The sequence below is a fragment of the Rhododendron vialii genome, chromosome 8a (genome assembly GCF_030253575.1).
Source record: "Rhododendron vialii isolate Sample 1 chromosome 8a, ASM3025357v1".
Lineage (NCBI taxonomy): Eukaryota > Viridiplantae > Streptophyta > Magnoliopsida > Ericales > Ericaceae > Rhododendron > Rhododendron vialii.
Genome location: NC_080564.1, coordinates 33,038,396 through 33,280,492, shown reverse-complemented (window position 1 = coordinate 33,280,492; position 242,097 = coordinate 33,038,396). Strand labels below are relative to the sequence as shown.

General features: G+C 38.5%; 28 protein-coding genes and 4 long non-coding RNA genes across 50 annotated transcripts; 13 read left to right on the top strand and 19 right to left on the bottom strand.

Moving 5' to 3' along the window:
• Positions 1-1,678: 1,678 nt before the first annotated feature.
• On the bottom strand, positions 1,679-4,410 carry LOC131336347 (uncharacterized). The gene is given in 5 exon segments (XM_058372134.1): positions 1,679-2,050; positions 2,486-2,624; positions 2,626-2,701; positions 3,057-3,200; positions 4,131-4,410. Coding segments are annotated over 5 exon segments (765 nt in total). The 5' UTR covers positions 4,376-4,410; the 3' UTR covers positions 1,679-1,889.
• Positions 4,411-6,360: 1,950 nt separating this feature from the next.
• LOC131335060 (peroxiredoxin-2B) lies at positions 6,361-8,588 on the top strand. Of its 2 annotated transcripts, XM_058370235.1 has the most exons (4): positions 6,361-6,444; positions 6,570-6,934; positions 7,783-7,862; positions 8,143-8,588. In XM_058370235.1, the coding sequence occupies exons 2-4, from the start codon at positions 6,780-6,782 to the stop codon at positions 8,394-8,396; spliced, it is 489 nt and encodes a 162-aa protein (XP_058226218.1). In that variant the 5' UTR covers positions 6,361-6,444; positions 6,570-6,779; the 3' UTR covers positions 8,397-8,588. The 2 variants fall into 2 exon arrangements, with proteins under 2 accessions (XP_058226218.1, XP_058226216.1); XM_058370233.1 differs by lacking the exon at positions 6,361-6,444 and having other exon boundaries at positions 6,546-6,934.
• Positions 8,589-9,463: 875 nt separating this feature from the next.
• Positions 9,464-13,054, bottom strand: LOC131298475 (uncharacterized). Its single transcript, XM_058323955.1, has 4 exons — positions 12,868-13,054; positions 11,024-11,232; positions 10,772-10,912; positions 9,464-9,828 (listed from the first exon to the last, which is right to left on the bottom strand). Exons 2-4 carry the CDS (start codon positions 11,186-11,188, stop codon positions 9,682-9,684), a joined length of 453 nt encoding a protein of 150 aa, XP_058179938.1. The 5' UTR covers positions 11,189-11,232; positions 12,868-13,054; the 3' UTR covers positions 9,464-9,681.
• Positions 13,055-14,584: 1,530 nt separating this feature from the next.
• On the bottom strand, positions 14,585-23,241 carry LOC131336310 (probable CoA ligase CCL8). 3 transcript variants are annotated; one of them, XM_058372098.1, is made up of 17 exons: positions 22,903-23,214; positions 21,111-21,280; positions 20,637-20,810; positions 20,138-20,324; positions 19,953-20,041; positions 19,630-19,698; positions 19,405-19,458; positions 19,160-19,267; positions 18,695-18,793; positions 18,341-18,433; positions 18,143-18,220; positions 17,858-17,962; positions 17,119-17,209; positions 16,443-16,516; positions 16,062-16,241; positions 15,094-15,147; positions 14,585-14,984 (listed from the first exon to the last, which is right to left on the bottom strand). In XM_058372098.1, exons 1-17 carry the CDS (start codon positions 23,045-23,047, stop codon positions 14,940-14,942), a joined length of 1,815 nt encoding a protein of 604 aa, XP_058228081.1. In that variant the 5' UTR covers positions 23,048-23,214; the 3' UTR covers positions 14,585-14,939. The 3 variants fall into 3 exon arrangements, with proteins under 3 accessions (XP_058228081.1, XP_058228082.1, XP_058228080.1); XM_058372099.1 differs by adding an exon at positions 21,371-21,393 and having other exon boundaries at positions 14,585-15,147; positions 22,903-23,027; XM_058372097.1 differs by having other exon boundaries at positions 14,585-15,147; positions 22,903-23,241.
• Positions 23,242-24,961: 1,720 nt separating this feature from the next.
• Positions 24,962-27,146, bottom strand: LOC131298037 (protein PLANT CADMIUM RESISTANCE 8). Its single transcript, XM_058323308.1, has 5 exons — positions 26,935-27,146; positions 26,651-26,861; positions 26,159-26,230; positions 25,745-25,957; positions 24,962-25,187 (listed from the first exon to the last, which is right to left on the bottom strand). Exons 1-5 carry the CDS (start codon positions 26,941-26,943, stop codon positions 25,096-25,098), a joined length of 597 nt encoding a protein of 198 aa, XP_058179291.1. The 5' UTR covers positions 26,944-27,146; the 3' UTR covers positions 24,962-25,095.
• Positions 27,147-27,491: 345 nt separating this feature from the next.
• On the bottom strand, positions 27,492-29,987 carry LOC131298038 (cytochrome c-type biogenesis CcmH-like mitochondrial protein). Of its 2 annotated transcripts, none has more exons than XM_058323309.1 (4): positions 29,703-29,987; positions 29,186-29,356; positions 28,050-28,181; positions 27,492-27,958 (listed from the first exon to the last, which is right to left on the bottom strand). In XM_058323309.1, the coding sequence occupies exons 2-4, from the start codon at positions 29,327-29,329 to the stop codon at positions 27,755-27,757; spliced, it is 480 nt and encodes a 159-aa protein (XP_058179292.1). In that variant the 5' UTR covers positions 29,330-29,356; positions 29,703-29,987; the 3' UTR covers positions 27,492-27,754. The 2 variants fall into 2 exon arrangements, with proteins under 2 accessions (XP_058179292.1, XP_058179293.1); XM_058323310.1 differs by having other exon boundaries at positions 29,186-29,353.
• A 4,010-nt stretch (positions 29,988-33,997) lies between these two features.
• LOC131336449 (uncharacterized protein At2g24330-like) lies at positions 33,998-42,240 on the top strand. 2 transcript variants are annotated; one of them, XM_058372303.1, is made up of 6 exons: positions 33,998-34,421; positions 36,374-36,651; positions 37,249-37,393; positions 39,697-39,806; positions 41,116-41,536; positions 41,667-42,240. In XM_058372303.1, the coding sequence occupies exons 2-6, from the start codon at positions 36,376-36,378 to the stop codon at positions 41,936-41,938; spliced, it is 1,224 nt and encodes a 407-aa protein (XP_058228286.1). In that variant the 5' UTR covers positions 33,998-34,421; positions 36,374-36,375; the 3' UTR covers positions 41,939-42,240. The 2 variants fall into 2 exon arrangements, with proteins under 2 accessions (XP_058228286.1, XP_058228287.1); XM_058372304.1 differs by having other exon boundaries at positions 34,151-34,421; positions 36,361-36,651.
• A 1,983-nt stretch (positions 42,241-44,223) lies between these two features.
• LOC131298792 (cytochrome c-type biogenesis CcmH-like mitochondrial protein) lies at positions 44,224-46,242 on the top strand. Its single transcript, XM_058324261.1, has 4 exons — positions 44,224-44,227; positions 44,408-44,553; positions 45,555-45,686; positions 45,778-46,242. The coding sequence occupies exons 1-4, from the start codon at positions 44,224-44,226 to the stop codon at positions 45,931-45,933; spliced, it is 438 nt and encodes a 145-aa protein (XP_058180244.1). The 3' UTR covers positions 45,934-46,242.
• Positions 46,243-48,423: 2,181 nt separating this feature from the next.
• LOC131336458 (uncharacterized) lies at positions 48,424-55,343 on the bottom strand. The gene is made up of 7 exons (XM_058372314.1): positions 55,149-55,343; positions 53,290-53,449; positions 52,532-52,740; positions 52,299-52,436; positions 52,085-52,210; positions 50,627-51,999; positions 48,424-50,267 (listed from the first exon to the last, which is right to left on the bottom strand). Exons 2-7 carry the CDS (start codon positions 53,418-53,420, stop codon positions 48,615-48,617), a joined length of 3,630 nt encoding a protein of 1,209 aa, XP_058228297.1. The 5' UTR covers positions 53,421-53,449; positions 55,149-55,343; the 3' UTR covers positions 48,424-48,614.
• A 6,582-nt stretch (positions 55,344-61,925) lies between these two features.
• LOC131335604 (golgin candidate 5) lies at positions 61,926-74,930 on the bottom strand. Its single transcript, XM_058371045.1, has 21 exons — positions 74,625-74,930; positions 74,098-74,320; positions 71,937-72,934; positions 70,727-70,798; positions 69,515-69,589; positions 68,236-68,350; positions 67,273-67,334; positions 67,132-67,179; positions 66,291-66,575; positions 66,142-66,201; positions 65,972-66,055; positions 65,824-65,889; positions 65,650-65,748; positions 65,342-65,560; positions 64,353-64,467; positions 64,053-64,273; positions 63,740-63,799; positions 63,550-63,663; positions 63,127-63,201; positions 62,958-63,035; positions 61,926-62,389 (listed from the first exon to the last, which is right to left on the bottom strand). Exons 2-20 carry the CDS (start codon positions 74,246-74,248, stop codon positions 63,000-63,002), a joined length of 2,955 nt encoding a protein of 984 aa, XP_058227028.1. The 5' UTR covers positions 74,249-74,320; positions 74,625-74,930; the 3' UTR covers positions 61,926-62,389; positions 62,958-62,999.
• A 1,762-nt stretch (positions 74,931-76,692) lies between these two features.
• LOC131336239 (protein tesmin/TSO1-like CXC 6) lies at positions 76,693-82,521 on the top strand. The gene is made up of 9 exons (XM_058372022.1): positions 76,693-76,797; positions 77,206-77,428; positions 78,192-78,299; positions 79,043-79,220; positions 80,220-80,570; positions 80,934-80,977; positions 81,058-81,149; positions 81,688-82,071; positions 82,293-82,521. The coding sequence occupies exons 2-9, from the start codon at positions 77,247-77,249 to the stop codon at positions 82,355-82,357; spliced, it is 1,404 nt and encodes a 467-aa protein (XP_058228005.1). The 5' UTR covers positions 76,693-76,797; positions 77,206-77,246; the 3' UTR covers positions 82,358-82,521.
• Positions 82,522-82,863: 342 nt separating this feature from the next.
• On the bottom strand, positions 82,864-85,606 carry LOC131336238 (pentatricopeptide repeat-containing protein CRR2, chloroplastic-like). The gene has a single exon (XM_058372020.1). It carries the CDS (start codon positions 85,435-85,437, stop codon positions 83,530-83,532), a length of 1,908 nt encoding a protein of 635 aa, XP_058228003.1. The 5' UTR covers positions 85,438-85,606; the 3' UTR covers positions 82,864-83,529.
• A 1,031-nt stretch (positions 85,607-86,637) lies between these two features.
• Positions 86,638-89,565, bottom strand: LOC131336240 (protein CURVATURE THYLAKOID 1C, chloroplastic). The gene is made up of 7 exons (XM_058372023.1): positions 89,328-89,565; positions 88,298-88,389; positions 88,084-88,170; positions 87,489-87,551; positions 87,268-87,305; positions 86,917-86,997; positions 86,638-86,829 (listed from the first exon to the last, which is right to left on the bottom strand). Exons 1-6 carry the CDS (start codon positions 89,431-89,433, stop codon positions 86,943-86,945), a joined length of 441 nt encoding a protein of 146 aa, XP_058228006.1. The 5' UTR covers positions 89,434-89,565; the 3' UTR covers positions 86,638-86,829; positions 86,917-86,942.
• A 10,911-nt stretch (positions 89,566-100,476) lies between these two features.
• LOC131336038 (small ribosomal subunit protein uS17c) lies at positions 100,477-101,120 on the bottom strand. The gene has a single exon (XM_058371655.1). It carries the CDS (start codon positions 101,056-101,058, stop codon positions 100,603-100,605), a length of 456 nt encoding a protein of 151 aa, XP_058227638.1. The 5' UTR covers positions 101,059-101,120; the 3' UTR covers positions 100,477-100,602.
• A 2,461-nt stretch (positions 101,121-103,581) lies between these two features.
• LOC131299120 (photosystem I reaction center subunit VI, chloroplastic-like) lies at positions 103,582-105,589 on the top strand. The gene is made up of 3 exons (XM_058324698.1): positions 103,582-103,977; positions 104,446-104,572; positions 105,231-105,589. The coding sequence occupies exons 1-3, from the start codon at positions 103,847-103,849 to the stop codon at positions 105,408-105,410; spliced, it is 438 nt and encodes a 145-aa protein (XP_058180681.1). The 5' UTR covers positions 103,582-103,846; the 3' UTR covers positions 105,411-105,589.
• A 318-nt stretch (positions 105,590-105,907) lies between these two features.
• On the bottom strand, positions 105,908-109,860 carry LOC131299119 (rop guanine nucleotide exchange factor 12). The gene is made up of 7 exons (XM_058324697.1): positions 109,273-109,860; positions 108,689-108,805; positions 108,341-108,495; positions 108,166-108,240; positions 107,801-108,070; positions 107,331-107,654; positions 105,908-106,615 (listed from the first exon to the last, which is right to left on the bottom strand). The coding sequence occupies exons 1-7, from the start codon at positions 109,553-109,555 to the stop codon at positions 106,181-106,183; spliced, it is 1,659 nt and encodes a 552-aa protein (XP_058180680.1). The 5' UTR covers positions 109,556-109,860; the 3' UTR covers positions 105,908-106,180.
• Positions 109,861-112,463: 2,603 nt separating this feature from the next.
• On the top strand, positions 112,464-116,697 carry LOC131335507 (hydroxyphenylpyruvate reductase). The gene is made up of 2 exons (XM_058370895.1): positions 112,464-113,082; positions 115,869-116,697. The coding sequence occupies exons 1-2, from the start codon at positions 112,660-112,662 to the stop codon at positions 116,385-116,387; spliced, it is 942 nt and encodes a 313-aa protein (XP_058226878.1). The 5' UTR covers positions 112,464-112,659; the 3' UTR covers positions 116,388-116,697.
• Positions 116,698-119,992: 3,295 nt separating this feature from the next.
• On the bottom strand, positions 119,993-120,679 carry LOC131335509 (uncharacterized). Of its 2 annotated transcripts, none has more exons than XR_009202537.1 (2): positions 120,537-120,679; positions 119,993-120,428 (listed from the first exon to the last, which is right to left on the bottom strand). It is a non-coding gene; the product is annotated as an uncharacterized LOC131335509 (long non-coding RNA). The 2 variants fall into 2 exon arrangements; XR_009202535.1 differs by having other exon boundaries at positions 119,993-120,205.
• A 4,362-nt stretch (positions 120,680-125,041) lies between these two features.
• LOC131335508 (uncharacterized) lies at positions 125,042-129,314 on the top strand. Of its 2 annotated transcripts, XM_058370896.1 has the most exons (4): positions 125,117-126,002; positions 128,206-128,391; positions 128,772-129,055; positions 129,124-129,314. In XM_058370896.1, the coding sequence occupies exons 1-3, from the start codon at positions 125,538-125,540 to the stop codon at positions 129,051-129,053; spliced, it is 933 nt and encodes a 310-aa protein (XP_058226879.1). In that variant the 5' UTR covers positions 125,117-125,537; the 3' UTR covers positions 129,054-129,055; positions 129,124-129,314. The 2 variants fall into 2 exon arrangements, with proteins under 2 accessions (XP_058226880.1, XP_058226879.1); XM_058370897.1 differs by having other exon boundaries at positions 125,042-126,002; positions 128,772-129,314.
• Positions 129,315-130,523: 1,209 nt separating this feature from the next.
• On the top strand, positions 130,524-137,258 carry LOC131336388 (protein disulfide isomerase-like 1-6). The gene is made up of 12 exons (XM_058372191.1): positions 130,524-131,302; positions 131,857-131,986; positions 132,698-132,863; positions 133,148-133,266; positions 134,336-134,416; positions 134,502-134,591; positions 134,697-134,768; positions 134,854-134,922; positions 135,510-135,590; positions 135,975-136,109; positions 136,655-136,708; positions 136,798-137,258. The coding sequence occupies exons 1-12, from the start codon at positions 130,791-130,793 to the stop codon at positions 136,888-136,890; spliced, it is 1,602 nt and encodes a 533-aa protein (XP_058228174.1). The 5' UTR covers positions 130,524-130,790; the 3' UTR covers positions 136,891-137,258.
• Positions 137,259-140,467: 3,209 nt separating this feature from the next.
• Positions 140,468-150,871, top strand: LOC131335590 (uncharacterized). Of its 2 annotated transcripts, XM_058371024.1 has the most exons (15): positions 140,468-141,128; positions 143,456-143,852; positions 143,944-144,121; positions 144,258-144,397; positions 144,483-145,719; positions 145,821-145,921; positions 146,031-146,175; positions 147,040-147,108; positions 147,217-147,262; positions 147,361-147,725; positions 147,805-147,884; positions 148,003-148,138; positions 149,272-149,497; positions 149,614-149,696; positions 150,488-150,871. In XM_058371024.1, the coding sequence occupies exons 1-15, from the start codon at positions 140,972-140,974 to the stop codon at positions 150,620-150,622; spliced, it is 3,495 nt and encodes a 1,164-aa protein (XP_058227007.1). In that variant the 5' UTR covers positions 140,468-140,971; the 3' UTR covers positions 150,623-150,871. The 2 variants fall into 2 exon arrangements, with proteins under 2 accessions (XP_058227007.1, XP_058227008.1); XM_058371025.1 differs by lacking the exons at positions 149,614-149,696; positions 150,488-150,871 and having other exon boundaries at positions 140,559-141,128; positions 149,173-149,287.
• A 1,511-nt stretch (positions 150,872-152,382) lies between these two features.
• LOC131336042 (large ribosomal subunit protein eL37x) lies at positions 152,383-154,073 on the bottom strand. Its single transcript, XM_058371660.1, has 4 exons — positions 153,883-154,073; positions 153,628-153,763; positions 152,781-152,882; positions 152,383-152,659 (listed from the first exon to the last, which is right to left on the bottom strand). The coding sequence occupies exons 1-4, from the start codon at positions 153,883-153,885 to the stop codon at positions 152,613-152,615; spliced, it is 288 nt and encodes a 95-aa protein (XP_058227643.1). The 5' UTR covers positions 153,886-154,073; the 3' UTR covers positions 152,383-152,612.
• A 1,178-nt stretch (positions 154,074-155,251) lies between these two features.
• LOC131298977 (uncharacterized) lies at positions 155,252-160,502 on the top strand. The gene is made up of 9 exons (XM_058324497.1): positions 155,252-155,479; positions 155,690-156,304; positions 156,385-156,473; positions 157,046-157,399; positions 157,633-157,929; positions 158,030-158,272; positions 158,355-158,576; positions 158,885-159,452; positions 159,877-160,502. The coding sequence occupies exons 1-9, from the start codon at positions 155,350-155,352 to the stop codon at positions 160,089-160,091; spliced, it is 2,733 nt and encodes a 910-aa protein (XP_058180480.1). The 5' UTR covers positions 155,252-155,349; the 3' UTR covers positions 160,092-160,502.
• Positions 160,503-160,747: 245 nt separating this feature from the next.
• Positions 160,748-163,895, bottom strand: LOC131336416 (putative Peroxidase 48). Its single transcript, XM_058372248.1, has 4 exons — positions 163,557-163,895; positions 162,711-162,899; positions 162,437-162,602; positions 160,748-161,615 (listed from the first exon to the last, which is right to left on the bottom strand). The coding sequence occupies exons 1-4, from the start codon at positions 163,854-163,856 to the stop codon at positions 161,110-161,112; spliced, it is 1,161 nt and encodes a 386-aa protein (XP_058228231.1). The 5' UTR covers positions 163,857-163,895; the 3' UTR covers positions 160,748-161,109.
• Positions 163,896-164,839: 944 nt separating this feature from the next.
• Positions 164,840-171,958, bottom strand: LOC131336535 (kinesin-like protein KIN-13B). Its single transcript, XM_058372412.1, has 12 exons — positions 171,526-171,958; positions 171,236-171,427; positions 170,037-170,231; positions 169,677-169,784; positions 168,740-168,817; positions 168,568-168,649; positions 167,731-167,890; positions 167,346-167,648; positions 166,574-166,792; positions 166,064-166,424; positions 165,865-165,930; positions 164,840-165,400 (listed from the first exon to the last, which is right to left on the bottom strand). Exons 1-12 carry the CDS (start codon positions 171,691-171,693, stop codon positions 165,221-165,223), a joined length of 2,112 nt encoding a protein of 703 aa, XP_058228395.1. The 5' UTR covers positions 171,694-171,958; the 3' UTR covers positions 164,840-165,220.
• Positions 171,959-174,776: 2,818 nt separating this feature from the next.
• LOC131298477 (uncharacterized) lies at positions 174,777-182,663 on the top strand. 5 transcript variants are annotated; one of them, XR_009190514.1, is made up of 8 exons: positions 174,777-175,459; positions 176,254-176,462; positions 177,164-177,230; positions 178,086-178,200; positions 178,327-179,433; positions 179,645-180,657; positions 180,751-180,975; positions 182,437-182,663. It is a non-coding gene; the product is annotated as an uncharacterized LOC131298477 (long non-coding RNA). The 5 variants fall into 5 exon arrangements; XR_009190516.1 differs by having other exon boundaries at positions 177,164-178,200; XR_009190517.1 differs by having other exon boundaries at positions 176,254-176,972; positions 177,164-178,200; positions 178,327-178,416; positions 179,652-180,657.
• Positions 182,664-183,772: 1,109 nt separating this feature from the next.
• Positions 183,773-188,180, top strand: LOC131298139 (uncharacterized). 3 transcript variants are annotated; one of them, XR_009190459.1, is made up of 4 exons: positions 183,773-184,089; positions 184,366-184,564; positions 184,958-186,511; positions 186,893-188,180. XR_009190459.1 is itself a non-coding variant. In XM_058323454.1 (2 exons), the coding sequence occupies exons 1-2, from the start codon at positions 184,262-184,264 to the stop codon at positions 186,980-186,982; spliced, it is 393 nt and encodes a 130-aa protein (XP_058179437.1). In that variant the 5' UTR covers positions 184,155-184,261; the 3' UTR covers positions 186,983-188,166. The 3 variants fall into 3 exon arrangements, 1 of the variants encoding a protein (XP_058179437.1); XR_009190458.1 differs by lacking the exon at positions 184,958-186,511 and having other exon boundaries at positions 186,893-188,163; XM_058323454.1 differs by lacking the exons at positions 183,773-184,089; positions 184,958-186,511 and having other exon boundaries at positions 184,155-184,564; positions 186,893-188,166.
• A 1,069-nt stretch (positions 188,181-189,249) lies between these two features.
• Positions 189,250-189,900, top strand: LOC131298070 (uncharacterized). Its single transcript, XR_009190452.1, has 2 exons — positions 189,250-189,736; positions 189,803-189,900. It is a non-coding gene; the product is annotated as an uncharacterized LOC131298070 (long non-coding RNA).
• A 346-nt stretch (positions 189,901-190,246) lies between these two features.
• On the bottom strand, positions 190,247-191,933 carry LOC131298069 (pyridoxal 5'-phosphate synthase-like subunit PDX1.2). The gene is made up of 2 exons (XM_058323349.1): positions 191,271-191,933; positions 190,247-190,966 (listed from the first exon to the last, which is right to left on the bottom strand). The coding sequence occupies exons 1-2, from the start codon at positions 191,672-191,674 to the stop codon at positions 190,450-190,452; spliced, it is 921 nt and encodes a 306-aa protein (XP_058179332.1). The 5' UTR covers positions 191,675-191,933; the 3' UTR covers positions 190,247-190,449.
• A 3,067-nt stretch (positions 191,934-195,000) lies between these two features.
• Positions 195,001-196,302, bottom strand: LOC131335506 (uncharacterized). The gene is made up of 2 exons (XR_009202534.1): positions 196,242-196,302; positions 195,001-195,144 (listed from the first exon to the last, which is right to left on the bottom strand). It is a non-coding gene; the product is annotated as an uncharacterized LOC131335506 (long non-coding RNA).
• A 1,844-nt stretch (positions 196,303-198,146) lies between these two features.
• LOC131298791 (G-type lectin S-receptor-like serine/threonine-protein kinase CES101) lies at positions 198,147-202,128 on the bottom strand. The gene is made up of 7 exons (XM_058324260.1): positions 200,812-202,128; positions 200,356-200,454; positions 200,077-200,258; positions 199,291-199,501; positions 198,938-199,175; positions 198,710-198,860; positions 198,147-198,631 (listed from the first exon to the last, which is right to left on the bottom strand). Exons 1-7 carry the CDS (start codon positions 201,953-201,955, stop codon positions 198,323-198,325), a joined length of 2,334 nt encoding a protein of 777 aa, XP_058180243.1. The 5' UTR covers positions 201,956-202,128; the 3' UTR covers positions 198,147-198,322.
• Positions 202,129-213,462: 11,334 nt separating this feature from the next.
• Positions 213,463-227,689, bottom strand: LOC131335505 (probable serine/threonine-protein kinase PBL19). Of its 5 annotated transcripts, XM_058370889.1 has the most exons (6): positions 226,606-227,593; positions 222,620-222,679; positions 222,064-222,324; positions 221,095-221,217; positions 214,031-214,498; positions 213,463-213,779 (listed from the first exon to the last, which is right to left on the bottom strand). In XM_058370889.1, exons 1-6 carry the CDS (start codon positions 226,963-226,965, stop codon positions 213,774-213,776), a joined length of 1,278 nt encoding a protein of 425 aa, XP_058226872.1. In that variant the 5' UTR covers positions 226,966-227,593; the 3' UTR covers positions 213,463-213,773. The 5 variants fall into 5 exon arrangements, with proteins under 5 accessions (XP_058226872.1, XP_058226873.1, XP_058226877.1 ...); XM_058370890.1 differs by lacking the exon at positions 222,620-222,679 and having other exon boundaries at positions 226,606-227,589; XM_058370894.1 differs by lacking the exons at positions 221,095-221,217; positions 222,620-222,679 and having other exon boundaries at positions 226,606-227,594.
• Between the last annotated feature and the right edge of the window lie 14,408 nt (positions 227,690-242,097).

Sequence of the window (242,097 nt, the reverse complement as noted above, 5' to 3'; positions counted from 1 at the left end):
TGAAGGTCGTGGAAGTTGGATGTGTGACATTTTGTGACTCAAGCTTGTGCATTTTGTCGTGCATGAACAAGAAAGAGAGTGCCTAGAAATTTATCTCGACTAAGGTTTTGGATACGTGTTGTCCCGCGTTCCATAAAAACACACACACATTGTTATTTGTTTGGTGTGGGTTAATTAAAAGAGTCTCACATACAAACAATTTCACTATCAATTGATTTATATATGCCCTTTGAGGGATCCGAGAACCCTGTAGTGAGCAAAGTCAGTACAGGATTGTAGTGAGAAATTTCAACTGTCCAAAAGCATTATAATCCGATCTATTGATTGCCGAGATAGATGGCTGAAATGCTCACTACAACTCTGTAATGACTTTGCTCGCAACAAGATTCTCGGGTCCTCCTTTGAGCTAGGCATGTCTTGATGAAAACAAAATATTGAAGGGCATAAAATGTCATATATGGGTTGCATTAAAGAAAAACTAGGACAAATATGGGCCGGAAAGCTTTGATCTTGGCGGAGGCCCAAAAACGATTTACCGAAGCCGCATCTTTTCAAATTTTTCATCTTTGCCACCAAGGCCCAAATCGTTGTGCCGGAGGCCCAAGAAAGAAAAAACCCATATGGTTTTGGGGTGCGGTTTAATTTGTATTGATCCGTAACTCTTTTGTTCATCAAAAAGTCTAGGAAAACAACTCACGAAAACGTCAGCCATCCGATGCATGTGCGTTCACATGCATCGAACGACTTTGGACGCAGTTGTATGTGGAGTGGTGTTTTAAAATTGCATTTCTAGCATTGCTCTTTGTTCATACTTCCGTGTCACTTTACTTATTTTTTTAAAAAAATTCATCTTATACTTGTAAACGCTACTCTCTTTGTCTCTATTTGTTGGTCCATTTTCGGGATTTCAACATAATGAGGGGGACACAATTATTGCATTTCTTGTCACTTTATTTTTCAATTTTACCCTCCAACCACTATATTTTCTTACTTTCTTAGTACTACAACTAATTTAAAAAAGAAAGGATAAAAGAGAAAATTCAATCAATAGCGCCCATTTAGTTTTGAAGGGGATGAGACAATCTTTTTGGGACAGAAAAAAGTGTTAACTGAGACCAATAAATAGGGCCGGAATGAGCATTTGTGTGGATTTGTTGGGTTGGTTTGAATCGTTTTGAAGATTTTACACAAAGTGGTTCACAACTTTGTGTAAAATTGCCTTTCTTGAGACTAATCCCAACCCGAGTTCTATCCAGGCTTAATCACGTGGCTAAGATTACACGGGTTAAATCAGTGGAATGGGGCTTCACTGTTAAAATCTTCGCCTCCCAAACACCGGCCGAGTAGCATCCTTGTCAGTTGGGTGCCTCCACCCTTTGCATTTCTTCAAACTCAACACGGATGGGGCCGTCAACATTGCCAATTGTTCAGCCTCAATTGGAGGCTTAATCCTTGATCACTCTGGCCACAGGCGTGGCAGGTTCCATCGTAACATGCAAGCTGACTTAGTATCTCTGGGCCATCAGAGAGGAGATAAAAAAATCTGGAAGTTGAAACCGACGCTCTAGTTACCATCCAGCTTCTCTCGGCTAACAACATAGAGAACCATCCTTGCACAGATAACCTGTCTTTGAAACTATAACCCTTGCTCAGCTCCCCCATCCAAGAAAGCGGAAAATAGCGAAGGAAATAAGATTTCCCAAGTCAAACGAGCAATTTCGGGATTAAAACCAGCTAAACATTTCACGGCATATCGACAAACCTTAAGCTAACAGATGAAAAGAGAACAAAGGGGTTGAAGAAGCAAATAAGTTGTCATACGACATCACTATTACGAAACACGAGCCTAAAACGAAAATAAAGAGTAGTTAAAACAAAACCTCCGCACCCTAATCACTTGAAGATCCACCATCATCATCTTCATGGTCTCTCACAACCTTCTCTATAAGTCTCTGCCGAACGTCATCCAGAACTGCTTTTCTTGACTGCTCGCTTCCACTTTGCCCGTCAACGAGAACAGGATTGGATTGGCAGAGGACCAAGGCGACACCTACCAATTTGGAAATCATAAAGATGGGAAACGTAACAGAGTACTTAAATCACAATGAACACCAAGCAACAGAGGGCATTAAATGGTAAAAATTGGCCCAAGACCAATTTAACTTTGCAGGGGAAACAGAGAGTTAAAGAGAAGGTAATGTTGTAAAACTTGGTTTCATGCTTCATGTTGTGAAGATCAACAGAAAAGTTCGTGATCACATAACCAGTTAAAAAGTAGTGAAGATCGGCTAAGGAACTTTTTTTTTTTGCCTGCACAATGCGCGCTTTTGTATCTCTTTTTTTCACTTCATCAATTAATAAATGGCTAACCTCTTGTTTCTTGCATGCATAACCTCTTGTTTCTTGGAGAAGCAACAACTTATTAGCACATTCCAAGGGGCCAAAAGTGAAAATATAAAATCTGTGAATTAAATTTGACATATACCTTCTGGAGTGCACCGGCGACCAAAACTATGCAGTCCAGTGTAGTTTCCCTTGACAGCACCATTATTGTACACCAACAGAGTGGGAAGATTACGACCTGGGTAGTTAGGAATGCAATCAGTAGATATTATGATTTATTATCTTCACAAATTTTGTTCCTGGATATTTCGTTGCGAGCTCTTCCAAACATTGTAGAAGAAGCCCACATTCTGGATATCTATGAGAAACCAAAACCGAGATCAAGACACACATGAATAATCAAATGGAAATGCATACACATCCAAAGACATCTATATTGGACACAATGAAGCTAAGAACCTAAAAGGTAATAACAATCAGTTCCACAAGTAGCACAACAGTTACACTAACAGGGTATCCCATAGGTATTTTGGTAGTTCTTCCAATCCAGAAGAATCCCGCCTTCCAATTATTCATCAGAAATCAAAACAGAGAACAAGATGCCCAATGAACAAAAAGCGCACAATCAATAGCTTTCTCATTCCAAGTATGAATCAAATTTCCACAAGTAGCAGAAAAGTTGAAGTATCAAAATTTCAAAAATCAGTTATTACCCATCTTTGTACAAGATCACCACGACCCAAACATCTTCCGAAGCTTGAGAGACCTCGCGTACAAAATCTGATCCAGAAATAGGAACCACCGATCCATACCTCCGAACCTTAGCTACTTCTCTCATCTCTGCCAACCTCTTTTTCCTAAAACAATCAAATTAAGAAAGAATGATGGCTCAAATGATGCAGAGCGGAACATAGCCACCAGTTTCACAACCTCATTTTTCTTCATGGACTTAAGTTCGAGATAAACATACAACAACTAAATTTAACTACTTCCTGGAACTTTTCTTGTCAAATAAATAAACGTAAAAACAATTGATTAATGGGGCTAACAACTACTGGTACTCTCGCAGGAACGAGACACCAGCTTCACAACATATTCTCATGTTTTCATTTTTCTTCATGGTCATTTAAACATCTATCTACACCTAAATATTACCTACTTCCTGGAAATAATTTATCTAAAATTTTTATTCTTCTAAAACAAACAAACACAATTGTTTTTGACCAATTATCCTTGGCTACTTCTCTCATCTCTACAAACCTCTTCTTTCTAACCCAATTAAATTAGGAAAAAATCACAGATTCTCATGGAGGCGAATTTTCCTTCGTGGGTTTTCATCTAGGAATTGGCTCGTCAGCTAGGGACAGCACCGTGCAGTTGGCCGATTTTTGGCCCATGCTGCGTTCACTTTTATGTACCAAAACCGAGAACATCAACTATGTCAAATATCATGTTACCCGAATACTGATTGGAACCTAATAGTGCATTTATGTTTCTGAAAATGCATTTGGCCACACTGGATCACAGCCATCAAACCCATTTCGATTAAGAATATATCACTCCGATCAGATATTAATCAGTATTCGACTAACATGGTTTTTTATATGGCTAAAGTTCTCAACGAGCTCTATGACATGCAGATCATGAAAGTGAATCTGGAAGGGGCCGACAATCGGCCAACTGCACGGTGCAGTCCCTTATGAAGCTTCTACAGCTAAATTTTACCTAATTCCTGGAAATTTCATTGTAAAAAGAATAATCTTTGGGTTAATTGAGCAAACAATTACCGGTAATCTTGGAGGAAGCGATCGTCGTCGAGATGAGGGTCGTCTTCGAGCTGATCCTCGGTCCTGTGATCGATCCAGGATATAATGTCTACTGTTTTGGAGACTTGGTGGGCTTCGGATGGGGTAAAAGGAGGAGGCTTGAACGGAGGGGGCTTGGGAGGGAGGTTGCCCAGTTTTCTCTGGATGTCGTCCCATTGCGTCGACGCTCCTTCCACGTCTTTGTACACGAAATGGTAATCCGCCATTTCTCCCTCTCTCTCCTCGCTCACTGTATCAGATGGGGGGGAGAGAGAGAGTGATGAACAAACCTCGGTTTGTTGTATGCGTGATTCTCGAACGCGTTATTAAAATTTTAGTACAAACACATGCTGTGTAATCACGCTTCTTGAGATCCAAGTCCAATGGCTAGGCCAAAATGACTTCAGCCATTGTTATTTTCCGAAAATGAAATATTAACATTACGGATAAAATATATATATATTAACATTCCAAAAAATCGGCATTATTGGTGCAATGGTGCAATACCATCTTTTTTTTGAAATTCCCTTCATATCCATAGCCTATGGTGTTTCCATAGCCCTTATTTCATCGGAGTCATAAACCCCAAATAAATCAATGGTAATAAGTGGCGATGATGGAAGAGCATGAGTCGATGAGAGGGAGAAGTAGAAGTCGACGAGGGGATTAAGGACACTGTTAGGATTTTTGCCTTTATACATCAAAATGACGTCGTTTTCACTTGTTTAGCCTCAATTAATTTGAAACGGAAAGTCATTTTTACGCCAAACGGAGACCTTCTCACGACCCCTAAAATATGAAGTTTAGAGGCACATCCCCCTCTCGTGCCTAGAGCACAACAGACTCCCCGTTTCTTGATAACACGCTTTTGCGAGGTTAATTACAATTGTCGTTTTGCTAAGCAATTACGATTGACTAGTTCTTTTGTTTTTTTAAGACAGCATAAGCAACAAAAGAAAACATGTTTTCAACACACGGTTTTGCATAAGCATGATCTTGGAAATAAAATTTAAAATACGTAATTTAATTAGTAATAAAATACGTAATTTAATTAGTAATAAATTAACAACATTGTAGACCGGTCATGCAAGTCTCAAAACAAATGTTTACAAAGTCAAATCTCTTCCAAAACTCGTCACATAAAAGAAAGAGTAATTTTTTTTTTACCCTCACCTTTAATGAGAGTAACTTTACCCACTCTAGTAAGATATGTTGCGGGTTTCATTTCGGTAATCAAAAATTGCTAATTATGCACGGATGAATTTACTAGTAGGATACCATGCAAAAATTTCAGTTCAATTGGTACCGATATGTACTCGATCAACAATTCTAATTTTGCTCTGTCTAGTTCTGTAGCCGCAATTACATTTTTCGATGATCAGTACCTACGTATATTCTTTTTTACGCGCTCAAAAGTGTTTGGACGGACCGGATTAAAAATAAACTATTATCAGTCAAAATTTAAAAACATATTATCTCAACCATTGATTGCTGAAACAGACGGCTACGTCTCATGGCTCATCCGTAAATAAGTTACTCTCAAAATAAAATAAGGCTTTGTTTGGAACTCAAGAAAAAGAAAGAAAATTTCAAAAAGAGAATCTTCTATTGTTTGGTTGGAAAAAAAAAATGAAAATTTCAAGTTTAGTGAATAATAATTTTTCCCCATTTTCCTCTTATTTTCCTTTTCTCTTTCTTTTCTTTTCCTTTTCTTAGAGCAAGTACACCATTTGTGAGCAAAAATAACTATGAACAGTACATTTTACCTACCCATATTCATGGGATACATCCCATTTGCTACAGCATCTCTACTTTACCTACCCATACCCATCAAATATCCCCAGGCCCCCCCACTCTCTCTCTCTCCCCCCTCAAGGAGAGAGAAACTAATTGTTTAAGGAAAATCACATAAACAGTTCTTCGGTATTAATACCGAACCATTTCATCAAAATGCATTTTAGAGCAAGTACATCAAATGAGCTATATCCACAAAATTAGGTAAAATAGAGAAGTAAACCTCCAAAACTCCAATGCAACAGACTAGGTAAACACAAAGGTAAAATACATTTCTTCAAATGGGTAGCTAAAAATAGCTACGCACTATTCACCATCTACACACTTTTTTATTATTTTCCTAGCAATTCTCTCTCTCCCTCTCTCTTCTGCCTTTTCTCTCTCTTATGTCATATGGGGTAATTTATAATATTTTAATGGAATGGAGAAAATTATGGAGAGCATTGGTGTAGAATGAAAGTTAAAAGGAGCCGGCAAAAATACAATTCGGCACTGTTTAATGGTTAGTTTTCCTAACCATTGATGTACTTGCTCTTACCTCATGTTTCACCTCATTGGATGCAGCATCTTTTTTTTATTATTCTTCTGCAAAATATCTAAAAATGCATTTTTCCTCTTCTGATGTAGATGCTCTTCTTCGAAACCGAGCCTTGGTCGCCAGATTTTCTCTCTCATCACAGCGGACTCCACGCTCACTATTAAATTCAGCAAAGGAAAGACCTCTCTATATAAACCCCACACGACGCCCCGCTGTACGCACTACATATCGAAGACAGAGAGTGGTAGTTGAGGCGTTATTTGTTTTTTAACCTAAAAAATTCAACGACCGTCGGGAAAATGGCTCCGATAGCAGTAGGCGACGTGATTCCCGACGGAAACCTGGCCTTCTTCGACGAGGACGACAAGCTTCAGACCGTCTCGATTTACTCACTCGCTGCCGGCAAGAAGGTCGTTCTCTTCGCCGTCCCCGGCGCCTTCACCCCTACGTGCAGGTATACATACTCTCGCCTCTTTCCGTTTCGCTTTTTGGTTTGCCCTAGGGGACGTCGGAAAGGAAAAGTCAACGGTTTTTTTTTGTTTCGTGACATAGCTAGAGCCTGTTGTGTGGTTAGATGAAGTCGGGCGTGGTTTACCTTAATCATAGGCTCCATTTGGTGGATTTATATTGTTATGGTGCGTTGGAGTACTAGTTTTTTCACCAAAATTCAGTTTGTTTTTTTTTCATCTGGAAATTGCATGTGTTAGCATGAAAGCCGAGACTAATGGAGGGGCTGTTGAATTTGGTCTCCTAGTTTAGCTTACATTGGTAATCAAATCAGAAAATTGATTGGATACATAGATAGGTTGATAGGGAAATGGAGGTGGTTAAGTAGGGGGTGCTGAGGTTCGATCAGTGAGGAAGAAATTATGGGGAGATGGGTTAGTAAAGAGACTTGACTCCGAAGATTTTGAATTCTGTAAAATGGTAGTAACATATGAGATGAAGTATTAGGGTAGCTTTGCATTGCCCCTCTAAATTGCATGGAATTGATATGTCTTGCGCAACTTTGTTTTTGGTGTCTTAAGGGACCACTCCATTGTGAAATGTGTCTTCACGCTCGTGTAATTACTACTTGGTATTGCATACGTGAGATGATTTTGTTAAACTTAACCCTGTGAATCTAATGCTTTAATCAGGTGGTATAATATTCAGTATTTAAGATTTCTGGCATATTTATATGTACTGGTCTTTTGTGTCTGCAAATAGAAGTTTTGTTATATTTTTTGCCTTCTCACATTCATCAGAATGATATACTGAGCCTGTTTTCTAATTCTGAATCTTCGTGTCTTTGGATTGCAGCATGAAGCATGTACCTGGTTTCGTTGAGAGAGCAGAAGAGCTAAAGTCAAAGGGTGTTGATGAAATCTTGTGTCTCAGCGGTAGTTCTAAACTTAACTTTTATTGTGGCGTTTTGTTTAACATGTTCTAAGCACTTCACACACGAAGGAACAATTTGTTCTCTGGAAGAATTTATACTGCACAGTCCACACACAAAACAATTCAGCTACTTTCAAATGAAATTATATGCAACAATGTTTAAGCTGACATCTAAACATATATAGATCTCTGACACAATCATATGCAGCGGTATACTTAGTTTACGCCATCCACCCTGATTTTTAACTGCTGGATCAAATATGGTTGCATATTCAATTGCAGTGAATGACCCATTTGTGATGAAGGCATGGGCGAAGACATATCCAGAGAACAAACATGTTAAGTTCCTTGCTGATGGTTCAGCAACCTATACCCATGCTCTCGGCCTTGAACTTGACCTTTCGGAAAAAGGACTGGGAACTCGCTCTCGTAGGTTTGCTCTATTGGTTGACGATCTGAAGGTGAAGGTTGCAAACATAGAATCAGGCGGAGAGTTCACTGTTTCCAGTGCCGATGAGATTCTGTCAGCTCTCTAGTTGCCACGTCAACTGTTCTCTTTTGGCTATATATGACGATATGGCGGTGTTCTGGGAAGGAAATAATAGCATGGGGTACTTGTTTTGTTGTTGCTACTGATGTGGTTTTGTGTTGGGGATTATGGAGTTCATTTGATGAGTTTACTACTCTTGCTATTTTGTCGTATGAATATGATATATCGTGTTTATTTTCTTGGTGTATTGGAGTATCTTTTTGTTAGAGTATTCCTAGCTCAAATACTGAAGATTATTATATCAGTGGCGATTGGAAATTCCTATAGTGCAACACCCTGCTCAAATACGGGCCGTCGATCTCGACAATGAACGGTTGAAATATGGTTTTTAATTTTGACCAGTAAAAAATAATTTTTACCGGTCAAAATTGAATTTTAATCTGGACCGTTGATTGATGAGATCGACAGTTCCTCAGGTTCGTATCGGTGGATAGTCAAACTTATATGCTCAGTTACCGGACCTATCAGTTCCTAGGAGGATTTTGTCAGAAATTCTGAACATCACCCTAAGATTATGATGAATATTGTTAGAATATTCTAGAATGAGGATATTCTAGTACTCCTATTATTCTATAAGATCAAATCATATATTGATGTTGTTGTGATCACATTTTCCTTGTATCAAATCATATACGGAGTATTTCGTTTATACGTTAGCGAAGCAATTTTTATTTGGTTGATCCAATTTGTAGTTCACGTTAGGGAGGCCAACAGCATATCCTCGTTTTGCTCGGAAGAGTTTTTCTTTCAATTGCCCGAGTAAATCTCAAATTTGAAGGTTGTGTATACCACTATACCCCATAGCCTATTCTACGTAGGGCTCATCTTGGGACGAGTATAGGGAAGGCAACCGGTCGAATCTGCTTGGGGTTTGAGATTATCATACTCAAATTCAAAGTTTCTAATTGTCCCCAAATCCGAACTCAAAACTCAGGGCAGTTTGGGTTTTAGTTTTTGATTTTAGAACGCCTAGATGATTGATAATGAACTATTCGTATCGGTTTCAGGGTAGTTTGGGTTTTAGTTTTTGTACGAGAACTAGGAGATGGACTGTTTTAATTTTTTTAACCGACTTTACTAGTTACTCAAACACGTAAACTCGGTGAGCAGAGTGAAGATACTGCAACGAAGCAATTTTCTTAACATAATTTTTGGCATGACCGATGCCTTGAACTATTTAAAGTGGAGTTGAAAGCTATGCCTACTATCAACAAGCACAGAGAGTTCGGTCCCTTTGTTGTAAGAAATATCGCATCGCTTGAATTGCGATGTTAGAGCTTGCTAGACCCGTGAGTTGAAGACATCCATTGCTTAGCAAAAGCAACCATCTCTCCGCTGTCTTTCTTTCTAATTCTCACCATGACCAACGTGAGCTCATTCTTATGGCCAACAACCTCCCCCTCTATCTCCACTTCTTCCTGCCATTGCACAAACCAACACCCAACATGTGAGTAAATTTTCCTGCATGAAATTTTTTTATCCAAATCTCACAAACATGCCCTATAATTTGAAGCAGATCTGAACTAATTTTTTCATTTCGCAGGGTTAGACCATATACAACCCCAATCTACTTTCACCTCAAATTTGAGAACATTTTTTGGCAAATTAATGACATCGGAATTGAGCACTTCAAAATCTTTATCAAATCATTTGTGAAGTACCCATCTTGTCCCAAAAGAATACCCTTTGACAACTTCATTTCATCTTACTTATCAAAAAAAAAAAACTTCATTTCATCTTTCCCTCTTAATTTCCTGAGGCATCCATGCTATAACCCCCAGCAAAACACTTAACTATGGTGGTAAAATTCTGTGTGTGTGAAGAGATCTTTTCATATTTCAAAGCAAGACAAATGAATCTTCTATTCACATCCCAAGCCTATGATTCTCTCTTCATACAGCAACAACTCCTTTGGATTGCGATGAGAACAAGTGCAATGAGGAAATGGATGCTTTTCACACAAAATCTCACCAAATCAATCAATACAAATGAGCTACTCGGGTGAGAAACTCTAATCCTTTATTTTCTTACCAAATCATCAATCCAAAGGGGTTGTCGCTGCAAGTGGTTTGTGGGATACAACAAGACATAAAAAGTACTTGATACCATTTACGTTGTCACTCGCACATTTGGTATTTTTTGTGTGTGTGTCCATGCCGGATTTAATGAAAAAAATTGCTCCCAAGTACAATTTCCGGTTGACGCTCAATGATTATTTGTCTTCTTTCTATTAGATTTCAATATATAATATAGTAGTTGAACAATTGGAGATGCTTTAACACAGAGAGAGAGAGAGAGAGAGAGAGAGAGAGAGAGAGAGAGAGACTTTGATGAGTGTGTATGGAAATAGGGGTTATAAACCTGAATCTTGGCTGTTGAAAAGTACGAGATGTTGAAACTGACAGACACTTTGATGAGTCCAAAAACGGAGCATATGGTGGCCGCGGCGACGTCGTCTATTAAGACTGCTATTGCTCCAGCATGCCAATTTCCGTCTTTGTCCTGCATATGTTTTGGAAATTACTCGTATTCGGTAGTGAACTAGATAAGAGAGTGTCAAACAAAAATTTACAATGAAACAGCTGGAATTAGGGGGAGAGAAAACATTGTTACCGAGAGGTGTTTTGGGATGAGAAATCTACAGCGGATGAGACCTTTCTGCGCATCCTCAATCTGAATGCCGCCTAGAGTTGGGGCTTCCAGCTCATGGCTTAAACCATTCGACATGTCTTCCAGCCATTTTCGGGATTTCTGCGGATCATCATCCTTACCTTGCATTCTTTCTTGCCCTCGTCATAGAACCACCATGGTTGGTGGTGGGCCTGGAGGTTAGTCAAGTGAATTCAGTGGAGCGGAGGTATACATGGGTGTTGTGCAAGTACATTCTTATTATCATCTCAGTGACGTTAATCACTAAAGATTTTATTATAGAATCAAAACAGAGAGAATATGAAATATGAAATCGGATTTCCTTTTTGTGCCATTTGAGCTTAGACCTTACTCCCCCCCCTCCCCCCCCCCCCCCCCTTCTTCCCAGTCCAATATTTGTTCTCGAAGTTCTTCGTTTCCGTGTAAAAGCAAACTCTCCAAATTTGTGACCAACCTTTCCTTCAGTGATCCCCACAAGCCAGCCCCTACACGGATCAAGCTCCTCCATCCATAATAGGATTCGGCTTTTGCTCTTAAAAATGGATTCTGACTCGCATAGAATTTTCCTCGCTTTCTTACTACTGTTTGAAAAAGGTTGTCATTTTTCAATAAATCCCGTCTTTGATGTCATCTATAGAGGTCTAATTCTGCGATAAAAGCATCTATCTCAGTCAAAGCATTCTCTCCCTCTCTATAGTCTCTCTCCCTCCTTAACACTCCGTATCGCTGGAGAGTGGAGGCGCCTTACTCGCCTCAATCAGTGTGGTTTGGGAGAAGAAAATCGTTAGAAATGCACCATCTTATCTTAATTAGAAAAGCATATGACTCGAACTTCAATTTTGAACAGAAATTGAAGGATACGGTGCAGTTGTACCATCTTACTACTCCTATGTATCATGCTCCGTCCGTTTCTATGTGTTTGCCCATGGTCCTATTTCAATCGGATGAAAATTTAAGAAAATTGATTTTTACATTCTCATATTATCCACAAGCGCTCCTATTTTTATTTGTATTCATGCGAAAATTACGAGATTATACTAAACTATAGTACTACTTTTCCGTGTGAAGAAAAAAATGTAGGAAGTACAAGTTTGGTACTGCGCATGAATAAAGATAAAAAATAAAGTGCGCTTAGAACGAAGGGACAACGAAAATTAATTTCCAAAATCATATTATATTTTTTGAAGAAAAAAATGTAGGAAGTACAAGTTTGGTACTGCGCATGAATAAAGATAAAAATAAAGTGCGCTTGGAACGAAGGGACAACGAAAATTAATTTCCAAAATCATATTATATTTTTTAACTTGGAGTTATTAAGAATATTACTTGATGGATCATAACAAGTGTGCGTTTCCGCTATATCATTAGACGCTAATGGCAATAGTGAAGTTGTTTTCGCTAAATGATATTTTATGATTTTAGTTGATGTATGTGAACACATGGCCGGCCCGAGCTAAGGCAGACGAGACCACTGACTGACTTAAGCCCCCGAATTTTCTTTTTTCCTTCCCCATGAGAATTTTTTTTTTGTCGCAATTTCGTCTGTTTTAGGCCCCTAGAATGTCGGGGCCGGCGAATAGAATAACCTATCTAGAAGACTAGAATTCCGTAAACAAGGGCTGTAGTCCATCCACGGAAACACCCCTAAGTTCTATTAATTCAAATTTTAAAATTACATAAAACCTCAAAGATAAATACAAATTGAAACGATACGAATACAGAAATGGAACAATCAATTCTTATACAAAAATTCACACCTTGTTCTATATAACAATCAATTAGGGCTTTTTTTTCGTAGGAAATCTGACCTTCAATGTCGGGCCCAATCGCCAAACACACCTCTCCCTAATCTGAACCGAACTCGCCGGCGACGACTGAACCGGGCTTGCCGCCTGCTGTTCTGCATATAACCTCCAATTCGATTGGGACAAGTGGAATTTTTCCGATCAGATTAGGGCTTTTACGAGTTTTCCGATCACAACTTGAGGGCTTCTATCTTCCTTTCCCGATCTGTATCAGCCTTTTATCTTGTCGCTGTCGGTGGTTTTGACTCCATAGTGCTGTTTTCTTGAGCTTATTAGATGCAATAGTAGTAGTAGTAGTAATTTTTAGTAAAATCTTTTTTCTTCTGTTACGTACGAATTGTGTTTGACCTCTTCTACTGCCAAGCTCAACCCTGCAAAGTGCTGCAGAGCGGCCAGATGGCCGCGCCGCTCATTTTGACAATTGACGACTTTGATCTTAATCGGAGAAATAAATGATTCAAATTTATATGCGATTTATATGTGCTCAGATTCGATTCAAACTATCCGTGCCGAGATAAATAGCTGAATCAACCGCTCTACACCCACTTGGCAGCATCTCAGCATCTCGATACCGGGTATCGGCCCCCGTTCTGCAACGGGAAAAAAGTCCTTATTTTTTAAGAATGCAATTTCAAGCTAAAAATTATGAATTTATTGAAATATAAAAATATGCAATATGAATCTCATTTGGGATCTCATCGAAATTTTTTACACGATGCAAAAAAAAATTGAAAATTTATTTTTCATTTACATTTTTTTTGAGTTTAAAAATGTGAAATAAACTGTTTATTTTTTAAAAATGTTTCTTTTAAAATATCAATTCAAGTGTACATATTTTCTGTGTAACGATATATTTTTCGATTATTATAGTATTAATTTTGTTTGACGTGTACGTGATAAAGGTTAATCTAAATATTTGCTGTACTTGGTAATAAACTATTCTACAACTTATTTAACAATCTAAACTTTAATTTAGCAGATTATAAGCATCTCTCTCCAACTTATTTTAAATTTTAAGTGAATAATTAAGATCATCATAATCTAATAATATAACTTATAAGAGCATCCACAATGGAAATAATCAAAATCGATAACCAAAATGTGTCACGTCAGCATTTGATTATCCATTTAGTTCATAATCAAATCTAACAAACTTGATCTCCACATTGGTTATTTTTGTATCTCTATAAAAAAAAAAACCCACAATACGCAATGCATCTATGTCCAATTGCAAACGAGTTTCAATCACGCACCCGACCACACCAAATTATTCATCTTGATGAGACGATTCTAATGTGATGTGTTTTTTAATTTTTTAGTTTTGAATTTGGTTATTGGGTTTGGTTATTGAGTTTTGGTTATTGGTAAAAGTTGTTAAATTTGATTATTCAAAGGTTAAAATTTGATAAGTTGCTAAGAGATTGCTAAATTTGGTTATTACAATGTGAGCACTTTTTTAAGCAAACATTGCTAACTTTAGCAACCTTATAGTTTTGATTATTACATTGTGAATGCTCTAAGTGATACTAACATAGGGGGGCCATAGTCCAATAAGATGTTTGCATTTTATCAAACAAACATTCCCTATGAGTAAATATTGCATAATCTTCCTATAGAACTCTTTGGAAAAGAAAAAAAAATTACTGTCCAGGATTGATAACCAAGCCCGACATGCTCGAGCAGTAAACTTTTTCAAACTTAATCTAAAATTTTAACGAACTGCAAAAATATACTCAAGCTTGATTTATTCATTACTAGTACCTGACCTCAGGCTTGCACCTGGATAAACTTATGTGCTCATCTACAGAAATAAATGCTCCATTTTGTATACATCTTGGAAAGAAAAGGAGAGCAGCTACTCCCTCCTAAACATCTTCAAAATTATTAAACTGTTGATTAATTTACTAAATTTTCACACGCGCGCGCGAACACACACTCGCGTACATTTATACGTCTATTCTTCTACTGCTTCTCAGCACCCCTGCCTATAACAGGCTGAAAACGAAGGAAAACTAGCAAAACCAAGAAAACCACTGTTGCATTCTCCGGTATCTAATTGCAACCAAGTAATTTGATTATCCTTCAGCAGCTAGGTTTTTCTTCAATTCTTTCTTATTCACCTGGAAACATAAATAAAAAACAGTGATAGATCATTGGCACATAACATCGCCTTTCAATCGTGGAGAAAATTAAAGCGCCAATGACAAAAATTGGTAGGAAGTAATTCACCTTTCCCATAGCATTGCGAGGAAGCGTCTCCCACAAGAACAATCGAGTTGGTAGCTGCAAAAAATTATCGGGGTAATAAGGTTAGTAATTGACAAGTATCAAAGCTCCGTTTCCTTTGAAGCAATTGAAAATAAAAACTTAGTTCAATAAACAGCCCAGACGAACTAAAGAAAGTTGGTATTAACGTTAAACATGATGCTGAAATAGCTGAACTACAAATAGAAGCACCAAAATAAGGAAAAAGACATCCTCAAGATTCAGAAGTAAATCTCAACAGCCAACACTACCTAGAATGGATATCATTTTCTTTTCTTTTCCTTCCTTTTGACAATGTTCAGAAATATTAGCAAATGTTTCAACATGATGCAAACTAAACACAAGAGGGTGTTAAGACATTCTATTGTTAGAGTTTCCGAATGTCATCAAGAGAGTTTCAATCTAAGGAATGCACCCAGTACACTTCAAGAGTTTGAAAGCCCGATTTTTGTATTCATGTCTGATTATATGTCCCTTGACTGAGCAGAATGGCGAGGAACAAATGTCGCAGTTGGGACACAAAGGTTAGATTGGTGTGAAACCCCAAAACTAGAGTCCCACATCGGTAGGCTCTGAAAAGTAGAAATAGTACAGAACTGATTCCGACAAGCAACTATTCTGAGGTTAACCTTTTGAGCCACGTGGTTAGACTAAGGGTTAGCAGATTAGCTGGCGCGGGTCGTTAATTGGTTTGGTTATTTTTCAGCCAGCACCAATTGAATAGGAAACAATGCTTAGTTTTTGGGTGTGAGTGTGGGTACCATGGCTCGAAACAATGCTTAGTTTGGGATGTCACATAGTGCACTTTGTCAACCAATGAGAAAAAGACAGCAACTAGTGCACAACCAATGAGAAAAAGACAGCAACAAGTGCTAATCACAGTTCAGCTAAAGAGGAAGGGAGAAGCGAAAAGATTGGTACAGCGGTTTAACCTTATATGGAGCAAGTCTTTCTTTAGCCCAGGTGCAAAGTTCTTCCAAGCCGATAGCAGGCTTCAACTCTTCTGCTCGGTTTTTCTTCAGCTCCGCCTCGGGTACAATTATTGCACTAACAGCCTCCCCATAGGTTTTGTCCGGTAACCCCAAAACACAACACTCTGATACAGCTGGATGCTGCAGGAAAGGAGATCAGTTGAATACCATGTCCAATTTAACATCCAAATAATTTTTTCCTATTTTTTCTAAAAATGCAATGTGTAAGAGTATTGCGTGCATCAAAAGAGGTGTCATTTACATCATAGCATTGCTGTAGAACAGGAATTGTTTTTGGCAGTATTGAATTAGAACAGTTGCGAGAAGGAAGCCAAGAATTACCTCTAAAAGAACTGATTCAATTTCCAAGGCTGATAATTTATATCCACCAACCTTCATTATATCAGCACTAGTACCTGGGGAATAACATTAGGCAATTGAAAAGCTTCAATAAAATAAAATAAAAAACAGCTGGAGAGAGAGAGAGGGAGAGGGAGGGAGGGAGAGAGAGAGAGAGTAAAAAAATTGGTGCAACACATCAAACTATAAAGAAGGCCACATCAACAGTGCTCTGAGGAAACGAGTACACAAGTGCAGATGCACCAAATGAATGATGACGCTCTTTGTTTCATGTTATCATAAGAGGATCAGAAGCACACCAAAACAGGTATCACAGATATAAACTGTACATTCAACACCTTTTTTGGTATGTTCTGTTCATGAGAGAATTTGGGAAAGACCCAAATAAGTACATTTCATTTCATAGATCAAGAGGCAATTAGATGAGGAACTGCAATTGATCCCTGTAATGAAACAGTTATAAAATTCCAGAGCAAAGTAGGTACCGATGTGATACTCAGTGCTAGTATAAATGGATGCGGGCATGAAAATTTTAAAAATCAAACCACCCCTCATTCCATCCACACCAACAGTTAATGGGCAGTCTCGTCAAAGATGTACATTTTGCAAAAGAAATAAAAGGGCTACATGCATGTACATGGAATCTAAGCATGCTTACGTCCCAAAATGACGTAGTATCCATCGTCATCCACTTTAACAGCGTCTCCAGTTTTGAAAAATCCACCATCAATGAACGACTCCTTTGTTACCTAAAAAGTGATTGCATATTCCAGAATGAGATACTGAGATATAAAATTATATCCTTCAACAATGTCACAGCATCATCAAAGATACTAAGAGCCAAAGAAGACAAAGATGACAAGCAAAAGGAACAACATATTCAGGCCATTGCACTTCATTTTATAAAGTAACCACACTTTATGAATGACTCTCCAACAAAAAGCTTCAAGGTCATAAGAAATGGAGACATTATGTGAGACTGAAAGGTTACAGTTTCTCAAGGATAAAACAAAGACACTACAATCTTATGGAACACAACGTATATGTTACTCTCTAGTCAAAGCACGTATTCAACACTATTTAGAATGAATAGGTAATGGCTTCCCTAGGGAACTAGCAATAGCAGTCCTTGAGGAAGCATAACATCTGTTTGTCAATTACAGTGACGACACATGATTTGGAATCTTGGATATTCATCTAGAAACTATTTGAAAGGGGGGGGGAAAAAAAATAAAGTCAACAGGATTGTGCCCTGGTGCAATTTTTTTCAGTTTGATAAATGGTTTTGCTGCAATATGTATAACATTATAGCAAAGCACCCTGGAGAGAGAGAGGATGAGGAAGATGCAAACAAGATGCAATGCTGATACAGGGTACGAATACAATGACTTAAGCACCTCTGGAAGTTTCCAATATTCCTTGAACAATGAAGGGCTTTTAATGCATAGCTCACCCACACCTGTTGTATCATCACCACTCTCATCTTCTGGAAGTATTTTTGCCTGTACAAACCAAGAAATGTTACTCATAGGTTCCCTCTATCATTTCAGTTAAAAGTCTTCTTCCAGAAAAAAACTGACGAACCATCACCAAACATTAAATCATCAGGCATCATCAGCATAAGACTGATCTACGGTGAAGCACTTCAAATATTGAAGTCTAAAATTATGAACCCCACTAACCTGCACACCCAGCAATGGTTTTCCGACAGTGCCTCCTTTCCTTATGCCATTCAAGGGATTAGAAATAGCCATCACAAACTACAAATATCAAATAAATTTTACGACATTCAGAATGTATCGGCAGGAAGTAAATGGCCTTCCCTAAAGAGTATCCTCCAAAAGGAGCTTCATGTAGACAGCTAGTAGCCTAGTACACACCTCAGTCATACCATATCGTTCTAAAAGGCGATGCCCAGTAATTGTTTCCCACTGTTGCATGACAGGATAAGGAAGTGCAGAGGAGCCACACATCTGCAATTAGGAAAAGCAATTAGACCACTGTTTAAGCATTCCTCACTCTATTCAGGTAAAGGAAAACAAGAAATCAGTTGTAAGGAACAGTATAATGCAATTCAGGAGATACCCTTCCTTGCTAATACATAATACAGGAGGTACACATTATATCACATTTCAAAAGTACCAAAAAAGTCTAGCTAATAATACAATAAATCAAAACATTGATGCCAACTTCATTTTCAGTCATATCTTGATAAGGAGTTGAAAGCTAATTACCATAAGACGCAACTTGCTTGCAGCTGAAGCAGAAGCCTGTTGCAATTCTGGATCCATTGCTTCATAACCTTGTATCAATCGAGTATACATCGTTGGAACCTAAATATTCCAAAAGCATTGAAGAAATCACATTATAACAGCCATTGAATGTGAAGTCAGACCAATTTGGGGCACAAGTACTCCCTAGTTTGTGCTAAATAAATAAATTGCTATTTCATCCAGAGCATTCCACAATCAGAAGCTCCCGACAGTCCCGACCCAACCAGAGTCCCAAGGAATAGAGGTTGGATAGTATAACTTTCGCCCAACAACTAAGTAGGTTACATCATTGTACTAAAAAAAGACCCACTTCTATAAGTGTTCTAGAATCAGAGGACTAGGAGGAAAAAAGAAATATGAACCTGGAATCATGTTCAACACAGACCATAAATATCTAAGTTATGCCATAAAAAAATTGAGACTTACTCCTGTAAACACAGTGATGGCATCTTCTGCCTTTTTCCCATCTTTTGGATATGATTCACGCCATCTCTGCCAAATTCCTCTCACACTAAATTTTGGAATGAAATCAACCTTCAAGAATAAACCATATACTGAGAATCAGGAGAGTTGGAAAAAAATAAAACCTAAATTAAAACTAAAAGGCAGAAACAATACAAGGCACAAGGAAAGGAGTACGAAAGACTTATGAAGGGGAAGCAATAGATTACCGCTGAACCTGCATAAAGAGGGGCAAGCAAAGCATTGAAAAGCCCATGAACATGTATGGTGAACAAGTTAAGGATCAAGAAAACCTGGATTTGTAACATAAAGGTTTTCCCAAAGTAAAGACCAGAAACTGAATAAACGTCACAAAATTACAAGCCTGAGAAATACCAGTACAATACTAAAACGCAGGTATTTCATAGTAGGAATAAAGGACATTTGTGGATATGATGTAACGGGAGACAGTGCAGAAATTGATCATCAGATGTATACTCCCAAGCATCCGCCAAGATTTGGACCTGACGTAGAGCCAAAAGACACCAAAAATTAGTGCCAATATTAACGGTTTTGGTCTGTAACTTAAGTAAAATTGATAAGGGAAAGAGGTTACAAAATTCAAGAGTGATTCGCTCCAATTTGAACATTTGACCACAATTTAAAATGAACATCATAAACAAGGAAAATAGACATGTTCTTTATTCTAAATATCATTGGAGTGCCTAGAAAAACCTATAGCTTGAAAGTAAAATGTCCGTGGTGTTAAGGCAAGTACCTGAGCCAAGATGCCCTGGTGGGTGTGAACAACTCCTTTAGGTTTACCCGTAGTACCACTAGTGTATATAATTAGTGCAGGGTCCTCTCCTGCATAAAACCAAAAAGTACGATGCAAAATATGTCACCAAGTTCCATGAATCTCAACCAGAAGGTAAAATCGCATACAGGCTTAAGGTGAGCCACCTTGTTTGTTGTATGAATTGTCAACCCCCTCCAAACTATTACCCACATCACTTTCTGCAGATTCTGAATTATCATGCTCAGTTATACAAGGTACAGGAGGAATAAGAGAAAATTGAGCAGCACTTTTAGCTGCAACATTTTTCATAAGCTCGGAGTGATCTTCAGTGCTTAAAATCATGGAGACATCCTACAAACGAATTGGCATAAGAGTTCTGCATAGATCTTGAACAAGAAAACAACAATCAATAACAGCATTAAAATGTTTGTCTGCTGCAATGGAGCAGCACCACTTCAACATGTAATTTTTTTAACTGCTCTGTAAATTAGTTCAGAAAAATGGCCGCCATCATTTCTAATAATGTTTCATAATGAAATGGAATGGACCAAAGTTTGAAGAACAAGTGCTGGCATACAAGAAGTTAACTTCTCGTCATAGAGATTAAAAAATCCACAGAAAAACAAGAAACAAGGAAAGGGAGATGAAAAATAGAAGGCGAACCGAGTCATTCATCACATGCAAGAGCTCAGCTTCTGGGTAGCTGAGAGCAAGAGGAACTGCCACACCTCCACTAAACCAAGTTCCTAGCATTCCAGCAACAAACTCAACTGAAGGTTTTGCCACAATTCCTATTCGAGCTCCACCAAGACGGTCTTTATCTTTGGTGCCATCAACCTATAAAAATCATCGCACTACCATCATTTGTCTGAGTCAGAAAAGGGTAGTTCACATAAATCTCAGCAAAATGGAGAGAGAGAGAGAGAGAGAGAATTATCAAGTTCAAAAAGTACGTAATTATTCATTGAACAACACAAACAAGTTACACTTCCATTTAGCATCATCTCTCTCATCTGTGAGTAGCATAGAAACTCAATATAACTTCGAACATTTCTTAACTAACTTGTAAGCACGTCGCAAGCATGTAAACAGGACATGCAGTTTCGTCCACCCGTAGATAAGTCATATTTAACTCACAGTTTTTACATTGGCGCTACATAAAAGCCTCGATATCTTCAAAGTGGATGAGATCAGTTGGGCATACGTATAGCTCTTCTGATCAGCCCTTATAGCAACCTTTTCAAAAGATGCAGAGCCCTGTCTAGCGACTGCTTTGACCACTTCCATGAATGTTCTATGATCCAAAGCTGTTGAAAGGACAAAAGGAAAAGAAATAAAAGATGAAAACAGAAGGATATTCAATTGGATATCTCCACGGTCATAAAAATTGTACTTACAATCACAAACCAGCTCCTTAGACCTGTTAATTTACAATCAAATTAAACAAGCACGGAATTAAGCCTATAATATTTTTTGTTTGAAAGGGGCACATACAACAAACTTTGGATCGATATCTGACAAAAAGCCTTATTATAGTCCCATTACTGAATTCAAAACTAAGTAGCTCCATTTTGCTCAAAGGAAATTTTTAGCCTTTCCCGGTAAAAAAAATCATATTTTTGGTTCAGAATGAACTAGTTTGAGATCGGAACACTGGTCTGGTTTCTAGATTCCACACATTTGAGTTGTTGGTAAACCTAATTTGAAAAATGACTTTTTCTGTAATGACCCAAATATTCAAGACACATTGAAAGCAACTTGTGGTTACATTCTACGCAAGTACACCTAGAAAAAGTCCAACCGTGTGCCAAAGCTAAAATTTGGCATCAAGAATGGCAAAATCCTCTCCACCCTTGTGCCAACTTCAATGCCAAATTTTGGCAATGCTGTTCTTGGCATCCAATCCAAGCCATTTGATTTGCGCTGAAAGTATGAGATGGGTTTGATCCAATGGTCTGATTTGAGATTGTGTTACAATGGCACCAAACCGGTGCTGAGACATTGCTACTTTTTGGCTTTTTGACACTCAAGCAAGCTAAAAGATGGCTTTGGCAAATGCCCCTTTGACACCAACGAGTAGACTTGATCTTAGAATTAAAATTTTAACTCCCAGATGGAAAGGATAATGTGATTTACAATCCTAGACTCTCTATTCCAGAAAAAGAAGCCATAATCCAAATCATTTTTTAAGGAGACCAAATGCGGCCTAATAATTCAGTTCAATCCGTCCCTAAACATTGAATTACTCAAATCCAAATCCAAATCACATCGAATTCAACAGAGAATACCACAGGCAGCCTTATTACTCACTCCTGTTATCAAAACTCAGTAGTTCACCTAATAGTAGATAACAGAAATAAATCATACGGATCAATCGAAGAAAGCCTGAAGCAATCAGGGAAGTTTATTTTAAAAAACCAGTAAATACACAAGAAAAATCAGGGGAAAAATCCTCAGAGCAAAACAACGCCAACTCAGACGCAAATGTAGATTATATGTACATGTATGCATACTTCTACGAACACATAGCAAAAATTCTCATTTATTATACACACGAGCCATGCAACATGCAACAAACACAACATTATGCACAACATGCCAGTGTGGCCTCGCTTCCTAACGTATTGAAACACATCAATCTATCCAATTACCAATAAAAACTCTTCCACATCGACATGCTGCACACAATGCTGCACATATTGTTGTGTCCTTACACATAGCAATGATCCCATAATACATATCCACACTAAACAGTGCAAGATTGACAAGAGCACAATTGTGTACAAATTGTAGCATTTTTAGACTATTTTACACGAACACAAAGCAATAATCCTACAGAACATATCCACACATATACGTACAAGTGTATGCGCACAAATTGAGAATGAATGATGGAAGGAAGATCAAAATTGGCGCGGAGAGAACTTACAGGAAAAGCGACGAGAGAAGAAGAAGATAGGGCAGAAGAGAGAGAGAGAAGAGGATACGGATGCGAAGGTGGAGAGGTGTAGAGGAGAGAGGAGGCGACAGCTAGAGAAAGGACGGAGGTTATTGATGGCTTTAATTAACCTCATTTATCGGTGTTTGTTTTCGCACCCTATTTATGGCGACCGCGGGTTTTGGTTACGGGTAGGTGGATTTCACAGTTCAGTGAATTCATTTCGGAGAAGGTTAGGTCGATTTGTTTGCCAATCGAATCGCAGGAGAGAGAGAGAGAGAGAGAGAGAGAGAGGGAACGAAGGGACCCCGGAAGCTGTAAGAGAGAGAGGAGTTTTTAGCGGGCTCTCACTAATAAGACTGCGTTCCAGAAACACAAAAGAACTTAATTTTTTTTTAATAAAGATGCCTTCCACCTTAAGAAAATGATGGTTTTTGGAAAAAGAATGTAATTTTAAGATAAAAATCATCTGTTTACGTAAAGAAAGCAAGTTGGTATTTATTTTGAAAAAAATTTATATAAGTACCGATCGGCCGGAGAGGAAAATTGTATCGGCGGCCGCGCCGGGCCGTTTTCGGCCACCGGACGGCCGAATCGAGCCGGCTAAAAATTCTATAAAAAAAAATGAGGGGGCTAACGTGGGAATCAACGGCATCCGAGGTATGTAGGGTGCTTGATCTGAGCACCCATTTTCCATATAGAGTGCTTGATCATATATACACGAAAAAGAGGTGCTTGGATCAAGTACCCTACACATCTCGGATGCCATTGATTCTCGCGATAGCCCCCTCGGATTTTTTTTTTTAGAATTTTTGGACGGCTCGGATCGGCCGTCTGGTGGCCGGAGACGGCCCGGCGCGGCAACTGGTACGATTTCCCTCCGCCGGCGCCCATTATCATAGCAACAGTCTTATTTTTTGTATAAGGCAACTTCAAGATAAAAAATCATGTGTTTACGCAAATAATTTTCCTACCACTATGGATCTTGTTTGATATATCTCATTGAGATCTTTAATAAAGTGCAAAAAATTTTGAATTTTCTTTTTCATTTACATTATTTTTGAGTTTGAAAATATGAAAGAAACTTTTTATTTAGGTTGAGTAGAATGACTCTTCTTATTTTTAAATGAGAAGTAGCGAAATAAGTATTTATTTTTTAAGAAAGTTTCCGGAACAGAGCCTAATTACACTCTCGTCAGTTTAAAAAGTATTTCGAACAATTCACTTTTTCCGTTTTAAAAAAAAATAACAATTCACTTTTTAGAGCTAAACGCGAACAAAAAAAATCGAAAAATTTAATTCGATCTAGCATTGATAGCTTACTATCACTGATCAAATCACAAAGAGAAAAGAAGGGGAATAAGAACGCTGGAATCTGGTAGGTGTTCGTTTGCGAATTTTGTAACGCGTTTACTTGAATCAGAGAGCTGCGTTCACGTGTACATGTTGGAATCTATGTCTTGATGCCCGGATCACTGATACTACTGTAGAACCTGTGAAGGGGGAATATGATTATCGTTTGATTGCTTTAGGGTATCTTTCACAAGATGATACGAATTTTTGTTCACCGGTCCATTGTAAAGAAATCACTAAAGTTATTTTATTTTGGACTATTGCACTCCAGTTTTTAATTCATACTACAAGATATGATGTGTTCTCTATATCTAGATTATTATAAGCTGCTCATTTGATTATTTTGAGAGCGATAGATAACCACTTGTTTGCAATTATTTTAATTGGATGGATCTTTTCGCTTTGGATGTTGCCTATCTTAGTTATGCTTCTTGTATTCCCTTATGTTTTTTGTAATCTTCTAGTTCTTGTTGTTTTTGTTTTCAGTTTCTGGGTATAAATTATTTCTTGTTTCGACTCTTTATTTATCTATGAAGTTCTTCTTTGATGCCAAAAAAAAAAAAAAAAGTGCACATGTGATACTTCCTACTTAGATGATTGACATGTTTATCAGTTGGACAACTCCACTCTTGTTATGAGAGAGAGAGAGAGAGAGAGAGAGAGAGAGAGAGAGAGAGAGAGAAGTAAAATCTTAGAGTAGAGAGATTGAGGACAATAATTCATTCCTGTTACTGAGTTTCATCAATAAAAAGTTCAGACACCAATCATGGAACATTAACACACACCAAACAATCACAAAATAGAATTTTCGAAAGCGAAAATGGCCATCTTTCACTTGTACATTATTTGCTTCGAAGGAGGACTGGGGAATTCTTGATCTTGGTATTTTCCTCCCTGTTGTTGAGCAAGGACTCCATTCCATCCTACAAGTAATTTAGATTAACTGTCAACACTTCCCAATAAAAATAAAATAAAAAACATGTCTCTGGTTGAGTCCTGGATTTAATGAAGGATTTGTGAACGGAAAAGGAAAAAATTCCGTTCACGTCTAAGACACAACCAAACATAAATCCCACATACAAAAACTGCACAAAACTTGGAATCAAAATAGGAATACTTGTCCAAACAACCAAGCATAACCCACATGCGTGTTTGTGTTTTTCTGCGAGTTGTTTCAATACTATGACCTGATTATATATGGACCTGGTTTCACTGCAATAAGGTTAAGATTTTCGGCCTTCCATCTCAACAGTCAATGGTCCAAGTTCGTGAAAGATTTCTACCAGTAAGATTCTGTCCTTACAGGTAAAAATCTGTCGGACAACCAATAAAAATACATTTAGCATATGTCACACGGACTGTGCTCTGTAATCACAAAAAGGACAGCAGAGAAGCCGGATTCTTTTTAGATACTGAGTATATGTTTCTAAAAGTAATACTGGAAGAATGAAATGGAAGAAGAATAAGGTTGTTTTTTTACCCAAAGCAGGGTCAAGTCCTCTATTCTTGAGCTCTCTGAACTCCTGGCAAAGGGAACAACATGGACAGAAGATGTGAGAGACCACATCTTCATAAGGTGCTTCTACCAAACCATATTTCTTCCTCAGCTTTGCTCTATACTTAGAGCCCATAATCCACTGAGAGCACAAGGGAGGCATCATCAACATATAAATGAAAGTCCCCAGTGGGCAAGCTGCAACCAACATATGTCATACATTAGAAACTCAAGGGAGAAAAGAGAATATAAGGGAAAACTACACGTTCCTCAACAGCAGCTTTTTAGTCCTTTCTTCTCCCTTTCTTTCCGTTCCAAACAAGGAGATGAAGAAATTATTGTCCCTTCCTTTCCTTTCCTGTCCGCAAGAGAGAAGTTACATGAAGTAAAGGAACTTACTCATTTCTCCAGCATCCACTATTTCTGCTATCTGACCGAATGTGATACAAGGTAGACATGCTGTAACTATAGCTGCCAAAACAATAGGAAAAGCAATTATATCCACTTGGCTAGAAAAAATTCTCTATGCTTTATGCTGTTTCAAGTTAAAGGCTTTATGTCTTGGAAATTTCTTATGTTAGAGATTGAACTGCATCCTGTTCAGTTTTGTATCCCTATTGACCTATTAGTATTTTTTCTTGCAATCCCTTAAAAATCACATGGCACAACATGTATTATTTGATCAGTAAAAACGATTAGTGGATTATAAACTTCGGCAACCAGACAAGTTTTTGCCTCCGAAAAGCTAATGTTTGTTTTATCTCCAAGTTGAGAAAATGATTTTATTTGTGAATCCCTCAAAAGTGTCAAAAGCTTGCAGCATTACCCCAGTTAATAAAGCATGGGAAGAACAGAGAAAACATAGAACGAAAAGAAAAAGAAACGAAGTACCATTTGTCTGGTTTTCATGGCAGTCGAACAATCCAGTGCTCCATGGTTCCCCAACTGAGAGATTCTTGTCTTCGTAAAGCGTCAAGGCCATTGAGCCGACTGGTTTGCCTGGTTTTGGAGTGTCTACTTCTTCGGTGACTTGATTCCCACCCATTTGATCAGCAATGGATATGACAAAACTTAGCCGAGTGCGTTTGCTTTGTAAAGAAACCTGTAACAACAAACTAGCTTTAAAAGAATAATAATCAAACTCAAAAGACTTCACCCTGGGAGTAAAAACAGACAATGTTCATTGGAGACTTTTCAATCTTCTGAAGTCAATAGCGTGAAGCCTCATCTAAATTCTAGAAGAAATATGGACAAAAAGTACACATGTATTTGAATTCAACACAGAATTTATTAATTGTTGAAAAGCCTGATAATCCAGCCGCCGATTAGGAAAACTGCTCATATGAATATTAGACATTGAAATCTTGTAACACACTTCCCAATTAGTGCTGGTTGACCCAGGGAAATAACTGGCTTCCGTACCTTGGGAAATACTGTATTGGCAATTTGGCATCATGCTCTCCGAAAATGCTACTGAAAATGACAGAGGTACACAGATCCCACCACACTGACCACAGAGGTATTAGCAACCGTCCGATGTGTGGGCCCCACGTGCATCATGTGTGAATGTGCATCATGTGGAACTCATGTGCGTCGGACAATTTCACACACCTATCTACATGGGGCCCAAGAGAAAATGGTGCCCGGTCCATGAGGGTGGGTTAGGTAGATAATGAAACTAAGAAAGCTGGTTCCACAGAGAAACTCAGTTCAGACAGGATGAAACAGGAACTTGAAGCTCATAAACAGGAAATATTATTTTAAACACAATACCAGTCACATACAGTGAACAATGTTGTTCTGAAATTGCTGTAAATATTCTTAACCACAGTGAACTTGAATACTGTTAAAGATACAAATTTGTCTAATTTCTCATTATCATAAAAATCAGGTCCAGATTGCGAAGGTGAAAGCCATGGAACTCATCAACAAGCTGATTCTCCCTTCGATTTTCTCATTGGTAATCATGTAAGAGCTCTAGAAGAAACTGAAATGTTATTGACCAAGCCACTTCCGCCACCAAGAGGATAAAAGATTTCTTTCTCGACGAGGAGGAGTAAGGAGGTCGAGCATGGTTTGTTTCTCTTTCGGAGTTAGTGGAACACCTCTAACTAGGTTCAACGCCATGATGTGCACATTAGTATTTTGCCTATGCTTGTTGTAAGCCCATATTCCTCCAGCAGCACCTGCAACTAGAAGCTGATCCAAAAACCAAATGATGGAAAATAAGAACTTTTTCTTGTGAGGGGGTAGTAAAAAAGCTTAAGGTGGTCCTCTAAAAAAAACTGACCGGTGATAGCCACAATGCTGCAGTCTGCAAATCAAACTTTGGTGCATAAAGAACAGTCTCCCCAAAATCGTCCTCGAGCTTTTTGTAGATATCTTTATCAGATTTCCCAGCTCGAATTTCATCTCGAATTAACTGGAGTACAACAAAACATCATTCAGAATATGCAGGTAGAGTTTTTTTTTGATCGGCAAAAAAAAGTTTGATGCTGGTAGAGTTGATGAGTAGTATACAATTCGATCAAGTAAGAGAAAAATGACTATGATTTGACAAGAACCAGGAACCTAATCTTATTATGCAGGCAACTTAGGCTTTCTGAGGGAAACAAATGCACAACCCTCAGTGGACAAGGTTGAGGCCAACAAAGGATGAATATTTTTGTTATTTCTAAATACATCAGCATGCAATGGTAGCACATCAACAGCAAAGTACATACAAGAAATTTGCTTCCACCTATAATTCATGGTTCTTTGATAATTCACTTGTTAAGCAAACAGGATGACTCCAGCAAATGAGGAATGCTAATTCTTTATATCATCATAGCTTGGTTTTCCAACAGATCAAAGGGAAAACAACCATAATCATCCTTCCAATAGATCAAGCACTAAGCCACTAGTCAAGACTCTAGCCACCATTTTGAAGGGAAAAGATTTCAAGTTTTTCAGTGCATTAAGATATAAATGCCTTAGGGGTAGAAGAGAAAAAGATAGCATCAAAATGTGACAAAAACATACCGTCTGTGAATAGCTTGACGAAAGAATAACGACATATCATTGGAAGTTAAACAAACAAAAGGCGACACGAAAGGCGAGAACTTGACAATGTACTTAATCCAGCATTCATAAAGCTTTTTTACACATCACAGCCCAATTAAGTCAGGACCAAGCAATTAAACACCTGCAACCTACGATTTACAAATTGCCAACAAACGATTCAAGATTTTTCCGCAGCTAACAACTACTTTTGGTCATATTTCTCTTATCCAACGATCACCACTAGATACTACCACACCGATGATTATAACCCAGTGTCATATGCAACAACAAGAATGATATATTCCCCTATCCTATCATGCACTTGTGCATATATATTCCTGGCTATATGTAACAACAAGAATATTAGCTAGCAAAATGAATTACCTTCCTGAGGAGAATGGCAACATCTGCTTGTGAATCTTCAATGGACTGACTGCCACACTCAGTGCAACGGACATTGTGACTGATGTTTCTGGCCCTGGCATCAACCACCTGCGCATTCCTTACTGCATCCTCTGCACCCTCCATCCCACAATAATTCTCCAACTTAACCTGCTACAGAAGTTAAACGAAACACCCAATAGCCGCGTCAATCGAAACAACATAAGAGTAACTCCCAGTTCAAGAATTCTCGACTCTGGTTTTCAGCTGGGCATTTCATCAAACAGTTGGCGTTCCTAATTACCATCCCATCAACGTCACGCTTGCGCCACCCAGCCGATTACCCATGAGCCCAAGTTGGGTCAATTCTCAATAGCTTCAATATTTCTCTAAAGTTCAGTATTGACCACTACTTGACAATTGACAACTCTAATTCCGAAATTTAACCATGAGATTAAACGTAAAGAAATTAGAAGCCCATGCGTATAAGCTCGCGAAAGTAATGGACATATAGAATTACCTGAGAGAGGAACAGAAATGCTTCAATCGCCAACCCCGTAATCAAAAGCGGGCTTTTCTCCTTGATTTGGTCTGATTTATCCGAACCGGGTCTGGCTTAGTTGAAGTAGCAATGGCGGCGAGACCTTTTCTTCAAAAACAACGGCGGCGAGTTTATATGCCAGAAAAAACTCGCCTTAGAAGAAGATAGGCGGTGAGTGCCGTGGATTTCCCCTTCGCCGGCGAGGTGCAGTTGTGGTGATGAAAAGCCTTTGATTTGAAGCTCGATGAAGGAGAGATTATCTTTTAATCTTTTATATGCCGCATTAGAGTCGCCTTTGCAAAGCACGAGTTTAGTTAATTAAGACTTCTCAGGTTAAACCTGCGAAGTCTACTTAACACAGTCATGCTATGTTAGCAATCCAATACGAACTTATTTCAGGATTATCTCAAAGATTTAAATCGTTCATTTTGTAGAAACCATCAAGAATAATAACTCCAGTAAGATTCATTGTAATCGGATGTAATTTAATATCTTATCGAGAAGTTAAATGAAGTTTTTGCCTTTGTAATAATAGGCTTGGATGCATTGAATCAGTGTAATAATAGGTTTGGCTACTGGTAGTCAAATATGAACTTATTTGAGATTTATTTCAAAAATCTAAATTGTTCATGTTGTAGAAATCATCAAGAACACGAAATCTAGTCAGATTCATTACAATCGGATACGAAAAACATATTATCGAGAAGTTAAATGAAGTTTTTGCGTTTATAATAATGGGTTTGGCTGCATTGAATCAAATCCAATAAAACTGGCTTTTGGAAATCGTTTTAAGCAGGAAACCTCGCACGCCCAAGACAGGAGGCCCGATTAAGTATAAACTGCACTATCACCCCTAGATTTCGCTCAAATCGCATTGCATGCCACTTAATTCTCTAGAATTTTGCTGAAATTGTATAACACTTGGACCCACTTTTTTTAACAAAACAATCTTCAAAATAGCAAATTTGTCCTCATTTTCTCTTCTTCTTCTTTTTTTAATCACGGAACACATTTTCTCTGCCCATAGATAGTTCCAAACTTAACAAGAATAAGCCTGAAATCCAAAAATCCATCTTTACAGATTATTTTGCCATATTAACAACTTTTATACCCATAAAAATCAAACAAAGAGTTAAATACCAAATCAAATCCATCAATCAAAATGATTGTAAAAACAAGCCAAACAACAATTGGATTAAATAGGTCATTTATGAAAATTCAACTACATAGATTGATCAACCCGAATTTGTGTATAATCAAACCATAACCAATATCCCAAATTGGATTAAAATTATTTTAACCACGACACAACCAAATAAATCCATTTGTTTTAATACGTGATGATATGATGATTGATCTATTTTTCTTTTTATATGTGTTCTTTAAATTTTTTTTAAATTTCAGTTCCTACTTTTATAGTGCTTTTGACTTTTCTTCATTCCTCTCGTCAATATAAATACTTACTCTTAAATACTTTAAATAAAGCTATAAACAAGTTGTTAAGCACAAGAAATAACCACTATTTTATGGAAATATTAATTTATTTTAAATCAATTCCAACGGGGGCTTCATTTTAATTTACTTAAATGATCACCAACACAACCTTTGACTGAATATAAGGCCCAAAAGCATGAGTTGTATTCATTGCTTCCTTCTTCTTTTTTAAGTGTTTCATGTATAAAGACATGCAATTTTCGGAGAGAAAACTCTAGAACAACATTTGGAAGACAACCCCTTATTTATGAATAATTATTCGATGGTCTTGGGGCACGGTTATGTGGTGCTCCAACTTCCTTATCCACCACAAATTTCCATGGGATCTATAAACTTAGCACTGGACTTCGTAGAATTGTGTGGTGAATAAGGGTGTTGGAGCATCACGTGGCGGTATCCCAAGACAACTAAATATTTCTTCTCTTATTTACATGGCTTTCCACATAACCTTCGATCTTTTCTAGTTAGTACCCCAGAAATATTTGTTAGCAATGATGCACTTCTTAACCACACTACCAAGGGACACTGGATAACATTTTTGTCTATAATACATTTAAATAGCAGAGAAGTACTCCTAGAATAAATGAAAGGAAGAAGATAAGAAAGATGAAGTTATAAACTATGCGAAAATGGGATTCAATATCAAACAGAGTATATAGCTGTTTTACAATCAAAAAATGTAATTTAAAACACAACAAAAAAAAGGAAAGCAAAGGGGATGGCCTTGAACCCCGAAGAATACACCACATCAACTCCATAACTCCATCCAAAGAATAACATCAGCTACTACATGTACAGACACCCAAAAAAAAAATACATTCCAAAACCTAGCCATTAGACTAACTATCTCTCCTTAATACTCTGCCATTCACACTTGACATCTGACCATGCACTTAAACAAGCCTTGATACACTTCTCTACTTTCACATTTGATAACCAAATTGGACAAGTAGTGGTTTTCCAAGTTGAGATTTGTCGCTTCTGAAACAATAACAATCTCAGGTTCAAGTATATCGAAACTTAAAACAGTGTCTGATTTTTGATAAGGTAGCACTACAGTGCCTGTTTTGATTATTTTTGTGTTAATTCAAAAAATAATAATAATCTATTTATTTTGAATTGATTTTGCCTGTAGTGAATTTTTTTAAATTATTTTGTTCACAATTTTTTACTTTATAAATTCCTTTCATTGAGACGAACCAATATTTTACAAAACATTGACACAAAATTAACAAATGTGAAAAAAAAAATGAATAGAGAAATAAAAATCTGTTTTTTTTTTTCCAAACCGCCCTAAGTTCATAACCAAATAAATAAAGTTGTGTTCAAGTAGGTGGTGGTCTTGTGATTTGGAGAATATGGATCCACGATTGATCCTTTTGTCTTTTTATTTGTTTCTTTGCCTTTTTTTCAATCTCAGTTCATACTTCCATACTTGTTGTATTGCTCGACGCTATAAATACTCTAAAGAAAAGCTTAAAAAAAAATTGCTAAACACCAAGAAATAACCACTATTTTAAAAAAGTATGTTAATTAGTCCAAACCACTTCTGAGGGGATGTGCAGTGTGCAATCGCATTTTGTCTTTAAAAATTTATGTTAACAAATCGCATTTTGATTATTCAGGTCATTACCTTCCTTTCAAACAATTAGTCCAACATTTTTTTTTTGAAATTGATATTTGCGCTTCACTTTTTACTGATGCCGCTCCATTTTGGTTGTGATGAGATTGAAACTGGCGGGAGTCCAGTGACGAATTGATAGACTGACGGGAGTCCAGTGATGATTGTGAAGCAGTTTGTGAAGTGGTGTATAAGATAAACGAAGCCTAGTTGTGATTCAGGCATGATAAACTTTCCCTTTGTTGTAGTTATTGGGGTTCACACTTGGTATATAACTTAGGTGTATCTGCGACAGAAAAGGGAAGTGATCTCATGAGACCGAGCATGACTAGCGGTTGGGGAGGAAAGATCTCGTGGATGAGATCTTAGATTTCACATTAGAATAATGAATAGTAATAAATTGGTGTTTGTAAATCTCTGTTCTACTTTTTGCATCTTTATTATCCTATTACTTGCTAACTGTAAAGTAAGAGGGGTAGTTGGGTTGGATTATTCTACTGGGTGATTTTTTACTCACGAATACATTTGTATCATGGCAAATCATTTGCTTCGGCGATCAATTTGCCAGAGGGCGCAGGATTCAATGGAGAGAATTCTATGATGGTGCAGTTTGACACGGAAAGAATATCAGGAACGGAGATCGAATATGCTCGAGATTCGTGTCAAACCTAGAGGCAGCTCTGAAGTTAATATATTTTGATTCAGTAAATTTATTTTGAAATTGTAATAGCTAAACCTTTATTTTGAAATTTTTTATTTATTTAGCAAAATTTTCCTAAAGAATTATTTTATTTTGCTCCCGAAAAATCGAGTCGTTACAATACTTGCAAGAGAGCATGGAGGAAGTTTTGAATCCACCACCTCTTGCTTAAAAGGAGAGAACTCTGCCAGTGCAGCAACCAACAAATACTTATATACATTCAACATAAATAATATATATACAAAATCGAAAAAAAAAAAAATTTTAAAGGGCGTGGGGGCACGTGACCCCACGTGTCCTATGGTAGGTCCGCCCCTGCATGTAGGCCCCATACATAATAATGTGAGTGGAGCTCACACACACACACATATATATATATATATATATATATATATATATATATATATATATATATATATATATATATATATATATATATGAAAAGTTATGTTTGATATTATGTTTAGATCATTACGTGAGTATCATTTTTGTTCCTCCAGACCATTTAGACAGTCTCTCTCTCCCCCTCTCTCTCTTGATTAGGGAATTTTTTTTATTTGAATGTTTTTATACATTGATTAGGACTTTTGCTTCCAAAGAATACATTAATTCCCAACGAAGTAATCAAAAACTGGAAAGTAATAGGAGTATAAAATATACTAAAAGAGAAGTCTGAAATGAAATTGAAAACTCGGCGTGGCGTGAGATCCCAAATCCAGAGTTGCATCTCAGGCGTAGCAAGTTGCCGACCTCTGAACTGTGATCCCTGAGGAGGGGAGCAATTCGATTCAACACAGAGGATCGAATTCTCGGTTTTCCTTTGTAATCGTCGCCTCATACATCCATACTTCTGCGCCATTACAACCAGCCCATAATCGATCAGGTACTCGTCTCTCTCTCTCTCTCTCTCCCCTTAATTTTAGATGCTTAAACATGACATGTTTTGGGGCCTAGTAAGTAAGTAATCGCTCGTTGAAAAGAGTATTAGGATGTCCGATCCACACACCAGGTATGATATCAATTGGACGCAGATGCACTAGTACCACTCTTTTAGTGGCTTTTCTAGGCGTCTACCGGGGCCGGCCCTGAATATAGCTTCTTTTACATTGTGAATCTGTTGCACGTAGCTTTAACGTGTCATGTATGAGTTTAGTTCCATAATTCCCGGGCTTGTATGGAATATGGATCTTTACCTGGAACACACTAGCTTAAGCTTTCGACTTGTAAAGCGAAGCCTACGTTTGTCACACTCAAAATTTCATTGAAACGTACGCTTTGTTTTTTGTTTCCACACACACACACCCCCCCCCCCCCCCCCTCCCCCCTTTCCGTATTGCAATTTTATGATGTCCAAAGAAAAAAAAATTCAGGAAGCTCACCCAAAAGAGCTAGCCATGGACAATAGGATTGTTACTCCTACAGTCCTACTTGCGTAACCTAGATACCGAGCCAACTTTCAAAGCAGGGTAGGTGGCATAGGTCATATCGTGGATAAGAGATTGAGCGCTAGAGTCATTATGACTCAGCTTTTTTCCTTAGTGGCTATGACTTTACACACTAGATTATTCCCTAGGCTTAGCATACAGTGTCCCTGGATCCACACAGACTCTCGCACAAGCTAGCTCTGGTACCATAAGTAAAGCAACCGTGACAAATCACCTGAAAGTACTCTCGAAGAAGATGACTAGCGGAGTCGTTGTACACATCTAGTGAATGACTTTCAGCCCTTCCTTTGTCGCAGTAGTGAGCTCCGATTTTGACTGCACACTTGAGGTGGGGACAACATCGTTTGAGGATCTTAGGTAGAAATTGTTTAACAACCTGGTAATTAAGGTGCGGTGTGCCCTCAGGTTTGTATACTCTACATCTACATCATTTTCACACCTAGATAATGCGGGACTTTGCTTCGCATCCTCCATTACACAGTGACACAGCGTGTTAACGACACCTTCCTCGTTCATGTTGAGGACGTGCACCATCCTATGATCCTAATATACTTGGGTACTTTTCTGATGGTACATTGTCTGGGGTAGAATTAGACCTGAAAAGCTAGTTGTTGAGGTGAGCTTGCCCTCATGCTTGCGCATTTCACATTAGCTTCTTTACCAAAGATAAGATACGTGACATTGCTTCTCGCAAAAGGGATAGCCAAGGACGCCAAGATCACCATGCAAAATTCTAACATCGGATAGGGTCATTTCTTACTTCCCAAGTTGAAGTTCTAGAGTCACTCGCAGGCACAGGATATATTGCCAGAGTTACTTTACAGAGAATAATACCTTTCTAGGCTTCACACAATGATTCCTCAAACCCATGCATTCGTGCTCTATGATTGGCCCTAAATCATAAACTCACCCAAAGGGTTATCCAACGCAATGTTGTTTGGATTCATTGTATACCTAATATCGCCCATGAAAACTTACAGTGTGGGATGGGTTACAAATTGTATATTTGTAAACCATGCACTTCTGCTTTTCTTAGAGAGAGCAGCTTTTTAAATCCAGATTCAAGATTCAATGTTAAATTTTCTAGGAAGATGGTTCATTGGTTCTTACTCAGCTACAAAAGTCGGTGCCTAGATTCTCTTAGGCTAGAGCGTGTTTTGCATGTTACCTATGATCTCACATGCCTCGAGGGGAATATGATCTTAGTGCCTCCGGTACCGTGAATCAGTGTTGTTTCATGGTGAACTTTTTTTTGAATGCATACCCATTCATCACTATTCTAGCTAATGTAGTAGTACATTTTTGTTTGCCTGTTTTGGCCTACCAGTTTAGATAGTTAACGTATATAAAATGAATCTATTTGTGTTTCTGAGTTAGAAATAACCTGTAGGAATGGCTGGAGAGTCCAATAAGGCCCAAGAGACAGGAAAGAATTTGGATGTGCTTGCCACTGAAAAGAATGACAGTGCGACCATTGTGAAGAAGAAGCAGAAAGGGGTGCTATCTCGTATTTGGAATGGACTCTTTAGACAACATGGTGATGATTTTGAGAAGAGACTGCAACACATTTCAAAGGAAGAAGCTACTGTTCTTGCTAGAATGAAAAAGAGATCTCGAAGTTGGAGAAGGATGATTAGGCATCTGATAATATTCTCTGTTATTTTCGAGGTAAGATGTGTTTCCTTTTATTTCTTTATATTGGGACTGAGAATTCGTTTGTGTGGCATTAAAGTTTAGGTATGCATTTGCAAAACTTCATTTGTTATTATCATTTGAGTTTTCTTCAAGTAGAGCAGTGTATAGGCTCTTTTTTATTGGTCTCTTTTGGTGTTGTTGGCCTTTTGGTTCTTCGTTTTCTTTTTGTACATGGGTGGCATCCCCTTGATGCCTTTTTCTTGAGGACCGTTGTTGAGAGTAGTCGAATTGGGGCATTGCATCCTGGTACTGGCTCAAACAAGTTTGCTTTTAAGGGCAAGTTTTGGAATGTGAGAATTTGAGTTATATTGCTCTTGGACAGTTTTCTAGATTGTTATGGTAAAAGTAAACTTCAATCTGATTTTTTTTTTCTTTGCTTCTGATTGATATTTTCTTTTAGCTGGTGATGTTTGCCCGTGCATGAATGTTGAAGAAATATAAGTGGCTTATTGTGTTTCAGTTCGTTATTGATTGGTAATTGCATTTTTGCTTTATTCAGTGCAAAAGCACTACTTTATTCAGTCTATATTCTCTAAGTCCTTTGAGTATTAAGACAATTTCCGTTGCCAGGTTATTGCAGTGATTTACGCTATCATGACAACAAGGTCCTTAGATTTGAACTGGAAAATGAGGGCACTTCGGGTTCTGCCAATGTTTCTTTTGCCGGGGTTATCGTCTATTACTTACTCAGCACTTGTATCCTTCACAAGGATGTGTAAGTATCTGAAAACTCTTCCAGAATGCTGTATATATATATCCCATATTACATTTCTTGTTTTTTGATTCACTATTTTACTTTTGTTATTTTCCTCTTTTCTGATATATAAATTTCTCTCTTTTCTTTTAATGCTTGGGCAGATGATTTCCTTTGATTTGGACTCCCTGTGAACTTTATGTTTGGTTTTTGTATTTTTGCTAAGTCTACGGTGTTGGAATGTGGAATCTGTTCCTTCGGTTTAGATTATTGTCGGATGCTTTGCTTCAATTATTTGGCTCAACTGTCTCTTGGAGCAATTTAGGATTTGCAAATTTCATGCTCAGTTGTGTGGATCCTGGACCAATAAAAAACATGCTTTTTGGAATTTAGCATCATGCCTTAGGTCGCTACTTACGTTGATTGCTAAACGAGTGCCTTAGGTTACTACTGAGTTCTCTACTGATAGATGTCCTTTTTTATATCAGGCAACAATGGGAATACAAATAAAAAATTGCTATACAGAAATCAGCAAGGCACCAATAAAAATCAGGTAGGGAAGTTATTTTTTGATAATTATATGTACAAAAGGAATATTGAGGTAACCTAGCCATGGTGTACAGGTTATTATATGAGAACTAGGATTCAATATGATATTGTTCAATTCTCAAGCTCTGTATGACAGAAAACAAAACAAGCCATGTCGAAATCCTTCAGGTGCGGTTATTGTCAGTGCTGGTCCATAAGCTCTCTGGCTTCAGAATTGTTAAATTTTTTGGTTATATGGAAGCCGATTTTCGTTGAGGAGTGTAGTGGAGGGCTGGGCTGGGCTGGGCTATGGTTGGTTTCAGTGGAGGGTTGTCCGTGGGTATAATGGTGTGGTTGGTGGGGACTTGGGGGTTGGCTGTGTGGGGTGTATGAGTATGTACTAGAAAATGGCCCGTGGCTAAAGCTGCAGCAGCTCAAGATGATTGGAACCCAACCTAAAACCTCTCAAACAAATAAATTAAACCAAAGAAAACTGTTACCCTCAGATTATGCAGAGCCTTTCTCGCAAGAACCTATCGACGTATTTGTTCGTAGTTGTAAATCATAGCTATAATGGATTCAAAGTGTGATGCGTGGATTTCAGGATGCTGAAACCAAAAGGGTAAAAAGTTTGTCTTTAGATTTCAGAATGACATATATAAATATTACATGCTCGTAGTTGTAAATCAAATGGAGATCGAGATGATAAATTAGACAAGACCTGTTTGAGCTGCAGGATTCATGAAGTCCTAAACATTGGACGTTCTTTTTGATTGGCTCAGTATGCCCAGGAGGCCCAATTGGCTCCTAAATATTGAAGTGGCAGCGGAGGTTGGTGGAGATAAGGTAACCGTTGCGGGGTGTCCTACTTCGTTACAGGAGACTAAGAGAGAAATTAGAGAGTGAGAGAGGGATTAGGGAGAGAATGAGAGAGAGAGAGGGTGATTTAATACGGGTAAAGGAGTTCCAAATTTGAAATGAAAGGGGCTGAGAGCCAAAACGGAAGTATAAAGTGGAGAGAGAGGGCTGGATCTCACAGTTTTTTGGAAATCATGCACGTTAATTCAATTTCAACCCTAACATGGAGCAGTTTCTTTTTTGGGTACTGGTACAATTCTTTTTTTCCCATCGGTTGATACGATGGGTAACGAGTGATGTTTTGGACACAGGTACTATTCTTTTTTCCCTTGTAGCATGTTGATACATGCAAATTTCATACTGGATGCTGAACCAAGGCTCAATATATAAGAATGGTTGTTTTATTCTAAAGGACAGAGCTCAGTGGAGAAAACGGTTTCACATGGCCGACCCCAATTGATTTGGACATAAGGCTTGGTTTGGTTTGCTTTAGATCCACTCAATTGGTGCTGAATAGTAACGTTTGAGACTTTGAACCTGGCTATAATTCCTCCTTACAAGCATACAACTAAATTTCCTTGTGAAGTATTCGATGAATTTTCGGGGCTTGCACACTCAAAACTTACCTTGCGGGAAAAAAATGACCAACTCTTAAATAAAAGAGGGTGTGGGCACTTGCCCTTTACTTGGATAGAAGTAGTTTTTACCAGATTTATTTCCATGCTGATAACATTCCTAATTCAAGTCATTTTGGTTTCTACTCTTGGTTATTTGCAAAAGGAAGTTTACCTGTACATCTGCATGATTAAGTCTTTTGTTCCCTGTTTGGTACGACGTCACGCTTATAACTATTTCGTGGATTTGGAAAACCATACAGGGGCATCCTGACTAGAAATAGGCTTTCTCATTTTTCCATGCTTTCGTGTGTGATCTAATAGGTGACCGTAAGGATCAGAAAACTTTGGAAAAGCTTCGGGCTGAAAGGCAAGAAAAGATTGATGAGCTTAAAGAGAAGACAAATTACTATATTACACAGCAGCTAATTCAGGTGATATGACTACAGAGCAAGTACCGTTCTATTATTGTTTTGTGGCGTCTTGCTATTATTTGATCTCTCTGTGCAGTATTAGTGAACTATTTATTTTTCAGAATGTGAAATGCATGGGTTGATTTTCAACTGTATGTGGATTAGCCAATTATAGCAGATAGTACCATCATCATTCATCTAATCCAAAGCCCCAACCATTTTTTCATACCAACCAAAGCCCAAAAACCTCTCTCTCTCTCTCTCTCTCTCTCTCTCTCTCTCTCTCTCTCTCTCCATGAAACCCAACTTGCTTCATGCTCAAATTTAAGCCTGCCATCGAACACAATAATCCCAGTTGATCTAACAAGCTTGACTTCAATTTGGTTGTTGGGGTTGGTTTGTTGCAATCATAGTTTTATAAATTTGGAATAGTAGTGGTTTGATTTGATTGTGCAAGGTTTCAATTTGAATTGTGTTGAATTGATCAAAGAGAATTTGGGGTGGTTTAAGGTTTGGATGTGTAATTGCTAACATTAGAGGTAAACGAGGATGTGAGCCCTAGCGCAAAATCTGCCTCTCACAGCCCAATCCCCAAACCATCGTAGTTGACCACCATCCCCAAACCCCTCGCCAAGGCTATAGTCAAAACTCAAATTTAACGCCCACCATTCAACACCCAACTGAGAGAGTGGGTTGGCTTGACGACTGTCGGCATTAATCTGGAAGTGATCATTGGCTTTGGTGTTTGGTTGTAAATCTAGGTTAAGGCATGAGGGAGGTTACTTCATTTTTTAAACCTTAGGGGAGGTTCTTGTAATTGTCTAGGTCAGTCGGTGTAATTTAGCCTTTGAAATTTTAGGTGAAAGAGTTGTTGAAAAGATGGGGAGCAAAATGAGATAGTGTGTCAATTGCAAAATCGGCAGGCATAAAATGCTGCCAATGTTTGAACTAGTTCTGAGAGAGGAATTGTTGGGATTCACCAGCTTCCGGTGGCTTGTTGGCTTCCTGTGTCCACTTTGGAAGCTCTCGTCCCTGGGTTCAAAACTGGTACTGACAAGTGACAAAGCCCTGAATTGTTGGGATTCATGAATCATGACTCATGAGCAAAGCTGTCTGACAGTTTAAGATTTTTGTGGAGCCTTTCTTTCCCCCTGCTGTGGAGTGTATTTCGCTCGGTATTCATGTTATATTTCTCATTTTCTACATTAATGCCTCTTCTCAGGCATAAGACCGTATTTGCAAATTGAGCCAATTTCCATATTGCCTAGCGAATGAAATACTTTCCATACCTGAAATGCTTCGTATATTAATGGCAAAATTTCAACTGCAGAGGTATGACCCTGACCCAGCAGCCAAGGCAGCTGCTGCAAGTGTCCTTGCATCCAAATTGGGTTCAGATTCTGGCTTGAAAGTGTATGTAGGAGATGACTCTAAGCTCAATGCCCCAACAGGAAAGAGCAACGATGTTGAGATTGTCCAATCTGCTGGTCTTCGACATAGAAATCAGCCCCGCACGAGATCCAGTGGCACAGAGAGTCCTCTGTTGCAACACACTGACGAACAAATGCTTGATAATACAGGGAATGAGGGTTCTGAGACTTCTGAGCATAATCAGGTGGTTGTGGAACATCATAATCCAGGATCAACCACGCAAGATGGAGGGTGGATTGCTCGGATTGCAGCATTGCTGGTGGGTGAGGATCCAACACAGTCTTATGCTCTAATATGTGGCAACTGCCATATGCACAATGGTGAGTAAACTTCGGTGCCCATCATTTAGACAAGACATAAGAAGAGATTGACAATGCTTAGCATAATCAGTTTGGCTTCGTGCAGAATGTGGTGATAAAAGGTAATTTGTTGTCCTATCATTTTGTGCAGGGCTTGCAAGGAAGGAGGATTTCCCGTACATAGTATACTATTGCCCACACTGCAATGCCCTGAATCGGTCAAAACATCTTGGTGTTTCTGGTTCCAACTCCCCTAGTATGAGCCCCGAAATGGCAAAGAGCAGTACGCAACTGTACAGCGGTGGTGTTACAGTGAGTGAAATGATTCCTGCAAGTAGTAGCCCAGTGACAGCTGCTGTTGAAAATACAGAAGGAAGCGGAAGACTTGTGTCTGGGGATTTGGATCCAATTACTCCTAGTTGAAGGCAGACTTCAGGTGGAATTATAATGGCGAAGGGGTTTTGGTTTCGCGTGCTTTTGAGAATCGTACTTCTTCATAGGTCAGAGCGCCTCTGAGTGCAGAGACTGCTTGAGTTTGCTTCTTGTTTCTTTGTGTAATTATAGTTCTTTTAAAGGTTTAACTAAATCATACGGCGTGTTCCATCCCTAGCCTGTTTGGGTTTATGCCGGTGAAGTTACTGCGATTCGGCAAAGTTCCTGACTTTGCTCAATACATGTGAGTTGTGGTGCCGACAGTGTATACAAGGAAGTATTTGCATTTGAAATCTTTTGGAGATTTTATCAAGTGCATTGGCAGGCCTATATGGATGGCCTTTTCTCATAGCCAGTATTTTCTGGAGAAAAGTTCATTGATTTCTTCCACTGAGAAATCCTTCAATAGGCTAACGTTAAGGAAAAATAGTGATGAGGTACATATAACCGTTGTCAACAACTTCATGCCTTCAGCAAACCTGTTTCTTCTACTTTTCAATCCAAAAGAATTTTGCTCACTCCAATTTTTCATTCATTTTTTTTTTTGTTGTCAAAATGGTATAAGTTTCATTTCCAATCATACAAAATAAACTAATACAACAGCAAAAGACCGTTATCTCTCCCCAAATGAGTCTATAATTAAACAAGTTACTTAACTTCCCAAATTCTAACACCAAAATTTCTCAATCTCAATCTTGCGAACGGGCAATTGATGGATGTCTGTGAACCTGCACAAGCACCAAACTCATGAACCAACACCAAAACTATTATTCGCCAAAAGCCACCACCGAATTTGGGCAAACCAGAGTCTAGGGTGGAGGTAGCTGGACTAAGAAAAACCTTGCCAAGAGAAAAGAAACAGTAAAATGGGAGAAGAAACTCCATAGTGGAAAAACAGAAAAATAGCAAAAGATGCCACATCAGCACTTTTTTTGACAAAATGGACGGAATATAAGGGTAGGTGTCACCGTTCAAAAATAAATAAGTATAGGTGCTTTATTGAATAAACTAAGATCTATGGGACACTTGGGAGAAAGTTAAGGTGTCATTTTAAAATTCTCTACTGTATTTCTTTTTAATTTTGAGATTCCTCGTCAAGACCAATGATGTGCCTGTGTGGCCAAATGCACTGAATAATTTTTCAAATTGAGGGGAAAAAAATTGTGTATAAATTTGAGCAATAGTTAATCAGCAATACAAAGTGAGCGGGAGGGTTTGATGAGTTTAGAGCTATATGAACTGCCATATGTTCTGTGATTAAAAAAGAAGAAGAAGAGAAAATGAGGGCAACTTTTGGTAATTTGAATATTGTTTCGTTAGAAATATGGGTCCAAGTGTTATACAATCTCACAAGATTTTAGAAAATTAAGGGGCATTCAATGTGATTTGAGTGAAATCTTGGGGTTACAGTGCAGTTTAGCCTTAACTGGACCTCCTGCCTTGAACCCGCGAGGTTTCCTGCTTAAACGATTTCCAAAAGCCAGTTTTATTGGACTTGATTCAATGCAGCCAAACCCATTATTATGAACGCAAAAACTTCATTTAACTTCTCGATAATATGGTTATCTGTATCCGATTACAGTGAATCTTACTAGGGTTAGTGTTCTTGATGAATTATACAACATGAACCATTTAGATCTTTGAAATAAATCAGAAATAATTTCATATTTGATTACCAGTAGCCAAACCTCATATTACATTGATTCAGTGCAACTAAGCCCATTATTACAATCACAAAAACTTAATTTAACTTCTCGATAAGATATTTCTTTGTATCCGATTGCAATGAATTTTACTAGGGTTAGTGTTCTTGATGATTTCTACAACATGAACGATTTAGATCTTTGAAATAAATCTAAAAGAAGGCTTTTCATCACCACGCACTGCACCTCGCCGGCGGAAGGGGAAATCCACGGCACTCACCGCCTATCATCTTCTAAGGCGAGTTTTTTTCTGGCATACAAACTCGCCGCCGTTGTTTTTGAAGAAAAGGTCTCGCCGCCATTGCTAGTACAACTAAGCCAGACCCGGTTTTTCAAGGAAAAAAAACCCGCCTTTGATTACTGGGTTGGCGATTGAAGCATTTCTGTTCCTCTCTCAGGTAATTCTATATGTCCATTACTTTCGCGAGCTTATACGCATGGGCTTCTAATTTCTTTACGTTTAGTCTCATGGTTAAATTTCGGAATTAGAGTTGTCAAGTGTCATTAAGTAGTGGTCAATACTGAACTTTAGAAAAATATTGAACCTATTGAGAATTGACCCAACTTGGGTTCATGGGTAATCTGCTGGGTGGCGTGAGATGGTAATTAGTAACGCTAACTGTTTGATGAAGTGTCCAGCTGAAAACCAGAGTCGAGAATTCTTGAACTGGGAGTTACTCTTATGTTGTTTCGATTGACATGGCTATCGGGTGTTTCGTTTAACTTCTGTAGCAGCTTAAGTTAGAGAATTATTGAGGGACGGAGGGTGCAGAGGATGCAGTAAGGAATGCGCAGGTGGTAGACGCCAGGGCCAGAAACATCAGTCACAATGTCCGTTGCACTGAGTGTGGCAGTCAGTCCATTGAAGATTCACAAGCAGATGTTGCCATTCTCCTCAGGAAGGTAATTCATTTTGCTAGCTAATATTCTTGTTGTTGCAAATAGCCAGGAATATATACGCCCAAGTGCATGATAGGATAGGGGAATATATTATTCTTCTTGTTGCATATGACGCTGGGTTATAATCATCGGTGTGGTACTATCTGGTGGTGATCGATGGATAAGAGAAATATGACCAAAAGTAGTTGTTAGCTGTGGAATAATCTTGAATCATTTGTTGGCAATTCGTAGGTAGGTTGCAGGTGTTTATTTGCTTGGTTCCTGACTTAATTGGGCTGTGATGTGTAAAAAAGCTTTATGAATGCTGGATGAAGTACATTGTCAAGTTCTCACCTTTCATGTCGCCTTTTGTTTGTTTAACTTCCAATGATATGTCGTTATTCTTTCGTCAAGCTATTCACAGACGGTATGTTTTTGTCACATTTGATGCTATCTTTTTCTCTTCTACCCCCAAGGCATGTATATCTTAATGCACTGAAAAACTTGAAATCTTTTCCCTTCAAAATGGTGGCTAGAGTCTTGACTAGTGGCTTAGTGTTTGATCCATTGGGAGGATGATTATGATTGTTTTCCCTTTGATCTGTTGGAAAACCAAACTATGATGATATAAAGAATTAGCATTCCTCATTTGCTGGAGTCATCCTGTTTGCTTAACAAGTGAATTATCAAAGAACCATGAATTATAGCTGGAAGCAAATTTCTTGTATGTACTTTGCTGTTGATGTGCTACCATTGCATGCTGATGTATTTAGAAATAACAAAAATATTCATCCTTTGTTGGCCTCAACCCTGTCCACTGAGGGTTGTGCATTTGTTTCCCTCAGAAAGCCTAAGTTGCTGCATAATAAGATTAGGTTCCTGGTTCTTGTCAAATCATAGTCATTTTTCTCTTACTCGATCGAATTGTATACTACTCATCAACTCTACCAGCATAAAACTTTTTTTTGCTGATCAAAAAAAAAACTCTACCTGCATATTCTGAATGATGTTTTGTTGTACTCCAGTTAATTTGTGATGAAATTCGAGCTGGGAAATCTGATAAAGATATCTACAAAAAGCTCGAGGACGATTTTGGGGAGACAGTTCTTTATGCACCAAAGTTTGATTTGCAGACTGCAGCTTTGTGGCTATCGCCGATCAGTTTTTTTTAGAGGACCACCTTAAGCTTTTTTACTACCCCCTCACAAGAAAAAGTTCTGATTTTCCATCATTTGGTTTTTGGATCAGCTTCTAGTTGCAGGTGCTGCTGGAGGAATATGGGCTTACAACAAGCATAGGCAAAATACTAATGTGCACATCATGGCGTTGAACCTAGTTAGAGGTGTTCCTCCAACTCCGAAAGAGAAACAAACCATGCTTGACCTCCTTACTCCTCCTCGTTGACAAAGAAATCCTTTATCCTCTTGGTGGCGGAAGTGGCTTGGTCAATAACCTCTCAGTTTCTTCAAGAGCTCTTACACGATTACCAATGAGAAAATCGAAGGGTGGATCAGCTTGTTGATGAGTTCCATGGCTTTCACCTTCGCAATGTGGGCCTGGTTTTTATGATAACGAGAAATTAGATTGTGATACAAATTTGTATCTTTAACAGTATTCAAGTTCACTGTGGTTAAGAATATTTTCAACAATTTCAGAACTTCATTGTTCACTGTATGTGACTGGTATTGTGTTTAAAATATTATTTCCTGTTTATGAACTTCAAATTCCTGTTTCATCCTGTCTGAACTGAGTTTCTCTGTGGAACCAGCTTTCTTAGTTTCGTTGTCTCCACCAAACCCACCTTCAGGGACCGGGCACCATTTTCTCCTGGGCCCCGTGTAGATAGGTGTGTAAAACTCTCTGACGCACATGAGTTCCACATGACGCATGAGGGAAATATTTTGAAGAAGATGAATGAGGGAAATAGTTTGAATGAAGAATTATGGTGTTCCGCTGGGTGATCAGATTAGGTGATCGAGAATCGAGTTTGGGTTCTCCATAAGTTTCATTGGAGCCCTGTGTTTCTGTTTGATAACAAGATGCGTGAAATTTAACTCGTGGCCGTGTTGATAGGAAGCGTGAACTGTGAACGCGCTTATTGGTAACACTGGCAGCGAATTTTTGCTCATGGCCGCAAACATTTGCTCCAGGCCGCACAAAGTTGAAAGCGCAAAACGCAAACACGCTTTTGATTGAAACTCTGACTGCCTTCTTCTACCCATGGCCACCTCAAACTCGTGAGAAACAAAAGCGCCCATGTAGAAACCATGTTGGAAATCACGCTTACAAAGAAGCGTGTCTTACCTCCCGCTCCGATTTCCTTCTTGCGCTTTCATCCTCCTTTATTAAAAAAATGTCTTCCTTAAAAAGCCGGATTGTTAGTTTTTCCTCATTCAAAATTTTCTTGCACTTATTAGCTTGTGTCTATTTTTCATCAATTATTGGTTCATCTCTACAAGAGAAATTTTAAAAGTAAAATGTAATGAATTAGATTTTTTTTTTGAATTAAGACAAAAATAATTCAAAAGACATTTTGATTATTTTGTGTTAATTTAAAAAATCTATCTATTTTGAATTGATTTTGTCTATAGTGAATTTTTTTTAAAAGTATTTTGTTCACAATTTTTTACTTTACAAATTATTTTCATCGAGATAAACCAATAATCCACGAAACATTTATACAAAATTAACAAATGTGAAAAAAATTAAATAGAGAAATAAAAATCTATTTTTTTCCCAAACTGGCCCTAAGTTTATGTTAACATAAACAAGTAGGGCTTAATAATCCACTTGACTTATTTTTCTTTCTTTATTCATTTTTTTTTTACATTTGGTTATTTTGTATCAAATTTGTGTGGATTATTGATTCGTCTCGACAAGAGAAATAGAAAAAGTAAAAAATTATGATTGAAACTCAAATTTTTTAGAATGAAGACAAAAATAAGCTAAAACCACAAATCCATCTACTCGGGACAGATTGATAATTAAAAAAAAGTTGACGTGAAGCTAGAAAATGCGAACAATATAGACAAAAGGAGAGAGAGGCCAAGTAGCTTATTTAAGAAAAAAAAGAGAGATCAAGTAGCTAATAATCTAGTTTAATTATGGTGTTAGTTGGTGATTCGTAGTTATACCTGCGCGTTTGGTTGGTTTTTGTGCTTCTCGGACTGTTATCCTGCCCACCGTGGCTGCGCGGATTCGGCGGTGGGGCTGTAGCTTACCAGTGTTTCGCTTCTCGTGACCAGAGTCCGCCGTGTCAATGGGAGTTTGCCTTGGAGTAGCGTCTTGTGTTTTGAGGTTCGAGCCTGTGTATCAGGTTGACGGGTCTTCAACACGCTGTGTGGCTCCTTGGGATGGCGGATTCGTGCTCCAGATTTCATATGTGCTTTATAGGGTTCGAGCTGAGGGTCCTTGCAGGATTCTCTATTGCCTTTTTCGCGACTAGTTCTTAAGTAACGGTGGCGTTTCGCCAAGTCTGCACTTGCAGTATGTGCCTGTGTCTAGGATTTGATAGTTTTGGTTCATTTCTTTATCTTTTGATGATTTCTATACTGTCTTATGGCTTTGATTTATGGTATTGACCATTCAATAAAAAAAAAAAAGAAGGAAGAGAGAATAAAAAAACAGCAAGTAAACGCTCGAATTTAGTTTCAATTGCAACCTATGGTTTAGTAGTAATATTTTGAAGAGAGATGGCCCTTGGAAGCCACAGGTTGATGTTTCCAAAAGTTAGCATGCTAACATTGCATTTATATTCCAGCAACCTTTTTTTTTTCATCGTTAGGGAGGTCTGGGCCAGCTTACGCGCACCTCGACTGTTCCTCTCTCCTGTCGGTCTAAGGCAGGCCAACTGTGCTGGTCTCTGGGAACTCTTTCCTATTTCGAAAAGCATAGTGAATGAAAAGTCTCTGTCTTCTTTAAGATCAATGTCAATACATACACACTTCTGAACCATGAGGATCCTTCAAATTCTGCTACCTTTGAAAGGAGAAGAAAATTACCCACTCCTATCTATCCACAAGTACATTTCAGATGATCGTCTCTGTTGACAAAACCCTGGAATATCTTCCGGCAACTATCAAGATTCAATGTTGTGCAGACTCTTTGATGGCTTGAAGCTTCATCATCCTCAGTCTAGGTCTACCTCGTTTTGAATCCATTTTCCTTGGTTTAAAATCTCCTCCTCGTATAGTGAATTCGTTTCTCGCTTCTGGAATGCTAAAATCAGCCGGATTTCGGTTAAGAGAGCATATGATCAACTGTTTAACTGTCCCACAACTGCCTTCCATCAGTGCAACTGTTCCTACCTTATTTTCTACCTCGACATTGCCAATTGAGCTTTCAACCAAACCAGACTTGGAAGGCACCATCATTGAGTTCGAATGAAGATGAAACTCCGCCTTCAAGCCGTCGATGTGGAAGGATACTTTCTTTTGCCCCAAACCTCCACTTCCATCTCCAAACCTATGCAACTTAGAATCTGCATCCTGCACAGCAGTGGGGTAATCGGAGTGTTTCCTTCTTTTCGTTTCCTTAGATTTAAGCCTATCATTCACCATTTTCTCAGAAACCTGACCCAAAATATGCCTTCTTCCGACACAATTTTTATCCCTCTGACCTGGGAAAGCAAAAGGATCGGAAATGGGAACTGAAGTAAAATACTCACTTGACCTCCCTCCCTTATGAGCAGAGGAATCTCGGCGTAGTCCTCCATTTAGTGGGAAAATGCCACTACGATGACTAATATGAGGAAATGAAGCCTGATTGGTGAACTCCATGTTTTTATCCACTTTTCTTGATACCTTTGTGCTCATCCCAGCATCCATGAGTTTCAGCAATTGTGTGGCAGGCAAGGTTTCATTGGAACATAACTCCAGTTGACCAATAGGATTTGACGAATTTCCAATTCTTTTGTTTGTACATGCACATGGCTGTTCTTCATTTATCTTCTGGAACGTCTCTAAATTAATGTTCCAATTTGGTGCTTGTGACAAAGTTGCAGATTTCTGAGAGCTTTCAATTCGGAAAGGACAATCTGCTACATCCAGCATGGAAACATGGTGTGCTCCTCTACGTTGCGTAGGACTAGGAACAATTTGACATTGATGACATGATGTTGAACATTGAAAGGAAGAATTAGGATATCCATCCACCAGCTTATCCTCATCCCATCTGCAACTTTTAACTCCCCATTTCTTGCTAGTGCCAGCTTCAGAAAATAGGTTTCCACTTGAAAGGTTCACTGGAGAGTCCGAAAATGCAAAAGCTCCCTTAGTGTCATGAGGTCCTTCCGATTGTTTTATTTTGGAACCACTGCTTTTAAAGGTTTTCTTAAGATGAGAAAAGCAGGCTATTGATTCTTCTACAGGTTCAAGCATCACACTTCTACCCGCAGCAGACATGCTACCTACTGCATTGGACTGAGGTTTAAGCATTTTGTGCCCCGATGGGTATCTCAACATCTCCTTTTCATGAAAACCACTGAACTCAGATATTTCAGAATCTGTCACATTCTTGGTTTTCGTTGACAAGCATAACTTGTTCTCCTTGGCATTCTCAGCTTCTAAACGACGCCTCTCATGTCGGTTCTTGGCTAAGAGCTCCACAATTTCAACTGGAATGCCATTTAAAGATTCTGATTCATTCGTCTTATCAGCCCTTCCATTACTTTGGTCTTTAGCTTCTGAATGCCCTTGGACATCCGTTTTGTTCTCAAAACTGTATATGAAGGGGAGATCCTGAAATGAAAAGATAAAATTGAACAAAAGTCATGAAAATTGCGGCAGTAGATAACCTGTCCATAGAGGCAAATGTGCAAGAGGTGAAGTGTACAGCATGCAAGTTGAAAGAGAGAGACTATAGATTGCATGTTTAGGTTCAGATTATATAAATACAACAAAAGAAAATTACAGGCTAAAGAGATTTCCCTTCGAAATCTGACCACTATTGTTTTCCTATTGTGAGCAAAAAATTTAAGCAAGCCAGCAGTTCATATTTAGATCTAACAAAAGATATGAAAAAAAGAGCAAATCAAACCACAACTAGTCTTTTTGATACCAAGAATCTAGAGGTTACAATGACACTAAAAGGCCCGTACCTTTGACCAGATAGGAGATGCCCCGTCTTGAAGTTTAGACGTGCTATTTTGCTTGATAGTCCAACTAGACTTTCTGGGAGTAGCCTTTTCAATTTTCAAACCTGAAGGTGAACCTGGTCCAGAGGCCACTTTAGTGGCATGTCCTATTTTTTTGCTAATAACCTTATCTTCTATGGGCATGACACTATTGTGAGTCATTACAGAGTTTGTTCCACTTCCAACTTGATGCCCCTCATGTTTTTGGTTCTTCAAAGCAGATTCTTCGGCGGTTTCCTCTGCAGCCATGCAATACTTAACAAAACTATGAAGTCCTCTTCTCGATGCTTTTTCTTGTAATCTTTTAGCAGGAACGTTGTTCGTTTTAGAGCTCATACAATTTACATCTTGACAAGTTGTTGGCCTGTCACCTTCAGTAAGAACAGTGTTGGCTTTCAGGTCACTCACAACATCCTTTCTATATGTAGCTCTGTCATTGACAACACCATGATTTAAGTCTACTCCTTGAGTAAGAGATGGATGAAGTACCCTTTCAGCAGATCCATCATCTGACAGTTGAGTTGTCTTATTTTTCCTCTTGCCTTGAATAACCTTTCTCTCAGGCTTGTTTGGACTGGATTGACTTTTGAAATCACCATGTAATCCATTCCAAATAAATGCATCTTTCGCTGATTTAGAATTAGCAACTGCAGAGTCAATAGAAGTGTTCTCTTTATTACTCTTATAAATCCGAACATTTGTATCCAAGCTCTTAGACCTTTTCATTTGTTCCCGATCTTCAATATGAAGTGCCTTCCTCTTTTTGTTACTACCCGCAGTATCCATTTCAACATTTTCGTCCCCAGAAATCTGACCTCCTGAAGGAATATCTAAACCTAGGCCATCAGGTTCTTCTGAATCATCTGCAGATTTAGTTTGAGTAACTTTTGAGTTGACGTCATGGAAACATGTTTTCCTATTAGAACTGGAAAATTTGGCGTAAGCACCGGAAATATCCCTACTAAGGATCTCACTCAGCAAGCGGAACTTTTGTGGCTTTCTAGAACCAAAAACTTGGCTTGAGAAACCATGTGCATCCTTATCGTCCTCATTCTCAATGGATTCCAAAGGATTATCTTTGCTTGTATGAAAACCAATGAGAGTACGTACAACCTCATTTTCCAGAGTCCTGAGCTCAGGTTTTTGGTGACACTTCATGTCCTTCACTTGTTCACATGGTTTAGTTATTATGGAAACCATACCCTTCTCCTTTCGGAATACTTCAGTGAAACTGTTATTCACACATTTTAAGATACCCTTACACACTTGACTGCTTCCATCGTTTTTATAGCTGAATTCAACAAGTTCACTGTTTTCCAAGGTGAGATTTACCCCTTCTGAAACAGCAACAATCTAAGGGTCAAGTCTATTGAAACTTAAAACAATGTCTGATTTTTGAAAAACTACCACCAAGACTCTTACCTGCCCCTTTATTGAATTCTACATTGATAACTTGAGCAACCTTCATTTCAGAAGAAATTGATTCTTTCATTGTCCTATCAACATCATTTACCACAATATTGCTGTAGTTTTCAGATGATAACATATCTGCATGGAGCAAAAAAAAAAAGAACATTTAGTGTTTAGCAAGGCACTTGGATTGCTATGATCATCTTATGATAGTAAAAAAATTTACCTCGTCTAATGATGGACTTGACATTGGTCACCTTTTCTTTCATGTGATCATGCGTCAATGGGCAAATTTCAGAATCAATTACGTCCACTGAAGTGTTGACATCAGAATTTCTTGATCCACAAATTGTACCAGCAGATGCTGCCAAGATGAGGAAGAAAAAATTTGATGTCAATATTAAGTGATGCGATGGCTTCACCATTGAGAAATTTATGCAGTCAAAATCAGTCTTTTACGGTAGCAATTGGAAACCAGTCTAATATCTGCTGCATCATCTGAAGCATCAGTTCTTTGGAGACAGTTTTGGCAACCCCACCATCTGAACTCAGGGACATGCATTGGAGGAAGCATATCTGATTCTTTGTTGGATTCCTCATTGTCACCAAGCAAAGGAAATGGCCAACAAATTTTTTGATCTTTTCTGCGGACCTCACCAACAAAAGCACTACATTGACAGTAAATGGGACTTCTTAGGAAAACCCATCATTGAAAGCTTTCACAATCTTTAATATACTAATAAAAGGAAGAAAAAAACGTGTTCACGGCCGAACCTAGAAACTATATTTAAGTTCTCCACATTAATTTCACAATGCATGCACTAGTGATTCACAGCTTACATTTCTGGCGTACGTAGTTTGTTAATCAAAAAACAACAAAACAGTGATTGAAACCAAAGATTAACTATATCACAAGGTGGTTATTGGAAAGAAACGTCTATTATGCTAAAGGTTATCCAGCACTGCCCTCACAAGAGTCGAACTTCCCACAGAAGTTAAGCATTCAGGTTCATTGACTTCATTCTCGATGTAAAGAGACTTACAATGCACAAGTAAGTTGAGTTATTCACCATATTATCACTTTGATCATGATAATTGGGAGACATAAGTACAACAGGTTTTGGAAAATTGGTGTTAGACAAAAAATACCAAACAACTTATTCCTGGCATGGAAGCAAGAACCTTATGCTTATAACCTATCAATGCCTCACACATACCGGATGGAGAAATGCTTGCATTTGTCGGCCTCTTTTTTCTCTATGGCGTCCGATAAATTATCAGATTTTGGTCCAATGCTTGACTTGGAACCAGACTTGAACACGTTTGCTCCACAAACTCCCTCTTCCATGAGGGTTCTCTCCGTCTTCAGAAAGTTAACTGGGATAATTTACGAGTCGGTTAAAATGGAAAGTTCTGGATACAAATTACAAATATAGACAAACAAATGAACAATCTGCCCTAGTACTTTTTCCCGAAAATTAAGAAACTCAAAGCTGACATATAATTTCAAGCAAGGAAATACTAGCTATTATAACAGATTATGTCAAAAAAAATCTAAATTCATACTGCCTTTTCGTTTTTAAGGGTTATCATGCGGGAGCTGGAAAAAATTCATTCCCACAAAAAACTTATGCCACGGAAATACATGGTGCAAAGAAGTTGGTAAAAAAATGCATAGTCAAGGTTTTTTGACTTCTACTTTATCGTTAAGGGAAAACATGCTTGTAGTTGTGGAGTAATTACTTCAACAAGATTCTTTTATGCCTTGGTTAGTAACTAATAAATGAGTTAAAAATATAAGATCTAGACTCTATAGTATATTATCATAACAACAACATGCGTGCATCACAATCAGTAAAGTAAGACATTTAAGGCGCGCAATAACAGAAAAATCTACGATTGAAGCCCAGAAGTTCGAATGCAAACACTCATATTCTACTGAGATCAAGTATCATGTTCAACAAACAAAATGCTTTAATACAAGCTTTTTTCTTTTTGATATAGTACATTATCATAACAACATGCAACATGCGTCACAATCAGTAAAGTAAGACACTTAAGGGGCGCAATAACAGAAAAATCTACGATCGAAGCCCAGAAGTTCGAATTCAAACACTCATGTACTACTGAGATTGAGTATCATGTTCAACAAACAAAATGCTTTAATACAAGCTTTTTTCTTTTTGATAAATTCTTTAATACAAGTTGAAAATAATGACGGGTTTTATATTGTACAACGAACTAAATAGAGCAAACTGATGCATTAATCCTATAGTTTTGGGAAGAAGCCCAGATCACTTCACAATGGGTACACTTACAAGAAGTGAAATATTCCTAGTAGTAATAAGCCTTGGCTTTATTTAGCAAACAATGGAATGGAACACTTGACTATAACACTTCCACCAATGGCAAGTTAATTACTGCTTCATATATAGCTGTTCAAAAAAAAATTTACTTCTTCATAAAATATGACCCGAGAATAGTAACCCACCCTTAAAGGTAAAGAAACACTTTTCTAAAGCATTTTTTCACCGAGTTGTATGCATCAAGAAAATTCACGAGGTCAAACCCATATTCCCAAGAGAAAATCTATACATCACGCAATCAATATATCAGAAATATACAAAATCAATATATCACACAAAATTTTCTCTCTTTTTTTTCTCGGGCAACAATTTCACATACATATCAGCCCATAGATTAGCCCGTAAGAAGTATAGACATATGAATTAGTTTATAAATCAGACAATCAAAAAACTTGAATTTTACATCAATAAAGTTGTTACCACATCACGAAACCATTCATTCAACATTGGACTAAACTGAAAAGAAAGCTTAAAATTCTTCAATAAAGTTAAACCCTAATGCGAAAGATTCAATCTTTACTCAAATTTCACATGAAATAAAAGGATTTCATCATCAAGTAAACCTAAAGATATGTAGACAATTAAGATGAAGCTCTCTATAGCTAGCTTTAGATCAACTGTTAATCAAAGACAAAGATTTATATCATAAAAGCAAACATTTTACAGCAACAATAATAGAGAAAAAAGAAGAGAAAATTGAGTAAACCCACCTGAGAGCCATGGAAATGCAAAAGAACGGTCTCGTGAGAGAGATCAGCTGATTTGATGTTCAGGAGATTAGGTCTTTGGATAAGATTTGGAAGTGGGTGACAGGAAATCAAGTGCGCAAGTGAGAGAAACCCTATTCCCTCCTCTCTGGGTTTTTAGAGAGAGAGAGAGAGAGAGAGAGAGAGAGAGAGGCTTTTTAGGTAGAGTGAAAGAAGGGGAAACTGGTTTAAAAGCCCACAAATTAATGCAATGACACAAATGTAACAAAAGGAACCATTTTATATAAATAGAGAAATGACGTGATTTTGGCATTTTATTTTTAGTTTTGTTTTATCACATGATCAAAATACAAAATAGGGTGTCAGTGGCTAAAACTGGAGTGCCAAAATCAATTTCTTAAAAGAAATGCAAAAAATTAAAAATAGATTAGTGGACCGTCATTAAGATTTAAAAAGTTTATTGAAATGTGTGAAAAAAGTAAATGAAAGTGTATTAAAAAGAGTAAAGTGTGCATATACATTTTTTCTGTGTTTTTCTTCGCTAATTGACACCTCAGTGAATTGCCAATAGAAAGACTCTAATAAATAATTAAACAACGATAATCATCTTCGACTGGTAAAACACTATCGACAAATTTCAAGTATTAATTAATTATTGAGATGGATTGGCAAGATTTAAACTATTCCAGTCTAGTCTAAAATGATGATTAATACTCGAGAGGATCCATTCCTATTTTAATACAGTACTCACTTAATTAAAGGGTTCAGGGGAAAAAGCGTGATAGTGGTTTTCATGTTGTCCCTATCAATACCCCACTAGCTATTAGGTTATGCAACTAGTAGTATTTTTAACCTAACCCTAATGATAATCCCTTTAATTAGCCTTAAACTCAGCTATCAATCAAAAGATATATAATAGTTCTATTCTGTCGTGGAGGTTACAAGAATCAAATGCTTCCTAATGGATTAACATCTATTTTGATTTTACAAATCTTTGAAAAAGAATATATATACAAAGATTCAAAGAATCTCCGGCGCACGGATCTGGATCCTCTATGAGAATTCTGTCTTGTGAGGATTTTCATGGGGCTCGGACTGTCCATCTCGACAATCAATGGTCCCGATGTATTTGTATTTTTGAATGGTAAAAATAACCTATTGTCGGTTAAAAATACAATTACACATCTGGACGATTAATTGCCGCGAGATGGACGGTATGGATGAAAACCCGCCATCGGACACACCAACATAAGCCACCCAATAACCAAACTCAAAGGAAGACAAGAAGCCGACCAAAACAGCACAACAAAAAAACATGCAAGAGCCTCGACGTGCGCAACACCAAAAGCCTAATCCGAAAAAAGAAATTACTTACCTAACTAATTAGCCCACCAAAGTTTTATACTGTATTTAACAACACAAAAACACAGCAGATCGACTCGCAGAACCGTTTACGATTCCTAGCTCGACGACGACTTGGACTCGGAAGAATAGAGGACGAGACGGCTTACGTCTCGGCGGGACCCCGCTTCGGAGGAAGCCAATTCTATAGAAAAGAAAAGGGGCGGGCAAGCCAGCTCCCTTTAAGAGCAACAAGTCCCATTGGTATGAGGATAATTCCCGCTCTTCTCGAAATCTAGGAAAGAGATAAGTAGTTAGTTCGGTAATAAGGCGTCTATAGCACACAAGCATCCTGCCAGAACAAAGAAGAAGATTTGGATCTTTCAATCTTATGTCAGTGAGGGATGCGACCTATGTGGGAACTGTTCTGATAGAGTAGGGGCAAGGAAGACATTACTTAATTCCGAGCCCAAACTCAATCCAATTTCTCTCTTTAGCAAGAGGAGGACGATAGGACGATGGAACTAGAAAAGTGTGGTAACGCAGGGTCAGGCTTGTCTTCCGCAACAGCGGAAGGCGAAGCTTGGGAAATTTGGTGGCCCCTGTCTTTCTTTCACTTGGGCAAGACGTTGCCAACGCTTGACTTCACTGTGCGACTACTCTTCTTCGGGTCACTGGGACATCGACGGACGAAAAAGTCCCCGTTTTCTGCAAGCAAATCAAACTCTTTGATCAAGTTCGTCGCCGCATCCACCTCAACACAAACTCTAGCGTAGCTAATTCTCCGTCTCAACGCCGTCATGCTATCTGTATACAACGGTTTGCCCTAACTGGTCTTGACTGACCAACTGCCGAAATGCCTTTGCTTGGGTTAGCTCTTCGGGGTTCAATTTGACACTCAGAATGCATCAGGATGGGAACGAGTGTTTATTATTATTTCAATTATGACAGCATGTCTTTTGTTTGCAGCTCTAAAAGAGTTGCTAATAAGCAAGTAACACGTTTCAGGTTTCTATTCCCGAACCCCCGTAGTTACACTTCCAACTCTTAGGTCGGAATTTAGGTTTATTCTCCGACATTATATATGCTCACGCACAAGATAAACCTTATCTCGCGAGCTAATCCTCTCAAGTACTTGATTTCGCAACCCACGATGTCAGGAAGGGTTGGTACCCTGGCGGATCTCCTCAATGTGACAACCGGTGAGCTCTACTCAGTCTCTGGCCATTGAAAACTGCTTCCATCCCATGAAAACTAAGAACCTGGGCAATCCCGTGGTGCAATGGAGTGAAGCCAGCGCTTAGGGGTTGAGGGGAGAACAAATGAATTGTATAAGCCCCTATACTCTTCCTTAAGGTTAATTTTTTCTTGTAAGAACATCCACTAGGGATATGCTAAATCTTTACATGTGAAAGTGTCCGAATAGCCAAATTTATGGTTCACTTCACTTAGATAAGATTTAATTAAGTTGAGTAATAAGCTAAATATTAACAAGAAGTTTTATGGATAAGTTAAAACTAATTGAAAGTTCAAGTACGATATTCAAAACTTAAAAAAATGTATGAATTTGTAAACGGTGGAATATATATATATATATATATATATATATATATATATATATATGAGAATAAGGGAGTTGAACGTGGGTACGGACTGACGATCGAGAAAACTAAGCAGTTAGAATTGCAGTAGAAGGCAATGGGTTCTTGTCGGAAAATAACTTACGAAAAATTTAAGGGTAAGTTATTTTCATCCAATTAATAGAAAATATTTTACATGTAAAATGTTTTTCTCATTTTTTATACAACCAAACACCGAAAAATAAGAGTAAAATATTTTATATCGAAACAAATGGAGCCTTAGAGACTTTAAGCACATGGTTAGAATAAGTGTAAGATTTTATTGGCAATAATTAAAAACCCTAATTATCAGTTTATCACTGTTAGAATCTTGGTACTGAAAAGCCTCAGGGTAGTTGAAACCACACTTTGGTAGCATCTGGAAAGAACAAAAACAAGTACCAGTGTTGAAGAGATGTTGGGACGGTCACCTACGTACCTAACTCTGCACGTTTAAATGCTCCACTACTAGTGGACCACTATGAAGCATTTGATTCTTATTATGACCAGCTTCCCCCGCCATTGCAGGGTCCGGGGAAAGTTGACTTACGCAGCCTTACCCTTGTAAAGAAAGAGACTGTTTTCGCGACTTGAACCCGTGACCTCCAGGTCACAATGGAGCAGCTTTACCGTTGCGTGCCAGGCCTGCCCTTCTTCTTCTTTCTTCTTCCATATGTGATTTACTTACATGCAGTAGTAGCCTTTCTACTACATGCTTGACATGAAACAATAGAGTCATATATAGACGCTTAATAATTACAGTAGCTTGGAAAAATGTTGGTAATATCTCACTTTCTTCATTAATCATAGGCGGCTAACTGCTAGAAAGGTAAACTTGATCGGAGGCTATCGATCGATCCATTGAATGAAGCATGACAACTTGTAAGAGTTTCTTAGTCCAACGAGTTCGTAGGCCTGAACCCGGCCGTCAGCGATCATTAATTGATCGTGAATTAGAATTAGTCGGGGTGCGCTGACTCGAGCATCCGGTTATTTGAAGAGGACAATATTGATAATGGATTAATGGTTAGTGCTAAAGATATATGCATTCCATATAGGTATCCTCCATGGGGCTCAGCTCTTCCCCAGCGGCCTCCGTATTCCAACTCTAAGATATATAGCCGGCTGTCGTACCCGCTATTTGAGTCCTCGTTTGAGCTAAAAAAAATGTGATCTGAATTTTTCATATATTGAGGATCTCAACATGTAGAATCTCCTAACTATTTTATTTTACTTCTGTCTTGTTTGGATTCAAATTTAAAAAAAAAAAAATTACAACCTCAAAAAACACTTATTATTCCTACTTTTAATCATTACTCTCATTTCTCTTTCTTCTCTTCAATTATTATTCTCATTTCTCTCTCTATCTCTCTCCATTCATTACCCATTGCTTCAATCATTACCTTATTTTCTCTCTCCACTCATTACCTAAAAACCAAAACCAAAAATCTTCAAAAACTCATCCAAACAAGGCATTCATCTTTTATGCGGGTTCCAAATAGAGTACTGTGAGACTATCGAATGTGGTTGACTTAATGCTGCAATAATCATATTTGAATGCCCTCGATTATATCTAGGGAATTGCTACAATACGCATTTATTTGAATGTGTACAATATGCACCCGTAAATCACCTTATTCCTAATATTTAGGATTAAAATTCATAGTATTAACCTTCAATAAGTACACAACTTTTGAACAAAAAATCCGTAACATCCGCATTGAATTCATAGCATTTACGGTACGAGTTTTTATCTTCTTGTTATCAATTTTTATGAAAATGTTATGAATTGTTACACAAATGTTACCTTTTTGCATACAAAAAATAAAATAAATTCAGAACAATTTAAGAGAGTGCATATCATAGTACACACCCAAGTAGAGGTATGTGCAGCATAGCATTTCCCTTACTCCCTTCATCCCAGAATTTTTATCCCTTTTTCTATTGACAGTTCAGTGGGCTGTCAATAGACTAAGAAAATGACGAAAAAACACACAATCAAATACACACTTTTAATTTGTTTTGGTTGAACGGAGCATGTATTAAAGTTACGAGTACACAATACAAGTGTATGAAACACCCCGAATGTCATCTAGCAGTTGCTGATTATAATACAACTTGGAGGAATGGCTTTCTTCTGATTGAAAAAACACTAATAAAATCTGCTGTAGTGCGAGCTTCCCGTGCCATTGTGCCAATAGATCGGCACACTCATTTCCTTCCCTATGGATGTGCTGCTTCAACAGAGCGAACCCGAGCTGAAGTAGGAGTGACATGCATTCACGTATAACTGATATATCAATGAATGACTCTCAATTGCGTGATTATGAGTGAGGCATCCAGTACTTCAATTTCAGTATCCTTTTAAGTCGTTAGTTAACAGCGCGCAGTTGAAGACCTTCCCGGAGCACGAAGAGCTCCGCGGAAAGAGTGGACATGAGGCCCAATTTCTGGCAGAAACCCGTGACCCATTTACCGTCCGAGTCGCGCACAATCCCGCCAGCATTTGCTTCAAAGCTAGGTATCTGAGAGCTTCCACATCCATCAAAATTAAGGTTGAGGATACCCGGCCGGTGGAGGGGGTGTCCAAATGATAGTTCAGTCCAATACACATTAATTTTACGTTTTTTCAATACACTTTCACGCACTTCTATATGCTATTCCTTGTATTTTTGCAGCAGATCTATAGTAGGGTAGTGAATATGTGGTACCACGATAAATTTTTCAGTGCTGGATGAGTACAGGTGGTGTCAGTTTTGTGCATCCGGGCCGTCTATTTCGGTTTTGGACAGCTCGGATTTGGAAAGAGAAAAATGAGAGAGAAAGAGGAGAGAGAGTGGTGGGATGAGAGGAGACAGATAGTTTCAATCTGAGACGTCCAACATACTTTTGGACGGTTTGGATGGCTGAGCAAGCACTACGTTGGCACGGCGCCTGGTACCCACCCAGTAGGCAAAAAATCTCGGTAACCACGGGCAGGGACAACAGATGAGGACTAGAATCCCTTGGAAAAAAAAAAACACTAATATATGGTCTCTCCATAAGTTTATGATCTAAACATCAAGCTTGCCACTCGAATTCAAGTTTGTGTTAACTCGTTAAAAGCTCATTCAGTCGTTCATGATCAGATTACTAATAAACAAATCAAACTTCAACAATTTTAAAAACTTGTTGAAATTAACCAAACTTGAACAAGTTGCTACTCAGCTCGTTCAATTTATCATGTTTAAAAAATTTAAACTACTCGAAATCATATCGTGATCTTGATCTACTTGATTAGAACTCATTTGAGATTGGCACACATGATAAATGAGCCAGCTCAAACACATACTCCCTCCATCCCAATTTTTTACTCAGTATTTCATTGTAGGCTATCCCAAAATATTTGCTCACTTTCTAAAATCAGCCGTAAAACCTTCACAAACTACCAATTTTACTCTTTCCACTCCTTTTCACTTTTGAATTGAACTACTCATTTTCACTTTTGAAAGGATGGGCTTGGAAATCTACACACTTTCAAAGGCTTTGACTTTGACTTATTAAATTGGTGGATTTCTGATAGTAGGCAAATACATTGATACGAAGGGAGTATGTTTTTTAATCTCGATATGTTATCAAACTGAACTTGAACAATACAGTGCTTGGCTTGTTCGGATTGTCTAAGCCCTGAACATATCCTGGATGCCCGACAAAAAACACCATTAAAGCCGACTGCAAAATGTTGCTGCCAAAATTGACCAAGATGAAAAGAAACCCATGTGGTAGTGTCCTTCAACTAACACGAGTAAAAAGTACTTGGTTCTCAATTGGTGAGAAGCAATTCTGTTGGGGCAAAAATAGACAAAAATTCAATGAAACAACCCTCACCGACAAAATTCACTTGTACAACTGGGCCACCACGAATTGAGCATTTGATAGTCTCCACATAATACAGGGCTGATAATGAATAAATGGACCACAAGAAGACACGAATGGTATCTGAGCTTTCAATAATTACATGCTTTTATTGTCACTAGATGAGCTTGCTCTGGAGTAATTTGCCGGTTATAGGATTACATGAAGATACATAGCTCATCAACACACAAAAAATCGCGTATGGAAATGGAAAAGGGCTCATCGAATATACAGCATTTGGATGCGAGCAACTGATGTATATGTCTCTCCGTTACTTCAGAAATAGCATTTCACTTCTTCAAAAAATTGATGCCCAGATTCAGACTGGACCTGGAGCAGATGCAAAGCACTATGTAATCACACTTTAGTTGCCCAAATGTTTACCACCTCCTGCAAATAACATGAAGTAGGTCAGAAAGCAGCAAAAACACTGATAAGAATCCAGTATCTGACTCTGATAAGCACTTGTTGCAGCAATTTTTATATAATCCTATTCGGCAACAAATGCATACTTACAAGAAAGAAAAGATGAAAATGAAAAGAAAGAGCGCAAAATAAAAAGTACACAACAAAGATGAAACTTTAACCATTTCCGCCTAGTAGTATAGAGTGTGCACCATGGTAGGTTAACGACTGGGTCTGGGATATATATCCAGTTTGCTGCAATTCAAATTTACTGATGGTGCTTGCCTGCAATATTTTTCCCTTTCCAGAATGCATATTGGCAAGATCGAATACAAATAAGAACCATTTTTTACGGGGAAAAGATGCGCAACACAATTGCCGACCAACCCATAAGAAAACATGGAACCATTCCAAGTTTAAACCAGCCTTGTGAGAGTTCATGCTATAAAACATCTGACCATGAATGACAATACTCGCAGAACTAGGAAGTCCAACCACTTAAAGAACAGCAGTAAAAGGGAAAAAAGCTTCTTGATAACGAGTATAAACTTACCATTCATTTGATTATCAGATGGATGAAGTCATCATGAGTACTTCATGTGGCACCCACAGACGAATTCAGTCCCTGGATCTGTGGAAAAGATAAGAAGACATATAGCTGTAAATAATGACAATCCCTATCGAGAAGCGATACATACAATTTTGTTGCAGAAAACAAGTACCTTATTCACGAGCAAGTTGACTTGTTCTCTATACATCTCCTTCAAGTCCACAATATCAGCACGAAGCTCTTCCAGCTACAAAATAATCCACTTTCACATATCAATACAGCCATATCTTTTCGTTACTGTGCTGCTGCTGCTATTTCTAGCCTTTTTAGAATATTACACTCGCCTTAGGACAGGACCAATCTTCCACTCCTCACAACTTGCATTATGTCCCAACGTGCTGGAAAATGGCCTTCCTTTTTCTTGTTCTTTTCGTTTCTGTTTTAAGTCGCTAATTACCAGAATTTGGCAGTTTGACCAAACCTAATTAATCTAATACGAACTACATTTAATATAATGGTTATTGCAATCAAAATTGGCAATTAGACGATTCCATTTTCCACTATCACGATCCATAATTCTGTCAAACTACTGTACCTCCTCATCACGTTCACCCATCAGCTCAAGTGCGGCAGAGTGCCTCCTCCTCAATGCTTCTAACTCAGCCCGGATGCCAGGAAGCACAGAAGCCTCGGCCCTTAATTTCTCACACTGCAACCAAAAAATCAAACCTTCATAAAAAAGGAAGTGGGAGATAGTCAGGCTGGGAATGGACAAAAAAAATCACCTGTTCAGTCATTTTAACCAACTCCTCAGCAAGAGAGTCACGAATGGATTCCAGAGAGGCCTGGAGTGAATAGCAACTCAACAAGTAAGTAATGAGAGTGAAAGGAAAAACAAAACAAGGTGAACAGAGTTTATATTGATAGCCAAATAATTCTTGTTTCTTCATTCGTTCACTTTTCCTTTTTTCCTCCTTTTCTTTTTCCGTTTTCCCCTTTCTTCCAGTTGAATGGGCCTACTAACTTACTCCTCCCCCTTTCAAACCAAGGAAATATGCAACCAAAAAAAAAAAAATTCAACGTAATGATCATCTGTACCAATCGAGACATATAAGATGCAAGTTCGCCCTCCTTTTGACGAAGGGCAGCTTCAAAAGAACTTGGCGTCATGCTCTTCATGAAGTATGGGCTCATGGTCGGTTCTCCAGGATTTCTCCGTTCAGAAAAACTGTCAGATGAGTCTAAAGATGCTTGTAGAAAGAAACTCTCTTCCATGCTGCCTACACTGCTAGCACTTGAAAGTTTTCGTGGCAAACTTCCTGTACAAACAGTAACAACTTTGGAGTAATCCGAGAGTAACATCACTCGAGCTAGCTAAAATTATCCTGGCAATGTTACCATTTTCAATTCCCGATCTTTGCTTTGTTATTGGACTTCGCTCAGGAACAGCGGAAGACTGAAGGCGAGCAGCCCTTTCTAGTTCCAACCGAGCAGCTTTCTCCCTACCAATCTCCTGGTAAATCATCGGGAGTGAATCAGAAAACTTGTACAAGACATACATAATTTACACAATAAAGCACACATGTATGACCTAACCATTTTACAGGCTTGTGTGAAATAAAGGGTAATGTTGTGCAAAGATAAAAACTAACTCATATTATTGCGTCACTTGTCAATGGTTGCAGCATTTATGTTGTGATTAAACTCCACTGATTCTCCTTCAATTATTTTTTGAACACAGTCATGGTGAAGCAACACCAACACTTCGAACCTTGAGGCTTCTTTCAAACTATTGAAAGGCAAACTGGGGTTTCCATTAGGCTACTACAAATCAGTAGACTACATCAGGTCTTTAATGTTATTTGACTCATTTCCCATTCTTTCGGCACGTTAGTAAACTGTGGTGTTGACCGGAGCATCTCTTGCTAGAAAACTTTTGCCAGGAATTTCTGGTTGAAAGAAAGTAATTCAGATGAAAAATATAATCGTAACTGACCCAACATACAACGTGAGGAGGTAATAAAGTAGGAAAATTCTGTTGAGAAAGTAAGTGCAGATTTAGCGAATGTCATGCTTTAAGTGGTCACACCAGCATCTCCACAAAATGTATTGGTTGGTGGACAAGTTGAAGTTAAAAAATTCACCACAATTTTAAGATCTGCAACAGATGCCTCCGCTAATGATCATTCACCAGAGCATAGATTAAATGTTGAACCAGAATTTTGTTGTGGCCCGTCAAGTACCAAGGATTTGTTAATATTTAGTGTATACTGTCATTGGTTTTTTCTGATCGGCAGCATAATGCCATTATTGCATGGCTTAAGTACATCTTGTGTGAAAAATGATGAAACATCATTCCCACTGAGGAATATTTTAAGAAAAGCTACCTGCTGTAAAAGTTCCTGGTGTGTTAGAGCTTCATGTAACTCCTGCTTATGTTTCTTCCTGAGCTCCCTAATTTCTTCATCAAGCTGGGAGACACGGCCTTCATGAGTATCAGCTTCCTCCTTTGCTGCAAGATACTCCTGCCTGTTTTCTGCTGCTCTCTGTCTTTCCTTTTCAAGGGACCGACTAAGCTGAGTCTGCTCAGCTCTAAGACATGAAATCTGCAATGTCTCACAAGCATAAGCCAAGTTTAATGATAGAACTCCATCAATACGATAGCTACAATTACAGCCACGGGAAAGAGAATAACCTGAGCTTCAAGAACATTTATTCGAGACAAAGTTTGAGATAGCCGTTCATTAACAGACCGCTCTCTTTCTTCCGCAGCTGCAGCTTTGCCCTCCGCTTCCTGCAGTTTCAAATCTTGGAAATAAAAAACAAGTCTAAATTTCAAGATCAGAGCAATAGGCAATTTCTGATAAACCTGTAGCCGCGAAGTTAGGGATCTCTCAACAGCAGCCCAAGCTTCCGCTCTTCTTGCTGTTGTCTCCTGTTGCCAGTACAGAAAGGGATTGAGCCAAAATACAACAAAAATAAAAAAAATAATGTGTATGCGGGATTTTCAGATGTACCTGCATGGCTTCAATCTGCCTTAAAAGAGGCCTAGTAGATTCAGGAACTTGTGTTATCAACTCCTCACACCGACGCTCACTAGCCTGGATTCAAAAAACAGTCATATGGAATCTTTCAAACCATTGAATACCCAAAAAACAATTAAAACTGTAAATATTGAACAACTTACTTGATACCGTTTCTGAAGATCCTCAATGTCTCTGCGTAGCATATCTTCTCTAAATACAGCCTGCGACATCAAAAGGTAATTCAAAACAAATTTTTTTTTTTTTTGGCAGGTCCGAAAACAAAACCTCCAATCATACCCCAAATACCAACCTGCTGCTCCTTTCTACTTAAAGTTGTCCTTAATTCTTCCAGTGTCTGGACTAGCATAGCCTCGCGCTCTTCAGCCTGTCTTAGACGATTATCCAGTTCAGTTCTAGCTTCATTATTGGCCCGTGCCTCTGCTAACGCTTCAGCTTCCTTGGCTGCATTCAATGCATTTGTATAGAATTCTTTTTGAGCTGCAAGTTCTGCCTGGTGTTTTTCTATTGTTTCTTGGAGCAATTTCTCAGTTGCTGCCTTATCCTTCTTTATACTGTCTACTTTATTCTCCTCTACCTGGAAGTTGAACAAGGACATGGCACCGATTATGTTTTCAGAAAGAAAAAAGAGTGAATACCAAGGTTGGATGTTTCAACCGAGATGAGCCTTACATACAAACAAATTTCATCAAAGCGTAACGACCAACTTTGGAATGGAGTAAATAACGAGATAAAATACCAATTAGGAATCAACAATTCAAGTTAGCATGTGTCTCTCCACTTACCGAAGGGGGTTATCAAACTCGAAGACACAGGTACGACATTCAGAGTTCTCAATGGAAATGTTCAACTAACTTTTGAATGGCAAGTTTTTACATGGGTAATGACAAGCACTAGGAGCCTTACATGGCAACTTTTTGGCCAAGCAAAGCAAATATAGAGATGACCAATTCTACAACATTTTTCTTTTTTTTCTTGACAAGGGAAGCTGAGTGCATAAATGACCAATGCAGTAAGAGTACACACTACACATCATTCACAGTACAAAAAGATAGAACCAACATTTTCTGTTCAATAATTCCACGGCACAAATTAATAGCTTGAAAGAAGGCATATTGATATAACAAATTTACCTGTAGCTTTGTAGTAAGTCCTTTCTTCTCCTCTTCAAGCTCTCTAATCTAGCTTCCACAAAACATGATTTGCAATAAATTAGCAAAAGTGGTTACAGAAACAGATAACCAATGAGAAAGTCAGTTCACCAGGTTGCATACCTGCGCCCTCAATTTCCTCATCGTAGATTCTTGAGCAGCTTGCTTCTTTGAGAGCTCTTCACCTGAAATGAATATTGAATGTTACCTAACATGGTTAGCATGCAAGGAAGTCCCTATTGGTGTTACAGTAGAGTAGAGAACATTCTACATCTTTGTTAGCAGTTCAACTTTTGATAATCTCTCACAATGTAAGTAGAAACAAATATGAAATCAGAGCACATTAACAATATCTCAAAATCTGGATATAGAAACAAATATCCCAGTCCAATTCAATTCTGTGCTTTATGTTAGCTGAATGTTAGCATGACAACCATCTTTCTCAAGCTCACTGAATCTTCTTCACCTAAACAAACTAGGCATTCCAAAGTTCACCCTAATTCCTGACACTGTAGCCTGATTCTGAAATTTATAAACAAGTGATTTATGGTGCCCAGCACATACCCATAGGGATGCTGCTTTTTTGTGGCGCGGTTTAGGTGTTTGTGAAGTTTGGGGTGTATGTGTAGGTGTGGGTGATGGGGCGGGGGGGATGAATTTTCGCAAATGCAACACCTAACAAGATTTTTCGCAAATGCGACACGCCGAAACCTAACTTGGTTTCCAGTATAAAGTTTTTTTTTAGATGAGAGTTCACTTCAACCTATGGAATGAAGTGGCTGCAGATTTAACAATCCAATCTTTCATCCGTCCATTTTTAATCCTAGGTCACACTTATTTAGACTTGTCAACTGAGTTAATGACATTCAAATTCCAATCCCCGTCTCAGATTCTTAAAAAATGATTATGAACCTTATGTAAAGTTTGACTCCATCCAATAATCTATCACACCTTAGAGGCTTCTTATTAATATTGCCTTATGACTCCAGCCTAAATTATGGCACTCTAGCTTAAACGAAGAAAGTTTTCTATGCACCACTGCAATCAGAATATATAGTAAAGCACTTTGTGAAATATATGTCACACCTTCAGCCATAACTTGGTTGATTATCTCATCTTTCTCCTTCAAAAGAGCAGCAGCATCACTCTTTTTACTCTGCTCTCTGCGGAGTGTATCCCTTTCCCTAGTAAGAGCATAAACCTGAAATCAAACAGCAGATGAAAAATCGACGGCAATTACGATAACAAAATGAATAATAGCTTACCACACTCAAAAACAAACCATGCAGCAACCACGATACAGTCAATAATGATGATAAAGTAAACAGGGATTGAGCAAGCGTAATAATGACGAGTAAACACATATGCTCCCAAACCGTAATAATGATGATACAGCAAACAGGGATTGAGCAAGCTGATGAGGAAACACATATTACCAGCCTAAATTGACGTTATCAAATACTCGATCACTTGTTTAGTTGTGTGTCAATTACTGCAGCAGGTAGTTGTAAAGTATCAAAAGCACATGACATGAGAATCTAAGCATGGTTCCACTGTCATTAACTGCATATCCATCCATAATTGTGAAGAAGTGATCTAGTCAACTGACAAATGTTCACTAGAACAAAGCTTTTGGGGACTTCCTGAAGTACATTTTTATTCACAACATCCAGAAAAGAAAATTTCTTAAGAATGCAATCATTATGTCATAATTACCCAATGATAAACCAATACAATAACTAGTACCTTCATCAAAGTAATTCAATAACAGTTTCACGACGACACAAACTGACAAGAGGTTGACAACTCGATGTTACCCCTCCACTCAACTCTAATTATTAACCAAGATTACAACAAGCTTCACATCGAAACAGAAAGTGCTATTTAATGCAAATTAAATCATGCCTCAGTATCATCCACAAATATGTAATCAACCATGTTAAAAGCTTGTCCCATATCGGTTAATAATCACCTTCAAAACTAATATATGAGCCTAGGCAGCCTCTCCACTCATAGCCAATCGGTTCTAAGTTGGATGCTTTAACATGGTATCAGAGCTAGGTTTCGAAGAACATATTGCCCCTTGTTTATGCCATAAGCGCACCGTTACTTGTTGCCATCCATGTGTTATGGATCGTTTGTTTACCTCTCCAAATGCGAGTTGGGATCGCACGTGCGGGGGAGTTTTAAGAGCTTGTCCCACATCAGTTAATAATCACCTCCAAAACTAGTGTATGAGCCTGGGCGGCCTCTACACCCATTGCCAATTGGTTTTGAGGTGGATGCTTTAACAAACCATATTACCAGGTTGAGCCAATAATTACAACACAACAAACGAAAGCCAAAAAAGACAAGTATAATGCACCTTCCTCTCAAGAGTTGCAACCCTCTGATGGTACTCCTCCCGCATCAACTCAATTTCTGCCTCATTGGATTTTCTCTGTAGAAGATTCCAACAAGTGGTTAGTGATTACAATTTACAGGATATACGGGTATACATGTTGATTGATTGATTGATTGAGAGAGAGAGAGAGAGAGAGAGAGAGAGAGAGAGAGAGAGAGAGAGAGTGCTATCTAATATGCAAGTTGAGATAATAATGAGAAATGAAAAAGTAAGACAGACTTTTCAATAGTAGTTCAAAAAAATATATAGTTCAAAAAAAAAAAAATTTGCTTATGCTACATGGACACATTATGACTATTGAGTGCTACATGTATGTGTCCAAGGGCTTGACCTCCTTAAACTCAAATCTTAGAGTCGGGGTATATGTTGAAAGGTTAGGCATGGAATGGGGCCAAGGCTTGAACACTTATTTTGTATTATACCATATGCTACTTTAAGGAACATGAAGTCATACAAAACTGTACCCGAAATCAAATGGATTGAGGAAAAATAGGAATATATTTCACATCCATGTGGAAGGTAATAATTGGTTCTTTCTTAACTGAAGTGATCCTTTTTGTTTCCAAAAATCATAAGTAGTACAAGATCCCTAGGCTTTTAAAGTGGACACGGGTTTCGAACCTATCCATGGGTCAACAGTCAGACACACACATACTAAAATGCATATAGAAGAGTCCATGTAACACAAGGGTTGGCATGCCGAGGGGGTAAAGAAGAAGGGGGGCAGGGAAGTTGAACAAGTACGGACCACTATGAAAGCAAAGATTTCCCCACAACCAAAAAGTTGCAAATAGATCTTGATTAAATGAAGTTTCATAAGACAACAATAGTCAAGCGTCAAAATATCTGAAGAGAAAACCATGAACATACCAGACTAGTAGATGGATATGCGATTCATTGTTTATCTTAGCATTGATTTTACCATACAAAGGGGTATAAAGATAAGAAAACGACAAGGTTAGATCTGATTGCTCATGGAGTGCAAATAAGCAAGGATGGTTTAAAAGAAACATTGTTGAAGAAATAGACAAAGGGATGAGTTTTAAAACCCAAATAAACATGATAAATAACACATAAGTCTTACATAAATGTGCTTGCTGCAGCCATGAGCACGCATTAAACAACATACGTCCCAAAACTCCCAATAAGGACAAAAGTTAGAAGCATATTTACCTTCAAATCCTCAATTACAGCCTTTAGGTGCTCATTCTCATTCATGAACTTTGCAATTTCATCTGCTTTTGCCTGGAAAAATAGAGATACAAAAAGATTAAGCTTCCAAGAAGTCTATAAACTGCCTATAAGCATGAATGTACTGTAGAATCTCTTTAGAAGTCAGTAAAAAGACATATAATCAAGGATAAGAATAGCCATCAAAACAATCATCAAAAATGTTCTTAGTCTGAATGAAATAGCTTACAATGCCGCAGAAGACAGTAAGCTAATCATAAGATGTCCATTCTAAAAGACTATAAGAACTTCCAATGCAACAATATATAGTTCATAACTTGTGTTCAGTTGTGATGTATGACCATTATAGACTCGGAAGGTCGAAACGAAATGTTGCACGTCAGAGTCCTCAAGCAGCAAAATATTTTAGCATAAAATCAAGTGGTAAACCAATTTTAGGACAAAGCAAAATAGCAAGGAAGAAAAGAAAAGAAGGACATAGAGAGAAAGGCACGCATTGTGAGATCACACATTCACTGGTTTTGTAGAAACAAAATCAGTGTAAATGTAACAGACAATGCTCGTTAATCCATTAAATAATCAGCAAGCTAAAAACTCCTTGGAGTCAAACAAAAAATGTCTTTGTGAGTAATCGAAATGACACATAATATCAGAGATCATATAATGGTGGACTCAGCAAGCCCTTACAATAGTTGTGGACTCAGCAAGCCCTTACAATAGTTATTGCCATTCCAACAGCTGTTCAAACTTTGAAAACCAGTTGTTGGATCTAAATGCTACAAGTTACTTGCAGATCTACTCAGAAACAAATGCAATAGTAAAAGTACTAATAACTGAAATTTTCAATGTGTGGTTTCGCAAGAAAGAAATCCCTACCCAGCTTTCTCCGAGTAGTGGCTTAAAATCAACCAACTGTCACCTTTTATGAGATTGTAGCATGATATCAAGTACAACCTTGAGCTTACACACTCATAACCTTGAGCTTCTGGTTCCTCCATTTGCATATTTGGGTGTACACAGAGCATTATGGTGGTAAACTACATCCAACTTGTCTATAAAAAATAGGAAGTAGACTTTCCAACCCAAATTAACCTAAGTTATCAACAATATTCGAACAATGCACATCATGCAGAAGCCCTGAATGCATGTCACACTTGTGGCTCACCATGCAATGCGAGTAAAATATAAGTACCTGAGATTGTCTAGCTGCTCCCTGTAGTGCCGTTTCCATCATTTTCATTTCCCTCCTCAACTTCTCCAGCTCAACTACAGAAATTGAAATGTCAGATGTGCTGCTTCCTGAACTCACACGTTGCTCTTCAATGTTGGGTTCATTACCAACGGCATGCTGAATCAGGTCAACTGCTCTAACATTTGTATCCTTTTCATGAGAAACAGATTCAGAAACTATCTCTGCAGCTTCATCTGGAGGTTGCGTAGCAGGCAAGTTATCCGTAAAATGTTCCTTGGGACTTTCAGTCTCTTTAGTAGCAGAAATGAAACCAGAGTGCTCTAGCCCAATCCCATCCTGACTACTCCTCGAGGCATCTTCAGCTTGAACAGGAGAGAGGTTCTCTACATTCTCTTCTTCTTGTGCCTTCTGTTCACTAATGGTCTCATGCATATTCATAAGGTCATCTGATTCAGGTGAGACAAAGGCAATAACCCCAACTTGATCTGCTTCATCGGTTCCTGGATTTGCTTCCATCGTCTCCGAATGTTTAGAGGGCCCCATTCCTGAGGTATCCTTCTGGTTGAGATCGTTTAAGGAATCTGGGTCTTCAACATGTTCAATATTGGACTCAGATACCTCAACAGGTATGGGTGGTGATGAATCAGATTCAGATTTTCCATGGTCTGCAGATTCAGATGTTTCAGGGTCTGCAGGTTCAGATTTAGTAAGGTCCGCCGTAACAGCATTTGTTTCCTCTGGAATTGCAACACTTGTTTCTTCCGCGGCATCCATAAGCACAAGAGAACTTTCTTCATTCCCTTCATCATCAGGCCTGGGTTGTTCAGTGGCAGTATTTGTCTCAGCCACCTTTTTGTCCTCAACAGACGATGGTAGCTTCATTGATTCGGATTTCTCAGTTGATTCTAGTGCAATTTCACCACCTTTCTGCCCCATAAAGGCCATGACAGGTTCAAATAGTGTTTTCGTGTCTGTGGTTGACGGCCATAATCCTGAGGCTGATATTAATGAAAGAGAAGTCGTCAAAACAACCATCCAAAATAGCATTGTGACTTTCCCAATTGATCACTGTTGTCTTGAATCTTTACATCTCCAGTATGAAAGGAACAATATGATAATTGAGTGCATAGCTTAATATGTTAACTTACCTACTTATTAACTTATTGGCAAAGAGGTCAAATAGTTGGGGTGACAGCATATTAATTAACAGATGGTCAAGATCTTCCGAAAGGTTTATACAGCTATACCCTATACTCTCCGTATGCAGGAAACTGCATGTTCTCGGCCTGAGTGATTGGCCAGATCAGACATGAGATCAGAACTATAAACCCAAGGGGTCTGCATTTCCAATGATTGGATGCAACAATGATAGTGAGCCTAGTGACCACATAGCCAGTGGACAACAAAAAAGATATATGCAACAAATGGGGAGGTGTTCTTATTTCTTAGTAAACCCGTCATTCTTCATAAGGTGGGAGATTACTCAACCTATGGGATTACTCGTCATTATTAGTGTGACCACTTCAACATGATTTTATACCAAACTATCTGCACCAGCAGAAACGAACATCATAGCAATCAACAATTGTCCGCTTTTACTTCCTTTCTCCAAATAATTGGCCTGACAGCTGCCCACTTTCAACATTTTAGAGTGTCATCCACATCCCACCAAATTTAAGATCATGCCAATCATAAATATAAGATAATTCCTGTTCCCCTTCCAGTAAATAGCAAAGAAAACTTCCTTTACAACCTTAGCATCGTTGTCAAGTTGAGAAATCAGGCAAACCAACAACCACCCCACGCATGAAGAACAAACAAGAAAAGAAAACAAGAACGCAAAACACAGATTTTTACATTGTTCCCCAACTGTGTAGTTGAATATGTCATAGTTCCCACCAATTTCCACTATTTATCGAATGAAGATAGTACAACTACATATGCTGATGCATATAGCAACTGCTTATAACCTAGGTTGCCCCCGTTGTGGTCACTACTCCTGGACCCCGCGACCTCACCCGGCAGGTCAAATCCCAAACTGTCAGTGAAGCGCTAACCCAAATCGGATCAGGCTTCACAAGCCCACCAGTTTACACACTCAGAGGTTTATGTACATATATATATGTAGGAAACGAGACAATGCTAATTGCAACCACAATACCTTCACTGGTGCTGGATTCGGACTTCTCCTCAAAACCGAGAGCGGTATCAAAATTCTTCTCAATGTTCTTGACGCTCTCACTGAGTTTATTCACAGCACCAGCCAGATCAGGAAAGTTCCCTAAGGAGACTTTCCCGCTAAACCAGGCCATCTCTCAAAAAAACCCAATTCAGAACAACTCAATTCACGGCTCCTACTTCCCAGATCAAAAGCATCACGAAACCTACAAAATAAACATAAACGAAAAGACGTTAGCATAACTGATTAATGACTACGATGTTAACACAATCTGCGCACAAGCTGGCCGGGACAACTCGTTATAACAAACAAATTAATGAAAATAACTAGTGAATCTGCTCACAAAGAAATTAGCAAAATTAGCTCATGCGTCCGTAACCAAAAAATAAAAAACATATCAAGACGAACAAGGATTTATAACACAAGCATGGAAAAAGAGGATCTGAGTCGCGATTCATCGAACCACAGGGAGAGGTTAGAATACGTATATCCACAGCACGTGTAGATACCTTGTGAGGATCGGACTGAAGTACGGCAGAGTGCCTCGGTATTTGCAAATCAAATCGCAGAGAGAGAGAGAGAGAGAGCGAGCAAGGTGGAATGTAGGAAGGCGTTTAGAAGAGATCTGGCCTTTTTGGTCTGGAATTGAATGGGGGAGTCGATCTGATTTGGTACTATGCACTAATGTAGAAGATGACTGCACCGATTGAAATCGAATTGCGGGAGGACAGTCTGGACAGAGATCAGAGACGGTGCCGTTTGTTGAAGAGATCTGGGTCGTTTTCACAAGGGCCCTTTCACAATTTGGTGAAGTTACATTCCTCGAGGAAAATATAAAAAGAGATACAACTTGTTCACGGCCGATCTCAGCTGTCCATTTGTGCGATCAATAGCTGAGTTTCTTTTTTAATTATGATCAATCACGATTTATTACTATCGGCCAAAATTGATTTCAATGCAAATCGTTCAAAAATACTTTGGACGATTGCAATTAAACTCCGTAACTTCACTTTACGGAAATAACCGGAAAAAAAAAATTTCTCATGTGAAAAAGTTGGTAGTGAGTAGTAGTACTGTAAGAAAGTAGACTCCCCTGACCTATGATTCCTTTTCCTTTCGCTTCTAAGTTTAAAACAACACACTTTGCCACCATAACGATTTTTTTAAGTCTCTTTGCATTTGTTTTCTTGACCAGCGGATATTCGGTCCAGCTTATATGCAAGATTTAGGATTGTAAATGAACTGGACAATTCACGAGCTCGAGTTTTTTGCTTATTCAGTGAATGGCTCGATTCCTTCTACCAAAGTTCGACTTATTAAGAGATGCTCGGCTCGATTAAAGAGGCTTGTTTAGTAAATGACTAACCTCAAGTTTTTTGCTCGAGCTTGAGCTCGACAAGGCCCGGCTCGTTTACAGCCATATGTGCAACTTAACTAATTTCCGGAGCGTTGAAGTAAAAGGCTGGATAAACCTCCAGTAACCTTAAGATCTGAAATATTTAGCCTTCGTGGGGTTTGAATATGAGATTCCCTTTAGTTGCTTTCTCATGTCATGGCTCAACCACTGGGGTTAAGTTTCATTACATTCAACCATGTCAGTTACCGGATAGAATTTTCGTTGAACCACATCTTATGATGAGCATATGAGATTTTTAATATCGAAGTGTCCTTGTTATTGTAGAACAACATGTGCCATGGGACCATGGGTATACATGACCTTATGCATCTCATCTCTCCGTCTATAGGCATTTAACAAACCTCATCTATCATTTTTTTTAATGACCGAATATCCGAATCGACTTGCATGTATTTCAACTAATTTCAAAGGCCTGTAATTAAAGATCAAGCAAATTGAATGTTTAGCTTGGCTTTTACAGAAGGATTATCTCCATTTTGAAGGCCATCCTTTGTCTATCTTGTCAATTCAAATTCGGACAACATACATTAATTCTAAGGATGGCTACTCCTTTTAAACCCTTCTCTGAACTGTATGACTATAATGTTTAGAATAGATATACACAATAAGCCATTTACATAATGAGGGAAAAGGGTTTTTGAATCTTATTTCTCTATAAATCATAATCATTGATTTGCTCCAAAATTCTACTGTCTCCCTCTCTCTCTCTCAAACAATATTAATTATAATTACCACTAATTAGATTTCACGTTGCGCCGTGCCTTCAAGGGCAAATCTTTGTCAAAAAATAAGCAGGCATTGAAACTAACGTGGCATGGCAATGAATGGAACATTAATACTGAGCTTTAACAAATTCTTAATAAATGTTGAAATTAGATGAATATTTCAAGCTCGAGTCAATCCCATTCATGCCGAGTCGAGCTTTGGCATTGCCAAGTTGAGCTTGAACATGTCAAAGCTCGACTCGGCTCAGTTAATTCAATCTCCACCGTTCGATGAAAACAGCACTCACATCTCACCGTCCATTATTTTCAAAAAAATATCCGAAAAACAAAACTGGCAAATGCGAGCGAAAATTCTCTCCCCTCTCCCGTATCTCATGCGCTCTTTGTTTCGCATATATATATGTCTTACATTTTCGAAAATTCCATTCCATTGATTCCAAATTAGTCTTTCGAATCAGAAGCTCAATTCAGTCGGACTCTGGCCTCCACGTCGGAGTTTTCCGGCGTCGGCAAACGGCGCATCTACGCCGTACTCCTCCGGTAAAACGACCTCTCGCGTTTCTTTTTGTCGACATTAATATTTTGTATTGATTGTTCGAGTCTGAATTCGATTGTGTTTGAATACGTTCTCGAACCTGTAATGACGATTTCTAGCCGTTATGCCTTTGAGTTGATATCGATTTTAATTTGGCGTCTCCGCGTCTGTCTTTGTGAACTAACCGAGAGAAAATCAGATTTCGCGCCAAAAAATAAAGCTTAGTTTGTAGAAGTTGCGATCGATCGTGCCGCCCGTACTCCTCCGTTAAAACGAGCTCTCTCGTTTCTTTTCCGAAAATTAATCGGTCGTGATCATTCTCGAATTTTTTTTTATTTTGCCGATTTCTGTATGTTAATGCTGTGAGTTGTTATCGATCATAATTTGACGTCGATTTGTGTGAACTGATTGAGAATCCGGAGTTCGAGCCAAAAGAGCTTCAGAGTTAGTTGGGATGGATCGCGGCGCAGAGAAATCAGGTTTCCCGCCAAAACGGCTTGATAGGCAGCTGGACCTCGATGTTTTGCCTTTAAATGTTGCCTTGCCGTTGCCGGAGCGAACAAAGTTGGAGTTCAAATCAAAACCTAATCGGAATCTTCAGCTGTCTCTTCCTCCTCGTCCGCCGCTTCCTCGAGTGTAGGTTTTCTGCGACTTAGTGGTTTTGTTCGTTGGCTTAGTAGACGCTTAGTAAACTCGCGCTAAATACGGTTGATGTGGTTGCCTAATAGAAAAAGGAGGAGGAAAAACCTGCCAGAAGGGCTGCAAACGAGCAAGCTTTGGCGTGTTTGAGCTCAGCTCATTCAAAACTAGTCAAGCTCCACCTCCAGAGCTCGGCTTGTTCATTATTGAGGTGTTCGAGTTTGGTTGGTTTACTCCACGAGCCTCTACAAACAAGTCGAGCCTCTACAAACGAGCCGAGCTTTCATAATCAAGCCGAGATACAATTAATTCGAGCTCAACTCGTTTACTAAACGAGCTTAAAAACTCCAGCTTGACTCATTACTAACGAGCTGAGCTCCGAGCTACTCGCGAACAGCTCAGTTCGTTTGCAGCCCCAGAGGCCCAAATTTGTGCTAGGCTCATTTAGTTAAACATTTTGATTTCCTGGAAACCTAGTTGATGATTCCATGGGGACAAAATTGTTTGAAAAATTGTTTCTACTTTGGTGTTATCTTGTTTTCAGAAATTCTAGTAGTCTTTTATTATCTGCATTGTTTGTACTCTTCATCTGATGGAAACATGAATGTAATGAGTCCTCGGCTTGCTTTGATCTAGTGGTCAATGGCCATAAGCAGCAAGGATAATGCATTTTCTAAATTGAAGTGTTTATATGTAGATGATCTTAGATCCCGAGTTCAGAAGTTTTCCGTGTCTAAGATGTTTCTTTGATTACGAACAGTAAGTTGGATTTCCAAAGTGAACGATCACGTATTACCACTGAAGTCAAAGATGGTGCGACCAAGGAACAGAAACGTTGCAAATGCAAACAATCAAGACGTATTAAGTTGTAAGTGCAGGTGCTTTACCGCTTGCTATGCATCTGAATTGACACTTGAAGTTGAGTTTGTAATTTTATTTTGTTAACCTCATGTTGATCTCAAGCTCTTGCGAATCTGATATTGTCAAGCCTCTTCTGTTGTTATGCAATATTCACTGCACAGGCAATCGGACTAGAACGGCAATCATTCTCTTTTTTATTCTTCTGTTTTTTTTTTTTTTTTTCCTAAAGATGATGGATTACAAGGAGACTAGGGGTCAGGTTCTTAATAGGATCCTATATTGCTGTCCATGCGAGAAATTACCTTGCCCACGCTGTGGAGAATGGAGATGACTATGTTGCCTTGCTTTTTGTAACTATTGTAGATCTCCTATCTCTTGTTACTGTTTTTTCTATCCCTTCTGAGTCCAAGAACTGAAGTTCATTCTATTTCTTCCGTTTTTATATCTTACATACACACTCATTTTGTATAGGAGTGGTTGCTTAGAGCAGTTGAGTAACAGTGCAAAACAGAAATCATCCTTTTCATCGTAACTATAATCTAGCACGTCAGGAACTTTGTTGATATGAATGTTCCGTACAAGTTCACCATTAAGCTAGTGTCCTGCACATAAAGTTAGACTGTTGTGATTATATGTAATGCTGCACACTGCATGCAGTCCTTAACATATGTATCGGCCTAAAGCACTGCTATGCTCTGTGTGTTTCTTGAATATTTTACATTTTAGAATACTAATTCAGAAAATGATCAGGTACTGTGAATGCTTTTCTTCTGGAACATACTGTGACAGGTGCAGCTGCTTTAGTTGTCAAAATAATGTTGAGAATGAGGCTGATAGGGAGGCAGCTATTGGATATACCTTAGAGCGCAATCCTAATGCATTCAGGCGGAAGATTGCTAACAGTCCTCAAACAACTCATGAATATGAGGTACACCAATGGGAACATGATTTTGACAGAATAATCTCTGGCTGAACAAATTTGATCCTTTTATTCTTGTCATGGCCGACTGTGTAACTTGAACAAACTGTGATGCCAATAACTAATCTAGATTTTTTCTAGCAAGCATTAATGGGAGTCTCCCACTTCCATAAACTTCCTCTTCCACAGATCACGTGTCTGAAATTGGACTTCTTTTTTTTTGGATAACTTAGTATCCAGTCCAATGAACCGACTGATCCGTGCGACTAATCCCATCAAAGACGGACACTTAACTGAATTGTCTTAGCAACAAGAAAACGTGCTGTTATATCAGTTGCAAACACAATGTCTTTATAGACCATATCACACATTTGTTAGGCTGGAAAATCACTTGGATGATGCTGTTGGAAGATGTAGCCCTGTATGAAGTTTTATGGGCAAGTTGGCAGTTTTATTTTTATCCCTTTTCCTTTTCCCCTGGTTTGTGTGTGTGTGTGTCAACACTGTGCATATGTGAGATGGTCCACACCGAACTAAGTTGTTTTGTCAAGTCTAAATGTTTGTGTCAGTTCAGGAAAGGTAGTGCACACAGTGAAGTATTATTACATGTTTATCTTGGTTCGATACTCGGTGTTATTAGGGTTGTATTCAGATGGAAAGGTAAACCATGCAACACTGTAATCAAGCTAGATAATGGTCATACTACAGTTTCTGTTGACCAGTTTTGTACATACCTTTGCTAGAAAGTTTCATAGGGACCAGTGGTAGACTGCAACAATGAGCAGTTCTTTTCTTCAGATTAATTTATTTTTCTCAAGGAAATATGTGTTTTTGACGTTCCTTTTTCTTCAAATATTTGTCTACATAAGAGCTAAGGTTTTGATTTATCCTCATAGATTCAATATACTTCATGACATCAGCAAATTTATTGGTATCAGACACCTTATAGCTTTCTTATTCCTATTTTGGCTATCTGACTGCATTTGGACTTCTGTCAAACAAACCCAGGAAGAGGCAAAAACTATTGTTCCAGCTTTTAAACACAAGGGATGTCAGTGCAAGAAATCAGAATGCCTCAAGATGTATTGTGAGTGCTTACAGTCTAAAATCCTTTGCTCTGAGAGTTGTAAATGTGTGAACTGCAAGAATTCACGGGAAGGAGAAGAGAGATCAGCCTTCTCAAAGGGGAGAAATACAGAATGCATGGCCTTCATCAAGCAAACAAATGCTGCCATAGCTGGTGCAATTGGGATTTCCGGCTATAGGTCTCGAAAATCCAGGAAGAGGAAAGATCGGGATAACTTTCCTGGTTCAAATAGGGAGGACCAACAAATTCTAAGGCTTCTAAAAGATCTGCAGGTGTTACATTCTTATCATCTTGACTAAAATATCTTAACTGCTCAGTTATTATGCGTATATGACATCTACACCTTATCATGCAAGAAGGTTTTGCTGTCCCATACTCATTATCATTTGATTCAGCAGCGTAAGTAGCTGCATGTTCATTCCCATTACCACTTGAATGGGCTCAAACTTCTGTGTGTGTTTTCTTATGGCTGCAAAGATTCTTATTCTTGTCAGACGGATTTGCTCATGCATCTACCAATGAAGTAAAAGAGAAACAGCATTTCAAACTCCTGACTTTGTTATAATAGTTATTTTGTTTACGTGTTAATCCAATCATTTCTACTCCATCTGCCTTCACCACGCCCTGTTTGCCAGAATGATGGTTCTGCAGCATTGGCTTCTTCAAAGATAACTTGCAGGTTTGCGTGTTTTCTGGCATTGCTTTTGTTTATATACTTAAAACAAAAAAAAATCATTTACCAGATGGTAATGGCTGAAGGTCCTTGTTAGCCGGTAACATCCAACAGCTAGATACGTGGGAGCTTTGTTCTATTTTGGTGGAGGTATCACAAGCTGCTACAATCCTAGCAGGTGTAAGATGCAGTACTTTTTGTTTTTCAGTTCTTGCACAAGGTTATACAGTTCTATTTTCTTGGTTTTCACTTTCAAGGAATCAAAGCTTTACCACAGGTCAGAACTAATATGTTTAGGTGTTTCCCAATGCGTTCTAGAGGGAGGTTCTGAAAATACTTTGTCACGTCCATTCTTTTTTATGCCTATGTGTGTACAATTACTAGTTTCGCTTACTTTCTTAGACCTGGCTGTTAACACTAGCTAGCAAAATAAACTAGTAGTGCATTTTTGGCCTTTCACAAAGATTCTTCCTTCTGGTGACTTTCTGATTTATTCATGTCTGTGTATCCTCGACAAGTTGAATTTGTCGCTCCTTTTTACTTCTTAAACTTGGTTTTCCTCTTTTGTTCTTGGTCATCCCAAATTTTACTTAGCAATATATTCTTTACAAGCTAATAGATTTTTTTTCCCGAAATTCTATCAACATGTATGCATGTAAATGCCATTGATATACTAATTTCTTCTTCTTGTTTAATCTGCACTTCTCATTATCCAGAGCAAAATAGTTCTGTCAATACACAAACTGTGAGAGAAAACCAGACAGCAAGCTCTACTGCTAATTTAGATGGCGAGAATCGCCACAAAGGACCCACGGTTCACAAAGCTACGCCAAATGGCTATTTGGGCATCGATCAGGAAAACAAAAATACCACAGATGAAACCCACCCTGGTGATGCCAATGCCCAGGAAGGGATGCCAATGTCTCCTGGAACACTAGCATTGCTGTGTGATGATGAGTGCATGTTCGCGGAAGACGCATCATCAGACCTGATAAACATTTATCACTCCAACAAAGATATCTGTGTAGAGCAGGAAAGGCTCGTGCTGATGAAATTTCGAGATTATCTGCACAGGCTTATCACGCGTGGAAACATAAAAGGTAGGATACTATTCTCAGCCTTCTAAGTAGGTCAACGACTACGAGAATTACATGCATAAAAAAGATACCTGTAGTGGACAGTGTGATAAACGTACTACTTTGCAAGGTTCAAACTTGTCTGCTCCAGTGGAGCTTGTCTTTGAGTTTGGTAGCAAATGGTTCCAATGAGATTTTGGCACTCAGATAATTTTTATTTTCTGAAATTAATATCTTTTTGTCAGCTGAAGCGGATACAAACGAGTTCAAAGGGAATCTGTTGACAACATATTGCAAAACATGCAACTGAATGATGAGCGGAAGAGAACGGCATTGGTCCGCAACACTTTCTTTTTGCAAATTTAATAACCAATTAATAAGGCTCGTTTAATGGATGTAATAAATTTTGTTGGCATGGTTGTGGGAAGCAACTTTGAAGAATAAAGTCATAATCCATATCCATTGGTTCTTCTATCCTCTTACAATTGCTTGCTATCTATTTACTGTGTTATGAGAACGCTAACTTGTTCGATTAGACAACTGCACAGGGTAGCAGAATCCCTTGGCATTTGCGTTGAGTCTCCCTTTGCAAGTAATAGCGTTGATACTAAAAAAAATTCAAAGATGGATTCACTCACAGAAGATCGAGTAAGACACTGTTTATCTGCTCACGTCGTACTACCTCACAAGAAACTTGACTGACCTACTGGATACTAGTTGCACAAGCTCTTTTCCATTCCTACAGAGACCATTCCGTTCCTTTATCAAGGAAACGTAGCAAGCGATCAGGCTACAGTAACAACAGCAAAAAAGTGCTTTAAAGGAAGCAACATCATAAGCTTTGAAACTTGATGTAAAGTATACAGCCACCAAAAAAATGTCTGAGAAACCAAAAATAAAAAATAAAAAATTACAGAAAGATATACCTCCAGCAGTGTATAGTCTTCATGTTCCAAGACAAAGGTAACATAGAAAACGAGCCACAATGAGGGGCCAGAACAAATTTCTCTCCGTCAATGGATAGACCTGAACCATAAATTGTTCCATGAATTTCCCAAACAGCTTATGAGCCAAAGGACATGTGTCAACCTCAAGCACGTTACCCATCCTGGAAAAGAAATCGGATGAAATTTTCTGAAACTTTTTATTAAACGATGAACCGCATTAAACTCGGTTGATGCTGTGTATGGATGTGAAACGAAGGAAGCTAAAATGGTGAACTGGTAGTATACATCAAATGTTCCTTTCGCTGTACAAACTTGTCCAAGAGCTCTGTCCATTCCATCCACGTGGTCGTCACAATTGACCGATTCACGGGTGCTCCATGGAGTTAAAAATGCACTCAAATTCTTATTTAGCGTCAACTCATTTCCTCATTGAAGTAATCCTTCGCTATATTTTCGGGTAACCTCCTGGATTCTGAAATATTCATGGAGCTAGTGATTTCATTACCACAGAAGTTATGCCCACTTCTCATACCACTTACCAGTGATCACCACATGAACACACCCCATCTTTAAAATGATGATAACGGTTGACATCTCTGATTGTAATTTCCCTTTGTGTAATCTTTGAGATAAACTTGATTGCCACATGGCAATCTTCACACACCCGAAGGTTCTTGGTTACCAAAAGCTTGGTTCCAGGGGGTGTGCTAATAAGTCCAAAAGCAATTGCTAGCCTCTCACTGTGACTGCACACCATTCTAGTCTTCTCATCGTCGTCTACATCGTGGAAAACAGGTGATGTATTCGGGACATAACCCGCCTCTGCCATTAGCACTCCCACCCTTTCTAGCTCCGCATATATATCATCAGCCATAGGATGTGAGGTATCGCCAGAAAGAAATGCATGGACTTTGTTTTTCACTTCAATCCAGCTACAAGCAACGCTTTTCTTTAGTCCTCTATCTGTCATTAGTTTCCTCAGCTTTGCAACTCCTTCCCACTTCCCAGCTTGAGCGTAAATGTTTGATAAAATGACATAATTGCCAGCATCGTCAGGTTCCAGCTCTATCAGCCTCTCTAATGCCAGTTCCCCTAACTCCACATTTCCATGGATTTTGCATGAATTGAGTAAAGAACCCCAAACGCCGGAATCTGGTACCACTCTCATCTGCGTTATTAGATTATAAGCCTCATCCAACCGACCACAATGGCCTAGAAGATCAACCATGCATGTGTAATGCTGAACGGTTGGTTCTACTTTGTAATCTCTACTCATTGATTCAAAGAATTTCCGTCCTTCATCTATCAAACGGCCATGTCTACATGCTGAGAGAACACCCACAAAAGTTATGTGATCTGGCCTAGCTTCTCCAATCATCTGATTGAACAACTCAAGTGCTTCGCCAGTATGACCGTGCATTGCGTATCCAGTTATTATCGCATTCCAAGAAACAATTCTTTTGTCCACAAGCCTCTCAAACAAGTTCCTAGCAACCTTCACAGAACCACTTTTCGCGTACATATCAACTAGGGCAGTTTTCACCTTGTCTTGGATTTCAAAACCATGTCTCCAGCTAAACGCATGAAGCTCTCTCCCTTGGGGAAGGGCTGCCACATCAGCAGAAGAGGAGATAGCAGTGACAAGAGTCGCGACAGTGGGCCTTACTCCGGCCAACGACATTTCACCACAAAGGGACAAGCATTCCTCTGGGCACCCGTTTTGCGAATAAGCAGCTAGCATAGAATTCCACATGACAACGTCTCTGACTTGAATTTTATCAAACACTAGACGAGAATCACGAACACAACCACACTTTGCATACATATCAATAAGAGCTGCACCAACAAAGACATCCATTTCCCACCCAGTACGTATCGCATGCTCGTGAACGTCTCTCCCCACATCGATTGCAGATAGTGCAGAGCATGCCTTGAGGACAAATGGGTAAGTGAAGTTATCGGGAGCTATACGGTAATCAAGCATTCGGTAGTAGAGAGAGATTGCCACCTCGTAAGGCCCATTCCAAGCGTACCCACGAATCAAAACATTCCAAAGAAATATATTGTTGTTGGGAATTCTGTCGAACAGGTGGTGGGCATTCGATGTGGAGTCACAAACACAGTACAGATGCACAAGCTTGGTGGCTAAACTAGTGTTGTATCCCATTCCAGTGAGGCAGAGGTGGGCGTGAAGCTGTTTTCCGGGTTCGATCGCTCTTCGAGCTATACAAGATTGGAGGAGAGATGCATAGTCAATCGGGGTCGGATTGGCGTGGGGTTTAGGAGAAGGAGAGAGAAGAGTGGAATCGACTGATGGTGCTACTGAGTGATATGGGAATCGGTCTAGGTTGGGTACTGTAGACAAAGGGTTGATGAGAGAGGAGAGCAGTTTATATTCAGAGAGAGATGATCTCTTCACTTTTCTTGTGGTTTGAAGCAGCATTGAGAATCGAAGAAGAAGAAGATGGAGATTTGGAAGAATAGATGTGACAAAGAATACAAAGCCAATAAATGAGGAGAGGTTTTGAAAAGCTGTTGGTGACAGTATCCGGATCGGCTACTGGAAGTAAGGGACAGAATTGGATTGTACGGAGTATAAAGTAACACCAGCGTAAGTGAATCACCAACTGGTTGTTGTTTTGCTTTTAAACCGGAGGTTCGGGCCAGCTTGCGTCCACCTCGAGTTATTATGGGGTCCATAAGTTAACAATCGGGCAAACTTTCAATAGCCCAAAGGTTATAATGTTTGGCGATTAAACACTTATTTATTTTCTCATGTTTACTTGGCCAAATTCATTAGTGTCAAAAATAGTTGGTTCAAAGGGAAATTCGACTTTTTTCGCTCAGTGTTTGGGTTCTCTGTATCCGTGATTATTTGGTGGAGTTTTAAACCTACTTTTGAATCCTCTATGAATGAGGTAAAGATTTTTTGTGAAGCACGACCGATTCTTTCATGACCTGTTGCTTGTGTCCCGAGCAGGGACCCGATGCGGCCAACCACTCAGCACTGTCAACCCTGTCCGCACATGAGCAAATCGGTGACACCACGTCAACGTGCTCTGTGGCGTACACCATTTCATAAATACTTCCATCCAATTGTGTGCCGTTAATTCACGCAATCAACATGAGTGCGTAAAGTACGCACGTCGAAGTTTTACAAATGAAAAGCGATAAGTAGTATATATAGTCAGAAAAGAGAACCGAGCTAGTATGCTACCTAAAAGATCTTAGGTTCAATTCTCCTTGTTAGCTCCTTTGGGTCAGAACATAGAATTTCCGAATGGAAGGTCTAAGGTTCGAATCTCAAGGGCTGGACCTACGGTGAAATTCCATAATTCACTCCCCTTTGAGGTTACCCCAGGGCTTAGCCTGGGTAATTCAGGTAATTACCCAGTACATATGGGATGGGGGACTGCATGTACCCGATAGATTGGTCGATGCAAAATGTTTCAGACACCCTCAATAAGCAAAAATAAAATTTGGTATAAATTGGTGCCGCATCAGATAAACGAGAAGAAGTGGAAAATCCAAAAAGAACACTGCGGTGTTGGTTCAATGGGAAACTATTTGAATTTTTTCGCTGAATTGTTTCTTCAAACATCACAAGCAACAAAGCGTTTGTTTCACTCGGGAGAACCGAAAATGAAGAAGAAATATGATTCACAGGATACTTAACTTCCATAAATACGGTAACGAAGACGCATATAGTGTTAACTGTTTGATGTTACGGAGGGGAAGAACAAGAAGAAGAAAAGGAGAGAGACGAGAAGGTCAGAGGGTCGCAACGGCTGAACATTCGTATGCTGATCATGTTCCACACCGTAACTTTTCATCACTACAACAATAAAATACAAACGCCGATTACAACTCTTATATCAAGAACAATAACACTAGGGATTCAGAATATCACTCTTAAAATTACTTTTGCATATTATCCGCGCCTGCAAATTACTGGCCCAAGATATCTGATATTGACTTGTTGACGGTCCGGAACAGCTCTTCCCTGCGAGAGAAAAGAGAGAAACAGTTCAAGCAAATTCAGTTTGGTTTCACATCGATGGTGACTGACATAGAACTAGCATGCCTGGATCTGGCCCTCTCTCATTTTGTTTATAAGAAAACTAGTTGAACATCAAATATTTATTTTATTACCACAAAGAAAACAAGATCCAAACTTCTTTATCGATGGTGCGTCGTTCCTTATATGTCGATTAGGCACAAGTTTCCTTAGTTGAAAGATGGAAAATAACATTCTTCGCTCAGAAACTCTTACCTGTCAGGTTTGAACAAGAGATACCGATATACGAACCACTGAAACAGAGAGAACACCAAATGAATATTCAGTAGGATTGTCTTTTTTACTGCGTCTTGACAGAGAGAAAAAAGGAAAATTGAGATACAATTTGGGCTAGAAAGTACTTGTAGAATCTCAAAATTTCTTTTCTCTCGTCTTTTGTTGAACCAATTAGAACATATGTACATTGGTGTTCTTACCGTAGAAAACAATATTCCAATGAATTCAAATACACCGGGGAGAAGAGGAAGCTTGTCAATGGCCTGTTCACATAATCAAGAAAAATGCTCAGGAAAGGTACTAAAGGGAAAATAATCAAACAAAAGCAACTTATTCGAAATTTCCTAAGGACAACAGTAAGTTGATGCAGACTATTGTCACCTTAGATAAGCAGACTCCTACTTTTGGTTCAAACATGGATGTCTAATTTGTGCTGAGTCCTTAGAAACTTTCCATTTTTTAAACAAGTGGTAAGTCCTTTTCTCGTTTTCTTATAGTCGGGGTATACTCCTTGTTCAAATAAGAAATTTCGTATAACTTCGAGGACCCTTTTCCTTTTACAAAGAAACCCTCCTTTTGAGTTGGTAAACAAAGATCAGAAGACATATACTTATGGTTGTGCGATAAATAAGGTCCAAGTCATTGATTAAGTAGTCTATGACTTGTCTACCCTTCTTTTGTTGTGACTACCTTATTTTGCTCTAATAATTCACCACAATCGCTCCACATAACCTTGTTAGTAGTTCAGTACTTCTATTCAGATTCAGATAAGTAACATAGTGTTGAAGCAATTACTGTAATTAGATTTATAGATGCCCAAATAGCTACAATTCCAGCAAATCCCAGCCCAATAAGAGCAAACCGATCTTCAGATTTATCCAACTGCTCAAAGAAATAAAAAGGGAATTAGAAAACAGGAATACAGAATACTATATGAATGAAGTACACAAACTTGCTTTTCTGAAAATAGGCAAAACCTATGACATCAGGAGATGGAAAGAGGACTCACAACATTTTGGACAGATTTAACAATGCTCAGGGAAGAAGATTCAGAGCTTTCTCCCGTAGCCTTCGCAACGAGGGAAACACGTCCCTGTCTCTCTGCAATGGATATTAATTAGAATTAACATGAAACATAACCATTGAATGATATGAAAGATAAGATAGAGTGATATGCAGCCCCTCGCTGTAACATTTCAATTTTCATTCATGACTGATAGTCTAATAAATCTTGTTGCTGGAAGATTTGAGACAGCCCCAAGCCCCCGTCAAACGCATAAACAGCACAAATGATTTACAAAGAACCTGAATCACTCACGTAACTTTTCATGCTGTAAGTGGCTTTTCCCAGTTGGCCTTTGCATAAAAATTTGCGAACAAGATTACTACTACATTCTTTCAGTGATTAACCTTCTGGGACAAACCAAAGTCGAAGTTTTGTACTGAAGTTTCTTCAGACACCAAAGTCCACCAGAAGTCTCCATACTGAAAAAGCTTCATTCATGAGCATCCCTATCTCAGATTGGACAAGCGCCGTACCTTTTTCTTCCATATTTTCAAATAAATCCAGCACATGCTTCATTCCCCAGCAGTTGGGGAAAAAGGTTTCCCTACCCAATTTTAGCCGAGAGCCTGAGTGGAAAGAGAGGCGGACGTGCCAAAATTCTCCCCAAGTTTTCTCTTTCCAGTTGTATTACCCTAATTCTGGTCCCTTTCTTGATTCTGAAAGGCTAACTAGTGAAATGGAGTAGCTAGTGTTTCTAAAGAAATCAAATACCATAACAAGCATCAACCCTATAATCCAATGGTGCCAACTTGACTCTACACTCGAACAAAACATCAAAATAGCGTTATCAAGAGAGCATCAAACAAACACTGCAGTACATAAACACTCTCCCATATGAACCTTCAAAGGAACAGATACTTAAAAGATGCACTTACAAATCACAAAAAGCAAGTACATAGATCTCATGGGATTTAGATTTCAATATCAATATAATGATAGAATCTTTGGATCAAAATAGAGGAAGGCTAATTACCTCCGGTGGCAAAGAGTGTGAATTTCTGAAGAGTTCTGAAAAGGGGATGCTGTCTTCCATTTGCTACCAGCGGGGGAGATAGGTTTGCCACGATTGATGCAGCCATGTGAAAAGCTTGAAAACGAAATGGGTTTCGTAGATTGGAGCGCCGAAGACCAGAAGAAGCGTCAGAAATTCAAAGAAAATTTACTACTGTTTTTTTCTTCGTTTTTTGTATTGTTTTCAGTCATGCAGAGAGATAGAGAGAGCTAAGAGGACCTCAGAAAGTGTTGGGCCCACCATTCAACCTCCAAATTATCGGACTGGGCTGGAGTTTATTGGGTTTTTTTTTTCATTTTCCTCCCTTAAACGCAGGGTCTCACCAGTCAAAATTCAACATCATTACCAAAAAGTTGGGTGTCGTGGTATAATTTTTGAAGTTCTTGCCATACGAAGCCAGTTAAGAGTTATCTGGGTAAAAAAAATCTTAATAAATGCCTTTGTACCAACAACATCAAGAATATATAGGCTCCGTTCAGTTGCCAGGAATATTGTACGGAAAAGTTATTCTCAAGAAAAGTCAAGTAAAGTGAAGTAAATGAGAAAGAAAATTATTTTCCTATGAGTGTTCATTTGACAAAAGAATTTTGCAAGAATAATTAAGATTTAGTTGTTCATTTGTCAGGAAAAAGAAACTTTCGGGAAAATTTTGTGAGTGTTCACTCATTTTCCTTTTCCCGCGACGCAAAATCTTGTATTTTTTGCAGGATCACTTTTGCAGGAAAGTAATTCCTGCAGGAAAACTTAAAATTATGTTTCCCACTACTTTCCTGCCAACTGAACATTACAAAAATCATGGGAAAGTTGATTTTCCCATCATTTTTTGTACTTTCCTGGCAACTAAACGGAGCCTAAGTGTCATGAAAAAATGACAACATTTAGCTTAACAATACTCCTGACTTTCTGACACAGCGATTTTCCTGTGGCACTGTGAACTGCACTATTAAAAGCAAACTCAGCATGCGGCAAAGCGTGATCACACTGCTTCGGTTTGTTATCACAGATACTGCGAATCAAATTCTCCAAACTCCGATTAGTCACCTCAGTCTATCCGTCAGAGTCACCCAAAAATGGCGAAGGAACTTCACATCCTGATCAGAGGTAATAGACTGTGGCACCCCATGCAACCGAACTACCTCTCGAAAGAACAACCGAGCCCCATGTGAGGCATCTGATGTCTTTCGACAAGCAATAAAGTGCACCATCTTAGAAAACCTGTCAACTACCACAAATACAGAATCTACACCTCGTTGGGTACGAGGCAGTCCCAACACAAAATCCATAGACAGATCCTCCCAAATATTATTAGGCACAGGCAAAGGAGTATAAAGACCAGTATTTTGAGACTGACCCTTAGATACCTGACAAGTGTAGCACCTCCGCAAAAAATTTCCAACATCATTTTTTAGTTTTGGCCAGAAATAGCGCTCCTCCAAACTCGCAATAGTCTTGTCCCTCCCTAAGTGTCCACCTAACCCCCCACCATGAAGGTCTCGGATTAAGCTTTCCCTTAAAGAAGATTGAGGAATACAAAGACGATTGCCACGAAACAAGTACCCATCAGTAACATGAAAGTCACTAACAGGCCGGTTCTGAACGCATACTGCCCAAATTTCTTTGAAGTCCTCATCATCTGGATACAGCTCTTTTAAGAACTCAAAACCCACAATTTCATGGGCCAAAGTCACCAACAAATCAGCCCGACGACTCAATGCATCAGCCACCCTATTTGACACCCCAGACTTGTGCCGAATAGTGAACGGAAATTTCTGCAAGAACGTAGCCCAGCGCACATGCATACTGTCCAACTTCTTCTGACTATTGATGAACTTCAGCGCTTGATGATCAGTGTACAACACAAACTCCCTCTGAATCAGATAATGCTCCCAATGTTTGAGAGCGCGAATCACAGAATAGAACTCCTGATCATAAGTGCTCCACTTTTGTCTAGCTTCACTCAGCTTTTCACTAAAGAAAGCCACTGGTCTATTCTCTTGAGACAAAACAGCCCCAATACCAACTCCATTAGCATCACACTCAACCTCAAAAATCTTCTCAAAGCTAGGTAGGGCTAATACTGGTGCAGTACAAAGTCGTTCTTTAACCAGCGCGAAACTTTGCTCCGCTTCACCTCCCCACAGAAACTTGCCCTTTTTCAAGCACTCCGTGATTGGTGCTACGATAGTACTGAAATTTCGAATGAATCACCTATAGAAAGCGGCCAATCCATGGAAACTTCTCACTTCCGTAACAGATTTAGGCGTTGGCCAATCACGAATAGCTTGAACCTTCTCTTCATCTACATGAATACCTTCAGAACTCACCACATAGCCTAAGAATAATAAGTTGCGAGTCAAGAAACTGCACTTCTTGAGTTGAATATACAACTTATTTTCTTGCAGCACCATCAGCACTTGGTGCACATGCTCCACATGCTCCTCTTCGGACTTGCTATAAATCAGTATGTCGTCGAAATAAACGACGACAAACTTTCCAGTGAAAGACCGCAAAACCTGATTCATCACCCTCATAAAAGTACTCGGCGCATTAGAAAGGTCGAATGGCATAACTAACCATTCGTACAGGCCATCCTTAGTTTTGAACGTCGTCTTCCATTCGTCTCCCGGTCGTATACGAATCTGATGGTACCCGCTCCGCAAATCAATCTTCGAAAACCACTTCGACCCATCCAACATATCAAGCATATCATCCAGGCGAGGAATTGAAAATCTATACTTGATGGTTATTTTATTGATGGCCCGACTGTCCACGCACATACACCAACTCCCATCTTTCTTTGGCGTCAATAAGGCTGAAACACCACATGGACTCAAACTCTCCCAAATGTGCCCATTTTGCAACAACTCCTTTACTTTCTCCCTCAGAATTTCATTCTCCTTCGGACTCATTCGATAATGTGGTAGGTTGGGCAAACTTGCCCCAGGCACCAAATCAATAGCATGCTGAATATCTCTTATTGGAGGGAGCTCATTAGTCACATCTTCAGTAACAAGCTCCTCAAATTCCTCCAATAATGGCTGTATCTTTTTAGGTACAGGAACTATTAGAATCTTTGCTTTGTCTCTTTCCTCCACAACCAGAGACTTCACCACCATAGCATAAACCTGTTCTGACTCCTTGAAATCTGTCACAAACTCAGCTTCGGAAGTAGCAATTGTTAGAAACGAAGACCCCTCTATTTTAGGGGGTTTGATAGGCTCTTTATGAATGGAAGAAGCCATAACAACCGTACGTGACTCCCAATTAAAACTATAAGTATTGTCACGACCGTTGTAAACAATATCAACATTAAACTGCCAGGGTCTACCTAATAGTACATGGCTAGCATCCATCTCAATTACATTACAGATAACTTTAGATCTATAAATTTTTCCAATTGAAAGAGGAAGTTTACAGATTTCAGTTACCTTCATTGTAGGGCCTTTCTTTATCCAACCAATGCTGTATGGAGAGGGATGAGGTTCGGTTGGCAACTTCAGATGGTCCACCAGTCTTTTTGCCACAAAATTCTCACAACTCCCACTGTCCACGATCAAGTCACATACTTTCTGATTGATGGAACAGCTTGATCGAAAGATGTTATGACGCTGATTGGAATCTTCTGCTTTCGGCGCGAATAACACCCGTTGCACCACACAATTCACTCGTTCCTCGTCCTCCTCTGCATAATCTACATCATAAGAATTTTCTTCAGGCCAATCCTCTTCAGGCCCATCTTCTTCGCCACCCCCTTCTACCAGGCCCACCTTCCGATCTGGACACTCATTGGAGCGGTGTCCAGGCTTGTTACACCGAAAACACTTATCTCCAAAGGGCATGGCATATGGATTAAGGGCTTTAGTCATATTTCTGTTATTGGAGCTACCTGCCTGATTAGCTCCTCCAAGTTTAGAACCACCACCAACTGTAACCTTAGGTTGAAAAGCAGGCACTGTTGGCTGTTTCTCTTTCCCCTTATCAGCGGCAGGAACAAACGACTCTCGATGGTACCCTGAATTGGCTGGTTTACACTCCATCTGTTCGGCCTTAATCGCTAAGTTAAGGGCTTCGTCAACTTCCCAAACAGGCTGCAATCCTATCCTTTCCTGAATTGAGGGCTTCAACCCGTTCATGTACCTCACTACTCGCTGACCTTCAATCTCACTCAGATTATTACGTTCTGAGAGTCGATTGAATTCAGTCGTGTAATCAAAAACAAACCTGGATCCCTGCGAACAGTTCTGGTATGATCGGAACAGATATTGGTCATAGTCAGACAGCAAAAACCTCTCCATCATAAGCTGTTTCATTCTGCGCCATGTTGCCACAGACTCTTTTCCTTGCCTCCGTCGTCTCGCCTGCAATTGGTCCCACCAAACTGCAGCGCCGCTCTTTAGTTTATAAGCGACCATTTTACTTGCTTCGACTCGGGAACCTCCATCATATTAAGGAACCTCTCAACCTCTAAGACCCAGTCAAGAAACTCCTCCATCTGTAAATTACCGTTGAACGTGGGAAGGTCCACCTTCATGCGGTAATCATCGAACCGGTGTTGTTGTTGCCCGACGGGACGGTCTTCTTGTTCTTCATTATCCTCAGGTTCGAATTCTTCACTCTCAGCATCATTTATTACCATCTGACGACGACCGGTTGCGCCTCAGGCAAATCCTCCGGCACGATTTCGATCCTGGTTGTGAGGTTGGCGATGGGCAAATCCCAATGCATGATCCTCATCAACCCTCCCTGGCCTTTGGCGGATTTGTAGAGTCATCTCCTGCAGCATCTCACGGATCTCAGTGAACTGAGTGTGGGTATCCTGACGGATCTCAATCAACCGTGCTTGTTGATCTTCCACCATCCTCCTTAGGTCAATAAGCCCACGACCAACGTCAATGGGCGTGTCTTCTTCTGTGTTTAGTGTCATCGAACCAGGTAAAGCCTTGCTTTGATACCACTTGACACAACGGAATTCACGAGAGACTAGTTAGCGTACTAGTCCTAACGAGATAAACAACTCGTCGCAACAAGCAAATCTTGCGCACAAGAAAGAAAGAGAGAATCTCTGAATATTATTGATCAAAAAGCTGCATAAACTCTAGGTTACAAACCCTTAAATAGCTAGAAACCCTAAAAATAAACTTGGAAAATAAAAAGTCTCAGAATTTGAGGCTTTTCCTAAAACTGAAAACGAGAAAGAAAAAGAAGACTTTCCCAAAAAGAATCAACTTAAAAGAAATTACGGTATAAGAGTTATTAACGAAACAAATTTTTCCTAAAACGGCAAAATATCGCAATTGAAGGCCTAAACGCAGGAATTAGGCCGATAAGCACCATCGATCATCAACTTAGGGTTATGAGTATTGACCGGAGCGCGAAAATAAGTCAGCTCACCAAGTTTGGGTCTATTCCCAGCTCGTCTGAATTTAGCCAATTTGGGTAATCTGAAATTAAACACCGTTTGGATTTTCGGGGCTTGGTTCGGTCCAGCTGATCATGAAATTGGGCCTCCACGTGTTCTACATCACTTTCAGAGGTTAAAAAAACAAAAACAACAGTATACACACCATATAGAACGGCATTTTCGCTCTTTGCATTACATGTCTTATGGAACTGACATATCTAATTTTTGGAATTAATTCTCGTTATGTGCATTTTTTTATAAAACTCTTGGGTGACTGATAGTGAAGTTGTACCATGAGGGAAGGTTGAAAAGAACCGCCATCAAAAAGTGAAATAGAACATGGAACCATTAGCTCCCTGTTGGAATTTTGGTGAATAAAGTTTGGTAGCCGAAGGATGGTCATACATATGGGAAGAAGATGTTGGCAAATTTGAAATTCTGTATAGGCAAGAAGAGGTGTCAAACGGGCCGTGTCGTCCCAACCCAGTTCGTTTAATTCCGTGCTTTGTGCCGTGCCATTTTTAATCGTATCATGTCGTGCCAAATCCACCTAATTAAAACAACTAGGTGGGTGGTCTCGTGCATAGCACGAGTACCCTGCCCGTTAGTTATCAATTGGAGAGAAGCATATATGTGCAGAGAAATAGGTCCTGTAATTTAAGTTCGTGTGCAATGAAAGATGACGCCGCCTAAAGATAATGCCTTAATTGATTTGCTCCGTGCTACCATGCCCTTTAGATTTCAAGTGAAAAGAATTTGTGGGGTTTTCAGTTGGCATGCATAACAAACTGCATCAGTTTATTGAACAAAACCCATTGGCAAATGATTCTAAAGTAATGTCAAGCTGAAGATTCAAGCATCTCTGTCATGAATCTTGCTAAATACAAAGGCATAATCTCCAATGCAGAAAAAACGAATACATACAATAGTTTTACCAATACAAGGATCCAGAACTTAAAGTTCCAACTTCAACAATCTATCATAACTTTTCGCCAGGAAAAGGTGGAGATTGTTGAGGTCGAGAACCATTTTTACTTGGACCAAGAGGGCAATGAAGCAAAGTATCCACGATGTAGCTGATGCCAAGCGTGGAAGAAAGTGCTAGAGGCAAACTGCCTAATGCCGCTGGGGGCTTTTTAACCACATTAACCACGACTCCCCAACTCCAGCCTGTTCCTCCTTCCCGTACCTTGACTTGGAAAATAAGTTACTTTTAGCAATAGCAGAAGGAAAAAATATATGGGGACAAATGAGAACACACAAGGACGATGTGTAACAATTACGCATGGAAGAAGGGGAAACAATCTTAGCATATTTGCATTGATTAAAAAAAAATCAGGCATATTTGCCTTGTCAGCGCAATAACATGCCAAAATCTCGACAGATATTCTCCCTTCCTGTAAATTATATCACTAAACAACTCACTTTGAGGTCGGAGTTGGATCAACGTCAACTAACTTAACATTCAAGCAAACAGATATGAGGTCGGAGTTCCACAAACTATAGCAGGCCAACACACAATTCGTAACAAACGACTGACAAGAGTATTCTAGGAAACAAAGCACATGGAACACATATATTTTCTCAATTTTGTTTACAAACATGATTTTAGGGAGCCAAACTTACATAAAGGCATACACATATTTGACATGACCAAAAAAGGCATCAATTGCTAGCGAAGTTTTCAATCTGTAACTTGACTATTATACTATCTCGAAACTTTTGCCTAATTAGATCCCCCTTCCTAGAACTGGTCCATTATCCCCCATAAAACAACTCCTAAGTTTTCTACTTCACTCTCCACATTTCCAGCGACTCATGAGGTATGTGAAATATATTGCTTTATTATTTTATCCATTGTTAAATTTTTTTGTCCCCTTTTAGTTAATGGTAATTTGGAAAAGTCTGCATTTCTTCCATAGCACTCACAGTAAGTAGTTAGTAGACGGCCAAAAGTGCTTGAATTCTTCAATCAGATAAGTTAGAGGGAGAGGTCCATGGCCTTAAATAGTGTGGTTTAAACAAGATGTGCCCAAATGGTCCTTTGATTCAATGGATGGCTTGTCACGAGAGGGTTCTTACCAAATATATAGAGTCTTAGTAGATGAGGAGTGGATGTTTATACCAAGTGTCCTGTGTTGTATGGCTGACGAAACTCGAGAGCACTTGTCTTTTGTGTTGGGAATTTAAATATAGCCAGATAAAGGCCTGGTGGTTGGAACTTTGAATTCAATTGGGCTGTCCATTCTTGCAAGAGAAGCTCTTTTAAATGTGCTTTATTCAACCTTTCTTTCGTTGAATCAATTTATCATGTGTGGTGTGAAAGAAATAACAGAATTTTTATGAAGAAAAATAGAGATTTTGATATGGTTTTGAAGTGCATTCAAGTTGACATTAGGAACAAAGTGAGTTCGAGGAAAGTGGAGAATACTCAAGACAACCGGATGGGATGGCTTGCTCAGCTTGGAATAAAATCTTAACATTGTAGGACTAGATAGCTGTGCATTTTTTTTTTTTTGTTCTCTTTGTTGGATTGTTGATCACATGGGAATGCCCCTTGTTTAGTTGCATGTTTGCGCTTCAATAAAACTTTCGTTTACCTAAGAAAAATATTAAAATTCCATAAATTTGGGTTGTTTATTATACCTCTTTTACAGGGAGCTAATCGTGGCAAGCAAAGAGTTACACGATATTGGTGTGATGCTCTTGCCAACATTATCTCGTGTGTACACATGACTTGGAAAAGGAGGGCTTATTTCTGTGAAGCTAATCACCGTTGCAATTCAGTTCTTACCAACATGCTCCGTTACGCATGTATTAATTCCATTGACTACCTTTTTTGTATTAAGTTTAAGCTAACTGTATGTTCTGAATTTATGTACATGCCTCTAGACTCTATCATAGAGGCACTTCGGGATCATCATGGAGTCTTTTCACTGCAAAAAGTCATACTGTAATTCAAGAGTTGAACGACTTAATAATGAGGCCAAGAGCGGAATGTGGTGGTAAGGTCAAACGACAAATTTTCACTTTGATTGGAGATCCTTTGAACACTATTTTACAACCGGTATTGATTTTGTATTCTCAATTTGTAGGAGTGATATACAGGAACTATTAACACATCCAGTGTTCTGGGATTCTGTAATGAATAGAGATTTCCTCAGCAACATGGATATGCACATGTTTCCTACCCCTCGCCCTATAGTGAATCCTTTTTACCATCCGTCCGACTGATCCCAAAAGTAGTACGATGGTTTGGATCACTTGGCTCGTGTTATGCGTTGGGAATGGACTAGGGCTGTAAATGAGCTGAGCAACTCCCGAATTCGGCTCGATAAGGGCTTGGTTCGGCTCGGTTCGAAGGATAAATGAGCAAGCTCGAGCTCGATTTTGCAGCTTGTTCGATAAACGAGCCGAGCTCGAACCTAGCAGGGCCCAGCTCGAACAGCTTCGTCTGGGCTCGAAATATATATGTTCGGCTCGGCTTGGCTCGGCTTGAACATGCCAATATTCTGTTCGACTCGGCTCGTTTAGCCAATTTTTCAATATTAAGGCTGAAAAGTTGACGAATTCAAGCTCGAATTCGAGCCGAGCCGGCTCGTTTATTCCAGACCGAATACTAACGAGCCAAGCTCGAGCTTTGTACATTCTTGTCGAGCCGAGATTTTCCGGCTTGATTCGAACTCGAGCCGAGCTCGAGCCAGACGAATTCTGATCGAGCCGAGCTCGAACATGCCAATATTTGGTTCGACTCGGCTCGTTTACACCCCTAGAATGGACTCAATAATCATGAGGGTTGGATACTAGTATCATTAAGAGCCCTGCCTTTCCAAATCAACATCCGCGGTTTACTTATCAACATCCGTAGTCCTCTTCTCCTCACCAAAATCCACTCTATCGCCGAGCCAAGAATGTAGTTAATAATGAATCTCTTTATTACCAACTTCCGGTATGTGTCTTGGCTTCATGTTTTAGTCTATTTGGATATATAGAGATTATGCATTATAAAGTTTTTCCTCTTTTTCTTTATGCAACGACCTTGGGAATGTCAGACAGATTTCTTTCTTCATGAACTCGAATATAGTTGCCCATTAACTTTGGTGCTCTTTAATACCTTCAAACAAGTGAAAAAAGACTTTGAGAGTAACAATCTTCCTATAGGTACTTCCTTGGTAATCTGATAGTACAAGCTACATGTTCGTTCTTTACAAGTTTCTAATTATTGGCATCAACACAACTATAAACTCCACAGCCAAGCATCAACAGCTCAACCGGCATTAGGAAAAACACAATGAACTTCACAAGAACAAAAAGCAACAACTAAAGCCTATCCAGAAGAAGTAACTTCATTATAAACCCTTTATTATGGCTAATGCACAACACATTTCCGAAACCTAACTGACACTTTGTCATCCTAACAAGATCATACTCAAACCATTAAAAATCTAATCAACAACCAGATAGATATAAGAAACTGATCGAAATGGGTCAAAATGTAACACCAAGAGAATGTAACACCAAGAGAATGAGAAAGAATGAGAAGGCATGACGACTAGGCCTTCCGTTATTTGTTAGCTTTTTTTTCGTTTGCTCCCATCATCTATCCAACCAAATGAAGCATAAAGTAGGAAATAAATTCACCTTCATTAGGTTCTAAGTTGTATTGGCTATTCATCATTTAGAGAGAGTATGAGGGTGCATCAAGCACCAATGCATATACATGAACCTTTTTTTTTTAACAGCGAAGCAAAAATTTTATTGATAAGAAAAAAAGATTACCAACCAAACTCAAGTTGGCAAGAAACCAACAGAGAAAACACCCAATAGGCCTAGCCCAGAATACCAAAGGGGTCTGAAAAAGTATAATATTAATAAAACCCACAAGAAACCCATTATCCAAACAAGAGATAAGAGAAAAGGAGGTGGATTTTTGCTCACGATAGAATTTCTAATCCTCATCAACAACTCTCTCACAGCCAAACTAACAATATAGTCTTCGGAATCTATACTAAGAGAAACCTTAAGACAAGTTTTGACAGACGCCATCATGCTTGAAATACCCACAAGCTAATCAAATCATAACCTAAGAACATGGGAGAACTCCACAAGTGGTAACAAAAATAATTCATCATTCCCATAACAGAGGAAGCAATTCAATCCAATCAAAACAAACCAAATCCAGCCCTAAGTCCCAGTCAATTGGGTTAGCTACATGAATCCGTTTTTTTCATTGAGCTTTGTCAAATGCATCTTTTTCCGCGATATTCACATAAACCTAGACTTTTACGACCTACCGGCTCTAATATCAACTCTTTTCTACCTCTTCTCTTAGTGTTACCATCAACCGTAACTCTATGACTTATCTTCACTACCGCATCATTCAATAGATATTTTTCCTTCGTCTTTATCATCTATCGCCTCGCAAAATCTTAAATACAAACATTTCAAAGCTACAATTTCCCATGCGTGTAAAGTACTTTTAGCCCATTTAGCTTATGAAAAACATGTATTTCGAGACATATGATTTCTCCTCGTATACATCAACGTTTGGGACTGAAAGGGCTTTGTTTTCTTCGGAAACAAAGTGGCAAATAGCACTTAGGTTTAGCCCGACTTATTTTCGAAAACTCACGGCCCAAAGACTCGGTGCTATTTTCAATGACAGGCCTGACACTCAATCCAAGCCATACCCATCAACAAACAACGCAATAAACACAAAACACAAACACCCATAACCCATTCAAGAAACCTGAAATTCAGTCAAACCCAGATAATCAAACTCTACCAACATCCAAAAACACATAAACACACACACACATACTTTCCCTCACTCTTTTAACTCTGCTGAGACTCCAACGGAATCCCAATCTCCTCCTCCTCCTCCTCCTCCTCCTCCGCCGGCGCAACCTCCTTCGGCTTCCGCACGTTTCTCGGCGGAACCGGAAGGGCCAGGAAGGACTTGGTCTTGCTGAAGGGCCTGCTCTTCTGCAACACGATCATGTCCCCAACCTTGAACCGGTTATCCGGATCGTGGACCTGGTACTTCTTCTTGATCCTGACCCGCTTGTGGTACTTGGGGTGCGGGGCGAGCCGGACCACCACGACGTTCACGGTCTTGTCGTTGGTGTCGCAAATCACGCGGCCCTGCATCATTTTCCTGTTGGTGATTCTGAGGCCGACGGGCGGGGGAGGAGAGAGAGAGGGTTTGCGGAGGAGAGAGAGAGGAGGAGGTGGGGAGACATGGAAGGAGGGTTTGGAGAGAGAGAGGGATTTGAATTGGGTGAGGAGCATTTTTCTGTTGGGGGATGTGGGTGTTGTGTGATGTGTGAGGGTTGGATAAGGAGGAACTGGAAAGAAGAAGAGGAAGATTTTGGGGATTCGGGGTTGGTATCCCCTGTTGCGTTGTCTAACGTGGAGATGCATCGAGATTTTGACACGTCAGCATTGTTTAGGCTTTTCTTTTTAGTGGTTGGAGTGTCTTAGAGCATCTCCAGCCTTGACCCATTTTAATACTCAAATTTAAAAATGGGGCAAAAATCATAAAAATCTCTCTCCAATCTTTGACCCAAACCCTTTCCCATTTTGGGTTTTACCCATTTTTTCGCCCAAATCTGAGACAACTTTTGCCTTGACCCATTTCTCCAACAGCTAGTTAGAGAGAGAGAGAAAGAGGGAGATGTGTAAAATTTGGGTTTGATAATTGGAGATGTGTCTACCCAATATAGATTTTTACCCAAAATTTGACTCAAATTTGAGGAAAAATATGGGTGAGGGCTGGAGATGCTCTTAACCAGCTTAAGCACACCTCAACTAATCCATTGTTCAATCAAGTGATAGCATTGTTTAAGCTCTTCTTTTTTTGGTTTAGCGGTCTAGGATGTCTGAACCAATTTAAACACACTTCAACTAATTCCTTCTTAGGCCCGATCAAAGGAAGGTGATTCATGCTGAGACTAGAAAATGATCAAGAAATTGTCGAACCATGGTTAAATGTATGAAGAACAAACCTATCAACAAACTAGACTAACTCACGGGGTTATTGTTTAAGCTTAGGTGACTTTGGTTTGCTACATGAGAGTGTCCGGGTCAACATATGCATGCATCAGCTAATTTTTTGGGACGAATTTCACTATCCATGGGAGGAGGCTCAAGTCGGAGCAAACTCTCATAGGGACTGACTTCACACGAGTTGGTAGCACTTAACATAGAGTTTTGAACATGAAACTTAACATAGATCAAATTCGTAAGTCTCAATACTTAGTTACGTACCGTTCAGGCCTAATGTTCTGTTTGGAACTTGTGGAAGGAAAGATAAGATGAGAGAAAATAATTAAGAAGAAAAATAGAAGAAAATGAGGTGGAAAATTTTACAATTTCTAGAACTCTATTTCGCCATTTTCTCCCCTTTCCTCTCCAACCAAATAGAGAAAATCTTTAAACTTTATTGCCCTTTCCCTTCCTTTCCGCCTTTTCCAAACAAATTCTACGTGATGTTGCAACATTTTTTAATTTTTTTTCAACGGAAGAAGCATACCCATTTATAAAAGTCATACGACATCTACAGATTATCACCGGAATACAGATCAAGCCATACGGCAGTAACAGATTTCCATTTCCACCTGAATATAGAGATACAGAAACACAACTAAACCCTAAAGCTAACGATGGTGGAGAAAATGAATTTTTGCAACATCAAGGGTGGAGAAAATGAATTTTTGCGTACTCATTTCACTAATCTATCTCAACATCCCTTTACTTCAATTACATTTAGAAAAGGAAAACATAACTGTTACAACACAACTATGATGATATCGCCAAGGATATACTGAGAACATTTGTTAATGCTGAAAATGTCCTTAGGGGGTATTAATTATCAAACACGTCCTTGGCCGTCATTTTTTGATAATTAATACCCGCCAAGGATATACTGAGAACATTTGTTAATGCTGAAAATGTCCTTAGAGGATATTAATTATCAAACACGTCCTTAGCCGTCATTTTCCCTATTTTTTTCTAGGGCTCGCAGTGTTTTCTTTTTGTTCGTTGGTTGAAGGGTTCAAAGGAACGATAAGTGCAACAATGAGATTATACATGACATAAAGGAACATCTTAATTACCTGATAATCATTTAAACTAGTGTATGCTCGGATTAAAGGAATGACAAAATCATACTAATTTGCAGGATTAAGATTGAAGTTCACACATGACAATTGGTAGATTAGCACCTCAATTACGGATAATCTTTTCGAACTCATCTATACTGATATTCCTATCTTATTTTGTTCAGAGATAATAAAATTTGTGTCAAATTCATCGGCTAAGCTACCTGTTTTTATAACGATTTTCACACCTAGTTGTTTTTTATCGAGTACAATTTAGTAGTATCAACTTTTACGAGTAACAACCTCAACGAAAGTGTCCAATAAAAAAAAAAACAAAAAAAAACACCTCAACAAAAGTGATGAATCACATTAAACGGCAACTCCCCTCAAAAAATTGAATTTGAGAAGTTGTATGAACTGTGTCATTGTTGACATTAAACATTGATCCATCTAAACGCATAGGACATGAAAAGTGCCATTATTGATGAATTAGCAAAGCTCCCGAAAAGGGGATTGGGAGATGCTCCTAAGCGGAAGATCCAACCGTTCATTTCGGAAATCGACGATTTGAGTCTCGACTAAATAATTGACAGTTTAAATTTGTATTCACTCATATTCAACCCGAGTCATCCGTGCCGAAGTAAAGACAGAATACCGTTCAGCACAACTGCTTGACAAAAAGTGCTTGGCAGCATTCCCGAGGGCTCCAATCATAGTATACCTCGTCTAGGGGCTCAAAACTTACCATCCATCTCAAAGGGGATAGGGTTATCCAACTCCTATCCACATTGTCACCTCCCGAAGTTCGATTGAATATCCTACCAAGCATACCCAGCTTGCCACGTGGCACTAGAAGATCCATTGGAGTTTGGGAAGATGATCTAAATAACTACTTTTCTCTTTCTCACGCACGCAGTATTCATTAGGCATTTGAGAAACAAGAGGGTAGTTTGTTAATTTGGAGGGAAAGACCCATCATGGCATCACTAGCAACCTTCGCCGCCGTGCAACCCGCCGCCGTCAAGGGCCTCGCCGGAAGCTCCATAGCCGGCACTAAGCTCCACCTCAAGCGCCCATCCCGCCAGAGCTGCAGACGAGCCAACCTTAAGTAAGGAAAAATCCACTGGTCTGTACGTACAAATCAGTATACATATGTGTGCACTCTTTCTTCCTGTGAAGCAGCAAGAAAATACTCCTCTGTCTGTTTCCAAATGATAGCTGCAATTTTGAAATAGAAAAATAATCGCGCATTATTTTCAAAATTTGAATGTCAATGTAAGTATTATTTTTTTTGAAAATTGCACGTCTTTTTGCAGTGAACAGATGGGTAATGTGAAGAGGTATAATCACGGGACAGTAGATTTTCCAATAATTAAATGATACCCAATACATAATGATTCAGTAATTCAGCGAAAAAACACTCATATACATCAACAATGAGTTCTTGTTATTGAACTCTCAGCAGAGAGTGTACAAGGATGGCCAACTCTAGTTGGTCCATAACTGTGTACTTTTACTTGAGGAGAATTTAAGTTTGTGAATCTTTGGCCGAACTTATCCGTCTTGTTTCATGCAGAGCTCATGCGATTGTGGCCAAATACGGTGACAAGAGTGTGTACTTTGATTTGGAGGATTTGGGCAACACCACTGGCCAGTGGGATTTATATGGGTCAGATGCACCCTCACCATACAACCCCCTCCAGGTAATCTGAACCCTTGTATTTTTTTATTATTATTTTTTTTTTTTGGGCCTCTTAGATTTACAGATTCTATTTGAATATGAACCCCGAAATGCTACTATGTTAGTTATATGAGGTTTTTATGCTCTCCAATGTAAGCATGAAGCATTAGTCTGATCTTCGTAAGGACAGCCGAAATCAGATTGTAAAGGCCTAAATTCCCATTGACAAGTATTTGTAAAATGGATTGTGAAAAGCAACAAAGGCAAAGGGCAAAGCATAGTACAAGATGAGATAATTCTAGCCTCTGAAGCATGGACACGGATACGACACAGTATGAATATGTGGATACGGGAAAAACCTAAAAGAGTGGGATACAGATACGACCAAGATACCTTTGTAAAGAAGTTGTTTTGTAATATTTAGAATCACGTTACACTTAAGCTCCCGAAAGAATTTGTGTGACTAGCGCTTAAGATCCATCAATTTGTAGGTGCACTGATTGAACTTGAAGGGTGCAGAAGTAAGGCTTTGCTGCTCTTTTCACTTTCTCAATTCAGTTTGGAGGAATGCCATTTCTCATGCATTTGAGATGTTTTCACTTTGCGATACTTTATTTCCAAATTTTTGTGTGTGAATGTGAGTGAGTTTATTGATCTCAAAACATCTTGTGCAAATGCAGAGCAAATTCTTTGAGACATTTGTCGGTCCTTTCACCAAGAGAGGACTATTGCTCAAATTCCTGATATTGGGAGGTGGATCCACCCTTGCTTACTTTAGTGCCACTGCCCCACCAGAGCTCTTACCGATCACGAAGGGTCCCCAACTTCCACCCAAGCTTGGACCGCGTGGCAAGCTCTAAATCTCCAGGAAACCTTATGTTCTTCAACCTTTTATTGTGCTTAAATTATCTTCTCTGCACTTGTAAGTATGTCCAGAGCTAGTTGAGACCACTTTCAATCGTATGAAAAATACTTTCTTTTCTCGTTGTGATCTGGAATTGTGCTTTCTGATTTATTGGATCACTTATTAATTGTGATATTCTGGTCATCTTCAAGTATGTTTGTTCTACCAGTTTTTAAAGACCAAATCATTTTGATGCTTTAAATCACTTTTTTTTTCAGTGGTTTCTAAATCTTCTTTCATAGGACAACTGGTGCATACTTCTCTTGGTGTTGTGTCAGCAGTGTCAATATGAGATAAACTGATTAGACAACCCTGATTATTGCTCTTCACTTCTTCACATCAAGAAATAGCCTTACTACAAAATAGCTGTTTTTCCCCTCTGCGTAATAGTTTTCTTTAGCGTAATCATATCAATGCAGAACAGCCGGTTCAGTAAAGTTTGGAGTACGAATGGATTAAGTAGGCATTCCATCTATTAGCAAAGTCAGAACTAAAAAACTGCACTACAAGTCAAAAAAGTGATCCCTTGCTCAGATAAAGGCGTATCCGCTGTGTTTGAGACCTCAATTCTCCCTATTTACATAATGAAACAACGCCTCTCAATTCACCTAAAACCTGAACAGAGTCCGAATAATTCCACAGGAAATCAAGCTTTCTCCCTCCTAATGCTTCTCCTTGTTCACATTCCATCTTTAGTGCACAATTCCGTTGGTGTCTGTCTGCATATTAATGGCGCGCAGTTGGACTTCTTAAACCGCCTAAGTTCTCAAGCTTCTCTATGTAGGTAAGTTTCTTGTTGGTCACAATAATAGGGGGTTTACTTAGGGGCTTTGTATCGTTTTCTTTGACAGAATCTTCGGCTGAGTCCTTCTTCGTTTCACTATCTCCTTGATCCAAAGTCCAACCCATGAAATCTGATAGCGTCATTGAAGTGGGCGCATCCGATGATTTCAGCTTCTCTAGCTCTTCTTTTGCATTTGGAAACGTATCAGCTGTCATAACTATCGAGGTATCTCTTAGGGGATGCCGTTTTTGTTCCCCGAGTGATGGATTTTGCGCAAGAGAATCAGCATGGAGAACATCTTCTATTCTAGACATGACCGTGTAGGCCAAACTTTCTAGTATTCTTGAATAGCTCTCCAATACTGCTTGTCCGACATCCTGTTATGCCAAGAAGAGGATGTAAATAATTAGGGTATGGACTGAAGGCCATGAATAAATCTTCATTCAGTAGGAACTTGCATTCTCAAGACTTAAAGGAATGCGGTAATAGGAGTAGTAGGATTGTGAGTTTAAGTGAGAAACTAGTACGCCAAGTTACCGGTGGAGAGAAAAAGTGCAGAGGCAAATGAGTTGGGTTGCATCACATAAAGCATGATATTCACAACCTATATGAGGAAACTTAGTGTCCATTTGGTATGCGGGTCCAAAAAGAAAGAAATGACGGGTGTTTCTCTTCAAATCTCACCACTTTTGGTGAGAAATGGAATGACCCTTTTACGTGTGTCATTTCTCCACCATTTCTAACCAAACCAAACCGAACCGAACCGAGTCTTGTGTCCCAATCAATTGGGGTCGGCTATTCTCCACCATTTCTGACAATTCGAATAAGTCAGTTCTTTTTTCCCTCCATCTGCTGTCATTTCTCACCAAATCCCTTGGTTTTATTTTTGTTCACCTATGAATCTAGCCCATTTACAACGGCGAAGATGATCATTGAGCTACCGCTACATCCCCAAAAGCAAGAGAGTGAACGTACCTTGAAAATAAATTTTCAACATGAAAACATGTACAAAGAAGAGGAAATTCTTATCATCTATGGAAGCATGGATAAACATCATGGAAATGAATTGGAAATAAAAGCAGCTATGCCTACCCGGGTGTATTGGATCTTGCTGATGTCTAACGCCGATTGAGGAATTCCAGGAAACCGCTGTTTAATAATGAGCAAAATGGTCTCTGCTCTATCTTCAAACATTTCTCTCTTGTCCAAACTCACAGCTGAACCCCAAGCCGACTTTCCATCTTTGGCATTCATTTTCCTCTTCCAAATCACAACAGAGGCCTCAATCCTATTCTTGAGGTCAAGGATCTTATGCTCTGATGACAAATCCATCATTGATAGAAAATGATCAGGATCAAAGTAGTCCCCACTCGTTATACTTCTATATATAGAGTCTCCAAGGCTAGCCCTCCCGTTCTGCCATAAGAAAATAAAACAAAACAGTCAATGTAACAAAAAGACAGTCTAATGTACTCTTTGTGGAAATCTGGTGTCTTGAAAGCTGATTCCGAGAAGTTTTGCAAACACACGCCATTAAATGGAAATCTGTTTTGCTTCTTTACCTTGGGGAGAGAATCAATGTAATTTTCCGGGATTTCCATTTCTGATACAACTTGTGCGTTTATGGCCATAGCCGCTTTGAGTACTTGGTGCACTGAATCCTTCTGGAACTGCAGCCATTTCCTTGTGACTTCAGATAAACCATTTGGGGGAACCTTAGGCGTAGGTATCCACCATTTGTCGTCTTTCCTCTTGTTTTTCCCTCTCTCTGATTCGTCGTCTTTGGACACATAAGAGAATTCATTTTGGTCTTTAAAATTATCCAGTAAGTCCTGTTTAGCATTGACAAAATCAACCTTTGTGTTAACGCTAAGCGTTTGTCTTGTACTCGTAAATATGTAGAGGTTATAAGGAACTTTGTTCTTACAATAAGCATTGTATCAAGTTTCCGTAGGGCGGGGATATTCATGTGGAGATCAGTCCGCTGTCTTGTGGTCATTATCTAGCAAAGTAATGAATGAATAGAAGTCCTTAGTAAACTTGTAATAATACGTTCGCATACGTTTTGCATATATCACGTATGGAATAGTGGGGAGAGATACCTCCATATTAGTTCCATCTTTCGATTTTTGCTTTGAAGGAACCATTTCAACAATGTGATCAGTCACCGATAAGAGCCAGTCAATTTCTCTTCTCCACTTTGCTTTCCTATCTGATGCCATAGGCTCTAATCGCTTTTGTTCACCAAAGATAGAAGCTGGTTGTGTTTTCAAGCGAATAGATTGTCAATTCGAATTTGAAAAAGTATGCAACTACTTGTAATCTGTATGATTCCATCTTTCCAATTACAGAATCCCCTTAAATTACAGAAAGATGATAAACGATCATCTGAATTTAGAATTCTGGAAAATTAATACGTGTCTGCTTGAGAGAGAGAAGATCTCAAATACCTGAAAGGTTTGTAATGGCATTGGACAATGCCAAGGCCGATGAAACACCCTTTCCTCCACCCGACATATCCTCACCAAGAAGCAACTTCGAAAACCTTTCCTTCATCAGTTCCATGTCTACACATAAAAAAGCCCGTAAAATTGAGAAACCAATGGAGAAAATCCCAAGAGAAAGACATGTTTAACTCAAAAAGTTATGGCAAACACACATCCATATTCATGCAACCATGTTCTTTTCAATTTGAAGCAGTTTTGTCGGTAGGGTTAATTGGTCACAATTTAGTTATGAAATTGCTTGGAATGGCATTAGTATGGATATGAAAAGATCATTCTGTGAGATGGAATGTACGATCAGGTCGAATTGATTGAAAACATATATGTTTCTGCAACCATATTTTTGGGAAGTTCACATCCTATGTCTTATCATTGGGAAGTTCACATTCTATGTCTCATCATTGGAAAAACTATGTTTGTTCCAAATCCATGCACTTGTCATGGTAACGACCCGAATGAAACAACTTGTTGCAAGTTTTGTATATATCCAATGACTGATTAAGATGGAGGTTAGGAAATTTTCGCCATGCCTGTTTTGGACCGGGGGCTCTCCGCTCCATGATCATTGGGCAAACGGGATTTTGGACCCTTTTCGTTACGGTTAAGGGAAAAACCAATCTGCTTTGGCTCATCGCTCAAAGGTGCTGAAGCCTGGCTTCTTGATGCTATCCTACCTTCCACGGGTGAAAGCGGCCCACTGCTCTCCATGATCATACTATGTGCTTGTCGTCCTGCGTCCTCGTTCATTCCTTTCAAATGGAAGAGTCTGGACCTATATTGTGCTTGTTCTTCTTCCATTGCTCGAACCATCATGAAAAATTTCGAGCGAATTCCCTACGTACGGAGTCGGAAAAGAACTGTGATGTGAGAGCTTGTTGTTTTGGAAGATTGAATGGAGATTAAGGGAGAAGCCCAAACTCCATATGGTTTTTTTTTTTTTGAGGAGTTTGTTCTTGGGAGATTTTGTTGACAATCATCAAGATAATGGGTATGAGTCAGTTTTTTCTGTTTATGTTTATTGTTGGTAGAAACGTGGGGTGTGTGTCTTTAGAGAGTATGGCTAAACTAATGAAAAGGAAACACACACCCTCCTCTTTCTTTTTCTATTTCTTCCCTCTTATTTTTTACATGGGAATTTATTTTCTTACTTTTTCTATGGTGTGAGAAATGAATGGCTGGCTGGCTTTTGTTTTTAAAGGTCAATTACCTGTGATGGATAACCTCTCTCTCTCTCTCTCTCCTCCCTAAAATTGGACAGTTAAGGATCGATGGGATTTTACTATTTTTCTATCTGATCTTTATAAATGAATCTAAACACTATAATATTCTCTTCCAAGTGATTGAAAAACTATATATGTTTTGATTTATTTTTGCCAAAGAATATCCACCTAACGTTCTCGATTTTGGGAAGGGAAAAAAAAAATAAATGTAACGAGTAATATCTGACATCATAGATCTGAGGCCATCAGCTAATATTAAACCACTACATGAGATGTTCCATAAACCAAGGCACTACAAAACGAATAGATAGAAGGTGATTTTCACGCTTTCTCTTCGTCTTTTGGTACTCTGTTTTTGTTTTAACTGATGTGAATATTGAATATTGTCTTTTTCGAAAAAGGTGAATTAAAAAGTGCTAAAATGAAGGGCATTTTTAATTTCTCATAATTAAAAAAAAAAGTGCACATATATATGCATAAAAAGAAGAGTGCCAAAATCTTCCAAAGACTAAAATTTTATCCGCTATGCAAATATTCGAATGTCGCCAAGGCATGCACCTCAAAATCACCAATCTTTGGATAAATTAGTACTGAACCAATTGAACTAGCTACTAGATGACTTGGTGGTTGTCTTTTTCACTCAACACCTTTTGTATTTGTAGCACCGTTTGGCCTTGAATTCGAGCTAATTGAGCAATGTCAATATTCTATATAAAATTTAATTAATTTTAAAAAACAACTAGCTAATCACCCAAACTAGAAGATTACAAACATCAAAAATCATCCAAACAACTCGAAAGAAATTTAGTATTTTAATAATAGAATGACTTTTGATTTTCTTTTCCCATCTTCTTCTACGATTGTGATCAGACCCTGGGCTTAGCCCAATGTTCTATCCCCTCATGTTGGGTGTTCCCCTTTTTCAAAAAAGTTCATTTTTAAAAAGAAAGTAATTTCAAACTCAAATATAATAAAAATGAAAAATATTTTTTCAATTTTTTTTGCACCGTTTAAAAGATCTTAATGAGATTTATTAAACAAGATCCATATTGGTAGAAAAATTATTTGCGTAAATACGTGATTTTTGAGCTTGAAATTACCTTTTTTTTCAAAAAAGAATTTTTTTGAAAAAGGGAACACCCAGTTTTCAAGGAGATTAACAAATACTAAGGGGGAAGGTGGCATTGCTTAGTTCTCCTTTCCCAGATTATCCCTTTACCTAGATGTTGTTTGATAAAACTGAAAACTGAAAACTGAAAGCTGAAAGCTGAAAAATTAAGTACTGAAAACTGAATGCTGAAATTTTGAGCTGAAAAGCTGTTTGATAAAATATATTAAGCACTGAATTAAAAAAAATTCTGAATTAATTTTGTTCCAATTCTCTCTTAATTTACTAACAATTACAATATACTTCTGGTAATGGTGGAGGAGTGGTGTGGTGTGGTGGAGTGGTGATGGAGTGATGGTAGTGGTGGTGAGTAGTGGCGGTGGTGGTGATGGTTGTGAAGATGGTGGTGGAGTGGTGGAGGTGGTGAAGTGGTGGTGGTGTAGTGATGGTGATCGTGGTGGTAGTGGTGGTGGAGCGGTGGAACTGGTGGTGGTGATGTGGTGGTGGTAGTGGAGGAAGTGGTTGTGGTGGTGGTGGAGTTGGTGGTGGTGATGTGGTGGTGGTGGTGGAGGAAGTAGTGGTGGTGGATGAGTAGTGGTGGTGGTGGAGGTAGTGGTGGCGGAGGCGGAGGTGGTGGGAGTGGTGGTGGTGGAGGAGTAGTGGGGGTGGAGGTGGTGGGAGTGGTGGTGGTGGTGGAGTGGTGGAGGTAGTGGGAGTGGTGGAGGTGTTGGTGGGAGTGGTTGTGGTGGTGGTATGATGGTTAAATGTAAGTACATAAAAATTCAGCCAGAATTAAGTAGTTCAAAGCTACTTAATTTTTTTCAACATTTTTGCCTATATTTTAAGTGGTACTTAATTTGTTAAGTAATGTAAAATGTGGTTATCAAATCTACTGAATCACTTATTATTTAATTGATTCAGTTTTAAGTGCTGAATTTAGGTTATCAAATAAGCTCTTATTTAACGGTAAAAAAAATAATCACACTCGAACCAAACACATTACAACAATTCTCAATAAGCATGTAATCCCGTTTATCATTCGATGGGGTCTACTTGTCCCTCAATTTTCATCCTTAATCACATCTTATCTAATCATTCTTAAATATAATCCGAGAATCAAACTTTCCCTTAGAGTATATTATGATAATGGTCATTGTAGTTCATTTTTTGGTGTTATTGTGTCAAACTCGAGTTAGATCGAAAGAATATGAACCAAAACAACACTTGAGTTGCGCTTCCGCTAAAGTAAATGAACTAAAATCCAACGGATTTTTAGTTACATGTTATTCTACTCAGACACATCAATTAAAATACAATTTGGCGAAAACAACCTTACTATTGTCATTAACTCGTAGTTCATTTAAATTAGCGGAAACGCGGCATTAACCACAAACTACAAACACACGCGGCAAAATCTAGTCAGTTCCCACCGTATCTTGGCAGTATCGTATCACTTTAGCACTCAGCGCCAACGAATCTTCAACCACCCAGAAAAAACGCAGGAACAAATAGATAACTGAAGAACAAGAGAACAAGTGAAACTCAACCACACCCCTTCTCGCCGCCGCCGCCGCCGGAACCGGAAAAAGATGGATTCGGTCGGAGTGCTGATGGCGTGCCCAATGTCTTCGTACCTCGAGCAAGAGCTCGACCGCCGGTTCAACCTCTTCAAATTCTGGAACTTCCCCAACAGGAAGGATTTCCTCAGTGAGAACTCGGCCTCGATACGCGCCGTGGTCGGGAACGCGACGGCGGGGGCCGATGCCGAGTTGATCGAGGCGCTGCCGGGCCTGGAGATCGTGGCGTGTTACAGCGTGGGGCTGGATAAGGTTGATTTGGGAAAGTGCAAGGAGAAGGGGATTAGGGTTAGTAACACGCCGGACGTGTTGACGGACGACGTGGCGGACTTGGCGATCGGGCTGATCTTGACGACGTTGAGGAGGCTTTGCGAGTGTGATCGGTACGTGAGGAGTGGGTTGTGGAAGAAGGGGGATTTCAAGTTGACCACAAAGGTTTGGTTTTTTTTTTGTTGTTGTTTGTTGGTTTCGCGTTTGGTACTTTTTTTTGGGTTTAATTAGGATAAGCAATGGAAGAACGAAACGAGACATAAGTACACAATCATACTAAGTCGAACAGATAATCCATCAAGAGAACGATAATTAAACAAATAACATTCACGTGAAGAAATAATCGATGTTTACTTTTAGCGATGATGGACCTCTTACTAGGGTGACTAACATTGCTAACCCAGGTGGTTAGATGATCCACCTCCAACAAGGGTGACTAACTGAGCTAACCCAGTTGGTTAAAGGATAAACAAGGGTGACTAACTGAGCTAATTCGGTTGGACATGTCACTTGTTTTTTTTGACGCTATTTTGCTTTGTTGGTGTTCTGTTTTCATGTTAGTTTCCCGAACCTGTGAATGGTATGATCCGACGATAGGAGTCAAGATATAACATGTCCTCTTACTTCCCCAGTGAAGCCCAACTAATAGCCCAATTGTGGGGGCAAATAAGTAAACTAAGAACCCCGTTAAGGGGAAGAAATAATCAATTTTTGTCAAAATCAAGGATTGACTACTGACCTTTTATTTGGAAGGGTATACAAGGAGGCCAACTAAGCTAACCCCAGTTGGTACAAAGGTTTGATTTTCGTTAATTGTTTGGTTTTCATTTGGCACTTGTTTGACTGGTGCTATTTTGCTTTGTTTGGTGTTCAATTTTCATTTTTGCTTCCCAAAAGTGTGAATGGTATGACTGTATGATTGGAGTCAAGATTTAATTCCATCTTACTCCCCCAAAATTTTCATCAACCAACCGATTAATGTTGTAATGGTGTCACTTTTGTCAAGTTATCAAATTGTTGTGATTTAGTAAGAAATGTGACTTGAATGTGAATTATAATTGTGACTGTCCACTTCAGTTTTCAGAGTTGGCTACAGAGGAGTTTTATTTTCTCACATTTGCATCGTTTTGTTTTACCTTACATAATTCAGTGATGTCTCTGCTTATCTGATCACTTGGTTTTGATGAATTATTGGACTCAGTAAGAATTACGAGTTGAGTGCGTGTTTCACAAATTATATGGTTGTAGAATTAATTCTTTCTTTTGGTCTTTCCTGTGCATGGACTCGAGGTTCTGTGCAGATTGAATTCAACACTCTCTGATTTGTTGCGGATAACGTTTTACCCATGGGCAATGAGGATTGTCATTTTTATTTTTATTTTTTACTTTATAGGCTTATTGAGCCGAGGTTAACAAATTAGGGAGTTTCAAATGTTTGAAGCTTGGTTTTTTACTCAAGGAGCCGATCTTGAATGAGCTTTTAATGAGCCGGAACGAGCCTAGCTCAAGTTGGTTGGTTATTTTTTCAGCCCTATTTGACTTTCCCTTTAGGGATGTAGGCACCATTGTCCGAGTGTGTTTTATTTCGTTGTCAACAAAAAGTGGTGATTCGCTGGATTGTCTTTCTGTATCGAATACTTATGGCCTTTTTTTCCCTTTATGATTAGTTGTACCTAAAATACATCAGACATCCTGTGCTCACTCTATTGCTGAACTCTTTATCTTTAACCTTTTCTGCTTGGAATATCGACTAACCTTTTCTGCTTGAAATATCGACTGTTTAGTACTTATTGGGATGTATTCTTCAGTCTTCTACAATTTTGGTGCCTTTCAGCCAATAAAGAACTAGGACACGACAACTTGCAAAGGCTGTGGAAAAAAATGTCAAATTTCTTGGTTTCTTTGCAAATTGGAAACCTGGCTTTCATGTAACTTTAGTAGGAGGCCTTTGTATTTTGTTGATCTAGGGCACGACATGCTATTATGGTGTCTGCCTCACCATTGACTAATCAATCTTAGAGCTGGTGGTAGTGACTGATGGCAGTCAGGTTTTTAGTATGAAGTATGAACAAGGAAGCATTGATGTTTGACAGATCCAGTTCTAACTCTTTATCACTCTCAAGTTTCTGTTAGTTCCAATTTATCCCAAATAAAATAAATACACATTGTGTCTTTTTTGCATTGCGAGGAAGGCAAGTCCGAGCATGCTATTTGTCATGTATTTATGAAGTTTTATGATTCTTTTATTTTCCAGATGGCAATAGCCACTGTGCGGCGCAAGTTATGTGCTGCTTGGTTGGGCATTGTTTTTGTGAACATGCTATTATGGTTTCTGTCTCAGCATTGACCAATCAATCTTAGAGCGGGTGGTAGTGACTAATGACGGGCAGGTTTTTAGTATGGAGTATGAACAAGGAAGCATTGATGGTGGACAGATCCAGTTTTAAGTCTTCTCACTCTTAGGAGTTCCAATTTTTCCCAAATAAAAGAAAAACACACAAGTCTGAGTATGCTATTTGTCATGTATTTATGAAGTTGTATGCTTCTTTTATTTTCTAGATGGCAATAGCCACTGTGGGACGCAAGTTATGTGCTGCTATGGTTGGCCATTGTGTTTGATGCACGTGAACTCAACTAAAGTAGGTCTCCTATGTAGAACAGTAACAGTATGTTGGAAAGGTATCAAGTGGCACTTACAAAAGTCTAGACCTTCTGAAGTGACTGAAAACTGGTGCTTCATTGTTCCTGCTTATCAAATCTTTGAGAGTAGTTAAGTTCTTGAACTACATAGAAAGAAAGGCCAATGGCATTGGATTTGTTAGTGTGATGTCACGTACTTGTCCTAGTATTGAAGAACGTTCCTTGGTCCATATATTAAGCATTTATTGCTTTATTTCTTCACGCCTATTTCTCATCTTTCTAGCTTTATCTTTTCTTTGTGTGTTTTCCAGTTCAGTGGCAAAACAGTAGGCATTATTGGACTAGGCAGAATCGGCATGGCTATTGCCAAGAGAGCAGAAGCATTCAGCTGCCCAGTCTGTTACTACTCCAGATCACAAAAACCAGACACAAAATACAAGTACTTCCCAAGTGTCGTTGAGTTAGCCTCCAACTGCCACATTCTGGTCGTCGCCTGTCCTTTAACCGCTGAAACTTGCCATATCATCAATCGCGAGGTCATCAATGCATTAGGACCTAAGGGCGTCCTCATCAACATAGGGAGGGGTCCTCATGTTGATGAACCCGAGTTGGTATCTGCTCTGGTTGAAGGCCGGTTGGGTGGAGCCGGACTAGATGTGTTTGAAAATGAGCCTGAAGTACCAGAACAGCTCTTTGGGCTCGACAATGTGGTCCTTACCCCTCATGTGGGAAGCGGAACTGTGGAAACCCGAAAGGCTATGGCTGATCTTGTCATTGCGAATTTGGAGGCTCACTTCTTGAATAAACCACTGTTAACTCCAGTGGTTTAACTGTGTTCTAAACTTGGTGATTAGATCAATGATTGGAGGCCTCATATTGCAGCTGGTGGCTGTGCTGTCCTTCACAGTTTCAGATCATTGTTTCTACAACTGGGCAAATATGCCCCTTATAAGAGGAGCAAACATTCTGGTAGTTCTTGGATATTTGTGAGCATATTGTTGGCATTTTGGTCTTTATATGCTTGCAATCAGGGTTATTACGGTCTTCAAAATAAGTGAAGTCGATTTGGCCATTATTGACTAATAATTGTTTCTTTTATTGGTGGTTGAAATGGCATATATTTCTGTCTGTCTTTCATTATGCACCAACTGCTTCTTTGAAGAGAGATTCTTGTTGTAATGGGGAATGAATATGTATACGCCTCGAGTAATAAACCCTTTTAGTGAACCCCAAGTTTGGTTAAGTGAACATGAAAAAGCGAACAAGTGCTTGTTCTCTATGAGGTTACATGTTCGAGTCCCACGGAGGCCAAATCTCACTTAGTTGTTGCTGATGCTTGGATGGGTGTGGTATTTCTCACATCATTGTGTTGTTTGTCATGATACAGCCTGCCTACTTGCTCTGTATTATCTGCCTCAAATGATAATAACAAGCTTCCACCTTTTGCTTAAACAAACTACTTACGTTTGAGAAACATCCAGAAAGATGAGTTTCATCAACTTGAAGCCAGACATCTGCCTTTATAAGTTCGTCATTAGTTTATGAAAAACGATATTGGGAGATCAAAATTCAGCCATGACCCAAAAGAGTGGGCCCATAAAAAATTTGTGCAATAGTGCATAAATATCTGTGTCAGTAGCACGGTTGCATGCTTATAAGGCAAGATCACTTGTACCAAAAATAATAAAAATAAGGCATGTCACCAAATTACTTACCTGAAAAAGAGAGGGGCATAACTGAAAGCATTAGGCCCACCTAATAATAAATGTAATGCATCAACACAGAGTATATTAAAATTTCACAAGAAGTCGGGTACTTTGGGCACGTTTAACTGCAGAATTATTTTTAGGAAGAATTGGATAAGAAGCAGTTAACAATGGGAATAAAAGGGTCAAGTGGGTCCACAAAAAAATAGATGAGATTGTATGAATACATGCATAGTTATACTGTGTTTGGTTAGTGTGGAATAAAGATGATGGAAATAGTCTAAATATTTAATGTTTTGGTGTTTAAGCAAGAATAATTTTGGTCATTTTCATCGGCATGAATAATTCTTCGTCATTTGTGTAGGATGTGATTTTTTTTAATAAAAAAATGGGTATTTTGGTCATTTTCTCATATTATTGACTTTTCTTGTCAACCAAACTAATGACCACCGAATCTGAAATTTGTTGAATTTGTTAGGAGCATGAACTAGATTTAGTATTTTAGGCCAATAAAATAAAACCCAATTCAAGCCCAATAAACAAAGTCTAAGGTTGAAAGATACTATCGGAGATAGCTCCGGAATATTTACCTTTTAGAAGTTCTAGAACATCCTTATGAAATATTTAGATATTTTGATAAGAAAAAAAGTCACATGTGTAAAATCTAGAACCGATCTGTGAAGTATTATCTTGTATGAAAATATCTTTAGGACTAGAACTTTCATTATAAATATGGATAAGTTCTAGCAATTTTTATCTTCATTCCCCATTCTCGTCTCAAGTATTCCTCACTCTTTTCCAACATAAAAATTTAAGTACTTACTCCTCCAACAAAATTTACCATCGATGAAAACCTTCCCCGTCTATATATGTATCTTCCAATTGTTTGTTTCAAGGATGTTAGGTAGCAGTGTGAGGCAAGGGGTGCATATGGCAATAACATGGGTAGGGTGAATCAAAAAGCCAAAAAAAAGTTTACAAAGATGTCACATGTGTGAGTTTGTGTGTGAGAGAGATCATTCAAAATAGGAAAAAATACACAAGAATGGAGATAAGAATAAAATCTCGTAGCTAAGATTGCTATCACTACACATGGAGTGTAGAACTACTAGAACCTATTCTCATAATTATAATTTTAGGTGCACTTGTTCAAAATTATATATTTAGCAAGTACTTTTGCTTTACACATCTCATGTGGCCCTTTTTACTAAAGTGCTTGAATTGTAACCAAAACATTGATTTTCATCATTTTCAGGTACTTGCTGATCGAGGAGGTTTTTGTTGCATGTTTCAGATTCTTACTTAAGTTGTCATGGAGGCAGTTTTTGTTGCATGTCATGAGTTTTTAACTTAGAGTTGATGCAAACAGTTTACGTTGCACGTTTTGTAGACATGAATTTTCATCATTTTTGATAAAATCTATTGTTTTTCATTGAAAATAAAGGAGGAATACAACCATACATATACGAAACGATTAACATGGAAAGAGAATAATGATCCTATAATTGTGCTGGCGATGATCCCTAATTTTATTGTTTCCGAACATAGCATGTCAGCCCTTGATTGTGGCTGATTTGATATCCTTTCGGCTAATAATTTTCATGGATAATTGATGGAGACAGTTTATGACTTTATGCTGTTCATGTGATTGTTGAGTTGGATTCATATTCATATGCATCTCTATAGTATATTTTACCTTTGTGGTTGTTTGAATTATATCTTTCTTCCATACTACGCTTGTTTGCAATCGTCAAATAAACGGAGTTGAGGATCCTATTTAAACTGTTGGTAGTGGTGTTAAGTGGCATCCCCCATCAAAGTTGCAGGAGGAGCGATTTAACAATTCCCATTTGCACAAACGGATTTGGCAATTACCAAATGCATGCAGTTTTATAATGCACTATGGAATGTTAGAGTGAAAAGGGACTTGCCTACTTAGCTAGTTGAATTGGGAAACCCAATATGCAAATTAGCCAACTAAGGCTTGTACGAAATTGAATTTTGGCAAAGCTATGTGGAAGTAGATTTAAATTCTAATCCTCCAGGCTCCCTAAATTTGATGCATCATCCTTCTAGCCCCTTGCAATGCTCAACTTGTAGATATTAAAATGATTTTTGACTTAATTTTGGCATTGTTCAAATGAATTTTAAAATATGGAAACTAAGATCTCATACCATGCAAGATGGGGCTATCACCCAAATCGCGCAAGTTTTTCGATGTTTTTTGTTTGAGAGGAAACATTGTGATTACAATGAGAAATGGCATTTTGAGGCATTCAAAAGTGCCCCAACAAGGGACCTGTTGGGGCAGTTTAGCTATTGAGGCACTATGCCTTTAGTGCCGTGTGTATTGATGCAACTATAAATGTAATGCGGCACTTTTTATGGGGCACGTTATGGAGCCTCTAAATCTCTCTGTCACTGCATTTTTAAGTGCCGCAAAAAGTGTTTGAAGAGGCACACAAAACTGCCACATAAGCATATGTATTAAGGCACTTTACAGTGTTGCTACAGCATGTTCATCGTTAATGTTTAACCATGGTTAATCATCTCTGGCAACATTTTAAGGTGCTGCGATAGCTTGATTGATGATGCACTTGGAACTGCCTCCATAGATTTCTTAATAGGGCACTTTTAACTGCCCCAAAAGAAGTTTTTCTTTTAAAAAAAAAATTACCAGCTAGCTAATTGAATCCCATACTACTCACCAACCATCAAAAATTACGAACTTCTTAAACATATAAAATTCGATTGCCAATCAACATTTACAAATACTTTAATCGAAGTTATAAATACAAGATCCTGCAAATCCAACTAAGTTACAACTAAGATAAAGGGAAATATTCTATCAACCATATTTACAAGTAACTGAAGCTTAAAAATATAACGCCGCAATCACCATCTTAATCCTCCCCGCAATCACTACCTTTATCCTTCGCTACCTGAATTGACAAACAATGATATACAATAAGAAACACTCGCTCATCCAGAAAAAAGGAAATTTAAGGAGTTCTATTATTGTTGCCAAGAATAAAAAACCAGGAAAACTAACGAGAAAATCAGTCACATCTTCATATTCTATGCCCTTTTAACACTATTGTAGTATACCAAACTCAATCTCAGCAAGTCTATGCTGGTACAAGTAGGTATGTTGACCTGGATATCCTGGAAAAAATGATCATCGTAATCCATAAACGAATCTGAATTGATCATTTGTCCAAGAGAGACATACTTGTTAAACATGAAGTAATATATCCATAAATAAATCATTACCGAATTGACGGTTTTTCACATCCAACCCGTTGAGTGTGGGTAGGCTAATGAGGCCAATCTTTCAAAACAAGTGTTCAAGTTAACTACCAAAAAGTCTTCAACTCCAGCTTGGTTAACCATCAAAAAGTAACTCCATTTTGTAAATTACCTATACAAAATTGCAAACAAAAATGCAATCAGTTAACATAACAAACATTGGGCTACAGCATAAACATAATTGAAAGGTCAACTATTCTGCTCTGTATTGAGTATTGACCCTACTCTAACCTGTGGCAACATTTATTTCCTACTCCAACACATGTGGATGAAATGCGATGTAATGAGCTCACCTGGGCATCGAAGTCAACAGGGACCCAGTAATTTATGAGAATAGGTAGACACATCTATATATTAATGTGTAAGTAGTTTAGAGGGGAATAGGACAGCCAGATGATATGGCAAGACCTCTATGTAGTATGACAGTACCTGGAAATGGAAAGAAGTATGCGCATCCATTCAACAGAAGCAACAATAAAAGAGCCCAGAACTGGTTGGGGATCGTATTTGTAAAGAGAAATTTAAAAGAACAAGCAAGTTATCTTGCAATCTGAACAAGTAATGACTTATCAAAAAAAAAAGTAGTAGTGAGCTACACAGCATCACCACTGAAATCATGATAAAAAAATGATGTTCATGTTGTTACCTGTAAGGCTCCTTGCATGCAGATCGAACTGCAGTTTTCACACTCACAAGGCCTAAGAATCGATCATCCTCAATCTTCTCCATCAAAATTTTGTTCGCCTAATACAAGGAGAAGGGACTGATTAGGAGACCAGATTCATAGAACCAATATTGAAGTCACTTACAACGTCAAAACAGCGAAGTAGAGTCAGTAGACCTAATTACCTGTATAACATCAACCCCTATACAGAGATACAAACACACAGATTTCAATCCATTAAAGGGACCCAAAACTTGAAAAGAAACGCAATTGACGATGTTATGAGCCCCAATTAAAAGAACTTGAGCATAACCCTCAACACTCTAAAAGGATCGAGAATACTGATTCTTCTTTGTGAAAATTATAAAACACGAACACGCACATGCCAAAATCCACGCCACATACAAAGATTCATACATACTAGTTAGTGACCACAAATGATTAAAGAAATTTGGATCTGGAGGAAAAAAAACTAAGGTTCACGAACTGGGTTTAGTTCCCTGGTAAAACAATTTAGGGTTTACAAATTGGGGGTTGTATACCCATATGTATATCTATATCTATACACGTAGATATATACAATACCTATATACATGAATAGAGGTACATACCTGTTCCTCGTATCTTTCGCAAGGTGTTGCGAGTCGTATCTGTTGCTCGCCTGCCGTGGAGACCGACGGTTGGAGCGAGATAGAGGGAGATGAAGAAGGGGGCGGGGGGAGTATCTCTGTCAAGAGAGGAGGGATGGATCTAGTGGGGAAAACTGTCCGGAATTTTTTTTTAACTTGGGCGTAATTACTTTTAGTCTCTCTGTTGCTTTTCATGTGAAACGGTGCTCTACACTCCAACTACTGCCGCACGTAGTTCGACACATTCTGTTCTTTACTCAATTATATATATGATTCATTCATTTTGTAGAAGTCATCAAATTAAATCTCCACTCAAAAGTTTAAATTGATCAGACAAATGCGACTGCCTCATTGAAACACCTTTATAGAGAAAAATAAATGAGTCTAATCATTTTTTGCATAAATAAACTATTCCAATGATGTGGTTATGGGTGCTCGATAAACTTGATTCTCGGTATGATTGATCTACTCTATCATTTTTAAAAGATAGACCGTTTTGATCGCAAAAAATACCTCGGGCAATGTTCAAGTGATGCAATATCAGACTTTAATTCCTTCGAACATATTAAATATCATTCGACCACGTGTTTTCGATATTCAATGATTTCTGATTTAGGTGACATTGATGAAATTGGTAAAATGTGAAATCCTAACGGTTCAGATCGATTGTTATAATAATAGACTCATCGATGACCTTTAGAATCTATATGTTCAACTTACTTAATAATTAGCTTTGTCTTGTGCTGTAGTTGAACGTATGGTAGCCACACAATCAAGATGATCAAGACTGTTGATTTCGTTGTGCTTATTGATCACCTCATTCACGTAAAATTTTAGCTTGATCCGATTTAGAAAACCCTACTTAATAATAAACCAAGTCTTGTGATGTAATTGAATGTACACTGGCCACACGAGTGTGACACAATCATGACGATCGAGATCGTTGATTTTGTTCTACTTGTTCATTAAATCATTCACATGAATTTTCGACTCGATCGGGTTTAGAAAGCCACTTCATTGGGACGCAAATTCATTAACAAAATGGCATTTATCGTTTGATCATGCTTATAATGATATGCGATTAACTTCATTCTTGATATGAACAATCTAATCCATATTATATCGCAGATAGATGGTTCCGATCGCAACAAAACTTTTCCTGATTTGTTGGTCGCAAAAAAGTTAGTCAAAAAATCCCTGATTTGTTGTAGTGAGTAATTGTGAGTCCGGGACCTTCCCAATATATTGAAGTTAAAACCCCCTCAAAACGACGTCATTCCATACTTTTTACCCATATTTTTTAATATATAACTAGTCTGAAAAAATTAAATGCTCAAATTTTCAATCTATTTGAACCATTTAACCTTATTTTTAATATATAAAAGTTTAAAAATATTAAGTGCTTAACTTTTAATCTGTTAGAACTGGTGGAAAGATCTTATTTTAGATTTGGTCATTTTCGGTGACACCCATTTGCAATTCAATCTACCGCCTAAATGAAAATCACCCGCCCATTCAAAATTTCACGACTTTTTGCGCCAAACTAAGAGGTGTTGCCCAAAATAAAATTTCCAGTGACATGAAAGTTGTCGCCAGAAAAAAAAATTATTGTCGCCAAATGTACCTTGAGTTTCATGTCACCATTGGCTATAGTTTAGGAATATGACGTGTCTAATGTTTGTAGGAAAATGCCCTATTATGCCAAGTTTTTGAGGCACTCAAAACTGCCCTATTAGATTGACATTCAAAACTATAAAGAGGAAAAATGGGTGTTAACTCGGAATGCCCCATTAGGTTATACAAATGCGGCACTTAGAAAGGGAATGCCCCGTCAATTACTTGATAAGATTGTTTTGCAAAAGTGCCCTTTGCAAAGTGCCCCAAAATCCCCTTTTTGTTGTAGTGATGGAGGCTGAACAACACTTCCTAAAGAGCCAGAGTCCAATGTGAAGATTTTGCATTAGGACAAAAAGATTATTGAGGAACCTGCTACCCATGAAGATTCAATCCTTGGAGCTCTTCCCAAATCGTTCACATAGGCCATAGCTTAATCTCAATCAAATTTGTACTCAATCCGCATACAAACTCGTTCCCCAAGCCAAACTACCTGGGGCTGAGATCAGGCTTGTTCGGGGTCCTGCGCAAATGTTCTGAGCCGTTTAATTTTTTTAAATATTTTTGTAAGGATTTCTATAGAAAATAAACTCAATCGGATATCGGTGAGTATGTGCTTGATCGATATCCTACCGAACTGATTTTTTATAAAGACTCTTAAAAAAGATTCTTAACAAATTTAATGGTCCGAACATCTGTGTGAGACCCCGAGATGCTGGTTGCATTTGCATGAGTCATAAGTAAATCTTCCAAGCTAAGGGAGTAATACAACTTGATCCGCCAGTTTTTTTCAATGAAAAACAACCTCCGTCAAGTTGAAGCTCATTCTCGGCCCAGTGGCCGCTACAAGACGCCACTACCTTTGCAGCTAAAAAGTTTGAAAGCTAATCGGATGAAAGGACCTTAATTAAACCAATTTTATATGTTCCACCATTGCCAAAGCAAAAAAGCGAAAGAAGACATTAAGAGTAAATTAATAATGCAACATTGTGAGTTGGTGGGACTAAATATGCTGCAAAAGATGCGTCAACTGTACCACCCACTCACATATGCATGGTTTAAAAAAAAAAATGGAAAAGGAGAGGATACGTTTTCTACTTTAGGCACATAAAATACAAGTTTCCTTTATTTAGTTTATCTATAGCGGATATTATAATTGATCAGTAAATATTTCTCTCATCCTCCTCCACCACCGTGGGTGTAGATAAGGGTCATATGGCGTCGCGTGTTGCCTTTGTTCATTGGATTCTCGTGTTCGTGTACTTGCGTTATTTCTTAATTTGTTGTTCGTAATTGATCGATTACCTTGCTTAATCTCGTAACGGTTAATTTTTTTAGGTACAATGTTATGTGTGGTTTAGAGTTTCACTATCGTGAATTATTTTCATTTTCTTAAGTTGGGAATAGAATTTGCATGGAAAAATAAGAAGACAGTTTATTAAGTTTACTAAACAAACTAGGGACACCAGTTCTTGTTAAAGTAGTTAGCAGAAGAAACCATTTTTCTTGTCTTAAAACATAATTAATGTGGCCTGCCGACACCCACAGGCCACAGGCACTAGCAGTAGTTGGTTTTTGTTTGCTTCTCTCTCTGACCCTCTCTTTGTCACACTCAGTGACTCACTCTCAACCACGTCCATAAATCCTCTCTTTATCTTTCTCGCTCAGCACACAGATTCTAGAGAGAGAGAGAGAGAGATGGACTGGATCCCAATTCAAGACAATTGTTCTCACCTTGCTTCTCACTCAACACTTGGCTTGTCTCCCATCTTATCATGCATATATAATTCCATACTACTATTCTGAGCTTTCCTTGAGTTCATCACATTCTTCATTGATTGCATACAGTTCTTGCTTCAAAATTCTGAACAAGAAAAACACAAACTTTTAGCCCCTGAATCCATCTTCTACCTTTCCTTCTCTCTCCTGCTTCCTCCATTTTCACCGAGAACCAATCTTTTCATTCTCTCCATCATTTAAACCATCTGGGTATCGTAAATCTTTGCCAATACTTGTGAATTTTACCAACCTTTTTCTTCAACCAAAATTCTCTTCAGAATGATTCACACAAAGTCAGAATCCGATATTACCAGTTTAGCCCCATCATCTCCCTCAAGATCCCCAAAACGTCAAGCTTACTATGTCCAGAGCCCATCAAGGGACTCTCACGACGGGGACAAGTCCTTTTCAATGCAGCCAACACCCAATTGCAACAGCCCAATGGAGTCCCCTTCCCACCCTTCTTTTGGCAGGCACTCCAGGAACTCTTCGTCCAGCCGGTTTTCGGGTATTTTCCGGTCGGCTTCTGGGATGAAAGGGGGCCGGAAAAGGAACGACAAGGGGTGGCCGGAGTGCAATGTGATCGTGGAGGAAGGGAAGTACGATGAGTTTGATGATGAGAAGACGTTCACTAGAAGGTGTCAGGGGTTTCTGGCGTTTTCAAGCTTTGTTGTTCTGTTCACTGTGTTTTGTTTGATCATTTGGGGTGCTGCTAGGCCTTACAAAGCTGAGGTTAGCGTGAAGGTATGCCAAATTACTTTGTTAATTAGGCCCGGCCCGTTTGGTTTGCCATCTTATTACTAAATTGGAAATGGATCATCTCCAGTAACAAGTAACAATGATTCTCTTACCGGTAAAAGTATTGTGAGAAAAATGTGGACTATTCGAGATAGTAACCGGAGAGGATTCCCATCCCTATTAAATTATTTGCTTAAAATGTGATTTGACTCTGGATGTTGTTTTAATTTGCTTGTTCTAGAACATAGTAACTCATAAGAATAAGCAAATAAGCTAGCGAACCAAACGAGCCCTTAGTTTTATATGTTCAGCTTGATTTTGTTTATGGGAATTTTCCTATAGGCAAGGGAAATGTTGGAGTTGAAATGAATTGACCTGTGAATTTTAAGAATAAGCAAGTAAGCTACTAGTAGCAAGCAAGTTTAGCTTATTCCGCATTGTGCCTGTGCTTGGAGTAAGCTAAGAGCATCCTCATTGTAATAATCAAAATTAAAGAGTTGCTAAAGTTAGCAATATGTGCTCAAAAAGGTACTTACATTATAATAATCAAACTTAGCAACCTTCTAACCAATAATGATTGAAATTTCGGCATTTGCATAATCAAAACTAGCAATGTTTTTGCCAATAACCAAATTTATTGGACCCCTTCTCACTCTCCTCTTTCCTCTTCTTCTCCTCTTTCCTCTTCACAACTTCTTCCCCAATTAAAAGACAGGCAACATATTCATGTGATCAGTTACCTTTTCAGCAGCTAAATGCTTCAAAAAAAGAGCATCATTGATCCACAGGGAAACAATACTTTCTTTTGTTTTATTTCAGCTTTCAAGTATAATTTTCCAACTATAATCGGCAATCCCAAATAAGCAAAACCCACAAAATAACAGAAGGGTGGGAAAATTGTTGGGACGAAACGGCGGAAAATTTTTGGAGGGATGAAATAAGCGTTAAATGGAGGTGAAAATTTTGGAGGGAAGGAATAGGTGGCAGTAGACCCATTGATTTTGATTATGGGCAAAAAGTAAACAATGCAAGACTTAATATTACTAACTTTAGCAACCTCTAAATGGATAATCTAAATCAGTTTTGATTATTCAAGTTTGCTTATTACAATGAGGATGCTCTAATAAGCTAGTGAACCAAACAAGCTTTTAGTGATGGTCAGTTTGGTTTTGGTTATGGGAATTTTCTATTGGTGAGATGGTAATGTTGGAGTTCAAATGAATTGAGCCGTTGAATTTGAAATTCTTCTTCGGGAAACCATGATTAGTGAAGAAACAATACGAGGACTAGGCATTGATCAGATTGAGGTTTTCTTGCAGGAAGATTAAAAAGGTAAATTATCCTCAATCCTGATTCTACATTTCATCAGCTCATGCATGGGTTTCATTCATTTGCTTGTAGTGAGGTTGAATGAAAATCAGTCTTTGGAAGAGTTGAAGACATTAAAAATCAGAAAGTCAAATAGAAGCTTTTTCTCTTCACTTACCAAATAAAAACAAGTTTTTGCTCCATGAATCCATCATTTATTGAGGCCCTTGAAAACTTTCTGCTTTGGTCTTACATTCACCCCCGCATCTGTTTGATAAGCCTGTGAATGAGAGTCGCAATTTCGTTCTCAATTTGGTCCTGAGATTCCACTTCGTTATGGCAATATTCACTTCATTACATCAGTTACAACAAACAATGGTAATTTTAGTTTACTTCAGAGCCACCAAATTGTAGTTTACCTCTCCTCAAGTTTGTTCGCTAGTTCATATAGTTCACCCTTATGGCAGTGGATTCATCAAGTTTGGATTACACTCATATGCCTCATCGGTGAATAGGTGTTATGGGGACTAGACACAGGTGTTATGGGGACTAGACACGTCTTCCTGTGACTTGATCATACTCTTACCCCCTCCACCTTCTTTAGAAAAGAATAGAAAGGTTGCCTCTTATTCAGGCATGACAGGATGGCTGTGGTTTATCTGTATAGAAATTGTAAAACTTTCTTAGTGTCTGAAATGCTTAATGATGTCATTTCTCAAAGTTAAAACTTTCTGAGACTTCCTTCACTGCGATAAACGCACTTTGAGCTTCTAATCATTGGATGACTACGTGTACTTATTTCAACTCCTGATTAAGCACAGTGATTCTTTGATCTCAAAATTGCTTATTCTCTGTGCTAATTATTCACTTCATGATGAAACATTCAATGAGATAATTTCAGAGCTTGACAGTAAACAATATCTATGGTGGTGAGGGCGCTGACTCCACTGGGGTCCCAACAAAGATGTTGACCCTGAACAGCTCATTGAGGATTGGTGTCTACAACCCAGCTACATTTTTTGGAATTCATGTTAGCTCAACGCCTATCAATCTCGTCTATTCAGAGATCCCCATTGCAACTGGTCAGGTGATATTTCTACCCATGTTTAATATCGTTGCAAGTTTAACGTCCAGGAAGAAAGGAAACAATGATGGATAATTTTGGACACTTGAGGTCATCGTTCATAGGAGCATCGATTTCATATCCAATTTTTCAATGCAAGACCTAGAATGCATGATTTGATGTTGCTATTTTGCCGCCTATGCTCAATGTTATGATATTGCTTTTTCACTTACTGAACATTTGGTTTTAATAAAAAATACGAGACGTCTTTCTTTCTCAGTCATGACATATGTTTACGTCTCAACTTTGGTTCACTAGAAACAGTTTATCTAAAGGGTGTTAGTTTCTTCTATTTTCTTTACCGAACTTAAAATCTTTCTTACATTTGAACCTTGCGGCTGCAGTTGAAGAAATATTATCAGCCCAGAAAGAGTCACAGGATCGTGTCGGTGAACTTAGAAGGAACTAAGGTTCCCTTGTACGGGGCTGGATCAGGTTTGGTAGCCTCTGCCAACAATTCTTATCAAATTCCCCTGACATTGCAGTTTGAAATCCAGTCGCGAGGTTACGTCGTGGGAAAGCTGGTGAGGACGAAGCACCGTGTCCAGATTTCCTGCCCCTTGGTTATCGACTCAACTAGCACCAAACCTATAAAGTTCAACAAGGATTCTTGCTTTTATCTTTGATGTTCTACTCGATCCTCCATCTCAATATGGAGAAGTTTCAATTTTTTGTGGCAATCAAGTGATGCAAATGGTTTTACCTATGATGCACTCTTGTAAGGCTCTAGCCAATAAGATGTGTGTAATTTGTATGTTTGCGTGTGGAGTAATTTTGATTTATGGTTTGTCTGTAAACATACCATGGGATAAGATCTGTTGTGATATAAAAATGTCAATGGATAGATTGAATATTGAAAATCTACAGAAACTGAGTATTCTATTAAATTTGAGTAATAGGAGTAATCGTTGACGCGCAAGACTTGTAATTGGTATAACGATTGTTTTTTTTTTTTTGTTTTTTTTTTTTGGGTGAGGTTATAAAAGTTTGATGTTCAATGATTTCTACATCATCAAAGTTCATTTAGAACAAGGTACAGAAATCATGCTGTGACCTCTAATCCTTCAATTTTTGATGTTTGACTTTTGAATATGAGATCAATAGATCTCGTATCCCAGGGGACCCTGTTGTGCTAGTGCGTATTCGGAGAGGTTCGAGTCGAATCGAACCGAATGCTTATTGAATGAGCAATTCAATGAGAGTTCGAATCGAATGGTATTGATCTACTACGAGAACTACCAATAGGGAAAAAAAATCCAACGAGAACTGCCTTAGGAAAGCATTCATATAGTTAGTTTAAACAAATGATGTCTCGTTCCGACACCTGAGTTATAAAAATATTTAAGCAAATCATGTATAGTCTCCTGCAGATCAAATGCAAAATAAAATAATTTTGGAAAATGAAACTGCTAGTTGACACAGAAATCATTCCGTGAAACTCGTGAACGCAAGCCCCACTTTGTTTCTTTTTCTTAGAACAGAAGTTGACTTGCTTTAATTCAATTTATTTTGGCATGCTCAGAGTCACAATATTACACATCTGATCTGATCTGATCTGCATATCGAAGAAAAAATATACCATTTGTAAGAGACGACCATAAAAATTCAATCTTTTCCTTTCAAAAAGCAAGACAAGAAAACGTCACAAGGGTTTGCTTTGGTGTTCATGTTTTACAAAATATGCTTGAGAGGAGATCTGGATCACACGCGAGTATGTGTTGGTGTTTATGTTTTTCCAAATATGCTTGAGAAGAGACACGAGTCACATAAACGCGGACCCGGGGGCTCTGCTGCGCCCATGGAGGCTGCAGCCCCTACCCAGTAATGAAACGGCAATGTTTTGGTGAAAAAAAAATCTTTACATTTTATTTGCAATTCTATGGAATAGAAACATGATTATAAGAGCTCTAAAGACAAAAATCTCCCTCAAATGAATTCGTGAGTACGAAAATTAAAAGCACGTGTGCTGAGCAAGATTTGAGAGAAAAACGAAGACCATGCTCCATTAACTAAGGAATAATAAGGAGTAAGGGGAAGACTATAGCAGAGCGCGCTTTCTCTCTCTTTTTCTTTTTCTTTTTTTATACGTGGGAATATTAATTACAACTCTTTCTATGTGTGGAATTCAGTCAACATAATAGGAAAGTAAATTAAAGTAGAAAAACAGAACGTGCAGTGCAATGGACAATTTGGAAAGAAAATTAGGAAACCTCTGCGTTCACGTCCATACACATTCCACACAAAAATCTCCCCAAACAGTATAATTCAGCAAGATTTTCCATTGAAACCTTGAAATACAGATCCAGTTCCAAAGCAAAAACACAGATCACCACAACCCACAATCCAAAAAACTCCTCATCACCATGTACCCACCAAAACCCACTTCAAGATTCATCTTTCTCACTCTAACCCTAGTCCTACTTCTCACTCTTTCCTTCACCGTAACCTCCTCTGGAGCCACCAATGTCGACAACGACGATGAAGACGCAGAGGGTATTGAAGAACTATTAGCATTAGATGAAGAAGCAGAAGATCAAGAAAACCCACATGTGAAATCACCAGAGGCGGAGGTCTTGAGCAAGGCTCAGAAAATAGTCATTGAGCTCAATCAAGATAGCACCAAGAGGGTGATTGACGCAAATGAGTTTGTTCTTGTTCTGGGTTATGCTCCTTGGTGTCCTAGGAGTGCTGAACTAATGCCGCAATTCGCGGAAGCTGCGACGCAGTTGAAGGAGCTGGGGAGAGATGTTGTGATGGCCAAGATTGATGCTGAGAGGTATCCGAAGGCGGCGTCCAATCTTGGGATCAAGGGGTATCCCACTATGCTTCTGTTTGTCAATGGCAGTTCTCAAGCCTACACTGGTGGATTTACCTCGTAAGCATTGCTTTCGCTACCGAATTTTGCACAATTTATCGAGTAAATACTGCTTCAATTGTGTATTTATTTTGTGGGTATGTGAATTTAAGTTCTCACATACCCGTTTGGGTAAAACCTTCATTTGATACGAACCATGCCAAAGGAAAAATCCAGTTTTAAGCATAAGTGTAAGTGAAGGCTTGAAGAGTAGTAGACTTGTAAGTGACAAATTTAGCCTTGGAAATTTCAAAAAAAAAGGCCCCCTTGACTTGAGAACAATGAGTACTACTCAAATTTGATTTGAGTTTGACCAAAGGAAGTGAAGAGAGATTTGGTTGGTTTTTAACTCAAATTCAAGTTTGAGTGATTCAAATTGAGTTTGAGCAAAGGAAGTGGAGAGAGATTTGGTTGGTTTTTAACTCAAATTCAAGTTTGAGTAATTCAAATACATAACCTATGTTACATATCTGCGTTTGAATATTTGTATGTCTCTGCGAATGGGTAATGTTTGTCTTTGTCTATTTGGTGGGATATAAGGAAATCAACTTTGGTTTTGTATTGGTTTGTTTTAGGCAAGAAATCGTGATCTGGGCAGGCAAGAAAACGGGTGAATCTGTCATTCGAGTTAATTCAGATATTCAGGCGAAAGAGTTTCTTAAGAAACATTCGATGTTTGCTGTTGGGCTGTTTGAGAAATTTGAGGTATGTGAAGTTAAGTTATCCTTTAGATTTTTGCTCAAAGTGGCTGTACAATGAATGCTGTAAGATTGTAACCGAGATGGAGTCTCAAATTTTTCTTTCTTGTTGAAAAAAGGGGTCTCATATTTGCTCCTCAGTGAATGTTTGCTGTTCTTAAACAAACTTTTTCCATGTTGGAAGCATTACTAAGTACTGATGTGTATATGAATGAGTTAAGGTTCATGGTTTACAAGCATTTCGAAGAAAACAAGGAATTTTGGTATAGTGCCATGACATCTTTGGAACTCCTATTAAAAACAATTAGCCATCTCAATGTCCTCCCTCTGTTTGGTATTGCAGTTTGATCGGAAAGGTTGTACAATTGAAGTGGTGCAAACTTACTGCTGGACATATATTTGTTGACTAATTATTGGTTTGAGTTGATAACTTGTAAAGATTATGTTTTGTAGAATTGTCAAGTACTAACTATTTTATGTTTGAACCTTCTTTTCTGCCATATGTGCTGAATCTGCTGATTCATGTCATTGCTTTTAAAATTAAAACAGAGAGATTTCCTTTGCGGGATTTATCATGTGAAGTGTGCTTGTGGTGCAGTATAAGAGCACTATGACATCCTAGAGATGCGTGAATTAAAGATCGCATTGAATCTTCTTCCTTTTTGCCATAAGCTTATGTGATATTTTATTTTTAAATTGTTGTTTGTTACTTGTGTAGGGATCAGAGTATGAAGAATTTATAAAAGCAGCGACTTCTCACAATGAAATACAATTTGTTGAAACTAGCGAGATGGGTGTTGCCAATATTCTCTTCCCAAATATGAAACTTAGTTATCCTTTTGTTGGTCTTGTTAAAAGTGAGCTTGATAGATACACGACATTTGGTAAGTACATGTGTTTTTTGTTACACGACCATCCTGCAGCTGCATTTTCTCTTTTTTCTCACTTATTTTCCATGTTCCAAGTGATAGTATATGTTGTATGAAGTGTGGTCAATTCATTATATCCTGTTTAGTTTTCTTTGTTAGAAGCTATCCAATTCACAGGACTGTAAGGTTTCTCCAGGAGACCCGGACACAAATTATGTTTTTGCAGTATTTGAGTTCCTCTTTAACTCCTCGAAGTGTGTCAGAGTTCATCAACTGAATGGTTCTGCTTGCTTTTGCAGAAGGCACCTTGAAAATGGAGGACATATTGCAGTTTCTGGACGTATACAAGTTTCCATTAGTCACTACAGTGACTGAACTGAATTCAGTCAGAGTTTTTTCCACTCGTATCAAATTCCAGGTTAAAGTTATTCTTCTTTTTTGGGCCCTAATCTCACGTCATTCTTTAATTTGTAAGAGACCCCTCTTTATGTATAATTAATAATTTGGGGCAAGTTTTGAAGTTTATAAGACTTCCTTGAAAATCAGTTTCCATTGTTAATTGATGTTTTTGAAAATAACAGCTTAAAGGTTGGATTTAAATGAGATTCAGCACAGCTTCATTTTCCTCATGTGCTATAGGTTTGATTCATTTGAATCATCTTAGATAGCTTTAGTTTTCTAAGAATTCCATGTTTATTACATATCTTTTGATGCATGGATGGGGCTATGTAGTGGTTGATATGTGCCAACTGTTGCATTAGGCTGGCGAGGTGTTGCATTGTCTAAGACAATGGCATGTTGGTTTACCCTTCTGTCTTAATCCTTAAAGGAACAAATGCTGAATCACATTGCTAGCAGAAAGATGGGGAAAATAAAATGAAAACAAAATCAAATAAACTACATCAGAAATTAAAAGGGAAAAGAAAAATTTATGAGTGCTAAGTGTGAACATGACCATGAATAACTGGAGGAGTTCTGCTTGACGTGTACTCCCAACTGTTTGGTGCTGACTAATAAATCCTTTCTCTAGTCAATGTTTTTTGTTTTCAGTTTTTGGCAAATACTCAGGCTTTGTTCGGTTCGTGGTTTAGTTTTTGTTTTGTTTTCAATCATTACCCTATTTCTTTTTCCAATCATTACCCTATTTTTTCAATTATTATTTTCCCATCTCTCTCTATCTCTCTCAAATCATTACCCCTATCTTCAATCATTACTCTATTTGTCTCTCCACCCACTACCAAAACTAAACTAAACTAAACTCTCAACCAAACACAACCTCAGCTTTTTGAACTTCGATCCAGAAAAGTGAGTAATGTGATATTGAAGCTGGGGGATGAGTACTCTACTTTGAGAAAGATAATTCCTCTAAAAAAATCCTGACTAGTTCCACAGAAAAGAATGCCAAGTACTATTCTTATCGCTAGTTATTTACATTGAGGCATCTGTGAGGGATATATCCTTGTTAACCTATGTTCAATCTCTACCAGGTTTACATCTTTGCAGAGGCTGATGACTTGAAGAACATTGTTGAACCACTTCAAAATGTGGCAAGAAAGTTTAAACCAGAGGTTGAGTGACCATATGTTGAAGCTGGTGTAGTAAAATGGTATTTTCATTGGTGGAATGATTTGTAAAGTTGTTATCTCGTTGCAGGTACTGTTTCTTTACATAGATATCAAAGACGACAACCTTGCAAAACCTTTCCTGACTTTATTGGGACGTGAAGAAGCAGAGGAAACTGTCGTAAGTTCACAGATGCAAATCTATTTTCACATCAGATGGATATTGTTGTACAGGAGTATTTATTTCTGATGTCACACAATGATGTTTCTCCTATTTTTTGGACAGGTAGCTGCTTTTGATAACAAAATCAGCTCAAAGTATCTGTTAGAGTCAGACCCAACACCAAGCAAAATAGAAGTAATAATCTTTTTAGTTGCTGTTCTTCTCAGTAGGTATCTATCGACCTGTAACTCAAACTCTTTTTATTTACTGGGCTTTGAAGGAGTTCTGCTCGGGGGTTCTGCATGGTACTCTAGCACCATTCTACAAGTCACAGCCAATACCAGATAATGTGAGTATCGCAAATAATCCTAGTCGGGTTCTTTTCATTTTCAAGCTTAGATCCCATCAAATAGTGGTCAATCTTGGATCTGAAGCCCTAAAGTTTGTTAAGTAAACCAGTTTCATATGTGATCCAAATTCAAATAGCTGGCTTTTTTCTAATACTTCTTTATGAATTGCTTCGTTATCCGTTTCGAATGTGTTTTTCGAACTGCTTTGTTTGCATGGGTGGAAGATTTAAATCCCATCGGCTTCTTTATTTGTACTTTTTTTGTTGGGCAACTGTGTTTGTTGGGTTCAATATCTTTCCTTGTGTAATTCTTCTATACAGGCTTCCAAATGTTCTGGGGTAAGAATCTTGAGAAACTAGATTGTTTGGGACTTATCCTTGACTCCTTTTATCCTAACTGTGCAAAATCTTTCGCTTAGAATTCACTCGTCTATTGTTATACGATGACCTTTCTTCACTAATTCACTTGATTTTCAAAGACTCGATAATTTTAAAAAGCTTTTACCGAGTTCCTTTTTACTGACAAAACTGATGATATTCTGCATATTTTCTGCTTGATTTTTTCTTTGGGATTGTGAAAATTGCAGACAGAGGGTAGCATTCAGACCATTGTGGGCAAGACATTTGATGAGTTAATTCTGAGCAGTCCGCAGAACACTTTTCTCGAGGTTTTTATTCCTATCTATCTTCAAAATTTTGCCTGCCCTTCTATGTTGAAAATTTTCACACAAAAACAAGATGATGTGAAGTCGTTTATTAGTGTTGTTCAATAAGTCGTGCTTCAATCTAAGAATTTACCCGATTGAAGAATTTGCCTTTTTATGAGATAGATGATGCAGGAATATCTGGGTAAATGTGAATGTCCTTCGCTTCAGATTACATAGAACACACACTGTGTTGGCTCGGTTGAAGTCTGGGCCACTTGGAAAAAACTTTTCATATTGCTAACTTGATTAACCCACAATTTTACAGAACCTTTTTGTGTCATATAATTCCAATCCTATTTTCTTGCAACGCGTAATTTGATTGTTCCACTTTTGATCATGTTCCAGGTACACACACCGCGGTGTATCACCTGTGAAGCCACAAGCAAGAAGGTAGAGAAGCTAGCAAAGCATTTTAAAGGATTGGATGATCTGACATTTGCAAGGATAGATGCTTATGCAAACGAACACCCAAAACTGCAGGTACGACATATATCTTACCTTCTTCTTTCGTCCTTCTGAAAAAAAATTTAGTGAATGGTATACCGCATATACCAAGTAAAAATTCGTAGCTCGGGGCCTGAAAAAGTACAAAGTTGATTTGTGCTTAAGAGAAGGTATGGCTTTTCCCCACTGAAGAAGAATGATCCATGTAACTGATCCCAAATGATTGGTAGTCAACCCACAAAGAAAGAAAGTTGGATCTAATGTTTTCAACTCCCTAAGCTTTTCTGTCATTCTGTCAGCGTCCTCAAAATCGTGTACTCCGCATATTTGAAGACTCGTTTTTCCTTTTAAATCTGAAATCAGGACTAATATTAGGTCACCTAACATAAGATCTGATGAAATGAAAACATAAGATGAAAGAAAGAAACGCAGAGGGGGTCATAAAATAGCAGAGCCTTTGCCCCTAAGCTATGTAGATTTTCCAACTTTAACCAAATGAGCAGCATTTTAGACACTATATTGGCTTATGTAATTACTGCATTATCATGCTGAGAAAGTGTAAATGATTATCTTGATTGCAGGTAAATGACTACCCAACGCTTCTGTTCTATCCAGCCCATGACAAATCCAATCCGGTTAGTTGCCAATTGTCACATCCATTATTTGTTCGATTACATCAGCAGGCTTAAGCCTTCTCTTGCCTGATACGCGTATTACTGTGCAGATAAAACTTCCTACGAAATCAAGCTTGAAGGACTTGGCAACACTTATCAACAAAAATCTGAAAACGGATCATGAAACGAAAGATGAACTATAGAAAATGGAGCGATAGATTCTCTTCGGAAAGAAGAAACGAAGATGGAAGTAAGTTGAGGTCTATAATTATATTAATAGAAATCATCAAAATATTACAAGCGCTTACGATATTTGAAACATGATTAATTAAATTTAGATCACAGTTTTTTAAGCAGTGACAGAAACAATCACTAGAAAGGCCCTTGACACTGGGAAATTTCTTTAGATCATTTGCTGCTGCACCCTGGAATTTACGGTACTTCCCATATTTAGGAGTTTGGAATTTTGTATGGGTATTGTGTAAAATAGTGGTATACTATTGAACTATCTAAATTGTGTGATCTTTATAATGAAAATATGGAAAAAAATATAGCATGGTTCACCCAAAAACGGAAGGAAAAAACACTTGGTCACTTGTGTGTTCTGTGCGCTGTGGAGCTCATTTTTTCCAGGTTTTATGTGGGACGATTAGAATTTGACATGAATGTCCTGTTGTTTTCTTGTGTTGACTAAATTAAAATCTTTAAAAATATTCAAAATTCTACCTCACCTTTATTATTGAAATAACTTGATCATCTACGCAGTGAACCAAATCCATAGCCAGCACAACCAGCAGCTATTGGAAATATACAAATTGCCATACCCGATAGTGCTATAGACATCTGTCCCTTACAGTTCTTGACCCTCTCCACATACTGACCACATGGATAGTAGTACTAGTAGTATACAGGCGGTGAAGGGGGCTGATTTTTACTAACTGGCAACAATGGCCGCTTTTGAGTATACAGTGGCAATGGAGGGCGATGGTAGGGAATGGTGGCGTAGTCAGTGGTGGTGGCAGGAGTATGGATGGTGGCATAGTCGGTGGTGATAGCAATGGTAGGGATGGTGGCATAGTTGGAGGTGATGGCAATAGTAGGGACAGTGGCATAGTCGGTGGCGATGTTGGCATAGCTGGTGGGCGGTTTTTTGGGTTAGAGCCATAGTTGGTGGCAATGGCGACAGTAGGGATGGTGGCATTTGAGTAGCCTGTGGTGATCCAGCCGTAGGGATGCTGGATGGTGACATAACCAGTGGCAATAACAAATGGTGGCGACTTCTGGGTGGCCGGTGGGGATGGTAACGGATTTTGACTAGCTGGTGGTGATGGCAATGATGGTTGTTACTTAGTTGGCAGGGTCGAAACAAATGGTGGTTGGTATTATGGCTGTAAATGGATTCAAATGGGTGGTAGTCGATATTGAGGTGATCCACTATAAACAATGGTGGTTGGTATTATCGCTGTAAATGGATCCAAATGGGTGGTAGTCGATATCGAGGTGATCCACTATAAACAAATGGGAGTTGAGTTTTGTTCACCTTCCACTTAAAAATGTGAACATTATCCTCCTCCTTATTAGTTGAAATAGTGTGGATCACACCATAAAGTGATGTCATGTTTACCAAAAAGTGTATTGCATGGTAAGCATGACATCACTTTGTGGTGGGGTCCACACTATTTCAACCAATAAGAAGAAGGATAATGTTCACCTTCTTTTAAGGAGGGTGAACAAAATTGCACTCAAACTAATGGTGGTTGGTATTATGGCCGTAAATGGATCCAAAAGGGTGGTAGTCGATATCGAGGTGATCCACTATCTTTTTCGGAAAGACAATGTCTTTAGCGTTGTTTTTGTATGAACTTTTTTACCATCTTGGTCTACTTTTTTTACTTCTCTCGTTGAGATGAACGATGTGATGTAAATATTTAACCCGTATCTAGTAAGGAAAAAAAATGAGCAAAAACGAAGGTAAAAAGTTAGCCTATAGGCAAAGTGTCTAGGGGGTACGTGACTGTGCTTTATCCTGTACCTTCAAAGTCCGAATTTGGGGGTATTTTTTTTTATTTTTTTTAATGAAGGTGAAACTTAACATTACGGAACAACAAAAAGTCTGGCTACCCAGTCTTCGTGCAATTGAAATAACAAAACATGAGGTGCAACAGAAAGTAAATTAAAACCCATCAACAGAGTCTTCCTTTCCCAAAATGTTCGCGCACTTGTTCGCCACTCGGCACTTGTTCGCCTCTCGGAGATGATGCCTCACTTCCCGCATGAATTTGGGTTCTTTACCAAGGGAAATGACGGTCAATGACGTGTTTTGATAATTAATACCCGTCAAAGAAATTTTCAACATTAACAAATATTTTCAACGTGTCCTTGATGAGTATTAATTATCAAAATATGTATTGGGACGTTATTTTCCCCTTTACCAAGCGAACAAAGCGAGACAACACCGGGCCACACGGCACTCCATGGTGTTGGGTTTCTACCCCATAGGCCATATGCTTCTCCCCAACGACTGGGCTAATCATGTCCTCATATAGTGTGTGGGTGTGCAGTTGAGAGACCACATGTTGAGACTACTCCATCTAGTTTTCTGGTCAAATTAGTAATGCATTTTAGAAAAATCATTACCGATATTCGATTGAGATGATTTTTTTTTTACAGAAATATATAAAAAATATTTTTTAAAAAAAATGAGCTGTTCGAATTATCTGTATTGGACCTGTAGTGAGCCCCACACAAATCTGTGGATAATTTGTGTCATGTTTGTCTGTGCAAACATACGTTCCGAATTTTAAAACTGAGATAATCCAAATGGTAGTGATTGCCAAAAAATGAGAAAAAGGGACGTAAGGTGTGTATCTCTTGTCAGAGGAATTATATTCAGTGGTTTTGGAACACCGCCACGTGACGGACCATCACTTTTTTTCTACCACACGTTCTCTTAGGATTCACACACTTATTACTGAACCCCACTATAATGTGTGGTGGAATAAAGGGTTCGGGCATCGTGCCAAATAAATTTTCCTCATGTCATACGACAAAAACAGGTCCATTCATTTTCATGTCCCCGCCCAATTGACAAACCACCCAACCGGCAATTTATAAAAATCCATGCCTTTGTGTTGTTGGAGTATTATGAAAAGTAATTTGTGGTGTTGGAGTATTATGAAAAGCTAATGCCAAGTGAATTTTGTTTTTCCATTCTTTTACTCATGTAACATGAATCTAACATTTGACGTCTGGCATCTACAACTTCCGCATGCATAGGGTAAATGACGGTTCTACCCTTTACGCTATCCTTTCATCATGACAATGACCATTAAATCATTACTACTTGTTATCTTGGGAGACCCGCAAAAATGGGATATAAATACTACATTAAAATAGGGGAGATCCGCAGTATTTAATTACTAGCATTTGTTGAAAGCGGCACCGTGAAAGCCACGCTCTGCAACAATATCAATTTTTATACGGCACCGCAGGTCCCATAAAAACATTATTTATTAATCATTATGAATAAGAAATCAATTTTACAGCTTAAAAGCTGATAGAGTGCCATCGATGAAAAATGATGTAGGTTAAAAAATTAACTTGTTAAACATATTAATATTAATATTATTATTATTATTATTATTATTAGATAAACTAAGTACGACAAATGTCATGGAAGCCATCGATTCTTATGAAAAGGTTGAGTCTTCTAATCGGAGAATAAGGTTTAGATTGAAATATGTTTCAAAGACGTTTTGAGAGTCATTGGTCACGCTTGCACTCCCGCTCCGGCAGCGAATTACGTGACTTGGTGCAAAAGTATTGTAGAGACGTGACAAAATGTAGTATATTTTTCGGAGCCAAATTAACAGTCTCTTTCTCTCTCACCTAAAAGAAAAATGAAGGCCCGAACAAACCTACCAGTAGTCTTCGCAGTTGAAATTTCCATTGCCATTGGTAATGAGCGAGAAAGTTAAGAGAGAGAAAGCGACGGCGATATAGACCCAGGCGCACACACATATCACCCACGCAAGCTGACAAACCTAACGGTCTTTGGCTTCTTTCTCTGTTCAATTGGAATTATTCGTCTTCGCTTTTCTATAAAGCCAATTATGTTTCCGATTCTGATTGTTTTGCCCTAGTTTGATACGATCGTTCGAAGATGAGGCTGTATGGAGCTCAATTTACCGTCGGAGAATCTGATTCTTCCAAATGGCAGAGAATTGAGGGGTACAGAGAGGAATCGTACGGATTGAGACATTGATTTTAATTGTGTTTATATATATGTATTTTGATGAGTTTTGTGGTGTGAAGATTGTTCTGGGGTTTGCAATGAGTGCCGAAAGGAGGGCAGTGACGGTTCGTGACCTAGGAGAGGAAGCCAAGAAGCGGATTGTTTTCTTGGTCATATGCGTGGTTGGTCTCTCGTATCTCATGTCGTGTAAGTATTGCGTACGCATTTCGTGAAGAAGTTTCAGTTGTATTCGTTCATTGGTGTCTTTAGTCTGAATCCTATCATTCAATTGCTAAGTGAATGTGGCTGATAGTTATTGTTGGAATTTGTCCTGCATCGGCTAATTATCGCATCGAAAACTAGTGTAGGAGCCTGGGCGCCTCTTCCCTCATAACCAATTGGTTTTGAGTTGGATGCTTTAACATGGTATCGGAGCTAGGTGCTAGGTTTTCTGAGGCCTTTTCCCTTTGTTTAGTTGCACTTTGTTTTGTTGTGATTATGTTTCGGATCCTTTGTTGACCTCTCCACACGTGAGCCGAGGGTCGCACATGCGGGGGAGTGTTGAAATTTGTACCACTTCGGTCAATTACTAAATTATCACTTCACAAACTAGTATATGAGCCTAGGCGGGCTCTCCCCTCATATCCAATTAGTTTTGAGTTTGATGCCTTAACAATTATTTTACTCTGAGTAGTTTTTCGAAGCCTTTTCTTTTGTAGGCATAGTTTGTTGAGAATGTGGTCAAACCAACAAACGCATAGTGCGCCAAGAACAATCAAGAACAGAATGAACGTAAGACATAGAGATTTTTACGTGTTCCCCAACCGTGTAGTTGAGTACATCCACGGCTCACATCGGTTTCCACTATGTAATCGAATGAAGAGAGTACAAGTTGCATTGGCTGCTTCGTATATCTAGTATGTATAAAATAGGGTTTACATTGCCAATTACCCTAATATCCAGGTTTAGGTTTCGGGGGTGCTGCCATGGGCACTGCCTCTGGACCCCAGCGACCTGACCGATCAAGTCGAACCCCGAATGGTCAATGAAGCGCGACCCAAACCGAATCAGCCTTCACAAGCCCGACATAGTCATGTTGAATGAAGGGTACAATACTATATTCAAATTCTCCCCATTTTTCTCACCTCGTGTACTTTTAGCTTTTTGAAGTTTCTAGCACACTTGGCCTTTTTATTCATTTTTACTGAGAATACTTTGAAGAACATTCTGGTGTTCTTGTAAATTTCATATTCTGATTTTGGTTGCACCGAAGTTTCCTGGATTATATCGGCTGCATCAAACATCCCATTTGTTTTTGCAATTAGTTAAAGAAATAAATCTTAAGACCAAATATTGTGGTTCATCGCATGATGAGAGTTGGATGAGAAGAGAAAATGGAGACAAGAACATGCAGTGTGATCTTCCAACTTTAGTAGAGACTAGAAAGGCAAGTGAAGAGAAGAGAAGAGAAGCAAGGACTAGGACTAGTGGATGCCTGAGAGGATTAATTGACTTTGTAAGACTTGTGAATGTCCGAAAGAAGATGCAAGTAGGCTTGGGAGTCTATCCCTTTTTTTGGGTGCTAATAAAGAAAGATAACTCGGAGATTCTTGTTGGTATATGGGAGCTTTATATTGCGTTTGAAGCGCATGTTTCTCATATCCATTTGTTTCTGCCAAAGGGAATCCTGCTGCTCTAGGTTGTTACATTGGATTTTTGAGATATGTGGCGGTATGGCTTGTTCATGTATATATTGTGAATACAGGGTCTGTGCCCCCGTTGTTCACACATTTTCTTTATGTTATGATATCTAGTGAAGAATATTGAGAAAAGATGGAAGATTAGAAGAGAAATAGGTGAAAAGAGTAATGCCTTGTTCGGTTGTAGGTTTGGAAAATTTTTGGGTTTGGTTTTTTGGTAATGAGTGAGGAGAGAAAATAGGATAATAATTGGGGATAGGGGTAATGAGTGGAGAGAGTTAGAGAGAGAAATGAGATTAATGATTGGATATAGGGGTAATGAGCGGAGAGTGAAATGAAAGTAATGATTGGAAATATAGGTAATAAGTGGATTTGGGTTTGGAAATTTTTTTCCAAACCCACAACTGAACAAGGGCTAAGTGAAAAAGAATGGGACAGGTGATTTCGTTGGTACATCTAGGAGCACATCAGTAGCATTCTTAGTGGGGGTCATTTCCGTTTCTCAGTTGAAAGACTTGCTATCAATCCTTTTTTTCTAGCTTCTGAGGAGGAAACTTTATTCATTTTTGGTATCTATTGCTTTGCGGGGGGAAATTCGCTTATGGGTTGATGTATGGTTCATCTTTTTGGCCTCGTTTGCGCGTGTTGTTGCATACTGGCCCCCTTGCAGCTATATCTGGATTTTATATTCCAGGAATAAGAGATTAGCCCTGTTGCCCTATTTCAAGATATACCAATAGATTAAAATTGTTTGTCTGGAGGCTGATCATATTTTTCTCACTTTTGTCCTTTTGTCACTACTTGCACTCTCTCTCTCTACCCTTATTCTTTCAGTGACAAGCTCCTCAGTCTGGGTGAACTTGCCCGCTGCTGCCTTCTTGATTATCATCCTTCGCTATTTTTCTCTGGATTTGGAGATGCGGAAGAAAGCTGCAGTATACAACAGCAAACAAACCTCAGCAAGTGTTTATTCACAAAACAAACCTCTTGAAGCTCCTAAAGCTGTATTTGAGAAGTCTGACTGGAGAAGGAAAGTGAATTCTCCTGTTGTTGAGGAAGCAATTGATCATTTCACTAGACATCTAGTTTCTGAGTGGGTGACAGATCTGTGGTACTCTCGCATAACGCCTGATAGACAAGCTCCAGAGGAGTTGGTGCAGATCATAAACAGTGTTCTGGCAGAAATTTCATCTCGTATGAGGAATGTAAATCTAATCGATCTGCTGACGAGGTTCTCATTTGGGAGGTTTTCCATAGATGTTTTCCCAATTCTGTTTGTAAAAAGTGCATTTACCATAAATCATTTGCTGGGGATGATGCAGGGATGTAGTCAAACTTTTCTGCACACACTTGGAGCTTTTTCGCACAAGTCTGGCAAAGATTGAGAAGCGACAGCCTGGATCACTGACTTTTGAACATCGAGATATGGAACTAAAATTTATGTTGGCTGCAGAAAACAAATTGCACCCTGCTCTGTTTTCCACTGAAGCTGAGCACAAGGTTGTTTACGTCCTTCTTGCTCTCCTTATCTTGTTGAATCTATTGTTAGGCTGACTATTCTACTGGGCTTCTAAATCTAAAGACTCTAATGCCTTCATCATGCTCACTATGCCTTTGTTGTTCCTAACACGGACAGGTACTTCAGCATTTGATGGATGGTCTCATATCTTTCACATTTAGGCCTGAGGATTTACGTTGCTCTTTGTTTCGCTTTATTGTTAGAGAGCTTCTTGCTTGTGCAGTAATGCGGCCAGTATTGAACTTGGCTAACCCAAGGTAATTACCGCTCTTTGCAACAGTGGGTTATCACGTGGATATGCTCTTTTTTGCTGTGGGTTGATTTTTACAATTGTTGCATCAGGTTTATAAATGAAAGGATTGAATCTTTAGCTATTTCTTTAAGCAAGTCTAGTAAAGGAGCTACTACCGCACGATTGACATCCCAGTCTAAATCAAATGGGTCCACAAGGATTTCATCAGATCATTTTTCTCGATTTGTAGATCCTTCTGGAAAGGGTGTTGAGCTTGTCCAATTTAAAAAGGATCAACCTGAAACTGTTGAAGAGAAATCTGCAGCAGACTATGGAAATGGAACTCTTGTTTCGAAGGATCCATTACTTTCTGTGGATACCAGATCAACCCGTTCTTGGAGTTCTATACCATCAGGCCCTCAAAATGATGACGAGGAAGATACTCAAAGACACCACTCTGGAGGAGAATGGGGTGATGTTTTAGATAAGATGTCTCGCAGAAAGACTGAAGCCCTTGCTCCTGAGCATTTCGAAAATATGTGGACGAAGGGAAGAAACTACAGAAGAAAGGAAGATTCTAACCAAGTTAGCGAGCCAGTAACAAAGAGTTCTTTGCCAACAATAAGGACACCTAATAATTCTAAGGCATTGTCCAGGCAAAAAGGGAAGGATGGTTCCACCAAGATTAGTAGTAGCTCTGAGAGAAGTGTTGTTCTTCCTGGACCAACTGATAAGCCCCCGGAAGACAATTTGTGCCCCCATAATAATATGAACATATCGAGTCAGACTTTTGTTAGGTCATATGTGGATGATAATGAGGATAATCTCATGCATTTGAAGGATATCGAGTCAGAGAGCAGTAGTTCTTGTACTTGTGAAGATGAAGAAACTAGCAGTGTGACCGGTCTTGATTCACCTGGAACTAAAGTATGGGATGGTAAACATAATAGAAAACTTCCTGTCTCAAACATCCATCACCCACTTGAAAGTGTTGAAGGCCGCAAGACTAGAAAGACAGGCAAAGGGCATGCTCACTCTAGATTACACAGGACACAGCCAGGAAGGAGAAGGTCTAGATTAAGCAGTCAGAAGTTACATGTCTGGCAAGAAGTTGAGAGAACAAGCTTCTTATCGGGAGATGGCAAGGACATTCTAAATACTTCTAAAGGACATATCAAATCTGAGGACTCTAGTGATGACTCCGAGGCAGAAATGTTGGGCCGAATTCAGAGTGGAGCAACTGCTTCTTCATCTGCATCTTCGTCTACAATACCTAGAATACATAGGTTGTCTGTCAATGCTCAGGACAAATTGTTGGCAGATTCTTTTTTCAAGCTAAGATGTGAGGTACTTAACACATCGCTCAAAATTTACATTTGTTAAAGCTTGCATTAACTTTCCTGATTATGCTGTAGCATGTAAAGGATGTAACGTCATCTCTTGTGCAGGTGTTGGGTGCCAATGTCGTGAAGAGTGGCTCGGAAACATTTGCTGTTTATGCCATGTCTGTTACGGATGTAAATAATAATAGTTGGTCTATTAAAAGAAGGTGATTATGTGCATTGTGATGTTGCAACAGATCATACTGTTTATACTGCTGTGTTCAAGAAATTTTAAGTACATTGACTTTTAACTTAACTGCTTGATGATTTTTACAGGTTTCGGCATTTTGAGGAACTCCATCGTCGTCTGAAGGAGTTTCCAGAGTATACCCTTCATTTGCCGCCCAAGCATTTCCTGTCCACTGGTCTAGATGTGCCTGTCATTCAAGAACGGTGTAAATTGCTTGACCAGTATTTGAAGGTCATACAGTTACTCGTACTTCTCTTCTATTTTAATTTTGAATTTCTTGTTGTTGTTCTTCTTCTTCTTCTTGGAGAGCAAGCTTTACATCTAAAACATGAGTTAAAGTTATATCCTACAAAGATGCAGTTTGATTGGCTTCAACTTGCCTACTTGTACCGGGAAAAGTGAAGTTGGCACCACTGGACTACAAGGCCAAGATTATTTTCGTTTACTAAATATTCTGTACCAAAAACGCTCCTTGTCATGATACACAATATTTAGTATTAGTTAGGCATAACAATGTGGATAACTATTGGAACTTCGAAGAATGAACTGATTTTGTATAACTAGATATAAATTCTTGGACACATTTCGGCATTTCCTAACAGCTTAATCTTTTGGAACGATTTGTGATCCCTCATAGTGTCAGAGTTTTGGTTTGTGAGAGGTTGTGGATTCAGGTCTCTGCATTTTACTTGTTCCCTGTTTGCATCTTACTTCCCTTTCTCTTCTTCTCTATGTTTGGATGCTTGCCTCTCCACGTGCAAGGTGGGCTTGTATTTTTGCATGTGTTTGATAGCTTGATACATTGGTTGACTCATTTCCTATGAACTTTAAGCTTTTGGGAAAGTTGGTGATCTAACCGAGAACAAGCTATTTCAAAGTGTACACTCATTTTGGAAATGGAGGGAACAACGTGTAGGTCTAAACTTCTTGATATCCTTTGTAATACAGAGCTTGCAAACTGAAATCGAAATTGAATTATCGCCTTTACTCTACTTTAAATGTAATGTAATATGTTTTCATTTTGTCGTGCTACATTGTCTTCTTTCTTCTCTCGTCACTCTTTGCTCAACTCATTCATATATTTCATTTTGTCAGAAGCTTCTTCAGCTTCCAACTGTTTCAGGATCAATTGAAGTTTGGGACTTCCTTAGTGTTGATTCCCAGGTTTCTATTTCCTTCTTTCCATTAGTTCCTTTTTGTTTGTTTATTAGTTTGGAAAAAAGTCTGTGTTTCCTGTAGTATTTTCTGATTAGCTTGTTTTGCATAATGCAGACATATGTATTCTTAAATTCTATCTCTATTATCGAGACATTGTCAGGTGATTAATCTTTCTGAAGGACATTGGTACTTAAATTGATTTCTTGTTCATTGCTTGAACTTGCACAATATTGTCTCATATTGCTATGATTTTTACAGTTGACCTAGATGATACAGCAAATGAAAGAACTAAGGACGGTCAGACTGCTATTGGGCCTGCAGATTCCTTATCCTCGAGGAGACAACAACGAATTGCTGAAAGCAAGGAATCTACTGTACCAATGAAGCATAATGTTGTTGGAGATGGGTCAAAACTGAATGCAAAAGGTGCAGTTCAATCTCCACAAATGAAGCCTGCAAAAGAATTTGGAAACCCATCTGAGAATTCAAGTAGTGTCAACAATGAGGAGCATACCAAAGTATCGCTGACCAGAAAATCCATAAAGGGAGGTGGAAGTGATGATTTACAAGCATCATCTCATTCTGTTAATAATGCTGCTACTGACCCAACCCTCCCTACTGAGGTAATCACTCCTGTAATGAGTTAGCTACCATGCTCAAGCTCCTTTACTGATGTTCAGATTCTTTGTTTATTCAATGCAGTGGGTACCACCAAATCTAACTGTCCCTATATTAGATTTGGTTGACGTCATTTTCCAGCTCCATGATGGAGGATGGATCAGGTACTTTATATGGAATCGCTTTATTATGCCTACGTCATGTCACTTCTTTAATTTGTGAAAACTATCCAAATGTCTCCAGTTTTCCGGATTTTCCTTGGTGCTTACTCATGCATTACAGGCGGAAGGCTTTTTGGGTGGCCAAACAGGTATTACAACTCGGAATGGGTGATGCCTTTGATGATTGGTTGATTGAGAAAATCCAGCTTTTGCGTAGGGGAACAGTGGTTGCTTCCGCGATCAAGCGGATTGAACAGGTTATCTTTGATGACCTTCTTTAATTAAGCTGAGTGTAGCTGTAGCTGTTTAAATTTTTCTTGATCATTTGGATGAACTCTAACGTGCTTGAAGTTCTTGGTACCGGGTAGCAAAAACCAGGGTTGTGGTTTTCAGCTGTCTTAGCTCTTCACAAATCATAATTATTTCCTTAATTTGGCCAGATTTTATAGTTTTTCTGTTGCCTTGTTAGAGAAGCAACCTTGATGCCCTCTTTAGTTTTTATACTAGTAAATGAACAGTTGCCATTAGTTTCCCCATTGTCTTTGATCTCCAAAGTTGTTTGACATGAGCACTGAGCTTTTTTTCTTTTTCTTTTGAACATGATGAGCAGTAAGAATTTGATGCTCAACAATTTCCACTTGGAAGATACTCTTGAAGAGTGGTTAACCATGAGTGGTACTTGATAAATTGGTTAGATTTTAGTAGACTTTCAGTTACAAAGTCATTTGATACGTTCACTAACGCAGGGGCAGACCCATTAAGGGTCCCGTAGGGGAACGTGCACCAGACAACTGCTTGGGGTTTAACTTCTCCAAATAACTTTGATACCCTTCTAACATAGTCTGAAAATATGTTAAGTGTCCAATAAAATTAAACTGAATTTTTGGTCGTAACTATTTATTAAGCTTCTTTATAGATCGGTAAATTTTATGCCTTTCTTTTCTCCTCACACAACATTCTAGTTATCGTAATGTGAATTACCTATGTCTTCACTTATAGATACTATTACAAGGCATTACACTTAAATGAATTTTTCTGTAAGCTCACTTTAAAGAAACAATAATTTACTAACTAAAGTGATAGATGAAATTCACTATCTTTTTCTTGACAAAATTTTTCTTTGGTACCTTAAGAAATATGTGCCCCCGCTAGTGTAAATTTCTGGGTCCGCCACTGCACTTACCATTGATGTTTTTGCTTCAAAAGTCTCCAATCCGACTGAATGAGTTTTCATTTCATTGTAGAGATACGGTAACTGATAGGCATGTAGTCACTTGTCTTTCCTTTACAGGGATCTAAGGGGAAGATTGTGCTTGTTTATGAAAATCTTGTACAAAAGTGTCGCTAGCTTCCCTAATTTTCCAGTCTGATCCTTGTGTGATCCCTCTAGATACTTTGGCCTGATGGAATATTCCTAACAAAGCATCCAAAGCGACGAAGGCCAAGCCTCTCTGGGACCACACCACAAAGTTCACCTCATGGCCAACCTCCCACACCACAAAGTTCACCTCCTGGCCAACCTCCCACACCTAAGCAAGAGGGTTTCCACCAATTGGATGAGCAGCAGCAAAAGGAAGCTGAGCAGCGTGCAAAACTTGTGCATGCACTAATGATTGGTAATGATTCAATGTTTGATGAATTTCCTGTTCTCTAATAGCTTTAATGCAACACTGGATTCGTCGGAACTCCAATTGCTATGCTTTGGTTTGTCAACTCCATTTATCATATGCAGATAATGCACCGGCTGCTATTGTGGGTCTTTTTGGCCGGAAGGAGTATGAACAATGTGCTATGGATCTATACTACTTTCTTCAGGTGATTTGAGAAACAAGTTACTCAGGTTACACTCAAGTATTAGTTACATCCCGTCATCGCTGGTCATTGATTCTCCAAACACCTTTGAAAGCTTGGTCTTTATTTCCAGTACCTCCAATTAAACAAAAAGTTTTTTTTTCCCCTGCTTTGACTTTCCATTCAATAGTTGCACCAAACGCAGCAATGATTATGGGACGTTGAATACATAGCAATCTTTCCTTTCACTATTCCTTATTTTGGGTTACTTTCTGTTCTTTTGTTTTTTGAGAGTGTTTGTTTGACCATGAAGTTTTTTGACAAATATTTATCAGGTAATAGAGAACGTATGTTCATCTTTTAAAGATGTTAGCCTCATTTGTTTGGCTCAACTGATATGTCCAAATAGGCAACATGATAGCACTGTTGTCGGGGATGGAGCCAAGATTCTGCTTCTTTTTTGCTTCAGGCTAATGACATTAGTCAAGTTATTTCTGCTAAATGGTATTTTAGTTGGTGCATGTAAGGAGAATGACCTGCCTAGCAATCCAACCTGTTAGAGCTTGTCTCACATTAGTTATTCTAACGTCCAAAACTAGTATATGACCCTAGAGAGCTTTTCCACTCATTGCCAAATGGTTTTGAGTTGGATGCTTTAACAACACCAATAAAAACTGTACATATTTTGAGCAAAATTTTCAACTCAAGTGGGTCAAAATCCCTCTGCCATTGACTGTTGAGTTGGTTGTGCAGCTGTTTTTCAGTCTTGGTCTGAATTTTGTCTCATACATTTATTCTCTCTTTTACTTGTGCAGTCGTCTGTGTGTTTAAAGCTCTTGGCTTTTGATCTCCTTGAGCTGCTGCTTTTATCGTCATTCCCGGAGATGGATTATATCTTCAGGCCATTGCATGAACAAAAGTATAAGTTTGGGGAGTTCAGTCCCAGTTGACGGTGATGTATTTCATCGATCACAGATTGAGAGCAATTATTTTTTACCATTTTTGTTTCCTGGTTGAGGTACATAGTTTTATTCAAGGTACGATTGAATTCAAATCAAGATTTGAATTGATGGAGCCAAAGCTCAGTGGTTCGGACTTGGGTCCAATTTGTGTCAAGCTTTGATTTTGCGAGTGCGAGGAAACTACATACATGTAAATTTCTGGGGAAATGCAGATATACAAAGACATCCTTTTACAAATTTAGAGCAAATTTTTTTTCCCATTTTTCCCATTTTTTGTTTCGTACTGCGGTACATAGTTTTATTCGAGGAAAAAATGGTTTCAAATCTAGATTTGAATTGAAAGCGCCAAGCTCAATAGTTAAGTCTCGGGTCCAATTTGTGTCGAGCTTTGATTTGCTAGTGTGAGGAAACTACATACATGTAAATTTCCGGAGAAATACAGGATCTACGGAGCTCTTCTTTTACTGTTGCAGTGTTGCCTCATGCAATCAAACTATGAAGCTCTTCTTTTTCTGTTGTAGTGTTACCTCATGCAATAAAATATGCCATCTGAGATGTGAGCTTCTTTTACTGATGTAGTGTTACCTCATGCAATATAACATGCCATCTGAGATGTTTGATTTCGTTTTCCGCTTTATAATTGTTAGAAACATTTCTCAAGCTGATAGATAGATCGACAAAGGCTTATGAAAATTGTTTTCAATATTTTTTTCCTTTGGAAAATAACCTACTCCTTTTTTATAAAAAAGGGCGGAACATTTGTTGCAGAAAACAAAAGAAAAACAATACCGAATGTGCATTTATCTGCGTGCACAAGTGAGAGGATGTGACCAACTATGAACCTGAGACCCGATACAAACGGCAAATGTGTTTTAATTTCTACCACATTTCTCTGGGGCGCCGATGATAAAAAATGTACTTTAGATAACTTATCAATGACACGATGATGGAAACATTTTACACGGTACATTTCAGCTCTGTGTGAGGTAATATCTCTCACCAGTTTTTGAAGTATGCATTACTGCAAAATGTCTACTGCTCAAATCTCACGGGTATACACCAAAAGAACAAAGTTTGCCTCTGATTCTCCCGCTCATGAGTTTGGGAGTCGGCCCATCTTTCTACTACCGCACACCCTAGACTAGGCGCTAGAGCGAACTTTTGAATTACATCATCCTTACCATCTAGAACTGTATGTCTCAAATGGGTAAAGGAAGCAATATGCTTGAGTAGCCACACCTACATCATTCTTATCATCTAAAGAACCATAAAAGGCATTTTATCGTCTCGCCTTTGGCTTAACTGAACAAGGGGGAAAACTAACTTCCACGTAGCTGAAGCAACAAAAAATATTAACGGACACAAAGCTAGCTCATGGAGCAATAGGATCTGCAATGCTCTCTCCAACAATTGCGAAGGGGGTAATAGAAACCAAGCGGCAGTCTAGTTCTGTGAACAATTGGAGCTCCGCCTTCGCTGGCTCAAACAGAGGTTCTCAAGATGCTTCAGCTGAGTTATGTTCAATCATATTCTAGCCTTTATCGATGGTTAGTGGCATATATATATACTGATGTAAGACGAAAAAACATTGCCAAGGCCCACTTCACATCACACAATTCCAATCAAATCTAGCATTGGGTGTATTGAGTCAATCCCTAGATCACATGGCAGACTAGAGGTGCCGGGGGATGGAATTTTAAGTAAATAACCAATCTTGCATCAGAATGCCAACATGGGAACCATAATACTTATCAAAGTCTCAGGATACTGGGAATTCAAAGCAATAGTTCGATCCATTTGTATGAAAAACGCGAATAAACTACAGATTAAAAGATAAAATCTTAAAGCAGATATCAAATTGGAGCAAAAGCCTCCAAATGAGGTTCCCAAAATCAACTCAGTTCCAACACTTCAAAACTACCGAATGAAACCACATTTTAGTACCCTAAATCACGCCTGGTACAAGGCCTTCATTGCCTCAAGCAGTAGCTGCCGCCACCTTCTTCCTTGGAGCTGCTTCAGTCCCTAAACAAACAAGAAAACCGAATAAATACGCTAACAAAAAATATCTACAGATTCACATAAACAAACATATGAATTCTAAATGCATTTAGATACACAAAATGAATAAGAGGGTATTACGTACCTTCTCTGAAACCACTCTTGAATCTGCGAGGCACGTTGCGGAGGTACCTCATACGACCTGTCCCAGTTGTCTTCCTGCGGATCGCCTTCACACTCCAGTTATCTGTATTATTATGCAATGATTATATCTTCTTGCAACATAGGCGCACATATATCTTACATATCCATACCATTGAGTCCTTGGGTTCTCAAAATAGTCTAAACAGAAACTTCATAACACACCAAATACAATTACCCAAGTTCACCCAACGTAGAGGCATGTAACCAAGAGAGCTGCACAAGTGAGTGTGTAACCTATCGTGCATCAATTTAATAGAGGTGCACATACATTTTACATATTCATCCAATTGAGTCCATACGATTGAGTCCTTGTGTTTTTGAAATAGTTTAAACAGAAACTTCATAACATGCTAAAAAAATACAATTGCCCAAATTCATCGAATGTAGAGGCAATCAAGAAAGCTGCATAAGTGAGTATGTAACCAATTATTCATCGATTACATCTATCTATTTGCCGTATATAAATTTTAAATATCCATACAATTGAGTCCATGGGTTTTCAACACGGCGTAAAAGAACTGCTTCATGAACACACTCAAATAGTAAAACTAACCAAATTTACCAGATGTAGAAGCAATCAAGAAAGCCGCATAATTAGTGAATATATGTAACATACAGAAAATGGGCTAATCCAAGGTCCAATCTTGCTTGCACAATGGAAAGTGGGTTTTCCACAGAGGACTGATCCTTTTATTTTGACCGATGCAGTTAATAAACAACTAATTCTAAAATATATACGTAGGAGAGAGAGAGAGAGAGAGAGAGAGAGAGAGAGAGAGAGAGATTACATGTCCTCTTGCGGGCAGCGGGGAAAGCACAAGCGGAGCAACGGCTCTTCTGGAGATGAAAGCTGCGGCGGCCACACCTCACACAGAGGGTGTGGGTCTTGTTCCTCCTCTTACCAAAACTCCCTGTTCCTTTCCCCTGATGATATTCCAATCACCCATTCATTCAATCACATGATCCCACATACATAAATAGTCATACACATACACATACTGTGAGAGAGAGAGAGAGAGAGAGAGAGAGAGAGAGAGAGTTACCATTGGTGCGCAGCTGGAAAACCCTAATCGTCTGAGGAAGCAGATGAAGGGCGGCTCTTATATGAAGTGAAAATGACTGGTGAAAGAATGGGAGAGAGAGGGTTTAGGTTTAGAGCTGGCTAGTTGGGTCTTGTGACACTGGGCTTCTTCACGGGCGCGCTCTCTCTCTCTCTTGGCCCACTAAATTACTGAATCAGCCCATCTAATAAAAAATCATCTACTCCACTAATTTTGAATCAAATGACTTATAATAATTAATTATCCATTGATCGAATTGTTCAGGTGAAAAAGGATGAAATATATGAATATTTGTTTATTTATTTATTTACTTGTTACCATTCGAGAGAATCATTTTTTTTTGGTCGAAAATGGCAAATTTATTATTTCTGGTTTAAAAAATTTGAGAATTCAAAGCTTTTTACTATTTATTCTATTACTACTAAAAAAGATTAAATTTATAATATAAAATAATTTAGACTAATTCTATCACGTGTTTGATTGAGCAATTGCTCATTGAATGTTAGCAAAATAAGCATTGAAATTACAGACAATTTAATATCATTTATAATACATGAGGGGAATGAATATATGTTGTTAAGACAAACCTCATAGTGTGTCTGTCGATGAATTGTCCAAAAATAAAAAGAGGTGGCTGTAGTTCGTCCTTTTTAAGGGTTGTGTTAGGTTTGTTGAAATTATTTAAATCGTTTACTTTGTAGAGCTCGTTGAGACTTCTATGCCTTGTTTGGATGCGATTTTGGGAAAAAAATTCCAGTAAAAAAACACTCATTACCCCTACTTTCAATCATTACCCTTATTTCGCTCCCTTCTATCCAATCATTGTTACTCGAAAAATTTCCCTTCTATCCTCATCTCTCCCTTCTATCCGATCATTATTACTCAAAAAATCATTTTCATAGGATAGGGATCCATATTTTTTTGGAGCACATTCTTCTTGGACAAACCGAATACAACTGGATTTGATTCAGTGTCTCTGAGTCCATTTTACCCAAGGGAAATATGCTCCAAAAAGATATGTATCGATATTCAATGAACATGATTTTCTAAATAACTAAAGCTCGCGATGAGTTTTACAAAATGAACGATTTAAATCATCAAAACAGACCTGACACAAGCCTTAAAAAAGACGGAACTGTACGCAGCAGTTGGGTTTCCCCAACTGCCAAGAAGCCCTCACCTAAATAAAACACGTCGCGCCAGTGTACTACTTTGCGTCCATGATGTCTTACTTTGCGGCCGTGGCTTATAAAGTTGCGGCCATGGCTAAACGAGACATATTGGAAAGCGCGGGAAAATGGTAAGCGACTGTGACTGAAAATGAGAGAGGCTATATATATATCTATATCTATGTCTATATATACATACGATTATACGAAATCGAGATTGAGATTGAGAAATCGAAGATTGAACTATAAAAAACATAGTAAACTGAAGAAGAAGCCGTAAATGGAAGAGCAAAGCGAGAGAAAATTCCCAGCCTTCCCATTCAAACCCTACTCGATTCAGATCGATTTCATGAACGCCCTCTATCAATCTCTCGACCGAGGCGGCATTTCCATGCTCGAAAGCCCCACCGGTACTCTCTCTCTCTCTCGATTGAATTGGTTTTTTCTGCTTGCCAAATGTTAGTCCATATAATGCACGTTATATGATAACGTTTAAAATAAAAAAATAAAAAAATTCATGGATGAGTCATAGTCTCATAGGAGGTGGTTTGATTTGTTGGCGCGATACTGTGTTTTGGTAAATGAACACTAACCCTAAGTGGTTACGATTATTGGTACAGGGACAGGGAAGACACTGAGTATCATATGCAGCGCATTACAATGGCTCGTTGATAGGAAGGAGAAACAGATTTCTGAAAACACAGCTGATTCCAGTAATAATCCATCGGGTTCAGACGATGAACCTGATTGGATGAAAAACTTTGTAGCAAGTAAAGAAACTCCAATAGAGGAAAAGAAGGACATAAAGAATAAACTAGGGCATAGGTCAATGAGATTTACTAAGAATAGGAATAAGAAACATTTTGGAGAGATGTTCAATCACATAGGGGAGGGTGAGGAGAAGGATAAGAAGAATGGGAAGGGGAAAAGCGACGGGGAGGAGTTGAATGATGAGGAGTTTTTGGTGGAAGAATACGAAAGTGAAGAGGAAGGCGGCGTTGGCTGTGGACAATCGAAGAGGAAAGGTGGTGGAGTTTACTTAAGTTCCTCTGATGAAGAGAAAGATGATGGTTTTGATGATGAAGATGAGGAAGAGGCGGCGTTGAAGATTTATTTCTGCAGTAGGACGCATTCGCAGCTTTCTCAGTTTGTAAAGGAGTTGAGAAAGACTGTGTTTGCTAGTCAGTTGAAGGTTGTATGCTTGGGCTCTAGAAAGAGTTTATGCATCCATGAAGGTATATGTGTCCTTTTATTGAGTTGTAGGGAAAAGTGTTTTGGTTTTCGTGTGAATAACTTTCTGAATTTTGTATTTCAGAGGTTTTGAAGCTTGGGAACGCAGGTCGCATTAATGAGCGGTGCTTGGAGCTTCAAAAGATTAAGAAAGATGATGTTTCAAAAATGAAGGTAGTAATCATGGCAGCTTTTCGTGCGACCAGAGGTTGATGCAAACGAACAAGCTTGTAGTGATCTTTAGTACTGCTTTTTGTGATCTTTAGAGTGATGACCCTTTTGCTTATGGACTTGACCAATTTCATAAACACTATTCATTTTTCCATATATCATGTTCACCGCTTGCTAAATGCAAAGCAATACCTCAATTCATTGCCTTTGCTTCTTTCTCTATTATTATTATTTTTATGCTAGGTTAACACAAGGTGCAGCCAAGTTTTTCTGTTTTCATCGTTTAATCTTTGAGATGGTTTTTATGTTGTGATCACGATTGACTAATTCGGATGGTACTAACTGCACATTAAGCACTATAATATGAACCATCGTAATGATTTCATGTTAAATTCCTAAAAACCAATGTATTTGCTCAATTTAAGTTTCCCTCCCAGGTTGAAACGGGAATGTGTCTTCTTTCTATTTTAGGCTAACCATGGAACAATCTTCACTGCATTGTTTTTTTTCTCTTTCCAGTTCAGTACGAATGCTTCTTGTTGCCAGGGCACTGAAGTAATAGTGTTGATGTGCAGAATTTAGGTGCTGGAGGAAGAATCCGCCGGACTAAGGCTTCTTGTAGATGTCCAATGCTTCAGAAACATAAACTACAAAAACAGTTTAGGAGAGAGATCTATGAGGAGAATTCGTTGGATATTGAAGACCTTGTTCAGCTAGGAAGGAGGATAGGAACTTGTCCTTATTATGGCTCCCGAAGCATGGTCCCTCCAGCTGATCTTGTGGTTCTTCCCTATCAATCTCTTCTTTCCAAATCATCACGTGAATCGCTTGGTTTAAAGCTCAAGAAAAATATTGTCATAATAGATGAAGCTCACAATCTAGCCGACTCTCTCATCAGCATGTATGACTCCAAAATTACTTTGTCACAGGTATTACAGTAGAAGCCTTGCTTTCACTATGGGTTTGTCCATTAATAGTAGTTTTATGCGTCACTGATTTCAATGCTCTTCTAAGGAGTTATCTAGTTATGCTACTGATTACTTGATTCCATGATGAATTGAAAAGTTATTGAGTGTTTGGAAGGTTTGAATTTCCACAAGGAAGTGAGTCCTTCAATTTATTATTGAAGAGGTTGTAACAGTTGGATCTGTCTCCTCTGCAGTTGGAGCGTGTGCATTCCCAAATAGGAAAGTACTTTGAACGATTCCGCAACTTGTTAGGGCCCTGCAATCGTAGATATATTCAAACTCTAATGGTCCTCACTCGGGCTTTTCTCCAATTTCTACATCTTGAGAACAGTGAGGGAGATGCGAATACTTGCTGTGAAGGTGTTTCTGGAGCAAAAAATGCCAATGATGGTTCTATGGCCATTAATGAATTCCTATTCTCTCTCAATATTGACAACATAAACTTGGTTAAATTGTTGCGATATATCAAAGAAAGCAATATCGTTCACAAGGTGAGGCTTTTTTTGTGCTCTTTGTGTTATATATGTCATTCTACGTTCTCTTTATATTTCATTCTCTGGGTTAAGGGTCACAGTATATTTTGCCTCTCAGGTCAGTGGCTATGGTGATAAAACGGCTTGCTTGTATAATGGCTCAACACTCAAAGATGGAGATGAAAGCTGTGACGAAGGAAGCAGCTTGTCCGCTTTTCAAGCATTAGCTGATATGTTGCTATCTTTGACAAATAATGATGGTGACGGTAGAATAATCATTTCGAGAAGATCGAATGGCTCTGGGCAGGAGGGAGGATACCTTAAATACGTGATGCTCACAGGGGAAAAACTATTTTCTGAGGTTTGCCACTGATTTAACATCATAAAATCTGTAGATGATGTATTTTCCACTCCAACTTTTTAACATGACTCATTTTTCGTAGATTCTTGATAAAGCACATGCCGTTGTTTTGGCGGGGGGAACTCTACAACCTATTGAGGAGACAAGGGAGCGACTCTTTCCACAGTTAACACCAGATTTGTTGCATTTCTTTTCATGCAGCCATATAGTCCCTCCAGAGAGTATTTTGCCAGTTGCTGTTTCCCGTGGCCCCTCTGGCCGGTCCTTTGATTTTAGCTACAGTTCCAGAAGTTCTCCAGAAGTGGTGGCTATATTGTCTCCTTTCATCACTCTTTTGTAGCTACCCCATTTTTCTCAAAGTGATCACATTTTCTTGAGTAGTGATTATTATCTAGGGATTTCAGCTGGTTGTGTTGTGAAGCTTACCAAGAAGTTCTTTGGTTCTTCCTTCTTTATCATCAACTTTCTTGTTCTGGGATTAATATAATTCAATCTTAGTGGCAAAATAATTTTAACTTCTGAAACTAATTGTCTTCGTGAATCCTGTAATTCAGAATGATTTTTGCCCCTGAATATCCACTGACAAAGTATGTCCATGTGCTGAAATTACAGGTAGAGGAGCTAGGTCTTCTACTTAGCAATTTGGTGACTACAGTTCCTGAAGGAATTATCGTTTTCTTCTCTTCGTTTGACTATGAAGGACAAGTCTATGATGCATGGAAGGCTTCAGGCATCCTTTCAAGGATTTCAAAGAAAAAGCATGTATTCAGGGAGCCTAGACGGAACACAGATGTTGAAGTTGTGCTGAAGGAATACAAGAATACAATTGATGCATTATCTAATGGGGATCTAAAAGCAGATCCAACACTTCACATCAATGGTGCAATTCTACTAGCTGTTGTGGGTGGGAAGATTTCAGAAGGTATAAACTTCAGTGATGGGATGGGTCGATGCATAGTTATGGTTGGACTTCCATACCCTAGCCCTTCTGACATTGAGTTGATTGAGAGGGTGAAACATATTGAGGGTCTCGGGGAGACAAATTCTAATAAAGCCTCCCAATTTGATGAACATTACAATGGTGATGTGAAAGCTGGATTTGGCATCTTAAGAAGTTGCAAGCGCAGAGGAAAAGATTATTACGAAAATCTTTGCATGAAAGCTGTAAATCAATCAATAGGTACGTTATATGCCCCATAGACTATCTGCATCATTATATAGATCTTGTAGTCCTTTACCATTGCCTCCAATTCATCAAAATGGCCGGCTCACAATGGAGAACAATTGGAGCCAAAGCAAGCCTCATAGGTTCTTTGACAATATCATACTGTACTGAAAAAAAAAGATGTCAAGCAAAGTAAGATGTGGTTTTGATACTGGTTTGGACTCTGGAGAAAATTTGGCTTCGAGTTGGATTGGCCGTAGCATCCAGTTAAGGCCAGTTGCTGGTGAATTCAACTCTTTGACCAAACATATTGTGTTGACTTGACCTGCTTATGTGTGCAATACATGATGCTTAAATATTTTGTCCCCTTTTTTCTTTACAGTTCCATATTCAATTTTTCTTGAATGTGTCCCTTTTTTTCCTGTCTGGTCTACCGCAGGTAGAGCAATTAGACACATAAATGATTACGCGGCAATCTTGTTGGTTGATGCACGGTATGAAGCTGATTCAACAAAAGGAAGTTTCTCCCACCCCTCAAACAAGCTTCCCCAGTGGATCAAAGCACGTCTTGTTTCTAAGACTGACAACTATGGAGAAGTCCATAGGCTTCTGCATCAGTTCTTCAAATTCAACAAAAAGAGAGGGATCCAGTAGCCACTAGCAAGTTTTCAGTCTTAGAAACAAGAAGTGAACAGATAGCAAGTTATTGTCGAACAGATAACAAGACGTGACAACTACGGACAAGTCCATAGGATTCTGCATCAATTCTTCACATTCAACAAAAAGAGAGGGATCCAGTGGCCTCTAGGAAATTTTGCTGGAGAAGTTGCTTCGACTGTTGAACAGCTAATCCACTTGAACAATATGCTGTTGTCGGCTATCCATTAGAAATTCTTTGATGTAGGATTAGAGCAGTTCTAAGGTGGAATTGGCGAGAGAGAATTGCATGGTGGTGAGGCAACTGTGTCATTTTGTAAAGTTTTAATAGTATATTTATGAGGAACGAACTGATACTCCTGAATAATGTGGATACATATTTTACACAACAGGCCCATATTTGATCAACTTACTAACATTATACATCTCTCTCTCTCTCTCTCTCTCTCTCTCTCAACACATACGCACACACACTGTTTGCCATAATGTACTCCCAATGGTTCAACTTATGTCCTATGGAGTTGGTCTTTTTTCTTGAGCTCATGCTATTCTTCAGAGGTAGCCAGATGCAACATAGTTTTACAATAGATAGAAATCAGACAACAAAGTTCCTCTCCAACTTCACTGCCACACAGTTTCACTAAATATTTTCACTTTCAACATGTCTCCATTCATTTCTCAAAAGTCTATTTCATGTGCATGTATTTAAGACATAAATCAGCATGAAAACACTCTGAAAAATCCCGCATACAACCACCAAACGTTACAAACTACAGTAGATGTTTTACTAATTGTTGGATGAGTCAATTAACAATTCAGAGAAACTTCTACAAATGCGAGTGTTTGTACATAAGCGGCCAGCTGAAACCACAAAATTTAACAGATTCCACGCTTTAATTCCCAAGACACTCCGAACTCCTCCCAAGGGAAACAGTGTACGTAGGTGATATACAAATTGAACAAACACAATCTAAAACTATATCGGGTAAGGCTGAAAAAAAGTGGCTATATTTTCTTAGGCCACTTTTGAACAACTAATCCTAACCTGACCCATTGGTGCTGTCAGAACTCCAAGATTGGAAAGCTTCCTCATTGCCAGAGCAAAGTCCCTTCGGAACAAGGAAGTATCTGAGGCGTATGCTCTAACCCAAGTCTCAGTTTCTTCCCCTGCTGTTAGCTGCTGATCAACATAAAGGATTCCTCTAGCTTGAAGAAGATTACGGTAGTATAGAGTCCCAAAATCTGATCCCCTTTCCTCACTGTCCATCTCCACTTCTGCCTCCCCGATTGAGGAAGTTGAAAATGTCGAGTCATCAACAGAAGATGGAGATGGTGAGTCATCTACAGAAGATGGTGATAATGAAGGTGATGACCCCAGTGTTATGAGACTGTTGTTGCATCTTGATCTCAGGTGATTGAGGAAATCGGTGTCTAGGGTTGGGTCAGGTTCATTAGTGCCATCAAAGTTGTAGAGCCGGTTGGCGATGAATTTGCAGTGGACTTTTCCAACACTATGAGCACCTACACAGGAAGGGACACCAAAGAACACCCATTTTAGGAGAATTTTTTAGTACAAACGGTTATTTGTAACACTCCTCTCATATGGGGTGGAACCTACACAGACATGTGACCCAGATAGACTAATAAAAGAGTTGACATGAGAAAAATCACCAAACCGATAACAATGAACTGAAGTTTCAAATGACGCAGGACTGGGATTACAAAGATAAACACTGTGGTGAGCAAAAACAGGCTGAAAAACAATAAACCAAACTAACAAGTAAGATCATCTTTTTATAATGTTTTGGTTGACCTGAAAGGTACTCAGCCTACAAGAATTAACTGTGCTATGTTCAGTTAGGAGAAAGTATCTTATTTTTTCCATGTTTCATCAACATGCAGGTGAAAGTGTTCTTCTTCAGATGTACCGAAAAAGAAAGTATTCTTCTTCAGATGTACCGAAAAAGAAAGTATTCTTCTTCACATTCATCTTACAATCCTTTTTCAGTGTTCTTTTCAATGATAATGTTTCATGTTTAGGTAATCAATTTCACTGTTATCTTAGATTTCATAGAAACCACAACGAGATATTTAAATCGCAATTTCGTGGAGAACGTGCAGATAGTTTATCTCATCTTCATCCAACATAAATACCCTAGACTTTGAATTGCAATGTCATGGTCCCATCTAGAAGTAAGCTAAAGGGCTCCATCAATTGATAAATAACAATAGTCCTGGAAATGGTTAAAAAATGCATCCAAAACCCGTAAACCAGTGATTCTTTTCACTGAGAAGTGAGAAAACAAGGGAAACTTTAATGTGAGAGAGGAAAATGTTGGTACCTAAGAGACTGACTGTCTCTCTTTCATCAAATCCCCTAGATGCAAATGATGCAATGGTACTTGGGAGATTGTCTTGGGGACTCGGAAGCTCGTATGTTGCAAGTTCTGAGAAAGAAAGTTCTCCGTCTCTCCTACCAGTTTCCAGAGGGTAGAATGGACCACCAGCCTGAAATTCAACACTCAGACTAAATACCAGATAAACAAATCGAGATCGAGAGAGAGAGAGAGAGAGAGAGAGAGAGAGAGAGAGAGAGAGAGAGGATGGGGGATTTACAAGAACAACACTTTCTCTAGCAGCCAAAACAAGAATATCAGCACAAGAAACTACTCCCGGGCAAGCTTCTTCGAGATCCGACTTGATGATTTCGATTATATCAAAGCCCTTCAACGTTTCATTGGGAGGAGACTCTTTTTCACTATCCACGCCATCAATCGAATCCAGTAAAACCGAGGCATCACACCCCTGCAACATATCGATCAGGAACAAACCCAGTAATAATCAGACAGAAAAGACATTTACCCCATTCGAACTTACAACATTATATCAGGAACTTTCAAAGAAAGTAAAAAATATATACTATATATCAAATCCAACTACAAAGAACCGAACAGCCTGCAAGAAAGCAAAATCCCAAACAGAAGGTGAACATTACAACCAACCCAGATAAGTATCAAGAAGTTTGAACTAATACTAGTATCTCATGAGTTCACAAATAAAGAACGAAAACCCAGATCAATTTTTTTACCGAAACAAACACGCATATTAAATTTGATAACAAATTACTGTAAGAAAGCGAAACATAAAGTGAGCATTACAGCAAACTCAGATCTGTATCAAGAAGGAAGAATTAGGAATGGAAGCAATCGCTGAACACGTCGGCCAAGGAAAAACCCAAATCACAATCATCAAGTTGCAAAAGAAATAAATTAAACCCAAATCAAATTCAACAACGAAGAACAAAACAAAACGTAGTGCAAGAAAAAAAAAATAGAGAAAACAAAACCCAAATCAAATTCAACAAAAAATAATCAAACACAGAGCAAGCAACCTAAACCCAGAACAGATATTGACCATCACAACAAACCCAGATCAGAATCAAGGAGGAACAAGAAATTTCACCTCAATGAAGCAGTCATGAAAAACCAGCCTGAGAAGTGATGGAGGGACGTCGGAGCGGATCTCGTACAGACGACGAACCCTCGACCGGATGATTTTCTCGGCTTGTGGGCAAGTATCGTGGTAGAAGTCATATTCCAGTGGTTTGTGACTGCTAACCAAATCAACGGGAGTTGAATTCGAATCGAATGAATACAATGTGAAGGTGGGAAGACCCTTTCTGGTCTCAGCTTTTTCTTCCTTGAGAGAGATCAAAACACAGAATATGAACACCACAAAACTCAGTTTCCCCATTAAATCCATCTCTCTGTCTCTCTCTGATAAGTTCTCTCTCTCTCTCTCTCTCTCTCTCTCTCTCTCTCTCTCTCTCTCTCTCTCTCTCTCTAGGTTTTCTCTGAGTTGCGGAGGAAGTGAAGGGGGGAGGAGTTGGTTGTAAATATACCGAACGATTGAGCGGGAAATAACTAACATAGTGATGTGGCAAGAACCGCCCTTCCATAGAAAAAGTTCAAAACAAGAACGGCTAAAATTTGCACAGAAGCTCTTTTAACATTTCTTTTTTTGTACCAACTTGGTTTTTTGTTTTTTGGTAATTTATTTGCCAAGCATTTTTTTTTTGAACATTTGCCTAGCTTGTTTGCCCCTCTTTTTTTTGTTTGTAGGGAGTAGTTTGACCGTTGACCATGATGAAAGAAATTATACTAGTACAATTCCCCAACTACTTTTATCATGATCTTAACAAACGTATCAAGATATCTTAAAGGAACGAGCAATGATACATGGAAATATGAGGAAACATCACCGAGGGACCCGAGCAACTCACGAGCTCGACTCAGCTCATTAGTGAATGAGCCGAGCTCAATTTTAAGCTCCAGTTTTCGGTTCATTTAGTGAACAAGCTCAGCTCGTTAAAAATGACTTGATTCAATTAAAAATGCTCGTTTAGTAAATGACTAAGCTCGATTCATTGAAGGCTCGGCTGCTTGTTTAGTAAACTCGCTGAACTCGAGCTCGACGAAACTCGGCTCGGCTCGTTTACAACCCTAAGTTGTGTCCAATACTTTTCATAAAATCTCATTCAACTCATAAATGTAATCTACAAATCCTATTATTTCACAAAGTATCAATAATCATTCTCACATCCTTAGTCACCATGATGTCGAATTCCTCTAAATAATAGGAGAATCCATTTACATTCCGAATACTGTTGAAAATATTCATTGATGCACCATACACACAACAAACAAGGTTGGTTTGGGTAGAGAAAATAGTAGTAGTAGATGATGTTTGAGTTGGCAAACAGAGGACGGGTTTAACCATTAAAGTTTGGACATCACAAACACAAAACAAATGCCCTCAACACTCCAACAAGAATATTCACTTCATCGTTCAGAAGCTGCAAAGCTTACAACATCAGTGTTCTGTAAAGGGGTAAAAAATTCAAGAACGGCCGTAAATCATCAATGGAACCCCCCCGAATGACATAGAAACTGTAAGTTTGGCCCTATACAGCAACAATTAGCAGGTGAAGAAGAAAAAGGATCCCACAAATAGCTTAATGGCCTGGACTCGAAATCTCGGCTCAGCTGTATCGGGTCTATTTCACAACACAATCTTGCAAAGTAACACCCCCACGTCTGAGTTCAGTATGCACTTCCACATAAAATCTAGCAACCAGAAGAAGATACCAGGACGTTATGCTCCTTCAGCCGTCTCTGAAACAGAGCCAAACGATTCTGTAGTTGCAGAATGCCAGCAGCTTTCTGCGATAGGATTGTATTCAATCTAGTGATGTAATCATCCAACTGATTTCCCGGCTGATCCGCCTCAACTAACAGATTCATCTCCTGCAAACAAAAAGAGTAGGTGAACATTGTAAATCTACAGGTATAAATCTAATCTCGTGCACGTGATGTGACATGCAAAAACAAAGAAAACATCACAAAGGTTGATGCAAATTTGGCAAACTTTTTGAAAGATCATTAGGAAGTTATTATAAGGGATCTTCCAAAATCTTTAGGGCGATACTCAATTTGTCCAAAATTGGCGGTCCATCTTTCCATTCTGGGATGTTCCGAAGTTTTAGTCCTTTTTGAGAAGTACAAAAATTTTAGTTTTCGAACACATAGCCCTTACTAACAGCTATCGTGGTTTTCTCAAGTTAGAAAATAAGGGCATTAATGCCTCTCAGCACGAGATCAATGCAGTTACTACTTGTCTCCTCAAAACATTGGAATTACAAAAACCATCAAGAATTCGGGCGGAGGGAGTATTATATTGCTGCTACTGCCACTGAAAGTGCACCACCAACCTCTTTAACGATATCCATTGTCTCCTCCACCTGCTTCCTGTGAGCATTAACAAGATCTTCCTCTTCCTGAAACATAGGATGCAAGGACAAGGACCACATGAGTCAACAGGCAATGGTACGTAAATAAATAGTTAAAAACAAGCCAAAAGTCAACAGATTGAAACCTGGTTCAGATATAATCAGTTATTAGTACCCATACCTTTAATAAGGCATTCAAATCATCATCACCCTGTGACGGTTTAGTCTCAAATTTCGGTGGGTCCTTGGATTTTGTTTGAACGTTGGCTCTCTTCACTTTATCATCAGAATTAGACATACTGTAAAAATCAACTTTCCCATTCTTCTTCCATAATGGTTTCTCTGGTTCTTGGAACTCTTCTGGAATATCGTAGTCCTCCCTATCAGCATGTTCAGGCCATGAATTGCCTATATCATCTTCAAATGTAGTCCCATGCTGTAAAATTGACGATAAGGGCAATGCTGTTGATCCCTTAAGGTTTAAGGTGGACGATGATAAAGTATCCTTCTTGGAATTGTTACCCTTCGAAAGGCTCTTCACTCTAAAATGCAGTGAGAGAGAGAGAGAGAGAGAGAGAGAGAGAGAGAGAGAGAGAGAGAGAGAGAGAGAGAGAGAGAGTTAAGCTCACACAAAAATTAGGGGAGGAAAAACGCAGTAAAATGACTGCAAGAAAACTTTATTATCAATTACCTGTCCGCATATCTTAAGGTGTTAAGAGTATGTTCACACGATCCTGAGTTGGGAGATACGCAAGATATCATCACAGTTCGAGAGTCTCCAACAAATGAATCTCTCAGGACTTCAGTTAATTTACTGCCTCTGAAAGGAATATGACCCTGATCATTGTCAAGCGCTCTTATGCATTCCTTCAACGCGAGCAAGCTTTTATTGATCTCAGCACCTTCAATTCTGCATTGGATTTTGGAAACGCATTCGAAAATTAAGAAAAGCCAAAATCGTACCTTCATCACAAGACCGGCTGTCATCCAAAAAACATTTATTCGATTAAGAGTATTTATACAATGAGAGACTCATGCCCTAAGAACTCCATGGCCCTTCTGAGCACCGAAAATTAATTTAGGTAATACGAAGATTTTCATAACTGTCAAATTTTGGAGAAAAAAAGTTTTGAAGAGAAATGAATGAATATTTGATAACCAAGAAGAGAAATGAAATTATGGTTGGAGTGTATGTGAACAGTGGGACACTCTAAACATAATCATGAACAGAAAATTAGTATGCTTACTCAGCAATGAGTCAGAAGTAAGGTGATTCTAATTCTGGTGGACTGGGACAACAGTTATTTGACAGGATTCTGTTTTCCTATGGAGATGATGGGAAGGATTAACATTAAGCCAAATGAAAGAAGTTATCAATTCAAAGTCACTTTTAAAAACTATAATATCATGATTGGATGTATTTTATGTGAAGGACAGAGAGGGCAGTATAAAGCGATATAAACCTTGTCTGCTTATCATTGTCAGTAGTATCCGCACCACGTTCACTTCCAGCGAGATCTATGAAGGAGAGCTTGCCCACAAGTTTCGGAGGCTTAGATTCACTTCCATCAGCTGACCTCTTAATAGCAAGCTGAAGTATGGCATGCGATCGTGATGATTCTTCATTTGCACCGGTTGTGCCCGTACTTCTTGTGGCATTTCCTTTCTCAATGAACTCCTGTATTGTCTCCACATCAGAGACTTTATACTCTTGCAAACCAACAATGCAAACCTGTTGTTTACCATCCTCTCTCATGCAAAGCTTCCTGCATGTGTAGGGAACAAGAAATCAAGAGACTGCTTATCATAACAAAGAATTTCAAAGCATGATAGGATAACACTATTTACTTCCGATCATTGAGGAGGTCAAAAAGTTTTCCTCCATAAATCTCAAAGAAGCTGAAAAACAAATGGAAGCCTTGATTCCGATAAGTATGTTGCATCAGCCTCAAGATATCCCGAGATGCCTTAAGTGGCAATGGTTTCATAGTGTATGTTTTTCCACTTCCTGAACACGTAAACAAACAGTCTATGTAAGCTCACATATTCATAATACAAGAAGGAAACAAAGCATCTGAACACAAGCAAACACAGGGATATGAGACCTATCAAAATTTCTTTCGCATGAAGGAAAATAAATGTGGATGTATTCCAAAAAATTCTAAGTAGTGATCTAAGGCCAGATATATAATTTGAAATCCGAGCCTTCTAATAGAGAATATACGCGGCCAAGGATATCAACCTTCCATAAATTGATAAAAGATGAACGACATAGCGTCAAACAGTCAGAGGAAATGAATGGATAAAAAGATGCACCTTGCCAAAAACAAGAAGTGCAATGGCAGAGACTAAGGCAACATAAAGCAGCCCAACCCTAAGCATTGAAAGTTTGGAAATTTTTAGTGGTCAAATGCACTCCGACTTTCTAATCTGTTTCAACTTTCAATACGAATGAAACCTAGCATAGGGAGGCTACTAATATACCAATAAAACAAGACAACGTGTTACAGACAAACCTTGTCTTTATATCATTAGGGTCCCAATCGAATATATTTTGTATGATTTAACAAGGGAAGAAAAATACTCCATCTTCGTGTTACCAAGTAAAGGAAACGGCACACATTCTGAGTGGTAAGGTAGAAAAATATAAAAGATTCCATGATAGAGATGAATAAAGCATTTTACCAGTTTGTCCATACGCAAAGCATGTTGCTTTGGTGCGCTGAAAAATAATTGGAACTATGGGCTCCACAGTTTCCCGATAAACCTATCGGAACAAAATAAAGAACCATTAACTAACATGAATACTTTTCCTTTGAAATTTTCATTTGGTCTTTCACTTGTTTCATGTACCCACCTCATCATTCGAGACCTCTTCATTCAGCACAGCATCAAAAACAAATTCATGCTTTTCCATATACTCTGTTAGGTCAACCTACATGATTTTGAGATTAGATGCTTTTAACAATCCATAGAAAGTTCAAACAATCTTCACTATAAACACCTTCACAGGTAGGATAGCTTCAAGAAGATACAGTTAGCATGAGAAAAGAGTGTTAAAACAGAATCATGTACGTTCGCCTAACATTCAAAACAACGCAAACCTTCATCAAGAATCCAACTTTTCTTGGGACTGTATGTATTATCTAAGGGAAACACGAAATTTTAAGTAGAAATTCAGAACTACCCCCTGCGGTTAAAAAACACACATTGCTGCGATGCTGCATTTTTTTGACCGCTGAACCTAATTTTTCTCACTAATGTCACTGTTTTAGCACTCAAGGAAGTGAAATGAGCACTTCAAGCATGACTGGATACCAGAAAGCACCCCAACTCCCTTACGAAATGAAATCTCTGTAGTGGTGAAGAAAAAAAGAACCAACAGACATCGGTCGGTCAAATACCATAAAGTATCTCAATAAATAAGATTGGATGATATAGAGTTGAAATAGATAACCCTGTAGTAGGTAAGGAAGAGAGAAAATAGGTAAGGAAGAGAGAAAAAACATAAGGATGATGTGGCAAAGATCTAAATTTAATATCCAAGACCTAAACTCTCAGACTCATAAGTGTAACAGTATCCTTCCGATCATGTATCAACAGGCACTGAAGTTGATTTTCAGGGACACAGGACACTACAGCATACAAGCTTTCAGAAAGCCCACTAAGGGAAACCTGTTACACTAGTGATTCAGTTAAAAAACTAAGCTATAGGGTGGGAGCTGAGAGCTTTCACAAGAAATTCAACTTGTTCAAACTGAGAGAAAGCACTGCATAAACCAGTCATGACTAACCTTAAGTTTAGTCTCATGAACTGTAAGAGAACTAAAGCGTGGCTCTATAGTTATGATGTCTTCCTCATTCTTTGCAAGCTCCTTTTTATTTAGTGGTCTTTTGCGCACCTGCAACCAAACCATCACCAGAATATTTTACAAAAAAGGTGTGGTAACTAAGACGAGTTTTAAATAGATGAGACACTGGAGATAAAATACACTCAAGCAAACATGCAATTGGTTATTGACTTATTGTATATTCAAGGTCTTTAAGCTTACAAAAAGGCAGTCGTATTACTCAGCAACTAGGAATTACTAAAGGTAATGATATCTAGTTTGCAAACTGAACTAAGAGTGGAAAAGAAACCAGAAGAAGCATACCACAACTTTAATCTTTGCAACATTACTGGCTTTCTCTTTATCTGCAACAAAACTTTTCAAAAGGTTGTTGTCAGGCACACCACGAGCTCTACCAATTTGCTTGTTGTTTGCAAGGTATGCGTCAGAGTCATCAAGGCTTCTGCCGGGAACAGACCGATATAGAGAAGGGGCGTCATAGAGGGCAGGAACTGACATCTGCCCGCAGATTACAAGGAAACACCAGCCAATAAAAAACAATGTGGTTAAATAAAGCCCAAGTGAGGCCCAATTGTCAAAATCATCTAAAATATCAACTTCAGAGAACAAGAATCATCAATTCAATGGGACGTGTAAAATTTTGAAGAGCGACATCATGTCCCTGGGTTTTGCTTTTTTTGCCCTAATAGTTAAGGACCAAGGTGGCAAATTTGTTGCAGTAGATGCAAAAGATTACATTACAAGAAATCGATATCCTACTCCTTAACTTTGCAGATCAACCAGAAATACTCCTTTGTCAGAACAAGCCATTGCCTAAGAAATTGCAAATACGGTGCATAATGGTCTTCTACATAGGTATCTCCATCCCCCACCACATGCACACAATGCATCATATTCATCATAAGCCAGCGAAGGTGTAGGCACTGACATGTATAGCACAATTCAACTCCACAATGCCAGCATTAATGCAATCTAACAATACATGGCAACATAATGCAACTATACTTCCATAGTGCTACAATTCACTACAAACCAGCACAAGTGAAGGGCTTGACATGTGTAGTACCCTTCACCCTATATTGCCACCCTCCCGCAAGCGAAAGCCTGTGTGAAGTAGCTATGGTAGGGGGCTCTAGTTTAAAGTGTGGCTATGCGACCAAAGGTTGCTGTTGGTGGGATGGATTCTGCATTACCAAATTTTTAAGTAAAATGCTAACAAGTGCCCACTAGACGGTGGATACTAGGTAAAAAGTGCATCTATATCTACGAAGAGTGTACTAATAACCGTGAACATACATTGATAACCGTGAAATGTATATCAAAATTCAAACTTGTTCGGTGTTATGTGTACATTATCCATTATCCACTACCTAGTGAGCTGTGGTTAGCAAAACCGAACATATAAACAGGCAATCCCAAATGCAACATTGCAAACAAATCTTTAACAAAAAGACTTGAACTTCATAGTTCAAATCTACTTCAATAGGCAAACAGAAACCCACCTCAGAAAGAAGCTCGGTGTCGAAAGAGTGCAGATCTAAAAGCCCAGGACTGAACCGACTCGGCGACTCGGCTTCCTCGCCGTTTCTAGTCTGTAAATTTTTAGGCGTCGAGGGGTCTGTGAAATACTCACTCCCACTTCCACTTCCTCCATTGAATCCCCTCGGGGCAGCATTCCAGTACATTCTCGAACCCTAACCACAACATAGTAAACCCTAGCATCAGATCTCCACACATACGTTTTCTAAGAACAACATTGTAATTCACGGGAAATAATCAAGTAAACCAGAACCTGGAGAGAAGGTAGATTATTAGCGTTTGAGGACTGGAGGTGTTGAAGGCCGGCGGATTGAAGCCACCGACCGTTGGATGAGGCGTCGAATAACTGGTCGGAGTACTGACGCTGGTGATGCGCCGTCGGTGCACCGGATCTCTGCCCCTGTCTTCCCATGGCGTTCATATCACTCTCCCTCTCTAGAAGACCCAAGCTTTACTCCAAAACAGTATTAAATCCCACAGATAGTAGATTTTCGATAGATTCTCTCTCTATTAAATCCAACAGATTATAGATACAGGGTGAGACGGTGGATATAGAAAGAGAGAGAGGGGAGGTGAGAACGGAGGAGAGAGAGAGACAGATAGAGAGATTGTGGAAGGGAGTAGGAAGGGGACGCTCGGCGCCTTTGAATTTTGAAGATTCTCTTCTTCTCTTTTGTGTGTTTTTGAAAGTGATGACTTTTTTGAAGATTGACTTTTTTGAAGATTGGAACTGGGAAATGTTCAAACCGAAATGCACCGACAAAAGTGAACCGACCGTCGCGCAGAGCCCACTCAGAAATATCGAACTGATAATTCGAGTTGTTTAATAATTGTTATATTATATTTTGAGTGATTTTTTGTGAAAAATTAACTCTATACGATGAATACAGATACTCGATTCAATCTTCTAATTTTTAATTCGATTTATGAGAAATTGGCTCGATTCAATTTTTTATTCAGATTACAAAATCTTATAATCTGAATGACAAATTGAAATATTGAATCGAGTACCTATACTCATTCTATTTTGATGATTTTTTACAAAATCACCCAATTCTTTTTTTAAATTGTTGAATGGTTTGAATTATTTGTATTGAATTTGAAATGAGCCCACGGTCAGAATAGAAGGGTTCAAATGGTGGGGGCACGTGCGAAGGAGGACGGTAAGTGGTGGGAATACAAACGGCGGTCAACGGGTCCCACTGGTTTTTTGAATCTGAACTGGAGTAAAAATCATTCATTGTCCATAGAGCATCCCCTTGTGATGTTCTAAAGTCTAAACTATTTATCCACCACACATTTACGTGGTATCTCTTACAAAATGTGTAGAGTCACGCAAATGTGTATTGAGAAGTATTTGGGACACCAGTACATTGTACCTCAGGGGCACGTAATAATTACTCGAACTGAAGGGAAACGAACGACATCACTTCGTTTGACATGATGGACCTTGTCGTATAGTTGTTCTTATCCGCGCGTTTTGGCCTAAGGCTTTGTTTGGAAATGAGAAAGACAATGAAGGTAAGATAAAACAAGGGAAATGCTAACATCCATGCTAAAGAATGATGATAAGTAAAAGATGCATTGATATCCGATAAAAGTGTACCGATATCTGTGAAAGTTTATTAATATCCGTGAGATACATATTGATACCCGGAATAGTTTAGAATTATTGGCATATTGTCCTTCGCTTAGTGGGTGGAGGTTACTAGAACCGTTAAAAAAAAAATTCACCCCCTTGTGTGGTTTATTAAGAAAGTGAGGGAAAGAAAATCAAGTTTTGAGTAAGCACGAAACTTCGAGTAAATTGTCAGTTTTGTTCTTCGTGATTATTATTTTTGAATTCCTCAATGTTTATCGTGAGTTATTGAAACATAATTTCAGCAAAATTACTTGACAACTAGAAAAAAATAAATTGGAGCAATATGATTACTTCACTAATTCATTTTGATGAGAGAAAACGCAAAAGTAAAAAGACTGAAGACTACATGTGAAAAGGGTTCGAAAAGAGACAAAATTAAACCAAACAATGAGCCAATTTTTTTTCCCTGGCTTGGGACTTTTTAATAGAATTTAGTAATAAAAAATAAACAACTCATTCAAAAATATAGTGTAATAGTTATTATAATATGACCGCCTATAGGCTATAATGCTGCTCGTTTTGGCTAAATACAAAACTTGATTACTTTTTATTTGTTATTCAAATTTTTTTCCAGATCTATTAGTTTGACATAATTCTCTTGTGGATTATTGGTTCGTCTCGACAAGATGAATCTACGAAGCAAAAAATTACGAACCAAATTAATTTTTTTAGAATACAGATAAAAATATTCCAAAAAAGTCTGTTTGTTTTCAATTATTTTCGTCAATAGTGAACTCTTTAAAAATTTCGATCATAATTCTTTTCTTTACGGACTTTTCTCAACGAGACGAACTAGTAATCCAAAAAAAGTTAACGCAAAACTAACCAATACGAAAAAAAGTTTGAACAAAGATAAATAAAATAATTCAACATTTTTATTTAGCCAAAACCGGCAACACAAGTGTTTTTCCCATCTTCACCCTCCTTTTTTTTTTTTTTTCCTTTTCTTCTTGCTTGTAGATTAACAGAGTAAACAAATAGTGGCTCTGTATACCGTATATTGAAAAGGGCTAGAAGGCAATTGAAAAGATAGCATAGGGGAAAAGCAAAAGGGTAATTTTGTCTCACTTGGAATAGGCTTTTCTCTTGGTCCAAGTGGGTGTAGTTGGGCTCATTTAAAAAGAAATAACATATGTCATTAGGACACATATTAACAAAACCCAAGAGTAAAAAACAAAAGTACAGATCGAGGTTCAAAAAAATTGATTGTGTTCGTTTCGGATCTCTAGACTCAAATCCATTTTCTGTGCATAATTCCCAAAAAAATTTCTCTCTAATTTATTACTTTCATTTTTTTCTCTCTATCATGTATGAAAGTACTATAGCTTGAGGCTAAAAAGGAAATTATAGTTCGAGGCTAAAAAGGAAATTATAGGTATAGTAATCACATTTTTTTAAAATCATTGTGGTGGTCGCCACCACTTGTCCCTTCCATTCTTAAGCATACCTCTATGATGTCTGCATCATCCTTGTTGTAGGAGAGGAATTCCTCATCGATGGACTAGTTTTTTTGTGATATATTTTGTCATATCCAAAGTCCTCGGACATTTATTCATAAAGAATTCCAAAAACCAAATTTACTAAGTGAAAATATCAAGGGTCTACTTTACATCAATGCAAACTAGAAAAGCAAGAAAGCACGACGGGCAACACGAATAGATATATACGATGGAGTTAAAGAGGGCAAAGTTTGTATTTTGAAAATTATTTTTGTTGAATTTGTGGGTCCAAATTTTACACAATTTCACAAAAATAAGGAGTTGCATTGTGAATTTACAGAATTAAGAGGCATGTGATTTGAGGGAAATCTAGGGGTGATAGTGCAGTTTAGCCTTAAACCCGTGAGGTTCCTTGCTTTAAAACGATTTCCACAAGCAAGTTTTATTGGATTTGATTCAATGCATCCAAACCCATTATTATAAACGAAAAAACTTCATTTAACTTCTCGATAATATGTTATTTTGTATCCGTTTACAATGAATCTTACTATGTTCAGTGCTCTTGATGATTTCTACAATATGAACGATTTAGATCTTTCAAATATACCTTACATAAGCTCATATTTAACTACTAGTAGCCAAACCTATTATCACACTGATTCAATGCATCAAAGCCTATTATTACAAACGCAAAAACTTTGTTTAGCTTCTCGATAAGATATTGAATTACATCCGATTACAATGAATCTTGCTGGGGTTATTGTTCTTGATGGTTTCTACAACATGAACGATTTAAATCTTTAAAATAATTCTAAAATAAGTTCATATTTGATTGCTAATATATGAGGACTGTGTTAAGTAGACTTCGCAGGTTGAAATTGGGAAGAAGTCTGAATTAACTAAACTCGCGCTTTCCTAAGGCGACTTTACCTCGGCATATTCGTCGAGCTTTCAAATCAAAGGCTTTTTTCGCCGGCGAAGGGGAAATTCCATGGCACTCACCGCCTATCTTCTTCTACTTAATTCTCCATTTCCCCAACGAAATCCATTGCAAATCGTTCATCAAGCTTCTCCACTGTATACCCAATCACTTCACGCGGCCAAACGTAAATCTCTCTCTCTCTCTCTCTCTGAATTTTGTTCTTAATTGCGTGTTTCAGTTTTTAGTTTTGGTGAATTTCCCAGTTGGGTATAGTCATGTTGTTGAAATTGGAATATCAATAGAGCATTTCAATTTCCAAGCAATTCAACTCTACATTTATTTATTTTTTTGATAAGTAACTCTACATTTTTTGATTGGGTATTCATTTTCTATTTAACTATTTTTTACCCCTTTACATCCAAATTTAGTTTGTCATTGCCAAGTGGTCTTGGACTGGGACTTAGGTGTTTGTTCTATCGTAAGGTCTCAGGTTCGATTTTCCTTGCCAACACTCTTGGGGCCACCTCACCCCACGCATAAGCGTGTGAAACGGCTGTGAGAGAGGCTGTAGGGATTAGTCTGAGGTGAGCGCAAGCTGGCCCGGGACACCCTGTATTACCCCAAAAAAAAAAAAGGATTATAGGAAAAGAAGGACCCTTCTGGATGGATGTAGATTCCAGACCGAGAGATTTAACACATAAATTATAATTCAATGAGAGTTGCTCAAATTTGGATTTGATAACTTGGATTTCGAGATTGAGTTCGTTAGCTTTTATTATCATGGATTTGGAATTACGATTTTGCTAGGCGTGATTTGAAATAGGCGGCAATTTAGGATTTTGGTTATATAAGGAACATATTGGCTTGTAGGCTTATAGCTAACCCTCTCAGATTCAGTTCAGTTTGTTTAGGATTTGAGTATCTTGATAAATTTGGGCACTGATTACATCTTATTTGTGTTCCTTTTATTTTGGTTAGTCTACGCTCGAAAGGAGAATCCTTTTGACAAGCCCCAACTATCATCGAGGGCCTCATTCTTCTAGGAGTGTTTCAAATTTCTCCTAGAGCTGAGAAAGTCTCTGATTTCAGTGGCGATTCTGATGAACTCCTGATCTTGCTCATCAGGTTTCCCTTGGAAAAATTGACCGTTCCTCTCCCTTCACAAGCCATACACTTCAGCTGCCAAGGTACACTTGAGACTGATGCTCCTAAGGACTTCGCCTTTCACATGAATACTAAACCACTCTGGAGCGTCCCCCTCCGTTCTAGGCATTCTGAGCACCATATTCCTGACCATCAAGTCATGCCACGGAGCTAATGAGAAGTAATTCAAAAAACAGATGCTGGTGTGACTCTTCACCAATTCTGCAGGAACAACAATTACCATTAACTGCATACCCCAACTTCTCAACAAGTTCTAATAGGATGTTAAGTGTCACAAGTTGAAGCACACTAGATTACGCGACTCGAACATAGATTGACCAGCCAATGAGGATGATTTGTTTCCGTTGATAGAGGACATCAACTACTGTTTCGACTCCTGGGCTGTGAACTTGGAGAAGTTGCTTGACCCACCAAATCCACAAGGAAACCACGGTTCACAAGGTTGCCTTGAAAGTTTGAAAACCCTGATGGCACCAATTGCCAGTACCCTTGTGCACTCTTCACATATTTTCTGTTGGCACAGACACATTAGGGTAAATTGTAGCATGCAAAATACATTTCTTGATTTTGACAGATTGTAAGAAGATTTTTTTTAGACCGTCATCCTTTTACTACTGGCACAAACACACTGTAGTAAATTTTTTCATGCGAAATAGATTGTGTTGCTTTTGACAGATTGTAAGAAGAATTTGTTGTGACTGACCTGCATTTTACTTGTTTTCAGGTAGCTAGATGTTCTGCTGCGTTTTGAGGACTTCCGGCATAAACCAGACTTGGTCTTGTCCTCAGTGGTAAGGGAACAAGCATAACTATTGGTGGATTTTTTGATTCGTTTGTCATGATATTGATATTAAATTATTAACAGTTATGACATGAGAATTAGCAGGTCTATGATGCTTGCGTTCCTGTTGTGATTATAAACTTTGGATTTAACTCAAAAACTTAAACTAGGTAGAGCTGCTCCAACAGTATATTTAACACATTCCATACCCAACCAATGCGAAACTATACATTATTTGAATATCTCTATTTAGATCCCCAGCATTCTTGGCTGGATTGGATGACAATTGACGAGGACAAAAGAGAATCAAATCTGAGTCTTTTTTCTATTTGTTGTAAGATCATACAACCTGTGTCGTACATAGAATCATACAAGATCATCAAGTTGACTATGAAAGTTTAGAAGTCCGATTGCCAAATGGTTGTCTCGAGAAAGTTTTGGATAGAACCTGGCTATGTAAAATACCATTTAACGCCTCCTTTATACAGAGTCCTTTCCTTTGCTTGGCAAAAATTGCTATTATCAGGGTTTAGCAGTGATACTTCGGCTTTGACGACAAGGTGTTCAACAGAAAGCCACGCAACTAATGGCTTTAACTCAAGATTGATTAGTGTGATTGTGTGATCATTCTAGGAGTAGCTTGATGGTTCTCACAGTTATAGAACGCTATGCCACACGGATTTTATTGATTTTCATGTTCTTCTATTTGATTTCCAACATTTTTCATGTTCTAGAACAAGGGCTTAACATTCCAAGACTGTTGATTTAGGTTTTGATTAGTGCATGTGATATGTAAACTCTTGAAGGTATACTGGTTTTGAAATCAATTCGTCAAACCAGTAAAATTTGATTGGTATTTTTGCAGTCAATTCTTTAAAGGAAAATGTTGGGCAATAGCTAGGCAGATTGATCTACTTCTCAGAATGTTGAATGAAGTGTTAAAAGTTAGCAAGAAACTTGTCATTGGTTTGTGGACTGAGGTAGTATTTTTGATATTGGACATTTCCCTTTCTTTTACTGGAAATGACTCTGATCATCCGCTTAGATACTGCTTCTTGGGTAACACTAATTATGGTTACTAAATTCTCATGGAACTTTTGGGACAGACTCGTCCAGTTCTGATGGTGGTTTAAGCTAGTGGACTTGGCAGGAAGATATGTCATTATTTAAAAGTTTTCCCAGGAATCTTCTTTCAGGTTTTGCACTTCCCCTTCATCATGTTCATATTTTCGATGATCGATGTACGTCAAATACTGAATGCGCTTTAAGATATCAGAACCATAGGTACATGACATATAGTCTAACACCTAACTGAATTTAGTCATAAGGTTACGGTCGATACTCAGTTGGTGAAAGAGGAATGGTTCCATATGTTGGTTTCTAGTGCTTTGGGAGTTACTTTTATGTATTCTCAGTTGAACACAGCATAATATTGCACTGTCACAAAAAAAACTCCAGAGGGAAGGGGGGGAGGGTAAGAATGAGAATAAAAGACACCATGCAGACATTTATTCTAAACAAAACAATTGGGTTCCAACTCAAGCTCAGAAAATAGAAAGTAGACAAAAAGGAAGAGTTTTTTTTTAGTATTTTTAGAATAGTTAGATTAGCACCTTGGAAGAGGAGTTAAAACTCTTAACCTGCATAGAGGAAAGAAAATTTGTTTTCAATTTTTGGGACAATTAACTTGTACCATGGCTTCAGCAGGACTAGAATTCTCTTTGAGCATAGTTGGTTGCTGTTGCAACAAGTGGTAGAGAGGTTAGTACTTACAGCCCCTTCGTCTGCTTGGATGGGAAATGAAAAGAACGAAGTGTTGATTCAAACACTAATGAAAAAAGAAAGAAAAGGAGCATGTTTTCTCATCATCTCATTTAGCAAAATAAAAGATTTAAGGCTGAGTTTTCCTATGGGGTTAAAGTGGCTTATTTTCCTTCACAAAATACAAAGGGAAATAAGACCATTTAGCTCGTTTAGGAAAACTCTGCTATACTTCACTTTTTCTCTTCTCACCAAAAATGGTTGGAAAAAAAAATGGCTCTTCAGGGTTCTTTACTCACTTATTCTCTCCCTCTATAACCTCTTTGGCCATCCAAACATGGGAGAGAATACTCTTTCTCTTTTTTTCCTTGCTTAGTGATTTACATGGTGCTAATGCGAATAGGAGTAATTATTAATCACAAATTTTATGTTATCAATTCTCTTTATGATGGGTACTGGCAATACAATGTTAATTGTTCTGTTTTATTGTCATAGAGAACTCACGGAATAAAGTGTGATCTCGTATTTGGCGTGCGTATTATGTAGATATGCTTTTGTAATATGACTTCCAAGTACATACCTGCTCGAGTGTCTGTATCTTATGGCTAACTTCTCTCGTATTGATTGTGTTTAGCTAACTTTGTTGCCGATGCTTTAACTAAGTTTGCAGGAGGTTCTCTTTCTCAATCGTGAATAGTTACGGTTTCCCTCTCTCCACCGACTGATTTGGTCTACGCATTAGTTAGATCAAATTGTGTTCGTAGTCACGAAACACAAGAATTTCAGTCATGTAATTAACAAGAGAGAACCAAATTGCCGAATTGGTCTTTGAAAATGTTGCGATGTTGTCATTTTTTTATTCCGAAACACTGGAAGGAAAAAGAGTATTTTTTTTAAAGTTGTATCAATGAATTGGATGGATCATATGTGGAACTTATTTTAAAATGCTTACTTTTGTGAATAGATACTGTTGGGGTAATACAAGGTCAATTGGTTGTGGCTAATTGATGTAAACTATAAGACTACTCCTTCTAGCTACCCCCATTAACCTCCTATAGCGCTAAAGTTGCATTATATTTGGCGTTTCCTATAGGCACCGGTTTCATGCTTCTTTCTCACAGTTGTAGATGATTTTTAAATTATCCTGATTTTCAATTTTAAAGAGTTCACTCTCTATCATTGATTCGGAAACCAAAAAAAAGATGGTTATCTTATTTACACTCTTGTAAAGCGTAATGGATCAAGTAGAAAGAGCCCTACAAAAACTAAAACTATACCTTTTTTGTTTTTCATAGATCTCTGTTTGAGACGGTGGCTCCACTCTTAGATATCATGGTGATGGTGTTATTTTCCTATTTGTTTTCTGCTGCCATCTATTTCTCCTCCTTTCATCCTATATATAAATTGGGCTTCATAATATGGGTTATCCGCTCCTTGCATCCATAAGCTCCACTCTATCCCTCTTCCGAGACACCTTTTCTGTGCAAGAACAGGATATACCCCACGAACATTATAAATCATGCTTCTTTTATTTTTATTTTTTTGTTTTTTAACTTAATAATTTACTTTTTGTTTTCTTTTAACATATCCTTCCTATCACTTTAGTCAAAAAATTTCCTTGGAGATGTCGGGAATGGAGCTGCAATGAAACTTCTTGTGAACATGATCATGGGAAGGTTTGCATCTCTCTCTCTCATATTGGTATTATTTCAAGTTTTCTTCTTTGGATATTTTGGGTTGGCCTTTTACTTTGCAAATTCCTCTTAAAGGTACAAGGTCATATATAAGGTACAAGCAATCAGGATTAAAAAAAAGGGTACATGCAATCCAGAGGGTACAAGATACAAGGTATAAAGAAGGAGTTGGAATGGATGATCCAGAGGGTTTGCCGTGTTTCTGTGCTGAATTCCTTGATTAAGTTGGCCTTTTTCTGCAACTGTTTACTACATTTTGGGGGAAAAAGAAACGCCAGAATTTTTCAAGTTGGGAGGCAAGTGCTTGACCGATTCCTAGACTTAAAATAATGGGTTGCCCCAAGCGTAGGGCTGAGACCGATGTAGCACAATATCCGGTAAGACCAGAGTCGAATCCACTAAGGACGGTGAAGTGTGTGCTGTGGAACCTCGGGTTGTAGAATTAAAAATTAGCTCTTAGGTAGCCACCCCTAGTCGGTTGATTTGAGATTAAACTAAAACCTAAAAATTGAATGTGCTTTTTTAGAAAATTAAAAGGAGGTAAAATCGTAGGGTTCATAGTACTTGTAACTAATCCGGATTAACCTGCTCTGTTTGGAGTTCTTAAAAACGTTTAATTTTATATTGAAAAAGATACCCCGCAAGATGCGAGACACTATGGTCGCCGTATACCTATGCGCAGCGAAGAATGAGTTTTGGACCCCCATTTTCCCGTTCATATGGGCTCCGACGATGCCTGGGTTCGTCCGCGGGAAGTATTTTCCAATCGAAAATCGTTTAATTTAATAGTTTAATAAAAGGAGTAGTGCCCGAATTAGCTACAGTGTGCTAATCACCTCACGACCCTACCTAAACGACTACTCACTAATCATAATGCAAGAAATAGAAGAAACCCTAATTTGATTCATACCTCTAATACTGGAGAAAGAAAATAAACACAGGATCTAAGTCAAACAAGAATCAATGAACAACTTTAATTAAAAGCAGAAATTAAAATGAGTTACCGAAGTGTAAGTAATTGAACAAGACATCAAAAACTTAAAGGAAGAAAGAATACTAAACAATATTGCCGCAGCCCTGTTCTTCGTTTCGTCTGTTTCGTCCGTGGCATGCGTCCGTGCTTTTCTTTTTTTCTCTGCCGATCAACAGTAGGGTAAATAAGGTTGGTTTTATAGGTCGCCGCTATTCGCAGCCCTTTATTTTCTCCCGTAACCCACTACATTTCGGTAAATGGTTGTTGAAAATCATAAATAGCATTTCGGTAAATTGCTGTTGAAAACAAGATTATATTTCGGTAACTACATGTTGAAAATATGTTCAACTTTCGGTAAACAACTGCCGAACATGCATTTTCGGTAAACATCTGTTGAAAAAAATATTATATTTCGGTAATTGGATGCTGAAAATATATCTCAATTTCGGTAACTAACTGTCGAGTATAATTGAAAATTTTTAACGGGCTATGGGAGTAAATAGAGGGCTGCGAATAGCATCGCCCGTTTTATAGGATTGAATGGATTAATCACATAGTGGTCCCTTGAATTTTGTTTAATATTTAATTGACCACCAAAATTCTAATGCATTTCGCACTTCAATCCAAAACTTTTGTTAACTTCCATCTTTACCCAAAAATCATGAAAATCGAGCTCGAGCAACCTGTAAACATAAAAACGCAAAATAAATACCAATTAACAAATATAAAAGACTAGTAAGTATAGATTGGAGGGCCAAAATATGTATATTTTGGCACTTATCAGCAAGAGAGAGCTATTGTGCTAAATTGTATCAAAAGAGGTATCAGGGCTTGTTTGAGTGCTTGTTCAAACGTCAAGCAAACTTGTGAATGGCAGAGTATTAAGGAGAGATGGTTAGTCTAATGGTTAGGTTTTGGAATGTATTTTTTCTGGTGTCTGTACATGTAGTAGCTGATGTTATTCTTTGGATGGAGGCATGGAGCTGATTGTAAAACAACTATATACTCAGTGTTTGATATTGAATCCCATTTTCACATAGATTATAACTTCATCTTTCTTATCTTCTTCCTTTCATTTCTTCTAGGCGTACTTCTCTGCCATTACATGTACTATGAAATTTAGAGTATATCTTCATCTTCAACCTAGCCCCGTACCTGTTTTCTTCTCGCTGCACCCATCTGCGACCGGGCCACCCATATCGTCACAGTGAATTATCTTCAAAAGCAAAAAAGCAAGTGCTAATAGATTAAAGGAAAACAAAAAAGCAAGTGCTAATAGAGTAAAAGAATACGCAAATCGGCGAAAATCATTTTCCATTAGGGACATTATATGCAACTCATAAAGCATGTGACATTAGAACTATAAAATCCAATTAGAAACCGAAAAATAAGCCCGAAACCACCTAAAGATTGATGATACTCCCTCTATCTCATAAAGTTGGTCCTGTACAAAACAATGTGGAATTTTCAAACTTAAAAATAATATATTTACCAAACAAAATTTTCAAAATTTCTGTTGCATCATTCAAAAGATCTCATTGAGAATAGATCCTCACAAAAAATTATTTCCGTAAGCACATTATTTTAAAGCTTGAAAATTGTACGTAATTTCATAGGATGTTAGTAGGATAGTATAGTTATACAATTTCACAAGATTTTAGAGAATTAAGGGCATGCAATGTGATTTGAGTGAAATCTAGGAGTAATAGTGCAGTTTAGCCTTAATTGGACCTCCTGCCTTGAACCCGCGAGGTTCCCTGCTGAAAACGATTTCCGAAACGCCTGTTTTATTGGATTTGATTCAATGCATCCAAACCCATTATTATAAACGCACAAACTTGATTTAAAGTCTCGATAATATGTTTTTTTCTATCCGATTATGATGAATCTTGCTAGGGTTAGTGTTCTTGATGATTTTTACAAGATGAACAATTTAGATCTTTCAAATATACCTGACATAAGTTCATATTTGATTACTAGTAGCCAAACCTATTATTACACTGATTCAATGCATCCAAGCCTATTATTACAAACACAAAATCTTCATTTAACTTCTCGATAAGATATCGATTCACATCCGATTACAATGATTTTTACTAGGGTTAGTGTTCTTGATGATTATACAATATGAACGATTTAAATTTTTGAAATAATCCTGAAATAAGTTCATATTTGATTGCTAATATAGCATGACTGTGGTAAGTATACTTCGCAGGTTGAACGTGAGAAGTCTGAATTAACTAAACTCGCGCTTTCCGAAGGCGGCTTTACTTCGGCATATTCGTCGACCTTCAAATCAAAGGCTTTATCATCACCGCCACACACTGCACCTCGCCGGCGAATAAGCTCGCTTTTCATCACCACAAGCTTCTAATCAAAGGCTTTAGTTTTGTCTGGCATATAAACTCGCCGCCATTGAAGCATTTCTGTTCCTCTCTCAGGTAATTCCATATGTCCATTACATTCGTGAAGTTATACGCATGGGCTTCTAATTTCTTTAAATTAGAGTTGTCAATTGTCATTAAGTAGTTTTCAATACTGAACTTTTGAGAAATATTGAAGCTATTGAGTCATGGGTAATCGGCTGGGTGGCGTGAGCGTGACGTAGATGGGATGGTAATTAGGAACGCCAACTGTTTGATGAAATGTCCAGCTGAAAACCAGAGTCGAAAATTCTTGAACTGGGAGTTACTCTTACGTTGTTTCGATTGCCACAGCTATTGGGTGTTTTGTTTAACTTCTGTAGCTGCTAAAGTTAGAGAATTGTTGTGGGATGGAGGGTGCAGAGGATGCGGTAAGGAATGCGCAGGTGGTAGACGCCAGGCCAGAAACATCAGTCACAATGTCCGGTGCACTGAGTGTGGCAGTCAGTCCATTGAAGATTCACAAGCAGATATTGCCATTCACCTCAGGAAGGTAATTCTTTTTGCTAGCTAATATTCTTCTTGTTGCATTTGCATATAACCTGGAATATAAAACACAAGTGCATGATAGGATAGGGGAATCTAATATTCTTGTTGTTGCATATGATACTGGGTTATAACCATCGCTGTTGTATCTGGTGGTGATCGATGGATAAGAGAAATATGACCAAAAGTAGTTGTTAGCTACGGAAAAATCTTGCATTGTTTGTTGGCAATTCGTAGGTTGCAGGTGTTTAATTGCTTTTTTCCTGACTTCATTGGGCTGTGCTGTGTAAAAAAGCTTTATGAACGCTGATTAAGTACATTGTCAGGTTCTCGCTTTCATGTCGCCTGTTGTTTGATTAACTTCCAATGATGTGTTATTCTTTCGCCTTTCAAATCAAAGGCTTTTCATCACCACACACTGCACCTTGCCGGCGAAGGGGAAATCCACGGCACTCACCGCCTATCATCTTCTACTCTGGATTCTTAATTCTCCATTTCCAAGCATTTCCCCAACGAAATCCATTGCAAATTGTTCAAGCTTCTCCACTGTATATCCAATCACTTCACGCGGCCAAACGCAAATCTCTCTCTCTCTCTCTCTCTCTGAATATTGTTCTTAATTGAGTGTTTCAGGTTTTAGTTTTGGGGAATTTCCCAGTTGGGTCATGTTGTTGGAATATCAATAGAGCATTTCAATTTCCAAGCAATTCAACTCTACCTTTTTTATTGGGTATTCATTTTCTATTCAACTAGTATTTTTTACCCCTTGCATCCAAAATGTAGTTTGTCATTGCCAGCTCGTGTTGGCTTTTTAGGTCTTGGAATTGTGGGTTCACCGATGGTCTTGAAAGGTGTGTTGGTTTGTTCAATCAATGGAAGATAGGAAAATAAGGATCCTTCTGGATGGATGTAGATTCCAGACCAAGAGATTTAACATATAATCTATAATTCAATGAGAGTATCTCAAATTTGGATTTGATAACTTGGATTTCGAGACTGAGTTCGTTAGCTTTTAATATCATGGATTTGGAATAACAATTTTGCCAGGCGTGATTTGAAATAGGCGGCAGTTAAGGATTTTGGCTATATAAGGAACATATTGGCTTGTAGGCTTATAGCTAACCCTCTCACATTCAGTACGGTTTGTTTAGGATTTGAGTATCTTGATAAATTTGGGCACTGATTACATCTTATTTGTGTTCCTTTTATTTTGGTTAGTCTACGCTTGAAAGGAGAAACTCTTTTACTGCTCCAGCCAACTAATCTTAATGCGCTTGCATATAAGGCAAAATTTTGTCTAGCGCTGACTTAATTTTGCAAGAGTTACACCATTGACTTCCTTGTTGTGGTTAATAGCACAGGAGAAAAAGATATAGGCTCCTGGGATGTTGGTCCTGTATTCTTGTTCTCAATACTCTATTCTTGAAACTGTTGGTCAGATTTACACAACTAAGGCTTGTCTCCTTTTTCGTTGGCTCAAAATGATCCATTTGAAGCCTCTTTCTTTGGCTTGAATTTCAGTACTGTTTTCTTAGTTCGCTCCAGTCTTTTGCACAAGTAGTTATGTCCTTTACACGGTTGTTAGGCATTTTCTGTTTGATACAGTGGCTCCACTTTTAAATATTTCGGGGAAGGTACATTGTTTTCGTGTATGTTGTGTTTTGCCATCTCCTTCCCCTCAGTTCATCTCACAGATCATACATTTTAACCTGGGTTAGTTGCTCCATGTATCCATACGGCCCACCTATGTATAATCTGAGACTCTCGAACTTTGGAGGAACAGGAGATACCACAGGCAGCTAGATAGATGGTGCTTTTGTTTGTCTTCTTTCTCTATGTTATTTAATGATCTCCTCTTATAGCATCCCCTTTGTATCACTCCAGTCGAGGTTTTCTTTGGAGACGTGGGGAATGGAGCTGTAATGAAACTTGTTGTGAACATGATCATGGGAAGGTTCTTCTGTGTGTGTGTGTGTGTGTGGGTGGGTGGGTGGGTTGCGGTGCTTGCATTATGTGACTAAATATTTTAAAATGTCTTTCAACAATTTGCAATATGGTGGCATCTTTATCTGAAGGATTGCTTACGAGTGAGAAAATAGGACTTGACCCGAGCGTTCTAGTAGAGGTATTCTTAAGATCGAGACATAAATTTCCTTTCTGTAATTGAGCATATTGGATTAGCCATTTTGTCTTTGTAAACTGGGATGTAAGATATTTACCATTTTTGCGTTGATTCCTAGGTAGTCTCACAGGGCCCATTAGCGCACCAAGATTGTTGGTATCGTAGATTGTATAATTCGATGGTGTCATTGTAGTACGAATTTGTTTGTGGCAGGACTTGTGGCTTGCTCTGGGATTAGCCAAATCTGTTTCCCCACCTACACCAAATGCAGCCGCAGCGAACAAACTATACAAAGGTGGCTAAATCTCATGGCCTTGGTGACGAGGACTTCTTCCAGCAAACAAATTATGGGGTTTAAACATTGCGGCAAAATATTTGTTTTTTTCGTTTTGAAATTGATTCACAGGTTTCTTCCTGTCATGACCACTCTTCATCGAAGACGGATTCAAGTGGATGTGATTTGTCCACGATGTAAACAAGAGGAGGAAACCATGGAACACGTGTGCTTTGGGTGTGAATTTTCAACCAGGATTTGGCAGCAAACCCAAGTGGATTCCTCCTCCTTCTCTTCTCGGCATTGTTTACTTTTGGATTGGTTTCTAGAATGGATGATGGCAGCAAGGATGATGATGTCATAATTACAGTCAGTGATGTGGGTAATTTGGATGCAATGGAATCGAGCTTTATTCGAGGGGTCTTTGACCTTGGTGGACTCGTCTTGCTCTGTTTCATGAGATGGATGATTCCTTGAGCACAGGTAGGCGGTATGCAACTCATGGAATCCGAAAATTTCACAATGGGCAACATGCCGCGTCTACGCATACGAATATAGAGAGGACCAGTTTTTCTTTACCAAACCAAATGGATTTCGGTCAGATAACCATGGTCCATGGAAGGTGTCACAGAGGTGTTGTGAGCTTGGAATATAAAGGATACCATGACATGTTGAATTGTCTACACTATACAATGGTTTAGATTGATCTTAACCGGATGATTATGTCATGATTTTAACGTCAAAGTAGTTGCCAGGCGATTCCAAATTACGATCATTCTGGTATTGGATGAGTGCTAATGGAGGAGCAGGGGGAATTAGTGGAGCAACAAGACAGAAGTACCCTCGCTTCTTCTGCCGTTCACGCCGAATGTCTGGCTTGCTTGGGTGCGATGATATGGTGTTTTGATCGCCATTTTCGTCATATCACAGTTGCTACTGATTGCAGTTCGATGGTGGATGAAACACCGGAAGAAAAAGAGAATATATTTTTTCTAGTTGGATCAATGAATTGGATGAATCATATGTGAAACTTATTTAAATATGCTTACTTTTGTTGATAGATATTGTTGGGGTAATACAAGGTCGTTGGTTGTGGTTTCTTGAAGATTATGTTGCGAAGGGCCTTTAGGCACGGCCATGTATGAAAGTAACTTGTGTTCACAGTTTTCAAAATTTTAATGCGCATTGATGATGTACTCCTTTTAAAAGGCTTGTTTCAATCTTAAACGACGGGCATGGTACTCATGCTCACCACCAATCAAACAAACAAATGCTTGGTTTGTCTTAAATAACCTACTTGGCTTCTCTCTTTTTTTCTTCTATATTGTTTTCATTTTTTAGCTTCGCGACAATTTTTTTTAATTGTCAATTCGTCCCGACTAGAGAGATTTGTGTTTTTAGCTTATTTTCTATTCCTCTTGTCAACCAATAATTCATACAAATTTGATATAAAACTACCAAATGGGAAAAAAATGAATAAAGAAAGAAAAATAAGTCAAGTGGATTATTAAGCCCTACTTATTTATGGTAACATAAACTCAGGGCCGATTTGGCCAAAAAAATAAATGCAGATTTTTATTTCTCTGTTCAATTTTTTTTTTCACATTTGGTAATTTTGTGATTATTGGTTCGTCTCGATGAGATGAATCTATAAAATAAAAAATTATGATCAAAAGATTTAAAAAATTCACTTCAGAATCAATTCAAAACAGACAGATTTTTTGTATTATTTTTGTCTTTATTCAAAAAAAATTATTCAAAATGGGAAGGTCTTTTGGATTATTTTTGTCTTAATTTAAAAAATATATTTGATTCATTATTTTTTACTTTTTAAATTTCTCTCATAGAAACGCACCGATAATCGACGAAAAATAGACTCAAAGCTAATAAAAGGAAGAAAATTTTGAATGAGGGGAAAATATTAATCCGGCTTTTTAGAAAACACTTTTTTTTTTTAATAGAGTAAGGATGAAAGCGGGAGAAGGAAATCGGGGCCGGGGCACGCTTCTTGGCAAGAGTGGTAGGCGTTTTTGTTTCTCACGAGTTTCTGGACAAAAACGTGCTACTAATTAGGAGCAAAAGAGGGCGGTCAGAGTTTCAATAAAAAGCGTGTTTTCATTTCGCGCTTACAATTGTTCGCGGCCATAAGCAAATTTACGCGTCCAACAGCAAATATGTGCGTCCAGGAGTAAAAGTGCGCGGCCAGCGTTACCAAGAAGCGAGTTTGCAGTTCACGCTTTCCTATCAATACTGCCACAAGTTAAATTTCCCGTTTCTGGTTCTCATACAGAAACACAGGGCTCCAGCGAAACTTATGGAGAAACCCAACTCGATTCTCGATCATCTGATCTGATCACTCAGCAGAACACCATAATTCCTCATTCAAACTATTTCCCTCATTCAAGTTCTATATACCTTTTGTAGCATAATTCCTTCACATCTAGTTCGAAATACCCATCCCTATTACAACTCGACTCGACCAGTTACTTCAACTTTGCAGCAAATCAAAAGCACTAGACCAAGGACGAAAAACCCATCAACGGCTCGTTCTCCATGGGCTAGAGCAAGACCCTTTCATGACCACAAAATTAGTTCAAATGTACGTGGATTGTGGGGGAATCAGACCACGTTCTGTTCGACAAAATGCCGCAACCAAATGTGTTTGCCTGGACTGCAATCCTTTCGATTTCTTCGCGGCGTGGAATGTCAGGACGAGTGCATTGGGTTTTTGTTGAGAGATGAAAGTGAATGGTGCAATTCCTTAGGAGTATGTGCTTCCTAAGGTCTTGGGTTTTTGTTGAGAGATGAAAGTGAATGGTGCAATTCCTTAGGAGTATGTGCTTCCTAAGGTCTTACGGGCATGTGCTCATTATCGGAATTTCAAATCAAGTCCACAAAGATGTGGTCACTTATGGAGCTGAATTGAATTTACAAGTTCGATGTTCTTTATTCGATGTTCGAAATGCAGCGACATTGAGAGTTCTTGACGAGTTTTTAGCCAAATGGCAGAAATAGATTTCTTGTCGTGGAATTCAATGATTTCATGGTACTCCATCTTCATAAACATTAAATACCAATCACACAATGTATTGTGAGAGAATAATCTGTCTTGTAAAATTGAAAAATATTACTTAAAAATAAGAATCTTAACAAAACAGGTCCTAATGATCAAACAGAAGCACTAAAATATATGCATGATGACTTGATAAACCAATTGATTCCAGTTTACTTTCTCTCAACAAACATGTACCAAGGCAAACCATAGTCCATACGGGAACATTTATCTACACCAATTGACAACTCCATGAACCAATTTATTCCAGCTGTTTCCGGTATCTCAGACAAAACATTGATCAAAGGAAAGACAAATACAGCTACATCAGACACATTATTGTTACAACACCACCATCCTATCTAATATATTCTTCCACCAAATATGGAATCAACCTTCCTATAATCCTAGATAACTAATCCTAACAACTTCAACAAGTTTAACTCAATAGGTGCCTAAGGTGCCAAGCTGTTCGACGCTATCGAGATTGAGTCCGGCCATGTCCTCTTCCAACCCACAGCTCGTCTCTGCCAGAACATGGGGATCATTATAGTTCCTCACTGCCTCCACAATTGCCCGAGCCCGCTTATACGGATCCGAGCATCGAAAAACCTCTTGTCCAATGAAAACCCCATCACAACCCAGTTGCATCATCAAAGCCGCGTCCGCTGGCGTCGCAATCCCTCCTGCCGCGAAATGCACGACGGGAAGCCTGCCCATTTGCTTGGTCTGGGCCACAATGTCGTAAGGCGCCGATATCTTCTTCGAAAAGGCGAAAACTTCGTCTTCGTCCAGATTTGTTAGAACCCGAATATCACCCATCACTTTCCTCACGCTACGGATGGTTTCTACAATGTTTCCGGAACCAGTTAAATCCCCCTGAGATCTTATCATTGCAGCACCTTCTCGAATTCTCCTCATGGCCTCTCCTAGATCTTTACACCCACACACAAACGGAACCCTGAAATCAAATCCGACGAAGAATTTCAGCGTTAAAGTGGGCGAGCATTAACTTGTTTTGGTCACATAATAAACTACTCTAATTTTTTTGAAGATTGGGTTTAATTTTTCAAGAAAAACTTGGATGGGCGAGTTGGGCTAGTGTTTGATTTTTTCAAGAAACTTCAGGCGGTCAGGGTTTGGCAAACCTATATAATTTTCTATTTTGACGCCCATTGAGAAAAATATTACTATAATTCTTTGTAAAAATATAAAACTTGAGTAGGACGATCACCGGAGCTCATCTGTCCTCGGTCCGCCCGTACCTGAAATTGTGCTTGTTGACGAAATTCTCCTCGTCGGCCACCGAAAGAACCTCGCTCTCATCGATATAATCGACGCCAACGGATTCAAGTATTTGGGATTCCACGAAATGCCCGACTCTGGATTTGGCCATGATGGGTATCGAGACCGTGTTCTTGATCTCCTTGACGAGAGACGGGTCGGGCATGCGGGAAATTCTACCGGGTTGGAATGGATCCGAGACGACGATGCAAGAAGCCCCGGCGGATTCGGCGATCTTGGCTTGGTCTGGATTGGTGACTTCGATGATGGCTCCGTTTCTGAGCATTTGGGCCAGGCCGACTTTGATCGAGAATGGGTTTTGTGTCATGGCGTCAGTGGTGGTGATGCTGCCGTTGTAGACTGTGACGGCGCCGTCGTCTGCCATTGCAAGCGAGGTGTTCGTGGAAATGCTTGGAAGGAGAGGGAGTCAAATTCTGTGATGGTATGGGTTTGTTTTATGAAAATGCTTGGATTTGTTTATGGATTTTACTGAGGATTATATAATGGGGAAGGAGGAGATGGAGGGAAGATGGGGGGATGAGGACGGTGGTGGTGGGTGAGATCCAGAAGCTTCGTGGGGGGAGAAGATAGTTCTGTAGAATATTCCATTCGGACAAACTTTCTTCCCCTGTTTTTTTTAACAGAAAAAAAATGTTGGGGTCTCGAATACTTAGGATTTTGAATTTTGGATCAAAAATTTTAAAACGAACATAGCCTTAAAGCCGTCCAAATTTTACTTTATTCTTTCTTTTTCTGGATAATAATATAATTTCTCATCTCCACGGAATCTTTTTTTTTTGGCTCAGGCTCCGTTCCAGAAACCTTCTTAAAAATTTTGAAACTTCTCAAAGAAAAATAAGAAGGGTTGTTCCAGAAAACTCAAATAAGCAGCTTATTTCACATTTTCAAACTCAAAAATAACGTAAATGAAAAATAATTTTTCAATTTTTTTTGCACCGTATTAAAAATCTCAATGAGATCTATCAAATAAGATCCATATTGATAGGAAAATTATTTGCGTAAACACATGATTTTTGAGCTTAAAGTTGCCTTAATCAAAAAATAAGTACTTACTTCTTATTTTGTAGAACAAGCCTTATTATTGAACAAAAAATAAGAACTTATTCAAGTTCTGAAACGGGGCCTCAGTCATCTCCACGGAATCTTCCCACTGCTGAGGACCCTCTCAACCGCATTCTTCCCGTATACCTCACTCCCTTTATTTTGGGACAACGTATCCGCGTTAGTTTACGTACACCTCATTTAATCTTTAGAGTCCGTTCCAGAACATCTTCTTAAAAAATAAATACTTATTTCACATTTTCAAACTAAAAAAAAAAAATGCAAATGAAAATTTATTTTTTTATTTTTTTTACACCGTATTAAAGATCTCAATTAAACAAGATCCAGATTGCATATTTTTAGATTTCAATAAACTTATCATTTTTGGACTTGAAATTGTCTTCTTAAAAAATAAGTTCTTATTTCGCGTTGCGGAATGGGGCCTTAGGGTATCAATTTCACTATATTGTAGTGCATGATGCTTAACGTCGGGACAATTAATACTCTGTATAAATTGACCCCATAAAAATAAATAGCACCTAAAATATTTGCAGCCTGAAACTTTAAAGTGTTGGGTGTTAAGCCCAACCGGCCTCTTTATCATTCATGGTGAATAAAAGATTTCCGCCATCCTGACTAATTTGCCCAGGCTAGGGAATTTTCTAACTGGACTGTCTACGACAAATATTCTGTTCTGCATGCATGCCTCGTCGCCGTACTAAGCAACTATCGGTTTTCAAAGTCTGTTAACCATCTATACTGTACTTATTGTTATTTTCCAATTTATACAAGAAATTAATGGTTCCAATTCACTAAAGTGTTCGGGTTCTACACATCAAAATGAACTTCAATCATTTATTTCATTTTCAGGGACTAAAGAATTATTTAATCTTTGATTTCCCTTTTCCTAGCAATGTTACGGCCACATATGTCAATACACAGATTCGAATACTGCATTCGAAGGTCGTGGCGGAACCAGAATTTGAACTTGGAAGTGAATGTTAATGGGATGTTGGGACTCGAGGGTGGCCCGTGTCACCGGGCCCTCCTTTGAAGGTTCCGCACCTGTCTGCTCGAATTGTCCAATTTATATTGTTCTACTACCCGCATCAAACGGATTCAGGCATGGACTTCGGGTTGGTGCTGTGCAGTGAGGTGCATACCTTCGAGCTGTTGGATCATGCATCCGACAGCTGGGATCTCATCTTAGCAACCAACGATCAAGAGCCATTTATTGCCGAAATGAGATCCGAGCCGTCAGATGCACGATCCAAAGGCTCGAAGGTGCGCAGCAAGGTGCTGCGCATGCCATTGCACAGCACCATCCCTCTATTCTTCAGGCATATGTGTGTCGTGTCCGTAGCAATGTGTCCTAGTTTTTTTTTTTATCCGCATGGAGGTCCTAGTGTTTTTTTTTTTTTTTTGAACCGCCATGGAGGTCCTAGTTGGATCTTCTAATCTTATTGAAGACTTCAATGATCTTCAACTGGAGTTCAAACTTGGATGGAGGTCCTACTTGGATCTGCTTATTATGGGAGTACTAGCTAAACTGACAACTAAAGTTCTTTTTTTTTTTTTTTCAGAAAAGGAAAGAATTTATTCAACCAAATGATGGAGTAAAATAGTTGACAGGAATTAAAATCAATACAAATAACCATCATAAAAATAGTTAAATTCCGATAATCTAGGATGATAATCTGGGTGCGCTGTGCGCGCAACTCCGTCTGAGAGGTTCTGTAGTTGTTAAGCAAGGACCTCGTATAAACTGAAATAATCTTTTCTTCTACTACTTGCTAAGCTGCTTCGTTTGTTTAGCTGAGAAGATTTCCTCAATGCAAATCCTTGATCCAAACACAACCTAAAGAAACTGAGAAATGAAAAGCAGATACAGAATTCCTTCATGGGTAGCAAGAAAGAGGATTCGGCATTGTGAATTTGGGAAGAAGGTACTTGTCAACGGGAAAAACATTTTCTCGAAGGTTAAGTAAGATAAGGGCTTAAAAAGCTCGTTCATCCACGATTCCCCCATTTCCATAACAGAAGGTGCACGCGACTGGGCAAGAAACGATGTTACTCTTTTCGGGAAGCATTCTTAAGACAAAAACTTAAGAAGAGAACTGGATACTACTACAGGTCAAGTTAGCCATTGATAAATGGTAAAAGCCACAAACAAGAACAAAAAAAATTGACATTACAGGAACACCATGTAGCAAACGAGTGTGTGAACATCATCATGCATATATGGCGATAATCATGGTCCATCCAAATCCGATCATGACAAAAACGGGTAAACAAACAGTCTCACGTTGGCTGCACCTTTTTACTTTTTGAAACAATCTTTTGTACTCATTGCAAAAGTTTCAGCCGTTCCTTCTAACACCTGACAATGAGAATTTACAGCATTGGGCAACGCCCAAATAATAAATTTGATAGATCAGCATACACCACCAGACAAATCATCAAATGGAAAAAGATCTAACACAGTTGGGCTAGTATTTCCAAGCAATCCAATCACGGACACAGTAGAGATTCGTACATATTACACAGAACAAACAACCGATCTTCAACATAATCTTAGGGAAAAAGCATGGGAACAGTCAAACTACTTAGCAGAGCACATAGTAGAGCAATCAAATGTACCCAAAGACATGAGAAGGGCATTTTGTAGTCATAGCACAATAATTTAGAGGTTTGCATTAGAGTGTGAATCCCTCATTTCTTCCCACTTTTCTTGAGCCCGGAACCTCCAAATGACCCCTTCTGTTGAGCCTTGGCTTTAAGCTCCTTGAGAGCCTGCCAATATTAACAACAATCAATTAAATATATTTGACTTGTCAAAAACATTCTAAAGGAGCACAATATCATGTAGATACACTAAATCTCACCTTTTCCTCATCCTTCTTCTTTTGAAGGTTAGCCAAATCATGCTGCACAGAACAGGAGTACAGTACAAACCTTTCAAATCTTACAACACTAAAACACAGTAAAAGATTAGGCTGTGATAATGCATTTATATTTTCATAAAGCTTTCCCCACAATCAAAGAACATGTGGATTTCCCACTCCATGAACCAACAAATTAACAATCTCTAAATAAAAGTCAGACTCGGAAAACACATGGGAACCAGCAAGTCTCACATACTTGCTTATTTGGGAAAACCAACGTCTTGGAAGAACCAATCAGTACGTCCAACATATTCCAAGAATATAAATATACCAAAAAATCAAATAAATATTGGATTGAAAACACAAATACTAAATCCAAGATTAGCGGCAGCGGAAACTGAATACTAAGAATCTAATAAGTCATCTGTCTACGTTTAACACTTGTGCCTAAAATACAATTTGCAAAGGAGTAGGAACCAATGATATTTGAGTTTCAACCTAAAATACAACAAAGTTATGCAAGGTCGCAGTATAAGAATATAAACATATGCTTGTCAAAAAGTTCAAATTGAGAACAAAATTCCACGGCAATTACACTGATACTGACATATCCGATTGCTTCGAGATACCTAGAGTCCTAGACCAACAAAAGACAAACATGGAGAGCACCAGTTCGTTACAAAGAGAAAATAATAGGAAACACAAAAAGCTACGACTCCACCAAACTTTGGATCAATCGTGATCCAAGAAGAACACGTTTATGGTAAAGTATTGACCAACGAATTGGTGATCACGGATTCAACCAGTCACCAACAGCACGCACATCGGCAGATGTACAGTGAATAACTGTCTTTTCCCATCAATCCATGAAACCTAACCAATTTCCAAAACCTACCATATGAAAATTCCCCCTTTTTCCCGTATAGATTAATCAAGAATAACCAAGCCATGAGTACGAAAAGTAAATAAACACGTAGATAAGCATAATCAAAGTGATAATCATACCTCGTCGTATTCCTTCTTATCAGCCTTGGGGGCCTTCAAAGGCTTTGCTTTTCCACCTATAAAGGCAAAAAAAACACAGAACCCAATCAATAAAGTACGAAAAAATTGGACCCCAAAAATCACTAAGCTAAGCAAATCTAGGGTTTTAATCTGAAGAAAAATAGCGATCCAGAGAAGTTCGATTACCTTGCTTGGACGACATCGTTGGTGTTCTAGGGTTAGGGTTTCGAATTCGTACGCGAAGAACGAAAAGCAGGGAGCCCTAACCCGACAGCGAATTGTGATGGCTTTGGAATACCGTGGCGAAAGGAGAGACTTTTTAACTATTTATAGAACCGAAGGCTGCCCATAGAAATCGTGGGCAAGTACCACTGCTCCATTCATCTTGAAATAAATGTTTGATTTGCAAAACGAAAATTTAAAAATAATATAAATTTTTTAATAAAAATTCAAACATTTTTTTAATAATTTAGTAGATATTCATGAGTTTTTTTTAATTTATGAAAAAAATATTGAATTTTTTCTTGTAAAACATGTAGTATTATTTTTAAGTTATCATGTACCAAATATTTATTTTAGGACAGATGTAGTATTAATTTAAGGAATGTACTATTAAACCCTTCTTCCGAGTCATAAATTCCGGCATCAACAAGGATACTTTTGGAATTTTAATACGCTGCACGAAACGCATTTGATTCAATGTGGCTAAACTAATTGTTATAAAGTTACATTCATTCGAATTCATTTTTGTGAGGTTAGCTTTTGTTTCTGATTAACATAATTTTTTTAATAGAATTAATCATTTTGACATAATTAACGAGATGAATGATTTAGATCATTTAAAATATACCATATTCAAGCCCGAATCGTATGTACAATCCCCATGGGTTCTTAGAGTTCGGAAAACGAGGAGTTTTTTTGCAGCACTTCGCTCCTTGAACAATGAAGATTGAAGATTGTTTAACTTTCTCTTGAGATTAAAACGACATAGTTTTAAATGAATAAAAGAAAGGAAAATTAAAAAAAAATCCCTGATATTGTTTGGTTGAAAGAGAAAGGGAGAGAAAAATAACAATTTCAAGTTATGTAAGTAGTAAATTTTCTCTCTCATTTCTCTCCCATTTTCTTTTCCTTTCCTTTCTTACATTTTCCGTACGTTCCAAACAGAGCCTTAAAAATACCTATTTCCGCTCTCATTTCCCACCCAAAACAGAGAAGAATTCCGAGGGATCTCAGAAAACGAAGAGCACCATGGCAATCAATCAATCGACTCCATTCTCTCTCCTCAACTCAGCAGGTCTGCTTCTCTCTCCGTCGATTTTCCTTTTGGGATGTTCCCTGTATGCTATCGCGTAAATGCAGTGTTTGCGCTTAGTTAGGTTTTTCCATATATTCTGCAACTGTTTCGATTGCTTGTTATGTTCTTCTATTACTCTTGAATTTTTTCTCCGTAATGTACTTACAACTTAGCATCTAAGATTCACGTTAACATGAGTACCACAACCTAGAAATGTTGATTCTGACGTACTTTAGGTTTATCTGCTTCCTCGTCTACCTTCGCATGACTGTTTAATTTTTCAATAGGTTTGAGTTCGCAGCTTATTTCTTTCATGTTATGGGTAATTGTTTGAACTGCTCTATACTGTTTCTCACGAAGTAAAAGGAAGATTAAAGACATCAAAACGGTACATCTCTTTTTACAAAATCCTGAATAATAAGGATTGTAGTGTAAGTGGTGAAGTTACTTTCACCCAACTGAACATACCACAATAATTGTTTAGGCTACGTTATGATTCAAGTAAAACAATATGCGATGAAACATATGATGCTGATGATTTTTCTTGATTTTCCACTCTAAAGTAGGTCATTTGTATCTAGTAAATGGAGTAGAAATAAGTTTTGGAACTCCGAAGTGTGATTGTTAACCACATCGATATCTCGATCTCTTTCATGTCGTTTTCAACAGAGTGATATCTCGATCTCTTTCATGTCTTTTATCTGAGCTTGGATTAGCTATCATGCTTGCTAAACGATTATTGCTATTGTAACCAAAGAAATATTGATTATTGCTACTCCTACCTCTACCTAGGTCCCACATCTGAAATTGATACATCACATATGGAAAGATGCTTTTGAATGCTTTCCCTATTTTTTGCCTCTGGCGTGATTCTGCCAATGAAAAAGGCTGGCTTTTTGGGTCGACTTAGTGATGTAGTATCTTTCCTAACCATGGATACTACCTCTGACATGGTAGGTCTGTCATTTGGATTTTCTTGCACGCATAATAGGCCCACATGAATGCAACTCAGCACTTCATCGCTTTGATATTTATTGCCTAGTGCTGGATCCATTAGCTCTAAACCTCTGCCTTCTGTGAACAATTCCCATGCCTGAAAAAAAAAAAAACAATTTTGCATATAAACCAGCATAATAAAACCCTGAATTTAAACTTAGTTGGGAAAACTTACTTGTCCTATGAGGTTGAGTGAGTTTTCATTATGATAGGAACCACTGTTCCTCTTGCCACTCACAATTTCAAGCAACAGTACTCCAAAGCTAAATACATCAGATTTAATGGAGAAAATTCCTTCCATTGCATACTCTGGAGACATGTAACCGCTGCATAAGTTTAACATAGTTTGTTAGTCGTTGAAGCCTTGAGAGCATATAGAACTATGGGTATGCTTGTTACTCACTATGTTCCGACGACTCTGTCTGTGTTTGCTTCAGATTCGTTTCTCCCAAATATTCTAGCCAAGCCGAAGTCAGATATTTTTGGATTCATGTCATCATCAAGCAAAATATTACTTGCTTTCAAATCTCTATGAATAATTCTTAATCGTGAATATTTGTGAAGGTAAAGAAGTCCTTGAGCAATTCCTTCAATTATGTTGAACCGGTTAGTCCAATCTATTATGTTTTCATTGGAAGGATCTGTAAATGCAATTGGTAGAATTAAAACCATCAGCTTCTGATAGTGTATACCAAAAGACACTACGTAGATTGATGGAAAAGAACACAAAAATGGAGGTGTTGAATATTTCCTTACTGAATAGGAAGAAATCTAGGCTTTTGTTGGGCATGTACTCATAGATAAGTAGCTTTTCTGCTGCTTCAATGCAACATCCCAAAAGTCTAACAAGATTGTTGTGTTGGAGTTTGGCAATGAGCATAATCTCAGTCTTGAACTCCACAAATCCTTGCCCTGAGCTCCTCGAAAGTCTCTTGATTGCAATAACTTGTCCATCTGGTAGGTTACCCTGAAATGAAGAAGAAACCTAGTGTAATTTATTCGGAAACTCATTTTGATAGAAGAAACTAGCTTCCAATTCTAATACTAGTAACAAACTCAACACAAACAATCAGGAAACCTAATGGATTTGTTCTTGAGAGTTGTCCATAATGCATAGATCAATTGTCTTTTAAAGATGTGTAGAACTATCCGACAGCACTAAAGCAGTGATTTGAGAAATTTTGAAAATTTGCATAACGAGACTTTTCAGGAATTGAAAACTATATACGTTAAAAGAAGAGTTAATGAAGTGCATAACTTGTAGATTTAGAGCAAACTATATGGTCCTTTTCTGTTTAACAAAGGTTTGTAGAAAGATTTTCCGTTTAGTTCCTGATCGTTTCCCAGCTTTCTGTTTTGGTTGCTTTCCCCCCTTATGCCTTCCTTCCCACCCCCCTCCCCCCCCCGCCCCCCCCCCCCGCCCTCCCCCACACCCCCCCCCCCCCAAATACTTTCCCTCTTTCACTTCCACTTCTAGAAACTATAAAAGTAGAATTTGTTGTTTTGTTAGTCATTTCATAACGGTATGTCGAAAATGTTTACCTTATAAACGGGTCCGAAGCCACCCTCTCCAAGCTTATCTTCTGCTGAAAAATTCTTTGTAGCTGTGATTATGCTCTCAAAGCTGAAAACTTGAAAATCAGGGCCTTTGTTCTTGTCGCTATAATTGGTAGGCACAGGACCAACTCCGAGCTCAGATAATATCTCACGTTTTGCTTTCCTCTCTGTTGAACAGAAACATCAGCACACAACGATTTGATTAGCAGATGGTTTCTAAATCTCAGTTTGGACTTTGGATTCCATTTACTTGAGGCAAATTACCTTTTAGTACCTTCCTCCATCTTAAATAACATAGACAACATGCTAGTAGTACAGGTATAGTTCCTCCAATTGCAGTGATGAGCCATATCCACCATTTCGCTGATATTGCTGCAATATCAGCAAAAATTTAGGGTTAAATGGATGTTTCATTCCACGACTCTTAAATAATGATCTTAGGTAATCCTTCATCACAAGTTGAACGCCTGGATGACATAAATCAACGTGTTTATGCAAACGTAAAACTTGCTAGCATGTATCCAATGTGACAGTTACCCTTATATAGGTGTAACCATGCAAGTACTGGTGTTATGTATTGCTTTAGTCACATGAGATACAAGATTGACTATTTTAGTCAAAGAATTTTACATAATTATTGGGAAAACGTATGAGTTTTGGATCCATCTTCCTTTGCTATCAGCATAGATTGTTATATTTCAAAGCACAAATGAATCAAACCTTTCCTTTGTTGACGAACACCATAAATTTCTCTTAAAGGAGAACTATTGGTTTGCGTGATTGTTGGTACTTGACCCCAAGTTTCACATCCGGTCCCATTTGCGTTCAAAGAAGCAAAAGCAAAACAAGAACAACTCCTCATGCACTTGTCCCGACAATCAACAAAACTCATGGTGTAGCTTTCGTTAGATTTATATCCATCTGACTGTACATAACCTCTTCCTAGCACAACAACACTGTCAAAGTTGCTCTTGCATGCGGGCAATTCTTCTTCCACACAACCACGTTCACCACCACGGGAACAATCGGCAAAAACCAATCTATCTCCCTCAATTATTCGACCATCTTGAAATAGTTTATAAGACGCCAAAGCTTTGTTCTCTCCCCCACTGAATGTGAAGAAGATCCCTTCTTTGTTCGAGACAAAACTAAATTTATAGTGTTCAGCTGCTGGAAAAAATTCAAAACCCCCGTTGTGCCACGGTCCACTCTTCCAATAAACCGTCCCTCGGTTCCAAACTATCAATTGGTTCCTGCCAATGGGGTCTACTCCCAGGGTAAATGACCCAATGGCTGGAAAATCAGAGCTAACCCGTGAAGTCAATACCCGTTGATGTCCAGTTTTGAAGCCAATTCCGATTTTCATTCCGGGCAGCAAACAGTCCGCAGGATAGTCGAAGCTTTGCCAAAAAACCTTCTTTACAGACCCGTCAGAGTTTAATTCCCTTAGAACAAAATTACCAGAATCCAATAGCGTAGCGCTTAAATTACCTCTTGTTGCAACAGAGCATAGTTCAATGGCATCTCCACTATATGAAAGTTTCAAGTTACCATCACTGTCAATTAGGAGTTTTCCAGAGGCGTCAGGAATAGGGTTGTTTCTGTTGGCAAGCCACGCTACTCGATGCTCGGACAAGATGTCTGAGGGGTATGAGTTCACATAGCCTATTCCTAGGTAGCGGTCCCTTGAAGTCCTGGGCTTGAAAAACTGTAAGCTAAACACCCCATTTGCTGAAGTCAGGCTCTCCCCATCACTGATTTCTTGGCCTTGGAGAATTGTGTCTGTCTCTGAATAACAAGGGGTAATGAACAAGTAACACAAGACAATGAAAATGTTAACTAGGTTTCTCCCTCTGGTAGCCATTGTTGGGCAAATGGAAAGCTATGAAGCAGGTTGACAATTGTTGTATCTTTTGTGAATGTTTAAGTTGCTAATTAGCCATCTAATTGGACCGTGGACTCTTAAGAGAATGGAGGTCTTGTTCCATTGTAATTTCTCTCCCTGCTTCTCATCAACAGGAACCTCATAGACTGAGTCATCCCTTGTGAAAATCATGGTCTTGAGAGCGGCTTCCCAGGCATTGATAAGTTTCCCGCATGATTAGTCTATTGACTCTATTTTTTCGAATTTCTTCAAGTCAATCACGTGTTGACAAGTTTTAAATTCGCAAATTAGCAGCGGAAAATGAAATTATGGTATCATACTAGTCGTTTCATTTATTGGTTGATTGAATCTGGTAGACATTTTCAAAAACCGCAAGTAATTTGTGTTGGTAATTCTATTTGTTCTGTTGGATTGTTTGATATCCGTCCTTTGACTCCTTTTATTCTAGTTTGGTTGTGGAAATGAAATATTTATTGGTCTTTGCAAAGGTATAATTGTGGGCCATATCAAAATGACCCTTCAGACAATTGTAGCTCACTTGCTTAGAAAAGTCTCATCTAGAAGCAGTTGGGAGTTGAATAAAAATCAAACCCAAGACTAGTTGTTTAGTCAGCTATGGCATTAGGAATACTGCAATTTAGTTAGGTACGGTTTTAAATTTTCTTTGATTAATTTGAACCTATAATCTGATTTATTTGTGTAGAATGTCTATCATGGCACATTGCACTGGGTGGCATATCTTAGAATGTCCATCATTCATCAGTTGGTTTCTTATTGTGAATTGTCAATCGATGAAGTTGATCCCCATGTGTTGATCAGCCTCAACATCTCATTTTGCCTAAGCGGCTCAGTGTTTTTGTTATAAATTTGTTAATTAAAATCCCAGTTCATCTAAATTAGTCACCATTGATAAAGTTTCAATGTTCTGTCTCCCCATGCAGTTGAAGATCTTGGAAGATTCGTAAACTTTATAGCAAGTGGTTTCGGCACGGGAAGTGATCCTTCTTGATCTAAGAATGATAGCCATGACCAGCCTGCAGAAATCTTTTTGTGCACCAGAGAAAATTTATGCAGAAGAAAATGTGATGTATCCCTTTTAATGCCTCCGAGTTTCAGTGAAATGAATTTACTTGGCATTTCTTTTTAGGTGCAACTGGATTGGAGCTGTTTGGCTTGGTAACAATGACCTGGGAATAGTTTGAAGAACAATCCGAGCCTTGAACCTAATGGCGCGTTGCACTGGGTGGCATATCTTAGAGCAGCCTCCTGCAGAGTCGGGTGTCCAACACCTCTTCGGACCTGCAGATATGCGGGCTCGTGATTTTGCTGTTTTTACTTTGTTTTCCTTTCGTTGCATATTTTTCAGTTCTCGTGGTTGTCTATCTGGATGTTTTCGACAAGAAAAAACCCTTTATGAGTTGAGAGAGTGATTCTCGTGCCACGATACGGGGCCAATAGCACTCGACGTCCATATGACCCTTTCCCTGTAATCTAAACTGTTTTCACCCAGTAAGTATAATACTCCTAATTGTTTTCCATTTTCGGAAATCCTGTAGTGCAGCTCGGCCCACAAGGGTGCTTTGGAGAACATCGTATGCTAGCCCAAGGATGGGATGGGTTTTGGGGTTAACCCCAAAATGGTGAACAAAACAAGATCCATTGGGCTGTATGCTATGCCCACGCAGTACAATGAGATTTGATGGAAAATTCCAGGATATATATGCACAAGAAATGGCTATATCAGTTTTCGTGGCCATTATTTTCCAGCCAAATATAATTTGGATTACCGATATCGGCAAGGCCACCCAAATCAACAACTTTAAAATTTTTGTTTGGTTTTTTAAATCAATTAAACTGATCTAGATGATGTTTTTTGCTTTATCCATTTGAAGACTGAAGTAACAAAACTTGTATGTGTAATGTTTTCATTTTGCTACGTGGGTGTAATTGTGAGGACCGAAGTCACATAATTTGCATGCGCGAGCATGAAAGCCTCTTTGAAACACATTTGAACCTAATAAAATTTGCGAGAGTGAGGATTGAAAGCGCAAGCGTAGTACAAGGATTAAGAATGGGGGCGCGAGACATTTTGAAGGATTATGTGACTAAGGTGAAGACCTTGATTCATGTTTTGGTTTTTTTTTTGCCAAACGGCAGGATATTAGTATAGTGTTTGTAGAGTTAAATTAGTACGACAGGACAATATCGTTCTATCGGTTTAAACATGAGACTTCACACTCGGGATGCCTTGGTGCTCACTCACCGACTCACAACCCTTAATTCATGGCATTGAAACGGCAATCTCATGAAAATCTCAAACTAGTCAAACGGATTACTACTCATTATGGTACGCATTATCTTGGTTATATGTCTTGAGCATCAAGACAATCAATTTCCATAATCACTTATAATACTCCCGTTATATATACTCTTTTTACAAGAAGAAAAGAAAAATTCTCTCTCTCTCTCTCTCTCTCTCTCTCACATGTTTTCTCTGTGTTGTGAAGGCCCAATTGTTTGGTTTGGTCCCCCCACCTTCCGTTTATCTCCCCTCAGTCCTCTGCGTATTTTTCTTGGCCTCGCTCCTTTTTTGGGCAGCTTGAAATGGACACGGTAGGGTAGAACAGTAGGTCTGATAATCAGCTGAAGATTGACAGTTTCTGAATTCCCACACCAACCCAACTAAGTACAACTACCCCCCTTCCCTCTCTCTCCTCCTTCTCTCTCTCTCTCTCTCTCTCTCTCTCCAAAATGCCAAGACTCATAGCATGTCCATCTTCATTTTCCCCATCCCATCTTCCCCAGTCAATCTCAAAGTCATGGTAAGTCCTCTCTCTCTCTCTCTCTCTCTCTCATCCTTTACTTTGCGTCGTTAGCGCGAGTAGTGCTACAGACACGGATATCTCCAGAGGCCCTCGGTGCACGTGAAATCCACACACATCGAACCGCTCCAAAACATATACGTGTCCGGAGTAGCGCGAAACTTGTTCACTCAATTTACTAAATACTGTTAAGACGGTTTCTTGATTTTTTGTTTTTGGAATTGCAGTCTCTGAAAACGCCATGGATGTTTCGGTCGCTGGCGAAGCTGATAACAGGTATGGTGACTGAACCAGCGGCCACCGTTACGACCTTACTGTACTACAGCGATCTCCTCCCAAGAAACCTGAACTTGGAGCGACTGGTTCAGAGGGAATTACTCCACCCGGAAAATTACCTGTTCCATTTTCTCATTAACATCTTGAAATGCTTCTGGTAGAAAAATAAATTCTGATTTGAAAATCAGAATTGATGTTCATGTAGTGGGCCCCTGAATCTTTCTCGGTTTTTTCTTTTTGGGGTTTTTAACCAAGGGAAGAATTCTTTTAGCAAATTATTAGTAATTTTCAGAGGGGAATCAGCACCAGTTCATGAAGGGTTTTTTTTTTTTATTTATTTTAAATTTCCTAGTGTCCCCTGTTTCTACTTTTTTTTACCTTTTGGATTCAGAGTACTAGATTATGCCTCCAATATTCAATGAAATTGTGATCATTCACGCATGCAATTGAATTGTAAGAGTTAGAGCCTCCAATTTATTGAAATGGACTGGCTATTTTTATTTTTGCTTGGTGAATTGTAAGCAAAATATGAAACCCCGAGACCGATTTGGGGGACAGTAGCATTCAGCAACTCTCAATCTCACCGTTAATTTCGGCAATTAATGCTCTAGATTTTAAAAGAACTCAGAGTTTGATTCTTCCCTAAAAAAGTTCTTTTCAAACTGTTCAATTCGGTGAAATTGAGCACTACGAAGGTGGTTGTCTTAGTGACAAAAGCCCCCAAGTCGCCCCTCTTTCGGACCTTAAGAGGGGGCCAAATCCTGAAAAGCCCAATAAAATAAGGGATCATTTTGGTTGGTCAAAGGTCGTTCTAGTCCAAACCACTATCTGTTCATTCAGTTACTGTTCCAGGTGCAAAATTCCAACGACGGCCTATAAACTAATCGGTTTGAATTTGAGTTCGTTCATTGAAAAATCGTTAAAGACATTTTTGTTGTACTACAAATACAAGTTAGAGTTTTTCTAAAGCCAGTCAAACTTTCAAATCAAGTTTGAACAAATTAATTCCTCGAGTCGTTCTACTTATTACAGAATGTTCGAAAAATTCAACTTGTTTGAGATGGCTCGATTAAAACTCATTTGAAATCGGGTAGACCTGTTGGGTCGAGACCGAGACCCCAATCCACACCTCTACACACACAAACACACGCGCCAACTCCCGCTTCCGGTCTGTGCAACTAAGGTTTCATCTACTGCTCATGATGATGATTATTTGGGATGGTTTCTTGATCAATCAATGCATTAAAATAAGAGAAATGATTTTGTCACTCTCTTTTTCGTTAACGCCACTCTTCTGCAAGTGTATTTTTAGATCAAAAATATATTTGCAGGGGAGTGGCGTTAACAAAAAAAGAAGTGACATAATCAGAAGCCTAAAATAATTAGTATGATAGTGACGTGTTGCAACAGATCACGTATGCCATGATTGGAGAAATTAAGAATTAAGATAGAGATCCTTTGTGAATGTGATGGCACAACAACAATTGAGTCAAGTAAATTATTGGTACACGAACAAAAATAAACTAATAGAAGCCACAAACTAACCCACATGTTTAGAATTAGACAATCAAACCCATGTATCAAAATAAACTATTAGATGCCACAAACTAAACTCATGTTTCACACTCTTAACTCGAGCATCTAACGCATAGAGTTGTGTGCATCAGAATACGAGCAACAAGAATAATTACAAATTCAATAGAATTGAACAACTCCTTTTCTCTCAAACTTTGACGAATAATAGTCAAAACAAAACCATAGTTGGCTTTAGAAATTTATTCATACGCCAAGAGTACGAAAAAGGGAGCAAAACATGGAAGCTATTCTAATACTTCTTGACCAACCAACTCTAAGAAACTAATGCGGTAGAAACATAAATACTTTTAATCAATATAGACTAAAAGATGAACATTCAAAATACAATACCGACTCTAGAGCACATCTTCCAGAAAGAGTGTCGCAGCAGCGTCGGCACTATCCAGATTGGAGGAGGCATGGAGACTGGTACGGGCAAACTCTTTAGTCTTCTTGTATTCAATTGGTAATGCCGGGCAAAATTTCTCTTCTCTAAGAAATAAATACCCGCGTGTCTTGAGGTCCACACAAAGGTAATGGAGCACATATGCCACCATAATCGTCGGTATAGTTAATGCAATTTCTCTTCTCTAAGAAGTAAATACCAGTGTCTTGAGGTCCACAAAAAGGTAATAGAGCATATATGTCACCGTAATCGTCGGTATAATAAATGCAATTTGCTTGGCACCCAAGAAAATGTGAAGCCGACACGCAGAGAGAGTAATTGTCACCCAAGAACATTGGGAAGCGGGGGTTGCTGTGCTTCGTTTGTGGGCCCACTCCGGTCTTGCTCTGATGATCGGAAGCGTTCACTTTGTAGAGCTCATCGAGTTGAAATTATGCAAAAAATCAACTTAATTGGATATCATTAAGTGCCTGATCGGAACCCATCGAAGCGAAATCGGGATGGGCCCACAAACGGGACACAGCAGCACGTTGCTGCCCCTTGGGACAGCAGCCCCCCGCTTCCAGAACATTGTGTCATCACCCAAACTTGTGATCTCAACCTTCTCCGTGATTTGCTGATGGTTGTCGCCGCTGCAACCTAAGCCCAATAGCCTAAAGATTTTAAAAGAACGGGTGATCGTGCCGGTGCAGCCTAACGAACGTTCAGATTTTCGAAACCTCTGAACCAATCAGGGCCGGTCCTGGGCATAAGTCCACTAGGCGACCGCCTAGGGTCTCCCGTTTTGGGCCAAATAACAGGGTCCCAAGCCAAGGGTAATTGAAGGATTTACCGGAGAAGGGGTTCAGAAGTGTAATGCTCGTGTCCTCCAGTTCTAAGTTTGCTAACCATCCGTGCGAAGAACCGCAGCATCTCGGAGCATAAGGAACTCGTCGTAGCTGTGTCGAGAACCTTTTTCTGCGTCACGCTGTAAAGCCTCGTGCGGTCGTCCTCCTCCTCCTCCCTAGCTGCCGGATTCTGATCGGGTGAAGATATCATAAAAAACGGCACTACCTGCACGGGCAAGTAAACAAACAATGGGGTACAAAAACAGTCCACTTTCTATTAAAAAAAGATAAACTTTCTATTCAATTCAAATATTTACTTAAAAATATTGCCAAGTAAAAGGGGTGGAGAAGGGGCGACCAGCCATGCCAACTTTCCAAACACCGTACCCGCCGCTGGCTTTGGAAGGGGCCAAAGAGCTATAGCAACTACCGCCACACCATGAACCGCAGTCGGGCTACCCTGTGGGCAGGGACGGATTCAGGAATGTTGTTTAGTGGAGACACTTTGTTAATAATAATGGCGAAAATTTATTTTTTTAGTTAATCAAAATAAGTTCGTATACAATTAAGGCATGCATTACAAACTACAAAAATATATAACACATACTTTTGCTTAAATTATGTAAAAATGGATACAAAATATTAGACAAAATTTGAGAGTATGTGTTACATGAACATTGACAAGTTTTAGAATGATCGATATACATTTTATTAATGATATTATTTTAAAATATTGCTCTTAGACGATTAAAAATACGTACAATTAAAAAAGAATCGATCTAAATAGACAAATAGTTCGAAAATCAACAAGTATAAATACCTCATATCACGAAATTGAAACATAAAACTAATTACATATGTATATTTTCGAGATGTATGTAACTGTCTATGTGTAGTAGCATATTTAATTTTATAATTATGCTAAATATACGAAAATATAACAAAATTATTTTAGTTTCGTGTGGGGGCACATGCCCTCCTTTCCTTCTGTCCCTGCCTGTGGAAGTGACCCATGAGCCACTAGGGTTCCAATGCGGTGGTTCAAATATTATAAATCTGCGAATCCAAATTTTCAATATCTTTTTATTCGTTCGTTTTGCATAAGTATAAAAGCAAACCAAGGAAAGTAAGCCACAGAGAATAATGGACTTCTTAAAGAAACTTCATATCCATGTGGATTCTTTTGAGATTTCTTCTTTTGATGGATAGATATCACCTAAGAGATGACTTTTCACGGTAAGTTAGTTTTTCTATTGCATGATAGATCTCACTCAATGAACAAAAAAGCTACATGCACAGCAAGATGTGCACAGACCCTTTTTTCTCCCGTTTCGGGTCGGTCTAAATTCTGAAGTGATTTTGGGTGTTTTGTTAACGCCTTTAACGATATCGAACGAAGCTCATTTTTAACAGAGAACTTAAACGACATATTTTGAACAAAATGAACAGCTCCGATCATCTTTGTGCGACCCGAAGCGGAAGAAAAACGGGTCTGTGCACAGGTTGATGTGCACGTAGCATAGCTCCTCAATGAATGCTCTCAATGTGCACATTATTAAGGTAGAAAGTAGGGCTGTTACGAACCCGACCGGACCGAAAAAGACCGAAAAAACCGACCGATCGGTTCGGTCTTCGGTCGGTCCAAGGGAGTTTTTTTTCGGTTCGGGGTGGTCCGAACCGAACCGAACCTAGGTCGGTTCGGTCTCGGTTTTCTGGAAATCTATACCGACCGAACCGAACCGAACCGAATGCGGACCGAACCGACCAAACCGAACCGAACCGACCGAGGACCGAACCGACCGAACCGAGCGCGAATATTATATATTTATATAATATATAAATATATTATATATATTTATATAAATTGTTTTAATCTTCTGGCTCTTATTGTTTTGAATGGTTAACTTTTGGCTCTTACTTTTTTTTTTTTTGGAATTTCATTGCTTGATTTATTTACGTTTTTGCAAAATTTTCCAATCGATTACTCTCTCTGTTCTAAATTACTTTAACTCCTCCAAGTTATATACACTAGTGTAGAAAATATTTCCATTCGATTGAAAAAAAAAAGAAGATGGTGGAAGAGTACTTGTAAAAGTTGTAATTGTTTGAGCATACTTGTTGTATGTTTTTTTTTTTTTTTTCAATTGCTGTTTGAAAAAAAAAAAAAGGTACAAATTACGATGGCCCAAATGTGAAAAAATGGCCCAAACCTGGGTGATTGACTTAAGGTTGAAAATTGCCCAAATATGGGTGAGAAACATGTGAAAATGGCCCAAATATGGGTGAAAAAATAGTCTAAACATAGCCCGTAGTTTATTGTTAATTTTTAAAAACGGCCCAAATGGCCCAATTAAGGCCCATTTCGGGCGGACCGAACGCCCCGAAATCCCCGACCGAACCGAACTCACCCCGAACCGAACCGAACCGAAATTAATACCGGTCGGGATCGGTCTCCGAAATATATACCCCGAACCCGATCGGGGTGCGGCAAATCCACCCCGAACCGAACCGAACCGACCGAATAACACCCCTAGTAGAAAGACAAATAGAAAAAATTAATGAAAAAGTCATCAGGTAAGACATGCCTGAAAGTGTGTTGGTAAGACATAATACTATGGATGGTTCGTTCCGTACAGTATAATGTAATATATAGCTGAAAGGCAATCATTCATTAATAGACATTGTTAAGAGTATGTTGGTAACTCCAAAATACCCATTATAAAGTGGATAGATGCTCTTAAGATTGCTGTTTAATGTATAAATTAAAGTTTCAGTAAGACCATTTAAAGACTCTTTTTGAACTGTGCATAAGAAGAAAACCGAATTGAGAATGCTTGTGTGTTTTTATGGTCATCATAGCGGAAGCTAGAATTTTTAATTCACTTAAAAGAGAGTTTGAATTTTAGAATGATCTGTGGTGACTTTACTCATTATTCCGAAAATTCAAAAGGTATGGATTTTACTATCTAACCATGGCATGTGAAACATAGAAATCAATCATTCAAATTCTTTAAGAATAGTGAAATCAGTGGAAGTGATAAGTCTTGTACTGTTGTTATTCAAAAGTTAAGGAATAAGTTCCTTAACCTTTAAGCTAGACTGATATTACTTTTCTTAGAGTTGTTAAACAATATACCGATTTTTTTTTTTTTTATCAGTAAAAATAAATTTTATTAACTAATAACACGAAGTATAGAGATAATAAGAGTTTGGGTACATTTACTTGACCATCCAAGACCCTCTTCTCCAAACCACACGGAAAAAACTGATTTAGCCCCAACAGACTGAACACAAACCAAGAGAAAAAACCCTAAAAAAACCCAACGGTTAGTAAGAAATCAACCCAACCCAAAATAAACCCGAACCAGAACCACCGTCCAACAACCCCAACCCAACCACAAACTGCCACCATCAGTAGCCACTAAAGCCAAAAACCGGCGATGCACGCTCACGCCATCCACCTAACAAACCATAGGAGGGACGACCACCGGTCGGGATCACAACGCCGCCACCATCGCCACCAATCCAGAACCCCTAAAAACAACACACCACCACCATCAACCACCAGAACCGCCAAAAACCATCAACAACAACCCCAAACACTCCACCCCAAACTGCCATCCAACCCACCCCCCGACCTCCTAAGCGCCAACATCTATCACAAATAGCCCAACTGCAAAAATAAAATCCTAATCACTAGAAAATGCCCCACCACTCACGATCGCCTCCATCACTACCACCACCAAAAGGCCAGCCACTAAACCAAACCTGCCGATCCGACCATAGGCCCAAGACCAACAAACCCCCACCACAGCAGCCACCAAAGCCATACGACAATGCGTGCTCGCACCCCACCGCCATACAAAACAAGGCAAGAGATCGAACCACTGGAATGGAAGTCGCCGGAGAAGATGATGATCAGCTAGGTCAAACGCCAAGCCGTTAGGCACCAAAACCGAAAACCCCCGATGTGGTTCCCGGCGGCACCCACAGGACGCCCAAACACCCGCCACCGCCGCGCCTAGCCGTTAGGCACAGAACCAGAAACTCCCAAATGTAGATCCCGGCGGCTGAATGAAGGAAGGAAGAGAGACGAGAACGGGTGAAGACGGGAAAATCTCAGAGAGGTTAGGGAGAAAATAGAGCACCCGAGGGGAAGAGGCAGTGAGTGCCCGCCCCCCCCAAGCGATTGAAACCCTAGAGGTTGTTCAAATCCCAAATAGCCTAGAGAGAGGACTTCTGTTGACATCAAATTAACAATATAGTGACTTGGAACAACAAATAAGTTGTCAATCACTCTAGAATTGAGAATGTAAAGTAATTGTAAAATAATCACCATAGATAGCATTAAGAATATCTCGACAGAACCTGAAATTTGTTATTTGAATGGTTATGTGTTGTATCTACAAGAATTTGTTTTTGATGTGTGAGCTACTAGGGATAGGTAACTCTATGATTTGGAGTTACATTAAATGAATCTGAAAATACTCATTTTTGATTGAAAGTTTAGATAATGAAGTTTATATAAATCAACTTTAACGTTTCTCAATTAAAATAAAAAAGTATTTGGCTACAAACTGTAAAAGTCAACTTTTAGATTTAAGTAAAGTTCCTACTATCGGGTCAATAATGATACCATTAATCCTTTGGAACTAAAAAAAAACACTATTTATTGGTGTGCATATCTATAGGTTAGTGGGAGTATGTTGACGCTATTTTGCTTGCGATTAGTAATTTTTTATTGTTTGCACATAAAAATTTTTCTCATAAATTTTAAAACTAAAGGTCATATGCTCACATAATCTTGAGTTTATTAGCTACTCAGATTAAATTTTTTTTTTTATTTGATGTGTTGATAGTATGTCTACTTTTGATGATTTTGTTCCTATAGCTTTCCATTGTTGCATGCGAAAATTCAAAGACTATCATGACCTATATATATATATATATATATATATATATATATATATATATATAGCATATATATATAGCTTATAAAAGTCACCGAAAAGTCGAAAAACCAATCAAGATCAGGTCATGTATCAAAAAAGAGGATTTACACCCGTCCATGGATAATAAGGTTACTGCAAGATTCATATGAACTTACCCTGCCCAAAGGCTGTTATATGTCTGAATGCGGTCAAGCTCCCATTCAATTACCCTTACCGTTCAGTCCCAGCCAGTCGGCCATTTTCCGGCAAACGTCGGTTTAGTTCAATGATCGGATCCGTTCATATTGTAGATCTCATCGAGAAGCACAACCATGTGAAAAATTATGTCCATCGAATATAGTTTAGTACATGTTCGGAACACATTTATTTTGGACAAATTAATGAGAGGGGTTCCAATCCAGTGTGGGTATGTATTCTTTTCCAAAATAAACTGATTACGATCGTGTACTAAATGACATCCGATGGACATGATTTTTTATGTGATTGTGCATCTCAACGAGATCTACAATATGAACTGATCCAATCATTGAACGAAACCGAAGTTCGCCGGAAAATGGCCAATTGGCCGGGTCTGGACGGTAAGGGTGACTTGGATGAGAGCTTGACCCGTCTGAATGACTAATATCGCTTTACAAGAAAAAAAAGTTTCAGTTCTATGATTTAGAACATATGCACACGCAGTCTCCTCTAAGGGCATACAATTCGATGCACTTAGATTTGGTTCGTTGTCCCTTCGGGAACATCCAATACATGGGAACGATACAGAGACTTGGTTCGTTGTCTTTTTATGTTGTACTCTTTCGGGTACAATTCTATACTTTCTCTACGTACAAAAAAAAAGAAAAAAAAAGCTCGTTAGTCGAGAGCAATATAAGGCCCAATACCTCACCCTTGCCAAAAAAATATATGGTCTACGGCCGCTTTTGGTGTTCAAAATAATTATACCTGTGAAAAAATAATGAGCAAGAAGAGTCAGGCACCCCAAAAAAAAACATTTTCTTTCTCCTCTTTAGGATGTTTCGAATGTTGGATTTGCAATAAAGAAAAGCAGAGAGCGAATACCCAAAAAGATTGATATATTTTCCTTCTCCCATTCACTGATCCATACACAAATCCAAGATCCCAACACAGCCTTTTTTTCCCAGATAGGTGACCAAACAGCCTTTTAAGGTCATAAAAAACTGCAATGACTAAACCCTTACTGAAGTATCCTTAGGCTGAGGTAGCATTTGAAATGAGTGCTTCTTTGAGGGAACCAAGTTAGAAGTTGATGACTCAAAACTCCTTTTCTCATAAGAACTACTTCCTCCTTCCGACTCCTCTATCGCTTGCTTCAAGATCTCCACCACTTGACTCATTGTCGGTCGATCCTTCGCGTTCTTGTTGAGACACGCATCTGCCAAAGTGGCAATTTTCCTAGCTGCACTGAGAGAGTACTGATTCAGCCTCGGATCAATGATCATTCTAAACCCATTACTGTCAGCTGGGTACAATTTCACCCATTCTATAAGCTTTTGCTCAACTGGAGGCAGGTGTCTTTCCAACGTCCGTCTCCCCGTTAGCATCTCATATACCACTACGCCGAAACTGTATATATCACTCTTGATTGTGAGGTGCCCAGTGTCCACGTATTCTGGGGCTGCGTATCCATAAGTCCCAATCACCTGATAGAAATAGTAGGGGAAACTTAATACCACAACAAGAAGTATACAGCCACAAAACTAACACCAGAACCATTGTTGGAACACTCCACTCATCGTTCATAGTGCATACACTCAATCGATTTAGTTCATTAACCGCAGAATCAGTATTACCAATACTACACAACTTTGTGGCCCCACACTCCATAAATTTAGTTCATTGTGTGTGGCTTATTAACATCAGAATCAGTGTAACAGTGTTGCAATACTGCGTTCATTCTTGTTGGGATCCACACTCACGGAATGTAATTCATCCTGTGATGATTCAGTGTTCGTAGACGGTGACTAAAACAAAATACAAAGCACATGAGATCACGCGAGTGGTAGCCTCTTCTCAATCACGAACGTTGAAATTATTAGGGGTGAAAACAGCTAGACAAAATCAACTTTTAATACCTAGTGAATATAGAATGCAACTATAAAAAGACAGTGGGAATTCATCTTGTCGTGCCAGGAAATATCTTGAAACGTAAAAACAAGAGAGCGACAGAGAGAGTAGGAAAAGAGAAAATTCAAAAAACCCTTGTTTGTTTCTGTTAAAGTATTCGGTCTTGTCCCACATTAGTTAAATAAGTCTTGTATTGCATTCTCTCTTAATATAAATAATAACTCATTGTGTTACGGTTGATTAACAACCCCTATACACTTTCTCCTATCTCTGACAATATGGTATTAGAGCATAACCTTTATTCCAATTCATACGAAACCCATACCCCCTACCTTCGATCTAACCCTAATAAACCCAAACTGTGCACACAAACCCTAATCATAACCCTAACAGTCATCATAACCCAAATCGCACATCCCTAACCTCGAAAACCCTAAATCAGAATCCTATAGCCGTCGATCAGCAACCCTAACCCACGAAACCAGATCGCCCAACCTTGAACCACGTAAACCCTAGCCTTAATCTCGTTGGGCACTGTGAAATCACTTCTCCGACCATCGCGACTCTTAGGCAACCTAAGCCGGTGATCGTATCCTCCAACGACCATCGCCGACTACCGCAAAGTCTCCGGCGACCTGTTGCTTGTTTCGGTGATTTCAGGCACTGTTCATGATCCATTCGTACTGTTATGTCTCGTACATGATATGCTTGTGGTTTTGGTTCTCTGTTCTGATTGTTCTTTGTGACTACAAGACTGGTGGTAAGTTATACTACGAGTTGTTTCCCTATGTTGGGTGTTGGTTGTTGGAGGTTGGTTGGGTTGTTGAGATTTGCTGCTGTTGATGATGTCGGACGCTGTTGGGTGCATTGTTTGGGCAGTCATCTAGTCTTGTTGGTTGATAATGTTTATTGCTTGGAGATCTATTTCGTTACTTACTTCAAATAGTGGGTTGAAAGGGGAAAATGATGTATATATGATGCTTATTTATACATATTAAAGCTTCATGATTATTCATCTATCTATATTTCCACTTGTATAAAACATGTACTCCCTCCGTTTGGATTTAATAGTCCTTTTTTGGAGTTCGTGTCATTTTCCAATCGATTATATCTTCCAATTTATAATGTTTTACGTGATTTCAAAAACATAGTATTATAGAACTAATCAAGATCTATTAAACAAGATCCATATTCGATATGAAATTCATTATGGATTCAAAGATATAACCTATTTTTTAGCCGGTTAGAATAGAACTAGAGACAATTAAATCCGGACGGAGGGAGTATTATTTATTTATTTTTTTCGTGTCCCCTGCCGTGTCCGTGTCTCTATTTTTTTTAAAATTCTGTGTCTGTGTCAGTATCCGTGCTACATATAGCCCGGTAGTAATCAGCTCTTGGATCTCAAGATTTACCTTCTCTTAGTGAGATTTTTAATCGACTTTGTCCGTCTTCTGTATCAGTGCCTACACCATCTCCTGATAATTCATCCTTAGATTCCGCTGTTTCTGGTAGTTTTGGTTCTTCATTCAGCCGTGTCAATGGTCACGACTGTGATTCTAGGTTTAAAGGTCATGGTCGTGATTCTGGGTTCTGTGGTCATGGTTTTGGTGGTCGTGACTCTAGTTTTGGTGGTCGTGGGGGTCGCATGTCAGGGGAAGGTGGCCATGGTCGTTACTATGGTTCCCGATTGTGTACTAATTGTGGGAACAAATCATACGGTGGAGCATTGTTACAATCTTCATGGTTTTCCTCAGGCTCATTAGGTTGCCATCTCTCAGGATGCTCGGCAGCTTACTCACCTGTTTGCCGACAATGTGGTGACTATCTTTGTAGAGGAGTACCAGCACCTTGTGTCAATTCAGTCTTCATCTACAGGTCCTTCCTCCACTGCTACACTTGCTCACACATGTCCCTCCATTGCTTGTATTGCATCTACTCTAACTTCTACTCATTGGGTTATCGATTTTGGTGCATATGATTATATGACTGGTACATCTACTATCTTTTCTGGTTGTTAGTCTGTTGGTAAACCATCTCGTGTTACCTTAGAAGATGGTTCCACTACCGAGATTACTGGTTAGGTTATGTTCTTGGCACATCATCTCTTACTTTGGACTCTGTGTTACATGTTCCTATTTTTCTTTTTAATCTTATCTTATGTCTTTCTTTTTAATCTTATCTTATGTCTGTTAGTAAACTTACGAAGTCCTTAAATTGCTCCATCACATTTCTTCCTCATGGTTGTGTTTATTAGGATCTCCAAACGAGGAGAAAGATCAGTGGTGGCGCTGAACGTGGTGGCCATTATTACCTTACCCATGATACTCAGCCACAGTCTATTGCTCTTCAGTCATCAGAGTCACCTAATTAACAACATTGTTGGCTTGGTCATCCATCTCTTTAGAATCTAAAGCGTCTAGTTCCTTCATGTAGTCGGCTTAATGATTTGACTTGTGATGTCTGTGAGTTTAGTAAAATCATCGAGTGACCTTTAATCCTGAGTTGAGCGTCGTGTGTCAAGTCCTTCTTAGTTAGTGCATTCAGATATTTGGGGGCCCATGCATGTTCCCAATGTTTTTGGTTTTCAGTATTATATTATTTTTGTTGATGATTTCTATTGTGTTACATACCTTTATCTTATGAAAGAAAGATCTAAGTTGAAATTTGTTTTTAAGTCATTTTACATGAAAATAAAGATTCAATTTAATACTTGCATTTGTATATTTCGTTCCGATAATACACGTGAATATTTTCATACTACTCTATCTCAGTTTTTTGATGGTCATGGTAATATTCAGTTATTCACTAGTCGTCTTGCGCTCGAACCCCACTACAAAATGGGGTTGAACACAAGATTCAACATTTATCAGAAGTTATGCATGCCATGTTATTTTAAATGCAGGTCCCTAAGTCTTACTGGAGTGATGTTGTCCTTACCGTTTGTTATTTGACTAATCAAATGCCATCTGTTGTTCTTGGATACCCCAAAAGGTCTTGTTTCCTGGTCGGCCTCTCCACTCATTACTACCTCGGGTGTTTCGGTGCACGTGTTATGTTCATGTCCTCGATCCTAACCAGGGTAAACTGGAACCTCATTGCATTCGCTATGTCTTTCTTGGTTATTCGTGCTCTCAGAAAGAGTATAAATGTTACTCACCATCTTTACGACGTCATTTTGTGTGTGCTAATGTCACGTTTAATGAGGCAGTCGTTCTTTTCAGGTCCTGTCACTACATATGATCTACCTATGGCTGAGTTTGTTTTCCCTATAGTCGTACCTTCTGGTTCTGGCTCTGGTTCTGGTTCTGGTTCTGGGTCTGCCCTACCAGTAAAACCTTCGCAAGTGTATGCTCGTCGTCCAAAAGTTCCGCCAGTGCCATCTTAGCCCACCGTTCCATCTTCCCCTCCATTGCGGGATTAAGACGAAGTTCCTATAGTTCTTAGCAAAGGTATTTGGTCTTGCACTTGTTTCCATCCCTACGTGCTTTTAGTACTTTTGTTTCGTCCGTTTTCGTTTCTAACACTGTTTAGGAGATCTTATCTGTTTCTGAGTGGTGAAAACATATGGAGGATAAGATATCTTCTCTTTCTCAATGGCACATGGGAGTTGGTTGCTCTTCTTGCCAGTAAACCCACTGTTGGCTATCGTTGGGTATTCACTATCAAGTATCTTCCTATTGAATGCTATAAAGCTCACTTGGTTGCCAAAGGCTACACCCAGACTTCTATTGTGTTGATTATTCGGAGACGTTTTCTCCTGTTGCCAAATTTGATTCTATTCGGATACTTATTTCTCTTGCAGCGAATCTTGGTTGGCCATTGTTTTAGCTAGATGTCAAAAATGCTTTTCTTCATGGAGATCTCCAGGAAGAAGTCTACATGGAGCAACCATTAGGGTTTGTTGCTCAGGGAGAGCATAATTAGATATGTCGTCTTCGTAAAGCCCTATATGAGCTTAAGCAGTCTCCTAGAGCATGGTTTGACAAGTTTAGTGATGTAGTTTTGAGATGTGGTATGCATCACAGTCAGTTTGATCATTCTATTTTCTCACATCGGACCGAGGAAAAGTATTATTGATTGTCTATGTGGATGACATTATTATTACCAGTGATGATCAGCGGGGCATTGATGAGCTAAAAACCTTTTTACATCAGCAGTTTCATACCAAGGATTTGAAAAAACTACGATACTTTTTAGGTATTGAGGTGGCACGATCCAAAGAAGGTATTAGTTTATCCCAGAGGAAGTATGTCCTGGATATTCTTGAGGATGTTGGTTTGTTACAAACTAGGCCTGTTAAGACTCCTATGGATCTCAAAGTCAAATTTTGTGTTGACCAGGGGGAGCTGCTCTCCAATCCTGATCAGTATTGCTGTCTGGTTGATAAGCTAAATTACCTTATTATTACACGTCCGGATCTCTTTTGCAGTAAGTATGGTGAGTCAATTTATGTCTACTCCTCCTCGTCCACATTGGGAGGTAGTAATTAGAATTGTGAAGTATCGTAAGTCACATCGAGGACATGGTTTGTTTTATTAAGCAAGTGGACATTTACGTGTTGAGGCGTTCACTGATTCTGATTGGGACCATATGATAGGAGATCCAAATATTATATCTTCCTCGGTGGAAATCTTGTCAATTGGAAGAGTAAGAAATAGACATTGGTTGCCCGGTTTAGTGCAAAAGCAGAATATAGAGTAATGGCACACACAACATGTGAGTTTGTATGGTTGCGGTTGTTTCTCGAGGAGATAGATTCAGTGTACAAGCCTATGCCTTTGTACTGTGATAACCAAGTAGCTATTCATGTTGCATCTAATCCAGTATTTCATGAGGGGACTAAGCATATTGAGGTTGATTGTCATTGAGAAGTTAACTGGTGGCGTGATGGCTACCCCATTCGTGACTACGGGTGCTCATTTGGTTGACATGTTCACTAAGTCGTTCAAGATCCAGTTGGAGTTGTTACGTAACAAACTGGTACTTTGTAATATCTATTCTCCAGTTTGAGGGGAGTGCAAGACTATTGGGTCTTGTCCTACATCGGTTAAATTAGACTTGTATTGAGCTCTCTCTTATATTAATAATACTCCCTTCGTTCCAAAATAACAGTCCACCTTTCCTTTTTTGGGTGTTCCAAAATGAAGGCCCAATTTGACAAGTTAACACAAAAATGAGTCCAACTTTCCCTTTTTACCCTTATTCAAAAAAGACAAAAAGTTAATGTGTGTGTGTGTGAGAGACAGAGAGGGAGTTGTACTTATTCAATTTTGAATACTTGAACTGACTTTTACCCACTTTGCCACCTAAGAAACAAACAATTTCCATTTCAAAAGCTATTCAAAAAATAAGGGGCAAAATTGGAAAGTTCAAAATCTGTGCAAGTAATAATTATACTTCCTTAAAAATTTGGAATCCCAAAGCAGGGACTCTCAAATTGGAACGGAGGGAGTAACTCATTGTGTTAGGGTTGATTAACACCCTATACTCTTTCTCCTATCTTTGACAACAGTTTCCCTAAAATATTAGCTAGTTCATAAGCATATCGGTCAGCAACAGTTGAGAGTTTTAGTTAAACTGTGACAAAAACATAAAGAAATTTTTTGTATACAAAGCTCTATATAAAATGAATTTTTTTATTATGATTGAAAATAAATTGTGCTTAATTTATTTCATTTTGTTAAGTTATATTATCAACATACTCACAAATTTAAGTGAAGTTTTTTTTACTTTGAGTCTTTGACTACTCATGAACAATTTAGTGCTGGCAATATGAAAAAGAATGAAAGAAAATTCAAATTATATGTAAAAAATACGAAATTTTAGGACATTTTTTGAGTCTAGGGGGTTCGCTTGAATCCTCTCAAAAGCTCAAACATAGGTGCAGCCGCCCTTGATATCGGCTATCGCGCGTCACAAATAGGATGCCTATATTTTAAGTTAACGGAGTCAAAGAGTTCACCAGTTACGTACAACAACAAAACCCATCTAGTCCCCAACCATTGAGGGTATGGACATGGGAGGATTGAAGACAAGCCTAACCTTTGGCTCTCACAATACCACTAAAACAGTGGCCCCCCTATACCTTCAAAACCCGAGGAGCAAAATGGACATTTTACGTAATCTACAATATTTATTCTACAGTCTCCCTTGTACACTATCAACTTACCGCTGTGGATACATGAGTACGGTCACCAATTGGGCCTTCCCTGGCAAGTCCAAAGTCAGAAAGCTTTGGCTTGAAGTTTTCATCCAAAAGCACATTAGAAGATTTGAAGTCTCGATATATCACCTTTACAGAAAAACCAAAAAAAAAAAAGTTCAACTATTTAAAAGTTACAATATTGCTATCAAAAAAACAAATTATAAAACTTGAAGGTAATATGGGTCATAGTTGTCAAATCATGAATCGAAAATGGTCATTTTTGGAATCGTGTATCGAATCGCTCCGATTCAGTCATGACTAGCTTCTATAATGCATAGAAACCTATGCTTATTGATTAGGGTAACAACAATATATACTACAAATGAAACATTTAGGCCTAAATCAATAAAAGCCTTTTTCTAAATGATGATTAGATAATAACGTGGAGTATTAGGTAAGCTGTTTGTGGTTTGTAAATCCTACTTATGGTTCTTTTTGTACAAAAAAGATGATTAGTAAATCCTACTTATGGTTCTTTTTGTACAAAAGAGTTGTCTATAGGGTTGTTATATTCCATTTATCTTCCTCATTTTCGATTCATTCTTATTATCTATCCATATAACAAAGACAAAAATGACATATAACAATACAAAAGACCTTAAAAAATAGTTTGAACCATTTTCAAACAACAAAAGAAGCAAAACAAGAGTAAAAAATGAATTTCAAAAATTTTAAGTGAATCGAAGGATTCACCGATTCAGGCAACCTATTCGTATAGACTACCTACCGAATTGTATCGAATCATACGATTCTGACAACTATGATATGGGCAACACAATTCTTTAAACTGGATTAGAGGGTATGAACATGCTTTCAATTCCCCAATATACTAGCTAGTTAGCATGATTAAAAGACCTTAGATCATTTGATTTAAAACACTCGCAAAAGCTGTAATATGTGATCAATATGTCTGTTGATTAAAATAAATTGAACCTGGATTTCCAATCCCTCATGCAGATAGGCCAATCCTTGAGCTGCACCTAGGATAATTTCTAATCTTGTTTTCCAAGGCAGAGTTGCCGAAGCCTTGTTGAAAAGATGCTCTTCTAAGCTCTTATTGGGCATGTATTCATAAACTAATAAACGTTGTATCCCCCGTTCCCCATCTATAGAACAGTACCCCAATAGTTTCACGAGGTTAGGGTGATCGACAACACCAAGGAATTGAACTTCAGTAAGCCATTGTTTATGACCCTATAGCAGAAAAAGAAGTATAAGAAACAGTTATCCAAAGGTAAAAATAACTCTCTATCAAACAATGCCTGTGCTATTCATTCAAAAAAAAAAAAAAATTAATGCTTGTAGTGCAGAGGGACGTGAAATGGGCGCAGAATTTGTTTTAAGTGCAATCAGTTGGTACTCAAATTCTTCCCTTGATGTGTTGGCAAGAACCCATACTTGTTAGAGGGGAATTGGCATTGTGTGGCTTCTTCCCTTGACATCATTTTGCGGTTGTGACGTGAAGTGAGGTATCTACGAGATTTCAAACCTTGCAAAAAGTCTCGAAACTAAATTGCAGTGCAATTGAGAGTTTATGCAGCCAATGAGTCTGCATCGAACAAGGAAACTAATTAGTTTCTTTTGCTATGTAAACCCTATAATTGGTACACAAGTTTTCTTTAAACAGGGAATCTGGATCACCTGATAACGGAGCAGTAGAACCAAATACTCCCTCCATCCCAAAATTTTGATCCATTATTTCCTTTAGAGATGTCCTATAATCCTTGTCCATTTTGATTTGTAAGTAGAAAATTTTGATCCATTTTCTTTATTGCCCTTCATCCCTAATCCCTATATTTAAATTCAATCATGAAACAGAAAACATATGAGCATATCTTTCAGAATCATCATAGAGCAAGACGAAAACAACCAAGATTAATGACTAAGCAACACATAAGCCAGACATCTACCAGGTTTCTATTCTATTTTGCAAGCCAAGATCTTAGGGAGCAACTTCACTTTCCACCCAAAATGAAATCCACCACCTTGCTTTTGCGGATGATTTGTTTGTTTTGTGTGGGGCTGACAAGCATTCTTTTTCTATTGTCAAGTCGGCTTTGGAGGATTTCTATTATTTTTCTGGGCTCCAACCGAATCTTCAGAAAAGTGCAATCATTTATTTTGGAGTAGGCAGTGACCTTACGAGGGAATTAGAGTCTATTCTTCCTATTCCGCAGGGTACTCTTCCAGTTCGTTATTTAGGAGTTCCTTTGATTACATCCAGGCTATCCTACAATGATTGTGTGCAGCTCAAGGAGAAGATCTTGCAAAGAATTAGGAGTTGGTCAACGAAACTTTTGTCTTTTGGGGGAAGATCTCAGTTGATTGAGTCAGTGTTGTGGAGCATGCAAGTCTATTGGTGTTCTATCTTTATTCTTCCCCAAAAAATTTTAAAGGAAGTTGAAGATATGCTTAGGGCTTTTCTGTGGTCTGGGGTTCAGATGAAGCAGATTGGGGCAAAAATTAAGTGGGATTGGGTGTGCTCTCCGAAAGAGGAAGGGGGGTTGGGCTTCAAACCTCTAAGACTCTGGAATAAAGCAACTATGACACGTCACTTGTGGGCTCTAAGTAAGAAGGCAGATTCCTTGTGGGTCAGGTGGATTCACTCTTATATTATCAAAGGGAAATGTCTTTGGATGATGCAATTACCTCATAATTCTTCGTGGACTATTAGGAAATTATTCAAGCTTAGAGACAAGGTGCAACCTTTGATAAAGCATGTGATTGGAGATGGGGATAGTACTTTCCTCTGGCTAGATCATTGGCATAATGTTGGTCCCCTATACAAGATGTTTGGTGACAGTATAGTTAAGAATGTCGAAAGCTCTCTTTTGGCAAAAGTTTCTTCTATTATTCATGAAGGTGAGTGGCAATGGCCAAGGCAGCGTAACAGAGCCATCATGCAGATAATGAGGAGCACTCCCCTCACTTTGAAGCCTAACCCTTTGGTTGCTGATTCTGTCATCTGGATCCCTGCCCGTCATGGTATGTTCTCTGTTAACTCTGCGTTGCAGGCTTTTAGAACCCCTCTCCCTAAGGTTCTGTGGGCTGATATTGTTTGGTTTAAACAAAGGATTCCTAGATGGGCCTTTATAATGTGGCTTGTTTGTTGGGGTAGACTCTCTACCAAGGATAGAATTCTTTCTTGGGGTTTAGTGGTGGATCCCATTTGCGTTTTGTGCCGTGGCGGGACTGAATCTCATAGTCACCTATTCTTTGATTGTCCTTTTTCAGCTTTGGTTTGGGCCAAAATTTTGCAGAAGTTTGGTATTTGTAGATGTCCTGCTGGCTGGTCTCAGGAGATTGATTGGGCTATTCATCACCTCAAGAAGTCAGGTTTTCTTTCTTCTCTCTATAAGTTGGCTATGGCAGGGTCAGTATACCACATTTGGAGGGCTAGAAATGAGTGTATTTTTTGCAACAAGCAGCCATTCTCAGAGGTAGTTTATGATCGGATTATAAACGATGTGAGGGACAGGGTCTATCCTTGGAAGAAAGTTGGGGTTAGCCATGGCAACAAGGTTTTGTGTGAAGCTTGGAATATCTCGGTAAAAATCTTGTAGATATGATGTATAGGGCTATTTGTCTTGTTTCTTTTGTGTTGAATCTCTGTGTAGTCCCTTTTGGTTTCAGGGGTATGCCCTTTTGTTTCACTTGTATTCGTCTCTTTTGATAATAAAATCTTTCTTTACCAAAAAAAAAAGCCAGACATCTACCCAAAAAAAATATATAAACGAGATTATGTATGATATGACTGACTTTGAAAATGGCAGTAATGCCACATGCAAAACAAGACAGCCACCTACTGTCACACATATGGGTGGATACCGGAAAGGAGTAGGGGGAGGGCGTTCTTGGTTTTTTTTAGAATTAAACATCTTTACACCATAGTAAGGCACATCTTTGTAACTACTGTACTGAAAATTAAAATCTCATTATGCATTATTTTAGAAGTTCCTGATGCATTCCAAAATGGTTTGGAATGCAAAGCATATCTGAACCCTGGTTTAAGATGTTATATATAAATTGCAAGCCAAAATCAGCTGTCAACAACCAACCCCCATCACTTAATATGCTGGCCAAGCTTAAAATAAATCATGCAAAGAATGCCAGCTCCAAAAGATATTTCCTACACTAACAAAAAACCGCTTCTAATCTTCTAGTCCCCAGGTTAGTCATTTATATAGTCATCACAGAACACGAAGAAAACAATTAGGTTATTCATTGAACAACATGCAAACCAGATTATGTATGAGATGACAATAATGAAAACGAAAGTAATGTCACCTGGAAGACAAGCAAAGCCCTCCTACCATAATACACATGCGTGGACACCAGAAACAAGTGTGGGGGAGGCATGTTCTATATTCTGCCTCTGATAAATAATAATTATTATTATACACATTATGAAGGCACATCTGTGAAGCTACAATAGTTTAAGTTCCTGATTCATCTCCAATAATTTTCAAATGATAGGTGCTTAACTTTGCTCTAAGATATTATTTCTTCATTGCAACTCAAGGACCACATTCCATTACTTAATATGCATCTAAACACTACTCCTAATCTTTTACTAATAAAATCATGTAGCCAATCAGAATGTCAGATCCCAAAACTATATAGTATATACCACATAGAGCAATCAAAGGCATGGAGATGACATCAATTATACACCCTTAAACATGCTTCAAGAGATCAACTTCTTTTGCCAGCTCTAAGTTAAGGCTTGAATGTATATCATGGATTGGTGGAGGGGGGTGTACAGAGGGAAAAGAAATGATAGGAGAATCAAATGACATATTTAGCTTTCCCACTTCATTATCAAGTATCTTTGTCTGTAGCTTTGCCTTTTCCTCCGAAATTGCTTCATCCTTTCAAATGCTTCCTCCCTCCGTCAAAAAACAATTTACCCCACAAAACGAGAACTTCAAAAAGAATTCATTTTCGTTAAACAAATTCAGAAAAACAATTTATAAATAAAAAGAACTTCTAATACCTAATAATTTGTGGAAAAAAAGTATGAAAAGTTAAAACATAAAATGCAGTATTTATGATTTGTTGATCTATGCAATAATAGCACGCACGCATAGGAAAAAGGGGAATTAGGATAAAATAACTACTCAACTATCCGACACATAGTCTCCCTTGCTTTCCCTGTGCGCATATAGAGAAGCTTCAGGAGCTGAACTAACAGCAAAAGTATACTACATTCCAGATCTTGCCTTGAGCCAAACGTGGGTAAACTGGTGCCTTTGGATTTGCAAAGGCAATCGTATTTGATAGTTTGACAAGGGGACAATCTTTTTAGTAATGGGGTAGTATTAAGAAAGTTCTCAAATAATTCAAGATTAAACAAGATGAGCGCAGGAAGTAAAATATGATAATTTTTCCAATTATACACTAAAATAGGCAGAAGGAAATGCATAATAAATGAATTTCGTACTAGGAATTTGAAGAAAATAAGAAAAGCAATACCTGCAAGCCATTTTTGTTGAGTTTTTTAATGGCAACAACAGTAGGATCAGCCTCCCCATTTGGAGGCCTAATTGAACCCTTGTACACACTCCCAAACCCACCTTCTCCAATCTTCAGTAACTTATTGAAGTTATTAGTTGCAGTTCTGAGCTCTGCAAAAGTAAACACCCTCAAGTTGTGCTCCTTTTCTTTGTACAATTGCGGTATGCTCCGCGGCGATGACACTGAACCTGAACCTGATGATTTTATCACACGATTCGCGGCTGAATTTTCTGAATTTCTGTTCTGGGTTTGTAACTCAGGCGAGGATCTCCCTTTCCGGCACTTGAATTTATCCCTAAAAGGAAAGAAACACTTCATTCTTTAATCTATGTGGTTCTTCTTTCTTCAAATATACTAATTCTTTTCAAAAGGCTCGATCACATCAACGGTGTCAGCGATTTGAATACATATATGTAGAGAGAGAGAGAGAGAGAGAGAGAGAGAGAGGTGAAATTGGAAGCGAAAACCCAGGTGGAAAACAAGGGAATCAAGGAGAGAAAGTATGGAAGGAAACAGAGAACCAAACGGGGGGAACAAGAGAGACCCAAATGGAAAACTAATAAGTGGTGATGTGAAAATCAGAAGTTTTAGTGTGAACAAAATCAAAAGCAAAATGGAAGAAACAAAACCCAACACGTGAATTGAACAAACAAAATGAACACGAAAACTAGAAACAGAACGAAACCCGAACGTTCATCCAAAGAGTGAATAGAAATGGAGGAGAAGCCGTGTAGAAAAGGGGAGACAAGAGATGAGATTTGCTGACTTCGAAATTTACGGAAGAAAACCAATAGACTTTCACACTTCGGAAATTGAATAGGTCAGATTGGTCGAAAGTTTTTCGCACGATTTGGAATTTGCTTGTGGGTTTGGCCATGGAAGGTTCGGGCTTTGTTTGGCAAATTGGGACCTTGACAGTTTGTGCAGAGTTTGCTTGACCAGTGCGGTCGCTTTCAAAGGTTGACGAGGGTGGGCATAACTCGGGGACAGTATATGGAAGAGAAAGGGTGACAGTTGGGCAGCGGTAGCAACGTATCCATCCACTCGGAGCAATCGCCTCAAGCAAAATAATACTAATAACTAGAGGCCGCAGTCGGATTTTCACTGACATTTGTGAAAATTTGATCAAATAATAAATGAAAAGTATTTTTATAAAAATGTTGTAAAAATTCGGCCTTTGTTATTAACCTATTGTGATAGATAAATAACAATTAAATTATCAAAAAATCAATCGAATTGTTATATATTGTAGTAACAATTAACATGTATATGCATATCTATATTTTACCATGCTTTTTTTTTTTTTATCAGAATATTTTACCATGCTAATAGCCACTGTTTTGCTAACATCGCTACCGCCACCGATTTTGCCACGATCTAATACCTAAGTACTATTCTATAAGATTTCGTAAATCAATTGTGTTAATTAGCTCTCACGGAGAACATCCATTTTAAACAATAGATGTCTATCTTTACTATCTGTTGTGAAGTCAAAACCTATCATTCGATAAAGAATATAGTGTTGCTTACAAAATTTCCTAAACAATTTTCTTCTAATGCGATAATAATCCACACAATTTCGAATAAATAAATTTATTTATTACATGTTGTACATCTGTCGCTTCATCAGTCATAGCACTCTCATGTTGACAAATTTCCCAAAGTTGAAATACTATTTTTCTATGAGACATTGCTACATAATAACAAAAAAAGATGAGCAACATAAAATGATTATTTTTTGTATAAGAAACTATCCGTTCACCAATGAGCAATTAAAGTATGAACGACGACGACAACAACTTTAACAAAGTTTGTAACGCCCCGATTTCTCAAGGGATTTTGGAAGCATTAACCCTAAAATACACTGAATTTTACAAACTATTAGGCCCCTATTTACCCTTATACAAAAATTACAATTTCAAAATAATACAAAAATCTATGTAACAAAAGCAACTCCAGAGCGACTCTAGTTTTGACACGAAATTCCAAGCAATGTTGGCCCAGACTCCGTTTCAGGGGTCCCACCTGTATCAACTGCTCCACTGTGGAATCCTGCACACTCTGGCAAATTGAACGCCGAAGCAAACGATTTGCCAGGATACAAACGTATCCTGAGTGATAATTCACTAAGTAAAAATCCTAAAACCCAATACCACAATATGCAGATCAACAATATAATAATTCATAATACACCGAAGGTACAAAATAATAACACATCGTCTTTTTCTTTACTATCCATCATCTTACATGAAATCTAAGGATCATCTCCACGAGATCCTTTCCTCCCACATCCACTAACTACAATCGTCTCATGGGTCCACCATTCCTCTTGCTTATCCTGCACCAGGGTCCTAGGTGAGCGCATCTAAGTTATGTACCGAGTATGTTCTCACTTAAGACCATAACAGGAGGATCGAGTCATCCCATGACGTATCGTACATTAGGGTCGGACATCCACTACCCCACGCTAACTATAACCGTCTCATGGGACCCATTCTCTTTCTCCAAGAGAAACTTTCCATGACGTATCATACATTAACGTCTCACTAACTATAACCGTCTCATGGGACCCATTCTCTTCCTCGAAGAGAAACTTTCCATGACGTATCATACGTTAGCGTCACAACACCGGGCCCCTCAGGTAACCCATTTCAACACAGGGCCCCATAGGTTACCCTTGCCATCACCATGGCTCAAATCACAATCCACACAATCACACTTCCAACACTTTATCAATTTTCATTTACTTAATATCGTCTACATGAGTCACTACTCGTAACCACCCAGGGAACCTATTTGTCCAATCTACAGCCACAACAAAATATCACACGGTTCAACATTTCAACTAAAAGTACTAACAACATATAACCATGCGATAAAATTAATCATGTCATAGAATTTATCATGCGAGTAACAAAATAATATTCAGTCAAACAATTAATTACTATACTTAAAATTAAGTCTATTTCTCTCATTTAGAAATTTTATAAAACATTTCTACTATTTAAACATTTTCTTTAACTTTCATATTATTCATAGATTTTACAAACTAATTATTTTTATTGGAAAATACTTATTGCTAAATTTAGTATTTACTAACTATATTACATATTAATATGAGATTTTCATAAGAACAAAATTATACGAGGCTATTCTAGTCAATATTTATTAGAGTTAAAGATTAACTAATATATAATCTAAAATATTTCTTGTTTACAATCTACATAAATTTTTACTAGTAAAATATTCTTGTTAATATTTCATAAATATTTATCTACTCCAATAATTTATTAAACATGTAAACATCCACTCAAATACAAATTAACAGTGCAACATCAATAATAATTTCACAATCAAACACTTGTTAAACGATCATAAATTTTCACAGGGTATAACACTAATCATTTCAGCACAACCGGACTAAATTTTAATATAAACAGGACTAAAAATAAATTAACAATTTAACAGCAAATCATCATCTTCAATAAACTTTAAATCTAAGTAACTACATTAAAATGCAGATAAAGGTTTTGAGTTTTCGGAAAACTACCTCAAACGCGATTTTAAGTTCGGATAAGTGTTGTACGGTATCCATAGATCGCCGTGGTGGTTTTGAAATCCCGGGGCAGCGTACGGCGGCACTCTGATAGGGCCCGCAGCAGCGGTGTGCTCATGAAACTCACGGTGTGCACACATCTATGGCCACAACTCTCTCTCTCTCTCTCTAGACTCAACAATAGAATTGGGAGTAAAATAATATACTGGTGTTAAATTTTCGAATTTATGTGGGTATGTATAATGAGAGAGAATAAGGTAGTGAGAAGGTGAGAGGATAAGTGTAGAAGTGGTGGAATGAGGAAGGAGAGTGATACTGATAATGATAAAAAGATGGGGGACAAGTGCCACATTTGGGGGGTTTTCAATTCAAATGTATGTGGACGCATGTATGTACATGGTGAGAATGTATCTGGACGCTTTTATGTATAGGATGAGAGATAGAGAAGTGAAGAGTTAGTTTGAATAGAGTTCTACTTAGGGTTTAGATAGGAAAGATAAAAGATAAATATGAATCACTGATTCGTATATCTAAAGTTTAAATACATATCTTATACAATAGTGTAAATAATATCAATTATACACATAATAATATATTTTAATTATTCAATCTAATTAATTATTGAATTAGAAATTTAACAATATAAATTTGTATTAAAAAAAAATTGGGTCAAAAATCCGGGTCGTTACAAAGTTCGGCCTCGAAGATTGGTAAAATCAAATACAAAATATGTTCTTAACATTTAATTTACTACAAATTACAACTACAAATATTTTTAATCCGACGGCAATATGACATCCTTATACACAACATTTTTGGCACATACGCCTTCATGACTTCGAATATTGCCATTCTTCACCAAAATTTTTGTGGTTTTCTGCGAAGTGCCTCTTGACAACGCCACATACAATTGACTGTGGCTAAAATTACTTCAAGACATGTAAACTACACAATAGAGCATAATGGGTTAAAAATTTACAAAACCAACCTATTCAGGTACTATTTTCTCCAATCTGGAAAGGATCCATTTAAAAAAATAATTGATTATGTCACTTTCTATCCCTTTCCAAACATGGCCCATCCATACCCTTGGTCACGTAAAATGAGAAATTCTTCGGTGCCGAGCGGGCACGGACAGCTAGTGCCGAACACGCATCTCGGCCATCCAAACATGTTTTGGACAGCCCAAATTTGTTTGGGCTTGGGGGGGTGTTTTGATAATTTTACACTTAAAAATTACCCAAACACATTTGGGCCGTCCAAAATACGTTTGGATGGCCGAGATACGTGTTCAGCACCAGCTGTCCCGTGCCCGCTCGGCACTAAAGAATTTCTCTGTAAAATAGAAAAAAAAGGTAGAAATACTAAAGGCTAAAGATTAAATAGTAAAATATCTTTAGGCTGCTCGTGGAAGATAGCCCCTTTATAAATGGCAGACTCTGTACACCTTATAGCATGTACACTAGATTAGGGAAAATAGCTTCTTAGGTATTTTACCTAAGCAAAAACCTAAAATAAGTATTGCACCAAGTTAGCAATAACTCCTTTTACGGTTAGGTAAAATAAAATTTGCAATAGTGCTTAGGTAAATTTACCTCAGAACTATTCACTATTTATACATTTAATATTATTTTCTCTCTTTTAGAGCATCTCCAGCCTTGACCCATTTTAATACTCAAATTTAAAAATGGGGTAAAAACCACAAAAATCTCTCTTCAATCTTTGACCCAAGCCCTTCCCCATTTTGGGTTTTACCCATTTTTTTGCGCAAATCTGAGACAACTTTTGCCTTGACCCATTTCTCCAACGGCTAGTTAGAGAGAGAGAGAGAGAGAAAGAGGGAGATGTGTAAAATTTGAGTTTGATGGTTAGAGATGTGTCTACCCAAAATGGATTTTTACCCAAAAATTGATTCAAATTTGAGGAAAAATATTGGTGAAGGCTGGATATGCTCTAACCTCTCTTTCTCGCCTCTAACAAAAAGAAGAATAGTAAAAAGAAAAAGAAAGTATTATTTTAATAGAGAATAGGTAAAATAAATAGTATTGGTGTAGTATTGAAAGAGATGTGAATAGTTAAAAGAAAAAATATGCACTTTTCACTAACAATTTTGGCTCAAATTTTACCTAATCTGATATACTTGCTTTTAGTTACACGCCATTTAAAAAAATGGTGAGAGTTAGAAAAGTAGGAGTAGCCCTTTTGAATTGCCGGCCCTATCCACCTTAGTCCCGCGCCATTTTAAAAATGGTGAGAGTTAGAAAAGTACTCCCTCCGTCCTAAATAAGTGTCTGGCGCGCAAATCTAGGCCTTACAAAAAATGCATGTTTTTCGTTAAAAAATCTACTTTTTTTTCACAATTTAATAGAACTCATTGCTCTCTATTAGTTTATGAAAAAAAAATTGACTCTTTTAAAGAAACAAATGTATTTTTTTAAAGGCCTAGGTTTACACGCCGAACACTTATTTAGGGACGGAAAGAGTAGGAGAGGGTATCGAAGAGTAAGGTAAAGTGAAGAAACCTCTGTGCATTCGCTTATCAAAAGGAAAGGAAAGCGAGAAACCTCTTACCAAGTTTTCGTCCAAAGCAGTTAAGAGGAGAATAACAGAGAAATGTGGCAAAGAAAGTTTTCATCCAAAGTTTTTTTGGTCTAAGTTTTCTTTTTTTAAGAGGGCACTTATAAAAAAAAATACATGACACCGAACGAAGACATCAAAGGAGTGCTCTCCATTTATATATTAGAATAGATAGATAATGATAATAATGATTAAATGTTTTATACCTGGTTGTAGGGTTGTCTGCGACGGCGATCCTTTTGATGGGCAGTAGCAGAGAACCATGGCTTGCATACGGCGCGAAGTGGAAATAGTCGGAGAGTTGGATTAATCGGTTGAGGATTAAAGTCCAGGATTCCCTCCGACAGGGATGCCCAATCGGACGATGACCATTACCGTCGCCGTTTCTCCGATTTCAGCACCACCTTATCGAACGAAGACTGTCCCCGTTTCCCTGATCTCAACAACACCATATCTGTTTCTGTGTTGGGATTCGTTTGACCTTATTATACTACAGCGATCTCCTCCCAAGAAACCTGAACTTGGAGCGACTGGTTTTTCTGTGCCGGGTGGGTATATCTCATTTGGTGCCCGCTCGGAATTTGGATGATCCAAATTGAAACCCTCCATCCTTTCACCCCATCACTCTCTCTTCAAATTCGAGCTATCAAAAATCACAATGGACGTCCTGGATGTGCCGAGCTGACACCATTTGGTACCCATCAGACCCTGTTTCTACTTTTTTACCTTCTGGATTCACGAGCCGTTTGGACGGAGGATTTGATTTTGGGTAGATATAGAAAGAGGGTGGATTTGAAAGTAAATATAAAATGAAGAGTAATATGTAAAAAGGGTGGGCCCATCTCATAAGAAGGGTAGATTTGTAATCCAATGTTTGAATAGTTTTTTAAGAAGAGGATATGGAAGATGAATATGAAGAGATAAGTTATCAAATGACTCAATTGCCCCCAGTTTATAAAAACGTATTTACTACAATTATAATAAACTAGAAGTCGGGGCACATGCGATGCGTATGCAAGTCAGATTTTGACAAAATTTCTTCTTGTTTATTGTTTGATATATTTTTCAAAAATTTTAACAAAATTTGACTTGCACATACATTGCGTGTGCCCGGCCTCTAGTATAAACAATAGGGAGTGGGCATATTTCATCAATTTGGGACATGTAAGACCAACAGCCGAGGTTACACTTAGGGCTGCAAACGATCCGAGCCGCTCGCGAGCGGCTCGGAGCTCGGCTCGATAACGGCTCGGCTCGGCTCGGTTCAAGACAAAAACGAGCCGAGCTCGAGCTCGAGTCCTGAGCTCGTTTCATAAACGAGCCGAGCTCGAGCTAGTCGAAACTCGGCTCGAATTGGCTCGCGAGCTCGATTATATAATATATTTATATATATATTTATATATATATATTTTTACATATTTATATTTATTTATATATATATTTATATATATTTGTTTCATAAACGAGCCGAACGAGCCGAGCTCGAGCTCCGAAAATACCTATCGAGCCGAGCTCGAGCTCGAGTTCTGCAGCTCGTCACGAGCTCGAGCCGAGCTCGAGCTCATTGTTTTTGAGGCGAGCCGAGCCCGAACATGCCGAAACTCGGCTCGGCTCGGCTCGATTGCACCCCTAGTTACACTTAGATTGGAGTTGAAACAAATTACTACAAAATAAATAGAAAAAGGAAAATCAAAATGTAGGTAAGAAGCATAACTCTTTTAACGAAGGAAGATTTTTTTCGGAATAACACTTAAGCATCAAAAAGGGCTTCAAATAAGTGACTTTTACCTTAGCCATGCCATTGAGAAAAAGAGAAGAGTATCAGAGAGAGATATAGAAAAAACTTATTATTGAATTGGAGAGAGACAGAGAGAATTGGCAGGGCGTTTTTTTTAAGTTCAACACAAACTCTTGAATGGAAAACGCAGTTGGACGATTCATGTCATTGAGAGAGGAATTGAATTTTTTTTGAAGGGAAAACACAGGAGTGCAATTTTGTTCACTGTCCATAAAAGATGGTGAACATTACCTTTTTTGTTATTGGTTGAAATGGTGTAGGTCCCACCATTTCAATTAATAGGAATGAGAGTAATATTCACAATCTTAAGTAGAGGGTGGTTTCATTTTTTGAGTTTTACTTTTTGGACTTACAGTTATAAGTCTAGAGGGTAAATTAAAGTGTAAAAACGGAATTTTATGGATGGCAATTTGGAAAAGGCAAAATGTGAGTTACCCTCAAAAAAGAGTCATCACCAAAAGGTACTCCCCTTTATATATTAGAATAGATATATAAGTTGTATATAGATGTAAATATAAAAAGAGTATGAACTAAAATTTTTCCCTATTATCCCGTGGATATCGAACGGGTCTAACGCTAGACATATTACTCTCTTTTTTCTTTTTTTGTCACGGATCGAACAGATGTAACGCTAGATATGTGACTGCATGTATCCGTCCGGCCAATTATCAAATGACAACAAAACTCTGAAAGCATGTAAGTTTTAGAACGAAAATGGCCCACGAAATCTTCAAGTTACATGATGCCAAAAAAATTAACGAAGGAAAATAGAAAACCAAAGTCAAAATTTACTGAATTGGGGGTGGGGGATGATCCAAAAGTATTTCCGTGTCTGAATAGAAAACTAAAACTAAAAGTCAGAAGTTTACAGAGAAAAATGAGTAGAATAACTGTGAAAATTAAGAAGATAAAGGTACAAACCTGAAAAGTTGTTGACATTTGACAAACTTTTTTCTTCAGAAAACTGGTATCTTTGGCTCTCTCTCTTTCTCATGTAAATTGGGTCGTCGTCATGGTTTTGTAGATTGAAGGAGTTATTATGGTGGAGATTGTAGGCAGATAATAGTGAAAGGAGAAGCAGTTACTACACGTGGAGTTCTTTGACAATAGAAGCCGTGAATGAGTAGAATTCCAATAGGTGATAGGCAGTTTTTTGACCCTCTTACTATTTTGCCCCTACAGTTTTTACCCATAGTAGTTGAATGCAAGAGTTTTTTGTGTGTTAAAATGTCAAATATATCCCCAAAATTAACTGTTTTGTTTTGTGTATTTTTTCTCTTAAGAGGATATTTTGGAAAAGAAAAATACATGATAGGGGAGACACCAAACTGGTGCTCCCCCTTTATATATATAATATATTAGAATAGATATGTATTTACTGCAAATATAATAAGTTAACATAATTACTGCAATTATAAATGTATACATTTATGATTTGTCCCACACACCCACCGACCCACTTTCTTTTTTTGACAAGTACCCACCCACTTTCTTCTCTCTCGCTTCTGATACAAGTGTCTCTCTTTCTCATCGATCACAGCAGTGACCCAGAAAACCAGTCCAAGCAACAAGGCCAAACCATCGGTATGCTCCTCATCACCCTCTCTCCCGCAGTCTCTCTCTCTCTCTCTCTCTCTCTCTCTCTCTCTCTCTCTCTCTCTCTCTCTTCTCTTCTCTTCTCTTCGTTGTTACAGATCGATATGGGGAGATGAAGAGAGGACACCTCACCTGGACTTGTGAGGGCAAAATCGTCCTAAAATACCCGGATTAGCCAATGACAGGGGTACCTTCTGTTGTTACAAATCCACCCTCCAACCGGATATGTAATCCGCCTCCACGCAAATCCATCTGCACACAAGAGATGCCAAAGACCGGAGATGGTGTGGGGCCAGGATTGCAAATCAGAGCTCTTGCCAAATCCACCCTCATCTCCGGCATCCAAACAGGCCGTCAGAGTATGAGAGTAGGACTCCAATGCCTTTCAAAAAAATAAAAGAAAAAGAGTAGGCCTTCAAGACAATGAAATTGCAATCATTGATGCATGCAATTGAATTCCAAGAGTAGGCCTCCAATTTATTGAAATGGATTAGCTTTTTTTGTTATTGCTTGGTCGCATTCAGCCGCGCTCAATTTCATCATCAGTTTTCAACAATTAATGGTTCAAATTTTTAAACAACTTTTCTAGAGAAGAGTTTAATTCTTTCTTGAAAGAGTTTGTTTAAAATTCGAACCATCTAAAACACTTTTGAATGATGAGTTTGAACAGCCCCAAGTCGCCCCGAGACATATTGTATAGTAATTGGTATTGTTTTGGCTGTTATAGTATATATTCTATTTAGTTCTTTCAGATCTCAAGGGGCCCATTCCTGGAAAGCCCAATAAAATAAGGGATCGTTTTGGGCTAAGAGCATTCACATCTCCCTCTCTGCTTTCCTTTTGATATACTCCTATAATAACAAGCTGCATCAAAGTCGTTAGTTTCTTATTCTACAAATTCTCTAACTTTGCTACAGTTCCTCTCGTGGATGCGGGGAGCTATTGTCCCTTTATAGGGCAGCAGCCCGCTGTTCCGGCTGAGCGGGGCTCGCTCCAGTTTTGCTTCAATGATAAAAAAATGTTCACTTCGTAGAGCTCATCGAGTAGAACAAGTGTACCAAAAATTAGCTCGATCGGATATCATTAAATGCCTTATTGGAACATTTTTATCTTGAAAAGAATGGATTTGAAACACTGGATCAAATCCACTGGAATCCATTATTGGTGAGTTATATGTGTTCCGATCAGACACTTAATGATATCTGATTGAGCTAATTTTTGGTATACTTGTTCTGCTTGACGAGCTCTATGAAGTGAACATTACCTATCATTAGAGCGAGACCAAAGCGAGCCAGAATCGACTAGGACAACAGGTTGTTGCCCCTTAAAGAGACAACAGCTCCCCCACCTCCTCCTCCCATCTCCTAGCGAGACACTATTCATCAACTCTGCAATGTTTTATTGCTTTAACCCACTAGTTGATCTTTTATTATTCTTCTATTCGGTGCAATTGTTTATATGTGGTAACTATGCAAGTGTGAATGCATTATTAATTATTAATTTTTTTACAACTCGACGATAGTGTCAGTTTGTGCACATCTTGATTAATTTTGGGACCCTAAATCTCCAGTGACCCCATGATTTCTCGGAAACAAATAGATTAAAAATTGGAGCACTTCATTTTTTTAGACTGTTTATATATTAAAAATGTAGTAAAAAAATTAAGTGCTCCAATTTTTAATACGTTTAAACCAGTGCGAAGATCTTATTTTTCTAATAATTTTATTTTAAAGAGTCATAATTAATTTTTATTTCTAGAGATCTCATAATCAAGTTTTTGCTCTATAGGGTTCTAAATAAAGAGCAGATACTTAATTTTGAGAGCTTTATAGATGAAAGTTAATTATGACCCTTTAAAATAATTTGATCAGAAAAATAAAATCTTCGCACCGGTTCAAACAAATTGAAAATTGGGGCACTTGATTTTTTAAGACTGATTAAAAATAACATTTCAATATTATTTTGGAAGAAGAGTGAAATAATATTAATAGATCACAAGTTAGAATAGAGGGTCTGATGCAGTATGCATTTTCAAAGTGATTAGCTAAAGTAATAAAGTGACATTTTAAGGTGTAATTTGGTCTGAAATCTAAAGAGGCTGATGCGGATGCTTAAAGGTAGTGCTAGTCCAAACCACTGTTTGTTCATGGGAATAACTTATTCACGGATTTACGACAGCGCACAATCTCACCCGTTTGTCTTGGTAATTAATGGTCCGAATTTTAAAAGAACTCTTATATCAACTCTTTTTTGAAAGAATTCTTTAAAAATCCGGATCGTCCAGAGCACTTTTGAACGCTCTAGATTAGGCATTGTAAAAACTTATTTACGGAGCCTCCGTAAATAAGTTTTTATCTTTGTTCATTCAGTTACTGTTCTATGCGCAAAATTCCAACTATGGCTAATAAACTAATCAGCCATTTGAGTTTGAATTTGTGTTCGTTAATTGAAAAATCGTAAAGACAGATTTGTTGTACTGCAAATACAAGTTAATTCCTCGAGTCGTTCTACTTATTATGTTCGAAAAATTCAAGTTGTTTGAGATGGCTCGATTAAAACTTATATGAAATCGGCTAGCCCAACAAACAAGTCAAACATGAACTTTTTAAAGCTCATTTAGTTATCAAACTAAATTTGAACAAGCTATTCTTCGACTCATTCGACTCGTTTACCAACCTTAATTCCAACCACGAACATGGCACCCACCACATGCAAATGGGGTCAGTTCAAGGGCCTGATAGGTCTTTTTTTCTATCCATGGAAGTGGTTCAGAGACCAACTCCTTAGCCAGTCCTTTCTATTGTCACTTTGGGGTTAGGTATAATGGTCTTGTAAATTAAAATTTCGTTTTGGGCCTTCGTAGCTCTCAACTTGCAAATGGTCAAGTACTCAATACCCAACTCTGATTTTGGTGCAATTTTCTGAAAGCAAAATGAACTTTATTTCGGTTTTTAACCGAAGTGATGCCCAGTTTAGTCAAAGCCAGACTATCCACGCCGAGACTAAGGGATTCAAAAAAGACTTCTCTCATGCGGCCTGGCTCCAAGAGAGTGCTTAGCTAGTTTCGAACACAGGCTTTCTGGATTTTGCAACTCATATCTGTTGCCATGTGAGCTACCCCTTGGGGTTCACTTTATTTCATTTAGAACCATGTGGTTGCAAATACTGGTGATCATCATGGCAGAACCTAAAAAAAGAAGAAGCCAACATAGTTATTTGGACATGCAAAACCTAATCCCATCTCACTACCGATCCCCCAAAAACGAAACTCGATATCAAACATGATGCACCTGAAAAAAAAAAGGGACTTCATTAGTGAAGTTTTCCCATTTGCAAAAAACAGAAAATTGACACTGAAACTGTAGTTGTAAAATCGTTTTTGGAAACCTGTTTTCCAAATCATCCGGTAATCCTGTAACAAACTTGAAAATGAAAACAATAACTAACAACTCAACTAGTCAACCCAAGGGCTTTGGCCGAGTACGAGAAAGCAACTAAAGGGTTTGCCCTAAAAAGGTCGCAAATTCAAATCTCATGAAGATTAAACATTTCAAACTTTAGGGCCATTGCACGTTTGCCTCACCATTAATTTTACGGCCCTGGAATTCGTCAAGGTGCGTCCAAGTAGGCACACACATCTGGTTAGGGGGGAAAGAAAAAACTCAATCTCAAATCAGATTCCAATAACTCACCCAGGAAGCATGAAAAGCAACTCAACCCCACAGGGAAAACATAACTAACCCTCTGATTTGACTCATATACACACATAGAAAGCTGATCGAAAATATGTTTCCACTGGTTTCCCCATAATCAAACATTAAATTACACTTTGAATGCCAAAGTGATAATTTTGCAATTTTTCCTGGCAAATTGGACCACCCTCTGCATTTGTGGAATAAACGGCAATGTCGTCTTTGGAGCCAAATTTGGCACCAAAGATGACGATTGCCGTTTCTCTGGCATTATCCAAGCTTTACGATTTACATTGAAAAATGGGATGAGTTTAATCTAATTATTTTTTATTAAGATTGTGCCAAAATAAAGCTCCTGAAATGCCTGAAAGTCCTAAAAAAAAATTAATTTTATGACCTTTCTCCACAAAACCTGCAAAATTAAAGTTAGAGTAGTTGTGTTGACATCTAAATGATCAATAGTGCACTATTTATATTCTATGCCCCATAGAAAACTCTTCCAAATATTTTACTAATGTGTGTATACTTTTATCTTAAACGAACTATATAGGGGGTGTTTGGCAAGTAGATTATTGGATTTTTGGATTCCCATTTTCGGATTATGGGTGTTTGGCAATAGATTTTGAAAATGGATTTTGGGAGAATGGATTTTCGGATTATGGGTTTAGGAGCCAAAAATCAAAATCTGGGTTGGAGGAGCTTTTGGGATTCTCATTCTCGGATTCTGAATTTTTATTACGAAAATACCCCTAATACTCCCGTCATTTTACTAAAATTGCCCCTCCTTCCTTATCCACTTTCCTAACAGCAACCATGGAAGAAGGGTCCAACGTGATGATCGTAACATGAACGCTGTAAGGGCATCTATGCGGGATTTCATTATGGAAAACAATATACGCTAGGTCACCTCGACACTTTCGAGGTTGTGTGATGTTGTTAAACATGTGTGTTTGTTTTTTTCGCCGTGTGTTTTTTTTTTCATTATGCTTGTAGGCGTGGTTTGTGTGTGTGTGTGTGTTTTTTTTTGGCTTCAGATTGTACTTTTTAATTTGTTTTATATTTATGTTATGTGTTTGTCATTAAATTAAAGTGTTACTTGTAACATTGGTCTTATTATTTTAAATCCAAAATACCAATTAAAAATACCAAATGTCTTTCTTAAATTAAAAAAAATGAAAAAAATTACGTATCAAAAATAATTATGTTAACACAATAATATAACGGCCAAAAGCAAACAGCAGATTTGAAAAAAAAAAAAACAAAAAAAAAAGACAAAAACAAAACATTACTTTAGAATAATATTAGACTTCAATAAACGGCCCATAAAAACTATTCAACAATCAAGTTTAAAAAAAATTAAACAAAAAAACGGAAGTGACTGTTATAAGAAGACAAAGGGCAATATGGTAAAAATGCAACCCATAATTCATTCTCAACAATCATCACCAAACACTACTACAGTTTCAAAATACATTCTGCACAAATCTCCCAAACACTCCTATCATACCCAAAATACATTCTGCCCATAATCTAAAAAGCCAAAAAGCTGAAAATCAAAAGCCAAAAAATAGGTTGCCAAACACCCCCTAAATCATCAACGGGCCGGGCAAGTAGTTTGGATGAATTCTCCCAAGACTGCTTTTTATCAAATAAACGAGCCTAAAATCTCAATTCACTTCAATCATACGGATTTGAATATTAGTCTTGAGCCCTTAAAAGTTAGGCTGAACGGACTATCATGCAGATTCACGTCCCTGGATATGAGTGATACCGTGATATTTAAGTTTGGACACATCCTATCTCTTCCCTCACGGTTAAGGAGAATATAGTATTTGTGTCGTGTTTATAACTTGAAATGTTATGGTATTCCTGTATTTCCTTTCCCTTGGAGCAAAGTTCAACCACTCTCCAGAGCATCAAAAGCAGCTTAACTCCAATAGACCAAATTACCAAACTCAATATTCTCAGAAGTTCGTTTTGGCTGTGTTATCTTCCCTTTATAGGAAAATGCATGTCAACGGCAGGGACCCATAGTGAGTTGGAGGCTCTATGATTACGCTCAGGAAATTTTTTTCTTTTGATTCCCATGAAACCATGCACCCTCTCAAATAAGAATTGTGCACAACAGCTGTGCACAGAGCCTTTTTTCTCACTTCTCGGGTCGCACAAAGATGATCGGTGCCGCCCCGAAATTCTGAAGTGATTTTGGGTGTTTTGTTAACGTCTCTAAC

Bases quoted from the DNA above. Each gene is read 5' to 3' on its own strand.
- LOC131335060 (XM_058370235.1), top strand. From the start codon at position 6,780: ATGGCTCCGATAGCAGTAGGCGACGTGATTCCCGACGGAAACCTGGCC. The intron at 6,935-7,782 runs GTATACATACTC...TTTGGATTGCAG, and splicing joins GCCTTCACCCCTACGTGCAG to CATGAAGCATGTACCTGGTT. The intron at 7,863-8,142 runs GTAGTTCTAAAC...ATTCAATTGCAG, and splicing joins TGAAATCTTGTGTCTCAGCG to TGAATGACCCATTTGTGATG.
- LOC131298475 (XM_058323955.1), bottom strand. From the start codon at position 11,188: ATGCAAGGTAAGGATGATGATCCGCAGAAATCCCGAAAATGGCTGGAA. The intron at 10,913-11,023 runs GTAACAATGTTT...AAACATATGCAG, and splicing joins TCATCCCAAAACACCTCTCG to GACAAAGACGGAAATTGGCA. The intron at 9,829-10,771 runs GTTTATAACCCC...GTGCAATGGCAG, and splicing joins TTTCAACAGCCAAGATTCAG to GAAGAAGTGGAGATAGAGGG.
- LOC131336310 (XM_058372097.1), bottom strand. From the start codon at position 23,047: ATGAGGTTAATTAAAGCCATCAATAACCTCCGTCCTTTCTCTAGCTGT. The intron at 19,268-19,404 runs GTAATCTATTGC...TTATTCTTGAAG, and splicing joins CTCTTTATGCAGGTTCAGCG to GTTGATTTCATTCCAAAATT. The intron at 16,242-16,442 runs GTAATTCTTGGC...CCTTTCCTGCAG, and splicing joins TTGAATCAGTTCTTTTAGAG to CATCCAGCTGTATCAGAGTG.
- LOC131298037 (XM_058323308.1), bottom strand. The intron at 26,231-26,650 runs GTACTTCGTTTC...TTGTTTTGGCAG, and splicing joins CCATGAAAACCAGACAAATG to CTATAGTTACAGCATGTCTA. The intron at 25,958-26,158 runs GTAAGTTCCTTT...TGTTGGTTGCAG, and splicing joins AGTGGATGCTGGAGAAATGA to CTTGCCCACTGGGGACTTTC.
- LOC131298038 (XM_058323309.1), bottom strand. From the start codon at position 29,329: ATGGAGGGTGCAGAGGATGCAGTAAGGAATGCGCAGGTGGTTGATGCC. The intron at 28,182-29,185 runs GTAATTCATTTT...GTTGTACTCCAG, and splicing joins TTGCCATTCTCCTCAGGAAG to TTAATTCGAGATGAAATTCG. The intron at 27,959-28,049 runs GTCAGTTTTTTT...TTTTTGGATCAG, and splicing joins CAGCATTGTGGCTATCACCG to CTTCTAGTTGCAGGTGCTGC.
- LOC131336449 (XM_058372303.1), top strand. From the start codon at position 36,376: ATGGCTGGAGAGTCCAATAAGGCCCAAGAGACAGGAAAGAATTTGGAT. The intron at 37,394-39,696 runs GTAAGTATCTGA...GTGATCTAATAG, and splicing joins TGTATCCTTCACAAGGATGT to GTGACCGTAAGGATCAGAAA. The intron at 41,537-41,666 runs GTGAGTAAACTT...CATTTTGTGCAG, and splicing joins CAACTGCCATATGCACAATG to GGCTTGCAAGGAAGGAGGAT.
- LOC131298792 (XM_058324261.1), top strand. The intron at 44,554-45,554 runs GTAATTCATTTT...GTTGTACTCCAG, and splicing joins TTGCCATTCTCCTCAGGAAG to TTAATTTGTGATGAAATTCG. The intron at 45,687-45,777 runs ATCAGTTTTTTT...TTTTTGGATCAG, and splicing joins CAGCTTTGTGGCTATCGCCG to CTTCTAGTTGCAGGTGCTGC.
- LOC131336458 (XM_058372314.1), bottom strand. From the start codon at position 53,420: ATGGAAGAGGGAGTTTGTGGAGCAAACGTGTTCAAGTCTGGTTCCAAG. The intron at 52,437-52,531 runs GTAAAAGACTGA...TCATCTTGGCAG, and splicing joins ACTGGTTTCCAATTGCTACC to CATCTGCTGGTACAATTTGT. The intron at 52,000-52,084 runs GTAAGAGTCTTG...TTGCTGTTTCAG, and splicing joins AGAATTCAATAAAGGGGCAG to AAGGGGTAAATCTCACCTTG.
- LOC131335604 (XM_058371045.1), bottom strand. From the start codon at position 74,248: ATGGCCTGGTTTAGCGGGAAAGTCTCCTTAGGGAACTTTCCTGATCTG. The intron at 70,799-71,936 runs GTACTTATATTT...CTATTTTTCCAG, and splicing joins GAGCAGCTAGACAATCTCAG to GCAAAAGCAGATGAAATTGC. The intron at 69,590-70,726 runs GTAAATATGCTT...AATCTTCTACAG, and splicing joins CTGTAATTGAGGATTTGAAG to AGAAAATCCAATGAGGCAGA.
- LOC131336239 (XM_058372022.1), top strand. From the start codon at position 77,247: ATGGATCGCGGCGCAGAGAAATCAGGTTTCCCGCCAAAACGGCTTGAT. The intron at 79,221-80,219 runs GTACACCAATGG...AAACAAACCCAG, and splicing joins AAACAACTCATGAATATGAG to GAAGAGGCAAAAACTATTGT. The intron at 82,072-82,292 runs GTAGGATACTAT...TCTTTTTGTCAG, and splicing joins CACGCGTGGAAACATAAAAG to CTGAAGCGGATACAAACGAG.
- LOC131336238 (XM_058372020.1), bottom strand. From the start codon at position 85,437: ATGCTGCTTCAAACCACAAGAAAAGTGAAGAGATCATCTCTCTCTGAA.
- LOC131336240 (XM_058372023.1), bottom strand. From the start codon at position 89,433: ATGGCTGCATCAATCGTGGCAAACCTATCTCCCCCGCTGGTAGCAAAT. The intron at 88,390-89,327 runs GTAATTAGCCTT...TATCCATTGCAG, and splicing joins CACACTCTTTGCCACCGGAG to AGAGACAGGGACGTGTTTCC. The intron at 86,998-87,267 runs GTAAGAGTTTCT...TTTCTCTCGCAG, and splicing joins CTCTTGTTCAAACCTGACAG to GGAAGAGCTGTTCCGGACCG.
- LOC131336038 (XM_058371655.1), bottom strand. From the start codon at position 101,058: ATGCTCCTCACCCAATTCAAATCCCTCTCTCTCTCCAAACCCTCCTTC.
- LOC131299120 (XM_058324698.1), top strand. From the start codon at position 103,847: ATGGCATCACTAGCAACCTTCGCCGCCGTGCAACCCGCCGCCGTCAAG. The intron at 103,978-104,445 runs GTAAGGAAAAAT...TGTTTCATGCAG, and splicing joins TGCAGACGAGCCAACCTTAA to AGCTCATGCGATTGTGGCCA. The intron at 104,573-105,230 runs GTAATCTGAACC...GTGCAAATGCAG, and splicing joins CACCATACAACCCCCTCCAG to AGCAAATTCTTTGAGACATT.
- LOC131299119 (XM_058324697.1), bottom strand. From the start codon at position 109,555: ATGATGGTTCGAGCAATGGAAGAAGAACAAGCACAATATAGGTCCAGA. The intron at 108,071-108,165 runs GTAAGAACAAAG...AATGCTAAACAG, and splicing joins AACTTGATACAATGCTTATT to GACTTACTGGATAATTTTAA. The intron at 106,616-107,330 runs GTAGGCATAGCT...TTGGCATAACAG, and splicing joins GCAAGATCCAATACACCCGG to GATGTCGGACAAGCAGTATT.
- LOC131335507 (XM_058370895.1), top strand. From the start codon at position 112,660: ATGGATTCGGTCGGAGTGCTGATGGCGTGCCCAATGTCTTCGTACCTC. The intron at 113,083-115,868 runs GTTTGGTTTTTT...TGTGTTTTCCAG, and splicing joins ATTTCAAGTTGACCACAAAG to TTCAGTGGCAAAACAGTAGG.
- LOC131335508 (XM_058370897.1), top strand. From the start codon at position 125,538: ATGATTCACACAAAGTCAGAATCCGATATTACCAGTTTAGCCCCATCA. The intron at 126,003-128,205 runs GTATGCCAAATT...AGATAATTTCAG, and splicing joins AAGCTGAGGTTAGCGTGAAG to AGCTTGACAGTAAACAATAT. The intron at 128,392-128,771 runs GTGATATTTCTA...TTGCGGCTGCAG, and splicing joins TCCCCATTGCAACTGGTCAG to TTGAAGAAATATTATCAGCC.
- LOC131336388 (XM_058372191.1), top strand. From the start codon at position 130,791: ATGTACCCACCAAAACCCACTTCAAGATTCATCTTTCTCACTCTAACC. The intron at 131,987-132,697 runs GTATGTGAAGTT...TTACTTGTGTAG, and splicing joins GGCTGTTTGAGAAATTTGAG to GGATCAGAGTATGAAGAATT. The intron at 133,267-134,335 runs GTTAAAGTTATT...AATCTCTACCAG, and splicing joins CCACTCGTATCAAATTCCAG to GTTTACATCTTTGCAGAGGC.
- LOC131335590 (XM_058371024.1), top strand. From the start codon at position 140,972: ATGTATTTTGATGAGTTTTGTGGTGTGAAGATTGTTCTGGGGTTTGCA. The intron at 141,129-143,455 runs GTAAGTATTGCG...TTATTCTTTCAG, and splicing joins TCTCTCGTATCTCATGTCGT to TGACAAGCTCCTCAGTCTGG. The intron at 145,922-146,030 runs GTGATTATGTGC...TGATTTTTACAG, and splicing joins AGTTGGTCTATTAAAAGAAG to GTTTCGGCATTTTGAGGAAC.
- LOC131336042 (XM_058371660.1), bottom strand. The intron at 152,883-153,627 runs GTAATCTCTCTC...ATAATAATACAG, and splicing joins CGCTGCCCGCAAGAGGACAT to ATAACTGGAGTGTGAAGGCG. The intron at 152,660-152,780 runs GTACGTAATACC...TTGTTTGTTTAG, and splicing joins CAAGAGTGGTTTCAGAGAAG to GGACTGAAGCAGCTCCAAGG.
- LOC131298977 (XM_058324497.1), top strand. From the start codon at position 155,350: ATGGAAGAGCAAAGCGAGAGAAAATTCCCAGCCTTCCCATTCAAACCC. The intron at 156,305-156,384 runs GTATATGTGTCC...TTTGTATTTCAG, and splicing joins GAGTTTATGCATCCATGAAG to AGGTTTTGAAGCTTGGGAAC. The intron at 158,577-158,884 runs GTGGCTATATTG...CTGAAATTACAG, and splicing joins CCAGAAGTTCTCCAGAAGTG to GTAGAGGAGCTAGGTCTTCT.
- LOC131336416 (XM_058372248.1), bottom strand. From the start codon at position 163,856: ATGGATTTAATGGGGAAACTGAGTTTTGTGGTGTTCATATTCTGTGTT. The intron at 162,900-163,556 runs GTGAAATTTCTT...GATATGTTGCAG, and splicing joins TTCATGACTGCTTCATTGAG to GGGTGTGATGCCTCGGTTTT. The intron at 161,616-162,436 runs GTACCAACATTT...CTTCCTGTGTAG, and splicing joins AGAGACAGTCAGTCTCTTAG to GTGCTCATAGTGTTGGAAAA.
- LOC131336535 (XM_058372412.1), bottom strand. From the start codon at position 171,693: ATGAACGCCATGGGAAGACAGGGGCAGAGATCCGGTGCACCGACGGCG. The intron at 170,232-171,235 runs GTGGGTTTCTGT...ATCTGCGGGCAG, and splicing joins ACACCGAGCTTCTTTCTGAG to ATGTCAGTTCCTGCCCTCTA. The intron at 165,931-166,063 runs GTATGGGTACTA...CCTATGTTTCAG, and splicing joins ATTTGAATGCCTTATTAAAG to GAAGAGGAAGATCTTGTTAA.
- LOC131298139 (XM_058323454.1), top strand. From the start codon at position 184,262: ATGGTAATTAGGAACGCCAACTGTTTGATGAAATGTCCAGCTGAAAAC. The intron at 184,565-186,892 runs GTAATTCTTTTT...TGTTTGTGGCAG, and splicing joins TTGCCATTCACCTCAGGAAG to GACTTGTGGCTTGCTCTGGG.
- LOC131298069 (XM_058323349.1), bottom strand. From the start codon at position 191,674: ATGGCAGACGACGGCGCCGTCACAGTCTACAACGGCAGCATCACCACC. The intron at 190,967-191,270 runs GTACGGGCGGAC...ATTTGATTTCAG, and splicing joins GTCAACAAGCACAATTTCAG to GGTTCCGTTTGTGTGTGGGT.
- LOC131298791 (XM_058324260.1), bottom strand. From the start codon at position 201,955: ATGGCTACCAGAGGGAGAAACCTAGTTAACATTTTCATTGTCTTGTGT. The intron at 200,259-200,355 runs GTAATTTGCCTC...TCTGTTCAACAG, and splicing joins ATGGAGGAAGGTACTAAAAG to AGAGGAAAGCAAAACGTGAG. The intron at 199,502-200,076 runs GTAAACATTTTC...TCTTCATTTCAG, and splicing joins GCTTCGGACCCGTTTATAAG to GGTAACCTACCAGATGGACA.
- LOC131335505 (XM_058370889.1), bottom strand. From the start codon at position 226,965: ATGAAGTGTTTCTTTCCTTTTAGGGATAAATTCAAGTGCCGGAAAGGG. The intron at 222,680-226,605 runs GTATTGCTTTTC...TGTTCGATGCAG, and splicing joins TCAACAAAAATGGCTTGCAG to ACTCATTGGCTGCATAAACT. The intron at 214,499-221,094 runs GTAAGTTGATAG...TATTTCTATCAG, and splicing joins GTACTCATGTATCCACAGCG to GTGATTGGGACTTATGGATA.